Consider the following 248,680-nt stretch of genomic DNA (forward strand, 5'->3'; position numbering starts at 1 on the left):
GATGGTTGGAGATTTGAGTACGTTACGGAGTGGTAAGTGTTAGCGTTAGTGTTTCCAGCAGCTGGTGTATGCAAATGTTGGGGCTGGACTACCGTGTGTTACGTCACACACAGGGATTGTTGTAATTCACCCGTTTTACCGCTGTGATATGCATATTCATGATTTGCACGTGAAGGAGGAAACAATGGTGTTTGAGGTTCACTATATGTCAGTTCAATGTACCAAACTCTCCTTATTCACCTATGCCAAAGTGAATACAGTTTTCCATTCTATGGCACCTTTAAGCCTTCAATGATGCTGCGCGGTATGTTAGCTTGTGTAAGCTAGTGTAGGTAACTAGCTAGCTATAAATACATGTTTTTCATTACCTTAAAGTGATTTGAGTCTCTATGTGTAATAAATTATAGCTGTTTTTGGTCTGGAAAAAACAGAGCTAATTGTTATTGGACTTTCATTTGTCAGGTGGATACAAACACAACTGCATTTGGATGTTGCTTTGTGTCTGCTGGTCTTCAATAAATCACTCTCTGAATCATGTGAAAAAAATGCGATCAAAAGTATGTCTCTGATATCAGGTTTTTCCATGCTTGTTTGAGATGACTTATGACAAATTGAAATGACCAATATGTAATTTGTGCCACTATTGATTTTTTGATTGAAAAATGAAAAAAGACGGAGTTTGATCATGTTGGGAAAGAGTAGTTTGTTAGTTGAGTGAGCTTCTACTGGTTAAAATGTCTTGATTGTTGATTGTTCAGGAGTTTTTTGCCTGGAGACGAATGACTCTTACGCAGCTTGGCAGCAAACGTACGTTCCAGAGAGATTACACCTATAAATTTGTCCTAAACTCTCAGGTTGTTAATATGATGAGTTATGATCCAGATAATGAATAGGTTTTAACTGGAAGCAAAATTATCCAAAGAGGTGTGCTCCTATAAAAACATCCGATCCAAAACAAATTGACTAAATGTTGACTCAAACCAGTAAAAACATTGGACCAAAACCCTATCATGTCAGTGTCCCAACGTTGTTTGGCAAGTGTATGTATAGTGTTTCTTTGGAAACATCACATCCGGAGGTTCAGTGACATAAATCCTTCATTTGTTTAACAAACATAATTAAAAACAACCAAAAGAAATGTGGCTTATAACTAAATAAAAAGACAATCTATGACAACTTCTGGCAAAGAACCAAAACACTGAGGCATGTGCATGGGATACGTTACCATTATAGTTGACCAAAGGAAACAGACGCACCTTGTCTCAAATTTGTGTTGGAAAATTATTGGAAACACTTGGGATAATGTACACAAATCAACAAAATGTAACACATGTCTAGTCATTTTCATGTAGAAAATAAACACATTTCACCTTTTGACTCTGAATTGGACAACCCCTTAATGTCTCTGTCCATCATACACTTGCACAAAATCATAGTGTTAATCATCATATCCGTCTCAGTAGGGGGCCTAGCAGTCATGCAACAGCCTGTCACAGTTAATCACTATAAGTAGGGAGCTTATCCACCTACAGCCACTACAGCTACAAGAGCTTACGTGTGTGTGTGTGTGTGTGTGTGTGTGTGTGTGTGTGTGTGTGTGTGTGTGTGTGTGTGTGTGTGTGTGTGTGTGTGTGTGTGTGTGTGTGGCTGTGGTGACATAACGATTGATCCTGAGATTCTCTGACACACAGTGAAGAAGTAAATTTTATTGGCCCATTAACTTAAATAATCAATGTACGATCATACAGAAAAAAACAACCAGATATTTTAAATGCAATCCATAACCGTGCATGTTTTCTCATTCAATAGTCCAAGGATAAGTGAGATTTCAAGTGAAAGTTGCACTTTGTCTTTGTCACCCAATAGCAGTCCTGAATAAAATCTTATTCCACAGAAAAAAAGTGTTATGCTCATATTGACGCGACTGCATGAAAATTGGACTGAAAAGTGACCAAGCATCCCCCCAAAAAATCACATTAATCATCAAAACCAGTCACAGAGGAGTGGTGATAGTGGAAGGATTTCTCAATCCAAACGTGCCCAGACTGAATGTTGTCTGTCTGATTCATTCCAAACATGTTGAAATGTATCTAAGCTGTCTAAGTCACTGATGTGTGTGTGTGTGTGTGTGTGTGTGTGTGTGTGTGTGTGTGTGTGTGTGTGTGTGTGTGTGTGTGTGTGTGTGTGTGTGTGTGTCAGTGTCAGTGTAAACAAAGACAGAGTAGGTCTGTATCAGTTCCAGAACTCAGCAGCTCCATTTCAACTGCATTTGCACAAACACACGGTCTCCTAGATCAGTTTTGGCACACAGTGAGAGATTCCTTTATTAACACACACATGCACGCACACACGCACACCAGACACACACCATTCAATATAATAGAATCTACCACATGACATTGCCAATAAACCACCGGGAAGGACGTACTCAGAGTGAGTTTAAAGTGGCGTTTACAGAGGATTGCCACCATATTAATGTATGTGTTAATCAGTCTTTCCACCAATACATTCAACATTGCCTTTGTTTAGTTTAGGATTAATTCCAGGATTCAAGATCCAAAGATATCCCATCGTGACTCTCCCTGTATTTGCCGCAAAAGCGGACAGTCAGGACACCAAATATAATGAGTTACATAAATCTATGCAAAAGTAAATTTTGTGGATTTTTGTTTTCCGATTTTGTTTCTTAATGCTACGAAAGGAAAGATGTATTGAATATTTTACCAGATTGACACAACAGAGTTCAAAGTAAAATACAAGATGAGAGAACTAGAATGTTTTAAAAACAAAAGGTTTCAAATCTAAGGAATGTTAAACCCATCCAGTCTGGTCCCTCTCACATAAAACTCAGTCAACACAATTATAGAGGGTAAGATGGTGTTTAGCTGCCAGACGGTGGAAAAGGCAGAGTTTAATTGAGAAATACAGCACATGTTGACGTTCATGGGGAACATTTAGTTTTACTATTTGGATGTTCAGGATATCACTCACATTAGATGGAGAGCAGCAAAGGTGTAACACATAAATGTATTTTACATAGAGGCCTTTAAAAACAGTATCACCATATGCCATTACAGAGGCATCATTGCCATCAGTGTGCTATTATCTGTTAAGCTTAATTAAACCAAAAAGTATTTTGCGATATTTTTTACCAACAACCAAAATTGTCAATGACTTATATTATATCAAGCAATATTATATCAAGCAATAAAGCAAATTTGGCAGCAGCTTACTTTGGCTATGAATTTAAGTTGAATACCATTTTCATCAAATAAGTTGTTTGAAGATATCGTCATCAGACAATTTTTAGATTAGACTTGATTAGATAAATTACATGGGTTTCAGACCAGAACAACATGCATGCAAAAATGAACATTTTTGTCTATTATGATGCAATATTCATCGCACCAGACAACAATGCTTTTATTCTTATTAAGTTTCTTTACCTGGTGCTGAACACTATTTAAAAGCCACTTTAATATACTTATTGGCCTTCAGGGGGCAGTACAACAGGCTGTTAACGCAACAATTTTGATATCATTACCTCATAAATGTGTTATAGTTGACACGTAAGCAGTAAGTTACCCATTTGAAGTCAGGAACATAGCAAAAGTCCATTTGGAGTTCAAGCTAGGTTTTCTCTCCACACCACTAAGCAACGCTTTTCCTCTGTCAATTGGCAGGAAGTGTACAATGAGTTCATCCAAATTATTTATGAGCTCTCTGCTGTGATTAAAAAACGACACTGAAAAGAGTAGGGAGATTGAACCGAAATATAGCTGCTGGCAGTAAAAACCAAAACAATGCACTGAAAGATGCTAAAACGCTAAAAAAAATGGAGTACTGCAGTCGGGTAATAATTATCCATAGGTCTGTCATCACGAGCATCCCCTTTTAGATCACACATTGTCAAAATCTGAATTAGTGTAGCGATAATTATAGAACATGGATTTGCCTCTATCCAGGTATTGTCACAGAACACCAATTCCAGGATTGTTACATTTCTTTTAAGTTGGAAAATTAACTTGTCTCAAAGTCTTTTGCAAAGGAATCTAAATAAACCCCTGTGGAGGGACATTTATGACCTTTCAGTTTATGAAACACCTGGTTTCTCACTCCTTTTACCTCTCAAAAATCCACAAGAGGAGTTTTTTTTCCAAACACAGCTATCCAATGTCTCGTGTGTATGTGTGCTGTATGAGTTACCCAATGGCGACATGTCCCTAACGGATCCAAGAGCATGGCGAGATTCTTCATCTAATATTTAAATGTGCACTAGTGTGTGTGTGTGTGTGTGTGTGTGTGTGTGTGTGTGTGTGTGTGTGTGTGTGTGTGTGTGTGTGTGTGTGTGTGCATGTATCAATCATACAGCTTTCTGTTTATAGAGCCAAGAGGAATGTCGGTCAGTTTCCCCTTCAAGGAAAAAAAATGGTATTTCCTGAAACGGCCCTGAGTCTGGACCCACCGAGGGAGAGAGAAAGAGAAAGAGAGACCAACTGGAAGGCAAACTGGATGTCTGTCCTATCAATAGTAATAATATTTTCCATATCTGTGTAAAGTGGATCTATTAAGTCTGCCTAGATGTTATGTTTTTGGTTCTTGTATGTCTGTCAACATTACTGAAAAACTGCTGGCTGGATTTTGGGTGAAAGAACCCAGTTTGTTTTCCAAGGGAATATGAAACATGGTACAGATAAACACATTTTTTATACTTCATAAACATTGCCAGATAGGGCCTGGCTTCGGCTGTCTTGCCTTCATCAGTGGAGTGAAGGAAGTTTTCTCTGGTTACTTGATGTACGGTGTATTAATTAGTCATTAAAGACCGTAGGAAGGATGTAGGTAAAGTACAGGTATAAATAATAAAATGAACAATGGCTGAATTCCATTTAGCTGCTTCAGTTTCAGGTTCTTTCAGATATTTCTTGCTGGTGTTTAGGGGTAGGCCATTTTCACACGAACAAAAACTGACTTATATTATGCAACCCTTAAATGTTTCAGTGGCAGTAAGTTGTTTGAGTTTCAATTTATTGTCAAGCAAAAACAAATGTGTTTTTGGCGTTTTTGCCTCATGGTTTGAAGGAACTAAATTTTGCTACGCAAGTGTAGAATTTAGTGGTATACAGTGCTACTTAGGCATGGCTGTAGGCCTAATGTCGAGAAAAAAGAGAAGAATGAGTTGCGAAACAAAACCTCACAAGTTGAATTGGACATATTAACAAACTACAAGAGCAAAATAGAGATTCCTCAGGAGTTTGTTTCAATTGATCATGTTTTAATTGTTCTTTAATTTCTGCTAATATCGGACATGTTACAGACAAAGGCAAACTTGCGCGATGACGCTAACAGTGGAAACAACTGATTAGTAATATGAGTCAAATGTTCACTTCCATAATCAATCAAGCACAACAACCATTTTGTTCAATTAAGGGAAATTTATCAAATGTTGTTCCTATACAGCTTTTCTAATGTGAAACTTCAAAATATACATAAAGATGCGTCTATGGATAAACAACCCTGACACCAGCTAACAAGTATGGGGTCAGATCAGTCTAATAATAGACAAATGCACACAGAAGGATTCCCACTTGTATTTCAGGATCCATACAAATATTTTTCAATGCACAAACAAAAGTCATACATTTCATATACATGTAAATAAAATCCAAAAGCTGAAAAAAGTTTTACATATGTATTTTTGATCCACACATATAATTTTTCCGTGTCAAACCGCTGAACCTGCATGTATACAAACCGCTCTCTGCGCATGGATCGCTATGCATTCGTGTGTGGGGTTTTTAAGACTCCCCTGACGGTCACCCGATTCTTAACTGTAATGTTTTCCATCTATAGCCAATCAGAAGTCTCCACCGTTCTAAGCCAATCATATGAGCGCGCCCACACGAGGGTAAGATTTCTTGCGTTCATGACGCAGCGCTTCATAAACGCATTTCCGCTGACCGGACGTTAGTGATGTGTCACTGTTAGCATGGAAGTAACATGGGTGGCATGTAATGCTAGCATTTGCTGGCAAGTTAGCTATATAATGCTAATAGACTGCCTAGGATTATTATCTTAAATAGCTAACATTAGCCATAAATGTCTTTAACTTCTTTCATTCTCTTATTTTCTTTTTTAGGGACAGCTTAGAAAGAATGAATCCAAAGTTTCCTGCTCAAATTATTATTCAAAATATATTGCATTGTGTTTAATGATGGAGTGGAATTGAACATTTAGAGCTGAAGTTAAATATGATAAACCGGTTAACGTCCTAGGTAGTCTATTAGCATTATATAGCTAACTTGCCACCTATATTACTTATCAAATCATACCCTCGTGGGGGCGCGCTCATGTGATTAGCTTAGAATGGAGGAGACATCTGATTGGCTATAGATAGAAAACATTACAAGTACGAATCGGGTGACCATCAGGGGAACATGTTTGGATCAAAATTACATAGGTAAAACTTTTTTCTGTATTTGGATTTTATTTACATGTATATGAAAGGGAAGACTTTTGCGCGTGCATTGGAAAACATTTGTATGGATCCTGAAATACACGTGTGAATGCTTTTGCGGGTCATGAAATACAAGTATGAATCCTTCTGTCTGCATTTGTGTATTATGAGACTGATCTGACCCCATAAACAAGTTGCATCAAACAAAAAAAAGAAGAACATAACTTTAAAAAATGCGATTTGCCAACAACACTTAAAAGTGGAATCTTTATTGGACAGTAATGTAACCCATTGGAACCATACAGCAATGAGGACATCACCAGTTTTTAAATGTCATAAGAAACTATTGTATGCCACAGGAGCTCATTGAAATGAATGAGCTCCTGTGGCCTGTGTAGACGCATGGTCTACAAATTAAGTTCTGTATACATAGACACCAGAAAAAAGCTTAGAAAGGTTGGTATTTCTGCAAAGGGTTTAATTTTGGCCGTGTTTTTTGCTCACCGACACTCGAACAGCCTCGACTAACTGAACTTCCCTCAGTCAGATTTTTGGATTTCTTGTGGTTAACCAAAGAGGCCCTGCTTTTCTTCTCTCTCCTCATTCTTCTCCTTTATTCTTTCCATCCTCTTACACATCTCCATCACTTCTTCCCCTCTCTGCTGGCTCCAGTCCCCTCTCTCTCACCCCTGCCTCTCCCCTCGCCTCTTTTTTGTGGTTGCTCTCGCTCATATTTTTCTCCATAACAATGTGCACATGCTGATCCAGATCTCTCTCCATACAGAGGAGGAGGGGAGTCGCTATGTAGCTCTCTGAATTCCACCTCACATCTGGAAACCATCTTCTTTCTCTCTCCCTCTCTCTTTGCCAATCTATCCCCCTCTCTCTCGCTCTATGTTGTAATGTAAATAGCCCTGTAATCATACTCCTGCAACCCTGCCGCACTGGGTGGTGTGTGTGTGTGTGTGTGTGTGTGTGTGTGTGTGTGTGTGTGTGTGTGTGTGTGTGTGTGTGTGTGTGTGTGTGTGTGTGTGCATGTGTGTGTGTGTGTGTGTGTGTGTGTGTGTGTGTGTGTGTGTGTATGAGAGCTTATCAGAACACACTCCTCCAGATTTTGTCTTCTTATTCCTTCCAATCTCAGGTCCCAGCTGAGGTTTATGGGGTGATAAAAACAAAGCGGCTGTTTTTAACTTTACATGCTCACACACAACTATTCTACGTGTGTGTGTGTGTGTGTGTGTGTGTGTGTGTGTGTGTGTGTGTGTGTGTGTGTGTGTGTGTGTGTGTGTGTGTGTGTGTGTGTGTGTGTATGTGTGTGTGTGTGTGTGTGTGTGTGTGTGTGTGTGTGTGTGTGTGTGTGTGTGTGTGTGTGTGTGTGGAAGCAACAGGAGGCACACAAGCAGTTGACTCAAAGGGTTTAACTTAATGACAATGGCCTAATAACCTGAAACTGAAGACTTTATGGACTGTGGAGTGATGCACCTTATTGCTCCAGTGACGTCTCCGAACAGCAAAGGATACTTATTGCTGTGTCTTTACTTAAATGTGCAATGTTTGTGCGTCTTAATGCAGGGTGTGCCAAAACTAGTACCTGGAAGGAGCACTTGTAATGTTCAAAAATGTGTGTGTGAATGCGGGACACTTCTCACACTCAAGTATCGCCATCTTGGCTACACAACGGAAGCTACAGGAACTGCCGCAGTTGCTACAAATGAACACAGGAATATATATATATATTTTAAAAAATGTTATTTGTTTTTTTCCAGTATTTAATAAACCTACCACTATACTACTGTCGAAAAGAAGCCCTTGTCAATTTGCTTGGGTTAATTGAGCCGTCTGTAAGGTTTTGCTACCCCAGTGATAACGTTGCCAGCTGGCCAGCTAACAGCGCTAGCTAACATGGTTGTGAGGGCACAGCAACCATGCGGTTTGAGACAACACTAAACATTTTCAAAAAAATCACACAGGTGTGCATAGTCATACTGTATGTTTGATAAAAAATGCTGAAACAAATTAAGTTGTTTAACTGTTACTGACGGGACAGTTTTGAAAAAATATATATAATTGAGCAATAGGGCAGTGATATAAACTCCAAAAACACCAGACACACTACACAACCAACAAAACAAATGAATTCAACACTGCCTGCCTGGTACATAGACACGAAACATTATAAATCTTTCTGTCATGGGTTTACCAGTGCTAGTCCTGACAAGCACACATGGCCTTCGGCAGGTTTGACTGTTTGTTTGTCAGCAGGATGACGGGCTGACTGATCCCATTTCCTTAAACTTAACGGAAATGCAAAACGTGAGCCAAGAAAAGAAACCATTACATTTTGGAGAAAATCCAAATCACAAAAAAGGCATACAACTAAATGTTTAGCTTTTGTTTACATGGCAAGATCGGAAATGGTCTTGGTCAACGTTTACTCTTTTCAAGTGCCCTTTTAGTGAGTAGATTAAAATAAGTTTCCCATTAATAATGCAGGAAAGAATACACAAATCAAAATTCCCTCAGGCTGTACAGAATGCAAGAATTAAACACATTCAGCATTACGCTGATAAGGTCACAGCAACAGCAACATGTCTAATTGTCTAATTATGTATCAGTGTGAGTTATCATGAAAGGATTTCCTCTGTAAACAGGACATCCATGTAGAACCTCTGAGGGTTTGTTCAGTGACCCAGTGACAGATGACCTGATCAGCTCGCTAATCAGGGAGGCTTTGACATTGGACAGGACAGGACAGGACACACACACACACACACACACACACACACACACACACACACACACACACACACACACACACACACACACACACACACACACACACACACACACAGCAAGCATATTTATCAAGCTTCTCAGTCAGATTACCAGTGTTGATGCCCTTAAACCCATGTATTCACGCCAAGTGTGATAATGCTAACTCCATTTCGGGCTAATGAAATGTCTAATACCACCAATTGTCAGAGTTTATATGCTTTGTGTGTTTGCTTTATTGTCAGAAAGACACAATCAAACCTCTGCGTTGGGCTACAGTAAACCCTCCTGAGGATCAGATCAGCAGATCCCAGATCAATAGAGTCTTTTATCCTCTCACACTGAATGACACCATCTATTTCTGAATAAGGCACTGTCTATGTTCAGGATTACAGTGGTTTCATACAAAGTGAAAGATAACAGTTTAATCTGGACCGTCCTTGACCTGTAACTACCAAACACTGAGCGCAGAGTGTGAGTGTGTAATCTCACAGCAGTACAGTATGGTGAAGGATTGACCGTAATGAAAAACGCCAAAATATGAGATAAAATATATCAAATAAATAGTAAAAAAATTGCAATAAAGTTGGACCTTGCTCTTTATGTGAATGCAAACAGTTACTCTTAATGATAACCTTTCAAAACTGATGCAGATTATAACCAGGGTCCTATTGACAGACCAAAATCATACTTGTGGAAAAGATTTTAACCGTTAACTAATTTTAATGACACAAATTATCACGAGATAAATCCTATTAAGTTGTAGAGGAAATCATCTTGAGATTCAATGATATAAGGGAAGTAATGTTTGTCTGTAGGCTTCATTATTTTGCTGGCAACGTTTTATCTGATTGCCTGAAGCCAAATGTACTGTTTTGCCAACATTTTTGGGAAATTAAAGAAATAAAGTCTACAGCATAGAAAAATCAATTCTCAGTTAGGATATCCCAGAGTGATGTCCCACATAAAACTATTAAACAACTTACTATGGACTTCAAGAACTATAATTGCAGCCAGAAACCGCCCACCTACACCGCCCCAGTGTTGCCAGTAAACCATGGTCCATCCAGAAACACACTTTTCCTCTCTTAACAACTCAAACCGATGCACAAACAACGGCAAAGCTTTGTGGGACACTGTTATCGACCACTTGCATATCGATCATCAGTCAATCGTCATAATTCCCGCAGCACTATAACTCATCTCGGAGCACAACAAAGCTGAAGTTTCCGTGAGAACGTAAACACTTACCGTGTCTGCTTTATCTCAAACGGTCTCAGAGTGAATTCATCCCTCAGAGACTGAAGCCAAGACATGAACCCTGAGCTGTTAGTCGACTAATGATTGGATTATCTGTCTCCGTCCTGCCCTGCGTCCAATGCTCAGTGGAGCTGCATTCAAAGGTGGCTCGGAATTTCCCAAATCCTACTTGCAGAGGAAAATATTGAATCCATATCCTTTTTCCACTTGTTAAAATGTTTCACTATTCCCTTACTACTTTTCTGCAATACTGCAATGCTCTAATTGGGGCATGTTGTCCTTTTGTTTGTAAATGTTTTTGAGCTTTATTGTTTTTTCATATACTGTAATTTTGCTTTTGTTTCCTTTTTTCAGGACCAACTTGATAACTGGTACATCTGAAGAGCTTATTCCTAATAATTAATTTTATTTAAGATTAAGAAAGAAAGTTAAACCATGACCCAAAGATCATAGCAACAAACAATTAAAAAACATTATTAGTCACATTGTATGCTTGTGAATCACAATTTGGAAGAGCACTATCAGAAGAATTTACATTAAACGTCGTCCATAACTAAATTAAACATTGATACAATTAGCTCAAGTTAGACTTAACTTTTAGGGTATATTTTTGAATGAAGGGTTTGCAATTTAAGAGCCTATGTTTGTTTCATATTGTATGGCATCTGATATTATAAAAATGCATGGTTTAGCAGTGACACTGAAATAATGAATGGTAATTGGCAGATTTTGGTGTTCGTTTTGTTTCTGAAGCATTTAATATGTGGGAGATTTCACCCCATGCCAGGCTTACCTGAAAACCTCTTATTATTATTATTATTATTATTATTATTATTATTATTATTATTAATTTATTTATATATAGCCTATATATATAAATAAAATATTAGTGTTTTTTTTTAACCTTTATAGTTGAAGCTTCCTTGGGTTTGCCAAAACAGTATAGTTATCAATAAGGACTATTCTATTAATGTATTCCCTTAGCCAACACGTTTGGGTACTGTTAATTTCGCCTAGTTTACATTTTTACGAGGAACACCTAAATGCACCTGAACCACAAAGCCCGCATCGGCCAAATAACTTCTGATCAGATATGAAAATGATGTCTGCTGCATAAATGTCCCTTTAACAAACAATTTAATCATGTTATCAAATCCAAATAATATGTTGTCTCTACAGATAAATGTGCTTTGACTATTCATTATGGTGAAAGCAGCTGTGACTCTCATTATCTGTTTCTTACACTGTAATCTCTGTCAACTTTTTTCTGGAGGAGCATGTAGCAGTGAACCCCTGGCATTGTGGGTATCAATCCATCTAAACATGGTACTTATGCTCCGAAAGTATGTAAACTGTCTGAGGTTAAATATGGCTTAGTAGAAAGAAAAAATGATGCCCCATGTGTTTACATGACAAACAAAAATAACAGCATTTAAAATAATATTTGCTCTCTTTTAGTAAAGAAGATAGAGAGGTACAGAAACCTTTCTGTGTTACTAGCTATTAAAGTTATTTGCAGTTAAATGGTTTCACAGTGAACAGGTTGGACACCTTTTGTGATTAATGCTGCTATCCAGTGGTGTGATTGAGTTATTGCAACTCAAAATTATTTAGAAATGAATCTTGACATAAAACCTTGCACTTCGAATGGCCACTGTGTTCAAAACAGAGGTGGGAAGTAACTAAGTACATTTACTCAAGTACTGTACTAAAGTACAATTTTGGGATACTTTTACTTTAGTTGAGTATCTCCATTTTCTGCTAATTTGTACTTCTACTCCACTAGAATTCAGAGGCAAATGGTGTACTTCTACTCTGCTACATTTTTTAATACCTTTAATTACTTTGCAGAGTTTTATTAACAATGTGAAATCTAATAAACACTTAAATCAGACTTTAGTTCCACCTTGAGTAAATTCACAAGCTGCCCTGCAGTATACAGAGTCATTCAAACTAGCTGCAGCTTTGATAACACTTTAATGATCAATAATTTTAATCAAAATGTATCATATATATTATTCTGAAATGGTCCAATCTGCATAATGAATACTTTTGGTACTTTAACTTGAATGCAGGAATTTTACTTGTAACATTCTGGTACTTTTACTCAAGTACGAGATCTGAGTACTTCTCTCACCTCTGGTTTAAAAGGTGCTAACACAAAAATAAGCAATCTATAATTTAACTTCACACCTATGAGACATGATGTTATAAAGTGCTGACAAAATGTCTATTTTAGAAAACTAGTCATTTCCATTTTATTTCCCAAAATCCAAAGCAAAAACATTAACAAGGGAAGTAGAAAAAATGAATCTTTAATTCAGTTAACATTTAAAGAACATGAACGGAGCTTGGCAAAAACAAATGTATCTAATGGTTTGACAAATGTAGCCTCCACTTCTCTCTCTCAGAATGAAAGCAGGAATAAACTGGAAATTATTTAGAAAAACACCTTGCTGAAGATTTACTCAAACATGTACAAATTCTGTAACGCAATGTGTATACAAATATTATAAAATGTTGGCAACTATAAATCAGTGGAAAAACCTCAATTACCTTTAATATAATGTATTCTTGTTTAGTTCAGTCCTGTGTTGATTGACTTCAGTAAGTGTTTTTGATAATCACACGTCTATACTCTATATTAGGAGGAGGCGTTGGTATTGTTTTTTGTCTGGTTTTATTTGGTCTTCTGAAGAACCTTGTTTTACCTTTTGTGTTTAAAAAGTGCTGTATAAATAAAGTTTGATTCATTTATAGAAGCACAGGTGTTCATACCATTAAGAAACACAAAAAAGAGGATGTATAAAAACTCAGAAAGGATGGTCAGCTTTTAAGAGTCACAGCCTCCCTGCTTCCTTGTATTTGCTGAGCAGCCCGTCGTCCGCCCTCAGGGGGAAGTACAGGGTCCGGGTTTTGTAGTACTCGGGATGGGACTGCAGGTTTTGGATGACGTCTGCGAGGAGGTGGGCCCGCTCCACGCCGCAGCCCGGCGCCTCGTAGCCCAGCTTGGTGAAGTGGACGTGGAGGTGGTAGTAGGACGGCTGGTAGTGCAGGTACACTCGCAGCTTACTGGCTGGAAGCTTGTGGCGCTGCAGAATGGCCTCCTAAACACCACGGAGACATGTTTTGTAATTGTTTGGTTGACATTATAAAAGTATCCAAGAGTTTGTCTCCAAATACAAAGAGTATCCCCAACTAAGACTAAGAAGACTAAGAAAAATAAGATAAAATCACATAAACCTTTAACCCCGTAGAGAAAATGTAGGTGTCATAGCAGGAACAGTAATAATACAGGATAGGAGTAGGCTGCTGCACGAATAAGAGGTGAGGTTGTAAGCCCACCTTTCCCTTCTGGAAGATGTTCTGCAGCAGAGGGAGGTGCTCCGACGTCAGGTCTCTGAGACTCCTGATGCCTCTCTGATGTGTTATGGCAATAAGGTATAAATCATCAACCTGGAAGAAGAAGACAGATGTTGGGAAACGGCACAGGCCCTGATTCTTTTAAAGTATTGGTGTCATCAGATGAAATACTTTTAAACCAAAACTTTACTTTACTCTTAATGAGCTCAGGATTGGAGCTCATAGGATTTCATAAAGTGTATTTATATTTCATGTACAACCCTCACTTCCTGGCATCTATTGTGGTAAATATTCCTGATATCTCACCTGTTTCTGGTCCCATTTGAAATCTGGTAGGAGGACAAATCCAACTGTTGGGTCTGGATCTTCAAAAACTATCCTGTCAGCCTCGGCCTTCTTCTCCAAGATGTTGTGTACCCACTGGGGGATCACAGTGAAAGGAAATGTGTATTAATTAATAGATAAGTATGCAATATTACAACACTGTAAGCAGGTTATTAATGCACTACAGGGGGAGATCTCGGGACACCGACCTGCACACTGAAACTCTGCTTCTGAATGTAGGGCAACGTGATGGACTGATAGTCCACTCCCGTCTCCTCCACCAGGAAACTCTCCTGACGCTGGTATTTCTTTATATGCTTCTCTGTGGCTGGAAACACGACTGTAGTCTTAATCTCTGCAAAAACAAACCCACACAGGCTGTCAAAAATTGCTCTAGCTGCCAAAGTAGCTGCTGAATATACAATACCTTAAGTCTGTTTATTATACCATTGAGTTGAGGGGGAGCTTGTAACCGATAAGTACTGTAGATATCGTTCCTCATCTCCAGCTTCAACTTTGAACCGGTGAAGAGCTCAGCGAGGGTGTCTTCTCTGATGGGGGTCTTCTCCAAGATAACCACAGCATCCTGATCAGCAAGCTGGTGAGGACATGTTCAATTAGGGCTGGGCAAAACCGATAGCATATAATTGGGTAAAGGCAAGAAATAAAAAAAGGGTGTGAAATTAAGAAAATGCAGCCTTCAAAATTAGTAAAATACAACATGATTATCGCCATATCCAAAATCTAAAAAGATATATTGTCTCATATCATAAAAATAAAATATGGATATTTTGCACAGACTCTTATTTTGAAATATCTTAGCGGAAGTCAATGTCCCATACTTCCTGCTCAAACTCCTTAAACCACTTTGAATGAAAACAATAAACACATTTTCCTTTGACATTGCCGATTCTTCTTTAAACCGCATAAGCATAGCTACAGTTAGTTTAATTCCGTCTGACAGCTAACAACACACATGAAGTCACCTTTCCGTGGATGAAGATGTTTTTCTCCCGGGCTGAATCACTCAAGACTTTAGACGTTTTGAACTCGGACAGAATATTTTCACATTCAGGTTCCTCTCCAGCTTCTCCTCCGCCATTGTCATTGTCAGCTTTCGCCCTCTTCGCTTTCTGATATAATTCCTCAGTGTCGGGTTTAGCCGCGCTGTCTGCCATGTTTCTGTGTTGCTGCTTTGTGGCCAAAGATCTTCTAAGTGAGAAGACCACTCCCTCAACAACCGCCCAAAAACCATGGTGTGAGATCAATCTCAATAACAATAAATGTACTTTGAGTTTCAGATATAAATGAATATCTCGAAAATGTAAATAAGTTAAAAATATGTTTAAATAAATTCACAAATAACAAAATAAGGTTCAAAAACACTTTTATTAACGCAGAGATATCTATGTTAAATGTATGGAATACAAATCCCAAAATATATGTATCTTAAGTTTTTTGTAGTAATTATACTGTATTTCATATTTTTACATTTCATTGTATCTTCATTATATTTATTGATTTGAATTAAGATGGATAGATAGATAGATAGATAGATAGATAGATAGATAGATAGATAGATAGATAGATAGATAGATAGATAGATAGATAGATAGATAGATAGATAGATAGATAGATAGATGGGTAGTATTTGTGTTTGTATAGTATAGGTGTGTGTATGAATGCATAAGTATACAATTAACCACATTCATTCATTCATGGTTAGAATACGTTGTTGCCCGTTGTTAAATCATTTCTGGAAAATGCAGGTGTAAAGTTTGAACCATGTGTTCTTCATTATAGATACAAAGTTTATAAATTAACATATATAATTCAACTTTGATTCTGAGAGTTCGTTCATGTTTACTTTTTGTTTAGTTCTTATACGTATTGTTACATTGATTGACGTAAAAGTTATTTAATAAATTACTAAAGTAAAGGAAGACGGTTGATGTCTTCCTTTATAGAGTGCAGAGTGAGACCTCATGTCATCTTCCATCTTTAACCTACAGCAGTGTCAGGTTGGGGGGGGGGAAACACAACAGCGGTGTGGTATTAAAATGATTGACACATCCTTTAACTAATATGATTAGCGCATTGGGGCGGGGCGACTGCTGAGTGGACCAATTAAAACATTTAACGCGATAATAAGGAAGTTATCTAAAGTAAAGACGGACACGCTCATCTGTTTATACACCAGTGTGGTGGGAAGACGATCGAAACTGAGAAGTGATGCGAGATTAACTTCTGAAAAAACTATTTTTGACAGATATCGTGTCGTTAGTCCTCTACCCCAACCAAAATGTACAGATGTTTCCAAACATGGCTTCTTCTGCTGGGTTTTCACACACTGACAGTCGCTGTTTTGACAAGACGAGGTAACGTTTCAGTTTGTACTAAGAACATGTTGAATTCTAGCAAAATTATATTTTATATGATGGCTAAATTCGCTCAATAACGCATAGACAAATCATCACCATGTTCTATGCAGGCAGATTTGTTTAAATTGTGTGTGTTTTACTGTCAGTTTGTGTAATCTCAGTAAGTAGCTCACATTAGCGGTGACTGTGTGGTTAATAGGGTTGTTTATTGTGTGTAACTGGGCTAATCTTAATTAAAGTAATTTAGTTTAGTCGTGAAGTTTCCTTTGTTCATAAGTTTAGTTGAAGGGAAAGTCTCTGTTTAATTTATTTTTGTGCTAGGCTAAGTCACGTTTAGTATTTAGTATTAGTTCTTATATGATTTAATTCCTACCTGCCATTAAGTTCTTATTGGCAGTATACTTAAAAAATGCCTGAAATCCATATGTGTATTTTAAAGCTTTAAATAATGAAATACATGAATTAATTGTGGTGGTTTTTGGTTTTCAGGGAAGAGAAATGTCCTTTTCATTGTTGCAGATGATTTGCGGACATCATTAGGCTGCTATGGCGACTCTCTCGTAAAATCACCAAACATTGATCAGCTGGCATCCAAAAGCCAGGTTTTTCTCAATGCATATGCACAGGTCAGTTGGTGTTGTGTATGTTTAATGTCCAATATGTATAACCCCATGTACATCTTCTTTTAAAAGCTGTGTTTTCCTCTTTTAGCAATCTGTGTGCGCTCCCAGTCGTACTTCCATATTGACGAGTCGAAGACCGGACACCACCAGGCTCTATGACTTCAAGTCATACTGGAGAGTCCATTCTGGAAACTACACCACCATGCCACAGTACTTTAAATCTAAAGGCTACTTAACCATGTCTGTGGGCAAGGTATTTCATCCAGGTAAGATTATTCATTCATTTCACTTGGATAGAATTATAACAACTTTATAGGAATTGATTGATACAGAAATCTGCACTGACTCATGGTGACCACCAAAACTGGTGTAAAAAGAGCAGATGTATCTAAACATCTATCGTGATTTTTGGGGTTTTCCATTTCCTGTGGTGTGTTTTTATATAGTTTTTTTTCTGCATGTAAATGGTGTGTAAGGCTAAAATCCCAAAGTTTCCTCCAGAGAGTTCCTATTTTTTCAATATTGACCGCCTCGCTGCACATTATCCCTTGCATAAAAAATAGTCCCACTCTTCGTTAGAGCTGATTGTTTTCCATTTCATCTTGTGTTGTGCCACCTTTTGATTTTTTTTTGCGGCAATAATATTTCCCCGAAAAATAGTCTTTGCAATCTATTGATTTAATGTAATCTAATAGAACAACGTAAATTAAATGGGTCACCATTAATTAAGTTTTACAAAGCTTTTGTTGCACAATGAATTTTGGTTTGCTACCTGGACTTGATTATTTATTTTTTTAAACAGAAAATCTTCAAGTATTTACATTTTCTTTGTTTTCATTCTTTAGGTATTGCTTCTAACCACTCGGATGACTACCCCTACAGCTGGTCAATCCCTGCCTACCATCCAGCTTCATTTACATATGAGAAAAAAAAGGTTTGTGAAAAGAAAAACTGGTTAAAAAGTCAAATTGACACACATGCGATTAAGTCAGTTATGTGTCTGACTTGGTACTCATTAGAATGGTAATGGAACAAAACATTTCATCATATCAGTAATTTATGCACCATCTTTGGTTACCGTAAGGTTAATCTAAAGAGGTTGGGGTCAGATACTGAGAAACCCTTCATCACCCAACCTAGGCAATACTTTCTACTAACGGCTATATCATTTTTATCTTCATTTTATTTATCATTGTGGTAAAAACCGGAGTACCCGGAGTAAAAATCCAGATGTTGGCACAGGAGGAAGACAGGGTTTTCAATTGCAATCAAAATGATTCAACCCCCATTGCACATTAGGTTTATTGGCTAAATATACATCAGCTTTGAAATTGTATATTTTGCCAATAAACCTAATGTGCGATGGGGGTTGAATACATTTGATTACAACTATCTCCTTGGACGTCGGAAAAGGGAATCCACTTCATCTTTCCCTCGCTGGAGATTGTGGTCATGCTGCCTGCTTTTTGTTGCCGTCATCCAAATGACCCCTGGTCTTTCACAGATCTCAGGAGTCAAAAATCTTCGTCATTCTTCTTTTCATCGTTTGAGTCTTCCTGACTGGTGACGGTTTCTTGAGCCTTTATTGTTGGTGATGACGTTTCCTGAATTGTCATCGCTGGAATTTGCAGTGTGGTTTTCTCTCCTGAAGCCAGTTGGTGATGGTGGTCCGTCAGAATGGAAGGTAGTGGTTGGCGATTTCTGCTGTGGTTTAGGAACTACCCTCTGGGTCTCAAAATAATAAAAAGGCTCCTCATCACCCGCATTTGGGATGTGTGACTCATCATCAAAAGAGCCAGTATCTATTAGCTCATTCCAGGAAGTGCTGGATGGCTCTCTCAGCAGGCCAATCCAGCAAGGTGGAGGTGGTGGTGATCGTGGTAGAATGAACCTGGTTTCTGTGTTGTTAACAAGACCCTCATGGTCTAGATTGACAACACCAGCATTCCTGGATGGCTCTCTAAGAAAGCTAATCTTGCGAGGTGGTGGAAGACTGAATATAGTTCCTGAAGAGTTTCTGTCGGATCTAAAACACCCAACACATGAACCGAAATCACTGACAGTCTTAGGTGGTTCGGTCTGAAAGCTAGTCCCGCCAGGTGTCATTGGATGAACATGGCTTTGTTCTTTGGGCTGTGTGTCATCAGGGCTAATCTTGCGAGGTGGTGGTCGAGGTGGAAGAACAAATACTGGTGCTGTAGGTTGTCTTTCAGAAATGAAATCAACGGCCCTTAAAGCCCTGCTCGTCCTGCAAGCTTTATCTGGAGTTTCAGGGTCGCTGAGAGGATAATTAACTGTATCCGCTAGGGTGCAGACAGCCATCAACTCAAATGCATTCACTGCATAAGGGTTGAAAGCCTTATTCTCCTCAAGGTTTTCCATAGTGATGAAGGGGTGCCTAAGTGCTTTGTTGGGGGTGATTCTTGACCCAGCCTCTGGATTGAGCAGCCAACTTAAAAGGTCTGAAAATGACTTCCTGTCGTTATATGCAACAATGTCATCTCCGTATGAGAAAAGCATTACTGCATCCTTCAGATTTTCAAAGGAATCAAAATAATTGCCTTTTGTGTCGAGAAATTCACCTGTTGTGAAACTGTAATCTTCTGGCGACTTTAACTTCCATGTCGGACCATTTTGGCCGTATACCCGGTCAAAATACTTTCCGATGAACATGGCATTATTGAGAAGATGGTCTCTTGGCTGGCCAACTAGATGGCAATTACCTTTGATTGTGTTGTAAGTTGAGCGTCCAGGGAAAAGACACTTTTGAAAATACATTTCCCCCAGAATGCATCCCAGTCCCCACATGTCAATGGCTTCAGAAATGGGGAGGCCCAAGTTTACCTCTGGAGCTCTGTAAGGCACAGGCTGCATCAACATTCCTACTTTTGTTGCTGAGGCTGGGATGGCCAAACCAAAATCTATTAATTTAACCCTGAAGGGCTGATCCTGGTGATTGACAAGCATGACGTTATCAGCTTTCAGGTCTGTATGAATTACACCAAGTCCCTTCAGGGCCTCAAATGCTACAAGTAGTTGCTGGGCGATAGGGCGGATTTCATTGAGGTGAAATGGCTTTCCTTTTCTCTCATCCATAAGGTCCCAGATGCTCCTATCTAGCATTTCAAAGGCCAGGCAAGACATGTCTTCAAACATGAAATTTTCAATGAACCTTACTAGATTGTTCTTTTCTGGATCAAGTGCCTTGATTGTTTTAAGCATATCCACTTCTCTGATGAGGTCTTTGTTGTTTTTAAGGATTTTGATGGCCGTTGTCTCAGATGTGTTTAGGTCTACACAATGAGCCACTTTTCCAAAACAGCCTTCTCCAATATATTTCAACGGGATATAGCGTGTGGACTCGCTGGTGAGTATGTTGTAGTTTACTTCCTCAAATGTTACAGGCACCAGCAAGTCATCTGATGTTATGACAGGCTGTCTGGTGCAGACATCCATCAACTCAAATGCATTCACTGCATAAGGGTTGAAAGCCTTATTCTCCTCAAGGTTTTCCATAGTGATGAAGGGGTGCCTAAGTGCTTTGTTGGGGGTGATTCTTGACCCAGCCTCTGGATTGAGCAGCCAACTTAAAAGGTCTGAAAATGACATCCTGTCGTTATATGCAACAATGTCATCTCCGAATGAGAAAAGCATTACTGCATCCTTCAGATTTTCAAAGGAATCAAAATAATTGCCTTTTGTGTCGAGAAATTCACCGGTTGTGAAACTGTAATCTTCTGGCGACTTTAGCTTCCATGTCGGACCATTTTGGCCGTATACCCGGTCAAAATACTTTCCGATGAACATGGCATTATTGAGAAGATGGTCTCTTGGCTGGCCAACTAGATGGCAATTACCTTTGATTGTGTTGTAAGTTGAGCGTCCAGGGAAAAGACACTTTTGAAAATACATTTCCCCCAGAATGCATCCCAGTCCCCACATGTCAACGGCTTCAGAAATGGGGAGGCCCAAGTTTACCTCTGGAGCTCTGTAAGGCACAGGCTGCATCAACATTCCTACTTTTGTTGCTGAGGCTGGGATGGCCAAACCAAAATCTATTAATTTAACCCTGAAGGGCTGATCCTGGTGATTGACAAGCATGACGTTATCAGCTTTCAGGTCTGTATGAATTACACCAAGTCCCTTCAGGGCCTCAAATGCTACAAGTAGTTGCTGGGCGATAGGGCGGATTTCATTGAGGTGAAATGGCTTTCCTTTTCTCTCATCCATAAGGTCCCAGATGCTCCTATCTAGCATTTCAAAGGCCAGGCAAGACATGTCTTCAAACATGAAATTTTCAATGAACCTTACTAGATTGTTCTTTTCTGGATCAAGTGCCTTGATTGTTTTAAGCATATCCACTTCTCTGATGAGGTCTTTGTTGTTTTTAAGGATTTTGATGGCCGTTGTCTCAGATGTGTTTAGGTCTACACAATGAGCCACTTTTCCAAAACAGCCTTCTCCAATATATTTCAACGGGATATAGCGTGTGGACTCGCTGGTGAGTATGTTGTAGTTTACTTCCTCAAATGTTGCAGGCACCAGCACGTCATCTGATGTTATGACAGGCATTGTTACCGAGAAATGAAAAACAATTCAAATCCTAAAATGCTGTCTAAGCAGAGTCAAACTGAAGTCGATCTATCTCCTTCCAGACTGAAATTCGAAAGAAGTGAACCTTCAAACTCACTTACTCTTGAAAACTCTTGTGGGGCAGCTGATGACATCATAGAACCTCAAAGCCACTCATCTCGTTACTATGACGATGGAACTCAACCGTTGGAATACAATGTACATCAAAGCAACTTTATTGCAACTTTATTGCTTTGATGTACAAAACTGTTTTTTTCTGTTTTTTCTTTTTGTATTATTGTCTTATAAGTCCCTATATCTGGGCAAAAGACAAGGGAAGGCACACAAATACAAAACATTAATGTTTTATTAAGAAAAGTTTAATATTAGGAATTAACAATACTTTGCAAGAGGGTGACATTTGAAAATGATTGATTTAATGTCTCTTATCATGTCTTCCCAGTAAGAAGAGATTTTGTGGTACCCCAAAAAACAACAGAACATGTTCTCCAACATTTTAGAATTTAGAAATTATTTGCTGTGTATGATTCAATAATAATGATAAAAACTCACCTCTTCAGAACTGCATTTAATGTGTAATTGATATTGTGTGTTTGTATTCAGGGTTTTCTTCATGAATTTTAACCAGACAGCGTAAGCTGAATTTTGAAAATAACATTACCTCTTATCAGGAACTATTCATGAACAGCACTTACAATACAAATTTGTACATAAACCTTGTTTACAGATGTGTAAAGGAGAGGATGGGAAACTCCACGCCAACTTACTGTGTGCAGTTAACGTCACACAGCAGCCTGGGGAAACCCTACCCGACATGGAGAGCACAGACGAGGCCGTGCGGCTCCTGAAGAGTCGGGCCAACGATGATAATCCTTTCTTCTTGGCTGTGGGCTTTCACAAACCACACATCCCCTTTAGGATACCACAGGTACATGACTTCATATTGACTTCTGTAAGACCCTCTGTTCACTGATAGAGATATAACGTGAATAATGGCTTATGAGACCCGATTGTGTTTTCTCTTTCTTCTAGCGTGTTGTACTGTATATGTTTTTGTGCGTGTTAATGGAGAGTTTCTCTCAAATCACAAATGATGTGATTTGAATTGGCTGGTGAGTTTTCATTTTACATGGCTCATTGGAGTGTAAAAACAATGCATGGAGAATTATTCTCCTGTCAGCTGATCCCATGCTGTAGATGTGTAAACGGCTACAGCATGGGATCATTTCTTGCAATTACAGCCGATGATGGAACAGAGGCCTGTGCTTCCTTGTCAGTGGGTGTTTGGTTGGAAATAAAATAGTTCTTAAGTCTGGATTATTGTAGTTAATAGGAAAGAGACACTGCGGTTGACAATGGATTTTGATACAAAACGATTTTAATGAATTTATTGTTCTCGTAAGGAGACTTGTTTTGGACTCGGTCCAACAGTTCAACAACAGATACAAAATCCTACTTACTACACAATAAAAGAACATAACATGTTAACATATACAGTGGGGCAAAAAAGTATTTAGTCAGCCACCAATTGTGCAAGTTCTCCCATTTAAAAAGATGAGAGAGGCCTGTAATTTGCATCATAGGTATACTTCAACTATGAGAGACAGAATGAGAAAAAAAAATCCAGGAAATCACATTGTAGGATTTTTAATGGATTAATTGGTAAATTCCTCGGTAAAATAAGTATTTGGTCACCTACAAACAAGCAAGATTTCTGGCTCTCACAGACCTGTAAGAGGCTCCTCTGTCCTCCACTCGTTACCTGTATTAATGGCACCTTTTTGAACTCGTTATCAGTATAAAAGACACCTGTCCACAACCTCAAACAGTCATACTCCAAACTCCACTATGGCCAAGACCAAAGAGCTGTCAAAGGAGACCAGAGACAAAATTGTAGACCTGCACCAGGCTGGGAAAACTGAATCTGCAATAGGTAAGCAGCTTGGTGTGAAGAAATCAACTGTGGGGGCAATTATTAGAAAATGGAAGACATACAAGACCACTGCTAATCTCCCTCGATCTGGGGCTCCACGCAAGATCTCACCCCGTGGGGTCAAAATGATCACAAGAACGGTGAGCAAAAATCCCAGAACCACACGGGGGGACCTAGTGAATGACCTGCAGAGAGCTGGGACCAAAGTAACAGAGGCTACCATCAGTAACACACTACGCCGCCAGGGACTTAAATCCTGCAGTTCCAGACGTGTCCCCCTGCTTAAGCCAGTACATGTCCAGGCCCGTCTGAAGTTTGCTAGAGGGCATTTGGATGATCCAGAAGAGGATTGGGAGAATGTCATATGGTCAGATGAAACCAAAATAGAACTTTTTGGTAAAAACTCAACTGGTCGTGTTTGGAGGAGAAAGAATGCAGAGTTGCATCCAAAGAACACCATACCTACTGTGAAGCATGGGGTGGAAACATCATGCTTTGGGGCTGTTTTTCTGCAAAGGGACCAGGACGACTGATCCGTGTAAAGGAAAGAATGAATCGGGCCATGTATCGTGAGATTTTGAGTGAAAACCTCCTTCCATCAGCAAGGGCACTGAAGATGAAGCGTGGCTGGGTCTTTCAGCTTGACAATGATCCCAAACACACCGCCAGGGCAACGAAGGAGTGGCTTCGTAAGAAGCATTTCAAGGTCCTGGAGTGGCCTAGCAAGTCTCCAGATCTCAACCCCATAGAAAATTTTTGGAGGGAGTTGAAAGTCCGTGTTGCCCAGCGACAGCCCCAAAACATCACTGCTTTAGAGGAGATCTGCATGGAGGAATGGGCCAAAATACCAGCAACAGTGTGTGAAAACCTGGTGAAGACTGACAGAAAACGTTTGACCTCTGTCATTGCCAACAAAGGGTATATAACAAAGTATTGAGATGAACTTTTGTTATTGACCAAATACTTATTTTCCACAATCATTTGAAAATAAATTCATTAAAAATCCTACAATGTGATTTCCTGGATTTTTTTTCTCATTCTGTCTCTCATAGTTGAAGTGTACCTATGATAAAAATTACAGGCCTCTCTCATCTTTTTAAATGGGAGAACTTGCACAATTGGTGGCTGACTAAATACTTTTTTGCCCCACTGTACATAGTTTTAACATACTCAGACAAGATTCAACAATTTTTGTTGGCACTTTGAACAATACGAGAATAGCTCTGCATGCATCTATTCTTCTGGTGGAATCTCGGTAACCCTCTCATATGAATAGGGAGATTCACTCACTGGAATGAGCTATACAATTCCCTTACCACTAAGGCACTATAGGGACTTGTTGAGTGGAAAAGTGAGTGGTCATTATCCTGCTGCAAGACGCAGTTTGCTTCACCATAAGCTGGAGAACCATGACTCTCACAAGACCGATGTCTGAGCACATGATGGCAGAGACTGAATGACGGTGTTTACAGGGAGAAGAGAGCATGTGGAGAACAGTATGGATAAAGTGGGAAACAAGTTCCTTGTGGTACACTGGTAGCTTGTGTGGAAAAGGGAACACACGATAAAGAGGCCCTATTGTGCTTTTTGGGGTTTTCTTCTTCCTGTGGTGTGTTATTTTTTTGTGGCATGTTCTATAATGGCGCTTGAATTGGCTAGCGCTCCAACACATTGTACGTCATAGACTAAGGGGCGGGACATCTCTAAGCAGTTAACAAATCACAACAGAGCCGGCCAGCTAACCAATCAGAGCTGACTGGGCTCTGGTTTCAGACGCACGGTGAAAAGAGGTGCTGCAGCACAGGCAGTATGAGAAAAATAAAGAGCTTTTTGAACATTAAAGCATGGAGACATGTCCCTGGAGAGGAACAAAATACAGATATGAAAGTATATCCTCTTTCGGCAGCCTTAAGTTTGACGTGTTTGTAGTGGAGCTGTACTGTAGGTGTACAAAAACAGGGAAAAGAGTAAAAAGAAGGAACCTCTGAAAAATAACACGAGAGATACTCACTATGTGAAGTGAATTCAAAGAGGACTGATCTAGATGTATGGGAGATGCAATTCGGTTTGAAGGAAGAGCAGAGCATGATGAAGTGGATGTTGAATGAGGGCGGAGACAGACTGAACAGAGACGAATGTCAGCATGTCGAAGAGGTTTCTCATAAAGTGTAAGTTGAGAGATGAAAAGAGGAAAAGGTCAAGCCAGCTTTCCGTCAGCATGTGATCTATGTGCCATGTGAATCACCCAGTGTTGTCTGGAAACGCACAGCAATCTCAGTCAGATTGAAAATAACTTCTGCAAAAACTGCAGTTTCTACAAAGATGAAAGTCAGTGACGCTAAAAACATCTTGTAACATCCGTATTTTCACAAATATGGGATGCTGTTCATTTCTTTTGCATTGTCGTTGAGCTTGGGAAATTACATTGAAGCAAAAAACATGTGTATAAACAATTGCAAAAATGAGGCACAAACTAGAGACTGTGAAGCATAAAGTCCAATGTCCAGCCAATCATTTAGTTAAATAATGTACTTTGTTTTAGTTGTATCCCTTTTGAGGATCAAACATTACAAATAACAATGGCTTTACCTCCTCTCTTCACTGTTTTAAATAAATAAATGCCTGTCCAGTGCCTGAAAACTCTTCCACCTTTCTCCAATAAATATCAAATTACTCATTGCACAGAGACATAATCAACTATTCTACTGAACTAAAATGTCAATATCTCCATTTAATCTATACAAAGTGGCAATAAAATAAAGATTTAGCAATTTGAAAAATACAAAACAATGGATATCTATCATATTGTGAATCATGCTGTTATTTGAACGATGTAGTTTTTGTTCCTGGCTTTATTTACCTTTCTGTTATGTATTACAGGAGTACCTGAGTCTGTATCCCATAGAGAAAATGACTTTGGTCCCTGACCCCGATGTCCCTAAGCTCCTCCCACCTGTTGCCTACAACCCCTGGACAGATGTGAGGAGGAGGGACGATGTCCAGAAACTCAACATTAGCTTCCCCTATGGACCCATCCCTAAAGACTTTCAGGTTTGAACACTTTTAGAATTGTTTTAATTTAAATTCCCTATAGCAATGCATCATTTGTCCATATTATGTGGTCTCTTTTTATCCAAGTCACTAAAACAGACGATCTGCGTAAACACTTGTGTCTTTGTTCTCCAAATGTGGATGTTTATTAAAAAATCTTAATATTAAAATCCCCAAACACCTGTCTTCCAGCTGGGTATCCGGCAGCACTATTACGCCGCCGTGTCGTACATGGACGCTCAGGTTGGGCGGCTGCTCAGCGCTCTCGATGAGCTGCGTCTCTCCGACAGCACTCTGGTGGTGTTCACCTCGGATCACGGTGAGAACTTAGAGGTTCATTTTTTTATTATTCCTGGTCAAAACACTGACATGTTTCTTCGTTCTTTTTTGTAGCGTAAATAGTTCTTATGTGAGTCACCATTGCACATTATTTAGGATGTTTATTTTACAGCTAGCAGAGAACTAGCTCACCATAGTTTTGTTTGTTTCCCTATTAACCAGATTTCATCTGTTTTTTTCCCCCTTTTTTTAAATACAATTTCTACAAATGTGTTTAAACACAACCTCATTGTATTTAAAAAAAACTGCAACTTACATGTTTAATGTTTGTATATCATATCCAGGTTGTGTGTAAACAGTATCTCACAAAAGTGAGTACACCCCTCACATTTTTGTAAATATGTTATTATATCTTTCCATGGGACAACACTGAAGATATGAGACTTTGATACAATGTAAAGTAGTCAGAGTACAGCTTGTATAACAGTGTACATTTGCTCTGCCCTCAAAATAACTCAACACTGTGACGGAGCGGCTCTGTCACTGACCGGCTCTGTCACATGCTGACACATTCCCTGTTCCCTTCCGTTCTTGCATGTTGGTTGACAAACCTCACTATTATAACTGTTTTCTCCTCTGTGTTAGTAGCGCGACCATGGGTGCACACTTGGCCGTTCTCGTTGCATTTAATCATACATTTACACAAACCTGATTTTAGACGGACATTTCCTGAAGTGTGGGAGGCATATGCACCACCGTCTCCTCTTCCGGCAAGAGTGGCTGGCAAGACGGGGCGCACCATTTCTCCCGTTTAAGTAGTGAATTCTCGCGCGCTTGCGAGATGAATCTATTGGTGGTATGTGAAAGTTAAGCCCAGTGGGAGGGGCTATACAGTTAAAAGGGGCTGTTTTGGCCTGGGATGACGGGTTCAGTCTGGGGAAGCTACAGAGCAGGTAGCACCTGTAAGACCCAGTGAGAGTTGTTTTAAGAGTTATTGTATGTCAGAGTTATTGTATGTCAGAGTTATTGTATGTCAGAGTTATTGTATGTCAGAGTTATTGTATGTCAGAGTTATTGAGGAACTCCATTTGTTGTGAATATTTGTGTTACATGGTAAACTATTTATGTTTCCAGTCTTTTTCCACTATTTTCATTTTGTTGTAAATAGTTGTTTTTCACTTTGGGAGACCGGCAAAATAAAGTAACATCACTACTTCTCCGACTATGCCTGTGTTTGTGGAGGTATGAAATAGAACCCCGCTACAAACACACAGCCATTAATGTCTAAACCGCTGGCAGCAAAAGTGAGTACACCCCTAAGTGAAAATGGCCAAATTGTGCTCAATTAGCCATTTTCTCTCCCCGGTGTCATGTGACTCGTTAGTGTTACAAGGTCGCAGGTGTGAATGGGGAGCAGGTGTGTTAAATTTGGAGTTATCACTCACACTCTCTCATACTGGTCACTGGAAGTTCAACATGGCACCTCATGGCAAAGAACTCTCTGAGGATGTGAAAAAAAGAAGTGTTGCTCTACATAAAGATGGCCTAGGCTATAAGAAGATTGCCAACACCCTGAAACTGAGCTTCAGCACGGTGGCCAACACCATACAGCGGTTTAACAGGACAAGTTCCACTCAGAACAGGCCTCGCCATGATTGACCAAAGAGGTTGAGTGCACGTGCTCAGCGTCATATCCAGAGGTTGTCTCTTGAAAATAGACGTACGACTGCTGCCAGCATTGCTGCAGAGGTTAAAGGGGTTGGGGGTCAATCTGTCAGTGCTCAGACCGTACGCCGCAACCTGTATCAAATTGGTCTGCATGGCTTTCGTCCCAGAAAGAAGCCTCTTCTAAAGATGATGCACAAGAAAGCCCACAAACAGTTTGCTGAAGACAAGCAGACTAAGGACATGGATTACTGGAACCATGTCCTGTGGTCTGATTTGGTTCAGATGGTGTCAAGCGTGTGTGGCAGAGACCAGGTGAGGAGTACAAAGATAAGTGTGTCTTGCCTACAGTCAAGCATGGTGGTGGGAGTGTCATGGTTTGGGGCTGCATGAGTGCTGCCGGCTGTGGGGTGCTGCAGTTCACTGAGGGAACCATGAATGCCAACATGTACTGTAACAGACTGAAGCAGAGCTTGATCCCCTCCCTACAGAAACTGGGCCGCAGGGCAGTATTCCAACATGATAATGACCCCAAACACACCTCCAAGATAACCACTGCCTTGCTAAAGAAACTGAGGGTAAAGATGATGGACTGGCCAAGCATGTCTCCAGACCTAAACCCGATTGAGCATCTGTGGGGCATCCTCAAACGGAAGGTGGAGGAGCGCAAGGTCTCTAACATCCACCAGCCCCGTGATGTCATCATGGAGGAGTGGAAGAGGATTCCAGTGGCAACCTGTGAAGCTCTACTGAACTCTATGCTCAAGAGAGTTAAGGCAGTTCTGGAAAATAATGGTGGCCACACAAAATATTGAGACTTTGGGCACAATTTGCCATTTTCACTTAGGGGTGTACTCACTTTTGTTGCCAGCGGTTTAGACATTAATGGCTGTGTGTTGAGTTATATTGAGGGCACAGCAAATTTACACTGTTATACAAGCTGTACACTGACTACTTTACATTGTATCAAAGTCTCATATCTTCAGTGTTGTCCCATGAAAAGATATAATAACATATTTACAAAAATGTGAGGGGGGTACACACTTTTGTGAAATACTGTAAATATTGATATAGTAGGAAGTTAGTCCGTTACTGTGTATTGTTATTTTGAGTCGTTTATAGATATTTAAACTGATGATAGATACATATTAGCGACTATACTCCTGAAAATGAAAATCACTAAGAGGCTAAACTTGGCTCCTAGCTGTGATACCTTTCAAAATAAAAGTCTGTTTTCAGTTTAGACAAATAAAATACACAAACAATAACCGAGCCAGCTCACCCTCTGTCATACAAACCCTGACAAACAGGTGGACTAAATACCAATAAACCACACATGTGACTATTACCTGAAATAATAATTAAATACAAATGATGTACAAATAATGATAATAGTAGCAAAAATGAATTTAGGCTAAATAAGCATTTTGGCTCCTAAAATAAATATTGACCGTTTATGCTTGATTTGATTGTTTGTTTGTTTTTTCCTATTTTATTGTATTTTTAATTTATGTGCAATGCCTTGAAAACATGTAGGTGTGACCAAACATCTATCTAATTTGGGATGAATAAAGTAAATCTAATCTAAGTAAATATGGCAGATGTGTGCCGGTGTCTGTCTGGCCGCCAGATGGCAGTGTTGTGACGGCACATTGTGTTTCACCTCTTATCATTTCGCTGTACTCTTAAAAACCCAGCTCTTTATTGCCTTACCTCTTTCTCTTTTTTTAAAAAACTTTGTGACTTGGAAACCTAATTCCTTTTAATATCTCCTTCAGTGGAGGATGCTGGAGTGAATCCTTTTCATGACCGCTTGATTTATACGCTGTAAAACTCAATGAAATGCCATCATTTTCAAATATTAGATGGCTGGGAATCTAACAATGTGATTTTTATGCTGTAGATTAGCAGTCGTTTTAATACCAGTATAATCTGTCTTTTGTTGCAGGTTGGTCATTGGGAGAACACGGTGAATGGGCCAAATATTCAAACTTTGACGTGACGACACGCGTCCCCCTCATGTTCCATGTTCCTGGGGTCACCGCACGCCGTAACTGGCGTGGAGAGTCCACCTTTCCTTTTATTGACGCTTTCAACAAATCACAGCACAGCTTTAAGAGTAAGGCCCCTTCAGTTATAACTAATATTTTTGGTTCCTTTTAAAAACTTGTATTAATATGCCGACTTGACTTAAATGAAGTCTTTGATACACTTGGAGATCTCCCTAAAGTGTTTCGACAGGGATCCGCTTTGATATTTTCCCCTGGACAGTTTCTGCTTCAAGTGCAAATGCTGCAATGATGATGAAATGTAAGAGCAGGGCGTCTGGTGAATCTTTGACGATATCTTCATTTTAATTTGCCCTCAGTGTTTTTATTTTTAAGACGTTCACTAATTGGCTGACCTCTCTCTTCCAGATGACAAAGTGATTAAGAACGTGGTGGAGCTGGTGGATGTTTTTCCGACTATCTCCTACATGGCTGGCCTCAGAGCTCCTAAACCCTGCCCAGATGTTTCCTTTCAGGTATAAAGGGATGGAAATGAATGACTGTGTGTATTTGGTTTAGTAGTTTTTGCTTATTGCACTGAAAGCTATCATTATTCTTAAAATAAGATTTATGTTTCAGCCACAGTAGAACAGTTTGTTGTGCTGCCTTTTTTATTAGCAAAAGTGGCTCTATTTGAAGCAATGTCAGTCTATCGGTCTGTCCACCACTTTGTTCCAGACTAAAATATGTTACTCTAAATTACATACTCGGACGTACCAACATTTTTAGACAGTATTGCATAAAAATGTTGTCAATGTGGCTGAAAGGCCACCACTGCTGCAAGTTAAACTCAAATCTAAAATCAGTGGCCTTAGAGGCCCTATTCTGTTTTTTCTTGTAGTGTCAAACAGGTTTTTGTGCATGTAAATATTCTGCAAAGGCCAAAATCCATAAGTTCCTTCCAGAGGGAGTTTCTCTGCCAAACTCTCCCCCACCTGCCTTAAACTTCCATTACATAGTGACATCACTATGTAACACACGCACTTCTATAAGCTAGAGCTCCAACACATATTATGTGATAGGATAAGGGGCTTGACATCTCTAATGCCGCTTTTCCACCAACCCGGAGCTGGAGCCTATAAAGACCTGTTTTTTCGTGTTTCTACCGCAGCGGCGCCGGCTTTAAAGCGCAGAAAAACCGGATCATTCTGGCCCCACTCGGCTGTCCGGCAAGAACCAAATACGAACCAATACGTCACTCTTACTTCGGAGGGGGGAGATTAACCCGAGCAATAGCAGTTCATGGGTACAGCGAGTACAAGAAGTAACAAGCAGTATCGCTGAGCAAAGTGACTAGAACGCGACCACACACTTATAAAACACACACTTTATAAAGTCAGGCAGCACTAACCAGGCTCAGTGTGAGGCTGTTTGTTTTACCTTACTTTAATCACCATCCGTTCACTGTTATTGATCATTGTGAAGAGCAGGCAGACGTTCTCCTGTTGTTTTGTATTATTGCAGCTATCGGATGGAATCAATACATGGGCTACAAAGGTTGCCATCAGAAGTAAAATCATAAGGAAAACTACGCCAGTAAAATATGCCTGTAGAAAACGGCTTATGCCACAATAGGAGAGCAAAGTAGTCAAGATAGTTGGAGTAGCTTGCTATGCTAACATCACCTGTTTAATGCCAGTGACACTTTCATAACAGTGTTGTGTTGCCAAACAGCGTCAATTCAGACTGAAACACATTCACTTATGAGGAGGGGGGTATGCATCAGCTGCTTGTGTAACAGTCAGACAGTGAATATGAATCAGTCATAAGAGGGCACGTAAACGGTTACGTCATGACGCAAGCGATGACGCAATGACGCAGCTCCACTTGAGCTCCACTCGGCCTCTGAGCGGTGGAAACACAAGGGGTGCTACAGGCTAGAACCAGAGAAGCGCCAGAAAAGTAAAAGATCGGATCTTGAACGGGATCCGGTTTGGTGGAAAAGGGGCAAAAAACTGCTTAAGAGGTTAACTGGCACCTCTTCAGCACATCCTGGACCCTCCAGAGGTGTTCTTGAGCAAAGCACCAAACCCCCAACTTCTCCCTGGCGCTGGAACAGCGGCTGCCTGTTTGCTCTGACACCTCTCCACAACAATAGTGTATGTTTGTTTGTGTTTACATGTATTTAGACCTGTATACTAGGTGTATAGGTGCATTGTGAGTATTGTATGTTGTATAATAACAGAGAGAACAACTGAATTGAGCATATCTTGGAGGCCCCAATCCTAAACAAAGAATCCAACCTCTAGAAACAGAAAGTCCTTTCCCAGGCGTGCTTCAGTGCAAGGATTTGAATGGAAAGACTTTACTGTGAATGCATGTGTTTAGGAAGTAGTGAGCATACACCTGGATCAACGACACATGGAGGATTTGAAAAGTTGAATGAGAGTTTAAAAACATGTTTCCATAAGGTTTTGCTGCCACATGGCCAACTTTACTTCATCAAGACTTTAATCTTTAGATTCTTTGTTCACTTTTCGTTTCATTTATTCTTTGTAACCTTGGTTGAGGTTATCAACCTTTTTTTGGTGTATTTTAATCTGTCATTTCCTGCACACATTTTTTTCACAATATGCACCACAACAACAGACGGTTGAAATGGCCTTGTATGAACACTGCCAAACAGATTGAATGTAGAGAAGTAAACGGGCTCAAAGACGCCTGATGTGATCTAACGGCCTCTGACTGTTATTCCCTCTTCTCTTCGGTCTGTTTTCGTTGCGTTTAGGAAGAGTTGTGCACAGAAGGAGACAACCTGGCCTACACTTTCCGACACCCAGAGAGACGAGAGAATGAGGAGGCCGTGTCTTTCAGCCAGTACCCCCGACCTGCCGATACACCGCAGGTACCAGAAGGGAGCTTATAGAAAAAGCAAATGAAAAAGGAGCAAATTAAATAGCCGTTCACGAGCCGTTATAAAGGTTAAATCATTATTATTTTCCATCGTTCAGAAAGCAGGCGCATTCTGTAAATTAATGTCACACGGTTACTTTTAATGAAAGGATTTTGTAGATGCATTTAAAATTAGTGAAGGTCATGAGAGCTGTGTTGAACGAGCGTCGTTTCGCTCTCTGACCCCGCTGCATTGTGTGCTCGCTCTTACTGGAGCCGCCAGCACGGGATCTCTGAAAGAACAGATCCAGATGAGAGCGCTGCACCTGCTGCAGGTTAATCTCCGCACGGAGCCGCTTGGCAGCCTGACAGCAGCTCATCAACGGGCTCGCAGGATTTGCTGGCAGCAGCCATTAATGAGCACTGCAGAAAGTAGGGCCGGACCCCAAGTCTTATTTTATTTTGTATTGAGATGTTTTAATGATACTTCAAATGTCTTGTACCTGCATCTTTTTTTCAAATATCATCAAACTTAATTCTTCATTGGAATAAAGCGATAAATCACATTTTAAATGTAATTCAATTTGACTTTGTTTGGTAAATATAATGATATACTTATCAGTGAGGGGCTGAACATCAAACAATATGGAACGAACATGTTTTTAGAATTTCACTTTTTTTACATTTTGTAATATTATCCCCCCTTAGTTTTATGGATCTTTAATTTCAATTCACTAGTTTAATTACTTTCGGGTCCTTTTGAACATTGTTTTTATTCATTACATGTTTGTCTTAATTTAAGAAAACCTGCCATAAGATTTAAGGCATACAATAAGGTTTGGTTTTAATGACTTTTTATTGAATGTAAAAAATGTGTATTTGGAACCGAGCAAATGAATAAAAACTAAATCCTGCAGCCACCACAGGAATCTGATTCCACAAATGGTTTGTTGCTCATAATTATTATTGTTATTAGTGTGGCCTAATCTTCTGTAACTTTGCAGGAATACTGGGGGCATACAGGAAAAAAAGACATGCAAAAATGTGAAATAAGAATTTCAACGATATGAATGAAGTTCAAAAAAAGCCTGTGCAGTCCTCGCCAAATGTTCTGTTTTTTAATGCCTTCATATTTCCATGTTGTTCTTTCAGGAGAACTCTGACCTCCCTGACCTCAAAGACATAAAGATAATGGGCTACTCTCTGCGCACCTGGGACTACAGATACACTCTGTGGCTGGGATTCAACCCCAACACATTTCAGGTTGGTGTTCTATCTCTCTTACCAACGTTTTTCCCCTCCTCCGTGTAAACGTATCAGGTTCAGGCTAGGGAGTTGTGTATGTGTGACGGATCTGTCCATCTTGTCAGGCACAATAAACTGGAGACATGTTCCACATAGAGCCAGTGTGAATGAAAAGGCGAGTTTTCTGAGGACACCACCGTTCTTGTGCGTTTGGAGTTTAAAATGTTTTGGCTGTCAGACGGAAACTATCAAAACAAAGATTGAAAAGCCGATATGTTTGATCAGATTAGTCGTGCCGACACATAGTTGGTTTCGGTGAGTGTTATACTTTGATCTGCATACACGGATCGTTTTCCTCACTCTACAGCTGTGAGTGGTGATAGTCATTCATACATTGCGAAAGCTACCATCTTCTGGTTGCTTTTTATTGTGGAAAGACGCTGTCAAACAAAAGTATGATAGCACAGAACTAAAATACAATCCCAGAGGGCAATGCTAGTCTGTCATACAACAGCTGTGATGAGCTGCTAAAATATGATATATGCGCTTTTATGAAACCTCGGGATCCGGCTTTCCCCAGCGCTTTTCTGCCAGAAAAAGACGCTAAGTGGACACAGAGCCTAACCAATTATATTTGTCTTACATCCATCTGCGTCTCCCCCCAGGTGAATGTCACAGACGTCCATGCTGGAGAGTTGTACATATTAGCGAGCGACCCCGGTCAGGATGACAACGTCTACAGTGACTCTGACCACAGTGTGATGATGACAAAGATGGCCAGCCTGCCTCCTGTGAGTTCAATTCCTTTTTAAACTAAATGAAACTAATGTCCACGTATTTTGTTCAGTCATTTACTTCCTTGTGTTCTGACTTGTGTCTAGACCATGAGTCTGCAGATGAGGATGAAGCTGCAGCTCCTCTACCTCTCAGCAGGGAGGAAGAGGAAGGTGTGATGGCGAGAATACAAACAACAGATGGACGCACGGAGACGAGCACAAAGGGAACATGGATGGATGAAAAACATCTTGAAAGGGAGAATGAATTATATATTCATTTTTATTTAAGGCATTGATTTAGTGTTATCTGGTTCCAGGATTAATCTCTCAGGTTTAGTTCTTCAGGCTGAGGTTTCTTAGCTAAGAACTTGTTAGTCTGGAACATCCATATGTTCATGGACACGTCTTCTTCCTGCTGCTAAACACAACTTCCTGTGTCTTTATTCTTGGACTTCTTCACACCTGGCATTGAAGTCTGTATTTTCACAATGAGTCACTTGAGAAGGAAGTGTCATTCTGCTTTTGTATGACTCCACTTTCAGCAGCTCGTAGGCAGAGTTCTGATTATCTCTGCAATTAAAAAGTTTACATTTTTGGAAATAAGGAGCTCTGTCTGTATGCTAAATATAACGCTAGCTAGCAGGGATTAAGTTTAGCAGAAGGACTGGAATCGGGGAAACCGCTAGCCTGTTGAAGCGAATTTATTGACAAATGATATGTTTGTCCTTTTCATATGTGCACAAAGCAATAAAATGACGTGTTTTGGAAATGATGGCACTGAAAGCAACTATAGCAAGTCGTCTTTGTTAAGTAAAATTTAGCTTCCAGTTGTTATGCTGAGCTAAGTTAATTGGCATCTGTCGAATGTTTAGCGTACAGACATGAGAGTAATCTAGATTTTCTGATGTAAATCAAATATTATATTTCTCTAAAACTTTAACTACTCCTTTATTATACCTAAAGCTGACGTCCAACCAGGGAACTCTTTTTTTCCCTTAAGAGACACATCTGATTGGCTATGAGATAATTACATCAGATTTACAAGCTGTTTCTTGTCTTTTTTCTAAGGAAATATTGAGGAAACCTAAAGAATTATCCCCGTTTGATTAACAGCGACATCAGTTTCTCTTCTCTCTATTGATCTCCTCTGCCTCGGGTGTCATCTCCTCTCTTTGAAGTGCAACAGCTACAAGGGACTCGCTCGTTCTTGTACCGCGATGTTAAACTATATGACATTTCTATTTGCACTTGCAGCTATTTGCCTCCTTGTAAACAGTCAGTTCAGATCAATTTGTGGAGCCAAAATGAAGTGAGTAAAAGCCACCCATAATAATTCAATGCATATGAAACAGACTGGAGCTACGTTTTACTGCCGTTCCAACGCATGAGCAGTTTCGCACTGTGGCAATTCTAGCTGGAAGCAATTTCAGCTTGAATTTCAGGTCCAACAATGAATCGAGGGGATTCAATCTGTCAATTTTTATTGTAGGCTGCACCGGCTACGTGGTAATGGGATGCAGAGGAGTCATCAGTGTGGTTCTAACATGTGTTGACTTCATTGCAATTTTTACATACTGTACATAGTGTTTTTCTCAGTTGCTGCTTTCCTGTAACAATGGTGACAACAGTACTGAACTGTCCATACAGGTATACACTAACAATGGAGAAATGACCTTATCCTTGAGTTCAGTTGCATCAGAGCAGCTCCAGCTTTCTGAAGGGAAAATAAAAAATAAATGCTGCAGAAATAATTTAAATCTAAAGCTTGGCAAGGACACACTATTAATATATTTATGCTTGGTTTGATTAGTTTGTCAAATAAATAAGAAATATTTTCTACTGCAAAAGTTTTGACTTTTTTTTTGGTAACTTATGATCCTCCAGTGTGTTTGTGTTTGTATCCCTGTGTTTGTCCTGCAGATACTAAGCAGGCTGTACACACACACACACACACACACACACACACACACACACACACACACACACACACACACAATCACACAATCACACAATCACACACACTCCTGTTGTGTTGCATTTGTGCTCTCCCACAGCAGGCGTGTAAAGCTGCAGAGGGAGAGAGCTCCTCAGGGACCTCTCCAGTATATTCAGTGTTTTCTCTGCACCTCCCTCTGTCAATTCTCTCAGAGACGGAGCAGAGAGAATGCTTTGCTCTCTGGCGCTGGACGAATTTGGACCAAACTGATTTTTTTCCTAATTTGCGTTTGGTTTCCACAGTCAATCTGTCCGGGCTACACAAACGGTTAAATGCCTTGTAATTGCATTTTGAAATATAGTATAAATTCACTCTCATGCCTTTTGATTTTTTTACCATTTCAATTTCTGGGCAATCATGCGGAACGTGTGTGGGACTCGGCTAGAACCGAAGTCTGTACGCTGAAAATGAAAAGTCAAAAATATCGAGACCAGGGAAACGCTTCACATCTCTCCCCTGCCAATTTCTCCTCTCGTAATAATTTCTCCTCTTTCCTTCCATTTGGCTCTCCTGCTTCACACACATTTGTTTTTCCGCAAGGCAAGCATTTCTTTATGATATTGTTTTTGTCACTGTGGATTTGATCACTGTATTAGAATAACGAAGCTGTGCGAAAATTGCTAAAATTGAATCAACTGTTGCTTTTTTCTTTGGCCACTTGGGGGCAGCTGAAATGAGCTGTGACCATAACACAGACATATTACCTTTAAAAGTATCATAACACAAGTTCACCACTGTTCTAGGACAACGAGGAGATATTTTCATGAGTTATGCCACATTCTTACTACTTAGTTTCATGCTTTTCTTCCAGCCTTCATTTGGCGGAGGTGACCAAGCCAGGAGGAGCACTGGATTTCGAAGCAAATTTGACAGAGTAGCTCTGTCTGTCGCGTGATGGCTTAAACACTTTTTCCTATAAACATTGGGTACCTTTTAAGTTAAATAATAATGCTTTCAAACCATAAAACGGTCCTCAAATGGGTAAAAGTGCTCAAAGCCAAATTTAAGTGTAAGAATAAGTGTCGCTCCATTTATTTAAATAAGTCGAGGCGGAGCAGTTGGGAGTCATATTTTAAAAAACATATTTATCTTTGTGCACAACTGAACATCTTTCACAGGAATCAACAGGACAGGACCTGGCTCCGATGCACATGAAGGACCCCAACACTAATGCATAATCCAAATATTTTTAAGTCCTAAATCCACTCTCCTTTTAGCTCTCCAGCGACTCCTGAGGGAAATATCTGACTCTTCAGCTGTTAAATTCTCCAAAATGTTCTCTAGCTAGTTGCTAGTTTATATCCTTTTCAGCCAGAGTTGCAGATGCAGCTCTAAGTGCTTTTATCTACTCTGCCTGTATTCAGGTTGGCCCATCTTTCTGCCTCAGTGGTTTTATCAAATCAATATTTATTGTCACAAGCAGTGATCTCTGACCACGTTCAAATTGATCTAATGGCAATTACATTACTGTTTACCTGCTGGTTCCTCTCCCTCTGTTCCTCCACTGCTGCCCTCTCTTTTTCTCACTCTCATCGCCTATCAATATGTTTCATACACTAGTAATCGCATTACAGCTACAGGCTCATATTCTGGCAGGTCACGCTGCCTTTCTGTTAACGTTTCCGACATACACAATTACATTAGGGAGAGGGAGAGTGTGTAAAAAACGCTTAGCTCAGCTGCATCATGACTAGGTATGTCTCAAGGTTGTGTGTGCGCTTGAATCCAGGAATAGTAAACAAACTGTAGTATACTCTGCCTCCCAAGGACTTGAAGAAGGGGCTTCAGAGTATTTCTCGGAGGAGCGGGTATTCACCAGAGATTCTCTCCAAGGCTAAATTAATTTTTGGCTGTCTCCTTCCTTTGAGGCTTCTAAGCAGCTTACAGTATTTTATCTGGCCAGTTTTAAATCATAATAAAAGAGACATTGTAGGGAAAAAATAATATACTGCAGCTGGAAGTAAGTTCGATATAGCTGCTTATGCTCCACTATGTTCCTCAGCAGGTCATTAACTGTGTCTATGTGCTGTTGGTCGCTGAGCAGATAGAAATGGTATAATAGGTTTAGCAGATCTTTTACAATGAAAATGGCTGCATGCTGAGGTTCAAATTATCATTCTTATTTATGGTGTTTGGTACGCTATCATAATTCCCAGCATAGCATGGGTCTAATCAGACTAATAATTGTAAACCCTGAGTGTGTTTGTGCGCCATTGGGTGCATGAGAGAAGTTGACGTCAGTCATTGGTTTGTGGAAGAGAGTTTTGAAGCCTTGAGTTTGGATTTTCGGTTTTACCCGCTTTGTTTTATTGGTACCAGAGGTAACCGTATTTGGAAAGAGGAGCTGGAGAGGAGTGAGGCCTTGCCTTAATATACACAGTCAAAAGGCCTAGCGACGCCAGCTACCATTAGCATAGCAAACGCTTAATCGCTGTCTAACGCTAGCACTATCAAGCTTATGAAAGTGCATCAGTAATTCACATTAATTGGGCTAATACTTTTGACTAAGGATAAAAAGTCTTTAAAAAAGTATTTAATGCTAAAACATGTAGCTTGGAGTCTTTGACTACAGCTGATCACCGCGTTAGTAAAATCGCTTTAGCAACACCGATGTAGTGACTTGTCATAAACAGGGTAGCCAGGGACTTAAGCATAAGCTTGAACTTCACACTGTATTAAAGTAGACTTGACGCTAGCAACTAAGACCATGAAGTCTTTTGTAAAATATTTACTGTGGAAATAAATCAGGTGAGAGCTCGGATCATTTTCACATAGACTTCTATACAATTGGACTTCCTACAACCAGTGCAGTGGCAACCCTTTGGCCAGTAAAAATAATCCAGACACTTTAAACCAACTCACTGTATCTCAAGCTACACTTGTCTGACATGTTTTTGACTCCTCACAATAGAACCCCTGTTGGGAAAATCCAAGATGCATCACCTTTAATTGATTTTCTGTCATTTCGTCCTCTTCAGTAAGCCAATATGTCTAATCCCTGTAAACATGCCAGTGCTGCTCTGCTCCACGGTCCTTGCTGTCTCATAATGTAGACATCTGCAGAGTATCTCCAGAGCACTTGGAGCATCGATGAAGCAGCCAATTAGAAGTCAGACAAGATGTGATATGTTGGCTGCCAATGTGATACCAGTTTAATCAGGAGTTATTCAATTAGAGGTGACAAGCTTTTTCCTTGTTAGCGCTTCCGGAGCTGTGAACGGCAGAGCTGAAAAGGAAGCCCCCTGTTAAAATAAATCATTTCTGCTGTGGTACGCATGGTTGCTTCTTCTGGGTTTTAACCTGCGGGCCTAAGTTGCCTGTAAATGTGAACGGTTGTTTGTCTCTATCTGTCCCAATGACCGCTGGGATTGGCACTACCCTTCAAAGGATTATCTAACGGATGATGGACTTTTAAAGCGTGGCAAAGAATGAGCAGCACTCCATTAAAATTGCCACTCTGCACAGTGAGACCGAGGGAATTCATTTTCTGATTGGGTTACTTTTAATGAAACTCAATGGCTGTAATCAACTCCTTGGTGGTCACTGGTGAGAACAACCTGTGGAGGTAAACATGGTGTGAAATTACATTAAATGAATAAAACTAATTTACTATCAATTAAAGCAATAAGAGCCTACTGTAAGAGAAAGAGATCAACAAGGTCCTTCACAGAATTCAAAGTATGGTATGTCATGAATATGCTATGAGTTATGGTAATGTTTTTCTGTCATTTTTTTAAAGACAACGAATATTTTTTGTTGTTTTAATTCCTGGGAATGGCTGACGCGCTACACCGTGAGGATACATTAGTGTTGCTTCAATGAAGGATCGGTAGGCTCGTTATCAGGCGCAGCACAATACGATCCATTAACTGTCTATTGTTGTGCTGAATAACTATAGAGTCCATTTCCTTTCAGATCTCATTCATTGCCCGAACAAACATTATTGCTGTACTTACAAACTATGTTGGTCAACGACCATATGCTCTTCCGGGGTCATGTGACGAGACTCACCTTAAAAACCCTTGGCCCTTTAGGTAATAGGACAGCAGCACTCTATGGTGAGAGCTTTAACCCAAATATGGCCTTTATTAAAATGGATCTTACAATATAGTATGTCAAAAATCAGGAAGAAAAATAGTTTAGTTTGTCGAAATATCATAAAAAATATCATACTTTAGTTCTATGAATATAATAAAACTGAAAATATCAGAAAAACCAAGATAGTATTTCACAAACGAGTCACAGTATATGATGTCATAGACAATCATAGTCATAATATAGTAAAGTATAGATAATATCATGGGATAAATACAAATAATAATAAACCATGTGGTGGATGATCTCTTTCTATATTTACAACTCTGTCATCGTGCTGCTGCTCACACATCACAGCACCAGTCCTCATGGAGTCGATAACCGCAGTGAGGTGCTCATGCTACAGTCACCGTGTTCTACCCAGCTGTCCCGACACACTTTTAAAAAGGATAAATCCAGTGTGTTTCAGCTGAGCTGGTAAATGACTGTATGTTCCAGCAACTTTAATAGTGATGTTGAAGGAGCTTCATCTATAGTTTGTGTTCTACTGCAGGTCAGATTTCCCTTCAGGGTTAATGGGTACTTATTGCTGCAATATGTGTGTGTGCATTTATTTTGGTGTGTGTGTGTGTGTGTGTGTGTGTGTTTGTGTGTTTCTCCTTGGTGTAAAGCCAACACAGTGACAGCTTAGATTTATAGCTTTAATTGCTATAGGTAACCATGCAGTCAAATAAGCTCTCAGAGATATGGGTAGGCAACACACACACACACACACACACACACACACACACACACACACACACACACACACACACACACACACACACACACACACACACACACACACACACACACACACACACACACACACTCAGTGTCTCTCAGGGTGTGCAAATAGGCTTTCCACCTACTCACTCATTTAGGGAAATACTTCATTAGACGGGATTTATGTCACCCAGAAAATTCCCACTTTAATTTGGACTTTAACACGAGACCGCCCCCCCCCCCTTGTCTTTGTCTTTATTCCTCTCATTTCTCAGACACACTCTGAAGTCCATCCAGCCAACTAACCTCCCCCCCCTCTAGAGACGCACGGCCTTCTTCTCCTTCTTCCCTCTTGAATTCTAATGTGCGGCTATATTCAATGAATTAATCATGCATGGTGAAGTGGGCTAATAGTCGCTATGATGTAAAAATAAGAGTCCATTAGTGCTAATAAGAGGACTGGCCCGGCTCTTATAATGTAATACATCAAGGCCACTCAGAGGCTTGTTTATGAAAGAATCTTTTTGAGTGCGAAATCAAAAACATTTCATTCATTCAGAGAATTCCGTCTTAGTGCATGTTTGGGTATTAGTGTTAACTTATTCCTGCTTTCTCTTGTTCACAGATAAATCTAACAGCAATATTTTGTGTTGTGTTCTTGTGAATTTGAAGACATAAGTTGCTTAAAAAACCTCGCTATGAGTGTGAATATATATATATTTATATATATATATATATATAAAAGATACACATAATAATAAAGTAATGAATTTTACTGAGAAAACAACCGGACAACAGGGTAACATTTGTTGTTAAATTAACAAATGATTTCACAATGACATTTCCAGTTTATAACATACATTTAGAAATGGTTTTGCGTTACAAATTTTATTTTTATGTAAATAAGGCATTGCCATAATAAATATGTCCTAATTTTAGTACATTTCCAAAACAGAAAAGTAAGGTTAAAACTTCTTGTTTGATTTTGTTTACATTGGACACTAAATATGGCTTTGTATCACTCCATCATTTATTTATAATTTAAGAAAATACTGTCAAAAGCCATAAAAAAATGTGAATTAAATTTTATATAAATCAGGCTCGGGATTATAACAAATCCCTTTGCAGAAACCTTCAAAATATAGAGGGGAATGAAACTGTAATGGTTAGTGCTACAGTAGAGATTCCTGGCTCACAATATGAGAAAAAAACTAATTGAGAGAACATCCTTTAAAGATATGTATTTAATTCCATACATTTTACAGGTAACTACAGATAAAAAGGCCACTAGAAATTGGCATTTATGAGGCATTCAGTTGTGTGTGAGGACTAGTTGAGTCATTGCGTCTGTACTTTCATAAAGCGTAACATCCTTTGTTTTCTGAAATGTTGAAATATGCAAATAAGGCATTTCTACATCTCACTTTCTGGTGAATTTAGGGGATATACATTCTCAAACAGGAAACATTAGTAAAATAACCTGAATGTGCAGATATTTTTTATCAAATAGTCTGAAAGCTTAAAGAAAAACAGCCCAAACTCTGAAGCTTGACCTGAACTTAAAAACTGTTTTTGCCTGTACAGTCTGGTCTTCATGAAACAACAAATCAATAACACCACGAGAGCAGCAGGACCACTGGTTCAAACAGATTTTAATCCATATTTTAGAGACATTAAATATTTAAAAACAATGGAACTGCATCACAACTTCTGATCATCACATAGAACAACTTCATTATAAAAAGAACCATATAAAAGGCCAAAAGATAGCACTGATTAAACAAAAAGAAAACAGCTGAAGTTGTGCAAAACATTTCAAATACAATGCGACTCATGTTGGATGGATGTGTTCTCAGGTGCTGTTCTGTAGAAACGTGAACAATGTTGCACAGTTTGACTTTAAACACACACATTTAAAAATTGGGATGCCCAACACTTGCAATGTGGCATTTTAAAATAAAAAAATGCCACATGAATTTTGATTCTGTTGTATACTTTCAATAAGTAAAGTACATTAGTTAGGTTTAAATCAGAGGTTTATGATTAAGGCTTCCATTTGTTTGGAGAAATACATGCCCCAACCTCTGAGGGTGGGGAAGTGCTTGGTTTACAAACAGCTACATTTTGCACATCTGAAGATTAGTCTGAATAAAACTCCAAAGAGATGTTGAGTTCACTGACCTGGGCCTGGGCCGTTTTTATTGACTGTATAACACTGTTGTGTCCCAGGAGGGAAACAATAATAGCTTTCAAAGTAAATGCACATCAATAGCATCAAAACAATGTAAACGTGGCTGCAACTTAGATATTAGAATATTTTGAGAAGTTTGATACCACGGTCATGACTGTACGCTTACTATGCAGCTACGTGATCCGTTTGTAGTGCGTGGTAAAACATGTTGTGTAACTTAAGTTATGTAAATGAGCAGGCAGCAGCAATTTCTCACTAGGCCTACCACATTCTTTGATCCCCAGAACAGTTACGTTTAAGTATTTAATATTACGGTGAGATTAAAATGCTATGCAATATGACTTCTGTGAAGTTTTATTTATACGCCAATTGGTGATACCTAGCTGAGTTGTAGCTAGCAACTGGTTAGCTTTTCTTAGCTTAGCATAAAGAGTGGAAGCTGAGGACACAGCAAGCCTGTTCTGTCTTCCAGCCCCTCTAAAGCTCACTAGTTAATTTACTGAGTCTCTGACTTCTCAAAAGTGGTTTTTTAGTGAATGAATTAAACAAACTAGATATAAGGCATTGATTAATTAGCTTTAGAGATATTACACATATTTATTTAACTTTAGACATAGTGCTTTCCGTTTCCAGTCTTTATGCTAAGCTAATCGCTTCATGGTTTTTGGTCTGCACATAACACACAGACATGAGAGTGGTATCGATTTTCTTTCTCAACTATCGGAAATAAAGTAAAAATAAATAAAATAAAATATCTTAAATACTTGAGTGTTGCATGACTATGAAGTATCAAATGGAAAAATAGAATTAAAAAAAAGCAGCTCTCGGGTAGATTACAGGAGTTTGAGAAGTAAACAATCCTTATCCCTATAAATACTCAGTTACTATATGGAGCAGTTTTGGCAAGATCCTAAGCAATCAAAGTGTATCTGTGATTTTCTGAAATGCAAACACATATTAGAGACACTCATCACTACTGGAGGGATTATCAATGTTTTATCAGCTTGAACCCATCTGTTGTCAAAAAATAAATCATTCTGTTCAGCGCTCTATTGTAATCGCACCAACAGCGACGTTGATTCTGTCACTGCTGCTTCTGATAAACAACTTGACAACTGTGGTAATGTAACAGGAGCTAATGAGATATTAAATAAGATGTCAGCAGAATAAAAGGCCATGCTGAGTGTCTCAGATTATAGCGACATACTGACATTGCATAAAGTCCACAATTATCATTTGACATGTAGCATAGTGGGATGAAGCCCATGATGTCATCAATGCAATGTTTTTGACATTTTACAGCTTATTATTGTATAGGTATATTGTACCGCTGCGTTTTATTAAAATAAGGACCCTTGTGTGAAATGAACAAGAACCATATAGCAACATCACTGTTTCACCGTAAAACAAAACAACATCGAACATCATTGAATCGGACTGAGCAACACTGTGGATCAGCGACTGAGGTTAGGCTCTTTGTGGGGTTTTATTTGTTGGCTGTTGTAGAAGTTCATTGGCTTATTGGGACACTGCTAATTTGGCTTCATGACCTCACATCATTTTATAAAAGGCATTTAGTTAAAACAGGGAGTGGAGTTTCAGGCTTTCAGATGAAGAACCGTGAGTCCATTTTAAAGGAAAAGTTTCGCATTTGGGGAAATACGTTTTATCACATTTAGTGCTGAGAGTAACCACTCATGGCTGTTTGCTAAATATGAAGCTACATGTGGATCAGCAGCTAGTTAGCCTAGCTAAGCACAAAGTCGCCCAAATTTAAAAATCATTTTTAACTTTTGGGACAATTTATGTGTTCAGAAGGACCTTTTCTAAATGTAGACTTTAACAAATCGTACAAAAATAAATGTTCTAATTATTCCAAATCCGTATATCATCCAGTTCTAGAACGAACTAGATACAATGAGTTATAAGGGAGCTTTATATGTGCCGCCACTGTTAGTACATTTTGTTATCATTGGACAAAACCAAGCTAGCCATCTCCCCTTTGTTCCAGTGTTCATGCTAAGCTAAGACAGTTAGCTGCTAGCATAGGGTTTCACATCTAGCAAACAGACATGAGTGGAATCAATCTTTTCCCTACTTTTTCTACGTAGTTCCTGAAATGTCAAACTTTTCCTGTTTAGTGACTTGATGTCCTTGATTGTTATTCCCTCCAGCAGACCGTTAGCTTTAGCATTGTGCATTTTAGAGCGGCTCTGTATTTCCATGTGATCTAGAACATTCACATTGATGTGATTATGCGACAAGAAATACATTGACTGATTTCTTTTCCTTTTTCCAAATGGACACAAGCAGTTCTTGGTCTGAAGCTATCGTTTATTGCATGCAATGGTTTACATTTTTCAGGCATTTCAGACAAACCCATAGTTGCTCAAATCTTTGAGAAAAAAACCTCCAGCAACAAATGCGAATTTGACACGTTAAATCACACATTTTTCTTAAAGCCAAACCCTGGTGTCGTCATAAACGCCAGTAAAAAGCTTGTGGAAACATTTGATTTTACGAAAAACAATCTCATATTTATACCAATATGGTATGGAAAATCATTTAGATTAATTCTTTGTTCTTAAATAAATAGAGCAATTCCCACCAGGACACAAATAGAGGCACTTGAGTTTCTTTTTTTTTGTCAAAGTGAAAATTACTTTTCACATCCGCATTGTCTTCCATACACATTCAGCGATGGTCAAATGATCCAAAACTTAAAAACTCATGCTCCATGAGCTGCATTTACAGAAACCGTGACAATCCAGATTTGTACCTTCATAACACACAAAAAAAAAAAGGCTCTCTTTTAGTTTTTACGTGCCACAAAGGGTTTCAAATCTGATTATGTTGGGTGCTGTGTAAATTCAGCCATAGCTTGTGCATGGACACACACAGTCACACACACTCTCCCTCACACACAGATATATATAGATACTCTATTTGCTTGTTTCCCTTCTTCATTCATTCACATGTAATCATCCATAGGACACTAACAATAAAAAAAACACTGTTTTCAGGAGTCTGTACATTATGTTACACATACATCAGTACCAGTCGTAATAATGATTTAAATAGACAATCAGCTGTACACATATACACACGAACAACACAACACGACACAAGTTGGGAATGGACTGCGAGACCTCTGATCCCATTAGGAGCTGCACACATGTTTTGCCATCAGAGCAGAAAAGCCCATGTGACAGGTGGGCGGCGGCTTAGTTAGAACCAAATCTTGTAGTTCATTCCCCCCTTAAGTGTTTGACACCTTAGTGTGTGGGCGACTATGGGAAGTAGAACTGACTGGGATTTTTACACATTTCCATAACCAGTGAGAGAAGAACCAGACAGATGCTTTTATTTTGATTTATATTCGTAGGATGAGTAAATTCTATTCTGCCGAGCTGTTGAACAACCCTCAGTGTAGTTACATGTAGCTTCAAGTCAGGTATCGTGATTGTTTTGGGCATCTGAGAGCTTCTACTGAAACAAACCCCTGATGTCATGTGAGTCGCTTTATGGCAGCTGGACCGAGTGGTTCCTGTCGAAGAATTGTTTTTGTTTCAGAAGGTTCCTACCGGAGAGAAATGACCCAGAAGTATCTAATTGGCAGCCATGATAAGAGATGTTTGAAATCTGTACATGATAGGAAAGGAGCTTCCATGTTTCCCTAATAATGTCCTTTAGCTAAGGATACACTGGACCACCCTTTACAAAAGGAAATTCTACATTTTAGTTGGCGGCTGTTCACTGAAACAACCGATCATTTCAGTGACGGTGCTTATGTTTCCAACTTTCAACACAATGTTAAACCATACGAGGAATTAAGAACATTACTGTAATGATTGAACAAATCAACATTTTACAGTGTTTACTGAGTTAAGTGCCGTTTCTCAGGGGATATTATCAGAATCAGAATAAGAAAAGCAATCAGAGTGTTCTGTATTTAGCTCATCTATTACTGTCGCTAAATATCTGTAGCTATGAAAATATGCTTTCTCTTTAAAATGCCATTCAAAAGTGGCTCTTTTTTGGTCTTTCGCAAACTGTGTAAGCTTGTCTACACCATTGGAATTCACGCAGGAATAGAGCCCACCATTGAAAACGCAAGATAAACTACATTCATTGATTCCAGCCATACATACCACCTAAATTGTAGTTTGATGGGATGAAATTCTTAAGTATTACAACTTCAGAAGTGTAAAAATGTGACCAGATACTTCAGAATGTATCTGTGTGACCAGATACTGAGGGTTTCAGCAGAAGCTTCTAACCTCTAACGGAAGAGGAAGCAGAGGAATACTTCAGCCTCCATCAATTCCTCTCCAGTAGATTTAGCTGGGCCTCTTTCCCTTCACCAGCGCGGTCCTTATCTGATGGATTGGACCGGTACTCCACTTGGATCGATATCAGCCCGAGGCTTTTAATTCTAGTACTAACAACTGACGCGTCTCTGGGCAGCTGATGGAGCAGGTGAGCCTCTGCTGAGCTCCTTCCTCTCCTCCAGCCTCCAGAATCAGCCTCGCACACATCTTTTAGAAAATGATTCCGTCTTAAAAATACTTTTTTTTTAATACCTTGCCTCTCTGCTTTTTATTTCTAGTCAGGGACCTGTATTGTCCCTTTAGGAGTTGAAGCTTCCTGCACTGATACACGCTCTAAAAAGCAGAATCAGCCAAATGTTTAATGTGCTAATTTGTGTTCTGTGATTCACAGTCTAAATTCCCAAACTTAATTACTGTTCACTCTCTAATTGCAGGTGAATTTCAGCCCAATTAATCCACCCAGTGTATGCTGGTACATTACTGTGGGTGGTGCCGGGTCATTTGAGGGATCCCGGTGGGAACTGAAGCATCGTCATGACTCTGTTCTCACTTGTTATCCCAGTTCTAGCTCCGAGGCCCGCTGCGCTCTTTTTTTCTTTTTTACATGTTGGCTGGGGTCCAGTCCTTACAGCAGGTGAGCCTCTAAGCGGAGCCAGTGGAGCCCCTGCCTGATGTATCGGACCAGCTCCGTCATGCTGCTCTGCTGACTCAGTGGCTCCCTCGCCGAGTCCAGCTCCTGGAAGAACTCTACAGGAGAGAGAGACACAGTTACTGAGGGCTGCTGATGCTTGAGCTGAAATTAAATAAATGTGTCATGGTATTTCAGCTTAAAGTTAGGTCATTTATTCAAAGCTAATGCAGAGCGGCAACAAATGAGGACGAGTAAAAGTATTTTTATAATGCAAACCCTATATAAACCTAATTATGTCTATCTTAATGCGGTGGCTCAGGCAACATTAAACTCATTCATTGATAATACATTGCTATAATGCTTGTTATCTTAACACAGTGTCGTTGGGTTTACTTAATGGCTCAACAAGCTTGATGGTTAGCTTGATATGCTATTAGCGTGCTCTAGGTTAGCTTAAAGCGGTAGCTGGGATTTGTTGTTGCTTGGTGGCCCACTTACAGTGATAGCATATTGCTAGTTAGCGTGACATGTTATCATCTGGTGGTTGTTAGCTAAAATACAGGTAGCTGATGGATTTTTTGCCATTGTTCCGATGCGCTATCATCCTCAATAGGTTGGACTAACAGCCCACTGGTCCGACTAACAGCCCACTGGTCCGACTAACAGCCCACTGGTCCGACTAACAGCCCACTGGTCCGACTAACAGCCCACTGGTCCGACTAACAGCACACTGGTCCGACAGTACATGCAAAAAAAAAGATGGCTATCACTCTCAAAAAAAAACTTTACAGGTAACCAACAGGACAACTTGGCTAATTATAATGCCTTTCGGACAAACATGTTGAGCAATCACTGGACCAATCAGCAGCAGAATAATCTTCTTCCTCTACAACGTTATGCTAACTATCATGCTAACTATCGTGCTGCCCTAGCGACCACTAAAAACAAACAATGCATTAAACTTACAACTAGCACTCAAACACATGGCTATTCATTATTCATTTAAGTTTTCCTGAGGGACTAAATTAAGCTTTAGATTTAATCTGCTTGGGTTTTAGGATAATATCTATATTATATAATAATAACTATAAGCGGTCTGGTTCTATGACAAAGGAACAGTCTTCAGCCTTCTCTGTGTCGACAGCCCAGCTCAACCTAACAACCCCCCCGCTATTGAGAGCGTGCCCACCTGCTGACCCTGCAGTCTCTTACACACTTAATCTGGAAACAGTTTATTTTCTCTGGGTAAACAGGAAGGGAAATCATTCAGGATAAGTGTCTCACACCATCAAGGTCAAGTATCTTCTGAATGTGAAGCCAGGATTCAAGGATGCTTTAAAGGTGCATCAGGTCAGAGAATACTGTGGAAGATACAACTCATATTTGTAATGCCAGTAAGGCTACAAAAGCAAGAACTGCTACTTATAAACATGAGGAAATACACACAATTTTGAAGTGGTTTAAGCCAAATTTAATTTACTGTGATATGAATCACCTGGCAAATATCCAGTTTTAATGCCGGCTGTAGGGTGGGGTTTTACTGCTGCAGAAAAACAAACAGCAGTTCAGTACAGGTTAAGGTTTTTGTAGTCCTACCTTGACTGTCAGAGGCCAGCCGGTCCGCCGTCTCCCAGTGTTCGTAGCTCCGCAGGATGTTGTTGGTGATGTTAACGTGACTGGCAGCCATGTGGTGGATCCGTTGGGGAATAGCCACGCTTCCTGAGGAGCCCGGTGCCCCTCCAGATCCTCCTCCTGCTCCTCCACCTATGCTGCTGGCTGGGGAGGGGCTGAGAGAGAGGGGAGATGGAGTCCCATTCACCCTGGAACATACAGAGAGGCATTAATCCCAGTTACACCAGGAGAATTAAACAAGGAGCGCCTGTGTGTGCGCTGGCAGGCCTTTTGAGATACCTGATAACATGCACTCAGTTGTTACATATCAGACTTACTGGCGTCAGGGACGTGAATACGCTCTTTAGTCCTTTTCTATTTTTAAAGATACGTCTGCTTAAAAGGTGCTTGACTGCAGTCGAAGGCACAAAACAAGTCTTTTTTTAGAGTTGATAAGGGTAAGGAAGTAGAAAGTGATGGTAAACAAAACATAATCCTCCTCAGGGAAGAAAAATATGGAAAGTAAAAGATGCCAAAGGGATAAGAAGAACCATATTTATGGCAGGAAGTAACACTTTTAATAAGAATGTGGTGTTAAAGCTGCATTCATTGATTTCTGTGGGGGAGCAGTGGAAAGAGTGGTTCCCAGCACTGACACATTATCACCTAATAAACTCATTCGTAAACTTCGAGCAGACAGAGAGCAACGTTAGCCTTCTTTTGGACTCGTATTTGTAGCCAATGTTAGTTAAATATGAAGTCTCTTTTTTACTTTTCAGTGACTAAGTTCTTCCAGTGTTGCATGCTGGGCAAGCGTACAGTGGATTTTTAGAGCTGCTGCGACTTGAAACAACGTTGATGAGAGCGCTGAGACTGAACCCCTAAATCAATTTTCTTGGGTGCTTGCACTGAATCAGCCACATGCACATGAACCAGGAGCTGCCAAAGGTTTCTCTCCAACTATGGCAAGTAAATGAACAGGCATCTAGTCTGTTAATGTTTATTATAGAGCTGTCACTGTGAAAGATCTCCATTACTGTGAGTATTGTTGGCTAAAAAAAACTATAAGCAGTTTGGGTGCCTTTTTTGTTTTTGGAGCAGACTTCATTCATCTGGATTTAAGTAGAATATAAATTAGCTTTGTTGTCAGGATAGTGTAAGGAAGGTTTTTTTGTTGGGAACCTGGTGACAGGGCACGTGATGTTGCTTTTTGAGTCATTAATATCACACAGATTTATAACAAAAAACTACTTAAGGAATATCTCTGGAAGGAACAACGTCTGGTGGTCTTTGACCTGCTCCATCTCAGAATCAGAATCCCACAGAGCGCACCACAGAAAGTGACTTTTGACTTGACCTTTTAGGGAACTATATCAAATACAAGAATTTGGTAATCATTTAAAGTTATAAAAAGCATTGCTTGAGAGAGTGTGTGTGGCTTTTCTGATAACCTCCGTACAGGAACATCAGTCATGGCGGTGCAGATGCTCCCACAGCTGCCTGTGTGGCTCTGCCCCGATGTAGAGTGTGATGTGGCCTTGACCCTAACTGACCCAACGACTTGTGCACACACACACACACACACACACACACACACACACACACACACACACACACACACACACACACACACACACACACACACACACACACACACACTGAGCTGCAGTCCTGCTGTTGTGCAGCGTCAGAGCTGTCTAAACTCATTAGCTTCATATCCACTGCTCCTCCACCCCTCTCCTCCTCCTCCATCTATCATCACTCCTCCTCGCCCAGCACTCAGCGGCCCCTCCAGTCTCCTCTTCCTCACAACTCCAACAAATCAATCCCTCTGTTTGCTTCCTGAGGGGTTGGCTTGAGCGAGTGGCTGTCAGGTGGCGCCATGATATTTAGCAGCAGAGCTCTGGTGAATTATAAATTCTCAATTATCTGTGTGAATGAAGGAGGGGTACTGCGTGTGTCTGTGTTAGTGTGTGTGTGTTAGTGTGTGTGTGTGTGTATACTTACTTGCCATTAGTCCTCCAGGGAGAGGGTGCTTGGTGAGAACTCTTGGCTGAATTCTGGGTCACAGAAAGACACATTTTTTAAAACATGTTTTTATAGATCACAGTATCTGCCTGGGAATAAATGGAGAAGAAAGGCGAAGAAAAAGAAATGATGTGCAAACATGAAACTATAGCCTGAAGAGCTAAACAACTGGAAATGGTAAAACAACTAGACTGTCTTAAAGAAACAGAATCTGCCTACCAGCACCGGTAAAGTTCAATGATCTGCATGTCACCCCCCATGGTTTCAGTCCATTAAATAGCCCATAAAATAAGTTGTAATGACGTTTATAACTGCATCTACAAAACAGTAATAATCATATTAAAGTAAAAATGTATGACTTCAGTAAATAGTATTCACTTAGAAAAGGCTGTCAGACGACGGAACAAAAGCTCAACTGACTGAATTAACTCTAATTATTTAATATATTTGTTTAGGGCAAACAAGTGCTTTTATTTCAGAAACAGTGTTGAAAAGGAGTCACTAATTACTAGTGCTTGGCAAGTTAACGTGTTATTAATCGCATTATGGCACTAATGAATTAACGGCGACAATTTGTTTCTCGCGCATTATTATTATTATTTTTTTTTTTACATTATTGTTATTAATATTACTGCTTAGATGGGCGTCATGACACGTCTTGACCAATGACAGCATTTGGGCCTTAGACTACTGCAGGGACCACATGAACAGAAACAGAACATCTATGAGAAAGGTACCGAACTCTGACATGACCATGTCCTTCACAGACCGAGGAATTGATAAACCAGAGTTATTTGTTTCGTAGTATTTTCTTCACACTGCACTCTGTGTTACTCTGAGGGTCACTTGATTTTCTATACAAACTATAGATAAAACGTTAAAGGTTGGTTTTTGATTTGATTACATTAAATGATGTTGAAGCTGTTAAAAAGCACCTTTTTTGTTTAAAGTGTAATGTTATTGCACTCCTACAGCAGCAGTTTTAAAATAAAGAAAACGCAATAAGCTACTTTTGAATTCATTATTACATTTTGTGCATAACAATTTGTTTAATTGCGATAAAAAAATGTAATCGTTGCTCAGCAATAGTACTTACATTATGACATAACAATCTTTAAGTAGCATTTGTTTTACTATCATCAGTTGAACAATAGTATTTCATATCTATTGCCAGTCCTTACCATTAGTACACTTTAACACTGTATTCAATCATAACACAAACCACTGTAGACCAAAGCTCCAACTCAAAGTCTAAAATATTAACGTTAAAATAACACCAGCAAATCCCACTGAGGCACCCCCGTATTGTGTGTCATGTTGAACATTAAACGTGTAATTTTAATCAGAGACAAAACATTAAAATCCACACTGATCTGTCAAGTGCATTTTACAACTGATTTTGTGCCGTTTATCTTTTAAAACAAACCGCTCTGGCTGCTTCCACTTGTTTCTTTTTCTTTCTGTCAACACATACTGTACACATACACGTATACACCCCCCCCCATGCACGCACACACACGCACACACACACACACACACACACACACACACACACACACACACACACACACACACACACACACACACACACACACACACACACACACACACACACACACACACACACACACACACACACACACACACACACACACAGCACTAAACCCCCAGTCAGTGCCTTCCCAGGAATCCAATCCCATCAATGCAAATGCGGCGCTGCGATAATGACATCCTCAGTAATTAATTCCACTAAACATAATTAATCAAAACAAGCACATTAAACCCTAACAATCCACTGTGATGATTGATGGAGCTAATTAATACATTAATATCAAAGAGGAGAGCGGCTTCTAATAACGCAATGCAAAATTAATGCACAGGCACCATGAAAATGAATATGAAATGCATTTGAAGGATTGTAATTGGCTTTTTTTTATCCACACGGGGAAAATGAGAGAGGGAAGAAAATACGTCCCAGTGTGTGTGTGTGTGTGTGTGTTACCTTGAAGTACTCCATGAGCGACCGTGAGTACTTGACAGCGTGGTCTTTCTTCAGATGGAACATCCTCAGATACAGCAGAGACAGACAGCGGTTACTATGGAAACAAAACCATTAGAGAAGGCAGATGAAGCCGCTGTACAAACTCTCTTTAAAGCCCCCGCCTCCTTTGTTTTATTTTCATGTCGTCCGCACAAAACGCAGCCCGACTTCAAACGCGGCCTCGCAATTCTGCACGGATAACGAAGCACTTCAAGTAAAAAGATGTGGAGAATATCTAAGACTGATATTAAAAAAAATCCACATCTTTGTGAATTATTATACGATCCACAAGAGGAGCACAGAGGGATCAGTGCAAGACAAAGGTTTGAGCGAAAGACAAAGGGTTAAGAATATACAACTGCAACTATTCCTCACACTTGTATCATGAATATTATCCATTCTTATTTTATTTTAATAAGTAATATATATATATAACATGTATTCTAACTTATTCTGCCTATTCAATATACAGTGTGTCTTTCTACTATTGATAAGTATATATTTTATCATATCAGAATCAAAATCAAGTTTATTGCCAGGTACTTTTACACATACAAGGAATTTGATTTGATGTTTGGTGGTGCGAACATAAACAATCCAAGTAAATACGTTGCAAAAAGTGGGTCAAAAATATAAAGATAATAAAAATAAGTATTTTTAAGAAACTAGTTACAAGTATTTACATCACATTTAAATGTACATATACAAAAAACCTTTAAAGCTAAAAAAACCACTTAGGACAATGAAAATATTGCAATATTAATACGTATATAAATATGATCTGATGGCAATATTGAATTGTTTTTGATACGTTGTTAACATTGTCACTGATATAAATATTTATAAAACAATAGTAGTGTGACAAACAACTGGTCATGTTGAAGTCTGTATATTACTGCTTGGAGGCCTGAACCACTCTGAAGCACCATAAAGCTTTGTTTGTTTTTATATTTGTATATATATTGCCTACTACGATTTTTGATATAGCAGTACTCCATATTGGGATTTTAATAAAATTGCGAATTTTGTGCAGCTAATTCGTATCACAAATAATCGTAAGAGAAATGTAGGGAAATGATATGAAAATGCTCCTGCATGAGGTCTTAAACTTTTACATTTCACTACTTTTAGGCTAAAGGTTCCGACGCCACTTGAGAGGCAGCTTGTTACAGCGCTCACACTCCCCGCTGAGTATTTTCTACTTCCTGCCAAGACACTTTGCTGTGACAAATGTAAATGCCCCCCCGCTGTGGGACTAATAAAGGATTTCTGATAAGCTAAACAACAAAATTCTGTATTTTTCACAAGAATCTGAGTGCGGAAGCATTTAGACCATCATGAAACATTCTACATAGTGACCAATAACAGTAAAATTACCTGTCATTTTGTAATAAATTGTTTGACCGCTGAAACTGTATAAATATGTTTTCGTAAAGCCATAAGAGTTGCGCAATTTGTGTGCATGACATGAAAATAAAGAAATAAATCCACCATTATTATTTGAATCTTACCACAACACAGCCAGTTTTTTCTCGGCGACGGTGGCTGAATGACTGGCGAAGTTCTTCAGCCTCATGGCGTACCTGCAGAGAGATGCGCATTACTCCTCTGCTGACATTCCCTCTGATGCACAGACGTCAACTGTAGACAAACTTCACTCCTCTCAGCATGTGAATACATGCATACTCAAGGTTCATTTTAATTAGAAAAGCGAGGTTAAAATCATTCAGGGATCTTTATGAACATAAATAATAATAATAATAAATCACATTTATATAGCGCTTTTTACGGTACTCAAAGACGCTTTACATATTGCCCTATCAAAACTATGCAAACAGATCATTTATTAATTTATACTAGGGTTAAAAACAAAACGGAGGTTAAAACAAGAAGAAGGTAGAAGTTAGGTGGGGAAGGCTAGTGTAAAAAGGTGTGTTTTTAGTGCAGATTTGAAAGAGCAGAGGGTTGAGGAGACTTTGAGGTGGGAGGGAAGCAAATTCCATAGGGAGGGGGCAGCAACTGAGAAGGCCCGATCACCCCAGGTCCGGCGCTTTGTCCGGGGGACTTGCAGGAGGTTGGCAGAGACGGACCAGAGGGATCGGGAGGGGGCATGGTGATGGAGGAGGTCAGCAAGGTAGGGGGGGGCTAAGTTGTTGAGGGCCTTGTAGGTGGTGAGTAAGATTTTGAAGTTGATTCGGTGTTTTATTGGAAGCCAATGAAGTTCACGGAGGACAGGTGTGATGTGTTCTCTGGAGCGGGTAGCGGTGAGGAGGCGTGCAGCAGAGTTCTGGACATATTGGAGTTTATTGAGGACTTTGGTGGTGGTGCCGTAGAGAAGACTGTATAGTCGAGCCTGAATGTAATGAATGTATGGATGAGTGTCTCTGCAGCGGTAGTTGACAGGATGGGGCGGAGGTGGGCGATATTTCGGAGGTGGAAAAAGGCGGTTTTGGTAGTATGGTTGACATGGGGGAGGAAGGAGAGAGTGGGGTCCAGGATAACTCCAAGGTTACGGACTTTGGTGGAGGGGGTGATGGTGGAGCCGTCAATGTTAAGGGAGAAGTTCTGGGTGGAGTGGGTGAGGGAGTCAGGACCAATGATGAGGATTTTGGATTTATTGGAGTTGAGTTTGAGAAAGTTATTTTGCATCCAGGTCTTGATGTCAGTCAGACAGTTGGAGAGGGTTGAGAGGGTGGAGGCAGTGATGGTCTTGGAGGGGAGGTACAGCTGTGTGTCATCGGCATAGCAGTGGAACAGGAGACCATGGTGACGGAGGATCTGACCAAGTGGAAGCATGTACAGAATGAAGAGGAGTGGACGAAGCACAGAACCCTGGGGGACACCGTGGATGAGAGGAGCAGTGGCTGATTGACAGTTGTTGATGGCGATGAATTGATGTCTGTCGGAGAGATAAGATCTGAGCCAGGAGAGGGCAGTGCCAGTGATGCCGAGGGTGGATTTGAGACGGGAGATGAGAATGGAGTGGTTGATCGTGTCAAAGGCAGCACTGAGGTCGAGGAGGATGAGGATATTGAGGAAGCCAGTGTCAGAGGATAGCAGAAGGTCATTAGTCACTTTGAGGAGGGCAGTTTCTGTACTGTGTTTGGAGCGGAAACCGGATTGGAAAAGTTTGAACAGGTCGTTGGAGTCTAGGTAGGTGATGAGTTGTTTGGCAACAACACGTTCCAGGATTTTAGACAGAAAAGGTAGATTGGAGATGGGGCGGTAGTTGATAGGGGAGTCAGGATCCAGGCCGGGTTTCTTTAGTACGGGGGTAACTGAACACCATGAACACAATATTACAGCAAAAGAGAACCGCTCAAGCTGGTGTTAACTACAGACCTTTCAAGCACCTCACCAAAAAAGCTCTCAAAAAACATTGACTTTGAGGGAATCAGAGAAATTGCTAACTCATTTCTGGGTTTTAGGACTCATTCCTATGCCACTCTGTTTAAGCATTAAGTATACATCTTTAAATACAGCAACTTTCTCCCAGCACCAAATACTTTGATGTCCTTCCATTATGTACTCACTCAAGTACCAATTAGACATATAATTATTGCCAAAGGACACCACGCTTTAAATAATCTTCATAAGCAGTCATACTAATTATCACTTTCATTCTACAACATTTCCGGAAATGTTTTAATTTAGGTGTTTATTGTTTATTTGTTGTTTTCTATCCATCCATCCAATATTTAAGTTTGATCTGATCGTAAGTCGTCTTATTCAGTCACTTGTTAGAACTGCCTGAAATCTGGGGAAATTCACGAGTTGTATTGATGTATTTTATGTGTTAGAATAAAATGTGTTATTTTATTCAGCTTCTGTTATACAGACCATACTTCAAGCATCAAACCAAAAACTAATTGAATAATAAAAATGAAGTGCTTGAATGCTCATTCCTAGGTTTTAGGACTATGTCCTGCACCACTGTATTGAAAGCATAGTGTAGCTGACTAAGGACATCATTCACCACCGTCTGTGGTAAACACAAGCAATTCTCTTATGGCCTTTTTCTGTGATGTTTTACTTTCACACTCATTTAGCCACCTGTTAGCAACTTCCATTTTTAAGACAGATAGAAGCTTTGAACATTCACTAGTGCAGTATTTACTGACATATTTTGTATAGTAGAAAAAAAAACTGGTAAAAAAAAGGATCTGTTAACCACAGATCTATTAGAGCGTCTTAGAACACACAAAACTCTTCCGAGATGGTGATAGTGTGTAGGGTTGGAAAAAGTGCTGAGATAATTTAAGTCAAAGTCAAACCACAGTTTAAAAATACTCTATTGAAAGTAAAAGTTCTGGGTTCAATATGTAACTTAAGTAGAAGTACAGAAGTATTATCCGCAAAGTGTAAAGACAGACTGAAGTGCTAAAAGACTAACTCATTCCTTGGTTTTAGGACTAATTCCTTTACCAAAGTATTTAGGTCCCCTATTATGCAAAATGCACTTTTTGCTGTCTTTTATACATAAATATGTGTCCCCGGTGTGTAAGGAGACTCACAAAGTGTCAGGAAATAGAACCCTCTTTCTTTTCTTCCTTAACCACATGTCTAAAAATGGAGGTACAAACGAGCTGATCCAGATAATAAAGGTTCATTTCCATTCAAAGATCAGGGTTAAAGTAATCTAGAGGAGCTTTGTCAACATAAAGGATGTAAACAGTAAGATTAACTTCTTCAGCTCACTGACAGCCAGCATCCGCCCTGCTGATGTTCCCTTAGGCAACACGAGCTCCGGTCAGCTCTATCTGACTGAGGAGGGATAAAAGCTTCCTTTGTTACTGATTAGGTGTTTCAGGAAGTGCTGCTTAATCGGTCAGCATGAGATTCAGCAGTGACGGGTGAATCAAGACGGAGCAGCGACACCTTTATCCTCCATTGATCTGTGTAGGGAACATCTTGTCCTTTCTCCCCGGGGAGGTCAGAGGTCGCAGCCACAGATCAGCAGCTTGCTTGAGGACACTTCAGCAGGATGGATGAGAGTCCTTCACTTAAAACGCCACCCCCTTCCCGCTGTCAACTTTCAAAGGAGGAGCTCATTTGTTATTCTCAGTTTGCTCTCTTAAAGTCGCACTTAGTGACTTGGCAGCTCTGAAAGGCTGAAAAACATCCCATAATGCAGCACAAGTTAAACTCTGCTCATTAGCAGCCCCGCAGATGCTTTCAGACAACAAACATGAAATAACGGTGGAGAGTGAGGGAGAGTCTGAATAGAGAGCCGGCTTCACACTAATTAGAGTTTGGTTTTTATTTTCCTTTTGATTAGTTATTTCCTGAGAGCTGAACCGCGGAACATTATTTCTGCTAATAGGCTAAATCTACAGCGGGTCGGAAAGGTCACGCTGATAAGAGAGTCTAATTTTCTACATATGAATCCTGGAATAATATAATCTGGAAGTAATACAGAGAAATGTCCAGAGACACTCCGTACAGGAATTATCCACTCATTTACTTTAGCATTTTCTAAAAGAATTAGCAAATTAACCTTCCACACTCAAATGTGTTGGCAATCACAGCTGTGTTTTAAAACAATGGTTATGTTCATTTTATTCAATTCTAAGTTTATTACAGACACCAATCAGCCTAACATTATGACCACCTGCCTAATATTGTGTAGGGCCAAAACAGCCCTGCCCCGTCGAGGCATGGACTCCACTAGCACTCTGAAGGTGCGCTTGTACCTGGAACCAGGACGTTAGCAGCAAATCCTTTAAGACCTGTAAACGAAGAGGTGGGGCCTCCGTGGATTGGACTTGTTTGTTCAGCACATCCCACAGATGCTCGGTTCTCTGCAGTGTGGCAGGGCGCATTATCCATCTCCATGAAGGGGTTAGTATGAGCACCATGAGCGGTCTCCATACACAACAAACTGCGAAGCGCTGTGTGTTCTGACACCTTTCTAACAGAACCAGCATTAACTGTTTCAGCAGTTTGAGCTACAATAGTTCTTGGATCGGACCACAAGGGTCAGCCTTCAAATCAATGAGCCTTGGTCACGAATGGCCCTGTCCCAAGTTCACTGTTTTTCCTTCCTTGGACCACTTTTGGTAGGTACTGACCACTGCAGATCGGGAACCCCCCACATGAGCTGCAGTTTTGGGGATGCTCTGACCCAGTCATCTAGCTGTCACAGTTTGGCTCTTGTCAAAGTAGCTTTCGCTTTGATCCTTACGCTCGCCCATTTTTCCTGCTTCCATCAACTTTGAGGACCAAGTGTTCAATTGCTGCCTAATGTATCCCTCCCACTAACAGGTGCCGTTGGAAAAAGACAATCAAGGTACTTCACTTCACATGTCAATGGTCATAAGGTTATGGCTGATCGGTGTACATACTGTAAGTGTAATGAACTGAATTGGGGCCTGTGTCCACATAGCGACTTGGATCATTTTTTTTTCACTTCTCAATGAGGATTGAACAAATGACAATGAATGTGGCCGCTTGAAAAGGCGCTGCACCTTGAACTAAGTGCAAAATTAGTGGCAAATGACACCGTGCTTCAAAGAAACCTAGCTAGAATAAGTTTAAATTTAAAAAAACTTAAAGAAACTTAAAAAACTTGGTGACTTTTTTGTCCGTCTATCAGGTACCTGATTAGCTCCACGGTCTCAGAGTACATGGTGTACGGGGATTTGGCCTCGAGTGGGTCTCGCTCCATCGCGTTCCCACAATCGATGAAGGAGAGCGCGCCGTCTGCGTAGTTCACCGCTTTACCAAACTTGTCCATCTACAGAGAGAGAGAGAGAGAGAGAGAGAGAGAGAGAGAGAGAAGGAGCAAAGCAGAATTGTGACGCTGAAGAAAATGAAACAAAATGCAGGGAAGTAGGACAAGACATGGATTTAAGGCGGAGACGGAATAAGTCTTTGTGGCACTCTTTGAATAATCTCCCACTGAGATGCAAATCCCCGGATAAATGTGCGGAATCAAACACGAAGATAAATAACAAGTTAAATAAATCTCATTTCATTGTTCGGGAGGGACGGGATAATTTTTTTGATATTGTATAATCTTGCAGACATCATCAGTCCTCGAATGCGATGTTCCCTTGGAGACAAATGGTGCAATAAATAACACAAATTATACAGTACTGCACTCGATATGAAATAGATTTTTATTCTACGGAGGCTCGCTGTGCACACACACGCGTGAATGAGAACACACATAATTACAGTCTAGACCGCAGATGTTAACATTGTGCATTTGAAAATCATTTTTCTATTTGTCTTCTCTTTGTATCTTTTCGATCGTGGAGAGTGTGTCTTACCAGAGCATCAGCCTTGTGCTTCAGTCTCTTGGCCTCCTGCATGTAGTAGTCAGCACTGTGGACTCTGGGAACACAGGGACAGAGAACATAAACAGCTTGTTTGCACTGACACGTTGATTAACAAAAACTAATAAAAACCTTGCGGAGTGATTTACATAATCACTTGCGGAGAGTTATATACAGTAGCCTGCATACCTCAGGCTTAGTATAACCTTAGTCCAACAAGAAAACATGTTGTTTCATGCATAATGCAGTAGCCCTTTGAGACGAATAAGTAACAAGATGTATCATCTCAACAATGACTGGACGAGTGGTGAACAGCTTACAGATACTCCAGCACGGTGAGGGCTACACTCCCTCAGATCTTTCACTTGCTTCAAGGTAAGACAGGGTCTATTAAAGTTTTGCTGTATTCATCATTATGAAGTAAATGTTGAATTAACGTAATGTTCATAGAGTAATGAAGCCCTTAGTGTTGACAGTGCAGATCTATCTGAAACACATTATGATTCCTAGGGATGTAGTGTGTCCTATAAAGCGGTGCCAACCCTTTAACAAAAAGTAGCTAGCACTGGCTCCAAAAACTGCTAAAAGCTGCCGGATGACATTTTCAAAAGTTGACCCTTTAATTTTCAGGTTTAAAAAAGCTGCAGCACCTCTTTTCACCCTCCAGAGCCCAGTCTGCTGTGATTGGATAGCTGGCCAGCTCTGTTGTGATTGGTCAACCGCTTAGAGATGTTCTACCCCTTAGGCTATCATGAACAATGTGTTGGAGCCCTAGCCAAGAGAGCAAGAGTTCCATAGGGATATCATTATGTAACAGAAGTAAACAAAGCACACCAATGGAGGCATTTCAGGGGGTTTAGCCTCTGCAGACCATTTATATGCATTAAAACCTGTATTACTTACTACAGGAAAGGGAAAAACCCCAAAGCATAGTAGGGCCCCTTAAACACATAAAAATGATTATGCATTACTTCGCAAAACTGCACATTTCTCTTTTGATTTAGTTCAGATGTTTACAGTTATTATACTTTTGTTGAACACTATCTTCTCAGTCTTAATTAGAAAGGACGATCTCAACATAAATAAAACAAATATTCTGATGCAAAAAAAGTATTTTTGAGTGGAATAACCTAAACACACGACCATTGAAAAGAGGATACACCTGCTGAATACTAACACAGGAAATCCAGAGATAACTTTTACAAGCATCATACAGACTCAAATGGCTAACGAACAATGAGGAGTGGGAAAAAAACGTGTTCAATTAGTTAATATAAAAAAAATCAACAAAGCACATAGTGAAGCAGGAGTATCTCCACCTCCCTGATGTGTATGAGATGAATAAAGTGTTGGGTGTGTTTCTACGCACGTGTCGCTGAATGACAGTTTGGGTCTGCGAGGTTCCGACCACACCTCCGAGTCTGGCGGTCCGTTGGTATGGTAACCGTCTCCACTGGGCTTTTCATTGTGTGTATCAACTTCCTGCAGTAAAGAAAGGATGCAAAAACAGGGTTATTATGGTATTGGAGACACTTGAGCTCCTGATTCTCAGTGATGGATTCACTTAGTAATGAATTGTATTGCTGGACTTCTAATAAAGAGGGGCTGAAAGAAGGAAACTAAATATGCAGAGTGTAGAAAAAGGATTTGCAATTTATACAGTGGTATGCAAAAGTTTGGGCACCCCTCTGAGATTTCATGACAATTTGCTTTTCCTTTATAATAGAAGATCACAGCAACAACATTTGTTTTCCTACAAAGATGTAGACGTTTTAGTGTTTTCCAGACCAAAATTCTTAGGGTAGCATTACATAGTTTTATTATAATAAAATAAAATGCAAAAAATGGGATGTGCAAAAGTTTGGGCACCCTTATAAATAGCATTCATTTCAACACCTGTACGGATTTATAGCTGACAGGTTGCTGCACAAAATTGCTTTGATTAGCTCATTAGACCTTCAATTACAAAGACAGGTGGAACCAATCATGAAAAAGGCTATTTAACATAGGTAATAGCTGGCTGTGCCTGGCCTAGGTTCTTTCTTAGGGAGTGGCAAGATGGGGACCTCAAAACAACTCTCCACTGACCTGAAAGCTAAGATAATCCAACATTATAAATTAGGAGAAGGGTACAAAAAATTATCTGACAGGTTTAAACTGTCTGTCTCCACAGTCAGAAACGTAGATGGAAGGCCACAGGAACAGTCCGTGTGAAGGAAAGATGTGGTAGGCCGACAAAAATAGGGGAAAGGCACAGGCGAAGGATGGTGAAAATGGTCACAGAGAAGCCACAGACCACCTCCAGAGAACTACAACAACATCTGGCTGCTGATGGTGTAGTTGTTCACCGTTCCACAATCCAGCGTACTTTGCACCAGGAAGAGCTCATTGGAAGGGTGATGTGCAAAAAGCCTTTCCTGAGTGTTAATCACAAGAAGAGTCGCATGAGGTATGCAAAAGCACATCTGGACAAGCCAGAAGCATTTTGGAACAAAATACTGTGGTCAGATGAGACCAAGATTGAGTTATTTGGTCATAACATGAACAGGTATGCATGGCGAAAAAAACACACTGCATTCAATGAAAAGAACTTGTTGCCCACTGTAAAATTTGGTGGAGGATCTATCATGTTATGGGGCTGTGTGGCTAGCACAGGTACTGGAAAACTTGTTAAAGTTGAGGGCCACATGAATTCCTTACAGTACCAGGAGATTCTTGACAAGAATGTTCTAGAGTCAGTCACAAAGTTGAAGCTACGCCGGGGTTGGATTTTTCAGCAGGACAATGATCCTAAGCACCGATCAAAATCCACCAAGGAATTCATGCAGAAGCACAGGTACAATGTTCTGGAATGGCCATCCCAGTCCCCAGACCTTAACATCATTGAAAATGTATGGATTTATTTGAAGAAGGCTGTCCATGCACGGAGGCCAAGAAACCTGACTGAACTGGAGACGTTTTGTGTGGAAGCATGGGCCAAAATACCACCTGCCAGGCTTAAGGGACTTGTCTGTGGCTACAGGAGGCGTCTACAGGCCGTTATTGCAGCAAAAGGAGGCAATACTAAATATTAATGGAATTATTTCTTAGGGGTGCCCAAATTTATGCACATGCCTATTTTTGTTTGAATGCACATAAACATGTTTCTGTTTGACCAATAAAAGTTATTTCACTACTGAGATGTTTCTGTTACCATAAGGTATAACATATGTTAAAATGAAGTTGCTGCTTCAAAAGCTCAGCAAGTGACAAACTGATGCAGTGGTTTTCCTAAGGGGTGCCCAAACTTTTGCATACCACTGTATTTACGCTTGTGCCACACAAAGATTTTTAGTCTAGAAAACTTCAGAAACTTTTAATAAAAACCATGCACAATGTATTTAAAGATGTCAATGTAATTTCAAGAAATTCGTTTTAGGAAAACTATTCAAGTGGGTTACTTGGAAATCTAATTAGAGTTTTAAGCGTTATTTTTAGGGGGCATTTTAGTTCTTTTTTTTCTAGATACATTTTTGGATAGGTTTATTTATTTATTACTTTGAGGATTTAGATTTTTGATACAAAATTCAGTTCATTATAAAATGTCAAGGTCAACAAAACAATGCATTAACAGTTATGACCCAGAAGTATAATATATAAAGTGCTATTCTGCATGATATTTCGATACTGATACTTTTGTTATTTTTCTTACTTCTTCCTGGTAAAATGTGGAATGCTTTGACTGTTTTTTATACTATAGAAGTGTCAGTTTTACTCTTTTAATATGTATACAAAATTCTCCTTCCACCCCTGAACAAAATACTGATAATAGGACATATTTGAGTGACTTTGGCTATGAAACTCCGGAGGTGAGGACATATGAGTCACTTTAGTTGGGATGTGTGTCATGCAGTACATCCTGGCATGTCATTAACTCCACAGTTATTTTTGGAGCAGTGTCAGTGTCAGGTGAGAAACTCAATTTTGCACGGACATAATGACAGTAGACTACTGTTCTCCTAACGTGGTGATAGTGTGCAGGGGTGGAAAAAGTGCTGATATCATTTAATGAAGTCAAAGAAGTTATACCACAGTTTAAAAATACACCATTAAAAGTAAAAGTCCTGGGTTCAGTATGGAGCTTAAGTACAGAAGTATTATCCGCAAAGTGTACTTGAGCTTTCAGTAGTCCTCATCTTTGAAAAGTGTCTTATAATTATAGAACATTACATTATTTATCACTTACAAATACAACATATAAGAGCTTTTTAATGTTGTATTGTAGATAAGTAAAGCAAATTTAGATTCTTTGTGTACTACTAAGCAGATAAGAATAGTTGATACTATATTAATCAAATAGACACATCATGGCATTTATGTAAAATATAACTAATCAATTCAAAAATCAAATAAATATAGAGGGATAAAAAGCACAAAATGTTAGTGGAGTAAACGTATAAAGTGGCAGATAATAGGAATACTCAAGCACAAGTACCTCAAAATTAAACTGAAGTACTTGAGTAAATGTACTTAGATACATCCAGCCACTGATAGCATAACTTTGTGTATACAGCTCCAGAAAACTTAAGAGACCACTCCAAATGTTTCCGAAATCTTTACATGTATGGCAGCTATTCCAGTGTCTGTTAAATTCCAACACAGAGAGAAATTGTCAGTAGTTTATAGAACAAAATAAAAAATAATGTAACTCAAAGACAACCCTGTTAATAATAACACCAGAGAAACTGAAAGCTGAAGTGGTCTCTTCATTTTTTCCGCAGCTGTATATCTTGAAATCTATTACTTGAATAAGAACAAATACTAATATTAATTATGTATTTATTTACATATACTATAATATTGCGGGAGTACTTACGCTGCCGTTCCTGGCATTTGATGACGTCTTTCCTTCCCCTCTCCTGTGTCTGTGCGAGGAAGAGGAGGAGGAGGAAGAAGAGGTGGAGCAGGGCAGCATCGCAGCGGCGCCGCCCTCCTGGCTGAGAGAGGAGCTGCTGTCACACATCCGTTTGCGAGGGGGTCCGTCAGAAAGCGGGGACAGGAGGGGGGGGAGCAGCTTGTCATCGCGCCGCCGAGACTGCTTCCTGTTTAACGAGCTGCTGAACACACACACAGAGGAGGAACGAAAGGTGTGATCATTTATTATAATTATTTTTTAGGAAATGTGTTTTAATTAGTTGGCGTACTCGTGCCTATTGCTAACGTGTGATTCCTCAATTTTACACCTTACTGTAAAAGTAGCATGTGAGGATGAGGTGTGAGACGAAACTGCAAGTCCCATTGGCTGACAATAATGGTTGTATTTCAGGTCCTATGTATAATTTTAAAATCAAGATTATGTGTTATTTAAACTTCTATCCATAAATCAAAAACAAGTGATCACACATACCTTGTATTTAATTAGAAATAATCTTGAAAATAAACCGTACCTGACGAATAATTAATCATGACATCATAAAACATTGGCAGGCTTAAAACATTTCAAATAACCATAACCGTTTTCGGCAAAAATAACAAATACATATACTATATTTCTTTACAGTTTGGATAACCTTTGGATGAAAGAGAGGTTCTGGGACGAAGCTGATCACAAAGTATGATTTTAGTTGTTTGGTTTTTCGAGTTTTCCTGAAGCTGTATTTCTTGCCCCTTAGACCCAGACCCAGTGTCAGGGTCCTGAGGTCCTGCTGGCTTCGTTTGCTTTTTTGCGAAGGTGCTTGCCCTCCTCCATTTTTTCCAAACAGCTCCTTCGAGATGCTCTGTCTCCTGACCCTCCGACTGAACTCTGACTCCACCTAAACGCCCTTGAACTGCTGTTGACTTTCCACTGGATTTTTGGAAAGCTAATATTTCTTGATAGGAATGTTATATTGTTGACTACCTGGCATTCCTTTTCACAACAAAACACCTGAGGAGAGTTTGTCTTTCAATTTCCTCTCCCAATATTTCTTCCGCTCGAGCGTCACAGTATGTTGAACGTTTTGGGGCAACCTTTTTTCTGCCTTTTTAAGAGTTTGGATTGGGCAAACATAGCATAAGAGTTTAATGTCAGACTGATACATGGAACAGGATTTGGGGATATGCAGATGAAATCAGCTGGATTTGAAATACTGATCTTTGCAACGATGCTCATTTGCAGGGAAAGCTGTATATTTTCCTCCAAATGTTTATATTAACTTTTTATTAATAGGTGCAGATTCCATGGGAAACTTTAACACTGTGTATATCTTGCAGATGCTGAGTGATGTTTTATTTCTCAGATTGTTGTTCTCCTGCCTCCCCTGCTAGAGCATCGTCCATTAATTCCCTCCGCTGCCATATCGCTGCTCCTGTGACTCATAATGTTAGCAACACAACAGATAATATTTTTATGTTTTTCTTCTGCCTGGAAACTCTGGGGGTTTGATGCAGCGAGAAAAAAGTTGCTGAGCTTGCAGAACAGAGCCCCGGGCCCGGACATTAGTGATAATATACAAAACCGGGGAGACAAAGACTAATTAGCTGCTGCAGAGCCAACAGTGTGTGAATGTGTGAGTTATACGTGTGTGTGCGCACCCTTTGTGTCTGTGTGCAGTATAATTGATGTGCGCAAGCTGTTTGTGTGCATGACTATGCTAATTTGTGTGTGTGTGTGTCTATCCTTAAGTGGATGCCGGTATATGCGTCTCAGCAAAAAGGATAACAAGTTAAGAAAAAGGTACAGCCTCGTAGCACAAAATGATCACAGTATATCTGCTAAATATACCCCTGCGATATATTTGCAATGACTCAGCAGTTCATAATTAGTGTCCAACCTAAATCTTACTCTTGTTTTCTTGCTTGTTACAGCACACATCTGTGCTTCGTAAATCACGTGACGTCCAACTTTTTATGTATGAGCAGGGGTGGGAATGTGCTGTTCTTAAGTACAATGTTGAGATACTTGTACTTTACATGAGTATGTCGAGTTTATGCTACTTTTGAGCATTAAGAAAGAGCCCTATACAAATCTTATGTATTATTATTATTACTCTAATACAATTAATAAGCAAATTGTGTACTTTTACTCCCAAACATTTATTTAATAATACATTTTGTTACTTCACAGATTTGGATTAATAATCCTTAAATCAGACTTCAGTTCCACCTGGAGTAAATTTGCAATCTACATAGAAAAGCCATTAAAACTAGCTGCACCGTTACCAGCTTTGATAACACTTTAATAATCAATAATTATAATCAGAACACATAATGTATGTATTTCTACAATCTGCATAATGAGTATGTTTACTTTTGGTACTTTAAGTAGATTTTGATGCCAATACTTTTGTACTTTTCCTTGAATAACATTTTGAATGCAGGACTTTTACTGTACCAGAGTATTCCTACACTCTGGTACCTACACAACACTAAAGCTATATATTTTTGAACCTAAATTAGCTTTCTTTTCCTAGTCTCCATCTTATCTCACTAACAACAATGAACACGTCTTTTCCAGCTTGTTCAAGGTCTCCCTGTAGAAAAGCAAGGAACTTGTGTGAAGCTGTCTCGCGATAGCCACTGAGCGGAGAGTAATCTCTGTGTTGTCACTGACGTAGTGACGTTGTTGAAGTAGAAAACTGTCTGCAAAGGCTCACAGCACTTTAAATACCTTAGAATTGTACAGTACAAAACGTTGCAGTATGTATCTGTACAAACTACAGAGTGTGTATGGCTCGAAAAATCAAGTCGCTGCTTTGTTTATGTCCAAACATCTAGAGTTTGGACAGAGCAGCTATAAAGGTAGCGTAGCTCAATGTGTACGATCCGATCTTTACTCATAAAACTCACATTTTAAACCTTTATTTCCTGCTGTGGTGTCTTTCTCCTTTTAAATGTTACTTTCTGCATGTGTCCTATGTCTAAATGGAAATGAAATACCTATCTTTTTGTATCTTTTTATTTGGAAGTAGGAAGTAGAAGATTTTTAAGTTTAAAATCCTTAGTTTTTTCCTAACATCTTATTAAAGACTGGTGTTACTGTACGGTCCTAATTAAAATGTCACATGCTCGACACAAGATAAAAGCTCCTTCATTAGCGTATGTCTCCTGTAATGATCTGATGTCTGATTAAACAGAGTGATAATAACTGCCAGGAGTCAGATTAGGAGCTGCTGGATGTGTCTGAGCAGGATGATCACATCCTCCACTTTACAGCTTCCATAAAAAGCCTCTCAGACGTCTGCCGTACGATGTCATGGTTCAAGTCCAGGTCAGCCTCACCCCTCTTCTGTTTTCCTCTCACCTCTCCTTGCTCTTCACTCTGATAGCACGGAGATGCTATAAAAACATGTTCTCAGTGGATGTCACACTGATGTTTATTTATAGCCACAGCCAGCTTACGTCTGTTTTTAATAATTCACACGGAAAACTGAAATCCAGTTCCTGTGTCGCATCGGGGATTGAACGTCCTCCTACAGGGACTTCCATCACCACGTTATAAATGTTTACCCTTCCTAAAAACAAACAGTAAACTTGTCCTATTGCCTCTACTAGTCGCATAAGGATGTGCTCTTTAGGGGAAGAATGAGGACGTTTTTTTGTTTAAAGAAATTATTTGATCCCGTATATTTCACGTAATGCTGCCATTTTTATTTTAAGGTAGGTATATTTTGATTCACAGTGAGCATGCATACCTTTCCTCCCTGTGTGCTAATGGAACCTACACACTATAGGACCCTCAAAGCCATCAGATCACAGAACACTACCGTTTGTCTAATAATGGGGACTCAGTTGATGTTTTTTTTTGTGTCATAAGAATACATGTTACCAGTCAAGTCTTTTTCTCCAATCTACATCAAAAAGTACAAGCCCACACCTGAGATATTTTTCTCCAAAATTGATGTCGGAAAGCTAGAAATCTAACTTGTTTGTCCGCTGATTTGAAGCAAAAATCAAAGAAGAATAAAAAGGATTGAAGGGATGATTAGGCAGCCAGGATTTACTCTTCTGTAGACAGACTTTGTGTTCAGTTTTTGCTTCAAATAGCTGAAAATCTAGTGTGTTTGCAAATGTATCCTGACAGAAGCTGATGATCTGTGGCAGTTGTACTCCCCCTGATACCCTTCTTGCCCCACATTGTGCAGTTGTGTTGGCCTTTGGCCCTCTCTGCAGCCACTAGGCCATGTGGCAGGCAGGTAAGAGTGTGGCCGACCCCTCCCACCTGGACACTAATGGTTTGTCCTGCTCCCCTCTTGCAGCTGCGCTCCATCAGGACCAAAGCCTCTTGCCCCCTGAACAGTTTCCTCTGCACCGGCCTCATCAACAAGAGCTGGGACCCCTCCCCCTGCACTGACTTTTATCCGCCCCAGAAAAACTTTGTGTATACATTAATGCACATCATGTGAACTTGTTCTTTTAAAAAATTGTAAATCCTGCACACTAGCTAATTAAATCAGCACAGCTCTCCACTTCAAATACAGTATATAGTATTTGTCATGTGTAAATATTGTTAATTTGTTATAATAGTCTTAACATCTCTTTTTTAAATAACAGTCCTATTTGTATTTTATTTAATTTTGCTACGTTTTCTTCTTTTTGTGTCTTTGTAGGCACCACATATACCAAAGGAAATTCCTCGTATGTGTAAACCTACTTGGCAATAAAACCGACATACATAGTTTTGCTCACATACAGGTCCAGAAATATACAGTACCTGCCAGATACTGCTTTGATTAATTCTGAGATCCTGTCTTTGAAAGATTTGTCGTCTGCTATCTCCAAAACAGTTTCAGGGAAATCCTGGCAACAAATGTGTAGTGTAAACTCACTATAACATGAATAAGAAAACACACTAGTATGTAGTGAGGCAAGGTTTTTGAGTAAAACCCCGTTTGAGTAGTATCTCGGGCACCGGCATATAACTGTTCAGGTTAGGGTGAAGCAATATAGAGTCCTGCTGATGGTTTCACATCCTGTCGGAAAGTGCTGTACTCTGCAAACAAAGGTAGTGAAGTGCCAATAAAGGCAAGAAGGCACATACTGATAGGACCAAAATATTGATGTTTACAATGTAGGTTTCCAATTATTCCGAAAACAGAGCTCCCCGTACTTCAAAGTTTAGTCCTTCCTACAGTATCCCAAAGTTAAATGCAATCCACAGCTCAAGTTTTTCCCTTCTGTGGATTTTCATCTGTAATGACTAATAATGGAAAAAAGGCCCACATTACAAACATAAAAACAAACCCCCGCTTTCCAAATGTTTTATGTGTTGTGAATTGCATCAACAGATGTCAGTCCTCCAGGATACACTACGCACCCCCCCCCCCCACAACTAACGGGTGTTAACAGTACTCACTCTGTGGTTCTGTTCTTGTGGTTGTGTATCGGAGAGATGCAGGGTGGGAGGAGCAGACAGTCTTTGTCCAATCGCAGCTTCTTATTGCCGTTGACTGATGCCTCGCTGTGCTCTGTCTGATAGGGGAGAAAAATAACCATATTTACGTTCAGTAGGACGAAAAGTTAATGGAAGGACAGAAATATGAGAGAATGTGGAGGGATTGAAATGTGTAGCCCACCTTGTGTTTCCTCTTGCTCTTGCTGGTGTGTTTCTCTGCGGGGACCACCGTGTTTCCCGCTGCCGGCCTCCTGTGTTTGCCTCCGCTCTCTGCTCTCTCCGTCCTGACTGCCAGCCTGGGATTACTCTGTTCCTGCACAGGGGGGGTATCCAGGACCCCCAGACCTTGGCACACCTTCTCCTTGTCCCTCTTTTCCCTCTCCCCTCTCCCCTCTCGGTCCATCTGCCTCTCTCTGTCCTGCGCTAATCGTTCATTCTCCTCTTCCTGTTTCTCTGCTTTGAGTAGCTTCGGCCTCTCTCTCTGCCCTGGCCACTCTCTCTCAGCCTGCTTCTGTCTTTCCGTCCTCTCCCCCTGTCTCTCACTTCCGTCCCTTTCTATTTTGGCTCTGTCCCCCGGAACCTGGCCAGGCACCCTGGTGAGAAAGCTCAGGTCAATTTTCACCCATAAACTCTGGACTTCTTGGTATTCCCTAAGCGGAGACAGGGGCGCCTCATGTCCGATGTTGGACGGGGGAGACAAGGACTCTTTGCATGGGACCTCTGACCCTCCAGGATCAGGAACAGAGGGGCCAAATGAACTGCTTATGTTGCTAACGCTCACGGTGTTACCACAAGCACTGATGCTACCGTTAATGCTGCTGCTACCGTTAGCCGCCACGCTGCTACCTTCTTTAACCCGGAGCCCCTTCCCTCCCAATGTTCCCGTACTGCCGGCAGAGGCGAGGCACGGGAGGAGAGGGGTGTGTGTGTGCGCATTGGACAGAGTGTGTGTGTTGATGGCAGAGCGTGCAGTCTGAGGAGGCAGAGCCGGGACTTTGATCGCCTCCTCCGAATCTGAGTGGCATTCTGAGGACGAGGAATCTGTTTCGATGAACTCTCGGGACTTTGGCGTGATTTTGTTGCTCGGGCCTCTGTGTTTCTTCTTGTCCTGCTTTAGAGACGGAAAAAAACACAACCAAATGAAATGAGAGGGAGCTTTGAGAGGATTGAACAAAAATAGAAAATAAATAATAACTATTATTCTGTAACACCTTCTATGATGCAATGAATTGTGCACATGCTTACAATGCTTTATGATGTGCCTTAATAAATGCATAATAAAGTAATAAGTACTAATTCAAACAAGTATGCTTAAAGGGGCCCTATCATGCTCATTTTCAGGTTCACATTTATATATTGTGTCTCTACTGGGACATTTCTCCATGCTTTAATGTTCAAAAAGCTCTTTATTTTTCTCATACTGCCTGTGTGCAGCACCTCTTTTCACCCCCTGTCTGAAATCAGAGCCCAGTCTGCTCTGATTGGTTAGCTGGCCTGCTCTGTTGTGATTGGTCAACCGCTTAGAGATGTCCTGCCCCTTGGCCTATCAGGTACAATGAGTGGAGACACAGGGATTTTAGCCTTTACCGACCATTACCATGCACCAAAACGTATACAGCACAAATACAGAAACAGACAAAATAGTAAGAGAAATAAGTACAGGTAGTTGTGCAAGAGAATTAAGAGTATTTATTGGCCTACAGAACATGAATAACTCAAACAACATTTCAGTCACAGCGTGATATATTTTATTACTCTATAACTTCTTTCATGTGCAAAACAGCTGCATTTATGTCTAAATACCACACCATTGCCCCATCATCAATACATGTTCATTAAAACATATTTATTTTGGCTTAGAGAGGTCCTTTTATGCTTTTGGGAATTTCCCAAAAGTAGATTTTCTTGATAGTTCTGCAGAGTTACACCTGCGTCTTGTTTTATATCCAATCATAATTATCCCTCTGATGTGGAACGCTTGATTTGAGATGTGAAGTGATCCATGATTGCTGTTTGAGATTAAAAAAAGAAAGTCTACATCAACAGGAGAAAGCAGAACCAGAGGCAGATGCAGTGAAGAAAACAACGCTAATTCTTCCCATTCTCCAGCAGAACCCACTCTTGGCAGACTCCAGGCGACAGTTTTCTCAAACTTCTGGAATCTTTCCAATGCATGTTGCCATCTGCAAAATCAATTTTCATCAAAAACGCCATGTTGTGTTCTGTTGGAAAAGAAAAGAAGAACTGTCCCCCTGTATAATGTGTCTTTGGGCTGCTGGCAATAGACTCCCTTTCTTTAGCAGAACCCTTCAGCATGTTTTCTAGTAAGTTCTTTTCTTCACACCGCTGACACCAACATGAGCTTGGTGCAAACGGTGCAGATTGCAGATGATATTCTGATTCTAATATTTCACATGGTTTCAAGTTAAGACTTAAGTATGAAGAAAACAACACTATAGAAAGGATGGAAATTTACGGGGCTTATAACTAATTCCCTTTTAAAAAATGTTTTACAATGTACTTTTTCTGTCATACATAGGAAAACTATATGAAATGCCTTGAAGTTTATTATATGTGTTTTAATGTAGATTTATAATTGTATAAAAATAAATAAATGGAGCAATAAATCTATGAATTATAATATAGTATATAGATATATATATATACAAAACATACAGTATATATATTTATATATATATAAATATATATATTTTTGTGTATAAAGTAAGTCGATTACATTTTCATTTATTTCAGAGGAATCTTATTTAAATCTGTAAAGCAGCAATGCCCAAATCAGTGAAATAAATGCGGGATTATGAAATAAGTTTCCGAAAGAAAAATGAAAGAAAACCCTATTTACTTAAATATTTATCGACCTATACTGACTCGTTTATATATTTATTTTTAAATGTATTTACAGTTGTATATTTTAAGATTTATGTATTTATTTCTCATATATTTTACAGTTTGATTAATAGGTACAAGTATTAACTTAAATGGCATGTCATAGAGGCAAAGCTTATTGTGAGATTAGTGGAATTATTCTCAAGTCTTTGTTTCCCTTCACCAAAAACCGGTAGTTAAATCATAAAGAGTGTATAAGTAGGTAAACGTTAATGAGTTATGTGGCAGAGCTAGGAATCATCACTCCTGTCGGTCTCCTAAGCCTTTAAGATGAGCTGCTTTTGTTGTTGTTGATGTAAAAACGACTTTTCAAATTTTTAGTATAAATATTATAGATGGGTCTCTGTTCTCTGAGAGCATATTTCATTCAGAATGACTGTAAACAATACTGAAAGTGAATTTGTTTTTAGAAGCAAAGAGATATAATGATGATGATTCACCGGTATCAAAAAGCTCAACAAAGACCAACACATGACACCTCTTTTCCTATCTGACTTATTTTCTAACTGTATTTCAGCTGATTTTCTCTGACGATACATAAGGTCAACATTTTCAGGATTATTTATTTAAAGTATGAACTCATTTGAAAATGGCTCAAATCATTACAGTCCTTTATTATTATCTGTAATCTATCTTTAAGCCAGATTGCAAAAAGTGTCTTTACTTTTTCTACATTTTTCCCTTCTTTCTCCTCGGAATCATCCAATCTTAATAAACCCACAGTGCTCGGTCATTATGGGATGAGAAGACGGGCGATGTATCAGTCCTCTTCATCTCCACACTTCCATGAAACCAGCCAGTGTTGAGCCATAATAGTCATGTAATAATACAGTTTTTATCCAGCTGGATTTTTATGGCTTTGACCAGTCATCCAGAGACAATAAGGATGAAGGGATCATTACAGGATAGTCGGAGAGTGTTACATGTGTACAGCGAGGGTTTCTTCACTCAGATGTGGATAAGTGAAGGGTTCATTTCCCAAGGTGTCAACGTTTATACTTAGGATTAATCTGGGAACGTTTCGAGACGTTAAAATAAAGAAATTAATCACATCATGAAGTTTGACTTCAACTTTCTCCCTGAACACCCGAATGGATGTTTACCATGAACTTTACCATGAACTGCACGGCAGTGAAAGAAAGTGGAGAAATTGGTAAAAGATACATGTATTTACTGAGTGTAGACCACTGGACATCAGTAAGAACCAGACATGTGGACTCGAGTCACATGACTTGGACTCGAGTCAGACTCGAGTCATGATTTTAATGACTTCAGACTTGACTTGATCAAATTCGGCATGACTTACGACTCGACTTGGACTTGAATACTATTAACTCGAGACTTGACTCGGACTTTGCCTCTTTTACTTGTAATGACTTGACATGCCTCGAGTCAAAAGCTAAATTTCCTGATTATGGACATCCTTCCCTGCAATGCGAACCTGCGAAGCCCCAAAGACCGCAAAGTGAGAGAGCCGGCAGGCAAGTGCGAGCAATGCAATCATGTGGTGGATTTTGGCCTTTTTGGATTGGATCAGGGACCTAACCAGCGTGATTGGATAATCCCCGGGTTTCCCCTCATTAATATTCACGATTTCCCCGGATTTCATCTACGGAAAAGATGCAATTGTGCCACGGAAGGGAAGCCTAGTCGAGAGCTGTCCGTCTGGTCTGCGTCTCTCTCAGTTGCAATTGGCAGGTTTAAGATCCAGATTAGGTTCATGGTTGTGAATTATCTATGTAAATCGACTCTATAGATAACACGTTCATTCTACATGTTGAATGATGATAGCGTAATACAAATATAGGCTATACATACAATGACAAAACTGCCGTGGGCGATATGTTATCCGTATCCTTTGTTAAAATTAATGTTCAATAGCTCTATGCCAATGGGAACAACAGAACGTGCGCATTACATATGGACCAATGCGACACGTTCATTACGGCCGTGGACCGATAAACACTCAGTACCGTACGCACACCAACCGGCATTTGCGTGTTTAACACCGTGTTTAACACTGGCGTTACCGCCGCTTAACTTAAATAATGAAGAACTGCTTTTAATTACGACTTGGCCGAGATCTTAACTTGCTGTTCATGCGTTTCCCATGAATAGCCTACTACTATAACTCGGAGCGGAGCAGGATATAATGCGCATGTGCGACGTTGCTAGGCAACGTGTACAAAGGCTGGGGGGGTGGGGGGGGATGCCCCCAGACCCCCCAGACCCCCCTACAACGGTTTAGTTTGTCACCTTTTTCAGCCCTTCTGAGTTTGCAGGTATGTACACAAATAACTAAGATTAGGGAGGTGTACTCTGTCTCTCTCTCTGTCTGTCTGTCTCTCAAGCGCCTACCCCCAGCACCTTTCATTGTGTGTAGTCATGCTGCTTAATTGTTATGCAGATTAAACATTGTTTTATTGAAATATTAGGTTTCTTTGTGATTTAAGCAAAATGTTGACCTACTGTAACTGGCATCCACTGAAGCATCAATGCCAGTTACATGCATCCACACAGTCCATGCCTCACTAGTCAAGGCGCTTTACCAACTTTAGGATGACAGTGGTGCCTTCCGTGCTCATACATTTCTAACCCACCATTCACACACAATACTTTGAAGGTCTTTGGGCGCATGCGTATATACAGATATATAAAATATATGCATAGTTTAATCTGTATGTATAAAAAAATACTGAAGATTAGGTTGATATGTTGAAATTGTGTGATCGTTAGTCTGATAATGGCATTACTAAGTGAAGAGTACATGATGACTTGTTCAGGACTCGAAGAAGCTTGGGACTTGGACTTGGACTCGACTTGGCTTTGGTGTTACTTGGACTTGGACTCGACTTGCCCTTCTCTGTCTTTACTTGGGACTTGACTTGGACTTGACTGCTGAGACTTGGGACTTACTTGGGACTTGCCAAACAGTGACTTGGTCCCACCTCTGGTAAGAACCATCGCTACCTCTGTGTTTCGACACATCTAAATCATGACAAATGTTGTTGCACGTGTTTCTTTAGATGTGGTAAAAAAGAAAATTGCTGACTCTTGCGCTAACCAGAGTGGGAGATAGCCGACAAGACCTCCACTGTAAACTAAAAAATCCTCTTATTTATTTTACCAGTATGTCATACAATTCTTTAATACAACACCACACATGTATTTGTTTCATCACCCCCGAATTTTAAACTTGTGATTAATCATGATTTGTCACAGACTATAATTGTGATTAACACGGTTTAATTCTTTAATTGATTGGTAGATTAGCCTTCTAACAGTCACTGAAGGGGCCTTTTGTGCTGTTTTGGGGTTTCCCGTTCCTGTAGTGTGTTATATAGCTTTAAGTGCATGTAAATGGTCTGCAAAGGCTAAAATCCTAAAGTTCCCTCCAGAGAGTTTCTATTGCACACCCTGCCTGTAACACCTCCATTTGACTCCTTTAATGACTTCCCTAACATAGTGACATCACTATGTAGAACTTGCCTTTGTATCGGCAAGTGCTCCAACACATTGTACGTGCTAGGCTAAGGGGCGGAACATCTCTAAGCGGTTGCCCAATCGCAACAGAGCCGTCCAACTCACCAATCAGAGCAGACTGGGCTCTGGTTTCAGACAGAGGGTGAAAAGATGTGCTGCAGTACAGGCAGTATGAGAAAAATAAAGAGCTTTCTGAACATTAAAGATGGAGACACGTCACAGCAGAGGAACAAAATACAAATATGAACCTGAAGATGAGCATTATAGAACCCCTTTAGTAATAATAGATTGACTTTGAGAGATTAGTATTATCATAAGCATCCATTAGGCCTTCACTGAGAGGAAATATGGAGAAACATTTTATAACACACACGTGTGTATTCCACCTCGAGGAACTAACCTGGTTTACACTAACAGCAGGTATTGGCGCGGGGGTTTGCTGGAGTGTGGCTGGTGGAGTGGCTGTGTTGTTGTTTGTGTTTGTAGCACTGCGAGGTTCTTTCCTGGGGGCTGTTTTCCCACTGGGGGGTTTGCTGCGTGGCCTCAGGGGGTTTTGAAGCTCCAGGGAGGGAGGAGGCAACAGGTCCTTCTCCCTCGCTGCAGGGCTTCAGCGGAGAAAAAAAACACAATAAAAGGCAGCGTCATATTAAATTCACCCTTTAGCAAGGCACTGCTACAGAGATGTAGTATCTCACTGACAAACTGCAGCAGATAATGCTCGCCTTGGCCAGCTGCAGGGGGGGAATGTGTGTTAAAATGAAGAAAATGTATAAGACAGCGTGAAATAATTGAAAACAGCATGCAGTCAGGCAAACTTGTTCGAATGCGGAAAGCCTAAAAATGGAAAGGGGAAGGGAATGAGTGTCTGAAGGAGGAAGGGATAAAGAAACAGAGCTGTGTTTTTCTCACAATTAGCCTAACATCAAGCTGAGCCACCAGTTTGGCATCTACTCAATCTGAGCATTCCTCACAACAGATGTGGGAGTGACAGGTTGAGATGGAGAGCTGTCAAGAGGCTCAGTGATCCACTCTGTAAGCTCTCCATGCTGAGTGACAGTGTTGCCTTAACACCGCTTGTAGCTTTACCAACAACAAATGACTTGTTAGCTGTCATATACATTTATTAAATGTAAATATGTTTGCTACAATAGTTTTGTTATGCCTAAAATATCACACTTGAGAGTAATTAAGTTGCATCAGTTGGATAAGGCTGCTCACAACATGCTACTTCACTCAGATGCATAAATTAAGACCAAACTAAAACAAAACAGAGAGTTTTCTAAATATTTACAGCAGTAACAAAGCACTTGATATGTTAAGGTAAAGGTAAAAGAGTTATATCTACCTGAGCAGTGAATTAAGAGGCTTTTTTTGCAGGCTTGTTAGAGCATGTGTGTACCTGTTTGTGCACACAAGTGCTAATGCGGCAGTTAAGTAAGGGCTAATGTGCAACGAGGTGGTCATTATCGAAAAAGGAAAACCTGACAAGGGAGTGTTTGCGCCTTTGAGTAACTAATAGTTATTGGTCCCCATGCCAGGTCCCGGCAAAACCTGGACCTGGTACAGGGAACATATTCATTTCTTACAATACAAATAAAAATAACAGAAAAAGGTCTTATTGACTCCTTCGCTTAAATGGGATTCTGGCCTCTAAGCTTAATATTAGTATGTAAATTTTATTCTATAGCTTAAACCAAACAAAGTGATGTAAAAGAAAACGTTTTATTTGAAATGATCTATAAGTAAGTCTTTATTCTGGGATACTTCAACATAAACGCTTTCACTTTATCCAGGATGTTCAGGAGGGCTCTTGCTCTCTCATCCTCACCTTTGCTGGTTTGTTCTGCTCCATGTCTGGCTCGGATTATCCTCCACACTGTTTGACCTCTCTGTCCGTCTGGGCTGTTTCTTCCCTGTGGTGTTCCTTCTCGGGGTCGTGACCTCGGGCCCTGACAACAGGCCCGGTGACATCCTCATCTTTGTCCTCTGACCCTCCCCGGACGCCTTCTGGGTCAGCTTGGCCTTGGCTTTCTCTCTGCCCGGGCTGCTTGAAGCAAGAATTGTTTTTTTGACATTGTTGTCATCTGTTGCAGACAATTATTCTATCAGTGTGTAATGTACAGAAGTAATTTGAGAAGTTACATGGGCACATTTCCACTCAAATACACTTGTGTCCCCTACCATAAGGCTCCTCTGGGTTCCTTGTGTTCGAGCGTCGGTCCCGCAGGAACGGGGGTGATGGTGGATCCACAGGGCTTAGTCTTGGCAGCTGTACCCACTCCTGGTGCTTCACTCCCTGGAGAGAAAGTCCCCGCACGCTGGGGGATGGAGCCTGAGCAGAGGAGCATTTAACCAGAATTACTATCAATCCAAACGAGGTCTCTTCTGACTGCATTACGTAGCCGCTGATTGACACATCAGCTATAACTGTCTCCAACCTGTGGCATGTTCTTGCTGAAGGGGAAGCAGGGGTTTGGTTTGAGCTTGGACCTTATTCAACCAGCTGTCCAGCTGCCACTTGTTGGCGGAGGGCTCAGGCTACAAGGGAACAAACATTGCAGAGATGATTAAACTTCTCACTCAGTTCCTGCGTTGTATTAGGATGGTTTACAAAGTGTATGGAAGCCCTGAGAGGCAAAACATTATTCTGGTGATTCACGTCAGTCTGATCTGAATTATTATAAGAAAAAAGTATTGCCAGGATAATCTCAATCTAATTCACTTTTTTTTCATCAGTGATCAGTGAATAGGGGAGAAAAACGTTTAGGTAGGTGATCGGCATTCCTGTAATACTAATGTTGGCCACAAGAGGCTGAAGTGCACCTCACGGTCTAAATACGGCTAAAGCATTCATAGTTTCAACATAAACTTTAAATACAAGGAACATCTAATATGTTAAAATATATTAAGAAGACATGAAAGTTATGCTGCATTATTCGCTAAACATTATATATAGGCTTGTATCCTGGCAACAAAAGTGTTCTTAAGATATGAACGCAGAAGAAAATCATATACAGTAGGTCGGACTAAGTGGACAGTGGATCACAAATGACTGGTTTTGTTTTATTTGGTCATAAAATCTCAAGGGAAGTTACAGATGTGACTTATAAATGATTTCATTAAACTTTTTGCACTATTTATTCAGTTACTATGTTTTGAATTGTCCTAAACCACAGCTGCCTAACTTTTACAGCTAATACATGATTTTGTCTCTCTTTCTCACAGTGGATATGACTGTATATGCATGGGAAACCAGGCAGCGTTGAAACACTGAAATAATGATAAATAATATTATAACACAGTTCTCTGCAGTTAGACTTTTATGACTTCCAGAACACCACCCAGAGACTATCGGAGGAGATAATGTGATGTACATCAGTCAGACGAGGGAATAGAGATGAATCAGGGAGAATAAAAAATGTAAGTGTATGTCTCTTGATAAAATGTAAATACCTTTGGAAGGCTCAGCTGCAGACACACATGACAATGTTAAAATATTTGACTGCTAGTTCAATTATTGCTTGATATTGGGAGTAAAGCATTATGTTACAGAATACCCAAACATTAAGCAGTCGTTCAACAACTGCCTTTGTTTAATAAAAAAGGGGGCCCAGCAACCAGCTGGCATAAACACATCTAGACTCAAGTAATTATTGGGGCTATAAATATGCAGGTGGTTACTGAACTGCCTGTTTTGGAACAATGGAATAAACCCTTAGTAAGTTTGATTTATAACAGTTTTAATACCCGCGTAAATAAATGCCCTCTTGTTACCACTGTAAGAGGTTGAATGCACTTCATTTATGGACCACAGTGACCGCTTTATGGTTGTTATGTTATGTACCACTGAGACAGCTGCTTAAACATAATATATTATATACATTATAAAATAACTCCATCATACTCAGAGCTTATTTCTTATACGTGTTGTTTTGTATGATTTTGTTTAGTATTATATCGTTACATGGTGGTTTTCCCACATACATTTGTGTTTCTAAATCCCCCCAAAAAAGGTCAAAAACTCTGCGTATGTTTTCCACGTCAGATGTCTAATTTTATCCACATCGTTAGCACAGAGTTTACTTGTCATCATACCTCTGGAGTGTGTGTGCGCGAGGCCTGATTGTACTCGCTGTCACTGGAGCTGCTTTCTGATTCGTCTGTGTCCGACTCCGAGCTGCTCTCTGATTCGCTGCTGCTCCCTGATGCCGCACTACAGAAGAAAGAAACAATCAAAGTTTAGGCACATCATGTGCTTGGATTCTAAATAAGTCTAAAGTCTAAATAAATTTGTTTTTTAATCTCAAATTGTCAAAACCATCAGCAGACAGCAGTATATCCATAACAAAAGAGGATCAAAACAACAAGACAAAGACATGTCATGGCCGCTGTGAAACCAGACACATATAGAGTTCTCTCTTTTTCTATTTTAATTATCCACCTGAAAAAAAGGCACTAATCGTATTATGGTCTTGATTGTGAGATGTGGGGATGGGGTAATTATCTCCACTATTGCAAAAGCATAACATCAAGATAATTCATAATCTACTCCGACTGCCTCAGTTATCTGTCATATCTTTAAACTCTTGAGTAACACAGAGCTCTCACTGAGCTGTGTAAATGAATCTTTGTTTATCCCTTCTGATGTTATGCATCTTGCTTTACCAATTAAAACCAATAAAAGGATAAATATTGCGGAAGCAGTCACAGTGTCACTCATCTAAATAGAAATCACACAGAATTTAATAAATGGATCTAATAAGCGCATAAAATCAGCTTTCTGAACCCCTTCAATTGTCTTCTCCTCCGGTGCTTTGTTTGGCCTTGTGTTCATCCATCCCTCCACAGAGCTTTGAAATGTCCTCCTGGAAGCAACACACCCGCACGTCCCGAGTCAAGAATACACACCAACGCGCTCGCGCACACACACAGAAAATGGCAATTATGTGTAGTTCTCTCTTTGTGTACGTGTGTGAGTGTGCATGTAATTTCAGTTCAAGGCTGCCATCACAGCAGGCAGCAATCTGTGTGAGCAGTCAAGCAGCAAATCCATCAACTGTTCCTGAGGCAACACACACACACACACACACACACACACACACACACACACACACACACACACACATACACTGACAGATAGTGTATGAATGCCCTGCTCTTCTTCTTTTATCATTACTCATTGCCTTTCTTTGTCTATCCCTCCCTCTCTCTTTCAATTTCAATTAAATCTTCACCTCACTTTGCTCTAATAGCCTCACAGTTGAAACAATATTGGCAAAGCGTTGAGTTAATCTCCCAGTATACATGTTAGCATGCGTGTGTGTGTCTGGTGTGTGTGTGTGTGTGTGTGTGTGTGTGTGTGTGTGTGTGTGTGTGTGTGTTTGTGTGTTTATCTCTTTCCTTTGCAGGCGCACCTCTAACAAATCACTGGCAGTTGTGTGTTTGGAAAACATACAAAAGCCACTTTAAAATTTGGTTCTGAACTAAATTACAGAGAACAGCAAGACCTTAAATGTGTTGTTTTTTATTTTTCTTGCATCAACATTTTTTTTTGTAATAATCTTCAGTTTCCTCTTTAACCGGAGGAATTCAGGAGTGGTGCAACAATGAGTTTCTGGTCACCATATATATTTAAATTCAATGTTTCAATAATTTTAGCTCTTATTTAGCTCCTGAAACTATAATGTTCACCAAATATTCTGCCTGCCATTTTGTGCTAAGCTTATGGTCACAAGCAGGTGAGTCAGGTGACAATTCTCTGTTCCCTCCCTTTCACATAACTTTATCAATCATGATGTTGAGAAGGCACTTGGCTTGGGAACCTAAGAGTCGTAAATTCAAGTCCTAATCCGATAAAACAAATATGAGGTGTTGACTGGTAGCTGGAGTGGGGCCACTTCGCCTCCTGGGGGGATGTGGCTCTGTGTGTGAGTGCGCTGATCTTTGGAACAGGAGAGCACTGGTTCAAACCCCACCGCAGTCAGAAGGTCATTGTGTCCCCGGTCAAGGCACTTCACCCCAAATGGCTCCTGTCGGGGATGCCCACAGTAATTGCTTTGGGTAAAAGCATCTAACCTGTGACTAGTAATGTATTGAGCTCTGCTGAGCTGCCATTGAGCAAAGCACCGAGACCCCAACACTCCTGGAACACTGGCAGACACTTCACTCTGCCACCCTCCATTTGTGTATTCAATAGGCTCTGTTTTTGCATTTGTCTGTATTTCGCACCTATGTGTGTAATTGTAAAAAAACCATCTGAGTGAAAAAAACATCTGAATTTTCCCTCTGGGATTACTAAAGGTGATCTCAATCTTAATGTTGGATAACCTATAGCAGCATCATCGTCCAACTTTGCATCTATAAAATGATCCACTCTGCATTTTGGGATTGATACCAGGAAGTAGTTTAAATACCTACCAGCTAGTTTATATGTTCTGTTGTTAGGATTATGTAGGGCCCGTTATCATGCAAGTGCACACCACTGTTGTGATTTTGTTTTTAAGTCTGATTGCAATTATCCATGTTGCAAAGTATAAACATTGCCTTTGCGCCAAGAACACAGTCGGCACAGCAATGGCAAAGAAAAATCAATTGAAATGTGCAGACCACCAGCTGCACATCCTGACCAACTGGGTGCAAAGGCCTTCATCAGAACTGCAGGGGAGTGATTTTAGAAACAACCGCTCTTATTAAATCTGATCATGGCTCTTTCAGATTCATCCTAAATCCCCATCTGGCACAAAGGCTGTTTTAAAAATACTGTATCAATGTTCTCCCGGATTATAATGTATGCATGGTGTTCATTAGGTGCTGTCACTGCCTGGAACACAACCATCACATAACGGGACAAATGACATGTTAGAGTCACTGAGATGTGACGTTTCTTGGATCAGGTTTGTCAAACACTGTTTCAGTTTTTTTCCGAACAGCCTGTTCATACGTGGATTACTGAAAGACCCGGATAGAGAAGCCAGACAGATGGTGATAAAAAACATATCACTTAATGCCTTTAAAGATTTGTTTGATATGTAACCAACAGTCCTGTGAATCATCAGCAGCTCAGTGTGGTAGAAGAGACTCATTACTGTTCTCGACTCGAATCCAAAACATGACACTGACCAGACTGAGGCACAACTACAGTACGTACCATTTGTATTTACCTCTTAAACTGACCATTTTCTGAATAGACAAACTGTAGGAGCCAATATATGTTTGTTTTGTTAGTGTAGCAGCAGTAACTTTTTCATCATTTCCATCCACCTGACTTTTTACGCAAGATATAAAACAAAATGGAAAGACTTATAAATAACCCCACCTTGACATAAAGCATGTGACTTGGAAAAAAAGAAAGTAGAGACAGATGAAAACATTTCTCAACATATGAAACAAACAGGAATACAATATTGACATCACGTATTTGTCCATTTCCTCTCTTCAGCTGCAGTGGTTAAATGTCAACCAACTGGAGACTTAGCAACAAAAATGCTTATCTCTAAGTACCCCAGTAAATATATTCAAAAAACAACAGTGGATGGAAATGGTCTTTTGTTTTAAATACAAAATATTCTAAATACCATAGTTTGTAATGTAATGTTAATGTAACATAAAAGTTTAGGAGATAACAAACTTCAATAACACGACACACAGAGCGATGATGCAACCGTTGTGACTCTTTGGAGAGCGGTGCCACCCAACTAGGCGGAAGCGCAACCCTCTACGCTTGAATTTGAGACCAAAGCCGCGCTCAGAGTTAAAATTATTTCCACTTTGACCTTGATTACTGCTGACTTTTCGAAGCACAACCAATCCAATTACATCTGTATGTAGCGGCGCAAGCTAGCAGAGGAGATAACCACACACACAAATTAACTAGCTATTTTTACAGCAGAGCTCTGCACCAAGAGCAAATCGCATATTGTGTGAATGCAGCACAAGGTTCCTTTTTGTACCTCAGTGGCAGCCGAGACCTTATTACATACACTTTTATAGATAAGGGGGTACTTATTTTTCAGACAAATTAATAAAAGAATATAATATTTAAGTTTACTGGAGAAAAACACTAATCTGGAGGTTTCCACACTGCACTGCAGCAGGTCTAGACAGTGCATCAGAAATACGGCCCAAATAACTTTTTATTCATCCGAGCACCTTATTTTTTGATGAGTGCCAACATTTTAACTCTGGGAAACAAATCACTTCCCCTGGTGGGCTACCCCACATAGTGGATACGACATTTGGCGAGATATCAAGGAGAGAAGGAACATCAATCGGGCTTTGTAGAAGTGTACTGTTCTCCCTCGTCATTAGAGCTGGAAAGATACGGAGGAGGTAGGACTGCTGGGCACGTATGACAGTGCATATGAACATTTACATAAGTCTGGTGCATGTAAATCTTGTTGCCTTATATTTACAAATGAAATCTTTTAATTGACGAGATAAACTGAAATGGGTAGCTGTAAAAAAATCATTCGAGGCACAAAGATAAAACTGACCTGAAGCATGCGTCCGTATTTCCTACACTGACAAGTGTGTGTTTTTGTTTAAACAGTGGCGTGTGAAGTTAAAGGAAAGCGTGAGCCTCGTTTTCCTCTCAATGGGATTTCCACACGAGTACTCTCTAGCCTATTTTATTCTGGCAACACAAACAGTGTGTGCTGGAGGAACGAGATGAAAGGAGATGGGTATGTGTGTGAAAGCATTACATCTGGCTGCCGTTCCTTTTTTTTTTTGGAAGGAATCAGCCATCAGCCATCGAAAATAATTTCATACCGTAGTCGTTGCCAAATTAAAATGCAACGCCAGCTGGTGCAGACTGACAGACTGGGTTTTTATTTGACATTTCAGATACATTTCTGTAAAGTTTTGTTGCAGTTAAAACTTCATCCATGATTGATTTTGTTAAATATATTGTCCTATTGTCAGTCATGGTGAAATATATGTGAAATGCTGTTGTTTAGGCACATTTTTGGGAGTATTTGTGTATATTTTATTCAGTTAGACTTCTGTTTGATTTTATTTCCCTTCATATACCTTTGAGTATAATTTATTTTAATCATTATGTAACAATTCAGAGCATTAATAACTGAGAAGAGCAGTATACACACATTGTATTATAATTTCCTCTTCAATGTTTCTCACATATCTTTGTATCTTTTCTATATATCGTACATCCCCCCTATTTACAATGAAGAGCCTTCACTCTCTATTTTCTGTATGCATGCCTGTGTCAATGTTGCATAAGTAACACAGATAAGTGTTACAAAATAGCCTTTTTAAGATCTTCAGGCTCCAGCGGAGGCTTTGGTGTCTGTCTGTTTACTTGCCTGATAAAATCACTGCACAGCAGGGGAAATGAAAGCCAGCCTCGACAAAGTGATCGGTGGCTTTGATACGTCCAGTGGGCTTCAGGAGACCCACATGCTTACAGCCAAGCTAGAATCTGAACTGTGGTTTACAGTGACTTACAAAATGTGCTGGTGTTCATGGTTGGCGACATCGACAAGGTCAGGTGGAGAAGCGGAAATAAAAGTTGTTTAACGGCACACCAGAGAGTTACAGGTCAGCTCAGTATCGTTCTGGGCTAAGGGAACGGCCTGAAGGTAAGAGGACACTTTCTCACTTCTTAAATGCTGTGTTCAGATAGAAAAAAATGTGGGAAAAAAGTATTCCCTGGCAATGAGGAAAATGTGTTGATGTAGCAACGGTGTAATCCTTTGCCAATCATATATACTATGCATCCACAGCTTTGTTAACCCTGGGGTCAACACTTTAAGGGAAATGATTGTCTATGGGATAACGGTATCCTTCATGTTTTGAACTATAACGTTATGTTTCACTCAATTAAACATGGCCTTTTTTTCGTAGTATTAACTCGCACATACATTTTTTGATTGAACTGCTGTTTTTTTCATAAACACTTTCAAACAGAACATATCAATTATACGGCAAAAAGACAAACCAAAAAGAATCTGGAAAAAGGTTGATTTTTCTGACCAATTTTACCACAAATAAAGGCATCTACTAATCCCGTTACGTAGAACCTTGTAGAAGGCATGCCCGATCCCCCTTTTCCCTAAAGATGTACAGTACAATGATTAACCGTTCAAGGTACAGTAACACACATTTACTGGGAGCATTACGCTGAAAGTAAACCCAATAAAATATAGAACAATGTTGAATCCATAATTATTTTTCTGATATCCAGGCCCTAATCTATTCGATATTACTCAAGGTCTTTACATCATTGTTTTGATTCCTTAAGATACATTTGCACATCATTTTCGTAAGATAACCCTTTTTACTCGTCAGTTAGTTTAGTCATAAGTACTTTCAAAGTTATATACCAAAGAAAGCAGCATATGTTATGGAATTATGAGCTCTTGCACCATGTATTTAGTAATTATCCAATCAGGTACAGAGGTCAGTCCCAAACGCACACTATAGAAGCTATCACTGATATTTCGTTTAGAAGAGCACAGAGGCTTTGTAGCTGAACTAAGAAGTCACACTTTATTAGTACATTCATCCTTGACAGAGGCAGTGCATACCAGATGCAAAGTGAATAGCTTTGATGGGGAGTATTTGCAGGTGAGTATATTGCAGTTAGTGTGTGGAGGTTGGTGGTTTTGTAACTTTCCTCGTTTTGTTTATATTTGTCTATTTCATTTATTTTGCACATATATCGCAACTGCACTTTTAGAATGCGACCTTTAAGTTATTGTATTTTTCTTCCTCCTTCTTGTCAGGTCCCAACTGTTCTCTTCTTCATGATGTGTGTCCCGCACTACGTCTCTCAGGATGCGTTAGTAGCTGAGGTTTATCCTTCACTCCACTCTTCTCTCCAGACTCCAGCTGACTGTTGGGTCCCGTGAGACAGGATGTCAGGACCGTTTCCCCTTTTTTAGACTGACACTTTGCATGTGCCACCTTGACATGAGCAAATGTCTTGTTCACCACCTGCATCTATTGATTACTTCCTGAAGGCTCCCGCCTCCCTCATGAACTCCTCGACCTCCATCCCTGTTTTTCTCTTTGGAAAGTATCCTTGAAGTTTAAGACTGGTCTGATTTTATATTTCCTTCTGTGTTTTCAGAAAGACATTAACAGGATATTGAAAACACATTGTACACATGGCCCTGAGTTTTGTTTATATATTAAACCTACTTGACCCAAACAGCTCTGCAGGGATGATTGTACTTGGCTAACAGAACAGGAAACAATTCCTTTCTTCATTTGTTTCAGTTTTGAATATAGTGGCTTTAAAGAGGCCCTATAGCGTTCTTTGGGGTTTTCCCGTAGTGTTTTTGTGGGACAGGACATCTCTAAGCAGTGGACCAATCACAACAGAGCCGGTTAGCTTACCAATTAATGGCAGACTTTCCAGGGGTTAAATACTTAGAAATATTAAACCTTTTATTGAGCTTTAAAAGTAAATGATGCTAATTTTAAGAATAAATCATGGGCAACACGTTCAATTCAATTATTCAGCTATTTGATATGAGGAATCTGATTGGACTGCCATTCCCACACTGGCATTGTTGCATTGGCGAGAAAATGTTTCTATGAAACAAAGGTTCATTCCATTCTGGATCGATGGGGGTGCTGTTTTCTCATAGAATTTGTATGCAGAATTTTTACGACCTGTAAACCGTGCACTTGAAGATATTTCTTGATGCCGGTCATCAGGTGATTTTACCCTTCAGCTTTTTATCTATGTTTATGTGTAAGCATCTATGATATTTCTAAAGAGTGGAATAAGTACTTCATTTAAAAACACAGTCGATGACATCCAAGGCTTTCCTAATCTAATTCGATTATGGGGGAGACTTTATATATTAAAAATGTTCAGTTTCAAAAAAGTCAATATAAAATGAACTACATACCTGGCAGTGCAAGAAATCCTTTGAACTTACATTTACACCATAAGGCTGGGAGATGAAAAATAATTTAATGAATACATAAAATGGGAAATTTGTAAATATTCATGAAATCTTACAGGGGTTGCTTGAATGAATTAGGTGGGTGGGACTGTCCTCAGGGATTTCCTGACCTCAGTACTTCTTAAATCCTGGCTAAGGCCCTGCATATATAAATATCTGATGATGTTCTTCTGTCAAAAAAGGCTGTTATGAATGTTTGCAGATGTAGCGTAAACATTTATTGACTTAATTTAGTAGTGATATTGTCAAGATATTACCTGCCTGGATCTATTTATTCCTCAAACATGAGTTCAGGAAATGAGCAGATATCCTATAATCATTATGTTGTTCCTCCATTCTCTTTTAGCCCTCCAGGGTCCGCCGTGTTAAACTGTACCGATAAACGTGGACGTGTCAGCATTTATTACCCCGCAGGAATTGAACATAAGGAGGACAATCAACAAACAAAAGACAGTTACAGCTTTTATTTGTCCGCCCCATCTCCTCTGCTGAAAACTGAATTGATCTGCCTCTGAAAACAAAGGAGCGCGTGGCTCCGAGCCAAAAGGACCACATCTCAGATAAACTGCAGCCAGCAGAGACGAGATGTAACAGCGTGTGGGGCGCAAGGATCACGCTGAAGAGCAGGTAAATATAAGGTTCGTAAAGTGAGTAAAGGAGTGAGTGAGAATATGCAGAATGAGACGGGTATTACAGGATTGTGAAGTGAAGATGTGGAGGCCATCTGGGCTCAGTTCATCTGTCATCCTATCGTCTGCCTTCAGCTCGCTGACTCTGCCCTCCACTTGGCAGAGCTTCCCGCTGCACAGCTGGCTTTACAATCGCTCTCCATCCTTCTCTCAATCACTCACACTCTCCTGTGTGTGTGTGTGTGTGTGTGTGTGTGTGTGTGTGTGTGTGTGTGTGTGTGTGTGTGTGTGTGTGTGTGTGTGTGTTTGCAGGCATTCTTGCATGTCTGCCTGTTTATCCGACTTGGGGATGCGTGTAAAGCTATGATATAAGGAGTATTTTGATGGGAATTATGAAATGATTGCATTTATTCCAAGTTTACCGACATTTGTGGAGGAAGTATTCAGGAAAGTAATAATAACACACTTTAAAAATACTATTCTAGAAGCAAAAGTCCTCCTCAAGTAAAACTATGGTAGACGTACTGAAAGTATTATAAAGTTAAGGTACTCATGGAGAGAAATATGTACTAGTCAATATGTATATTAATCCCTGAATTCTTTTAAATTCTTGTAGTTAATTAATGTGGAGCTCTTTTTGAGCTCATTTATATCAGACAGCATATGTTTTCATAGAGTATTGATGTGAAGAATATTTTCAGCAATAATTATGAAATGGTTTGGTTTGCAAAACTGAACAATAGTGCCCAGAAACCTGACAAAGTGACACTTTGTCTTTTTCTTTTTAATGTGTGTTTTTCCAACCAACAGTATACACCTCACACTGTTTAAATAATAAAATATCTTAATATCTTCTCATTTGAGAAGTTGGGATTTTACATCTTTTTCTGAAACTACAAAATAAAGCTGTCAGATGTGTAAGTAATTAGAGAACAAATTGTCTGAAAAAAGTGAAGTAAGAGTACTTCAGTAAATGTACTTTGTTGCATTCCAACCTTTCAAGTTTCTTTACTTACTTCCAAAACACTGGTGAATTATTAAGTATAAGATGTGGATGAATATCATTTTTTTTACAGGGCATCATAAATCCATCAGAAAGACTTTGTTGATTTAACGAAATATTTGATTTTGAAAGGTTTAGTTAACACCCACAGTAGGAACCAGTTGTATTCCTGAAGAACAAACCTGGGTTTGAAATGTACTTTCTTTACATTATAAAAAAAAGGGAGCATTTTGCAAATTCTTGGGAAGGTTGGGAACGTTTTTCCAAATATAAATATATGGGAGCAAATGGGTTTCAATGTTCTATAAAAGGTATACTATCTACTGTAAACTGAAATGCAGTTTTAATTTACGACTCGTGTTGCATGTTTTCTAGCTCTACCTCCTCTTTTGATTAGAGAACTATTCCTGACAAAGTTTCCTTCCCTCCGTTTACCTAAGTGTTTTGGCTCTACGTGTGACCCTAGGTTACTTCAAACAACTTTCAAGTTGACATATTAAACATCTGTTTTATTCAATAAATCTGTGGTAATAAGATTTGGTAGGAAAGGTCAAGTGAACATAAGGTCGCGTGTCATAACAAATTCAGGTGTTGTTTTATTGTAGATGGTTTACTGTGTGTCATATATTTTTAATTTTAAGCCACAAAGAATTACTTTTATACTTCATATTGAAACTTGTGATATTAATGAATTTATTATTTTTTTTCCCAAAAAATACTGACAATACAGATGTGAATTCTAGCTTGACAGCAATGTACGCACGAACCATGTGAGTGTTTATGAATATATTGAAGTCATTTTCCCTAAGCTAAAATAATTAAAAAGCATGGCGTTCAATTATTTTATAGGATTCATTATGTGACACAAGCTATGAACTTCAAGCCTGAATAATTAAATATTTTTACCCCCTCAAACGCAATGTTGCTGTGTGAGCAAGAGCGTGTGTGAATGTGTGTGTTTGCCAGAGGCGGTACTGTGGGGAGGGCTATAATAGGTTTCCATTCCTACACATGTAATGCAGCGCTGGCTGGCAGCAGCAGAGTGACTTGGTTGGAAGAAGAGCTTCACATTTGAACTCATGTCACCCTGGATGACTGGCAGGGTGCATCCGTGCTGCTTAACCTCTCTGTGCTCTAACCTGAACACATGTTATGTTGTGTGCATGTTGCATTATGGGTCACGAGTGCAAGCGCATTTCTGGAGGAGCGATATGACTCCAGGAAGAGTCGTTGGAGAAAATTGATTCCTTGCATTCCTACAGCTAAGTCATTCTATATAAATACCTGATTAGCTATCCAACTTCTATTAAAGTCTGGTATGCATTTTAAGTGTGGCTCTCATAATACAGACTTTCACTTGCCCACGTTTTCCTGTTGAACCCCTGCTGTTTTACGGTAATCACCACCTCCCACTTCGAAAAAGTCAGACGGCCTTTTCTTTTATTTCTGTGGGATATCTGATTTCGAGAAGCATCAGTTTCACCAGACCAACACATGTTATTAAAGTGTAGTTGTTGGATGTTAAGTTATCTCCAACCTCTCTAAAGTGAACACATCATTTTTAAGATACGCCTTTACATGTATATCCAATCCCCATGGCACTTCTGTGTCACAATCCCCCCCCAAGTGCACCTCCTCCCTAAAGATTCAAAGAGCGCTAATGGCCTAGTGCCAGGCTGATGATGGCTACCAGCCAAGAAAAAGACAATGGAGGATATTAGCTCTCCTCTTGGGAATAATTCAACAGTGTGCAAATATTTTGACATTGGGATAGAAGATGGGTCAACAGACAAAACATATGCAAATAATGCTATTGTGAGGGATTCAGTAAACACAACCAACATGGCCGCGCACCAAGAAAAACAATCAATCGAACCTGAATTGAATCAAATGATATTGTAGCAACATTTTTGATATCTACAATTTTTGTTTTATTATCAAAACAATCAAATAATTGCGTAACTTGATGTAACTTTTGTTTATTTTGCACCCTTACTATTTTTTGGAGTGCCCAGGGTGTACTGTAGAGTGACCATGGGACCCATTTTGTGCGCGACTGCACCGCGTTTCTAAAATGTTGTCCTGCTTCGAAAAATGGAGACATGTGTTGCGTTTCATTGACACCCTTTTAAAACTTGGCTTTTATCCAATGGCTGTTCAGAAAGCAAAGGGCTATCACCATTAGTTGTGTCAGATGCTACTCAATCAACAGAGTATGGAAATGTACTTAAGGTTGTAGAGGTGTATCGGGGGGATTTTATGACATTTGTCAGATTATTTTTAATTTGCCTTAAGGTGAGAACCATTTGAAGTGGGAAAAGAAAGTTAATCGATACATTCCAAAACAAAAATACACTCAAACCATATATATTAAAGTCCTTTACTTGCATAGATTGTGCAAACAAATCAACCTGTAATAAAGCGTTGTTATTAATATTTATGAGCTGACAGTTTTATTACATTAGGTTTCGATTGCTATTATATCCAAATCCAAACTACTTACAGTAGCATCGCAGTAACATGTCCCATATACTCTGTTTGTTTCTTACAACTGAATTGTTATTGTTTTTAATGTTGATTGTAATGAACAACCAATGCCAGTGCAGATCTTTTAGTAGTGAGCAACAGCCATGTGAGGAAGCGTACCTATATCTCTCTTTTCCCCATTGTCTATGAATATATTTAAGTTATGAAACCTCAGAACCTTTTCACACAGACACGCGTTAATGCAATTACAACTAAAATAATTAGAATAAAAACACATATCTACTTAACTCCAGAAACTTTTCCTCTCCAGGGTATATATATGAGAAAAGATATAATGAAGAAAATTGGAATGGGGAAGCAGATAGCACAAAGATTTCAAAGATTACAGAACAGGAATAAAAATGATACGGTCGAATATACACTGCAGTAGGATGGATAGGGTGGGTGGTTTTGTGTGTGTGTTTGTGTGTGTGTGTGTGTGTGTGTGTGTGTGTGTGTGTGTGTGTGTGTGTGTGTGTGTGTGTGTGTGTGTGTGTGTGTGTGTGTGTGTGTTTGTGTGTATGTGTGTGTGTGTGTGGCAGCAGAATAACGATTGGTATGTGGGTGAGATTGTCAGAGAAAGGATTAAAAAAAGTGTGTGTCTGTATGGATGGTGTTAGCAGTGTGGGTGAGAATGAGCGTGTGTATGTGTGTGTGTGTTTCTCTCCATGGGGGATATAGCCAGTGGATCGCTTGCAGCATCTCTAGTCCCAGCGTCCCCCCGGATATGTGCGTGTGTGTGTGTGTGTGTGTGTATGTGTGTGTGGGTGTGGGGGTGTGTGTGTGTGTGTGTGTGTGGTGCTCAGTAGATTGGGCTGCAGAGTGAATGGGCTCATTAGCGGTAGCAGAGTAACACATGGCCTGGGGCACACACAGACACACAGCACACGCTCCCTCACACACACACAGTCACACTCCAGACTTGCATACTAATGCCTTCAGACTGCGAACACAACGAACCTCATTTATTAAAGATTTGGTATATTCTTATGCGCCAGTCTGTGCTTTACAACACATTCCGGGCAAAAAAGGAGAACTTATGAAAAATTGATCACGGTGCCAAAAATCAGATGTTTACATGGATTATATGCAATCTTCTGTGATGTTAACATCTTTGCTAATGATTAATTAGGCGACATGTTCCCCCAAGATGTTACAGGAAGACAATAATAAATCACAACAGGAAGCCCGCACAGAGTGGGACTGTGGGAACTGGAAAAAGATGTTTTATCTCCTCCAGAAAAGACGAGAGACACGTTATTATGCGCTGTTGTTCATCTACAATTGCCATGTTTTAAGCATGTCCTCACATCTCACTATTTGAATTCTGGGAAATGAAGTGAAGACATTGCACAACAGCAGTGCCCGACCCCTGCTAGGATCACTGACAAGGACAAGGAGTCTTCTGCCTCGCAGTACACTTTGAAGGGATACAAAGCAGGAGGAAGATGCTATTCTCTTTTATTCTCTGCCACTGATCAATAAATACAGGCAATTATTCTATTTTAGAATGTAGTTTATTTTGTAACGTTTAGATTTAAAATTCCAAAATAAAACAACTTCTCTAGATTTGTATCTTTTGAATTTTTAGTTTTGCCATTTGCTTTGAACCTGAATTTAGTTTTTCTTATTTTGTATATTAATATTGCAAGGTAACATGTCTGTATAGCTGTTAAATAATTCTGTTAGAATCACAAGTTACCCTTTTCCTTTATCTACAGGAGTAAAGGTTGAAAGTAACAAACAGTGTAAAGCACCTCAACATCTTTTGTGGGTTTTGAACACTTTATATGGAAGTCCATAGTTTTGTTTGTAGTAAACAGCAGGTTATATTGTAGATAAAAAATAAAATCTGATGCTGAGGAAAAAGTATGTCAGATTTACCATCAGATTTTATTATGGTCATAAAATGCCTGATACTAGTGTTAAAATAAAAGCTGGATTTTTGCCTTTTCATTCAAATTTGAACACAAATAGCACAACAATATGGAAAATTATAATGCTCTTGTTAAATCAAATGTTTTTGTCAACACAACAATATTATTTTAACAAAGTCCCCTATGAGCTTCCATACGCCTAAGAAGCTTGTTCAAAATCCAATATGACCGCCAGGACAGAACCTTTTATTTAACAACACACCCTTATATTTACACATATGTCCGCCATATGCTCTGTGTTTATGGACGAACGTCAAGTTTAATTTGTGTTAAGCCCTAATGAGACTACATTTATAGTTTGAACATTTCCTCGCTGACCTTCTATCATTATGAATCTATATTTGAAGCTCAGGTCTCGCCCGTAATCCCAGATGAGCCCGACTGGAGATATTTATGCACCAACCCACAAATATTGGGTATAGAGGACATCTGCTGCCTAATTTCACATGTAACACAGCTGTGTGTGTGTGTGTGTGTGTGTGTGTGTGTGTGTGTGTGTGTGTGTGTGTGTGTGTGTGTGTGTGTGTGTGTGTGTGTGATGGTGACTGGGGTTATCAAGTGGGCACCTGCCACCACAGATGCTTCAGTGAATAAGAGCCGCTACACCTCCAGAAAGCTTAATAGTGGCTGTATTTGCAATAACCTTCAGACATTACTAATCCAAGACAGCATCTAGGATCCACACTCAAAACAGCAGCCTTTATCTTCCAGATTTAACACGTGATATCCACAGCCACGGAGACGTCTTTGACCTTAGCGCATATCCGATACAAAAAATCACCCGACACTGACTCTGGCTGCCTCTATTGTGTGTTTCAGAGCATTTATTTATAGCGTGTTGTTCGCTTAGTATTGAAAGTCACACACTGACCTTATACACTCTGCCAAAGAAGCCACCAGACATATAAGCTAAATGTCCTCATGCAGAAACAGCCATGAACAAACATGAAAAAACACAACTTGTGTTGTGGCCAACACAAGTTTAAGATATTTACAAGTTTTGTTCTATAGGATAATCTCATATTAACACAACGTTTTGAAGCAAAAATACATGGGCAGAATAAAAAGCTAATGCTTTAAATGGACTACATCACAGTTGCATGGCTGCACATCACCAGCACCCGTCAGCGTGATGACATTTAGCATTTTCATTTAGTCACTTGCTAGCAACCCGCCGTTTCTATGACACATAGAAGCTTTAGACATTCACCAGTGAGGTAATTACTGGCATCATTTATGTCGAAGAACAGAACATGCAAATCTCTTCAGCGTGTGCTAACCACAGACCTTATTTCAGGCTTCAAACCACAAACACATTGACATTGTCTTTTCAAAGACTCATGAATGCACCACTCATAAATAAATCACAATGTTACAACACAGTGTGACTGGCTGGCTTACCTTTGGGCTGTGCCTCGGGCTTTGGGCTTGTCAGACACCTGTCAATACACAGAAATTGTAATTATTATTATGGCTTTGATTGAACATACAGTCATAACTTAAGGATGCAGAGCATGGTTGAATTTGCTCTTTTTTTCAGGATTTTCCCAACATGTCTTGTTAGGAATGAAACATGGAAATATGATGAATGTGACACAACAGCGTGAATGATCAACATGATGATGGATGTCGGTGTGAGTGTTGTCGGATCATGTTCACATACAGAGGACGTTTGATGAATCCATGACTGACAGTGAGGATGAGGAATGGAACAGTGATCTGCTTTCATATTGATTCTCTAGTGGTTTAATTTAATTTATTAGCTCTCTACAAACACAACAGGGGAAGTAGCAGGAAAATGTTTGTACTGCAGCACTTATTGTAAAAGACCATTTGTATGCAACATTTTCTTCAATGCCATCTTCTGGATATATAATTATATTGCTGGTGAGACAAAGATCAAAGCCTCTGCTATTATTACTACGAATGTACCGTTATCACTTCTGTTGAACGTGTACAAGAGTCTAGTGCAGATTTATATGGTTATTTGTTATTATTGCCAGGCTTAATTGAACACTCGACTCTGATTGGTCAATCTGAACAGCTGTGGACAACCAACATTGGTTTTCATTTATCAGAAAACACACTTTATTTGAATTATTTTTACATTTGTGGAGACTACAAAGCTTTGGATTCATGATCGCTAAACTTTCCTCAGTAAACCAAGAAAAAGAGAAAAAGAGAAGGAAAGAGGAGCGCAGGAACTCATAGCAATCAGGAGAAGAAGACAGACATGAAGTAGATAGACAGACCGACCGACCGACGGACAGATCCCAAATACAGATCGAAAAATTGGGAATTTCTTTAAATTGGGAATTATTATAGCAATAACGGGTATGGCAGTGTTTAAATACTGGTGAATGGAAAAGAAAATGTGGACAGACTTGGACAGTTACAAAAAACCTCTATCTTCTATGCTGGTCTCATTTGAATTCACGTTGCCGCTTCATTCGGCCGTAGGTACACAGTGGAACGGACTGTTGGTTAGGGGAAGCAATATTAGAATTTTTAAGTCAATGAAACCATTTAAAATCCATATTGGGAGTCAAGTCATTGGTTTATTTAGTATGTGGCCTTGTTAAAGTATACACAAGTATTTTGACTGTATATTTTGGGTTCTTCTAATTGGGTTGGCCATGAAACTATAAATACTATAACTGACAGAATTTCACAAAAACTCACGTAGAGAAATCCTTGATTTATACAGACTTTTCAACAGACCAAATAATATATGTATAGCAAAGTGTATATATACTGTATATATATACATATATATATATGAGGCACACAGGAATGAAGCTAGAGAATAAATCAGTGACTGACTGCACTTATCGATACAACTTAAAGACACCCTCTAGCGTTTCCCTGTCACCCACTTAAAGCTCCACTGACCTTCACTTTTCTTCGCTCAACCCTCTTTTCTCCCTCTTTCATTCACCTAAGAGGAGTACTTTTCCTGTCATTAAAATGAGAAAAAAAACCCTCCTTCTCTTTATATTCTCCTTCTCTTGTTTCCTCCTTGCCCTCCCTTCACCCTGGCCTCTGTTCCCCCTCCTTTATTTCTATTCATACTTCCCCTCCTTTCAGTGGAAGAATGGGGTGATTAAGTTTGTCAGTGAAGCTTTTCCTCCTCTCATCCTGTTTCCCTCCCTCCGTCAACTCAGAGTCAATTTTTGACTACATCTGTGACACTAACAAAAATTCAAATTCCTGCAAATACCAGTCATTAATTCATCTCGGAGCCCTGAAATCTGATGATTAAAAAGAATTAGTGAAACAAAAACAGGAGCTTTTTCTCCTGGCCTGTGCCCCCGTTGTTTCTCTCTGTGTCTCTCTGAGAATAAAGTGATTAACTGGACCAGTGAAGTTTCTGATCGATCCATGCGTAGCTGTGGGCTAAAACAACAAACCTCCTCAGATCTTCGGCTTTGGGAGACTTGCAAGGGCTCACGAAGAGGATCTCCGAGTGCATATATTTAGCTAGCTGGTGGCTTTCCTCGGATTTAAATAAAGAACAAGCCAACCGGTATTTACTCACCCAATCTCCTCGGTAACAACACGTCTGGGAGTATTGTTCGCTGACAAAAAGGGCAAGCTGCTATTTCTTTTTAACAGAAAGCAAGAAAATTCAAGCTTTAGAGCCGCTCTGATTTATATTTCATTTGTCAAATCTCCATATCCTGTTCTTCCTTCTTTTCTCATGTGGGTGCAATACGTCTCAGTGTTTCACATGGGGACAGTTTTAACACGGTTTTAAAACACCCCCGCACCGTCTTCAAGTGTAGCCGAACAATGGATTCTTCGCTCGTCTGTGCGGTGTCTCTTTACTTTGCGTGAGACACTTTATAAAGCATTTCTAACACCTGAACAACGGGTTCAAAATCCTGAATTTTCTGATGCAACCGTTGCACGGAGGTTGCACTGCTCGAAAAATATAGCAGCATCTGGATTTACACTAGTGCAAAAACAAAGACCCTCTATATTCTGAATTTTACCATCTCCCCATTGGCTGCCAGCTGGATTTAACACAGCCGGTCCAGCTAGCTGTGCACAGAAATGATATTACACTTGTGTGCATATCTTTTCATCTTTTTGAGCCAAACACTCATCCTGGTTAAGTTGCGAATTCCAACCCTGTGCAGACTAAAGAAATGTTCTCTTTCTTACATGAGATGATTTTTCTCTATTTACTCACCTGCCTTTAACCCCATGTCCATTTTACCCAGTGCCCTTTTGAACTGACTTATGATGCCTTCCTGTGCTTCACAAACGCTCTTGTTTGTTTGTGCTGACCATCTGCTACACGTTATCTCTGTTTCCAGGTCCATTCGGAGCCTCATGTCTTTTTTTCGGGATGCTTTTGGATCAAACTCTCAACTGTACTCTGTTTGACCTTACTGACTGGATATTTTACTCACCCATACCACTGGACACAACCTGAGGAAAGACCTGAGGCGCAGTTTCTACCTAACAACCACTACAATAATAACAGAGATGATACGTCACATTGACTGTATCACAGCATTTAGTTGGCAGAAGCAGGTGAGTATACAGACAATAAAGAAAACAATAATCGTTGGGGAAATATTTTCCTGGGCTGATCACTTTGACCAAGTTTATCTGTTTGTACGGCCCTCACTGAGCACAGGCCTGCAACCTTGGGCTGCTCTCAGTATTTGTCTTACTCCTCCCTGTTGGCGTCAGCTGATAGAAGCGTTATAGTGCTTTGACTGTTTCATCTTGGTATGCGGAATGTTGATTATTCTCTCAGAACCAGAAATCTTCAGAATTGGTCGGGCAACCGCTGTGTCAACTCGTGGCTGCAGCACATGTCTTGTCAATTCTCCAGCCGTAACTTCATAATAAACCTTCAGTGTTTACCATCAAGCTCCAAGCTCTCCCATATTCTCATTGTGATTCGACTCCATTGCTCCATAAGTTTCCATTACTATAATTATTCCAACCATTAAACTTAGTCTGTTTTAATCAACATTGTACTTAAAACTGTGTTTTGACCATTGTCTTGGTGTCGTTTGGTTCTCTACAACATCTGCAAATGCTTTTTTTAAAAATGTGCTACTGGGAATTTAGAGGAACTCTGACTTCCATTTAAGGCAGACGATAACTTTAAGTTTTAGATGCTTTGCAGAAAGTTGCCAGTAGGGTGGTGAAAAGTCATCTGCTGACGGAACATTTTAGTTACATATCCGTGAAGGTGGACTCAGGGGGTTGGGCCTGTGTTTTCAACATCTTAAAACACAGATCAATTGAATCAGATTTTTTACATATTATGGTTTTGTTTGCATAAGATAACTAAATGCGACCTAAACATTTAGCACAACTAGTGGTCAAATTATCCATAGCATACCGCTAACTGTACTCATCAATTTCCGACCTGGATACAGATTTGATGCGAGTGTTTCCAGCAATATAATGGTGCGTTCACACCGGACGCGATGCGATTACTTGTAAAGTCAATGTGAAGCGAATAATGCAAATGACGCGATTGAAGGGGGCCGCTCTGGGCCACGTCAGTCACGGGAGTTTGATTTTTTCAATTCGAGCCTCAAATTCACGTGGCGTGGTCTTGAGTGATAAGAGCAATGCGAATATTTGCACCATAAGTGTCTGCTGTAGGACAATAAAGACTGTAGACTTTAGTTCCAAGTTGGTAGTGACCAGATGGATTCATATCATCAAAGTCTGTGACAAAAGTGCAGCACAACCTTTGCTAACCAGTTTTCTATGAAAACTCAGTATGATATTATATAAAACATTTTTTGTAACTTTTTTGACATTTCTAAAAGCTGTATATTCTAAGCTTTTCTCCTGTGAATATTTTTAATATGGGATATCATGTGTGCCTACCAAACTACATATTGGGAAATACACCACCCCTATCAAAGTATTCATCAACAGAAATACGTTTGTAAAGGTTTGCTATATTTCTTTCCATCAAATCAGTGCAGAATCAGGCGCTAAAAAAGATTATTTCAGACAGAAGATGAATACAGGTATATTCAGCTGGACTTCATGAGAAAAATAAAGTGTTTTTGGAACATCAAAGCCTGCAAACATGTTTTGGATGAAACCAAAACCACAAATATGAACCTGAAAATGACCATCATATGGCCCCTTTAAGTTTGATGTATTATTTATTATGTACCTTCAAAACCACGACTTAATGTTCTTCTCTGCAGCTAGCCGACAGTGTGTAGTGATATGCCTTTATTCCCTTTTAAGCTGGGCATTTTTTCCCAGCTGCATCTGTATTTTTATATAAAGACAGAGCTTTTAAGCTTGACTTTGCTCTGACCAAGGTGATCTGTCATTGTGAGCTCGCGGAGAGAAAAAGGGGAGAAATGCAGGGAGATAGAGAGACAAAGGACAGTCCTGCAGCGGTAATTGGGTTTCTGTTTTTCCGTCAGTTTTCTAAAGTCATTAGGAACATCTCTCTTTCCTACTATCTCTCGTTTTCTGTCCTCTCTTCCATCTCTCCTTCCTTTGCTCTTTCTTTCAATTCCCTCCTCTCCTTCGTCTCTTTGCTCTGTGCCAAAAACATATTCATCATACTCCTCTGCTGCCCTCACAGCATTGAGCCACAGCATACTAATGACAGTGTGCATCTGTGTGTGTGTGTGTGTGTGTGTGTGTGTGTGTGTGTGTGTGTGTGTGTGTGTGTGTGTGTGTGTGTGTGTGAGGGAGGGAGACTGTCAGCATGTGTTTGTAGTTCTGTGTTTGCTGGTGTAAATGCTTGTGAGTTTAAGTCGGCATGTGTACACTGTATGTGCTTGTATTTGTGTATTTGATGAAGAATGGCTGTGTGCTGTGCTTTACTTCAGGCTAGAAAAGCTTGATAATGCACCATGCACTCATTTGCTATAAGCCTGTTAGCAGCATGCATGACAAAAAATGCCACTGGATTCATCTCTCCCCCCTCTCTCTCATTATATCTCTCTGGTTCTCACTTTTATTTCCATCTCTCTCTATCTATATCTTTGCTTCCTGTCTGCATTGTTTTCAGCCTGTCTATTCTTTCTTTCTTCCTCTTTGTCCCACAAACTTAAACCCTTTTTCTTACTTTTCCCCCCTTCATTTCCTTTCTGTTTATGCTGATCGCACCCCGTGTCTGTGACATCCAAAAAAAAGGGATTGCTGACGAGATGGAAGACACAGTGAAATACAACAAAAGAAATCATGTTATCCTGTGTCTGTGTGTTAGTTGTATCGTTATTTCCCAAAATTATTAAAATCTTGGATGACTCAATATCAATATGAACACGAGCGTGTTTACATATGTCCAATGTATGATTTACTGCATCTATTATCTTTATAAACAATATTCTTCATAACTATTTGACTGAATAGATCAATAGCTAATGACTACGAAATACACTTCAAAATTCTTCTCCTAACACACACAGCCCTCAACAACCAGGCCCCCCCCCACCTCATTGACCTGATCCACCACCACACCCCCTCCCACAGTTCTACAATACCTTTAACAAATATTGTACTTCCTACAATGTGGAAATGGTCCATAGTGCCATTTTGGATGCAATTTGAATTATTTGTGCAGCCTTAGTTACTTTATGTGGCAGCGGGGTGTGGTTAGGGCGCCGGCTGCTGGTGTGGTAGGAGTTGCTCAGCCGGTGGCCAGACAGCTGATCGGGATCAGGTAATCAGGCACTGATTAAAGTCATGGTCGTAACCTGGTTCTGGGTGGTTGCAGTAGACGGGGGCCTGAGTGAGGACTGTTTCCCCTCGCCCGCAGCCACTAACCCGCTGCCACTCTTAAGCACCAATTTAACTTATTTATGTTAGTTAGAATTACTCAGTGTGGATTTTTGCATTCACACGGGAATAGAGACTCCTGAGTTTAGGTCCTGTGTTGTGGCTTTGTGGACGTGTTGATTCAGAGCTCACAATGACCTCCACCTACTGTTCACCTCCCTCCCACATGTTGCAAGATCAGGAGGCAGAAGAGGATGAAGAAATGAATAAATTAGACCTAAATCCGAGCACACACCTCCCACTGCTCTGCTAGGGACTGAAACCCACTAGCTGACAGTCAGGTGGAGTTTTATAGGATGATACATATCACATTAGATAAGAAACAATAATGTAAACACCCCCAAGTTTGAGGTGAGTCATCAGAAATATTAGAATGTTTTTAAAGAAAGACAGAAGAGGATTACATTTAAGGAGGGATAAATGCATTGTGAAAAGTGAGAGAAATCCAGAATGTCAGAATAATAATCCACTAAATTCATATCATCGATTCATCCACATTTCAAAGACTCATCATATGCCTGGTGATTAAGGGGACCACTTGCTACAGTTCTGAATCCACTCTAACTATCTGTAATTAACAGATCTACTTTTTGCATAATTATAATAGCTAAAGTCTCTATAAATGACCTGCCATCATTTACAATTAGAACATCTACCACCATTGTAATTATACAATCAGAAGGGCAGTTAAAAGGAGATGAGGGGAATCAGTATCTTTTCATTAAGAGAAAATATCTGGCGGACTCTTTGATGAGTGCTGATATCAGCCCGCACAGTCAGAGGGAGGGGGGGCAGCGGCGCGACCCCCACTGACTGCTTTGAACCATCTCTGGCATCATTAGTGTATGATGATAGTGATTAGAGGAGGGAGGGCCACCGTGACAATTTCCATACAGACAAAATCAAGACAGGAAGAGCAGGATAACTGCGGAGCGACAAACATGAACTCTGTGACCGATGGACACTGAACGCAACGTGGGGAAACACCGCTGACGAATATCTGTGATCGACCAATGATGCAGTAGCTATAGACTCAAACTATAATTTTAATTCTGACCTTATATTATTCCATCAACGATTACTGATTTAGTGCTTTTAAGATTCTAACTACCTGGACTACCTGGAGGGATTAGATAATTACAGATGTAGGCATGTTGAGTTAGTCCACAAACTATTTGATCATAAAAAAAATCATAAGGAAACTCTTTTGAATCATTTCAAATGCTTTTATTTTATGGCATACTCCCATTAAACTTAAAAACAAACACTGTTTGGTCTAACATGACTCTGCCATCAGAATAAGGGGTGTTTTAATTGTTTAAAAATAGAGTTTTTAAGTTAGATTTTTGTTTATATTGATAGGGACACCAGTTCCAAAAGATATATTTCCAAAAGAAGCGCTTCTATAATTGTTCTATCAATTAAAAAGATGGTATGCACCTTTGCATGTAAATGACAGTTGGTTGTTGTTTATTCATGTTTTTTTGCCCTTCAAATGTGTATCTTTGATGAATGATTTGCTCTGGGCTCTTTATTCCTTACATATGTGTTAGAATAATAAGCTGTTATAAATATCCATCTCTTTCTAACAAGAGCAAAGCCATTATTTTTTATAAAATCACAGTTGGAGGTCCTGTTTGGTGACTAAGACTTGTGTAACAACGGTCAAAAACACTTCTATTCTAGCCTGTTAAAGTTGATGCAGTTTTCAAAGACCTTCCAAGTAGGCACACTGAACAGTCACTCTGTAAGAAAAGCTCTTTTATGGGATTTAATTTATTGCTACAAAGTTTGCACTTCGACTTGCTAGTGTAAACTCGAGAGGAGCTTTTTTCCCAGAGCAGTTATACAGTGTTTGCATACTGTCTTTATTTTTCTCATACTTCTGCTCTGATTGGTTAGCTGGCCGGCTCTGTTGTGATAGGTCAACAGATTACAGGAGCGCCAACCAATAGAAGGATGTTTCTTTGCGATGTCAATGTGTTACACAGGTAAACAATGTAGGCCAATGGAGGCAAACTTTGTGGTTTTCGCCTTTGCAGACCATTTATATGCACAAAAAACTATAAAAATCACTACTGGAAGGGGAGAACCCCAAAAAGCCAAATAGGGCCTCTTTAATTATTTACTGGTTATTGTTTATTTTGTAAACTCTTGGCATTCGAGGTGTTTTTATGCTGACCTGAGTAAAGCAGACTAAGAGTTCCCTAACTAAGCTGTGCTTTAGCTAACCCGATTGATATGAAACTCGGTGGAAGAGTGCATCTTGGGCCAAGGTAGAACCCATTGATGTTGTGTCTCGCTTGATTTCCCCTCCTTGGTGTCCCTCCCCTTGACCTGATTAACTGCCCCGCCCTTATTGTTTACACCTGTGTTCACAAAAAATAAAAACAATTTAATTAGCCTTGCTCTGAAACATTTGCAACACCTCCGCATTTTGAGCTAAGGAAGGGGAAACATGTTTTTGACGTGTGGAGGTGCTACCTAAATATAAGCCCATTGACGTTGGTTGGATATTTGGATCGACTGAAAAAGAATGGATGCTTTCAGAGACGGGCTGAACTGACTGCTGGACCAATGAATGAGTAAATGTCACAAACATAGCGCAGAACTTAAGGTCACAGATGTGGATGGAGGACAGAAGGAGCGATGGAGGATTTTTGCACGGGTAGACGAATGACCGGAGCTCACCTGCTGTTCGGCCTCTTCCTCGTCGCTGCTGATCTTCAGGTCATCCTCCAGCATTCTGCACGGGGACAAAGGGACACGTGTTAGAACTGCGGCCCAGACCCCCCCCCCCCCGCCCCCCTTCAGTCTGCTTGTATTAAGTCAGAAGTGCCAAGTCTCGATCTGCAATTCCCTTTGAAGAACCTTTTTGGCAAACCATTTAATTACACAGCAGAAGAAGTGCTGGTTCATGTTGGGGAATGGGAATTTAGTCGCAAGAAAAAAAACGACCAGATGTTCTCCCACAGCTCTGAGAAAAGCCAGATTATTTTTTCACCTGGAAACTTTCTGTCTGACAACCACTGACCTACCGCCAGGAATTCCTTGGACGCACTCGGGCTGAGATCAGTCTCTGTCAGGTTACGGATATTTCGTTGGGGGCTTCTAACAAAAAAAAAAAGACACCCACTTATTGCCCTGTTTTCTTTATGAGCCATGTTTGTTTTATTCTCCCCAAGTTAGAGATGAAATTCTAACAATATGCGGGTAGTGATAAAGATATACGAGACGCAGTCGATAACATGACCCCCCTCAGAGAATCACCTGCTCCTCACCGCACAAATTATTCAGTATTTATGTGCTGTGCATCGGCAAGCTCCTGTGTTTTATTGCTTTATATAAACCTTCCACACAAACTACTGTTATTTTTAAGCTGGCACTGCTATTGTTATGACAGGAGAATCCCCTAAAGGGATTTTTACTGCCTCGCGAACCACTCTTGTCAGTGCCTGAAAAAAAAAACCCACTCCCCAGTGTTGTGGTGTTTTCAGTTGGAGGCCGTACGAGTCGTGAATAACCGAAGCACAATGAGAAAAAAAAGCTTTGCAGATAAGGGGCACGGCGCAGCACGCGGCGATGATAGATATGTTTGAATGAATGAATAATGGATTCATGTTTTATTTCATAAGAAGGGACAGATGGAGAGGGGGAGATAGGGAGTGAGATGCAGATGATGACGGGGAGGAAGAAGAGGAGCATGGAGGGGATAGGAATAAAATACAGGAGGACAGTTGGATATAAATGAGTTATGGACTAAAGCATCGTGACATGCAGAGTTCAGAAAGCACATTTCTATACAGCTCTTAATTACCGTCGTAAAACAGAGTCTTTATTCCCTGAAGTTTAGTGAAAGCTTCTGTAAGATTGTCTGAGAAGATTTTAATATTTGCGAAAGCTAAATTAAAGTTGTGCTAATCACTGATTGCTCAAGAGAATTTCCTGTGTTTAAAATAAGTAGTGTTTACAGAGCTTACATAACCAAGCAAGTTTCTACAAATTCTTGTCCATAACAACGGTTGTTGAGATGCTCACAGTCCTATTCTATTCACTGGGACACAGAGGTCAAGTTGTACAATACTTTGATTCAAAGTCATCATTGTTGCGCTGACTTCGGCAAAGATGTTAATAATGACTTTCTGCACATGAAACTTGTCAAAGTGTCTCAAAATGTTTTAACAACTTGGTGCGTGGCAAAAGGTTTTTTTATGCAACAAAATGTAACTTTGTCAGACTTTCTTCTGCATTTTTCATTGTTTTCACTGGATATTTTTATCTATTTGGTATAACAAATAAAACGGGTGAAAACCGTCATCGTACTCTTTGATTATCTGAATGTTTAAATTCCTTTGATGGAGGTGTTTTTTGAGCTTGCCGTAGAATAAATATTATAATTTTTTTAATTGTAAATTATATTAAAGGAAAAACCTGTATTCCCATGTGTCCAAAGACCAATGTTATAAGAACTTATAACAAGTTTAATTTGAAGTTCAATATCAAAGATATGCATATGACAACAAAACATACGGACACATTGTAAGCACATCTTTTTCTGAACTTGACTATTAATAAAGGTTTGATTGTTCATGTGTCCAAAAAACATAAAAATCCTACTTTTAAGTATTAGCAGGAAAGTATGTCCATTCCAGGTTTTAAGACTTGCAATCAGAACACAAGGTGTTCCTTCTCATGCTGAATATAACAAGCCGAAAGGCACAAACACACATGCAACAACGTGTATGTATTGTAAAGTATATACTGTATATATACATAAGATGAATTGCTTCATGTGTTTCCAGGACCATGTCCTTGGTTGGCTGATTACTCAGAAATGGAATCTGATACACAATATATTTGTTCTTATGTTGCCAAACACACAACACACACAGCAGGATTTGTGTGTGTGATGCTGTGTTAGGATATGTTTTTTTCTCTCAGTGCGAGCATCTTGCTGAGGCTGTGTTGGCTATCCTCACTCATGCTGCGTCGTAGTATTAAATAAAAATGTATGTTTTTGTGTGGTATGAAGTTATATCCCTGTTTGCAGTAAGATGCATGTGCAAATGAGCATGCATGTGGCACACTTCTCTTATGTTTTGGGGTATTTTGTTGTGACATTTTATTTCACTATTTATTACATGATTTGATGTCAACTTTTGTGTTTGTCTTTAATGGAACTTCCTATCATCAATACAATCCATTGCTCTTGTATAACCGGTGTGACAATAAACTGCTGCATCTCGGATACTTATTAGTGTTGCACTCACTTGGTGGCTGCTTTTTTCCCTGAAAAAGTTAATATGAAGTGCATTCACTCTCTGATTTCACCATTACAATAAGAGTGGCTGCTTCCTGTCCTCCTCCTGTCCCCTGTTACGTGGTTGGTGACAAGGGACCAACCAGTCAGTGCTCTTTACGCACTGAGCACACACACAAGTGAATCCTAACCCGACCCCTGTCAGTGCCTTGCTCTATCTGAGGCGGTTGCGCTGTGCAGGGCCCTGAGTGTGTTTATGCTGATGAAGTGCTCAGCGATTGCAAAGACGAGAAGTGGGTTTTCTGCTGCTGCCGGCAGGTGAGACATCACACTGGAGGCTGAGCAAACACAAAAGCTGGCTGAGCTATACAGTACAAGAGTCTGCTCCATTTCTTCTGCTCCGTTACAAGCAGAGGTTGAATTGGGCCAGGGCTCATATGCCTTAATCTTATGTTATCAGCCTCAAACGCCTATATATGTTCAGATGAAATGTGTTTAAAGTGCTTGCCCTGCATATCAAATCAAGTGCTTCTCAGTGCCGGGGGTCTGTGACATAGTTGGAAAACCACCCGGCCTAGAATCTTGAAACACAAAGTCCGTCTCGTTAAACAGAATTAAATTATTAAGATGATATTGTTTGCAGGGTGGTAGCTGAAGAGGTGCCAGTTTGACTCCTGGGCACTGCTGAGGTGTCCCTGAGCAAGACATCAAACCCCCAACTGCTCCATGACACCTCTCCACTAATGCTCCTGCATGTGTGTATCTCAGCCAAGGTGTGAAATGTAAAAAAACTGAGTTTTCTCTCTGGGATTAATCATGTATCGCTTAATCAAAAAAACCTGTATTTTATTTACCTAGCCTCTTACATTCTAATTACAAAAGTGCAAGATTTGTTTTGAATGCCACCTTTATTTTTTACATTAACCGGAATTTTGCTCAACATGGAAGTAATGATAAATAATCATGATTTGAACATTGTCCCAAAGCACATATGATTATCACTTTGCTGTAATCATGCGTATTCAGGGAGTACACATGTGGTGTATTTCACTTCTCTTTTAGCTTAAGATTGCAAGGATATGGTTACAAAAAATTGCACTTTGAAAAATTGTGAAAAGGCCTCGATATTTAAAAAAAGTGTTTGTATATTAAAGTAAGTTATAATGTGATATTATAATTTAGCTATCTATTCAGATAGTAAAGAAACAGGATTGGGGGCTTTAGGCCTGCGCTTGTCCAAACATCATGTGATCAGTGTAGTGGAACTCTTGCAGTGGGAAGCACTTCCTGCTCGAGTAACAAAAACTTGCTCTTGTTTCTAATATGGCATTAAAGTATGGAGCCTGTTGTTTCAAATCACAGCTAGATGAGTTTTCTGTACAGTCGGTTATAGTAAACATTCAGTAAAGAATACAGCAATCAGCCTCAACAGCATGATTACTCCTAAAGAAGACGAGTGAGGCCTATTCATTATAACCAACATTTCACGCTGTTGAGCATCACAGTGCAGTAAACTAGGCATTGTTTTGAACAAATAACAATTATTTCACTCTAATAAACAAGGCAGCCGTTTTGCTTTAATATAAGATGGGGGAAATTACACTTTAGGGCAAACAATAGCAATCAAAAGGAATAGGCTTATCGGCTTTGGAAGTAAAACAGCATACTAAGACATTAGAAGCACTGCAGCTCCAGCAGACATCATCCTAATGGAGATATAATTAAGTGTGTAAGTACATACTCAAAGAGGGGGAAATGAGAGTTTACATGCTGACCTCCTGCTGAATTACCGCGATTAGACTGCATTGACTTTCTCTTAACTTGCATGATCTTTGCATCATCTTCTGGCCATCAAGTCCGCTTCACTTTACAGAAGCTCTTCTTTCTGACACGGTGCCTGCCACATTTTCGCTGCTTTTCTAATTAGCTTTAATCAAATGTATAAATAATGCATTGCGCTAAGATCTTTAAAACTCTCATTAAATATGTGGGTAGAGTGGGTAAAGCAAAAATCATCTTCCCTAGATGAAAAATAAATGTAACAATTGGAGAGGAAAAGCTAATCGTTTTTTGGTTCTAATTCACATGTTTCTTTTCCTTTATATAAATGTTGGGTAGCTTGTGAATTTCAAAAAGTGATGAATTAAGTTGTATCTAAACCTATTATCAGGTATTATTTGTTGGTCATATTTTGTTCTTTTAATATCAATCTTCAAAGAAATTAATGTAGGTAAGTAAGAGTTAGAAACAAAATATCATACAAAAAGACAAATGTTTCTCCAATTCTGTTCCATTTAACTTCAGATGTATTTTGCAGTTGTTGTTGTTGTTGTTGTTGACGACTAGCTATCCAATTTTGCTAGCTGGAATGACAACTGTCACTAGCAGATAATAAAAGCTATACTAGTCAGCCTATTTATGTCATGTTAGCAGCCATTGTTTTGTTAAAAAAATTGATTGACATGTTTTTTTTCCCCAGCTGACTTGAGTCTGTAAACTTAGTCATAATTAATTATATTTGAGAGCTAGATATGTGTTGTGCTAAAAGACAGAGGCTAAAGCTAGGCATGACTTTCTTTCTATACTGGCAGTACTGGCTAACTAATTGAGCTTACTATATCAGCTTGATGTTTTGAATGAATATGGGTTCTGGCTGCAGTCTGTACTAATTTGCTGCAGCGAACGATAACGTTGCTAGCTAGCTTAAATATTCACAGCGCCGGAAATGGCAGTGCTACTAATGGTAGTATCTTAACTGAGATTGAGTAGCAATGTGTGTTACTCCTCTGAGAAGCATGCTAGTTAGCTGGATATGTTAACCTTTGCATCAAAAAAAACCTGCTGTTTAATCAATTACTCACACTTTTCCATTTGTGTGCCTTATTTTGAAAAGGCTAAAGGCATACCTAGTCACAGTTACTAAAAGATGATTCACTAATCACTATGCAAGGGTAAGGGATTTAGCCAACTGTCATTTTGTGAAACAAAATGATTTCTTCCGTGGTCAAACCCAGGTTAAATCAGGGTCGAGAGGAGGATTTACAAGCCGAGATTTCTTCCTTTTCCAATCTCACTCTGCAATGAATCGTGCTGTACAGCCATGTGAGTGAAGTGGAAAGGGACCAGAGATGTTGCAATATGCTCCTGGCTCACGTTAAATTAATGTAGCTGCACTTTCCTCGCTCTGATCCACACACAATCTTTTTTTTTCCCTTCTACCAGCAGTGAATTTCATCCAAGAGTCAAGCTTAATTTTACCTTGAGGCAAACGCAGCAGCAGGTCAGAAACTCTCTGTTTATGTGTGTGTGTGTGTGTGTGTGTGTGTGTGTGTGTGTGTGTGTGTGTGTGTGTGTGTGTGTGTGTGTGTGTGTGTGTGTGTGTCTGTCAGGGAGGGAGATACTCACGACTTCTGTGGTGCAGTTGGTGTTTTCGCAGCAGGCTTGTTAGCTGATACAGTACATCGCTCTGCAACACATCAGAGGACATTCCAGCATCAGTGTTTTGCATGTGTTCTTGTTTGTTTGTTGATTGCTTTTTGACAAGAATCCAGACTCAAACAACTGTAGATGTGCAATGCTGTTGTGACGCTGGAAAACATGTCACTCTGCTACAGTTTTATTTAATTAGAGAGTGTATTTTTGACTTGCTTTGGTAACAGGAGTTTGGGCAAAAACAAAACTGAAATGCACTGCCTATAAAAATTGAGCCTGTTTCTAAATGGATACAAAGGTTTAAGAGCAGAACCTTTTCACTGTGTTTTATATTCTGGTCATGTTATGTTTCTTCTGTTCATATCAGAGAGAAAAACCCGCCAGTGGGGAGAATATATCAGCTTTATATACATCACAAACATTTGAAAACACTACAAGGTGAGGGTTAAAAGCAGAGCAGCAGTTCAGACGAGCTCTTGATGATCTGATGCCCTGGAGTCACTGCTTAATAAATACAGTGAGACAAAAGAGATTCTATCAAGTGCTTGGATTCTTCTATACATCGCTTTATGAAACATAGCCATCCCTTCAATATCTCTTATTGTAAATGAAACAATGGTTGTGTCCAGTGCACTGCGAGGATTATACAATTATAAATCTGTGTTGAAATATCCTAATTGATCAAGTAATCTAACCAAGCCTGTGAGAACTTTTGTGTTTTTATGCACAATATACGTCTTTAAAATCAGAATAATTTACTTAACCGGGGGGGATTTCCTTTATTTGGTCAGTTGCTCCATTTGGAACGTTACTTGCTTTAATGTACATAAATACATTAGAGTGACAAAGAGGGAACTTTGGGATTTTAGCCTTTGCAGACCATTTACATGCACAAAAACCTATAGAAACGAAAGCCTCTTTGATCTGTATTCTTTCTATAGTGTCAATATTATACAATATATGCTACCTCTATAGTGTATTCAACATGTATACTACTGTTTTACATAGTGTTTATACCTATTGGTACTGTTCATACTGTATACAGCTTCATGGTATGTTATATTATGTCAATTTTTTCGTTTCTGCTGAACTTTACCGCTTCTCTTGTACTTGGTTGAATGGTAGCTGCATTTCAAGTCAAGTGAACCCCCCAAAAATGTGCTTCCAAATCAGTTTTTTTGCCTTGAAACAAAAATGATATGTTATATAATGATAAATGGATACTGCAGTGTGAAATCAAACATAGTGTGAGGGAACATTTGCCTCTTCTGAGTGAACGCCATCAGTAACAGCAGCACTCTACAAGCAGCCTGTGCTCCACTCACCACTCAAGTGTGAGCTTGGGACGAATGATCCAAAATGTGTAATTGCCCATGAATAACGGCAAATCACCCTCTGCTGTATTTCACTACGCAACATTTAAATGCTGACTAAAAAAATCTCCGCCTTTTTTATGTGTGAGCATCAAGCTGCTTTTAAAGAGGCCCTTTTGTGCTTTTGGGTTTTTCTTTCGTTCCTGTAGTGTGTTATATAGGTTTTAGTGCATGTAAATGGTCTACAAAGGCTAAAATCCCTGTGTTCCCTCCTGAGGGGAGTTTCTCTCCCACACACTCCATCCCTGCCTGAAATGCCTTGATTGTAGTCCTTTGTTTACCTTCTTGACATAATGACATCACTATGTAACACTCCCGCTTCTATTGGCTAGCACTCCAACACATATTACGTGAGAGGCTTAAGGGTGGGATATCTCTAAGTGGTTGACCAATCACAACAGGCCAGCTAACCAATCAGAGCAGCTTTTTGTACATTAAAGCATGGAGACATGTCAAAGTAGAGGCACAAAATACAAATATGATCCTGAAAATGAGCAGAATAGGACCCCTTTAAAGAAAATAAACAACCTCAATCCATTGAACAAATGTATCCGTGTGTGTAAAACCATGTTTGTCTACTTGTTCACTGAGATAAAAGCAAAGGTTTTGTGCTCCCGTGGCTACAAATTCATTCGAAAGCTGCTTCTTTTCTGGGTGGTATCGCCTTTATGGCCTCCCCAGTGTTAATTACCATAGAGACAGTGTGTGAGAGTGGATGCTGGGAAACTTACTCTGGGTGTTGTAGCCCGAGGTCACATGCGGCTCCTAGAGAGGGAGAGAGAAAGAGCCAGAGGGCGATGAGTTGAATGAATAAACCAACAGATGTTGTTATTGATTTCACAGCAGCGCAACGATGCCATTACGCAGAATTCAGATCCTCTCATCTCCAGCGCGCCAATGCTTTTCACCTCATTCTTAAAACTTGCCGGCAGGATTAGCGCACCGCCGGGGGGTAAAAGCACCACAACACTGTCTCCTAATTCATTAAGTACCGGGTCAGATTGACTGCTGCTGTGTTTACAATCACTACTTCCTTTAAAATCACCACTAATATGATGTTGCGCATATCAAAATATGATTCATAAAAGCATTAAGGAACACCTGCTGTTTCAGAGATAGATGTTGATGGTTTTACTGTGACAAACACTCTGAATATCTATGGAAGCGCTTTAGTGGAAACTTTTCTATCACCTGTCTCCACAAGAGGAAACTCTTAAGTTGTTGTTGTGTATTGTAAGTCAGTGTTTGGTGATTACTGTTGTTATGTTTCGGCACTACACTTCTCAAACATCACCTGTTGAAAAGGAAAACAGCGTGGGTGGTTGCTACAACAATGCTATTCCCTTGAAGTTTCTGTGGGGGAGGTTTGGTTTTGGGTAAATGTGGTGCACAAAATATGTAGATTGCCCATATTTTTATAAATTGTTAAAGGTAATGTGATGTTTTTTTTGGGGCAGCACCTGATGAACTGAATATATACATAAATAGTCCTGTGAGAGAGAAAAACAATACAAAAGAAAAAAAATGTAAGCTGGAAACCCAAATTGTGTTTCTTATTAATGGCTTACTGACTATATAGGATCAGATCAGGGGTGCCCAAACTACGGCCGGGGGGCCAAATGCGGCCCATTGTCCATTTTGAATTGGCCCTCAGCATATTAAAAAATATAATGGAGTATGGCCGAGACATGAAACTTGTGCTTTTCTTAAATTGTACTTCTTAAATATATAAGTAAACACATATTACACAGTAGCATTCATGTGTTAATAAGCCCACGTTGCAAATAAATTCAGTCAATTGAAGTTGAGAACATTTTGTAACAAATCTTAGTTGAGAAAAACATTTTTATACTATTTGTTTAACAAGCTTGAAATATACCCTTCATATTTCCCATTATAAGTAATCTGAGGATTCTGTTTGAAGGAATGAGCTGCCAACCAAATATATAAAAGCCTATGAAGAACTGTGATATAGGCTGTTGGTTTTCTGAAAGTATATTCAAGTATCAAGTTTCATTTAGGTACATTTGATTGATTTTACCAACTTATAACTGAACTTATGAGGCAATATACCTCACCTCTAGTGAGGGGCCCAGCCCTTGTTTTTATCTACGTGGCCCTCAGTGAAAAAAGTTGGGACATCCCTAGATTTATTAAAGATCACTAATGCCATTTATTACAAATTGAGAAGACCGTCATAAAGAAAGCCAGTCTTGTTTGAAAGTGGGTACGGTACAGATCCTGTCATCAGGAATATATCCACTTCCTCTCAGCTCCGGACACACGCATTAGGGAGGGGAATTAAACACGCAGTACTTCATTAACATTGTAATTTGATTGGCTGTCACTTGCGCCACCTCGCAGGGTGAGGCAGCAGTAATCTGATTCCATCACAGCAATCAGTGCCACGAGGAATTTATGGATCAGACCTAATTAGCAGAGCGAATATTCTCAGAGACAGAGAGCAGTTAGCGTCATGATGAGCCTCCAATAAGTGTGGGAGTTCATTTTTTCCACTCTCTGACTCATGCAATAATAAGGGGAAGGATGTAATCAAAGCACTTTACAACATTTAAGGTTAGTTCTACCATATGTGCCATAGTTTTAATTATAAGTGTTGACGTATTTATTATCTGTCACACTGCAAATACCCCATAGAGGGAGTATTAAAGGACTATCATGGACAAAAGCATCAGCTAAATAACATTAACTATTTAATAAAACAACTATTTGCTACCTAGAGATATAGCAGATATTGAAGTTGCTCTCCCTCTCAAAGAGTATGCCACACTTATAATACTAGTACTATACTACTAGTATAGCCACCATGTTGTTTGTTTTTGCTGTTTTAAATTGTGATGTGTGCCTTGTCAAATAACTGTTCAAAACAAGGGAACCAAAAGTGCTCGAAGGCTAACTCATTCCCTGGTTCGAGGACTCATTCTTGCACCACTCTATAAAGCCCTAATGTTAGACGGCAGCTTTTACTTTGGTGTTTGCAGTGGGACAAAGACAGAGGACTTGTACTGACCTTGTTTGGGATGGGGAACTTGGTCTGCTCAGCCTTCCCGGGGGTGTGTATGGCAGTGAGGGGAGGAGGCCAGGAGTGTGTCATCTCCTAAACACACCAATATTTGTTATACATACACATCAATTACGTTTGTAGCACAAACTAAGTAAAGCAAAGGAATCACGGTTGATGTAAGTTCTTCCTCGTGTGGAAAGCACCTGGTGAATAACGATGACTACTACTGACCAAAGGGACTGCTTACGCAACAGCGCTGATGCAGAGGAGCTGAGTCAGCGTTTAATCAGGCGGCTGAAGCGTCCCCATCAGAGTGGACTTTAATATAACTTATAGGACACACTGAGAGGAGCACGGGGGGATGCTAGCCCACCAGGGATCAGTGTACTCACAGTGAACTAAGTGCAGAGTTGTGGAATTACCAAAGTAAAGCTGACTTCAGTTGGTTGCATTCCAGCTAACAGCAGCAGCAGCATCCCATTTCAATTATTCTAATCACAGTCTCCTCTGTTCAAGACTATTTTCAATGTGCACAAGCTTTAATTAGTCAACAAGATAAGCGAATGTGTATGTGTGTGTATGTGTGTGTCCCGCAGCTATATTATCTGTAAGATATTGGTTGTTCCTCTTTCTCACACTCAGCGGAAAGATGATACTGCATATACAGTATACAGTTTTTACGTAAGCACTCTTGGTTTTAAATTGCACTCGTTTTAAATGAATACTATACCATATACTACATACACAGGGTTGGGAGGGTTACATTCAATGGATTCTGTTACAATTACTAATCCTGGACAAAAATACATTCTGTAACCAATGGTATTCACAAAAAAATAGTAATGGAATCTGATTACTTTCCGTTACGTTTGAATAACGGAAGATTTTCCTCTGCACACAGAGGCCCTATTATGCTTTTTTGGGTTTCACTTTCCTGTAGTGTGTTATATAGGTTAGTGCATGTAAATGGTCTGCAAAGGCTAACATCCCTGTATTCCAGAGGGAGTTTTCTCTCCCACACTCCCCCCCACCTTTTATTACGGTAACTGTAGGGGAATTCAATCACTGTTCTTTTTTTATCCTGATTAGATATTCCAGTTGCATGTATTTCATTACTTCCAAAACCTGCACACACACTCAAACACACACACACATACACATATTCACACTCACACGACTGCCATACAGCAGGTCACCGGGTCAGGGGCTTTAAAAGTTCACCGACATCACAATATCCCAACATGCCTCTCTTCGTCCCCTCAGGAGTAGATGACTCATATCCTGGCATGATTCATGTTTCATGTGTTTGCGTTTGTGTGTGTGTAGGAGCAAGATGTTCTTGAAGATTCAGGAGTCTGAGCCCAGTCTACATGTGCGTGTGTTTTCCTCTCTGACATCGTAATGCACTCGTCCTGACAACAAACTGTGCGTTGCTAGGAAACTCTTCTCTGACCTCATCCCTACTAGCAGAGTTCCTGTGTTTTGACAGACGGCCCTCCTGATGGTGTGTGTGTATCTACAATTGTAATTAAATGTGTCTCGGTGTGTCTGTGTTTGGTGTGTGTGTGTGTGTGTGTGTGTGTGTGTGTGTGTGTGTGTGTGTCTATAAATGTGTTATTACTGTTGTTATATTTCTGTTGCCCTCACAAACACACAGATATTAACACAGACTCACCCTCACTGTTGCTTTCCAATTGTTATAAATGTGTCATAACATCCCCCATCTACCACCTATCTTTAACTCATATGCATCATTTCCTACATTTTCTTAATGAGGTGGCACAGGTTGAACAAAAACGAGTCAACGGTTTTATTTATTTATTATTATAAGACGTATCTGATACTGTGTTAACTGTTAACTTGAAAAGAGATCTGCAGCACTTAGGGAAACAATAAATAACCTTGACGAAATTAAATAATCAAACGCTGCAAATACAAAAAATGCTGCAAGAAACACAACGGAAACGGGACACTAAAAAGTCATACACACAGCTGGGACTTTTATCATAATAAAAATTGGCCAAATATCATTATTGTTGGAAATTTAAGTCAAATGTTATCTTTATTTAGTTGTTTTAAAAACGCGGTCCCAGGATTCATGTCGACATTTAGGTTAGCTTTCCCTAAATGTCAACAAGTGCACTGATCCCAGCTGCGTGCATCACTTTTTAGTGTCCCCGTTTCCCTTGTGTTTTGAGCGTCTTGCAGCATTTTTTATTTGAACTGTTTTGTTTTTGCAATTCATGCAGAACTTTTAGAAAACGCTGTGCATGTTTCATCAACTTAGCAAAGATGCTTCTTCATTCACATGTGATTTAGCTAATTTGTGTTCTTATGTTTGAATCATTTCTGAAGCCGCAGCACATTCTTCCTAATGGAAATGTTTTGGGCCGTTGTAGCACGTTTTCCCCTGTGGGCCACCGTACTTATGCACTTAAAACAGCAGATGTTAGGACAGAAGTAAGCAAATTGAGACGGAGAGAGATGAAGGATTTCTTCCATTTCATCACAAAGCGGTATAAATGGTCCAAAAACTGCAAAAGTCAATAGCCCTTTGAAGGCTGAAAGTGAGTGCGAGCGGCTTTACTTCTCCACACAATATCTCTGATACACTCTGTTACCTTGGATAGTAAAAACATCCAAAACAACAATGTGTCTGTGACAACCAACTTGTATCCGTGCCGTCACAGAAAGGGAAAAATTGAACCTTGTGCCTGCGCTCCGATTCACCTCGCCTCACATTTTCAACTTCCCTGATCTTTCCACTTGACACGGCTAAAAAAGCAAACACTGAATTCAATGGCGCACCAATATTATTGACAAAGGCTTTTCATGCAGCGCGCAGCACACACTATCTGTCACACAGCCTGTTGGCCGGCATATTGATTGGTGAGAGGAAAAGAAAGAAAGAGGTGAGTGAGCAGAGGAAGAGAGACAGAGAGACAGAGAGGGAAGAAAGAGATAAGTTGACATGGTTGGAGAAAGTCCTCACTTTTAGAAGAAGATCTGTGGGGAATTCTACATTTTTAAATCACCCTAAAAGGTTCACTGACAAAACAAAGAGAGGGCAAACACATGTTGCGTGTTGTAATGTTGATGCAACGCAGAAAGGTAAAGAGAAGGAAAAAGAGACACACAATATTTATACATGATTCATCCGACAAACTAAAAAACTTGTATAATCATCAACCTGAGCACAGATCTCCTTCTTCTCCCCACTCTCTGCTTCTCTTTTTCTCCCCCCCCCCGCCCCCCCCGCCCTTTCTTCAAAACATCGAACTCACGAAGGTCTTTGTGAGCAAACAGAAAACAGCTGATAATCAGTGCAATTACTCTATGTGTGTGTGTGTGTGTGTGTGTGTGTGTGTGTGTGTGTGTGTGTGTGTGTGTGTGTGTGTGTGTGTACATACCCGCAAAATCTCTTCAACACAGCTGGAGTCATTTGGTAGGCTGACCTGGAGAAAACAAAGCAGAGGGAGAGAGACTTCATCACTATTTATAGCACTGTTACATTTCAAGGGAAAAAGCACCAACAGAGAATTAGAAGCGATGACAGAATAGAGCAGATTCCTCGTCGCCACGGTCATAATCCACCGTGTTCTACGCCAAACTGCCCTTCACTCAAGCTTTGGTTTGGCACATATGCAGTTTTTTAAAATACTTGTGGCACACTAATTGTCAACATTCGGTCTTGCAACGTAACCTGCATTCTTTTATTCTAATTATCCTTCATTTTGCACTATTTTTATTTTGTCTTATGCCCTATATATAATATGTTGCACTGTTGGAGGAGTTCAGGACCTAAGATCTTGCCATAACTACACTGTAACTACTGATTACATGACATTAAAACCCTTAAATCTTGAAAAATGATTTCATACAGAATCTTTCAAGAGTTATTACGTAAGCTCTTAATGGCTACTTTACATTCATATTATCAGGCTTAAAGGCTGGGACCAAAAAACTACCTGTCCCAGCAAGACATGTTAGGCTAAATACAAAATAAAGAAATGTGTTGTGAAGTCCAGAGATGGAAATGTTGCCAATATAATCAGTTTGATAATAGAGTTCTCCAGGAAATGAGTTAGCATTTTACAACTTCCAGGTACCCCCATCTTGAAGTCAATGTTTTTTTTAATGTGTTTACAGTAGTTAGAGACCTGAAATACACTCTGGGGTGAACACAGGTTGAAGACATGTTCATGTTTTGTTTCTACGACATCAAATATGTCTATAAACATCCCAAGTTGTGAATGTCTGAAGCTTTTACATTTCTCAAAAGCGATGCTAACAAGAGCCAAATGAGACATCATCAAGCTAATCCCATTGCTCTCTGAGGGAGCCCTTGAGTTGCTAACTTCCAGGATGGCCGACATAAATATTTAATCAATGCACAGCTCTATGATGTGCTCCTTGGCCTTGCTAGTAACTAAAAGCGTTATTTTTTAAGTAAACTCATAAAGGTATTGAAGGAGTCAGCTATAACGTCTATAAATAATCCTGAATATTAAACTGGTAGTCAGGCATGCTAAGGATTACGAGTTTAACCCTTTTGCAAATGTTATGACTTTGATAAAGATATATTTGTTTCTAAATAGACAACACACGCCAAACTCCTTGTATATCGAGAATTGTTTTTAGTACTTTTCTATTAACAATTTTAAAGTAATAAGTTGCATTGTGGTTGTCTATGACGATTCAATATAGTGGAACTATATTTGTCCTCCTCACTCTATCTTTGTCTGAGTTTTAAATACTGTTTTGTGCATGTGGGCAGAGAAAAGTCATGGAGCAACATCTACATGGCTGGGATATTTCTGGTTTTATATTCTAAAAAAGGTCATGTGGTTTGGTCTGTGTCGTGTTAACTATTGGGTCATTTCAGCTCCACAATTCCTGAGAACGACTGGAGTTTTATTTAAGGAGAAAGGCAGAGGCTGCTTAGAGCTTAATATGCAACTGCTCTGATTGGATTTACCAGCTGAGTGGCTGCACACTGCTAATCTATGTTAACATGTGCCCTTGTCAATAAAGTCTTTCCTGTTGAACAGGAGGGATCCGGACTGCAGACTCAAGTGACACCAGATGCCTGGCGGTCCATTTAGACAGCTTAACAACACACTTTAAAACGCTCATGAGGGATGTTACAGAAATAAAACAGCAATGACAAACAAAACTCAACCGCTAAATAACCAGTGGTGGAAAAAGTACTCTGATTCTTTACTTAGAGAGGACATATTCTGCTCATGTTCAGGTTACATAGTTGTATTTTATACCTGTAACTTGACATGTCTCCATGCTTTAATGTTCAGAAAGGTCTTTATTTTCCTCATACTGCCTGTACTGCATCACCTCTTTTCACCCTCTGTCTGAAACCAGAGCCCAGTCTCCGGAGTTTGAGAGAAGCTCCCTCCAGAGGGAACACAGGGATTTTTATAACACAAACTACAATAAGCATAATCAGACCTAAAAAAGTCCTGAGCTCAAAATGTTACTTAGTATGGTAAGTATTTTCCGAAAGACGTTCTTAAAGTATTGAAAGTGAAGTTTATTTGTTAATAAGTTATAGTCAAAACGTCTCTTTCACCATCAAATACATATAAAAGTCATTTAATGCTATCTATGAAGCACATTGTTGCTACTTTGTGTACTGTCAGGTAGATGAGTAGTAATATTATATAAACACAGGAAAACGCCTGCTTACTTCTGAACTTATCTGCACCTTGCACTATTCTCTTGCATTACTTTATTTCATTTTATAAATAAAACCTTTAAATTATTGATGTTTATTATGTCAAAAGTATCACAGAATGTAGTGGAGTAGAAGTTGCAGAAAAAGGAAAAGTCTGATGTAAAATGTGAGCACCTCAAAATAAAATGAACAACATGACTTAACTCAATGGACTTAGTTACATTCCGCCATTGCAAGTAACACACTTAAAGAAAGTAATAAAAATGTTTCTGTAGCTGCCTCAGGTCAGCCAAAGTGCCCGTTTTACTGCAAATACAAACAGTGCTTTTCTTCGATGTATTCCAAACAAACCATAATGACTGCTGCTTGGAACACATGGCTTTGTAAGCAGAAACTTACAAGACTAATGAATAAATGTCCTGAGCCAAATTATCGCTTCCAAAAGGTTATTGAAAGCAAAATAAAGCCAGATCTGGGTTTGGATCCAACAAACGGGCTCATTAAAGAAGAAGAAACAGAGTGAGCTGGAACAGCTGGAGGACGGCAGAAACACGGAGAGTGTGCTCACGGCTAACATACTACAGCACCATAACCTCTGTCACACTCCATTACTAATAGCACCAACATGGACAGAGGAACAACTTAGTAACCACAATGAGCAGGATGACCTCATCTTCAGCTTTAAATCATCCACCGGTAACATAACAAAGCAATAAAACAGGATTCTGGCTGGAGAGAGAGAGAGTGTGTGTGTGTGTGTGTGTGTGTGTGTGTGTGTGTGTGTGTGTGTGTGAGTGTGTGTGTGTGTGTGTGTGTGTGTGTGTGTGTGTGGCAGACAGCAGAGTCTAAATTGCTTGACAACAAAACATCCATCTGTTTTCTAGACATGAGCTGTGGTCATTACTCTCCACATCAACACTATATTAATAAGACAGCAAGTCAAAAAGGGAACCATCGCGGGAGGACAGAGACATGTCCTTTCTGAAGAAATAATTCAGGCTACTTTCAAACTAAAACTTCAAAATCTTACCGTATGACAAAATATAAACATGCATGTTTTAGTTATGTAAAAAATAAGCAAAGTAATCTGTAATTAAAAAAGGAACATCTCTTTAATTACAGGCTCAATTTTGCTCTGTTTTGTTCTCCACCAACGCCTCTTCAGCTGCTGACTGCACAACAATGTTCACTGTAGTTATTAACTTTGTCTGTAGCTGTTTGAGTTTGTTTTGTACCTTTTGTGGCAGAAAACAACATAACACAACAGTTAAGTTGTGGACCGTTAAAGAAGAACACTCTCGGTAGAGTCCAATGAGTAGGCTGATAACTCCTGTAAATAACTATAAGCGACAAACACCATGTCACACACTTCATCTCCCCTTGTTTTTTTACAAATGTTTTTTAATCGTAGCTATAACACTTCTTTTTACAATGAGCACTTCCACAGAAAAGCTAGAAATGAACACCTCGGTCGAGTTGCAGTTTACATTCATGCCCATCTAACATTCTAACACTTTATAATTATCATAGACATTTGTGTTAAACGAGTGTATGAATTCTTGTCCAACATGTTTTGAGGAATCTTCCAGTGGAAAAAAACTAAACCTCAAAATAGTAAAGTAGAAGAATAACAAATCTGAAATGAATTTTCTCTTCAGAAAACCAAGTTTTCATCACCAATGTCATAGGACTCGAGTTTAATTTGTTTTTAGGAAGATGGTGACGGTATAAAATGTGAAGGCAGACATTCTAAGCTTCTTTGGACCAATACAAGAGGCTTCATAAATTAAGGAGAAGAACCATCTGGTAGAGCTCTAAAACATTGCTTACCATTTGCCTGAATTGTTATACATTATCATCTTTCAAATCAAATGAATCATTGTTACTTAGGTTATTAGATAATGTGTGGATTTCAGTTTTATGATATACTCCAGAGTTTTGTCTAAACCGGGTAACAAGGGTGCTGCACCCTCTTAATTTCGGCGTGCGCCCTCAAACCAAAATGCAGAATTTCCCCAGTAAAATGTTAAAGCGACGCCAGAAAATAATATTTCTGTTCTTCAAAACCGGTATAATTACTTAAGAAATCGGGTCAAATATTCCGTCGGACAGCAGAGACAGCTTTGTTTTTAAGGAGCTCCGAGGTCGTGTTGTTGTTTATGTCTGCGGCGACATCTTGTACACAGTCGTAATGTTCTCGCTATAATTTATATAACTTGACCGAGCGTTCTCCGTCGCTGCCCCCTCCCTCTGGAACTCACTCCCCAAACACATCCGTGACTCCGGCTACTCTGCCATTCAAATCACAAATCAAAACTGCTTTTAATCTGTAAATTAACTTGTTTTACATATTTTGAGTGTGTTGTTTTGATAAATTCTACCTCTGTAAAGTGTCTTTGTGTTTTTAGAAAGCGCTCCATAAATAAAATGGATTATTATAATGAACTTATAAACAGGACCACCACCACCGCCCTCATACTTTATTTTTCTAGAAACCCCCTGTACTTCATACAGTAGTGATGCAAGCACAGCAGACGCAAAATGTGCGTGGCAGAATTATGTGTATGGCATGAGCTTCTATTTTGAGTGTAGACGGCGCAGCTACAATGCTACCTTAGCCTGGCATGATTGATCCAATTCCCAGTCAGAAAATAGGCATTAAAACATGTTTTCCTGCCTTCTTGCGCACACACTTGCCAGAGCATTAATTCATGTAGCTATTTTGGCATCATTTCAATGCGAGTATTACAGTTGAATCACTGGAAGTGTGCTAATTGTGTCGTTGTTGTTGTTGTTGTTGTTGTTGTTGTTGGTATCTACATGGAGATAAGCCGTGCCACCTTGCCAGCGTGTGTAGTTTGAGTTACATAAGTAAGCACTAATGACGGTGGGGTAAATAAGAATTGTTGCTTCACTTCCGGTGTGAACACAGCATAAGACACCTACAGATAGATGCAAAGTAAGCCCTTTGTTGTTTTAAGACCCCTCCTGAGTTATTTTCCCAACAGTTGTACACGATGAGACACCAATATTGGACGTGTGCAAACAACAATATTTAAATGTGGTTCCTAACTTGGTTTAAACACAGCTGACAGACAGAAATGGAAACACTCATATGATTTCAGGCTCGCTGAGTCCCTCTATTTCTGTCTCTCTCCATCCATCTATACATCTGTCTCCCCCCTGCCTCCCCTCACCCTCCCTGTCCATCACGGCTGTGTGTAGTTCAGTGGAGCGCGGCGCTGACACTGCCACGCTCTGCTGTTTTGATTCCTGTTTGCAGTATGGACCTCTAAACCAGATGGCACTCTGTACGTATTATAATAAACATCGCAGCACTTAGTCCCTTCAAAGATGGAAGTCTATTCCGAGCCCAGTGAGTAGAAACTGTCTTTAATGGCGTTAAATAGACGTGTGACATTTGCATGCAGTGTGTGTGTGAGAGAGTGTGTGTCTCCCAAATTGATCTCACTGCAGGATCACGGTTAATGTCAAGGACTAAGAGATGGAGGGAATATAAAGGAGGAATGGAAGATGAGTGAGAGCCGGAGAGGAAGTCTGCAGAAGGAAAGAGGACAGGATTCAGAGAGAAAATAGATACTAAAGAAAAATGAGAAAGAGAGGGAAAATATAGCCGAGGCAATTACTGAGGCAGAAACCCTTTCTCTCTGAAATAGCTGCTCAGATAGATAGACGTCTTCACACATGAGCACACACACTTTCTCATACACACACACCAACCTAAAGTCTGATACACTCAGCCACAGATGTGGATTTTGAGGAACACACAGAATCCTATATTCACACACACACACACACACACACACACACACACACACACACACACACACACACACACACACACACACACACACACACACACACACACACACACACACACACACACACACACACACACACGATGCAAACTATGGCTGTCAGTCAGTTACATTCCATTGTAGTCACTCTGTTAACAAAACAAAGAAACATAAATCCAATAAGCAGATCTCTGATAAAGGATTGAAAAAAAAGCATAACAAAGGCAGCGTTCGGTGACTACATCTGCTTGGCCCCCTGATTCCAGCTACATTTTTAATAAATTCAAAAAGTATGACTGACACATACGTTGAAAATATTTGCGCGTCACTTTTATTACCCAATTTTGCCAGCCCTTACGTTAGACTGTTATCCTTTCCCAGTAGTGTGTTATATAGTATATATATACATACACACAGCCCCGGAAATAGTTAAGAGACCACTGCAGCATTATCATTTTGTCCTGTTTTATTATTTATAGGTATGTCTTTTAGTTAAATGATTTTTATTTTTATCATTGTATTATAAACTACTGACAACATTTCTCTGTGTTGGAATTCAACAGACATTGGAATGGCTGCCATACATGTAGAGATACATTAAATATATATATATATATGGGAGCAAAACTTGCTCTGGAGGGAACACAGGGATTTCTTTGCAGAACATTGACATGCACAAATACCGATAACAAACTACAGGAAATGAAAAAAAAAAAAAAGCATGAATGAAGAGCAGACAGCAACCTGATAAATGATCGTTGGCTTTTAAATCATTTTATTAAATGATTCTATGTATATCTGTATATCTGTGTGGGTTTAATAGTTATTATTCTCTCTGAAAAGCAACACGTCCCACCTATAGGCACTGATAACGGCCCAGAGCTGATTGGCTGAGTGGGTGCTTATTATATTTATTTGTCACATTAGCTGGTTTACACTCCATAAGCAGCCACCGTAAACATTGCATTACAAACGCATTTTAATGGGATCCCACTCGGATGATTTTCCTTTTATTTAACTGTGTCTTTTCATGTTTCAAATCCACCAGTGTGTTGTTTCTTTTGTACTGGAATTAAAAATCATTAGGAGGTAATTATAGTAATGTGTTTGAAAATCCTCCGTGTGTGTGTGTGTGTGTGTGTGTGTGTGTGTGTGTGTGTGTGTGTGTGTGTGTGTGTGTGTGTGTGTGTGTGTGAGACAGATGAATGACTCAGTGAAAGCATGTGGGATGACAAAACATAAATTAATAAAAACAGCCCATAAGACACGGTGTTTTCATATCTGCAGCAACGTAGAGATAGCAGATTCGACTTGGAGATTGGCACGCGGAAAAGATGAAAGACAGAAAAGAGGAGATACAAAGAGAGAGGATAATGAGGAGAGAAATGGAAAGACAGTCAAAGACAAAATCAAACAGAATCAGATTTAGAGCGGGGTGAATGTAAACACTTTCTCCAGCACCGTCCTCCGAGAGCTGTTAAATCACCCTCCCTGATTTCCCTTTCATGTTACCACCGTTTTTTCACGAAGGCGAAGAAATTGTTTACTTTGTTAGATAAATTACACAAAAATAAGAGAACTTTATCTCTTGAATCGGCCCTCCTCGACACTGGGGAGCCCGAAATGTGCCAAACTGTTGCTTTGCCGTCATGAAAAATGTCAAAGTCAAATAAAAGCTGTCAATCATTCCGCTCGCGTGTTTGAAGTTCGGAGTCGTGTACGGCTCAGACCGGGGTCCAACAGGGTTTGGAAAATCTTCAAGGAGTTTTTGTCCACAGGCTTCTCGTTTATTCAGTTTCATGTGCTCTCTTTATCATCCATATTTCAGCTGTTTACAGAACTGGAGTGACCGCCATCGCTGGGATTACCAGCATGCTAGATAGATCATAAGCACTGCCCTCAGAGGAGAGTGTGTGAGTGTGAGTGTATTGGTTCAACAGCTGCTGTGTGGGATTCATGTGCATGTTTGTGTGAGAATCAGCCTGCTTAATAATCTAAATATTGTTGAGAACATATAAAATTAGGTCCCTCCCCTCATGTGCCCTCTTCTCACACTTTTATTACTTCAACGCTCACATAAAAACTCAGCGGGTTTCCTTGCTTGTATTGGAAGTGTGTGTGCTTTTCTAGCCAGGAGGGCGACTTAATCTCTCAAACAAAATGGGAAGCACATTTTTTTCACAAGTATTTCGCAAATCAAGAGTATTTGTGTTTAACAGCGAATGGGAAACCTCCATCGTGAAAGGAACAAAGGCTTTTGTTCATACCACTCAAACCCATTTTTCAGTAATTACCATATGCTCGTTTTTTCCAGGTTATGTGATCCCTCAAAGCACTTTTAAAGATAGAAGTCAGCGTTCACAGACACTCATACGGATGCAGCGGCAGCCTTTCGGAGCAATTTGGATTGAGGGATCTTGCCCATGACCGTTCGACATGTAGGGGATTGTGAGGCTATCGATTCAAAGTGTTCCGAGAGCTCAAAGTTTGCAAAAAAAACCATTATCATCATTTCTGATTCTCTGTAACCTAGGGGGAAACTCGTCGCTAACAGCCGGGGTGTGACATTTTAGCAACTATTTGTGTGGCTTCTCCATCTATTCAAATCTTCGCTTTGACTTTTGTGCTATAGTTTTGTTTTAAAGATGAAAAAAAGTGGTGTGTGCCAAGAATGTAGGTGTTACAGAGGCACAAAGATATAGAATTTTGTACAGATACATTTTCAAAGAGAAACTAAACACTATTTTAAAATATGCAGACATACAATAGTCTAACTGAACTGATAAACTTGAGAAGGGTCAGCACAAGTGAGACTTTGAACCTCAGAGCAGTGAGACCGTTCCTCAGCCAGCACATGTTGGTGTGAAGCCAAAGTATATTTAGGAAATCTGATAATAAAAAGGCTTTAAACAGAATATATCAACTTCCTGTTTTCAGATCTGAAACATGAAGCAGGACTTTAAAGTGATGGTTATTATGAACGGTGCTTTAGTAATGATAAATATCAACTGATCGACAGGGTATCGTGAGTAACAACTTCCTGATTTGCTGTGACAATCAAACAGTATTGTTCAGAAACTGTGCCTTCAACAGGCTGTATGGATGTGTTTACATGTGTGATGTCACAGCTACAGTTTATGATATCTGAATCAGAAACAGGTTTATGCCAAGTAGGTTAACACATAAGAGGAATTTGTGTTGGTGTTCTGGTGCATACATATACAAATAAAACAAAAACTGGAGCCGTGATAAAAAACTATTCTAAGAGACTATAATAACATTAAAAATATAGCAATATTTACATCTAATATGGTTGAAATATAGGAATACCCATAGAAATGAAATGAAAAGTGCCATGACAGTGAAATTTCAGTTCCCTATCTCAAAGGATTTAGAGTTTGATTTCTGATTCATGCCTGAAACACATAAAACAAGCTCAGAGATTTTCATGTGACTGTCCAAAGGTTCTGTGTCCTAAAAACACTGGTTGCTAACAAATGACTAAATGCCATTATGCTGAACATGAAACCATGTCACCGCGATGCAGTTCGTTTATAGCCCAATGTGTCACGTTTGAGGGAAAAGGACAGAACCAATAGAGGAGGCAGGGGTACAGACGTATAACAAAGGGCGAGCTTTTATTCATGCTGATAACAAAATGCTGAAAAAAGTACAACAAAGGAAAAGTATCAAAATGAAAACGCAGACAAACCGGTGGAAAAGGGAGGGCTGACAAGGGAGATCCAAATCATTACAGGGAACAGGCAAACGAGGACGACGCGTCAAAGAACACAAAGGAAAGACCAGACTAAATACAGAGGAGGGTAATCACAAGACAAGACACAGCTGGGAAGGGGGAGGTGGAACACAGGGGCAACAGGTGAGCATGATCAGACAATCAGACAGGAGGGAAACTAGGCAAGACAGGAAGTGGCAAAACAAGATACATTTCAAAATAAAACCGTAAACTATAAATACAGAAACTAAGATCCTAATACAATGTTAGTTTTTCGACTGCTGCCAATGGCATTTACGCTTTAACATTGCATCATCTGGTGATCAAAAATTCTAAGTATCATAAACATGTTAGCCACATATCTTATTGTTCTGCCAAATTCTAAAATCCAATGGAAATACCGTGGCTTTTTTGCGATGCTAACTTCCAGGATCGGCCTACAAAAATATGTCATCACTAGAATCCCCTGAAACACTGACTAATCAGAACAGTCTGAGTTTTAGGTAGGGACGCTTAAAGAGGAATACCAAACACTTTGCGTTTCAGACAGACGGAGAATCCAGGTTCACAAAGACACTTTGAGAGAAAGAATGTGATTTATGAACATTAAAACATACAGCAACTATAACACCTCAAATGTGCTACTAGCAAAGGGGATGTTATGTTATACTAGTCGTCACATACATAAACATGTTCCAGTTCTCCCTTTCTTCCTCTCTTTGCTAGCTTACCGCCATCCCCCTCCCCTTCCTCTCATTGCCCTTCTCCTCGGCTGCCTCCCTCTCTTTTTCCTCTCCCTCTTTCTCCATCTCACTCTCCTCACACCAAGCTGTGGAGAGGCAGATAAGGAGTTGATTTACCATCCAATTAAATGTCGTCATTGAAACACTGCTTCAAAAAAGCCTGTCGTTTTCCCCCTGCGCTAATTGCTCTTCCACTTGCATGTGCATGTGTTGAGGTGCGTGCTTCTGCGGGTTTGTCTTTCAGTGTGTATCTAACGCTTCACTCAGGACCGGCACATTTAGATTGCTGTTGTTCCCCACTTCAAAAGAGGGTCACTTCAAGTTCAAACTAAGTGGTTTCGGTGGATGAATTGTGTCTTCTTTTATAATATACTGCTTTTTCTTTTCCTTTCTTACTATTGAACAGTGGCGCTGAGACAAGCCATACATGTTGATTTGAAGTCTTAAAGCTCCAGTCATTTATATATGTTTTAAGTTACTATGGAATCACTACATGTTAAATGGGTCACCCACCCACAAGAGTTTTCACCATGCGCTGTGAACACTAAGTTGTAGGCTCATTGTAAGTAATTCTTGCATTTTACCAGCATTTTAATAGTATTCCCTTTCATATAAACTATGTTTTAAGCAGCAGCGTGCAGCTGTTTATAAGCCAAAAAGCTGCAATAAACCCGCTTTATTTGACCTGCTCAGCATTGAGACAATTAGCAGCTAGCTTGTTAAGAGTTAGACAACTAGCAAACGGCTAAACAGACAAATATTTGTTTATGTAGTTAGTGACAGAAACAAAGCTAAAGGGGGTTTTAATATTGAGCATACAATGGTCACATGGCAGGCATAGTATATTAAACATCAAAATAATTTCAGTGGTGTAAGAAAATTGCTGGAAAAGAGGTTTGCTATGTTAGCAATGACATGGTGGCTGCATGTCTGAAAAACAGCTAAGCTAACCACACACACACACACACACACACACACACACACACACACACACACACACACACACACACACACACACACACACACACACACACACACACACACACACACACACACACACACACACACACACACACACACACACTATAAAACCCTTCTCCATCATTTTCTTAGTCCAGCTGAAAGGGGGGGTTTTATAGAATTTTAATAAATCCATGGGGAAGCGGTCTCAAAACTCATTTATCAGACATTTAACACTGACTTAGCCATTAAAGGGGGCGAGAGAGGGATAGAGGAGAATAGATTGAAGAAGAGGAGCTATGATCAATGCCAGTGGACCATATAATTGCACCAGGAGTGGTTTAGCTGAAAACATTAGCCTTGTTTTCTGATGGATCACATCCTGGAGTCGGCTAGCCAAGCTAAACGCTTCAATCTGTATTAGTACGGCCCAGAGTCATCCGTCTCCTGGAGCTGCGCCGAGAAAATTACCAAATGTTTTCCACACAATTGATAAGCTGATAGCTAGAATGCTATGCTTCCATTTGATAGAAGAATATTTGCTTTCTCAAAGTACTTCAAAACTTTCTTCATTCTCTGTTTCATAAGCAGAGGTTTTAAAAAGTACCTTCAAAGAGAAATTCCCAATCAGTTCTAACCATTTTATCTTGTTCTGCTCTTGGCCTCCACACTTCGATCTCACAGGGAGAATAAAGGAACATGTGGTCACGTATCTCTTCAGCAACAACACTGACATTGACCTTCCATTGAATCTTTTTGTTCACCTAGCGCACCATCAGGCGTGCCAAGACGAGAGCTTCCAGCCTACCCTCACCCTATCACAGAATTTGCAGTGCATGTTGAAATTGTGACCAGGCTGCTGATCTGAGTGTAGTTTGTCTTGGAAAAAAATATTTCTATAATTTGTTTTAGTTTTTCAGAAGTTGGGAAAAGCACTGCTGAAAGTTATGTTGGTATTAAGATTTTCAAAAAGAATAGTGTGTTAATTGATCCTGCACGAGCTAAGGTGTAACAAAAAATGGTGACTGATGGAAAATCCAACTGTTGGAATTCAGACCTTGTCATTTCAATCTTGACCTCAAGCTTTGTTTTGTGTTTTTTAAGAATTGATTTATTAATCCCAAAGATATTTAATATATTTTTTTGTTGTCTTTGCATTTATTATAGAGAGAGACAAATAACAAAGTGGGTTATTTGTGGACCCCGATACACTACTGATTCCCTCTGTATCTGGGAATTATTTAGGTAGCCAGCTTCTATAGTCTGGATTTGGAAATTCAACTACAACAAAAAATAAAGACCATTAACTTATATTTGTAGGCCTTTGAAATAAGCAAATAGTAACACCTAAGGTTTTAAAACGTTCACTCCTTAGGTAAATAGGACGAATCATAAGTACGTCCAGCTGATATTTAGAGTCAGCTCAGAGAACCATTCTACTTAGCTAAATCTATGCTAGCATACGTTTAATGAACAGTGGAAGGTATCTGACTGAATGTACGACAACAAGACAGGTTATCTATCCATCCATGTCAATTACTTTCAGCCATCCTTTAATGCTTGTCCGATATATCTACGAAGAAACATTTCCTTGTTTTTGCTAATGAGGTTGGGAGCTGATGTCCTTTTGTATTTCACAATTATTTAGCCACTGTTACTGGCTTCTGTGAATTTTTTATCTCTCACTGAGCTATTCTTTTATTACCAAAAGCACGTAGTATATTCATTGCTAACTTCCACAACAATACTTTTTGTAGCAAAGCGAATACTTTAATATTTCTTTGTACTTGACATAAATGAATACCCTTTAACGGTATTTTATAATGTTGTTTTCCAGCTAAGTAATTTTGTTTATATAAAATAACATTTACCATTTCTTACACTCCTGTTGCATCTCAACATGCAGCATCTAGAAAAAGGTGAATCAACCTTGGACTTTTTTAACTTAACATCGCTATGTTGACATTTAAAGTGATCCAATCAGCATACTCTCTGATGCTCAAAGCCTGGACTCTAAGTAATTAGATTTATTACAAATGTCAAAGTGATTTTGAACGAGCTTATCCTACTCCTGAAACACAACATAGAAATTCAGGAAACACCTCCTGTTTACAAAAAAAACTTAAAGCGGCAGTCAGTTCCCTGTGTGTGTGTGTGTGTGTGTGTGTGTGTGTGTGTGTGTGTGTGTGTGTGTGTGTGTGTGTGTTTGTGTGTGTGTGTGTGTGTGTGTGTGTGTTGTTTGGCCACCTCCAGCAGGTGTGTTATTATTAGGCTGTAAAACTGTCAACGCAACCTACGGGTATAAGTATAGTTCGCTATAATAAGAAATCGGAAAACTTAATTAAATGCAATTAAAATAAACAATGCTGCTTGAACCACTTGTGCAGTACTGTGGATGACATCTGTATTAGAAGACAAAGGGGGGGATTCACTTCGGTGATTAATTCCTACAGAACACCTCCACGCCAACACACCCTTTAGCTTTCTTATTCTCTGTTTCATACACACACACATTCAACTGCAAAGAATACCCCTTTAATTATAATACACAACACACAGAACATTAATAAAGAGAAAAAAGGATTCACACACACACACACCTGTTTTAATTAGGGTATAAAATGAGAATGAGTGACAGGTGTGTGTGTGTGTGTGTGTGTGTGTGCGTGCGTGCGTGTATGTGATTCACGCTAAGTATATTTGATTTGTTCTGAAGGCAGTGTGTGTTTTTGCGCGCTGTGTGTGTGGTCTGTCTGTGTGTGGCTCTCAGCATGACGCCTGTGTACAAACTAAATAAGTGCCTCTTGAGAGGGAGGGGATGGGGGGTGGAAGGTGGAGGGGTCCTCGGCGGTACAATAGGGCATCAAATGTGTGTGTCTGTGTGTGTGTTCCTCTATACATCTGCATGTTTATCCATGCAAACACATACATGATTCCCAGCGGACTGAACACATCCCTTTTGTCCGGAAAATCAATGGCATTATGTCAGCCTAACTTCTGCTTCTCACACTGATGAGACACTCAGTGGAGAGGAGAAAAAACAAATACTTTGAAACAGTTTGGGGCTTGTGATTTCACAGAGTGGTAGCTTTGGGTTTCATATCTCTGAAAGGTCTCAATTTAATTTGATTTCCATTCAATTTTGATTCATTTAGGGAAATATCCGTTACAATAGCAATTTTGTGTGAATATGAAAGAGTTTCCCAGAGAACTGTGCTGGAAATTGTACAAACCTTTGGAACCAGGTGCATAATTACATGACATAAGTGTTTACTTTATGTGTAAATGATTGAAGATTGTATTTATTTAATTAATGATTATATTTCCATATTTTTTTACCCTAATTTTGCACATCTTACATAATGGCTATGCTTTGGTCCAGTTCATTTGAAATCCGAAATGCAACCAGACATCTGCCTTCAGGCTCTGCCTTCAGTGAAGACGCTCTTGGAATGTTTAGTCTCAAGTGAGCTTCGCTAGTCTCTCATGTGGCCAGATATCGTTGCATGAAAAACTGGCCATGTGAGACAAACTAGGTTAAAGCTTCACATATCCACGAGGAACGTTTCATATTAAAAAGATTGATCTCAGAAAATCACTTTTTTTTTCAACCCAACTTTTTTAAACGGCCAAAAATAACCGTGCTTCAGCTGGGTACCAACAGCTTCTTTCTAACAGGTGGAATGTCAGGGTTAGGGTTACGTGAGGAAAAACTAGGTTAAAGCTTTAAATATCCACAAGAAACGTTTCATATTAAAAAGTTTGATCTCAGAAAAATAATTGTCTTTGCTGATGCTAATCGTGCTTCAGTTGGGTAAGTTAGCTTTTTGCTAGGTGGAATGTTACCAAGTATCGCTTGAAGTACTTTCTCATGCTACAAAGCGTAGTCAGCTTGTTTTGTCTAATCTTCAACAGACAAAGGAAAGCAGCTTGTTTTACCCAGGAAAGTTTGAAGTGTAGCAGATATCTTCTTTCTAAAGATAAGCTCCTCGTTAGCAAGTGGCTAACGCACATCAACTTCACACCTGGCTCGTTAGTCTTTGCCAAGTAAATAGACCGGTAAGTAAGCAAGCTACATGCTAACTTTCTGAAGTAAACTCATTTAAATAAACAAACTAATAGTCTGTGGTGCAAGTTTATATGCTGCCTTTGTTTATTGATGTATTGAGGGGTTAAGGAATGAGTCCTAACCCCGGACATAAGAAGGCATTTTATCATTTTTTTCTCAAAGTCAATGCTGAAATAAGATCTGTGGTTAATAGAAGATTTTGAGATTTCCATAAGTTGTTATACTAAATAAAATACTTCAATAAAATAAGTACAAGATGTTTAAGTGTCTTAAAAGCAAACAAGAGCATAAGTAACAAAAGCATCTCACAAAATATTTGAACATTTAAAGATTCATTAAACGGGATGATGCTTTCAAAATGTCATTCTCTGTGAAGTCCATCACATTTACAGTGGGGCAAAAAAGTATTTAGTCAGCCACCAATTGTGCAAGTTCTCCCATTTAAAAAGATGAGAAAGGCCTGTAATTTTTATCATAGGTACACCTCAACTATGAGAGACAGAATGAGAAAAAAAATCCAGAAAATCACATTGTAGGATTTTTAAAGAATTTATTTTCAAATGATTGTGGAAAATAAGTATTTGGTCAATAACAAAAGTTCATCTCAATACTTTGTTATATACCCTTTGTTGGCAATGACAGAGGTCAAACGTTTTCTGTAAGTCTTCACAAGGTTTTCACACACTGTTGCTGGTATTTTGGCCCATTCCTCCATGCAGATCTCCTCTAAAGCAGTGATGTTTTGGGGCTGTCGCTGGGCAACACGGACTTTCAACTCCCTCCAAAGATTTTCTATGGGGTTGAGATCTGGAGACTGGCTAGGCCACTCCAGGACCTTGAAATGCTTCTTACGAAGCAACTCCTTCGTTGCCCTGGCGGTGTGTTTGGGATCATTGTCATGCTGAAAGACCCAGCCACGCTTCATCTTCAGTGCCCTTGCTGATGGAAGGAGGTTTTCACTCAAAATCTCACGATACATGGCCCCATTCATTCTTTCCTTTACACGGATCAGTCGTCCTGGTCCCTTTGCAGAAAAACAGCCCCAAAGCATGATGTTTCCACCCCCATGCTTCACAGTAGGTATGGTGTTCTTTGGATGCAACTCTGCATTCTTTCTCCTCCAAACACGACGAGTTGAGTTTTTACCAAAAAGTTATATTTTGGTTTCATCTGACCATATGACATTCTCCCAATCCTCTTCTGGATCATCCAAATGCCCTCTAGCAAACTTCAGACGGGCCTGGACATGTACTGGCTTAAGCAGGGGGACACGTCTTGAACTGCAGGATTTAAGTCCCTGGCGGCGTAGTGTGTTACTGATGGTAGCCTCTGTTACTTTGGTCCCAGCTCTCTGCAGGTCATTCACTAGGTCCCCCCGTGTGGTTCTGGGATTTTTGCTCACCGTTCTTGTGATCATTTTGACCCCACGGGGTGAGATCTTGTGTGGAGCCCCAGATCGAGGGAGATTAGCAGTGGTCTTGTATGTCTTCCATTTTCTAATAATTGCTCCCACAGTTGATTTCTTCACACCAAGCTGCTTACCTATTGCAGATTCAGTTTTCCCAGCCTGGTGCAGGTCTACAATTTAGTCTCTAGTCACCTTTGACAGCTCTTTGGTCTTGGCTATAGTGGAGTTTGAAGTATGACTGTTTGAGGTTGTGGACAGGTGTCTTTTATACTGATAACGAGTTCAAAAAGGTGCCATTAATACAGGTAACGAGTGGAGGACAGAGGAGCCTCTTAAAGAAGAAGTTACAGGTCTGTGAGAGCCAGAAATCTTGCTTGTTTGTAGGTGACCAAATACTTATTTTACCGAGGAATTTACCAATAAATTCTTTAAAAATCCTACAATGTGATTTCCTGGATTTTTTTTTCTCATTCTGTCTCTCATAGTTGAAGTGTACCTATGATGAAAAATTACAGGCCTCTCTCATCTTTTTAAATGGGAGAACTTCCACAATTGGTGGCTGACTAAATACTTTTTTGCCCCACTGTATATGTAAGTACTGGAGGCAGTATTTATCTGAGGGTTTTAGGTGGCGGCTCGCCCTGGGATCTGCTCTAATGAACTGTAGTTTCACATTTGAAAGAGATATGATACACAGAGGTAGCTTTAGTGAGCGACATTCATAAACAAAAATGATAGATGGTAGCTCTTTTCCTTTTGCTAGTGAGCATTGCCTTCTTTTTCATATAGTACACAGTGATGAGAAGTATATTTGTTTCCTGTGATGTCACATTAGATTTCCTTCCCTTTCCCATGGCTCTCTTGAATCAGTCGCTTAAAAGACATTATTATAAGTTGACAACAGCAAGAGAAATGTAACCACCAGCAGAAATCAACCAACAGTTCTTCTGTTGAGGAACTTCCTGTTTACTCTAAAATGCTTTTCAAGAAAGTAGCTTCTGCTGCAATAAAGTCAGAACTCTTTAACTAACTACATTGTGTGTTTTAAGGTGTGTTTTATTGCTTACAAGCAATTCTGTACTAAGTACATTTACTCCACTACATTTGTCTGAGCTTGAGTTACTTTCAGGTTACAGGTTTGAACCCTTTCCTTAAGTGAAAACCATCTCTACATGTGTTGATTTTCAAGGTTTCTGATAAACAGAAGGATGAAGCAATGCTTAATGTTTATAGACATTTCTCTTTTCCCTTAAGCTAAATATTCAAGTTAGGAACCTGTTTGAATCAGCTTTGACATGAAGCGTAACAAAGCTTAAAAAGGGCTTCTGAGAAACTCTCACAGGATAGCAACACAAATCTCAACATATTATGATTGAACAAATATAACACATTGCTATAGATTAAATTATCCAACAGTAAAACAGGGAATATTTGACTCGCTATTTAAGACTTAAAGAGGACTATTATGCTAATTTCCAGGTCCATTTGTATAAAGTGCCTATACTTTGACTGTGTTGTACTACCTCTTTCCACCCTCTGTCTGAAACCAGAGCCCAGTCTGCTCGGATTGGTTAGCTGACCCGCTCTGTTGTGATTTGTCAACCACTTAGAGATGTCCCGCTCCTTAGCCTATCACATACAATGTGTTGGAGCGCTAGCAAATGGAAGTGCGAGTGTAACATAGTGATGTCATTATGTTAGGGAGGTAAACAAAGGAGACAATGGAGGCGTTTTTAGGCAGGGGGGGAGAGTGTGTGAGAGAAAGTCCCTCTGGAGGGAACACAGGGATGTTAGCCTTTGCAGACCTTTTACCTGCACAAACACACTGCAGGAAAGGGAAACCCCCGAAAATCATAATAGGGCCTCTTTAAGCAAGTTCAGGAATGCGGGACTTTGTATTTTTTAGTTATTTTTCTGAATAATTCTCCTGAATAAAATGAATGCTGAGTAATACCTTGTGGAAACTTTTGGGAAGTGAAAAGATGATGACTGAAACATACAGCTCACGGCCTACAATACCTCTACTGAGTGTCTGCCAAAGTGTTGACTCGGAGCACTAAAGCAGCGGAACACATGGAGGTTTTTGGACTGTCTGCCAGAAATACAATAAAGCATATTGTAAAGAACATGCTGCATTTGCAACGGAGACCCCTCAGCACGTCACAGGGGCCAGTGTTGGCCCTCCGCCCGGACCCTGGGAACAACAGAGCTATAAAAGTGAGGTGAGACCTACAGTGTGTGACTTTACAGGTGAGCTGTTCACACTGAAGCCAACGTGGCATTATTTTTCACCATGGTGATATCCACACACACAGCGTCTTGTGAAAGATTATAACACACACTCGAGGGCTTAATTGATCAGCATTTTATTGTAAAATATCTTGTAAAATAACCCTGTGCAACGTTTATGATTTGCTACTGTGATCTGGCTGCTGCGAGATTACTTTCTATATGTTCCATTTAATTGTTTATAATTCTTATCTTTTTGTGTATTACACGTGTGTTTGCCTCTATTTAATACTGTTCTATTTCTGTCCTTATCTTCACCTTTGCTGTAACGATGTAAATGTCCCCTCTGTGGGACTAATAAAGGATTTTTGATTCTGATATAGATTCAAATATATATTTACCAGTTTTACTGTACAGAGAGCCATCATCATTTTAATAATTTCAAAATGATGCAAAAATTATACTTCCATCCAATATCGTGCATCATCCACAGTTGCAGTATACAGCCGCGGAAAAAATTAAGAGACCACTTCATCATCATTTTCTCTGGTTTTATAATTTATAGACATGTCTTTGAGTTAAATGATTTTTTTTAATGTTTTTATTTTATTCTTTAAACTACTGACATTTCTTTCTCTTTGTTGAAATTCAACAGACACTGGAATGGCTGTGGCATTTCATTTTTAAAAATTCCGGAGCTGTAAGTCTAAACAATCACACAAATATATTTTTTTCAAAACCATTCAGCCCTGATAAACACACTTTTCACAGATTATACATAATAGGCTAAGGGGCGGGACTTCTCTAAGCAGTTGTCCAATCACAACAGAGCTGGCCAACTAACCAACCAGAGCACTGGGCTCTGGTTTCAGACAGAGGGTGAAAAGAGGTGCTGCAGCACAGGCAGTATGAGAAAAATAAAGAGCTTTCTGAACATTAAAGCATGGAGACATGTCCCAGTAGAGACACAAAATACAAATATGAACCTGAAAATTAGCAGAATATGGCGCCTTTAGTCTAGTGAGCTTTTATTTTTGCTTCTACTGTTTATTCCAATCAAAACATCCTGCATGCTCAAAAACTGCGATCACTACAACAATATAAACTGTATATCCACAACTTTCCCTCTTATGCTTCCTCCTCCACCCTCCCTTCTTCCTCTCCTCCCTCTCTATGCAGTTTAAGTCTAAATCGGAGGATTTCGGGGGGTCTTAAGAGCTGAGGTGTAAAACACCGGCTGGTTCTCTGTAAGCTCCTAAGAGGAGAAAATAATCCAACACACAGTCTTTTTCTCAACAGCAGCTCTTCTCCCCCTTAATCACCTTATTAGCTTCCGTTGCTAAATCCAATAGTAGACTTTCTTTAAGCTCTAATAATTGATCACATACACTGAATCACACTGTCTGGTTAGTCACCAGTCATGTTTGTCAGTGTCTGCTTATTCCCATATTAATGTAAAGTCATCAGCGCGGTAGACAATGACGCAGCATTTGTCCTGATTGCAGGATTGTTCAATCAACCAATCGCGCTTCATGTTTATTGATACTGAGCATTTCCATAAATCTCAGGGTGCGTGCCCAGGTGTGCTGCCAGACTCCTGCAGCATCAAGGAACAATACACAAAACAAAAAAACTTTAGTAAAGAAGAAAGAAAAATTGGCAGAGAAAGACTGAGGGAGCCATTTAATCGTCTATCTTCCATGTAATCTCCGCGATGTGTTCAGGCTCACCGAGAACTAAATCATAAACAGAGAGAAGATGTTGTTTCCTCCCCGGTCACATCTCTGCTCCCTCTCTACTGTCTATGCAACACTCTCTCGCCCATCTCTCTCATCTTCCTGCTCTCGCTTCCATCCATCCTCCTCTCTCTCGCTTTTTTATATTCATAGGATTTTAAAATGTCTGTAATGGCCCTGGTAGATCAAAACACTCTTTCTCGCATTGCGGGTGTACTAGCTTGTGTGTGTGCTTCTGCCCTGTGTGTGTGTGTGTGTGTGTGTGTGTGTGTTAACATCCCTGTGTGTGTGATTTGCATATCGTGGCTATGCTCTGATTGGCAAACTGGCAACGCAGAACCCAGCGGGGCATTTTTTATTAAAAGGCCCAACCACACACACACACACACACACACACACACACACACACACACACACACACACACACACACACACACACACACACACACACACACACACACACACACACACACACACACACACACACACACACACACACACACACACACACAAAGTTAGGAGCAGCCACTGGCCTGTATCAGAACCTAATGAATAATACTAAAGAGCTAGCAGTAGGTGTTCTCTGCGTATTGTTTTGTAACGCCAAGAGTAATAAAGATTTTTATTACCATATTTTTACTGCCACCAGACATAAGCTGTTATGGAATAGTCCCATTTCTTATTAGTTTCTTTTTTTAATTGTCTGAGATGAAGTTGCCTTGTTATTCATTATATTTTACTGGTCGAGATGAATAAGTATTAACCGTATTTTAGCACTATTACATCCGGGGAATTAATATCATTGCAATAAAACAATGCAGCATGTCAATGTCAATCAAGCGACGTGTTCAGGACCACATGCAACACATTTCAATTTGAAAAAGGTTTGAGGAATGATCCTTGAAAATAAGGTCTCTCTTTTATGATCAAGTATTTCAGGGGTTCTTTAATACATTATGGGCAGTAGCTAATAAGAGCTTGACACATAGACATATTTTATTCTATCATATTATTCTTTATTTTTGATGAATAGCTAATAAAAACAAAAAATCCTGCATAACACGCACTTTCACAAATACATTTAGCTGCAAAAATCAAAGCTCCAAAATCAATTAGTAAACAGACAGAACCATGTTCAACAACTTATTTCATTCATTGTATTATATTTATTGCAAAATGCCCAAAGTTGCTATTTAAAGCCTTTCAAATAAATAGTTCACGCTTGTCCCTCTATTTTATTATATTAAACTGAATATATTTGGGTTTTTGACAAAACAAAGCCTTCAAGAACATCACCTCGGACTTTGCCTTCTACCACTTGCTCATAATTCTTTCAGAAAGTGGAAAAGAAGACACGGCTTTAAACTCTGAATCAAATTCTTGCCTGTGTGAACCCGTGACCGCGGATACATACTGCTGCTGGCGCCCTAAGCCCTCAGATCACTCCCGCAGATGATGTAGGAAGCTGCAGTAAAAGTGCAGGGATAGACTGAAGCGAACCCTGGTCAACGATCAGTGTGGGGGTGGGGGGCTGCCCCGGCTTGAAATGCAGACCTCAGATTCACAGGGCTGGAAATATTTTTAAAAGCAGCATCTGACCGTGTGATTGCGGAGGTGTGAAGGGGGGGGATTTACTAAAGGAGTGATGACGGCACTCTGAGGGCCGATTACACACACCAGCAGCCTCTCATAGTGATGGCGGAGATCAATGCCGATCATTGCGGCTAATCCAGTCAACAGAGCTATGATGCTAATCCTCAGGGTAAACAATTAATCTGCAATCATATCCTGTCCGAATGAAACACCAGCGCTAAATAACTAACTGCTCTGTGGCAGCCGCAATCATTAAACCACCTAGTGCGGGAGTGTGTGTGAGTGTGTGTGAGTGTGTGTGAGTGTGTGTGAGTGTGTGTGAGTGTGCGGTGGGGAAAAGCAATCTCAGAAATGTAAAGACAAACTAAGCAATGTGCTTTTGACTTTGTCAGCGATGTTTTAGCTGCTGGGGACAGGCTATTTGCTTTCTTGCTGCTTGTATATTTTCACTTTACATGACATAACATCAACAGTTTGTTTTGCAACCAGGCCTGCGTTACACTTTGTAGTTCAGGGTCGTAAAATTCCTGTCATAATCTATTATTACCTGTCATATTTCTTTGTGTTTATTCATAAAATGAGGGACTCAGTAGCTTTTCCCCTTAATAGTTTTGACTATGGGCTTAAACAAACTGGTGTTCATACTCAGCCCTAGCTTTTAATAATGGGTAAGGGCCGTAACAGGTATATATATATTTTTAATTCAAAGTTTTTGAATGTTCTAATCTGTGTATATATTCCTACCGGTGCCTGCAACCAACAGCTGCAGAAATGCAAACAATTGTTTTGACCCCAAAAGAAAATGTTATTTTTAAAGGACTAAAAAAATATCTTTTTTATCGGGGTAAAAATATGTTTTCCTATGTTGTCATGTTATTTGTGCATCTTTCTTTTTCAGTAGGTGTACGTTTTACTCATGTTGGTTATAAATACTTTGTTAATATGTTTGATATTATTTGATGAAATGATGATAAAAAGTTGTGGGAAAAAATAATATTTTTGCCAATAAAAGTTTTTATTTTAGACACAAGAAACAAGACAGTGGCGACTCTACTGTTTTTTCAAAAATAATTAGCATATAGAACAATCAGATTATGCATCTATAACGGCAGGGAGAGAGATCACCGACCATGTGATACATTTTCCTGGCCAAAGCCAAGTCCGCCCTTAACGTTCTGGTCTGTCAGAATGACGGACAGCCTTCAGATTTTTCCATCATTGCTAAAAAGACTCAGTCAATGCCAGAAAATATTCTGTTGCAGCGCCCTCTGAACCCCACAGCGGGGACATGAGGTCATTATCAGAACTCATCCTTCCCCAGAGGATCTCCCTGAGCTGTTAAACAGTGAACTTGAAACCCTGAAGATCCAGCCCGGGCCGCTGCGCTCTCTACTCTGCGATATCTCTTATCACGGAGCAGCTATTGCTGTGATGACACCCCTGCAGCACCTTGCTGATGGGAGACCTCCCCTCTGCTATTTGGCTAAAGTACATCCCTCCCCGAGCACCCTCTTCTCTCTGACTGCAGCCACTCCACAGCAGTGAGATTCATTGCACTGCATTCTTTGTTTCTAGAAGACGATTTTATGATCGTTTTATTATCCGAGTAAAAGCTAAATCATTTCATCTCCTTCTCTCTACAGAGGCAATTAGTCGGCTCTATGAAAATCAAATAAATTAAAGCATTAAAAAGCTTTCATTGAGTCACGGCGGAGCTTTGAATAAAGTTGATACAGTGTCACCCCTCAAAGTTTCCACAGGATACTCCCCGCCTGTGTGAATGCAGGGGCAGTGATATAGAGATGGCGTCGTGTGTGTGTACTCGTGTACGTCTCGGTCGTGAGTTGTCAGGCAGCCTGAGGAAAAGAGAGGCCTGATGGGTATTATGCAAATGAGGCCAGCTGTTTGCTGCATTGGCAGACTCCTCATAACTCTCTTCACTTCTGCTGGAAGTGAGAAAAATATCTGTTCCTCGTTTTCCCTCGCCGCCGCGTTCTCTAGCCTCCTCTTCATTTCCTCAGAGAAGGTATTTCTATACAGCCTAATTTTATACACACCCTTCCCTCCGCATTTTACCGCTATCCCCCCGCGCCTGGCTGACTATCCATCTGCACTGTTACAGTAATGAATGTGCAAACAGGGAAAGCTTCCTTAAGCATTTGTTGACTCCTACAGTAGAAAGTAAATTATTCCGAGGCTCTGAATCCACAGCTCAGTGAAAAACAAACAAACAGTTTTCCATGAATAGGTCTCATGTTAATTCAGATATTTTACCACTGAAACACTTAATTTCAGTGGGTAGAGACCTCTCTCCCACCTGCTGATGCTCTCTCATCTCACTGAACTGCACACAGGTTCAGCTGCTGTGGGCACACAGTAGCCATGTTCATCGTTGATGTGTTTCCTTATATTTGTTTGACTGAATAAACTTACAATAACCTATAAAACTGTGCAAAGTAGGCATTAATGCTGTAGTTATACGTAATAACAGTAATATTCTTAAATAATCTGTAAAAACAAATCTATTTTCAGCTATTTTTACATTATTTTAGATATTGTAATTTATGTGTTCAAATGTATTGATACTTGTTGTTATATATTGTAGTAAAATGCCAACATTTGTCCATATAATTTCCAAAGGTTCATATGTATTGTTTTCTAAAAAGAAGCAACAGAGGCCAATGAACTATTTTGTACTTGATACTTTCAGCAACAGCTTACTCTTGATGTTTTCTCCAAAGATGCCTATACTCGTTTTTTGGGGGGGGGTTTATTTTTATTTTTTTACATTGTGTCTATATTAATTTTATCATGTGCTATTAAATGTTTGTCAATATTTAAAAAGTAATCTTAAAAGCCATGTGTTTGTAGTGCTGTATGCTATGGTGTATTTGTTGCTATGGCTAACATGTTATCCAGGAGCTACCGATCTAGAGCTGCTGATCTAGAGCTGCCGATCTAGAGCTGCTGATCTAGAGCTGCCGATCTAGGAAATGGAGAGCAACATTAGCCTTTGTTTGGATGTGTTTGGAGTTTTTTGTCCACATGATTACTTAAGTCCAGTATTCATTTGCCTTTTAGCGCCGTCTTGAAGTTCTAATTTCTCCAAATAGTTCCTTTGTCAGTCTGCTGTTTGTTGCTTTGAACAGGGTTGATGAAAGGAAACCAAGTTGCGACTGTAAAACCAAAACAATAAGCTGAAAGACGCTAAAAGGCTCTGATATGGATAACTGAAAAAGCATTTTTATTTAGTATATAACTCTCTGTTGGTTCATTACTACAACTCTTTAACATTACACACAGTCATTTGGGGAAATATTGACGACACCTACTCTAAGAAGCTGGCTGTTTGGATGAGTGAGAAGGCTATAAACGTCTACACCTGCAGGCTCACCAGCCTAGCAAGACGTCTCTATGACTAACTATGACAGTGCATTAACTCCACATGCATTTGTCAATAAATCAGTACAGCTGATGTCGATTTGCACTGGCTTATCCGACTCAAAGATGCTCGATGTAGCAAATTAATATGCAAATTAGCATATGACATCATCTGGCACCTTCGAGCTACACTTATCGCAGCCATCCCTCCAGTGGCAGCGGCACAGATGCTGACATTACGTGTTTAACCTACCAGAACTAAGGTTAGCGACTAAAGTATTCCAAGCAACTTCAGGTGCCATTTGCACTCTGCTCAGCGCATCAGAAATGAAGAAAGACATGGACCAGTTCATTCATTTAAATGGAGGCACAAGTGTCATTTGAAGTAAAAGCACATCAGGAACATTTCTGTATAGTAAAAAAACATAAAATATTACAATTAAAAGATTTAATGATCGTTTTTCATCCCAGCCAGTTCTAAGGTTTCAGATCTTGAATGCTGCATCATCTTTTCAGTCCCTACATAACCTGTTCAGCATATCTATTGCTGCTGAGTACTTTCTGCTGCTTAAGCACATATGGCAGTTTCTGCTGAAACATAAAGAACTTTGACAGACCTCCCGTTAGAGGGCAAGCCGCTGGATGTAGGAAGACCTTTAAATTCAGTTTAACCAGCTTCCTAAGCCGACATCCGCTTTTATAAATGTAAATGCCAACGTTCACATTTACCAAGCCGGTGCGTAACATAAAGGCAGGATCTTTTCATGCGAAAATGCATAAATGAATGCTTTCTCTGGGAGCAGAATTGATTTGGTTGGTGTCGGCATCGTGGTGATTACTGACTGGAGGTCTTAGTCTAGCCTGCTTCTTATTTACCGCTACATTAGTGGTGAGGCGCCTTGTGCCCCCCCCACACGCGCCTGACAGAAACACCGCAGCAGGCCTTCAAATCGGTGTGAAATTACATCAGCTCTGTGCTTTGAACTACATGTAAATTAAACTTGTCACAGTGCCGTTGGAAATGTCACCTGTCACCTCCATGTTTACCTTCTTGCAGCCTCGCTCGCAGGGCCTCACAAATACTTTTGTACATCCACTTGACTTTGAGTGTTGTTTACCTGAGTGAGAATGTGACGGAGACAATTGAATGTCACTAAAAGTGCTCCGACAGTTTGACTTCATGTGAAGCACGAAGGATTTCTGAAAAGCAAAAATATTTCTCAAGCATTCCACTTCTGCTCTGATTTTACATCCTTTGAAGACAGATCTAAGACTTTTTCCCTCCTATATTACATTATCATTAAAAGACAAAAAGAAATAGTTTTTTAGCTGATTGTTTTGTTCAAAAGACGTCCCTTGGTAACTTGCAAAAAAGTTGTGGAACAGATTAATATGATCGAATGGACGGGCAGTAGCTGAAGTCCTAAGCTGGTATGAATACTTTCATACAGAATGCACATAGCAAAAAAACAACATCCATTCCTTTACGGTCAAATTGTCAAACCTCAAATAAATCACATTACGTAATAGGTTGACTTTCACACCATGAATGTCTCATTGGAATGTTGAATAGTAGTGGGGGCTTTTCAAATTCAGCCTATTAATGAGGTTTAAAAAACAACAACAATAGGGTTTGTACTCGTAACCATCGACCAACGTTATATCAGGCATACCAGATTCACTCCTTCCTGTTTTTACTTTCCCTCATTATGCTAAAAGGAAACTGTTTAAAGGTGCCATAGAAAGCATCTATCTGGTATTTTAAATTGTTCTCTGACGTCTACAAAGAAGGTATATAACTTTGGTTGATCCAAAAAATCTCCAGATGAGGTTTTACAGACCCATTTTAAACCCTATGATTTGGTCCTAGAATGAAACAAGCTGAATTGCCTTATTTGGGGCTCATTTAAATAATTATGACGAGCTCTGCTCCGATTGGCTGGTTTACAAGGAGCAATCCATGGCTGCCTCAGAGCCCACAGAAGTAAGTGAAGTTCGCTAAACTGTGAGAGATGAACCATGGAGATTATTGGCATCCAACCTTCCATGTTTGAGCCTTTATCGGAGGAGGAAACCGATGAATTTGAAGAACAGCCAGTTGGTCGGAGATTGGAGAGCAACGTTACAGAGTGGTAAGTGTTAGCGTTAGTGTTTGCAGCAGCTGGCTCCAATTTGCCCGTTTTACCGCTGTGATATGCATATTCATGATTTGCACGTGAAGGAGGAATCAATGGTATTTGAGGTTCATGGTATATCAGTTCAATGTACCAAACTCTCCTTATGCAACTATGCCAAGGTGAATACAGTTTTCCATTCTATGGCACCATTAACACAGAGAACAATTTTGAATCATTTGAATTATTTGTTTTCAGAAGAATGAGCTGGCATAAGTCTATTCTAATCTTTTATTGAAGAACTGTGCAACCATTACAAATTTGCATCACAACCATATGAGCATTTTCTGTGCAAGGAGAGGAGGAGATTTAAGCCTCTTGTTACTGTGAGGGAGGAAGTTCCAGAGTGATAACACTATTGATCCTTTCCTGTGTCTCTCAGACACACACGCACTCCCAACACTTGGGAATAACGGCTCTAATCAATAATTCTATAGTGCTAACAGAAAGCTTCCACAGCAGTTTAAAGGGTTTTTGCGCACACACACACACACACACACACACACACACACACACACACACACACACACACACACACACACACACACACACACACACACACACACACACACACACACACACACACACACACACACACACACACACACACACACACACAAAGTCACTGAACACTCAACAACAGAACTGTGAGCCAAATATTGAGTCATTCAAACACATTCATGGCACCTGCGCTAATAAGAAAACTGTTAAATGGTAAATCAATGGTGCTGATTCACTCCACAGGAACCTTTTTTTATTGCTTTTGCATTCATGTGACGAATTAAGACGACCACTGTTACTCCGGTTACTGTGCTGCACAACGAGCTACGGATTGCTAATCAAAGGGTAAAATGTGGACGTTTTAATGGCGAGAAATGAGCAGCAGGATTCACGAAATCCTTTCATTTGGAGTCTCGTTCAATCTGCCGCTATTTGCTGTTTAAGCTGCAGAACACATCCAATAACTCATCTGAGCAGAACAAATACAGCGATGATAAGGTGCTGTAATCAGTCACTCATTGTCTTCCTCTATCCCTCGTTACTCTCTAGGCCTCCCTCTATTTCTTATCATCAGTCTCCCCCTTTTTCTCCCCCTCAGTCCTGTATCAAGTTTACATTTTTTCCCTTCCAATGAATTCTCCCCGGTATAAATATGAGAGGAGTGAAGAACTCGACGGCGAGCGGGCGATAACGGAGCATCCGTGGATGTGTGGGTGAAACAAAGTGAAAGAAAAGCACTCACGGCCATGAATGTACTTACTCTCCTCCTCGCCATCCGTGAGGAAGCGTTGAAAGTAAAGTATATTTTAATTCCCTCCCTGTCCCCTTGCTTGCTCCTTTTCTCGGTGCCATATGCTCAAAGCTCCATCTCGGGCTCATTTGGAGTGCTTCACACACACAAACACACGCATACGCGCACACACAGCAGCTCTATCAAAGCACAGGAACAGCTGGCTTGCTCGATATGGATGACTACCCGCCTGTCAACCACACACACACACACACACACACACACACACACACACACACACACACACACACACACACACACACACACACACACACACACACACACACACACACACACACACACACACACACACACACCATCAAGCCTGGTGTTTCTTGCTGTTTTTGGAAAAGGAGAGTGAGTGAGAGATAGATAGAGGCAGAGGGAGGGGGGGAGCAGGTCAGAGAGTTAAGTGAGTGAGTCACAGAGTTAAAGACCTGTGGAGGAGTTTGGTATTGTCAGATTCATTTGACATTTCAATTAGCAGAACGTGTGAACATTCCCAGCGATAACATTCATCACGTTCAGGAAAGAGAGAGTTGCTTTAAATATCAAAACATGCAAACGTGTTAACCCGCGAGGAGACACCGTGTTTTCACTCCCATCGAGTCACACTTGGACAGATGTTACAACACTGATTTGGCTGTGGACAAGCGTACAACACACTGAAAAGATGGAGACTAACTTGTCAAGTTTAGACATAATTAAAAAGCTGAGAGCATTTTAATCAACAATAAAATGAATGAAATGCATTGAAGCTTTAAAATGTGTATTGGCCCAAGGTAAATTCTAAAGTTAATGATGTCCTCAATGGTAATCTTGTGAAATGTAGTTTTGGGCAATAAACTTGTTCAAGGTAACCGTTGTTTAAAAGAAAAGATTTTATAGAGAAGCGAGAGAGAATTAACTCTTCCCATGAAAAACAAACAGATCAAGAAAAGGAGTTTGTCAAATTACATGAGATCATTGTTTTGGTTTAGTTTTTTACTCTGGAATTGAAGTGGCATTGACACAGGGAGAATTTCCCTGATATTGGAATCAACTAATGGGGCAAAGCCTGCGACCAATGATATATTGGCACATAACGCCCCTCGCCACTCTTACAACCAACCAAACACCTTCTCCTAAACCTGCCGCTCTATTTAAGCTGCCAGATCTGCCGGACTCTGCCTTGCTAACGCTGCTGCTGCTGCGTTCACCTCACTCCTGATGCGTTCATGTTGCCGATGCTCGCCTGCCCCACCACCACCCTAGTTACCACCTGTAGGCTCGGGGGGGATAGTTATCTAATCATCACTCAATGTTCTATGTAAATCTGTGTAGTGACGAGGCCGAGCCTAGACGCCAAACTCAAACTGTATACTGCTTCTACTAAACATATTAATGAAATATGTGAGTTGTCTGACTGAAATACATTACCTTTTAAATGTTACGTGTTGTCCCTGCTCAGGGTTTCCCGCAGAAAATTTGTTAGTTAAGGTGGATGGCTGGGGGGGGGGGGCGCGCAGGGTGAGGTTGGCCCTGCTTCGTCACATGAAGAAGCCCGAAATTTTTGGTTTTTCCAATTCATGAAACGTTTCTAATGTTTAACTTGTGAACCTGTGCCCTATACAAAAATAATTAGCTTAATGTTAAATGTTATTAATACTTAAAACATTTAACCTTATTTGTGACCCAATTGTAGATGATGTGATAAGTAACTGTTGGGATAAGAGAACAACATACTGAACCATGTTTAATGGATGGGATAGTATATGACAGTGTTTTTCTCTTACCTCCCCTGTGTGGCTGAGACTCAGCTTCGGCAGTTTATTTTTGGCGTTCCCAGAGTTTCCTCCATAAGTCTGACTGTTGTTGAATCCCTCCGTGGCCACTAGAGGGGGTTTGAGCTGGGGGGAGTCACTGGGCGCCTGGTCCTGGCCATCCATTGGTCGAACATATGCTGTGGGCTTCTGTTGGATTGCGATGGGCTTCCCTGATAGGCTGCCAGGTGGAAAGGTGGGGGTGGTCAGTCCGGATGTGGGCGTGGTTAGACCGGGAGTGGGCGTGGTCAGAACTGATGTGGAAGCCAGCGGCGAGGAGTACGTAGACAGGTGAGAACCCGTCTCATTTTCAAACGGGGAGGGTTTTAAATGTCCACCATTTTCCGTGTTAGTGGAAGACTTTAAATGGCCACCGTCCACGGTGGAGGACCGAAAATTGCCCCCATCTGTAAAAGAGAAGGGAAACCAAGAGGAACATTGAGGAAATAACCATAGCAACACCTGTTATTGTAGAATGTTGCTCCGCTCTTTCAGAATCTGATGACAGTTGAGTGCCAACAGAATCCCATCTCCCAGATGGATGGAGCCAGTCACAATCAAAGCAAATTATGGGTTGCTGAAAGATGTGGTTACCATCAGATGCAGATGTTAATTTTGAGAAACACCCCCCAACAAAAGGTGATAGAGTTTGTTTTGCACCAAAATAATTTGCTGAAATTATTCATCGGCACTAATGGCAACAAATACACTGATTGTTCATTCAAATCAAAATATAAGATGTCCTCTTTTTGTTGTGCGAATGGTATCATCTATATCCTGAAATATTCCCAATACTACCACTATGTGGAATAAATACACATATTGGAATATTCAGTTATTCTCAGTGAGTGATGAAATACATGTTTCTCTACAGCAAATGTCAAGCTATAGGTATTTTATTAGCCTATGCCGTGTCATGTCCTGTCCTGATTGTAATTATCAAAATGTTGATGACAGCGAACTTCAGAGATAGAGACTTTGGAAAAAGAGTTAGCAAAATGGCTACAAACCCACAATCTTTTTAAGAGAGCATTACAACCACTTTATCTGAGATTTTCAAATGTTTCCTTCCCATTCCTTCCATTCTGCCAACATTGAATGATTGCAGCGTTAGCTTAGCATAAAAGATGGAAAGCAGAGGCAAACACCCAGCCTGGCTCCATCCAAAAAATCCATGGGCACTAATTTGAGATAGAAAGTGTTTAGGACTTTCTTATTTTTTAGAGATGCTTGTAGGCTGTTTGTTTTTTTAAACAATTGTCAGAAACAAGCTTTCTGTTCAATCCTGCTTTCCAATGTTATGCTAAGCTAACCGGCTACTGGCTCTAGCTTCTCATTAACAAGGTGCGTTTCCTTAAATGTCCTCAAACCTATTTCTCTGTAGGACTTACCTGGGAGAGGAAGGGTTTTGGAGGGGTGTGAAGAGTGTCTTCTCCTAGAAGAGGAGGAAGAGGAGGACGAGGAGGAAGAAGAAGGGCTTGAGTCCTCTTTTAGACCGAGTTCATCTTTTAGTGAGCTGAACAGCTCTTCATGTCTCTGCAGTTGCTGTTCCTCTAATAAAGACATTTTCCCTCTTCCACTGGTTGATGTGGTGACCTGCCCCAAAACAAGACCTGCTCCCTGGGTGCTCTGTCCATGTCCTGTCCTCGACCAGTCCATGGAGTTCGGGACTTTTTGGAACTCTGATGTGGGACTGTTGTGGAGCTTATTGACGACGTGGTCGAAGCAGGGGGTTGCATGGACGTTGACGAAGAGGTGGAAGCATTTCCCATCCTCTTGTCCCCACCTCCATCTCCCCCTCCGGCTGTTCCTCCTCTCAGGGCTTCGTTGAAGAGCTGGGGCTCCGTGGTGGGCCTCTCCGTCGTTGAAGTGGTCGGGGTCTGTGGGTTGTTGCTGCCTTTGGGGATTCCCACCAAGTGGCTCTGGTTGGAATGGCTAGTTAAAAGGTCTTTCATTTCTTCGTAGGAGCCCAGCGTGTTCTGGACGCGATTGGCCAGCGCATCACCTTTATTGGTCTGAATGCAGAAAAGAAAAAGACAAGAGGGAGGAGAGGAGAAGAAGCGTATTAATTAAGTCTTCCATTTTGTTCAGCTTGATGAAAAGCCCTCTTTATTCATCCGGAGAGGAGTGGCGAGAGACGGATAGGGTGACCACTGACCAGACTTCAGGACGAGATGATTAATTAAACACATGTAACCCTTAAGAAGGTCCCGTCTAGGCTGCAGCAGTAAAATTAATGGGGCATGAATCATTATTAGCCTGACCCCACATTCTCCAGCAATCAAGGCTTGGAGGACAGCGGAGGCCTTACTGATATATGACGGTGTAGCACCTTCAGCTGCTATGTGCTAAAGTAGAGATGTTCCTCAGAATAGCTCGAGGGAACCTTTTGTGTCAGAAATGACGGCTTCTTTAATTATGAAAAACTTGGCTTTTTGAAAAAAGGACAACGGCAATCAGCGGGGGTTTCAGTCGATCTATATTTGGAACCAGATTCACGGAAGAGGAGGAAAAAGTCTAGATTCGAATCAAGCACGCTGACATTACTTTTCTACCTGAGTGACAAATGGTGAAGCAAATATTAATCATCGAGCCAAGTCTGAATAATGCAGGATCTACAGCCTGTAATTTAATTTTGACATTTCATCATGAATAAGATGAATGATGAACACCGGAATCGTGAATGAGATCAACGTGAGAAGTGGCATTGTACTTTAGTTGAACATTATACTTTTTGAGGTTTGATCAATAGATCGGGCAATAATAGCAGAGTATTTGACAACCGGTGCTCTGCTAATAACCCCTGCAGTAACATGACTGACAGATAAAGCTACGATAGGTTTGAAGGTAGAGACGACAACAAGTGAAAAAGACTCTTTATCTACTTCTCAAGACAGGGGGAAATTGCCTGTATTTGGAGAAGTTAAATTCATGAATAAGAATGTATGTTCTTTAGAACTGCTTAATAGTTTTCAGATAATTTTCCTGAAAAGAGCATCAAGTTACATTTAAAAGAATTAATATTGCCCACACTGATTGTAACCAAAATCTGGTGTAGGCTGTTGTGGTTGATTTAGCACCTACATCTATTTCAGAAAGGGGAGAGATATAAATAAAAAATAAATAATTCTACTGACCCATTTTCAAAGTAGTACATATTCTAGCTAAGCGTGTTTCATTTGTAAAAAACAGGAAAAAGAAGTTCTGGAAGTGTACAAATAATGTCATTTATTGAGTACTAGAGAAGAAACCTACCTGGATATAGTTATAACTGCTTTTAGTCTTATATAAGATATGGGGTACTTTTCCAGAAAAAAACTACATCAAAATGATCCGGAACTCTTTTCTGAACTGTGTCAAAGATTCACTTAGAAAGAACATCCTGGCACCTGTTCTAAAAGGCATAAACACAGGAGAGAAATCCTTTAAAATCAGATTTAGGAAAGGGTTCAGCAAAATGATTTATTTCCGGACATAATTTCCACTGTAGCCAGAAAAAAATGTAATTGTACTTGAACACTGGTAGGTTAAAAGAAATAATAATTAGATAAAAAAACATGATCAATAATGTTATTTTTGGATTAATCTAAGAAAGCATTTATCTGGGTAATGTTTCTTTGTGTGGGTGTTCTTTTCTTATGCAACAGCCAATGGCAATGATCCATGGAAAGCTCTTATTGCTGAGGAGGGAATCCTGTGTGTGTTTTACTTCACAGCATTAAGGACACAAATAACACCACCCTGCACTTTGTTCTAATAGAGATTAATGTAAGCACTCTGATGATAATTGCTATTTTGGGATGCTCTTTTTACACTTTCAAATTGCTATGATAGTAAATTATGAACCAGGCTGGGGGAGAATGGATGGTTAGGTTCCTGGTACAAGTTACACGACCATCAGGAACCTCGAACATATTATTTGAGTTACTGAGTCCGCTAAAAAGTAATACGTTTTTTAGACTACAGCTAGTCAGGGGATCACCATGGACATTGCCATTGAATCGATCCACAGTATGACTAAACATTTCAGAAAATTGTAATGAATGATCAACTAGATGTCAGTCAGTATTCTGTCTAATGTCAAAGGAGGCACCATTGCATTTAGTTTATGTTTAGTTTGTTTAAATGTTTTTGTATATTTCCTAAAAGGTAAGTGCAATATCTTACCTTCTTTCTTTTAACTGTGTCATCAGAAGAGCTGCAAATTTACAAATCTGCCAAATAAATTAACTGAAAAATTATTCAACATAAGTGTGTGAATGTTAGTGGACTAAGTCAAAGACAGCACTAGTCTCTGGTGTTCCCCTGTACAGTCTGGGGGTCTTTGTAGTGTTTTATGCAGCAGTGTGTGGCACTATTACCAAAGCAAATGTCCCGTTGGGGATAATAAAGAACATCTTATCTTATCTTATCTTATCCATCAACTAAGTGATTAATTGACTAATAATTTCAGTTCAGTTCGATGGAATTCCTTGGGAATCTAACCCTCTATATAAATGTTACATTCACTGCGTTTGTGGAACATAATGGTGGGTTGCGTCCTTCTTAAATTCACGCACACACTCCTAAGGATTATCTAGTGGCTGGGAAATCATTTGTACCACTCAAGGGCTGCTTTTAACAACCAGCAAAATCAATAGCCAGATGAGTCTCCTAAATTTGGACTCAAAACACTCTCTATAATACGTTCCTCTGCACAATGTCTCAGCTAAGTTCCTCAAAAGGAAGAAAAGCCAATTATAGATGGCATCAATGTCATTAGGTGACCTTTTTGTTCAACGAAATATGGTACATAATCTTGGGTACACAACTCTAAGTACATTTGAGCGGCATTCCTCTCTGGTTGTATGTCTATGTCTTCTTTTTTACACTCTAGAAATGCAGGAAAAACCCCCCAAAAACGAAACAGGGCAAAAACATCAAGTCTTATTGTCAAAAGAATCATACAAGAAAGGAGAGAATTGCTTTCAAATAATCTTAACAGATGTCTGTTCTGTGTGTGCGCACACGCACGCGCACGCGCACGCACACACACACACACACACACACACACACACACACACACACACACACACACACAGTGAGCCAAAGTTAGCTGTGAATAAATTAGCTCATCTCTTCTCCATCTCGGGCTCATGAATAAAAGATCTGGTGGCTGAAGAGGAACAGAAAACACATTTACAGAGGCAAAATGGAAAACAGAGGAGAGGATGAATACCTATGTGTGTGCGTGTATGTGTGTGAGTGTGTATGAATGGATCATCCCAAATAGCTGCTAACAGCATAACGCTCTTTAACAGGATTAGAAGAGGGATTAGCTAATAGCTGACAGAGAGAATGAATGCTGGAGAGGGAGAGAAAGACAGTACACAGTCAGAGTGATGGACACATGATAGATAAACAGGTACAATCAGACATGCTTTTAATAAAAAAGGCAAAGCGAATGATAACAGTCTCTGTGATAATGAGGAAAGGCTGATAAAGATCTTTTCAAGGAGCAGTTCAGTACATTTAGTCCACACAGATATAGTAGAGTGAGGTTCTTAAGGTCTTTGTAAATCCAAGGAAGTAAAACAACAATCTTAGAAAAACAAATAATGCGTTTGTGTTGCAAATAAATCAGCAGAGGACAGTATCAATGTGGGCCAATGCTGTTGTTAGTGTTTAGCAGCACTGAGAGATCAACTGGGTTTGTGTGTGGAGCAAAAACAATAGTTACAAAGAGGATTAAATATGTTGTCATCTACAAATAAAGTGCTCGCCCATTTGGGTCACTTAAAAGAAGCTTCAAGGTTTATTTGTATTATTTTACATTCAATTGTGTTTCCCCTTTTTTTAAAGTGAAGGTATGTGAAAGGATTACAAGTGGATCTGCACCATATTTAAAAAACCTAGATTGTTAACTTTGGAGCCTATCAAACTTTCATAGCAAAAAGTGAGATTGAAGATTAAGGGATTGAACCAACGGTCATTTGAATTATCAATTAATGTGCATCATTTCTATATGAATCGATTAAAAAGTCTCTCCAGGTTTCTTAAGGCCAAAGTGATTTCTTGTAAAGTCTTGTTGTCACGTTTTGATTAAAAAGAGCACAAAGCAGGAGAAGTTACTTTAACAATTCTATAATTATTCAAATGGTTGATTTCTTCCCAGTCACTTTTCCATGGACTCATCATTGAAGCTTTATTTGCATCTGTGCTAAAACTTTAACAGCAACGGTTACTGTAAATGTTATCCAGCCCTAGAGAGTTTTCAACATGATCCTATAAATAATATTCTCTACTTTACCACCGGAACCTCTTCTAATGGATGTGCGAGCGGGATTCAACACACCTGGTGTTTGCGCTTGCATAAGATGAATAAATGTAAAAATAAATAGGGAAAAAAAGAACATAACATTACTTTCTTTGCTAAAGAAATCCCTTTAGGACCCTCAAAACAGAAGCCAAAATGCATCATCCCCTCGAGAGTTATCTAAATAGCAGCAGGAGTGTGAAACATCCTCATCCTCAATCTCTCCTCACCCAAACACACACACACATCCTGACCCGACCTCGGCACCATTAATTAGCTGCAAACAATTAGTTGGAGTGTGGATGCACCTCTGAATAGATTCATTATGAGAACAACCTCTCATGTGCTTCCCAACTTCGAGCAGAACCCCCCCCCCCCCCCCCACCCCACCCCTGCCGCCCACACCAACCCCACCCCAGCAATGTCCTCTGCATTCAAACAGTTAAACACATTCTGTCAACATTCAAAGCCCGCCCATCCCAAGGTTGACACACTCGACGGCATAACCGAGTGCTGAAGTGCCTGGGCTAGCAAATGTGAGTTAACAAACCTAAATCAATTTTAAACAGCGGGGGCAGGAGAGTGGCCCTGGACTTTATGCATGGCTGGTTCACGTTCGGATAAAGAAGAAACAAAATAATGGCGTCTCGAGTACCTCAGAGACAGAACAGACCACAACCTCATGCTGGAGGTTATTACAGTATCGGCCTCAGGGGGAGGATGAGGCAACAATAGCCTGGGATGATCCAGAGGCCATCATCAGCTCATCATCCGCAGCATTAAAGGGCATTAGGGTACAAATAAAATGTTCGGATAATTGTTTGTTAGTAATAACCTTTCAATTGATTGCTTGCGGAAGGCGAAATTGTTTGATACGAGCCTAAATCACAAAGCTGGTGAGAGGAGAACGGCACATCCTCGCTGATTAAGAAGTCGTAAATTTAATCCATTTCCCCAAATGAAATTCTGGTGTCAGGTGTGTCCATTCTCCTCCCGCGGAGATCAATCACAACTTAACAGCGAAGTATAAAACTGTCTCCTAAACAGCGACAGGAGAGCACTCTGCGCGGGGGAAGCAGCACTCCGTGTGGAGATGACATTAGCTTACAGGATCGCTCTGTGCTAAGTCCTTACATTTAAACTCTTTGACAGTTACTGTTTGCTTGGCATTTGTCAAAGTGGTTGTTTCAGATTCAAATGAACGAGTGACACTACCATATCCTTGAAAGTCTTTGGTGTTATTGAGTTTGTACAATGCTGATTCGGGCCGATTTCGAACATAGGCAGGTATTTTTGAAAACAGGGTTCACCTCCCTTGTTCCAAAAGAAAATCCCGCCCCCAAGCGTTGTTTAAAACCCAGAAACATAAATGAAGCACCATCAAGGCCAGTCTTCAGGTGGGCCACCAACACACACACATGCGCACACACACGAACAAATGCACAAACAAACACATGTAGCTACCTTTACGAGGGCAATGGTGTCATGCTTTTTAAGTAGTGATATAAAATAAAGCTAAGAAACTCAATAACATTTGCTTTTTCTGTCATTTACATTTCTTTAAAGGATTTTGTTTTTATTTTGTTTTTTAAAACTTTTTTCACTGCTGATTTTGGTTCTGGTTAGTGTCTAACCAATATCCCTGATTTACATTACAAGATGATGAGAGAGTTCCCTGCTCCTTTCCACCATGTGCACATGCTTTGTTTTGTAAAGTATACATGTTTTGTTTTAAAATAACTGCCCATGTGTGGAATAAACAAATAAATTATGACCGGGTTGGTAAAGGTTAAACATTACCTACATATTGTACGTGAAAAGGTTCAAATGAGATCACCTCCCAAAGAGCAATACATCCAGTTTGAATGGGGCTTGGGAATGAGCGCAGGTGAAAACAAGCTAATGTTCACGTGGGTCACTCCACAGTTAAAAAAAATGACAACCAAAACCAATAATGATGAAAAATTGAACATGCTCTACCTCAGAAAAAAACCCAGGTTTATATCAGGTTAAAATTCCAGCAATGAGATTGGTATTAATCATCTAACGCTCAGAATGCAAGCATATAAATAGGCATATTTCCCCAAATGTTATCACTATATAATCAAGGAATTATCTACTTATTAAGAATCCAGGAATAAAATGTTCTTACTTTATAAGGTTCTCCGAACAGGTTGAATCCGGTGGAGAACAGGTCTTCATCCTGTTGGACCTCCTGGTTCCTCCTCTCCCACTCCCTCCTCTTCAGGGCGCTGCGGTCTGACTCCAGATGACTGCAAGGACACAAAGAGGAAATCTTGTTAGCGACCCCCGCTGAGGCCCACACATTGCCTGCCACCAATCAGACCCACTGGTTTTTAATGAGGACTGCTAACAAGTCATTTTTGGATGTACAAAGAGCATTGGCTGAAAGTCTTCGCCTGCTGTGTGATTAGCAGCGCTGTGTTGCTGCTAAAGGGAAATAACAGGGTAAATCATGTTGGTCTGAAACAACGCATCAAATTACATATACAAGAGAGAGAACAATGAGAGAAAAACAGAACGCTTGTTGCAGTGTCTGAAAATGTATTTTTCTGTAAAACAAGAATCCAACAGAGGATAAGTAACGCAGATAGAAATATCCAAAAATGTGATTTATTAAACTAATATCCTGATAATCCCTTCCCTATTAAACTCATCAACGCGGTGACCTAAGTGTGTGTACTGAAAGTTTCAGAGAATATATGCGATGTGTTCTGTCTCTTCGAATCAGCTCCGCACCGACTCGAGGCTGTTATTTTTACGCTGGACTTTTGAAGGAACTCCAGCAGTGTAAAATTTGATTTGTAAAGGCTGCTTGAGCTTCAAACTCCCATAAAGTGCTTATCCCGTGCCACTACAGACCCTCATGTCATCCGGAACTTTCTAAAAGCCTTTGCCATTAGCTTTTGCCTTGTATCTGCAGGAGACAGTTTGAGTCCAAAATAAATGATTTGTTTTGTCAAAACAAGATCAAACAAAGGTTAATATACTTCAAAGTTCACAAATAACTTTATAAAGGTTGTTTTTGTTTGAAGTTGGTCTTTCTATTTGCTGAAAAATATCTAATCTGTGGGGAAAAAACAACTGTACCTATACCAGACAAATACCACAGTCAAGTCTTTGGGTTTGGCCTGGAGCTGGGGCAAGGCGCCAATTAGCTTAATTTAGTTTAGCTTAGCATAAAGACCAGAATGGAAAACAGCTAATGGCTTTCTCCTAGGTTCAAAGTATGCCAAAATCAAATGATATCAGTGTTTGGCAGCTTTCAGACTTCGTGCTAAGCTAAACTAATCCTACACTGCTTCCTGTTTAGCACAAAACTTTTAATCTAACTCTCTAAAAGACACCAAATAAGTGTGTTTCTGATCATATTCATGTTCCTTTAATCAGCCTGTGTAATATTAATGAAAGGCAATACGAATGAAAAACGCTTAACAGGTCCACTGCTAAATAATGGAATTAAATGACTCTTTATTTACACTCTGAGGGGGAACAGACACACCGTGCTTGTGCTCTTTAACAAAGCAATACATTGTCTGTTCCTACAACATTAGCCAGAGTTCACAAAGGCAACCCTTTTTACAGTTTTTCCTATTTGTAATAAGGTCAACATGATGTAACATATGCCATTAGCTCGGAACTTTCATTCATGAGTGCATTCATTTTTAACGTAGGTGGGCCGGTGGGAATTGCAGTCCTAATCCAGGCAGCGTTTATGACGTGCATTACCCACTGAACCACGGCGCACGGCAAAGGACGGACGCATTTATGTCCTGTCACAGCGTCATTGGATGGATCCCAATAAAATGTGCTTTTAATCTTTCACCATCGCTACAATACCGCTATGAATTACAGCTGTGTCTTGAAAGCCAGAATGATTGCTTTTGTGGGTATGATTCCAGATTGTGGCATTTAAAATATGACACAGTAAACAACGACAAAATTGATTGGAAAGTGGTCTTTGTGGTGAGCCGCAGGTTTTTGGAACATTTTCCTGTTACGTAAACGTGTATTTTTAGCGCGAAAAAAAAACCTGGTTCACCGTTTCACCCTGGCCTCCTAAACTCTCTCAGCCTCCACTGAGAAATCTAAGAGCTGGCAGCACAACTCGCATCCCAGAAGTACAAAGCGTAGTGTGAGCATGTGTGTGAGTGTGTGTGAGTGCAAGTTATGCATGAGGCTGTGGCCTGCCGACCCCGAAAAAGGGCATCCTGTTTTACCGCATCCACTGCCGAGAGAGGAGACAGGCCGGCTAATTAGTGATCAAACACAATTAAAAGAGACTTTCTCTTTTTGCCTACCAGACCTCGCCTTCAACATTTAATCTGTCAGCAAGATGCGTGTGGGAGGGAGAGGAAAGAGAGAGGAAAAAATAAAATCACGTAGACCCATGGGAGACTGAAAAAAAGACCCAGTTTCAGGGCAACAGAGTTTCTTTTTAAGGAAAGAAAAATAACAGAATTATGAAAGAGAGAGTGGAAGGATGCGGAGAGGAAGGTAGAATAGGAGGAACGGAAATTGAAAGGAAGACAGAGCAGAGGGATTAATGATTGACAGGTAAGCATTTGTGTGTGTGTGTGTGTGTGTGTGTGTGTGTGTGTGTGTGTGTGTGTGTGTGTGTGTGTGTGTGTGTGTGTGTGTGTGTGTGTGTGTGTGTGTGTGGGTGCGCTACAGCAATATACATAGATGTGAAAATGGCGTGTGCTGGGACTGCTGGTTGACATGTGCATTGTCTGTCAGTGCAGAAAGATAACTGACAGCGATGTAACTACCACATACACACACACACACACACACACACACACACACACACACACACACACACACACACACACACACACACACAGTGCATCAGTCCCAGGTCACAGATCCCTGTCTCTGTCTGTCACTAGACGTTCACACGGAGGGAATCAGGTCAGACGAGGTAATTAACACATCCAGGATGTATTTCACAGCGTGCGGCAGGAACAGAGTATGACACTAGCTGGCTGTCGCACACGTTAAACCCTGCGCTGTGTTTTTACACATCAATGAATTGACTTTTTTTTCTTTACAGGTTTATGAACCATAGCGCTGTGGTCAGGCAGGGCAGTAGGAATGCTACGGGGACTTTGTCTAAAGGTTTTTGAAAGGTACGAAAATGAATTTGGATTTTTTGGAGTGGGGTGGTATGAGGTTCTTATCCACTGAACTCCTGCTGTTATCTTTGTTCTCTTTCAAGCCACCAGACTCCTTTGACAAAAAAGGTAATTTACCTTGTGCAGTACAGCAGGTGCTAGTCTACTGCTCCCTAGATCAGTTAGTGGGTTTTTTATTGAGTGACTTTGGAGAACTCAACCCAAATCACACAATAACACACACTTAACACCGGATAGAGGCGGTAAACTCTTTAATTCTAATTTCGATAACAGCTTAAATTCCCTGTGTGTAAGGGCTGTTTTGGGGGGAAATTGTAGTTAATTCTAAATTGTGTAAGATAAAATGTTTCCTTTAACCTGACAATGCATATATTTTAACAACCATAGAAAAATATTTGAATCCAGAGGTGGGAAAAGTACTCGGATCTTGTACTTAAGTAAAACTACCACGGAATATTTATTTATTTGTACTTATATTATTAATCCAAATACAAACAGTAAGTAAAGCTATTAAATAAATGTAGTGGTTTAAAAGTACACTATTAACCTCTGAATTTTTGTAAGGTAGAAGTAAAAATTAGTAAAAAATTGAAATACTCAAGTAAAGTATACATTTCTCAAAACTTTTGGGAAAAGTACTTGAGTAAATGTACTTAGTTACTTTACACCACTGCATGAATTACATCACGAGCCGAAATATTAAGTGTAAAAATTACAGTAATTATACAGTCAGCATTTAACACGTTTATCACTGAAATTAAAAAAACACAGCTTTCCTAAATGTTAGTCTAGCACTACTACTGCCAGCTAGCTAGTTGCTCGCATGTCACTGTTTCGTTAGCCTTCAGTTAGCATTGCCAGCTATTAGCCAGGTTCATGTTAATTTATGTTTAATGTGACAGACTCACCATTGTGCAGGTGCCACTCTTTCAGTCGACAGGCTGCAGTTACCTCGGCCTATCCAGCACACATGTGTGGGTTTATAACATAGACTGTGCTGTTACAAGTCATGTTTGACGATGTTGTATTGTTACTGTTTTATCAAAGTTGAGCTCAAGCTTCACTCCACAGAGTCACCTCGCGATGAAGCGCTGTCTCGCCTTCCTACGATGCTACCTGAGCGGGGCCAGCGCTCTGGTTGGCTTGGGCATTTCCTTATTATTAACCCTTAGTTGCAAGGGTTTAGTTTATACGTCACTGGTGTTAAGTGGTGCCAATTTAGCTATTGTGTTGCTGTATTCAGGCATTTTTTCGAATACCGAAGCAAACGTTTTGTCAAAAACCACCAGCCACACATTTAGCTGCTTTCCAAAAATAATTTGGAAACTTTATAAGACTTTCTCAAAATCTAAAAACACATGCTGTAGGTTTTAATTTGACTATACAACTATGAATGAACAAACCTTTTGATGCAGTGTGTCTTCAATTGTACAAATAAACATAAGTAACTGGCAGGCTGATGATTTGTTGACAGTGTCTATTTGCATTTTTATTTTTTTCTTCATTTCTTTAATTTGTTGAGCTCTCAGTGTCGAGTTGTATCCACTTCGGAAAAATGAAAACATGTGGTTGATAAATGCAGTATCATCTTATCTTGTATTTCCTTTAAAAATATGAGGAGAATTCAAATTCTTCTTGAACTTCGTTTTTATATCTATTTCTACATGTATATATTCAGCTTTAGTTACGTTTTTGCCAGATCTGTGAGTTTGTCTGCAGTGCGGATAGATAATTATACAATATCCACATTTGAACGAAAGAAAGGAAGATAGAGGGAGAGATGATGGACAGACGGAGGGACAGATGGATGGTTTGGTGAGGATTATTAGCAGTGGTGATATCAGCAGTGGGCATACTGTCGATGTTGATATTTTCTCTGAATGAAAATGTAGCGATGGCAGCTTTCTTTTCTACCACTCTGCTTTCCTTCTGTATGTGTTAATGTGTGTGTGTGTGTGTGTGTGTGTGTGTGTGTGTGTGTGTGTGTGTGTGTGTGTGTGTGTGTGTGTGTGTGTGTGTGTGTGTGTGTGTGTGTGTGTGTGTGTCCTGAAGTAATGCTGATAGCCAGAGTAAGCTCTGCGAATTTAATCTCAGCAGAGCTATGCTGTGCTCCCCTGATAACTAAACACACACACAAGCGCACACACCAGTTTCTGAAACACAGCATCATCACCCTCTCATTCAATTTCACTGCACAGAACTTCAGTGACACACTCTCCCCTTCTCAGCAACTGCTACTCAGGAGCCAATGAGCAAGGCAAAGCACGAAATTCAGCAGGCAACAACCCAATAGAAAAACAGATGTAATTCATTTAACAGTGAAGGTTAATTGCAGGCATTATTGTTGGGAATTTGGAACTAAAATACATTACATAGCATGTCATTTAGCTGACTTACGTACACTTATATAAGGTAGACTTGACTATGGGAGTAATTTGGGGAAAGAACAGAAAAGGAGAACAAGAGAAGAAAAGTGGTTGAAAGACACTGGACGGCAGAAGAAAACATACAGGAAGTTAACACTGACAGGAACACGGTTTGGGCTCTGGCGTTGTTTAAAGACTGGTTAATGGAAGATAAGTTGTGAACAGACTTGGACAGTAAAAGAAAACTTTGATCAGTGCTGCTGTCATCTTAATTTATTTGTATTTACGTTGCTTTCGCTGCAGTTCTAGCGGTTGATACGCAGTGGAAGGGACAATTTTAATTGGATTTTTAGCAGAAGCAATACAATCATTTTTAAATCAACATTATGAATCTAGGTATTGGCTAATTTAATGATGTAAGATCCTGATCACAATATTATCGCTGAACATGATCCCTTACTTAACTTTTGTTACAGCACACAGAACCCCTGCATTCAATGCCAGTAAAAGCTGTTTCCATCACACAGAGCAGCATCCAGATGTTGAAGCTGGTCAGGGATTGAGTTGAACATGTTGAAGTTTCTGTGTTCTGTCGTCAGCAGGAAGAAAGGCTCTGGTCTGCGTATGTCATCATGAGAGTTTCTGTAGCTGCTTCATTGAAAATCAACTGGAGCCTGACTTTGTGGACTCACGCTGCATTTGTGTCTACTGGGAATAACTGTCAGAACAGTTCAAGGCTGCCGCTTGGAAATATATTTTAAATCATTTGAAGCCATGAAGACATTTTGTCAGCTAACCAAGACCAGAAACAAAAAAACCAAAGCAGCCAAATGGAATTCAGCCGTCATGTGTTGTTGAGAGTTACGGCTCTGACACCTTTTTCTTTTTTTAAACTTGAAACCCAATGAGTAGAGTAAAGTAATTAAATCATTCTTAGTCTGTTGCCTAGTTCACATCAGAGATATCATTTCAGATGAGGGTTCAGACTAATGTATATATTGCAGTAGTATATATGAATAACACAAAATGTTTACGTAACTCAATGAAGAACATGTTACAAAACAAACAGAGTACGATCATACCCAGCAGTCATATAAGCCATCCAAACTAACAAACTGAAAAAAAAATCCCACAAAACAGTAATAGTCATCCATACGTCTAATTTTTAGGGCCCATTTAAATAGCTAGTTGTTATTTTAGTTAGTAATATAGCTAGTAGTTATGTAGTATAAATTGTGTCTTTCCAATCTGCTTCGACCTACAAAAATAATGTTTATCAATGACCACAGTGTTAGCAATAATTTCATGAATGAGCTGATTGTGACTCTAGCAAAATTTAAGTAGAATAATAGCTTAGTCTCCTTTTGACTTGAAACAACTTCTAAAACCCTTTATTTCCGGAATCTGTCTTCAAGCTCCTGGAAGCATCGTAGACTGTCTGCTCATCACAAACTTTGCTAATGCATCGTTTTTCCCTATTGGAATTGATGTATTGTTTCGAATAGCAGAATATTCTCTTTTTTTCATATCGAGAGAAATCTAACATCTTGTGAGCTTTTATCCATGCGTCTAAGGAGGGCTCCGACATGACATTGGTATTCATGACTAGTAAATGACTAAAGGGGGCAGCAAGCTAATTTCCTATCCGTTTCCATGAAAGCAATTATTTCCATGTATAGCCAAGTTTTCATTTGAAATATTCTATACAATTCTCAGTTGGTTAAACCAATCCTCGTTGCGTATTCCCTTCCCACAGAAAGTCCCTGATTAAACATTGAACTGTATAAATATCCCTGGAGGAACTTTTTCTCCCTGAGATATAACATTCCATTATCCATCCATCTTTATTGCAGTGAACTAATTACCACCTGATGACATGTTTCTGGCATTACCTCAGACTACACCTGTTAATTTTTCCACATTTGATTTTATGACGAAAGGTACTTTAGTCATTACCACCAGCTGACACCACCTGCACTTTTAAAAGATGAACAGGCAACGGTCTTATTCTGCCTACAAATAAAGAAATAAAAACATGATGTGGCATAGCATGAGTTCAGGCAGAGGAATTAAGTCCTAGCATGACTTCATTGTAGCCTATTAGCTGATGGGCTTCAGATGCGTCACTACGCTTCACAAGCAAAGACTCATTTCCGTCCCAGTATCTAAAAATAACTCAATGATCAGCTATGTTTTAAGGTTAAACTCTTGATTTGGAAATATGTTGCGAATCATCATCCGTATTATTCCATGTGGGGGCACTAGCTCAGTTTGTCCTGAATTGGCATGAGAACCGCACCATCAAATCCCAATAACCACCCTTTCCGTCAGGTGCTTTATGTAGCTGCCCAACACTCCTTATAAAAGAATGGGTTAAATAACCAATCAAACTGGTCTAGTTTTGAATCATCCTGGTTTTACATGTCGTACCCTTTCCTTTATATATGTGTACCATCTAATTAAGGTATTAGTATAAATGAATATTTGCGACTGTAATGTTTGAGAAAATACGTTTTCCCTGAGAATGCAGTTTTCTTCTATGGGAACATTACTTTTAAGGGGATAGGGAAGGCTACCGGCTGTACTGGTGGCTTCATCACCCCAACCTTGTCCTTTTGTGCTGTTTTTAGTGATGTAAATATTAGATGTCACTGTTTCTTAAAGGGGAATTGTTCTGCCTCTGCTGCCTGAGTTGTTGGTGAGCTTCTTTCCAACAAATCTAAATCCCAAAAGCCATTCCCAAAAAATTGTCAATTCCTACTGAAATTATCTCAAAGTTTGTACATACTTGCTTCTTCACCTGGCCATGATTGTGTAAGCCCAACACTTGTGAAAAAAAGTTTCCTTTAAGGGCAGGAGTTTTTGTTCCAGAAACTGTTAAATCCCCCTTTCAGAGAACACAATGGAGCTTTGCTCATGATCACATAAAGTCTAGTTTGATTCCAAACTGATGAAATATGGGGAAAGATGTGTTTATTATACAGCAAGGTTTAACCTGCACCTTTATTAGTGATACCTCTGCCAGTAATGGATCATTAGGACAATTTGCAAAAATGAATCATTGAAATAATGTTTTTTACATAAAACAACACTGATTATAACACGTTTGCTCAAGTGGTGTTATAGAAAAGCACTTCACGTCTTTGTATCTTTGTATTTTTTTATTTAACCTGCATTTAACCAAGCAGCTTAATTAGGAATAAACCCTTCAATGTATTTGTCTGAGGCGTGCGTGGGAGAAAGCGATGGGATGAGGGGTAGAACGAGTGTTTTGGAATGACAGGGAGAAGTGAGGGGGATAATGAGGGGAGGAGGAGGAAGAGGAGGAGAGGGGGAAGGAGAGAGGAATAGCTGTCAGGCAGCAGACAAAAGCTTTGTTTGAAGTGTCAGTTCAAGACGCATTTTGCACGTGTTTGTGTGTGTTTTCTGGTTGGTGTGCTTATTCAGGCGGCATTAGACATCAGAGAAATATCAGCAGGCATTCCTGGATATACTGAGGAGAAGAAGAAGATCCAGAACGCCATCAATATGAGAATATACAGCCTTTAGGTTTCTTTATGTGAAGGAAGGAGGATATTGGAAATCACTGCTTTGTGTCTTTGTGTGTGTTTGACACGAAAGCAGGTATTTTATGACAGCCTTCAAACACACTGTTACCTTGCAGCTTTGTTTTAATGCACATCACACAGAGTGTGTGTTTGACACTGATGGATAGATAAATAGACCGGGAGCGAGGACGGAGCAGGGATATGAGAGGACTCTGCAGCTTCTTTTTTTTTGTGAGTGTCACATCATGCTGTAGGAGAGACAACAATGACATGCAAACATAAAGAAATCACACAGAATCTTCTCTTATTTACGTATGTACATATTTTCCTAGGGGTTATTTGTTGGCTTTTGTTTGTTCCAAGAAAACTCACATTTACATTCAATATAAAAAATATATTTTATTCTCGATACTCATGGTATAACTTTAATGAAACCTCTGTATCGCTCCCCTATTCGAAATCTCATTCACACTAACCTTATTTGGTCCGGACTTTCCAAAATTACAGGCATATAAAAAAACTGCTGAAACCTTGGATTAAAAATAGTTGGTGTTGTTCCAGACCAAAATAGAAAAATGGTTTGTTTTTCTAGTGTGAAATATTTTTCTCTAAGGGTTTAGATTTTTGTTCCAGTTACAGGAAGTTATGGAAGGCTGTCATCAGAACCAGGAAAATAAGAAAAAAATGAACAGGTTGATTGACATTTAGTCTGCTTACGTCATTAAGAGTATGTTTTAAACAAAAGAAAAGTGGGAAACAAATCTTGACAGATTTCAATTATTTTCCAAGCGAAAGGGAGGATACAGGAGGATGGGAGGGAATATCTACAAACTACTAAATGTCAAGTATTGGGATATAACGCTCACGTAAGTATGTCATGATCATTCTTTAGTGTGCCTGCTTCATTGTGATTTGAAACAAAAACTCATCAGTATAAATCTATAAAACATTACAAAAACATAAAAATATGTTCAGACTGTAGGAAAATATTATCTGTATCAAATAAAGATTAAAAAGTTCCTGTACAGAGGACCCGGGTTCGAATCTGGCCTACGACCATTTGCTGCATGTCCCCCCCTCTGTCTCCCTCTTTCAACTCAAAATGGATGAAAAAATGTTGTAACCCAAAGAAATGTAGTTTGGTAGGTTGAACACTGCCCCGATAAACTTCCAGCAATGACGTAGGGCAGACAGTTTCGCAATAGGAAAGACAGAGAAAACAATTCAATACTGCTCAATAAATAGGTGCATGCTTTTAAGCTAACGGTAATAACTGAAGCCAGCTTAGGTGAGTGTATCAACTCATTTGTTACACCTCAGGTTGAACTGTACAGGTTGCCTTTTAGTATGGTTCCTTGAATACTTATTAGGACTTTTGAATAAGGGAGAGTGTTTCAATTTTAATTATCATTCCATTAACTAAAAGACCTTGTGATTTTATAGGGGTTTATTAAAATCAGTGTGTCGGAGGTATCATTAACGGTCATTTACCGGTTATTCAGCGCCTTGGCAACATGGGAAAACAAGAACACCAATACCTTAACACATTGGTGAAAAGTGTGTATGCAGAAGTGTCAGTGTGAATGTATTCAATCATGTGCCTATTTTGTTTTAGGTACTCTAACATAATGGCTTTTGGAGCCCAGAGAAACAAAGGATTGGAAGAGAGGGAGAGAAAAAGCAATGATGAGAGAGATGTTAAAGTGTGTGTCTGAATCAATGAAAACCGGCCACTCAGGCACATTTCTGAGTGCCAACACTTCTGAGTAGAATCATTGCCAAGCAAACACGGATTCTAGTGACTCTAGAGGCCATTCTCACGCCATCCCATCTCATTACGTCCGTCACGTTGCCGGATTCATTGTAAATGTCTGAAATGGCTCCTAACTGCTCTTTGCACAAGGAGAACATTAAAGGAAGGATATGTTAACAATTGGCTTTAATGTATCCTACTTGTGTACATTGAATATTTTAAAAACATTTTTCCAGTGGTGAAGGCAGAAGTTATCATTACTTTAAAACTTTGACTCTTTCTTCAGTCCAATTGCACACCGGTGAGGATGACCTATTCTTCTTTCAGAATACAAGAAGAGCATTATCAGATGTGTGATAATTCACAGCTAAGGTGTGAAGATTCATACTGTTTTCATTAATAATGGAACATCTATTTCCTTTTATTAATTAGGTGCTGCTGACAAATGTCCAGATGAAATGTAGGAAAGAATTTTCGCAAGTTTTGTTTAAAAAAAAAAAAATCTGTAATATGGTGTCGAGAGAGGTGTCTTTCAATGTGGTTCAATAACCTTTGGATGACTGTGGTACTGAAAAACAACAGGCTGAATGTGTCATCATTTTTATTGATTACTTTGAGGGTGATTGCTGATATTATAATGAGCTAAGTTTTAGATTAAAGCATAATTTCAAATATTACTCTCTCTGAAGTCCATGCTTTTGCAGCTAGACATATTGCCGGCATCTATAATGCACCTTTAAGTTAATTTACTGAAATTGAAAGTTCAACATCTCTATACAAACTATAAACTCTTTGTGTCTGTGTCCACAACATGTCCTTTGTTATAACACCAAAGAAAATCTTGAGAGAATCTAGCAACGTAAGAAAGTACAATTAGATAGCATAGCAAGTACAGGAAATCTTTATAATGCAATAGGGGACTCTATGAAAATGTTTTGGGTGTGAGAATATCACACCGATCAGATTATTCCTTTAATCAACAACACTTATGTTGACATTCATTTATCTTTCCTGCAAGGCAATTTAAAATCCCATTTTATTTTTAAGCATACATTGTTATCAAAGACACCAGTCGATATTCTGAATATTGTTAAACCAGAAAAATGACATTAAATATAATAAAATACAACTTAAATATAAAACTACCCTGTTTTAAAAGAATATCATCATGACTTCCCACTTTTCTGCTCTTTCTTACCACACACATCATTTTCATACAGTCTCTAAGTATTTGCTGTTTCCACTTTATGGATGGATCTGATGCCAATATTGTATTTTATTTTATTGTTATATATTTAAATGATATGGGTTTTGGACTGTTCCTGTGATTAAATAATGATATAAAACAGACTGTATCTGTGAGTTGCAGCTCTTAAAGAGACAAATGGAATTGCAAATATGGTTCTAAATTAGCATCATGATTACATGATCAGTGTGCAGAAAACCTGTATTTTATATTTCAAAAACATAACATTTCACAGTATCCTGTGTGTTCACCCTGATTTTCTCATGGGCTCTCAATAAACTTTGATTACACCCAGCAGTGGTGACGTTTTGGCGCTACAGAGGGCTGCTTCCCATCCTCAGATTTCAAGATTTCTTTCCGCTCTGCCTTTGATGTCTAACTCCGAGTCTGCCTGAAGGTTGTTGACATGTGGCAGCAGGCCCAATGACTTCCAAACTACACTGACAAAAAAAAGGCATGACGTGAATCACTGGGGAGAATGAGTGTGCAACGGCAACAACCACACAGTATTACACAGGAATAAAGCTCAAAGTGGGCAGGTTGCCTCTCCAGCTGCCAACACAATTCAAAACGATTGTGTGAAATCTGATTGCTAACTGTTGCCTTTAGAAATAGGAACTGATTATTCCCTGATTAGCCAGATCAGTGATAAGGGCTTTCTTTATCCTGTGACTTTCACCTGATAATGAGGGGTTAATAATTTAACACACACTCAAAAAGCAACCCCCTCCCCTCTACACACACACACGTCCATACCTAATCTGGAGACTATTAGCTGATGAGAAAGAATTAGTGCCTGCTAAATTAGTTAATTAGATAATGAATGAACACACTTAACTACATCCTGTATTCTGCGGAATCAGAGCGGGAGACAGAGACATGGAAAATGTTCAGATAACAGCTTAGAGAGAGAAAGACGCAGGTATCTAGTGACGTTATTGTTTGCGTCCGGATGCTTTGAGAGCTGAGCCCTGGAGACACACACACACACACACACACACACAGACACACACACACACACACACACACACACACACACTTACGCAGTAACCCTCACCGTCCTTCTCAAAGACACCCATTAGGAGGTGTCCATGCACTCGAGCACACTTGGCAAACAGTGGCACAACCCATACACACCTGTGCTACAAGCCTGAATGCATACACACACAGACCCACTTACACACAGACATACTCACACACAGACACACTCACACACAGAGACACACACACAGTGCGATAAGAAAACAATGTTAGACAGGCAGTTTATCATAAGGGCAGGATGAGACAGAGAAAGATTACAGACCATCCCCGTATTCACAGAAACATAAACACTGTGTGTGTGTGTGTGTGTGTGTGTGTGTGTGTGTGTGTGTGTGTGTGTGTGTGTGTGTGTGTGTGTGTGTGTGTGTGTGTGTGTGTGTGTGTGTGTGTGTGTGTGTGTGTGTGTGTGTGTGTGTGTGTGTGTGTGTGTGTGTGTTTGTCTGTAATTTCCAGCACATGACTCAACGGGAAAAACTGGTAATTTTGTGGGAATACAATTTAGATCAGGTTTTGGTCTCCTTGAACTTTGGGTCTCCTTGGGTGTTTATGTATGTGTAAAAGTACATTACACACCAAAGGTGGCACTTCAACTGTGGTTTTGCAATTTATAAGACTTGCACTAAAGACCTAGCCTGGCTCCGCCCTCCAACGTACTTCTGCTCAATTTTCATTTCCCTTCAATACTGTCTGGGTTTTCGGTATATTTGCAGGTTTTCTCCGGCCAATCTTTACCTGTCCAATCAGCGAACAAAGGGAGTGGCTGAGGACGATGACGGTGAAGTCTTTCGGAGTTTGAGTTGTAGTTCAGCAATGGCGGCGGTGAAAGATGCGAGCGAAGTCATTCGGTCCGTTGTGGCCACGCTGCCGCGCATGACATACGTCACGACCTAACGTTAGCGATTGCTTATGGCAGATCCAGAGTGGCACCGGGCAGATCCAATAGTTTTAAACTTCAACAGAGTACCCGCCTTCAAGTACAAAACACTTGTCAATGGGGAGTGGCAGGACTCTCTGTACAAATGAAATGTAGTTACGAGAGTCTGGTAGGACCAGGCTACTCAGGACCCAGGCCAAGACTAAAAGGTTCCGAGTCAGGTCAAAAGTCAAGACTGACAAGTCCTGAGTCAAATACCAAGCCAAGACTGACAGGTTCCGAGTCAGCTACCAAGTGATGTCCAGAGTCAAATCTCTTGTCAAGTCTCAAGTCATGTCCCATATAAAGACATGCAAGTCCCAAGTCACGTCCCAAATCAAGTTATTATTCACCTTCCATGACTGACAAGTTCTGAATCAAGTGTCAAATCTTAGTCAAGACTGGCAGGTCCTGAGCCGAATCCCAAGTAAGCTCCAAAGTCAAAACTGTCAAGTCCCGAATCAAAACAGACGAGTGTGAGAATAATCAATATATCAAATGTTACTGTGTGTGCTGTAATTATGGTATTTGCCTAACTAAAGAAGTGTTGTATTATGAAGGATGTTATTTAGTTACACCTCTTTCTATGAGGGCGACTGAAGATCTGATTGGAGCAGCAATGCATTAAGAGGCGTGGACATACCTATACGCCGACAAGGGGCCAATGGCGGCGCTGGGGGGGGGCAAGCAGGGTATTAAGACCCTCCAGTCAAAGGCTTTGCCCCCCCATTTGCCCCCCCTGCCCTCGAAACATATAAGCATTACAAACTATAATCCGAATAAAGAAAAAATGAAGACACCAACGAGACATAACAATCATAGGTAATCGTCCGACAACAATTGTTTATAACGTTGCTGTAGTGGTCCGTATTACAGAAGCGTCTGTATCTTTTTAGTATCTATGGTAACAAGGGTTAGGATGTGTAGTGCGATTTGATTGGCAGTTTGCACGCAGACTGCACGCAGACGTGCGTTTGACGTTCATGTTGGCGGCGGTTGATGCATAGCGGCTAGTTAACGACAGAGCAGATTAGCGAGTGACAGAGCAAAATGGACCGTTTTGTAACGTTAATTTCCAGAAAGCGGATGAGAGTGGATGATGGTGGTGGCGGCGGTGATTTGCGGATGCACAGTACGATGGAGGAGGACGGACGCCGATAACATCCCCGAAAATGTCAGGCAAGATTCTGGAAGTGAAGGGAGAGCTTCACCGACAGCCATAGCTCCGATCTTGGGTGGCGGGAAACCTGGCCCTGTTGATTTTAGCCAAGACCCAGCAGAGGTACCGAGGCAGCCTCAGCTGAAGTCCTACCCGCATCGGGCATTTTGCTCCCAGCTAACTTTAAGAAGTTTTTGCCAGTCGTGGTTTAAACAATACGCGTGGCTGGAATACTCGGTGTCAGTTGATGCTGCTTTCTGTTTTGCCTGTCGGCATTTTCCCCACCATGCTCGGACATCTGGTCACTCAGAAAAGAGCTTCACCCACGCTGGCTTCAGAAACTGGAGGAAAGGAGGTGAGAAACTAACACAACACCATGCAAGTGTTTCTCATAAACTAGCAATGGAAGGCTGGTGTGAGTTTAAGGCAAGGATGAAAAATGGTTCAAGGATTATGACTAAGCTTGATGCTGGACATGAGAAAACAGTACAAGAAAACAGGCAGTACATGAGAGCAGTCATAGAATCACTGTGGTTTACTGCTTGTCAAACAATTGCACAGAGAGGGCACAGGGAAGATCAGCAGTCCACAAACAGAGGTTATTTTATTGAACTGTTAAATTTGCTGGGAAAGTTTGACACCATTGTCTCAAAGAAATTGTCCAGTGGACCTGGGAATGCCAAATATGTGCGTCATGATATCCAGGATGAGCTGATTGATGTTATGGCCAGCATGGTGAGGGAACAAGTGAGCAACGAGGTTAAGCTGGGAGAGCATTTTGCTTTAATGGTGGATGAAACAAAGGATGTGAGCAAAAAAGAGCAGATATCTGTTGCTCTGCGATATCTAAACAATGATATGATTCATGAAGAGTTTCCGGACTTTATTTCTGCAGAGGGCCTGGATGCAGAGTCTTTACACAAATCAGTTAAACAAACACTGGCTAAGTGTAGCATAGACAAACATGCATGCATTGCACAGTGCTATGATGGGGCCTCTGTCATGTCCGGGTGCAACAATGGTGTCCAGGAAAAGTTTCGCCAAGAAGTGCCACATGCGCTTTACATCCATTGCTATGCACACAGATTAAACTTGGTTTTAGTTGACTGTGTACATAATGTGAAACCAGTTGCAGAATGCTTTGCAACGGTCAAGATGTTGTACAACTTCTTTTCTGGGACAGTGACTCACAAGGTGTTCATGGAGAAGCAACAAGAACTTGAGCCCACCAAACGCACAGTGGAATTGAAAAGACTATCAGATACCAGGTGGGCCTGCCAATATTCTACACTGTGGGCAATAAAAAGAACTCTCCCTGCTCTCTTAGCAACTCTTGTGGATGTGAGCAACCAGACGAATGCTCATAGAGCTACTGAAGCAAGATCACTGATTGGACTGATTGATGCACAATTTGTTGTGCACATCTGTATGCTGGAGAGCATATTCAAGCTCACAAAGAACTTATCTGATCATCTACAGGCCACAGATTTGGAGCTGGCATCTGCCATTGATCTGGTCTTTGCAGTTATTGATACCCTCAATGACAAACGCATTGCTGAAACATGGACTGAAATCTGGGAGTGTGCCAGTGATATGTGTGAGACAGTTGGCATTGACATGCAGCGCCCACAGGTAAGGAGAAAAAACAGCCCCACCACCTGCAGGACTTTGTGGTGAACAGCCAAACAGGATCAAAAGAGCCGCTGGAAACCTCAGAAGACTATCAGAACCACTGCTATTTCCCTGTAATCAATCGATTAATCAGTGAATTGGACAGGCGGTTTTCCTCTGACAGCTGTCACGTTCTAAAAGGAGCAGCAGCTCTTAACCCAAAACACGAGACATTCTTGGACAAAGATACTCTTTTGCCCATGGCTGAACATCATGGCGTATTGATTGAAAACCTCTCAGCAGAACTTCACCAGTTAAAAAGACTGATTGAGAGGAAAAACCAAAGGGGGGACGTTGTCAGCACCACCCATGATGTGCTGGTGCTTTTGAAGCCATATAAGGATGCATTCGTTGACCTGTTCAAGCTTGTCTGTATCTCTATGACACTGCCTGTCACATCGGCTTCATGTGAGAGGAGCTTCTCCTGCTTAAGGAGTTTGGAAACCTACCTGAGGAACAAAAGCGGAGATGCTCGTACCAGCAATCTGGGTGTCCTGGCAATTAGTTCAAGCAGGGCAAAAGCACTTGATGTCGAGGCAGTGATTAACCGCTTTGCAGCCAATCACAACAACAGGCGGATCGTTCTGTTGTGAGTGACCAGTGAGTACACAATTCTTTTTTGACAGATTTTAATTATGGTACCGGTACTTATTGTTTGCCTCATATTATGTCAACTGTAAGTGTAGTATTTAGCCTGTGTGTCTGTCTGTGTGGTTGTTTCAGCAGTTTCAGTGGAGTCCAGAGGAGGAGGAGAGAGGAGTTGAGAGCAGAAGAGAGGAAGACAGCAGTGGAGAGTGAAGGAGAGGAGAACAGAGGAGGAGGAGAGAAGAAGAGAGGAAGACAGCAGTGGAGAGTGAAGGAGAGGAGAACAGAGGAGTTGAGAGAAGAAGAGAGGAAGACAGCAGTGGAAAGTGAAGGAGAGGAGAACAGAGGAGGAGAGATAGTGAAGATGAGAGGAAGACAGAAGTGGAGAGTGAAGGAGAGGAGAACAGAGGAGTTGAGAGAAGAAGAGAAGAAGACAGAAGTGGAGAGTGAAGGAGAGGAGAACAGAGGAGGAGGAGAGAGGAGTTGAGAGAAGAAGAGAGGAAGACAGCAGTGGAGAGTGAAGGAGAGGAGAACAGAGGAGGAGGAGAGAAGAAGAGAGGAAGACAGCAGTGGAGAGTGAAGGAGAGGAGAACAGAGGAGGAGAGAAGAGGGGAAGACAGCAGTGGAGAGTGAAGGAGAGGAGAACAGAGGAGGAGAGATAGTGAAGATGAGAGGAAGACAGAAATGGAGAGTGAAGGAGAGGAGAAAGAGGAGGAGGAGAGAAGAAGAGAGGAAGACAGAAGTGGAGAGTGAAGGAGAGGAGAACAGAGGAGTTGAGAGAAGAAGAGAGGAAGACAGAAGTGGAGAGTGAAGGAGAGGAGAACAGAGGAGGAGGAGAGAAGAAGAGAGGAAGACAGCAGTGGAGAGTGGAGGAGAACAGAACAGAGGAGGAGAGATAGTGAAGATGAGTTTAGAGAGGAAAAGAGGAAGACATGAGTGAAGAGATAGTAAAGAGGAGATCAGAGGTGAGACCAAAGATTCAGTGAGTTAAGAGACAGTGGTAAGAGTATACTGTGTTGCACTACACACTGCTACAATTCTGTTACACTAGTAAATCCACAGATGTTCTCTGTGGTGGCTATGATTTGAATTGTATTCTTGTGCTTGCTTGTTTGTTGATTCATTAAATACAAGTAATTAAATATGCTTGTGTTTGTTGTATATAAACATTTAGTAACGTGCATTTCAATGTAGTGTATTAGCCCGGGAACAGTGGTGTTTGGTGTTCGTTATGTCAGAATTCACTAGCACCTCCTATAAAAAATCAGACCCCCCCATTGCCCCCCCAACAATAATTTTCTGGAGCCGCCCCTGCAAGGGGCCGATACCCCCTGCCAACCAATGGTAAAAGACTACACCCCCAAACGGGAGGGTAGAAAAGATATTGTAAACAAGAGGACGGGCTCTTTCCTGGGAATCTGTGAGACAGAGGAACTACTTAAATTTGGTCTGTGGAACAGTGAAATAGGAATGGTTCCTTTGTAGACTTATCATTTCATTGTATAAATTAACACTGTTAACTTGACGAGAAGTTTCCTGGATTATTTTTGGCTACTCCTTCCTCAGCACGCAACAGGAGTCTCACCAAAATCTTATATTAGATTATAAATCATGCTATTCTCCACTCCTATGATTTAGCTGTTAACCACTTTATAGATTGTTGTATCTGAACCAAAACATTTTTGGAATCCTTTTTTTTCTAATGGCACTCAGTAACACAGTGTGCATTCTTCAGGATTCCTTCCTGCATATTGATTGGATCCTTTCTGATTGGTTCAAACCCAGTGGATACTGGGAATAAGGTTCTTGGGAATTGTTATCCTTAGTTTATTCAGGAAATGAAGGAAGGTTAATTGATATGTGGCACACTTTTAAAATAATATACTTAATAATCTTTAGGCCTTGGGAAAGGCATTAATTATTTTCAAGTCAAAATGCTCAAGTCCAAGTGTAGTCACGAGTCATTAGTGTTAAAGTAGAGTTCGCAAGTCTTTTTTTCTAAAGTCATCAAATGTGTCAGATTCAACACTTCTGGTACACACTTTGTGCATGTGTATATGTGTGTATAAATAATAAGTACACACTGTGTCTGTCTCTTCCCATAGCTAATGACGTTAGGTTTTTTAATATCTGTATCACATAATCCTTGTGCTTTAATCTCCTACATTTATATCCCTTCATATATACATTTTTTTCCGGTGTGTGTGTGTGTGTGTGTGTGTGTGTGTGTGTGTGTGTGTGTGTGTGTGTGTGTGGGCCTGCTAATTTCCACGGTGACTGCAGTGTTTAAGGCTGTTTATATGTTAATGAGATCTGTCATCTAGAACATAATAGCTTTACTAATGTAATCACGGCCATTATCACGCTTATGATCTCTGTCTCAGACATTATCGCTGATGTCACATGCTTGTCAATGCTGCTGGGATCCTCTGACAGTGTCCCCACGTCTCTTCTGTAATGCACGCTGCTGACATTTTATCATGCTTCCTATGCCATTCACAGTCAACAAATTGTGTGATTTCTGAAAATGTAATTGAAAAGACAGGCGTGTAATCCTCACTTTTTAATCCTGGACATTTACATGTGTGTACATAGCTACATACGTGTGTGTGTGTGTGTGTGTGTGTGTGTGTGTGTGTGTGTGTGTGTGTGTGTGTGTGTGTGTGTGTGTGTGTGCCTGGGATGTGATGTTGCCTGTAGCTACGAAAGTAAAAATGTACAAAATACTGAAAAAGTTTGAAGGGGTGTCAGCGTATTGTTTGATGTTGGCATGAATATACTTTATTAGCTGATATTACTTTCGTCATTCTGGTCTGGTAAGACTCAGTAAGTCTTTGCTTCAGACAAAGATGGCTGAAATACACCAAAAAACAGAAGTTATTGAATTAAGGTACATTCTTTGGACTTTATTACACATCTTAATTTAAGTAAAAAAGATGGCTGTAATCGAAGAGAGTTCAAGTTATTTCATAAATATCAAATCCCATCCAGTGTTTATAAACATGTGGAAAAAAGCTTTAACTTGAGATCTAACTTCAGAAAGAATAAATAACAATGCTCCAAAAAAAAATGAACAACTGTAGAGTTCATTTGCAACAACATTCATTTGTGTTATTGCTAAATCTGAGTCAAACCTTTAAAAATGTACACAATAAAGTGTTAAAAACATTCCAAATTATATTGCTACCCCTGCCCACGCCAGGACATTGCTTAGCTTCTGTTGTTGTACTGTTGTCTGTTTTGCTTGAATATCTAATTGATTTTGCAATACCTAAACTTCTCCCCCGTAGTCAACCAACAAATATAATTTGTCAATAAATTGAATCTTAGTGGATGTTGAAAGGACTCAGACATCTTTGAGAGGCTGATATGTCCAACCTGAACAGGATCAAGGTCTCTTACGTTGCATTAAAGTGGTCACATTTTGGGCAACTGTATAGCTCAGTTGGTAGAGCCCATATACTGTGGCTACATGCAGAGGACCCGGGTCCCAATCTGGCCTGGCCATTTGCCACGCGTCATCCCCTATGTTGTTAGGCTTTATTGTCATATGCACAGTAGCTACCGTGTAACACTGTCACGTCTATAAAGGCACTGGTGGCCCAGAAATAAATAAATTAAGTGGACACATTTTAAGATGCTGAACACTGGCAAACATATATCAGCTACTGGCAGCTATAGTGCAAATACTGGCATTGAAATACTACTATAAGATCAATTCTGCACAAACCACAAACCCACATACAATTAAAGGACAACAAATCCTCAGAGTAAAGCCACAGTGTTTTTTTGTGTTTTATATTACTCTCTGCTGAATTGTCATAAGCCAGCTAACCAAGGTTTCAGAAACCTTGGTTAGCTAAAAAATACCTGTTGTACAAAAGGTTGACAAGTACACAAAGATAAAAAATAATAATAATAATAATAAATGAGTAAAAGTCAATTATCCACCTTCAGTGTTATAAACAAACTATCTGGCTGTTCTTACATGACCTCGTCTACTCTGCTGCAACATTCCGCCTGTCCTCCTTTCCATTCAACCAATCCCTGTCGCTTTTTGGGAGCCTGTGTGTGTGTGTGTGTGTGTGTGTGTGTGTGTGTGTGTGTGTGTGTGTGTGTGTGTGTGTGTGTGTGTGTGTGTGTGTGTGTATGCTTTTGCCTGCCAGCATTTCTGGACACACACAGACACGCAGATAAACACACACATACACACACACCCTCACTGCTGCCTGCCAGTTTGTATATATGCAAGACAGACGAAGGAGCAGCATGTCTGTGTGTGTTAATGTGTGTGCATTTGTGTGTGTGTGTGTCTGAAAAAGATAATACAATTTTTGGGACTCCGGCAGCAGTACCTCTTCTTCTATGTTGCTATGGTAACAAGCTCTGGACCAGAGAGTGAGAGCAGGAAAGATGGATAGAGAGACCCCTAAGGACAACACACACACACACACACACACACACACACTGCAAACATGCCTCCACACCACCTTCTTCTCCTCTTTCTGTCTCTCTCTCTCTCTCTCTCTCTCTCTCTCTCTCTCTCTCTCTCTCTCTCTCTCTCTCTCTCTCTCTCTCTCTCTCTCTCTCTCTCTCGCTGTCTCAGACAAAGGCTTTTCCAGCCAATTATCCGGCACCGGCACATGAAGGGTTAACAGCTGCTCGGTGTCTGTACCACGGAGATTTTACCTCGAGCCATTTGGTCTTGGCTGTAATCGCTGCACACTATTCTGCAGCGTTACATACATGCCAACTATGTTAAATAGCATTGTGGGAAATTGCATTAACAGCAGCGTCCCGCCACACACAAATTACATGCCAACAGTGCGTATCAGCGTGAATGTCATTTGACTTACTTAATTAGTATATCTATGGTGAGCTACAATTTGTTTATGACTTGGAATTATATGTCAGCAGATCTAAATACATATATTTATTCTGATAAAAAGGCCAATTATGATTTGTTTGAACAATAAATCAATGTTTATATGCATTAATGTCATCAGAAATCAATAAACCTGTGTTTTATTACTGTAGCTCATTTAGCATCATCACAGTTCATATGTTTCATCATATTGCAGCTTAAGCATTTTTTTTTCTCCATAATTACATATTCAGCATACATGGAGCACCATCAGCATTTGTATTGTGTTTCTGGCCAAATGTAATTTTAATAGCCTACTTTTAGCTCCGTTTTGGTCTCCACCACCTCCCGAGGGAAATATATCTGGCTCTTTAGCTGTTTAATATTCACCACCTAGCAGCTACTTTAGTCTGCTGTATGGGGCTATGACGGTAGTAAACAGTCAGATTATCAAGTGTTTCTCTCCTGCAGTAAGAAACAAGTTACTAGGTTGTGTCTTAAAGAACTCTTGAAGACTAGAGGAAATTAAGGGTTCAGAGTCCTTATTTTAGTAAATTATCTTAGGTACAAGGGGTTTATCTCATATGTTGAACAAGAAGTACAATTATAGAATATGAAATTAAGTTAATTTAGCAACTGAGATAAATGTAAATCCAGACTTGGAGTACTTCAGTCCTAGACTCGGACTTGAGTCGGACTCCAGTGCCAATTTTTGGGACTTGTAACTCGACTCGGACTCTTCTTTGGTGACTCAGACTTGTACTCGCACTCGAGCACAGGTAATGATGGCTCAGACTCGGACATGACTCAGACTCTTCCTAGGTGACTCAGAATTGGACATGAAGAGCGGGTATTAGAGAGAGACTCAGACTGTTAAGATCAATAGGTGGTGAATAATTCAGTATTATAAATGTGTTATTTAACATTTTGTATGTACCCACTCCAGTTTTTCTATTTTTTTAAATAAGTAGTAACAGTAATAGTATATCTTTTTTTAATTCCTATAATTTGTTTACAGTATTCTAACATTCATGCAATATGAATATATTTAATGTATTTATGTTTAATCATTTTAACATGGTTTGTTATTTATATATATCTTATGTTTAATGAAAATACGTGTCATTCATAATGTTTATTTTTTCATTGAAAATGTAAAAAAAGTTGTGGTCCATGAAACCAAAACTAAGAGCTGATGAGAGCCTGGTATAGACAGCTGTCAGGGATCTCTTGTGAGCACTTTAATCGCTCACTTACTGTGTTTGGAAAGCCTCAGTCATTTATCTTTTGTCAGGGAAGAGCAATACATGAGGCTAAAAAACGAAACCCATGGCCCCAAGGAGCCACTTCAAAGTTCTTACAGGTAAGATGGTGGGTGATACAAATATCCCCCTGTTTATTCACACAAATAAAAGTCAGGTCAGGGTGGTGTTGTTGACTTCTCAAGTGCTTTAGAAGCGCATTGCAAGTCCATCTTGTGGGCAACGAGCTGATAAGTCTGCTCAGCTGATCCTGTGAAGTCTTTTCTAATAGCGGGTCAGGTTCAATGGACACTCTACTAACACTGTATCACTATCAGATCTATCGCTACAGAAAAGCCCTGAGGGCTCTGTATCATCAGCCGCGCAGTTTACTTTGCATTCAGATAGATCACTGCAGGAGTAAAGAGCCTGTTATGTTCCCCTCTGATAACACCGTAATCCAGGGCACGTTTAGGAGACTCCTGAGGGCCACCGGTGCTTTCGCTTCCTGGAGGAAAACCAATGTTAGAGCATCCAAAACAACAGGAATGGTTATAAACTGCCTGTGTAACACAACACCCCCATCAAATCTGACAGCGGATAGCCAGGCCATTGAGCAGGTAGATGAGTGTCAGCACTTGAGCAGCATAACTGGCCACGGGCTTCACTTTTAAGAGCAATGGTGAACAGATGCTCTCAGGATGCCATAATAGGCTATTTTTGAAAAAAAACAGCTGTCTACATTTTTGCAAGAGTGTTTGCCACAGGCCTTCTACATTTATTTTCTGAATTAGTGTTGAGCTTGACATCATCGCATGGTTTAAAGCTCTGTCTGAGCCCCAAACAAGACTTTTAGTGGAAAATTCACCAGCCAAGATCTGTCCAACCTCACAGCAATTTACAAACAAAGGTTCTTCAGAAAGACTGAACAATACCTGTAGACTCAAACCACACTTCGCACTGAGTATAAACTGCTGCCAATGGGGCATTGATTCAGCTCGGTGGACTTTACAACTCATGTCAGGAACAGAGTTTTCTATATGTGTATACAGTATGGTCACTTCCTTGGATCAGACAATGATATAGTAATAATTCCTCATGTGATTTTGCCAAGAGCAGAGCGTCCTCAGTGAACAATAAATGTAAAGGTTGTCGGCCCATATTTACATTTATTGTAAGGTGGCGACCTTCTGTCCGAAGTAATTACGATTGGATCGAAGAACGATGTCTGGTATTATATTATAAAGAGCAGCAAACAAATACAGCATTATGTGTAATATATGAAAAGTCAACACGTTGAGTTATTATGATAATAGGATATTATTATAATCATTTTCACCTAAACCACCATCTTTCCCTGGACCTCATCAAGTCTTTTGCTGCCGAAACCTAACCAAGTCAATCAGTTTCACATCGTGTTTAAAACTACAACCACAAAGTCAAGTTAAAAATGCAGATGATCACGTGTTTTAAGAGTCATTTACAAACACCCTTTAGTATGATGTTGGGGACATAAGGGCACTTTCGTTGATTATATTTCCACCTTGTCCCTGCATCTATTGGACAGAACACTGTTCATCTGCAAAGAATTTTACAGCACCCTCCAAGAGCTCAGACATGCAAAACACATTGCATACAGATGAGCTGTAAAGTTTATAGAGTTCTGTTAGAGAGATCTAGTGTAATGACAGAGCTATACTACAATGTCTTTAGTTATTTAACAGTACAACTACAAAAAAGGCAGAGCAAATACAGAAGCAAGTCACTGTTTGCAGCAAATTCATTAAATATATATTGAATATCTATTGTAAAATTAGATCTTTGTGGGTTTGTGCCTCAGTAAGCTCAGTAGAAGGTAAAAAAATAAATAAAGAAACATTACCAAAAATATTCAGCTTTGAAAATGTAAACTGTGGATATGGGTTGAGGTGAAAGCATGTGCATCAGATATGCACTTTATCTCATCAAACCATTTAAATGACGAATCTCAGAGCAGAAATCATCTTGTCTTCCTTTGTCTGTCTGTCTCACGGAGCTGTTCCTGGGGGCTTGAGGAAAAGGGCCTGACAGGACAGCTGTTGTTTTCTAGGTCAGTTCTTCCTGCATGGCAGAGCATCAAGGCCACCCACGTACCTGGTCGCTACACCGGGGACGTGATGTTTTGAGAAGCCTCGTTCTTTAGCAGATTCAGACAGACAAGGACTTTGTGTTCTGTCAGTGTGAAAACGTCAGACGGGACCTGGAATCTGTTTTCAGTTGTTATCCCTTCGCAGGCACAGGCTGGCTCATGCTGAAGTGGCATTACACACTGACACAGGCAGCTCCAGAAGAGAGAATACACCCACTAGTGTGGAGTCTTACTGGAAGATTGGATTGTCGAAAAAAAACACTGGTCAGAAAGTGTCCTGCTATCACAACTTGGATATTGTCAAGTCAATCAAATATGAAGTTAGTTGAGTTGATCCATACTATAAAGAGATGATCCTAATCTTGAATGAATCGCTCAACAAAGGAAAAACATACAATGACTTTCTTGCTGAAAGTTAGGTTCTTTACATTGCGTGACAAATAAACAGCATGAAAATGCAGGATTTTTGACTGGAATTTCCCATGAAACTATTCATAACAGCAGCAATACAAATTGGTAACAGCTGTACAACCTCATTAATACAATGCTCAAATAATTGTAAAAGTTCATTCTTAAGAAAAATATAATAGACAAAACATCTCTCCGTATTATATCATCTTATTTCAAGAAAGCTACAGCTCAAAAAGTTACTTTGCATTTCTTCTGTACAATATGCATGTTAAAAGTATTACAATATAAATATTGTCATGTAAATTAATTGCATGAAAGACAGCCCCTGGCATTGGAAGGCCTTTGAATCAGAAGATTGATACCCCCTCATACTTTAATTAAATATGAAGCTTGAACGTGAAAACAGTTAACTTAACATAGAGACTGCTAACATGGCTCTGTCTAAAGATTAATATAAGTCACTTTTACAACTCAGTTATTGTACAAATGAAAAATAAAACTTGTAAACTGGGACTTAAGGAGTGCTGGTAGGTAGCTGTGTTATTTTGAACAGAGCCCAGCCAGCTGCTTCAACTTTATTTGTATGTAAAGTTAAGCTAACGCTATCCTGGCTCTAGGCTAATCATTAGCATAGTGATTCCAGTCTTCTCATACAACTCTCAGACAGAAGGTAAAAACCTCCAACTATGTCATTTACTGATTGTAATTCTATGATTTTTAATACACTATGTATTAAAAACATAACAATTGTATTTCTATGATTGTAGATTTAAGTAGAACCATTTACTAGGTCTAAATGCAGCTCAAGAAGCGAAGAATCACATGGCATACATATGCTTCCAAGGAATTTTAAATACTGAAAAACACCCTTCGTTTCAGAAAAAAAACTCCTACGATAGAAACTACCAAAAAAAGCTCATGTCAGATATAGTTTCATCGCAAGATGGAAGTAAAAAGCGTATAAAGATTGCTACTAACTATTTCTATTTCTTATCTTTCACTTCACAGCAGAGATTATCAGTATAAATATCAATCAGACTAGTACTTGACAACCCAGGCAACAAGTGAGCAGGCAGAATGCAAGTGTCCCACACATCTCAAAGGTTATTGAAAGGCTACAAAGCAACCGTGAATCAGGCAGCTGCTGAATAACAGCCTTGGCCTTTTCAGGGAACCAGCCACGGGTCGCGGTTTCTTTCAGTGATGGAGTCTAAGTGGAACTAGAGTAGAGGTAAGACTGATGGCAATTGTGTTGCAATTGCAATTCACAATCAGATTGTATTTCAGCTTTAAATAGGAGGGAACATTGAAACGGTTATAATGATTTAAGAGTAAGACTCCGCACATCTTCAATAGAGACACAAAATGTACATAAAACCACACTATCTAAAAACACATTGTCTGACTTTTAAGGGTTCGCTTACAATTTTTGATAAAGAGAAATATCTACAGAAAGTAATTACGGCAGGGTTATCGACATTATAGAGATCTCTTTTTGGGCTCCAGAAATAGGACTTAAATAACTAAAGTGTGATATTTTAAAATAAATGAAGAAAATATGACAAATCCCCATGAAGACTTGAGTCTGAAGGATTTACTCTGATAACACGGTGATTATACCGAGAACAAGAGGAATGGAATAAGAAAGCCTGAGAGAAAAAAGAGAAGGACATAGGAATAAAAGAATAAGGGAGACAAAGAGTGGAGGACTGCATAAGGAGCGCATAGAGAGGGTATTATATATGTTTACGTGAGAACCGGTGGGAGGTGGTGTGAATGTTAGGCTTTGTGTTTATGTGTTGTTATTTACAGTAGCATTAACAATTTGACCTGGTTTCTGCTTTCTTTCTTTTGAGGTTTGAGTCCCGCAGGCTCTGAAACTCGATTGTTTTTTGCTCGGGTTTCTTATCCTTATTATTCTCCTCCTGCTGTTTCCCAATGTCCCCCTGGGAGCCTGAAGACTTGTGTATAGCTACATATCTAATGATGTGCAAATGCGGCAAAACAAATGTTGCACTTATTTGCCTAATGGTGGCGCTGGAAATATTGTTCACAGCCCAAATATCCACCGATGGAAGCAATAATAATACAAAAGTACCATTTCAGTGTTATAATACCATCTGAAATATTTGTCTCAAAATGACAGGGTAATGATGATTGATTATCCAAATAATACATAAAAACTGTAAAGGGACTGTACGAAACTGATGATAGATGGAGGCAAAGTATCATATTTCTTATCTCAGATTTAATATTGTGAAGGTAATGTAATTAATATTCCACTTTTAGGAACATCATTTTAAATTCTTAATGCACTTTTTGGGGATACAGTTTGTATTAATTCTGTCAAGTCACATTTCTTTGAGAAATTGTATGGAATTATACTATGCCAATGGATTGTTCATTTTATGGATTTTAAAAGGCTTGGAGAATGAAAAAGCATCCGGAAACAAACAAAAAACAGAGAGAAGATTTTGAGAATCTTTGTGTTATGTGGGTTTGGTCCAAGCCTGTGCAGTCAACATGGCGTTGTATCCTTGGGCAAGATCCTTACTGTAATCCTGAGCTGTTCCGAGGGCATGGCCAACAGTGTGGGAATTTGTGTAAATGTTAGCTTCCCTAGAGCAAGTGGTAATGCTTTGTAGGAATGAGGTGTGATTGGGTGGGCGATTCGTAGTAGCCTATGTACAGCGCGATAAAGTGCTATATAAGTACAGTCTAGGGCTGCCCCCGATTAGTCGACTAATCGTTATTCGGCAAAAAAAAAAAGGTCCATCTGCGCGCTGCATGTGCTATGACCCGTCAGCCGGAAACCTCCTCAGACTTCATTCAGCGCCGTGCATGGTCCTTAAGTTATTTTGTCGGGCAGGATATACAAAGTGTGCGATTCTTCTGAGCATGTAAGGGACGAACCCCAAAAGGTGACATGCAAACTCGTATCCACGCCATCATAACAAAACACGGAGCTTTATTATCCCCGACAACACGTGTTCCTTCATCAGACTCGCAGGAAAACCGCAGCAGTGAGTCAGGCAGTAGCCTAGCTTTGTATCAACATATATGAACCTATAATATGTAATCATTCTGAGCTCAGAAAACGATCAATTCAAGCTTTCATTTCAGGATCAGGGCGTAATGTGCGGAGGGGTTTTTGCCGACGAGCATATTTATCGCTGTATCCATGTCCTGTGTAGTATTTCTTGGGTTGTTATATTCAGATATTAATTATAGTAACTATAACTAAATGCTCAGTGTGTGTGCTCCTTACCGGAGCTTCTGCTGTTTGTTTGTGACTCATGCGCTTTCTACATCTACAATTTAATTTATATTTCAACGGTTAATTATTACAGTTGTATTCTATATTTCATGTGAAGCACAACGTACCATCCTGTTATAATACGTTTCTTTATTAGCCTTTGAAACTGAAACCATTTTGAGAGGAGAAAAAAAAATGTATTATGATTTTTTTGTTTTTCATAAATCATAATATATCAGATACGTGAGACGATTAGACAACTAATCGCCTGAATTGACGACTACTAGTCGACTAGAAAAAATCTTTAGTCGAGGGCAGCCCTAGTACAGTCCATTTACCATTTATCCTTTCAGCCCTCATATGTATCTTGCTTTGGTCTTATGCTATGCATATGTGAGAATAGATCAATATATTAAAACGGAACATTAAATTATATAATTCACTGTTTCCCTATAGACCAGATTTTGAACTTCCGGATGTTGTTGTTTTTAGCCTCAGGTAGCGTGTAGCTTATATTGTATCGTATATATGAGTAAAAGGGAGAATGGCGCGTGGAGTTGCATACTAAACACACCGCCTCTACCTCTCACTCATTGATGCTGCAATAATACTATTACGTGTTTGATAACCAATAAACCTCAGGTGAATTGTATAATAAGGTATCATAAATAGAGACTTCATGAGAAGGCTAAGCGGAACGTGCCATGGACCCGCCTCCGAAGACCTCAGCCAATAGAAGAAAACAGAAGATGATGACGAAGTCAGATGTGCCGAAGACCCGCCCCCGTTGCTTCTAACCAAGACGACCAAGACGAGACCGGAAGGACTTTAGAGTAGAAAACGACTTGAAAAGTTTGAGGTCAGTCCTTCCTCCTACGACGCTGTAGATAGCTAACCACTGGAAAGTGTACTGTGGACCAGTTAAATAGGAGAAGACCTCGCCGAGCGTCCATTGTAAACTTATCATATCACCATATTAACAAATCCTGTTAAATTTAGAAGAGAAGTCTCTTTGATTCTTTTAGCCTATTGTTACTATAGAATTACTAGAACCCTACACATAACAATTATACTTCAATGATAATTCAAACGTGTTATTTTATATCTATATATTTTAGCTATGATTTAAGGTATCTGTTAACAACACAGTATACTGCTCTAAACTGTTCAAAAAGGTATTTAGTCAAGATCAAACTCATCTCAGGAGACTGAGTAAGACAAATGCTTTATAATTATTTCAAGATGAGGAGGAAGGAAACCTGCAAAAGCATACAAAAAATGTTTCATCTCTTCTTCAGTCAACTATGGAATAGAACAGTAGACCCTTCATGAGTGGTGAATAATGATCAGAACATCAAAGGAAAAACTACGAAACCACCAGTGAAGAGATGTGGGATTTTGGGAAATAATAAACATAAACAGGAGCGCACAAATATGTGTGTGTGTTTTGAGTTAGTGAGTGTTGCTTGAGGATAATGCAATCAGATGTATGTAGGAGTATTCACAAGGTACGTGTCTCCTCTTGTGCTAGTGTTTGTGAATACTTGGAGCTGAAAGACTCAAACTGGAAATAAGAACTTGAGCACACACTACCCAAAATGCATCAATGTCCTGAGACTACTTTTAAAAAATCGTGCTGATGAATCATGCTTCAGTGGACTTCATCTATCATCATTTGTGCTGGCGAGACAAAACTTAATGACACAAAAACACAGCCGAGCATCAGAAACACAAAACAACACCTCAGGATCAATACACATTTAGACAGCCTGTGCGTGGTTACAGATGCGCAGACACACAAAATGCAAATGCACACACGCACAGGGTTGAATATGAGCCAGATCCACACACACACTTAGCGTATTGATTGAGCTCCCCGTTAGCCGTTTACTCCGTTAGCTGTATGGGCAGAGTGAAGGCTTACAGCTTGCAGCCTGGCCTCTCTAAACCACGGGCATCTATCTACAGGTTAATGAGGCTCAACTTAAGGATTTTTTTTTGTGTGTGCTTAGCAGTAGTGTATTCAGGCTACACACAGATAAGAACACATCCCTTCTCTAGGATGGGGAAATAACATTGACTTTATTTAAAAATGCTGAGGCCTCAATGTAAAACAATGACTGTAGGAAAGAAAGTACAGTCAACCCCCTTTTTTACTAAAAGTGATAATACACTATTTAAATCTAAGTTATGAATAATTAACTACATTGTGTAAATAATATATAATTTTGGAACAATGGTGCAAGGAGGAAGACAAAATCTAATATGATTGCATCTGCAGATTATTCACTGCATATAAATACACTTTGATATACAATTATTCCTAAGTCCCTAATAGAAATTCCACAAACACGTTTACATAAGTTGTATAGAAAGATACTGGTACATTTTGTCATTGTTTATTCACAATTCTTGCCAAAAACTGAATTTTACAGGATTACATTTGAACACATCATGACAATATAATAATTTATCTTTGCCCTTGCTTATTTTTAGTAAAGACAGTTCAAAAGCATTTATCAGCAATGCATCAGTTGACATTAGTTGTTGCTCTGTGATTCACAAAGCAAGATTGTACCGTCGACCAGCATCAGACACTAAACATCTAAAAAATGTTTTATACTATGAAAAATAATTATATAAAAGCGTACTGTAGCCATAAAATCCCAGGGAGGTTCAACTGTTTTGCACTACATTACATATTTCACTTTTACTTGTTGACTGTGGACATGGACTGTGCCACCACACTTTTGCCAGTACAAACGAGTTACACAGTAGTGGTGGCTTTGGTGCAAAGTCCACCGTATTATTGGCAATGGAATACATGTTTTGCTGTGAGCTATTTCCTAATGTCAAATGTACAAAACAAATGAGATTTTCTTTTGTTTTTCAAGAGGAGATGCACAACCTTAAGAGCATTTCCTCGGAGAAAGGAGATGTTATAGAGCAACATGTAAAGTGAATGCTAATGGCTATCGCAAAGACGCCCCATGAACCCAGCATGGGAGCTTGCCAAGGACTCTTTAAGACTGTAAGCTTGGGAACCACTAGGTTGGTACATACACAAACACACAAAACATAAAGAGACACATTGCTAAAGCAAGAGACGCTACGAGAGATGGATACATTCAAGCTCACACACTCACACAGAAAATACATTTCCATGTCCTGCTAGCATTCAAACAAACAAATTGTCTGTAGATAATATAGACTCAGAAGTGAGGATGAGGAGCCATTCTGAAATTCATCTATTAAAAATAAAAGAAAGAAGATGCAGAAGTCAGAATGAAAAGGGGAGAGAGAAGAAGACATCTCGACAGCGTAATAGAGATAGGAGAGCCTCCGACAGAGAGGGGCATGTTAATTAGGGGGTAGGTTGATAACAAATGTATTAGCAGGCCTCTGAAGGAAGGCAGGGTGGAAGAAGAGGAGTGAGAGCAAGGCAAGGCAAGTTTATTTATATAGCACCTTTCAACACAAGGCAATTCAAAGTGCTTTAAAAACATGAATAGTGCAGCATATACACATTATAAACGGCATTTAAAAACAGTCATTTAAGAGCAAAGATAATAAAATAAACACAACAGGTATACAATACAGGAATAAAAGTTACAGTGCAGAGTAAAAGTTACAGTGCAATGTTAGATAAGAACAGTTAAATTAAGAGTTGCAGCGGCCCTGCAGGGTTCTGGGAGTTTGTTCCAGATATTTGGAGCATAATAACTGAACGTTGCTTCTCCTTGTTTAGCTCTAAGTCTGGGGACAGAAAGCTGACCCGTCCCAGAAGACTCGAGAGTTCTGGATGGTTCATAATGTAGCAGGAGATCAGAAATGTATTTTGGGCCTAAACCATTCAATGCTTTATAAACCAGCAGCAGAACTTTGAAATCAGTTCTTTGAGACATCAGACAGGAAGCCAGTGTAAAGACTTCAGAACTGGACTGATGTGATCCACTCTCTTAGCGTTAGTGAGGACTCGAGCAGCAGCGTTCTGAATCAGCTGCAGCTTTCTAATAGATTTCTTAGTGAGACCTGTAAAGACACCATTACAGTAGTCCAGTCTACTGAAGATGAAAGCAATGGACAAGTTTTTCTAGATCCTGCTGTGACATTAGTCCTTTAATCCTAGATATGTTCTTCAGGTGATAGTAGGCGGACTTAATGATTGTTTTAATGTGACTGTTGAAGTTCAGGTCAGAGTCCATGACTACACCTAGGTTTCTGGTGTTACCTGTTGTTTTGAACTTTTTGTTGTTCCTCCTTCGCTCCAAAAACAATTACCTCAGTTTTGTCTTTGTTTAATAGGAGAAAGTTCTGACTCATCCAGTCATTGATTTGTTCAATGCACTTACTCAGTGTTTGAATTGGAGCATAGTCTCCTGGTGAAATGGTAATATACATTTGTGTATCATCTGCATAGCTATGGTAACTTGTTTTGTTGCTTTTCATTATCTGAGCCAGTGGTAACATGTAGATGTTAAAGAGAACAGGCCCAAGATGGAGCCTTGAGGAACCCCACATGTCATATTTGTCAGCTCTGATGTGTAGCTGCCTATAGAAACAAAGTGTTCCTGTCCTTTAAGTAAGATCCAAACCAATTTAGAACTGTTGTCGAAAGTCCCAACCAGTTTTCTAGTCGGTCTAGCAGTATGTTGTGGTCAACAGTGTCAAATGCAGCGCTGAGATCTAATAATACTAACACTGAGATTCTGCCACTGTCTGTGTTTAAGTGGATGTCATTGACGACCTTAACAAGAGCAGTCTCAGTGCTGTGGTGCGGTCGAAAGCCTGACTGGAACACATCAAAACTGTTATTTGCATCCAAGAAATTACTCAGCTGTTTAAAAACTACTTGTTCAATGATTTTACCTAGAAATGGGAGTTTGATATGGGTCTGTAATTATTCATTGCTGAAGCATCTAGATTGTTCTTTTTTAAGAGTGGTTTAATTACTGCAGTTTTCAGGGCCGGTGTAAATACACCTGAGTGAAGAGACCTGTTTACTATATGAAGTAGCTCTGAGGACATGCTATGAAAAACTGTTTTGAAAAAGCTTGTAGGTATAATATCAAGTCAGCAGGAGGAGGACTTCAGGTGTTGAATAATGTCCTCTATGTCTTTATCATTAATCTGATGGAATTGTGTCATGGTGTTTGAATTGATTTTAAGTGGACATAAGGCCAACACATTTCCTGTTCCTGATACAGAAACACCGACTGCCTGTGTGATTTTCTGAATTTTGTCAGTGAAGAAGGAAGCAAATTCATTGCAGGCCCTGGTGGATTGAAATTCTGATGCTACTGACACTGGAGGGTTTGTTAGTCTCTCAACGGTAGCAAACAAGGCACGTGAGTGGTTTGTGTTTTTGGCAATGATGTCAGAGAAGACAGACTGTCGTGTATTTTTTAATTCCAAATTATAAAAGCCAAGTCTTCCTTTATAGATTTCAAAGTGAACCTGGAGATTTGTTTTTCTCTACCTGCGTTCAGCTTTTCTAGACTCTCTTTTTTCTGTTCTTACGCTCATGGCCTTTCTCCATGGAGATATTTTCTTGCCACATACCTCCTTTACCTTAGTGGGAGCAATGGCATCTATGACATTTTACATTTTTGAATTAAAATGATCGACAAGCTCATTTACTGGATGTTAGCAAGGGCTAGTGTGGGAGAAAACTTCTGAACAAACATTTCCCTTGTGTTTTCAGAGAAGTGCCTTTTTGTGGTCATTTCTCTTTGAACATCTTTGTGAACAGAAATAGAGCTCTCAAAGAAAACACAGGAATGATCAGAGAGTGCAACTCCAGTCACCACAACCTCAGAGCTGTTCAGACCCTTTGAGATGATTAAGTCTAGAGTGTGCCCCTTGTTGTGTGTCGGAACCATTACATGCTGAGTCAGTCCGTAGTTATCAAGAACACAGAACAGTTCTCTAGCCCTTCTGTCCTCGGGCTTGTCAACATGGATGTTAAAATCGCCAACAATGAATAGACGGTCAAAGTCAATACACATTATAGACAGCAGTTCAGCAAAGTCATCAAAAAAGCTTGCACAGTATTTGGGGGGTCTATAGATGTTTAGGAACATAGCTCGAGAGGAGCATTTCAGCTGAAGGGCCACATATTCAAAAGATGGGAAGGTTCCATAAGAGGTCTGCTTGCATTGAAGGGAATCATTAAACAAAATAGCAACTCCACCCCCTTTCTTATGCATTCTAGCCTGACTCATAAAACTAAAGTTGGGAGGGGTGGATTCGATAAGAACAGCTGTGCTGTTATTTTGGTCTTTCCAAGTTTCAGTTAAAAACATAAAATCCGATAGGGAAAGGTTAACAATAAGAGGGAAGAGAGGGGAGACACTGAAATGAATATTGCTCCCTAAGAGCGATAGGGAAAGGTTAACAATAACAGGAAAGAGAGGGGAGACACTGAACTGAATAAAAAGACACTGGATAATTATGAAGTAGTTGATAAAGAGGCAATTCATGTCCTGAAGGAAAGTGACAGGAGTAGTGGAGGAGAAAATGAGGACTGGTATCCTTTTGATAATAAACTTTGAGAGTATAAAATACGTTTTTACCACTCATATTTATTAACTTGAGAACACAACATTCAAGCAGTGATGTTATAAGAGACCATAATAAAATTGAAACCACTTTTGAAATGGTAAGTTCACTTTCTTTTGCTAATGCTGAAGCTTCTTAGTGCTACGTGAACATGGCTACACAGCTTATATATACTACATATTATATACATACAGTGGACTGGTTCTTTGTTCTCACTGTTTTTCAATGAGCTAGAATGTGTTACATGTTGCCGCTGTGTTAACCAGTTAAAAACTGCACAACTTTTTTAACCATGGCTTTCCATGAGGATTGATATAAAGATATATATTTACTGTCTTTTTTACTTGCTTTAAAAAATCCCATGATATTTCAAACTCAAAGTATTGAATGGGCCATTATTTAGTCACTAATTTCTTTTTTGGGATATTATTTACCACTCTAAATGCTACATAAGTACCCCTTTATGGAAACATCCACAAAATAGACCAGCATTATTGTGATTTGAGAATCAAAAATACCAAACAATTAAAAGTCCCAGCATCAGGAAACAAAGATCAGATCCACATTCTTATGTAAAGTACATTTTTGAATGCTAACTTTGGGACGTTAATCAAATATTATGCTTTATTCATTTAAGACATTTCCTTTAGGAAGTTAAATCTAAATATTAATATTTCTATTCATTCCCGAAGTCCCAAACCATTTAACTACTAATCCCTTTGGCTCTTCCCTCCTAGCCCAAGGGACACACAGACAAACGCACACACTAAGCTGGTCTTTGGGGAGCTGGGTCCTCTCCTTCAGGGAAAACAAGAAACAGTGAAATGTCTTCATTCCACAGTTTAGCAGTCTTACTTTGTTGAACGCAGCAAAAACAAATAATCTAAAGGAATAATAGTTATTTAGTGCAAGAAAAAACACTATTTTATAATCTTGGATTGCATCATGATGCCATGTAATGTACTGTAGGTGTTACAGCATCTTGAAAACGTGAGTGTCATGTTTGGGTTTTTTTCTCCATTTTGGCAGTTCTCATGGATCACCAGTCAATCAAACAGCCTCTGCACTGCATTTTCCAGAGATCACCTGCCAATCAAAAATGGTATGTGCGTTGGTGGGGTTTGCATTTCAGAAAATGACGCTCTTTTCTTTTCTGTCCAATAATCTTTCAACCATTTGTGTGTGTTATAATTTGTAAAATAAAAATGATTAACCAGTTTTAAAAACCCTGCCTTTAGTGGGGAAATCAATACAGTAAACAAGTTGATTTTTATACAAAAATTACTCATAAGTATGTATTTCCTTTTAGCCATTTAATGCCCCCACCACAGCAGCTGTTGAAGCTGTGTTGCAGTGTACAGTGCTATCTCTGCTTAAAAATTAAAACATCAAAATGTTGCTGTAAAACTATCTCTTTATGGTGAGAAGGACACAACGGCCTCATGTCAAAATTGCAGGTGTTGTGCTTGGATAAGAGCATCATTAGGCAGTGTGTTAGCAAATGTCTTCAGGGTTCTTGTGTTAACACTGTAGACCAATTACAGTCAAACACACACTCTCTCCCTCCTTCTCTCTTCTTTTACTCTCTGCGCTTCTCCGGGTCTCGTTGCCTCTTTCTGCCCGGTGTAAATAATGTAATTTGTCACAGACAGGCCTCTGTGTAGGAGATGACCTTTCAAAACCTCACAGTAAATTGGCCGCGGCTAGAAAAGGTACGTCATTAGCCCTCTCCATCTCTGTCTCGCTCACACTTCTTCAATGTCTCCATGCTTACAAATTCAGCTTTATTATTTGTGCTTTATCTTAAATTCAGTGTTTAATCTACTGTCCTGTGAGGCCAACTACCTCTAGCTTGCTGTCCCTTTGTTCCTCCCAAATCATATTGTAAGGCCTGTTCTTTGTTTGTACGGGCATATCATTGGAATCATGTGAAGTGAAAATGTGAAGTCACTGTTAAGTCTCGTTTTACATGATTATTTGTGTATCACATTTGTATGTCATATTGTTGACTGTGAATCTACATGCATATGAAATCTGACAGGAAGAGATAAACTGGGATAATGTGGGATGAAATGCTTTAGATTAGTAATTGGTTAAAAATATACATGACAACATGTGAAACAACATTTGCACTTGCAACAACTGCATTGATTTAGGCTTAACAGCTAGATGGGATTTTTATTAGCCGTTTCTCTTGCATAGGAGCAGCTAACATTAGCTTCATGTGGGTAGCATTCGCTTTAGCTTTTTACCCTCAGTCTCTTACTGCTTCAACCTATGAAATGGATATTTCATAAATACTCTTTGTGAATCAAATGTCTTATCAAACAGTTGATTCATCGTTTTACAATTCACCCATGGATAAAATACTAAGGAGATGAAAAGGAGCTCTGTTCGAAATTAACATGGAAAAAAAAGCCACAAAACGAAACAACAAAGAGATGATTTTTTTTTTATAACAGCATCATTTTGAACAGGAGGTGTAGTTAAATTCATGTGAAGTACATTTACTTGTGTTATTTCGCATGGAATTTTTGCGTTTATTTTGATAGTGGATAATAACCCAAGATGTAGGACTAAATTAAGTTTGAGATATTTTGAGCTTAACAAATATCCGCCAATTATTTCAACACCATTTTTTTTGAGTTTTTGTAAACTCTGCTCGCAGGTTGCCTAAACTTCCCAGAAATAAACATGGAGGACATGACTTCAGTGCCCTCAGTGGTAGCTTCGCCTGCGGTGCCAACCATGTGCACGCTGTGTGTAAATCACGCGTGACTTCTCTTAGGCCTGAGTGGGGCTCTGCCAACAGGCTGGTGTAAGGAAAAATTGAGTATGCTTTCCCTTTTCAATATGCATTTTACTAAAGACAGAGGTTTTAACTTCACAGCATCTTGTCATTTTCACCATAATGATGTTGGAAGCAATGCACCTGCTAAAACATTCAGGTTCAGGAGGATAAAATTCCTCTCTAGCCGACAGCTAGAAAGATTTTTTAATTTGTCTGTAAAGCATGGCCTCCTGCCACCTTAAAATACGCAAACACAACAACAGATATACTTTCAAAAAGGAAGTCTCAACAATATCAAATGCCAATAACGATAGAGAGGAGCAACTACTAGAGCCCTGGGCTCAAGGGGATGTGTGTGTGTGTGTGTGTGTGTGTGTGTGTGTGTGTGTGTGTGTGTGTGTGTGTGTGTTTATCATTCCTCAGCACCATGCTCCTCTTGGCAGATGGCTCTGCCAACCCTCGGGGCCTGGGATGTGAGTGTGTGTGTGTGTACTGTCTTGGTATCTTGGGTCACGAGGGCAGAAGCTACCTGGTGTTGACTGCCAAGGATCTCGCTCTCTCTTTCTCTAAACACCTAACACACACTCATAGACGCACACACACCAACACAAACGCACTACTGCTGATAATCTTTGTTCAGTCACGACGTTCAAGCTATTGAATTTGGTTCTTTTTAAGAAGGTGCAGCAGTTAATTGTTTTTGGAAGTATGCACTGTAGTAAAGATAAAGTATATATGATATTATTTGGATAACTGGAAGCTTTTTTATTCTACCGAGCTTTTAGAGCAGCAGGAGTAGGTAAGTGCCCCAGGTCAGTAACTAGCTTGGTTTCTTAGAAATTACATTTTTTCCCATATTATGTTTGGTTTTTGTGTTTGACACATTTTTTAATTCAAACTCTGCGTAGTTGTGAGTAAGAACTTGGGGACGATGGAAGGGTGAAAAATCACGAGGCATTCCCGTACAAAACCTCACCAAGTAGTTTTTCTTTAATTCACAAAGTTAACCACATATTTAAAAGTACGACCGTTATACAGGAGAAAATATGTAATTGTAACGTAATTGAGAATGAGTTTCGTGGTATGCTAACGTTATTTTTTAGAAGACAGGGACAGTCCCTCAGTGTGACAGTATCATAGTCACATCATAACATCACCATGCAATAATTCTGCTATCTGAATGAGTGTAACAGAGCAACACTGTACTTCATTAGCTGATTAACCTAATTAGCAATTAAAATTCTACAACAAATTACGAGAAACTAATTCAAGCAAACACTTGATTTACTAATTCAACTAATTCTTCATTAGTCTTAACAACAAATTAGGGAATGTTATTTCAAGCCGGCTCTTCATTAACTAATTCAACCCATTCCTAATTTAATTCACACAGCAACTGAATGAATATTATCTGAGGCAAACAGTTTATGAATTCCTTTCTGAATAAACAAAAACAATCATTTTAAATGACCATGATTTTCATATTTTTAGCTAATGTATGCTGAGGCCATTCACATTAGTTTTATCCTTTGTGGGTTTAAAAGCGGTTTCAACAACTCCATCCATCCATCCATCCATCCATCCATCCATCCCTCTTCTCCCACTTATCCGTCAGGGTCGCGGAGGTAACAGCTCCAGCAGAGAGCCCCAAACTTCTCTTTCCCTGCCCACATCAGCCAGCTCTGACTGGGGGATTCCAAGGCGCTCCCAGGCCAGCGAAGAGATATAATCCCTCCACCTGGTCCTAGGTCTACCCCTCGGCCTATTCCCAGCGGGACGTGCCTGTTTGGGCACAACTTTGGTGCCGACCGAAAGTCCTCCTCCATGGCTTTTCCGAACTTCTCCCACACCCGCTGCTTTGCCTTGTTCACGGCTAAAGCTGCTGCCCTGCAACTCTGGAGAACAATAGAGTCCAACCTCTATCCAGAAGTAAGGTTCCAGAGCCGACGCTGTGCGTAGAGGTGAGCCCCACCAGATCCAACTGGTAACGCTCCACCTCCCGCACAAGCTCTGGCTCCTTCCCCCCCAGAGAGGTGACATTCCACGTCCCCAAAGCCAGCTTCTGCCGCCCGGTTCTGGTCCGTCGAGACCCTCTGCTTTCACTGCCACCCTTCTGGCAGCGCACCCGACCCCATCGCTGTTTCCTGTAGGTGGTGGGCCCGCGGGACGGGGAAGCGGATGTGTTGCCCTTGTTGCTTATTCGGGCTGTGCCCGGCCAGGCTCCGTGGCAAGCCCGGCCACCAGACGCTCGCCAACGAGTCCTCCTTCTGGGCCTGGCTCCAGAAGGGGACCCCGGGCTTCCTCCGGGCCGGGTATCCTCGCTTTCAAGTGTGTTTTTCATGAGGTCTTTTGAACCAATCTTAGTCTGGCCCCTTACCTGAGACCAATTTGCCATGGGAGACTCACCAGGAACACAAGGTTCCAGACAACACAGCCCCCAGGTTCATAGGGCACACAAACCTCTCCACCACAATATATACTTTGAAAAAGAGAATAAATACTTCCAACTATTTAAAACACAGGGAAATTAAAGAGGAGCTACTTCTGTTTTTCTGGTTTCAACAACTCTACACGAGCTAACCCTCCCCTTATCGCTCCACTGTTTATTCTCTGTTAAAGAAAACAACCCTGAAAGTAATATTTACAAAAAAGACATCACCCTCAAGAAATCACTCTTGAGCAATAAGTACACAGATAAATAGGAGATATTAAAAGGTGGGAAACTATGCCAATATTAGAACAGCAGCTACAACAGTGCTCTGATCCCAGGGGGGAGATCTGCTACTGTTGTGTTCGCTATTCCACTTTATAGTCTAATTAGTAGTTGCAAAGGCTTTGAGTCACATCTATTGACAAGCAGACTTCCATTACCTGAATATAATCTCTATTAACTCAGTGCAACAATCTCCATTTCTGCTTATTTGGTCAACTGTAAATGATTCAATTAAGTGTTTTTTTCACAAAGACATTGCAGCTCAGAGAGACGTACAGTACCTCAGCATGAGTACTTCTGCTGCGCTCATGAGTTTTATTGCACCTTATTGAGCCACTGAGCGCCTGTTGGGTCTTATCATCGGATGTTTGTCATGCTGATTCCTGTTTATGAATGCTTTTTCAATGAAAGTTTCATTATGTGTTTAAATTGGACTTTAATGGATTCATTTTCAAAGAAATCTTTGAACATAAAATCAACTATTTTCATTGATGATAAAAGATGAAGAAGGTGTGATGGGGTAGCTTGACATTTGATGATTTTATCCCACAATTACCTGGTCAGCTAAAGATCGTTTGTAAAATAAAGTAAAAGTAAGACTTTGGGGGAAAATGTGCTAATGGATATATTAGTTCTGGGTGATCTGTAGTATATCAAATATCACAATTATTTTTACTACATACTTCAATATTGAAATGGCGACAACATTGTAGGGTTGACTTTTGGTGCTTTCATAAAGGTTTTTGATAAATATTTATCAGTAATGTAGATATAATGACTAAGTGAGTGAAGAGAAATCATTTAAATATTTACAGACATCACATCTTTCAATGATGTCACCTTATCAACCGGGAAAAAGCACACTAATGCCATATTACGATATCCATAATCTAAGATGATATCTACACTTATATAACGATTTTGTTAGTTCTTTTTTTATTTAGGAAAAGCATGGCTTTATCCTCAACCAATTTTATCAAGTGCTTTCTTCTTTGATTTTTTAATGTAAATGTAGTGCTTCTGAGTCCTTTTATTAAACATGCAGTGTCGAAAGGGCGAGACAAACGGGAGGACATTGCCTTATAGTAGTCGAACCCGCGTACTGGGCAACTGGGAGAGGAAAATACTTTGAAAGAATCCTAATCCGGTCACAAAATTAAATGTTATGGGGATCACAGGGGGTGTGGTCCAATCTATATTCTTCGGGCTTGGGTACCAGAGCTCTTCCACCTGCAGACTCATTTAGTTTTCATTAAGCTGGAGCAGGACAATCATTCCTGTACACTTGGCCATCCATTATTAGATTTCACATGGTGACATTGGTGCTCTGGGAAGGTGGCATGCAACAGAACATATGTGTTAGTGTTTCCTGCTGAGGTGCAAATTATGGCTGACAAAACCACCCTGGAGAGTTTGCAGAATTCTAATATACGCTTGGCTGGACATATGGTAGAAAGTTTGTGTCAGGACATTTCCGCATCAACTTGCGATACATTTTTTAAACAATTTATTTCCCAATATACTGTATGTGTTGGATGAATCCTAGGATGATGTAAAATATTGTAATAGCTGATGTTCCTAATGTATGCAATGTAGTTTTTGCAGCCAAGAGCTAGAATTGTTTAATGGTATCAAAAATAACTGTCTATGCTGTTTAATATCATTATACAAGGGTAGTTTCACATCTGCTAAAGAAAACCTGTCCACTTCAATATAGTGTTCAACCTGGGAATTATCTGACAAAACCTTTAAGTGTTTAGTATGTTGAATTAGTTCAGGAACTTGATAAAGATGTACTGTTATTTTTTGGTCCTATTTCTAATCATGTATTTCCCTCTGTAACAGAAGAATAGTGTTTGAGTTAAGAGTCCATCTTTGTTGGATCGGAGCTTCTAAGGAACATAAGTCTATTTTAAAGCGTATTGAAATTCTGCATATAATCACTTTTTTATCCTCATCTTTAAGGGATGCCAATACTTGCCCTTTTCCAGCAAAAAAGATAAGTGATTTTGCAGGAAAACTGAAAAAAAACGGGATCCAGGAGGAGAGCTGAGGCACTGTTCTTACATCCCGCTTTGGCAGAATTTCTCTTATAAATATAAATGTTGTGCTGAGGATTTTTTATCCCATCCAGATGGTTGATTTATTTTTTCTTATTAGACACATGAGAAACTGAACAGATGGCTTAGCTCTTTATGAGGAGCCAGAGCAAACCTTAAAAGGTCTACTCTCAGCCACAGATAAGGGTCTAGACTCTCAATAATGAAGTTGACATTTGTCTAATACCAGTCCACAACAACCAATGTCAAAAAGGACTTAAGAGCATAGAGGGTAAAGGTTTTTGTGAGACAGGATAATAAGTGGGTTTTTTTTCTGCTGCTCAAAGACTCCCTCTCCTTCACAATGACTTCTTAAGATTCTTGAAATCGAGGCATTTTATTATCTCCTCCAGTTAGTGACTGGCAGTATGCGTTCAGTTATTATACTTCTAGTGTTTCTATAGATATCTCTGGCTTAAAGCAAAAGAGACGTGGAAAAAGCAACTGTCAGAAGTCAAATGCAAAAGATATGTGTGTGAATTATGTTTGCATTTGTTCTTAAGCAATACAGTTCACCTGAGAACACAAGTACCCTGAATATAGTTCTGCTCCAAAATGGTGATGATGAGGAGCAAGAATGATGTTTTCTGAATACTACAGGGCTTGTTTTGAAACTTCATCTTCATCTGTTAGTGTTGTCCCTTTGCCTCTGTTAAAAGACAGATTATTGTTTTATACCGGTAAACCTAAAAGCCCTCTGTGATTATTTATTCCTGTTTTAAATTGTACTCAAGTTGCCCATCTCTGTGCTAGAATGCAATGCTCAAAATGTACAAATTAAAAGTACAAAAATGATTATTTTGCAAATTGATATCTTTTTTTGAATGAATCATTTAATATATATATATATATATATATATATATATATATATATATATATTTACGGCCTTACAGTGGCCACCATTAGTCAGTTAATCGATAGGTCAATCACCAAACATTAATTGGTAACTATATTTATAGCTCATTAATTATTTTAAACCATAAATTCAAAACATTGCCGATGCCAACCTCTTAAATTTGAAGACAAACCTTTTTCTGTATATTCTGGAATTTTCTAGATCTTTATCAATCAATTACATTTGAAGCTGACAAGACTCCAGGAGATATTTCTTTACTGGATTTTTTTTTTTTTTAAGTAAAAAGTCTAGACTAGAAAGGTTACATCACATATTTTCAAGGTTCAGGGTGTAAAGGAGAACTTCTGATTCATCTATAATCAAACAAAGCATTTCATATTACACATGACTGTAGTGCATCTTAAAGTGTTCAACAAAACCAACCAACAAACATTAAACCATTTAGATTTTTAAGGATGTGGCTCTGTACTTGCTCCAGCTGCGACCTCGTGGAGCTCTCCTCTCCTGCTCCTTCCCCTGCAGGGTGGCGGAGGCGCTCAGTTTTCAGCAGATCTTTTTTAGGGCAGCTGCAATTTTCACTAGTATCAAATGTATGAGCTTGATTGAAAGCCTGGGATCTTTCCCAAGCCTCCTCCTCCTGTTTTTGGAGAGATGCCTCGTTTTGGTCAATTCTTCCTGTAGCGTGTGAGTTCGAGCCCTCTCAATGTCAAGAAAAGTCTCTAACTCTAACTCAACGATGGGTTTAGCTACAGAGAGCAACTGCTTTTGAGCCAAAGCTCTTTTTGAAGGGCCACCTTTTTCTTCCTTCATCTGCCCCAGTTTAACTTGCAGGGGTGCTTGATGTTGAGGATCTGGTGCTTGAGATTTGTATGTGCACTCTGCAGCAGCATGCAGAGCTTTCCCACCTGGGATTTCAGCAAGTCTGTATTCGAGACATGTTTAGCTTGAGCCTCGATGGGTTGGGCTTTCAAGACACATATCTCCCTTTGCATGAGAACTTTCTCACAGCTCCACAAAGTCCTCTTACTTTTTTGTAAGCTGATCGAGGAAGTCGGACAGCTTGTCCTATTGGATGTCAAGGAGGACTCTCCCCTCAGATCTACCTTGGGTGAGCCTCTCCTCACTGTTCTTCAGTTCACACCAGATGTGTTCTTCCAGGGAACTGAGGTAGAGATGTACTGGTGGTTCAACCTCGTTGGAATTGAATCCATGTCTTCCAGCAGTGCTTTTTGCTCCTCTGTCCATGTTTGCGATGGTCACAGCACCACCCTCCAGTGACAATGTGAAATTTGTGTTTCTGGTATTTATACTTTATCTCCCAACATTTTTTTATTCTTTCAGTTTTTAAATACTAATATTTGACATTAATGTGGTACTTTGCACACATTGTTTACAGCCTTATGTTACATTTCAGTGGTACTGGAACTGAAAAAAACATTTGATTTCACAAGAATATAATAATTCCTTGTTAAAGTCTCATTGGTATCACATGCATATGCAAATCCATATGAAAATGCCTGGCGACAGATCTGTATAGCTCAGTTGGTAGAGCTGGTTACCACGGGATTGGTCCCCATGCGGAGGACCCGGATTCTTATCCGACACCATTTACTGCAAGTCATACCCTACGTTTCCCCATTTTAAATTTCTCTTAAAGGTTCTGGTTGCCTTAAAAAAAAAGAAAATACCTAGCGACCATAAAACAATCTGGAAACACTTTCTCAAAGCCACTCTGATCAATATGTTTTATATTAAGAATGGAGTAAATGGTTGTGTGTAAAGTGAACAAGAAAGAACAAGAAAATGTAGAGTGCAGATCTCCTCGAAAACAAAGAAAAGTTAAATATCACTCCTAATCTCACTCTTGCTTTACTTTAGATAGAAATACAGAGATGTATTTACAGTCATGTATACAGAGATGTATTTCTCTTCTTTATTGCCCCCTTTCGTCATTATCAACAGGAACATTTTTTCTAGTGGATATCATCCTTTGAAATACAATGAAGGCCAATATGTGGCCAGCAGCACATGATCATTATCTGGTTCCTACAGGTTGGTTTAGAGGTGCGAGGAGTCAGCTGTCTGTGACGGCATATAATGATCAATATAGTTGGATATATAGTTGTTGTTTTTTTATTATTATTGTGAGTCGCCACCATAATGACAGGTCTTTTAGCCTCCAGTCATAGATAAGCAAAGAAAATATCAGGCTGATGGGTCCGATTGTATGCGGGATTAGCTGAGGACAGACAGATTCTGGCATGCAAAAACAACCGAAAGCATGATCTCACCACGACTCTATGTCAGCAAAGATGATTGTCACGGAACCCTGCGGTTTCTGTGAGCTCCACCCAGCGTCTTCAGCTCCTTGTTTTGGTTTTACTGCTTTTTTTTTAATCAAAAAAGGTCTAAAAGTCTACTGTTCACTACCCATGCAACACCCCACATACAGGCAACGTTAGTGACAAGCTGTTTTTTACTAGAGTGGGAGGAGACCAAAACAGAACTAAAAGAAGAGTCCATGTTTGATAAGATTTCATTGGGTGGACAGAGACATTATTCAAAGCAATTGAAGGCAATCATAATTGATCTATTTCTAAGAAATGTCAATAAATGGCTAGATGCAACTTCTTAGTAAATATGAGGAATTGGCTGAATCCAGAAAGATTCTTTGAACCTGCTTTGTTGGACAAACATGCAATCTGAACATGTCAAATCATGAGAGTCAATGAAATCTTCAGCAAATATGTATTGTTTGATAAAAAAACAATTGGTCGATTAACCAATAATGAAGAGAACTCTTTCTTTTACCTTTACAAAATAAAATGTTGACAGGACTGTGCGTTCCACTTTAAACTTGTTTTGCTTCTTTTTCCGTAACCTTTTTCATCAGCTGGCAAGGTTTTGCTGTTTGCATTTATTCATAGAGATTTGGAAAGTGTTTTGTCCTTGTGTTTTGTTTATATGGAGTTACAACTTTCCAAATAAGCACAACCATTAAGCAGTAGAACTGAAATGCAGGTTTTTCCTTGGAAAGGCTTCAGAACCACACACAGCGTCCAGTATGGACTCCAGCTGATCCCACTAGCTTCTTCCCACTGCTTCACACCTGCTGACTGAGCCCCCCGTTTTACAGCCCTGAGGGACAATTGTCCCACCAGCACGGGATGAAAAGGATTCCTCTCAGATAGAAAGCGTTCCTTTCGGTGTTATCTCGCTGTTAGTTTTTGAGGGTTTGTTTGTGAGTTCTTGGCAGTTTGGGATGAGACGCAGCTTCTTTTCACAGCCTCCGAGCTGCTGATGATGCCAGTGTGAAGTATCATCAAGTGGAGCTGCTTTGGCAAACCGAGGCCTGTGACACAGTGAGGATGGAAAATTCAGTGTGATGAATGAATTTGTGCGTATCGAGCTCAAACGTGTGACCGAGCTGATTGAGTGTTTAGGAATGACGGGCAGATTGAATATCGGACTGTGAGACTGAACATTGAATGCATTGACTGTAAATTGACTCTGTCACCAGATTTCATCTCCTTCCATCTCCAGCTTATCCCAATAAAAGGGCTGTGCAATATATTGATATTCTATTGACATCGTGACACGTATGTCGTTTTAGTATTTTTTTTGTTTTAAAGACTGCATTACAGTAAACATTGTGCTTTTTTTCATCATGTGTCTTTACCTGTTAAGTCTTTTTATCCATATTTGTCATGAATATTTATCAAGAAATCTCATTATGTAAATACTTCATCAAAGAACTAAGAGTCAACCTTACAATATCAAAGCCATATCCATATCGAGGTATCTGGTAAAAATAATACTGTTTTATTTGATATTCCACATATCACCCAGAAGTCAAATTTCTTTATTTACAGACTTGGATAAGGATTTTTTGGCATGGATAATGATTAAGGATTAAATGTAAGTGCTGTCTTTCTCTGCTTTAAATGATTTGACTTTAAACATTAAGTTGCTATATCCACAGTTCTGGTCTGCACAAGGTAGAAATATTCAAACTATTTAAGACTCAAAGAGATCCAGTCATAATAATTCTAATAATAGTCAAAGTGTATTCCCACAGATGTGAACTTTTAGGCTCCTAAACACGCAGCTGGAATCTTATAATTCTACGCCGACGATATGTGTAATCAATTCTCTAATTAACTACTTAAATGGTTCAACCAATCACCATCAGTGTCAATTAACAGTCAAAGCGATCTCCCCCAGATTCCACTGCCATGATTAGCCGGCTACATGATGGGCAATTACAGCGAGGAGTACGCAGCATTCAATGCAAGCCTTATTACAATTATACAAAGCCTTCAGATCTCCGGGCGAGAGAAAGAAACAAGGAGTGAGATGGGAGGAGGAGGAGGGAGAAAGAGCAACAAAGAAGAGAAGAGATGAAAGGGGTATTTCTCCAGGAGGAGGAGGAGACCTACAGTGTTGGATTCGTTCAAATTTAACAAAGGCGTGGGGTAGCTTCAAGATTGTTTTCTCTCATTTTTTCTCCCTTAAAGGGAAAATCCACTGTCAAACAGGAGCAACACATCAATGGCGAATGACAGACTTTTAACTCAAATCTGACTGATTTTCATGGCTTCCATTGAAGGTGTGTGTCAGCTCTTATGCCTGTGAAATCCATTGTGAGATTTAAGAAAAAGTAGGTCCATTTGAAAATATCTCCACTCTGGTTTTCTTTTCCTCAGTGGAGGTGTTCTACTCCTTATGATCTTGGACAGTTGAGTCCATTGAGACAATTATTATCACCAAGACATCAAAGAAGCTTTCCAGGGCTGCTGGTAAAAAACACTGGTGAAGAGCAGAAACATGATGTGCAGCGCTGGCACCATTCCCCAACCAAATTCAATTGATTTTTCTTTGGTCAAGACCATGAAGGAAAAGTTGAATGTATCGTATCAGTTGTATTTGGCTAATTAAAAAGGCCCACTATGTTTAATATTGGCCATGTTTTAAGACGGAGGTGTTTACATCACCTTACTAGAAAAAAAATTGGTTATTCTGAGCGTGGATTGATACATTTCTGATGAAAAACACACCATTTTATGAGACAGAAATGGTGTGCTAGAATGGAAGTTGGCTGCATAAGGTGAAGTTAGTGAAAGGAATTAAGTTAGTAGGTCAAAAATATTTTTTCGTAATAGGTAATGCCATTTTTTTTTCTTGTGAATGTAATCTCAGAGTTTCCCGATTTTATTTTAGGAAAAGCATGAAATTAATCTTGAAATAACAGAGGGAGGAAGGAAATGTTGGCCTGATGAGTGATTTTGTGTGTATTGAACCCACACATGTGATTGAGCTGATTTAATATTGGACTGTGAAATTCTTACCTATGCCCTTAGTACACCATTGTATAATTCTCTGTAGCAGAACAAATATTTTCTCTCCTTTCCTACCAGAAATGGGACTTGGGACTGATGGTTCCTGACTATCTGGTTGGAAACTACTGATCTAATACACCAAGAGATAGCTACCATGGCACAAACAGTATTGCAAGATCTCAGAAAATGTTATGTGAAGCATAAACATTGTCATACCTTCTAATCCTACAAACATGGGTTGCTTTAGGATTTCGAGAAAATTACCAATATCAGGTGGTGCAGCCCAGTTTACACCAGCTGAGGACATCTATTGTTTTTATATTGAGTCCAGACCTCCCTCCTTTATCCCGCACCATGAACATGCAATCAGATGTCAAGGATCTGGTTTTGATTCACTCCTACATCTAAAAAGGTGAAGGTCTAATCCGGTTTCACCTTTCAGCTGATCCACCCATCAGCAGCTCAGCGTATTGTTTTTTTTCTTCCAATCAGCTGTTTCTGGCACGTTTCTGTGTTTCCTTGTAATGAAGCTGGGTTTTTTCGTGCAAGCCTAATTTCCCATCAGGACCAACTGACGGCAGCAGCGTGATGGAGTGGTGGTGAGGGTGGTGGTGGGGGTTACATGTGTAGACACCCTGAGCTTGCTGTTGAGCCCTGAGCAGCTCCACTCCAGCAGCAGGGGGTTAAGTACCCTGCTCCGGGGCCCTTCCACGGTGGCTGCTGAGGGACAGCAGTGTGTGTCACTTTCCTCGCTCCCACTCTCCCCTGCTGGAATACGGACTCAAAACAGCAACACAGTTGCCAAGTTATTGTGCTTCCACTACAATACTTGGTTGAAGTGGCGAGGCTGACCGTTGTACAGTATATAATGTACCTCTTACAATAGTCCTTTTCCACTTTAGCACTGTGTGAAACAGCCCGATAAATACATTCAATACAGATATTATCCAGCTAGAAAACCCCTGTAGAGAAACATCTCTGAGAACATTATCACATTATGGCACATGGATTTTTTCTATTCCAAGAGGGTTTCCTCTAGGGCTGTAACTAATGATCCTTTTAATTTGGATAAATCTGAGATTATTTTAAGACTTCTTAAAATGTCTTGTTTTGTCAATGCAAAACACAAAAATATTCATTTTAATATGACATAAAACTGAGAATAGAAGGAAACTTTGCTTGAGAGGATGAATACACATTTTTTACATTAAAAATAACTCTTATAACTTCTAATAACTTTTATTTTTCTATCTTTGAATAATCGATAATTTGACTACTTGTTGCAGCTCTATTTTCCTGAGGATTCCATTGCTTCACATCATGATATATGCCCAAATATTAATCCAGAATTTTAAAAAATGCTAATAAACATGCTCCATCTTTATACTGTTTTTATCAGGCAAAATTGCGAAGGATTTTCCTGATTGTATTCACCCAGAATGTAATTGAAATTTGAAATACATTCCCCATCTCTTTCTATTCCACTTACAGTGAGGTGGGTGCATCTCAGCAGGTAGAATGGATTATCTACTTATTTCCGGTTTGGCTGTAACTGGGTGAAATTGTAAAGGGGGAAACACTCTATATAAATGCAGTCCACACTGTGGCCTAAACTGGGAGCTGGCCAGTATACGAGAAGCTATTCTGAATTTCCAATAGTCCTTATTACTTCTCATTCTTTTGACTTCTACTACAATTCAATGTTGTAATACATTCTAAATCATGCAGAGAAATATAATTATAATTCTCTTCTGCCTGCTTCTCAGTCTTCTTTTAAGCCTCCAACAGCATTGGGTCTCTCCAGTGTTAAAAGCCTTCAACAGCACTTCTCCCCATGTGAGTCTTTGTTCTAATGTCCTCTGCTGCATGTGCAATTACTTCATTGAGGGTTGTAATGTAAGACAATTCTATAGTGCACGGCATGGATCAGGGCTGCGATTAACAATTAGTTTCATTACAGATTACTGAATGACCTCTTAATGATTTTGGTTATTTGTTTTATGGTGACAAAGATATGTACTTAGCAGAACAATTTAAGAATGTAAACATAAACCAGTCAGTGCTCTCTGGTGGACAAACTATGTAAAGATAATACTTATTTTATAGATAGATAGATAGATAGATAGATAGATAGATAGATAGATAGATAGATAGATAGATAGATAGATAGATAGATAGATAGATAGATAGATAGATAGACAGATAGATAGATAGATAGATAGATAGATAGATAGATAGATAGATAGATAGATTTGAAATTCCAAACATATCCAGAGAATTATTGATACATCTTTCGATAATTGTCTTTATGTCTTGTTTTGACCCTGAAGTATTCAGATTACTTCTAAACTGGATTAAAGAAACCAGACAATACATGTACACCTAAGAACTAGAATAAGGGATTTTTTTCTTTTTTCTTTTGACCAATTATCAATATAAAAATTCATGTAATGGTCACTAGTTAATCTTTGCAGCTCTGGTCTGAAATTAAACAATATACAAAAGATGACAATTAAGGGATTATCAGAATTGTTGCTGATTCATTTTGGCATTCAACCAGACAAAAATCTCTTCAGCTCTGCGTACTTACAAAGAGGTCACCCTACTGACTATATCAGCCTAGAACAGACTACTATAGCACAATGCTTCATACACCTATTGCAATAATTCAACACTATGTTAAAGAAAGAGCAAAAGTTGTATCATTTATCAACTTAACAGATAAATTGTTTGGCAACTAACTCACATTATGTTGCACTGACATCCCAAAAGCATCGCACCCCAACTTCACTCCTTCCTACTGTGCCCATGTCTCTCTGTAAATCTCCCAAAACACACAAAGCACCAACATGTGTGATGCACCTGAACTCAACACGTTTTCTACCACTTGTAATGTTCAGGACTATATAAAAACTCTGTAGTAAACTGTCAAACTTGTGTATTAGCTAACATTCATTCATTTCGCCTGCTGTCCCCTTACATCCCTGCTGCTCACCGCTGTCACACAGCCCCGGTGCAGGCTCATACACAAATCAAACATTCCTCCAATATCACAGCAAGACATTAAAAGCCGTGTTAGTACGTTTGTTTGTGTGAGCGCGAGCGTGTTAGTGCGTGCACCCCGGTTCGTGTCGAGCAACAACGGCAGGTTTACGGTGACAAAGAAAGACGGTTTGCACGCATTCTCCGCGACTCACTTTAGCTCCCAGAGAAAACGCATTTTACTCATTTTTTACCCTCATAAGCAGGGATGCCATGTCCGTTCATCCCTCTTTTAAACCCTCCCACATAAACACAGAATATATTAAAGCAGTGTGCGCAGGACTTACCATGGTTGTTCAAGCTCCCAGTCTCTGAAAAAGTCGAATTCAAAGAGGTCCATTGCCGGTTCGGCTGGTGGTGGTGGTGGTGGTGGTTAAAATCCAAAGCTGGTGCTACGTGGTTCTACATAGGCTACTGATACTGACTGACTGACTGACTGACTGACTGTGTGAGAGTGTGTGAGTGTGTGTCAGAGAGGAGCAGACACAGGAAGCTGCCAGGAAGCTGCTACGTGGTCGAGGCAAGCTGACAGGCAGGCAGGCAGGCAGGCAGAGGTGGAGGGAGGGAGGGAGGGAGAGAGAGCTTGCACACACACACACACACACACACACACACACACACACACACACACACACACACACACACACACACACACACACACACACACACACACACACACACACACAGGAGAAGGCTGAGGAAGACAAGTCACACTGAGATATTCACTGCAAACATTTTCCTTCATAACAAGTAGAGCTATTTATACTGCAGGATCTTACAAAACATGAACCCCTACCGTATGTGACACTTATTGTGAAAAAGTGACACAAGAAAAATCCTTTAGATTTTAATTACAGGTTTTTAAAGGCTTCTATTTGAGCATAGTGTTAGGGATAACCAGGTGTAACAGGGTCAATTATAGCAGTAATATGTCATGTAATATTTAGTAATATTTAGTGTTATAATTACCCAAAATCTGTGTTTTAACCTGACATGACGAACTAGTCAGACTCAACTTATGTACCCCTACGTCCACTTTTGGGGGTTACCCTCCTATAAAGGGGTGTTTCCCACGCTGTCTCTGCCCTTTTGCTGTTGTACTACATGGGAGAGGTAAGCGATTTTGTGGTTGTAGTAACTTCCCCTGTTAAGCTAGGTTTATGGAATTTGTTTTACAGCTTTGACTCGCTGTGCAATATTCTAACATTTTCCTGTGTTGTTTGATTTGCGTAGAGGCTTGAAGTACAGAAGTGTGATTGACGAAAGGATTTTGTTGTTCCCCTTTTCGCCGTCAGGTATGTTTTCCATGTTTTAATGTACCATGCCCTTTTGCTGTTATACTACATGGGAGAGAGGCTTGAAGTACACAAGTGTGATTGACGAAAGGATTTTGTTGTTCCCCTTTTCGCCGTCAGAAATAAACGGAGATCGCCTCCAAAGACATTAATGGCCTGCAGCGTATTAATCAACACACAACGCAGAGAATACGAAAGTCCACCGGTTACACTTGGTGCCGTTCGACCCGTCGCATCTCCGATCAGCGCCCGTCTGGTCACCCGGGATTCAGCTGCTGACACTCGGCTCCTCTCCTCCTTCTCCCCGCTTTGTGGCCGCTGGGAACTGCGCTCACCCCAGGTGCGCGCGAGGTGTGTCAATCAAGGGGTTAAAGAGACACTCGTGCACTGCTTTGGGGAGTGTGTATTTCTGTTTGGGTTTTTTTTTCTTTTTTTTTTTCTCTCTATTTCGTTTCACGAACGAAATAATTTTTTAATAATTTTATTCTATGGTCTATGGCCACTTAAAGGGGACATCTTGGTGAAAGAAATACAAAGTGACTGTATTTGTATAAGGGGTGATAGTAACCCCAGTGAACATATGTTGATGGTCTTTTAACCTTTATTGGTTAAGTATTTCTGTTTTGCACCAGTATTGCAATACATTTTTTTTTTCTTTAATTTTTGTGGCGCATTTGATTTTGGTTGCCACTTTGGGTTTTTATGTGCTTTGTGAATACTATGCTGTGCTAGGCTCATATTGGGAAATCTGTATCTTATGTCAGACGGAGATACTTTTGAGGTTCATACTATGGCTGGTCGTGGACATGATGTTACCTTTGGGGTGGGGAGGGCCCAGCAGATCGCTTCGCTGTGTTATGGTAGGGGTAGGTCTATGTCCCCCTGTGTTCTCAACTACACAGTTGATCAGTCAGCTGTTGACCCATCATTAGCCCCCACTGCTAGCTCCACGCCACTTACCTGGTCAGCCCCTAAGCCTACACAAGTCATCTCTGTTGAGGCTCTTGGAGACATGATGGCTGATTTGGCTAAACAAATTGGAAATAGCATCTCGGCCAACCTCAGCGCTATTCACCAGTCCAGTACGGTCCAGCCTCAGTCTCCTGCAGGTCAGTCGTCCAGTGATGCAGGTTTGTCACAGCTTAAGGTCGTTGTGCAGTCTGACGCCAAAGCTCCACCTTATTTCAGGGGTGATCATACTGATGTGTTCTCTGTTCATGAATGGGAGGACATGATGAAAGGTTACCTAAATAGGGTTAAATGTGACACTGACATGCTGAAATGTATGCCCTGATAATGTCAAGACTAACGGGCAGAGCTAGGGATGTGGTGAAGGTGTCTCTCCGCAGCCGCCCTGAACCGAGTGCAGCTGACCTGCCCACGGCTGTGTTTGACATATTGAAAGGTAACTTTAGTGAGCTGTCATACTCCAATTTGCCTATGAAAGATTTCTACAGCACCATTCCCCATGCTAATGAGGGTGCTATGGATTACTGGATTCGCCTTAACAAATCCATTGACGCTGCTGATGAGTGCCTCCGGAGGAGAGGTAGGTCCGTTGAGGACCCCAGTGCTGAAGTGGTCATGATGTTCATTAATCACTGCCCCGACCCCAGTCTCGCCATGTCATTCCAGCTGAAGGCGCCTGAGCAATGGACTGCAGCTGAGGTTCAGGAGCGTCTGGATAGTCACATGAGGAATGTGAGGAAGACGGCAGCTCAGTCCCATCACGCGGTGGGTTTGTCAGTTTACAGTCAGAGCCCTGTGACTGGTTCCTTTCACCCTTTCAGTTCTGGGGTGTCTCAGGCTGCATCAGCGGCATGTCAGCCAAAGCCCCCACCTGCCTCTCTGCCTCCTTTCGCCTTGGCCTGCAGTCAGCCTAGCTTGGATGGGATGATGGTGAGTCCCCACAAGCCTGCTTCCTTGACTCCGCCTCCTGTTGCTGTTCCTGATCCAGCTCCTGCTGCCGTTGTCCAACCAGCCGCCGAGCCTGGTGTTCAACAGGTCGTGGCTATGTTTGACAAAGTTTTGTCCTTGTGCAACGCCTCCCTTGCTACCAACCAAAGGGCAGGCAACTATCAGCCAGTCAACCGTCAGTCAGCCCATCGTCAGCCTGGGCGTCCCCGTAACCAGCAGCACTCTGAGCCCTTCACATGCAGAGTTTGTGGTTCCACAGACCACTCAACACACGCACACTGCAGACTGTACAGACTGTGCCTCAACTGCTTCAGCCCCGGCCATATTAGACAAGGTTGCCCACAGCCCTCCTTCTCCTCAGCCGCACCACCCCCTTCTCCCTCCAATACTGATTTAAACTAGCCCGCCCATGTGATGAGAGGGGTAACATGGGCAGTGCTGGTGACGCCCTCACTGAAGAACAGGATTTGCAGTCGACCTATATGAACTGCTGTAGTAGTCTTCCCAATAACAATACGGTGATTGTTGTAGGCTCACAAAGAGTGGGAGGAGCTAGTGACTTGTTTTATGCTCCGGTTTCCATCGGGGGTCAATTTACTTTGAGAGGGATGCTTGATTCAGGGAGCATGTCATGCACGCTCAGTGTGGAGGCGGAGTCCAAACTCAGAGCCGCTGGTGTTCTCCTGAGTCCTCAGCCTGTGCCCGAGAGGGTGGTCCTTGTTGGCTGTGGTGGCCTTACGACGCAACCCAGATGTATCTATGACCTGAACATTGAGATTTATGGATCCAAATTTGTTGTGCCGACTATCCTTGTTCCGGGGCAGAGGGACAAACTTATCATCGGGAGCAATGTCATCAGACCCATGATACAGGGGATGAAATCCAACGAGAAGTACTGGGAGCTCATTCGCTCCAATACCTCTGACCCTGAGTGTGAGCAGTTCCTTCAGTTGCTCAGCTGCATAACCCGTTGGTCTGGTCCTGAACTGCCTGACAAGGTTGGCACCGTTAGGCTACGGCAGGCTGTCACCCTTGCTCCACAGCAGGAGTATTTGGTGTGGGGGAAGTTGCCCAGTAGTGCCCCTGTTTCACCTGGGAGCACTATCATTGTGGAGCCCACCTCCTCCCGCTCAGCCCCTAAGGACATTATTGTCGGGCGGGTTGTTGCACCCATGTGGGGTGATCGCTGGGTCCCGTTGAAAATCCTAAACGCAACAAAGAGTCCTGTAACACTGCGCCGCAATGCAAAAGTGGCAGATGTGTTTCCATGTGTTGCAGTAGAGGATCTTCCCATCTCCCAGGGTGTGAGTAGGCCACAGGCTGACCAGGCTCCTGACCCTGCCTCAAACTCAGATGCCACTTCTGCCCCCTTTCAGCGACTGAAAGACTGTGGATTGACAGATATCGACCTTGAAGGCTGTGATGTCTCAGATGAGTGGAAACAGCGGCTGGCTGACCTAGTGCTCACTTACCAGGATGTCTTCTCGAAGGACAAGCTGGACTGTGGGGGAAGTTCGTTCACCGAATTCACCTTACTGATGATCACCCCTTCCGGCTGCCCTATCGCCGTGTCCTTCCAGCACATTATCATAAATTGAGAGAGGTGCTGTCTGAGATGGAATTGAAAGGCATCATCAGTAAGTCAGTCAGTGAATATGCCTCGCCGCTGGTCCTGGTCTGGAAGAAGTCTGGAGACTTGAGGATCTGCACTGACTTCCGTTGGCTTAACGCCAAGGCCGTCAAGGATGCCCACCCGCTGCCCCACCAGGCTGATTGTCTCGCTGCCCTTGGTGGAAAAGCCTTTTTCAGTACCATGGATCTCACATCGGGGTTCTACAACATCCCCCTCCATGAGTCTGACAGGCGGTACACGGCCTTCACAACACCCTTAGGCCTGTATGAATATAACAGACTTCCCCAGGGCCTGTGCAACAGCCCCGCATCCTTTATGCGGATGATGATCAGTGTCTTTGGTGACCTGAACTTCTCCAGTCTCCTCTGTTATCTGGATGACCTACTCGTCTTTGCACCTTCTGAAGAGGAAGCCCTGAAGCGACTGGACATGGTCTTCTCACGTCTCAGGGCCAACAACCTAAAGCTGGCACAGAAGAAATGCCACTTTCTTCGAAAGTCTGTGGGGTTTCTTGGCCATGTGGTGGACTGCAGTGGTGTCTCAGTTGACCAGGAGAAAGTGAAGGTCATCTCAGCTTTCAGGAAGGAGGACCTAATGAACAATGACAGCTGCACTCCATCTCAGCGGAAAGTTAAATCTTTCCTTGGGATGGTGCTATTACCAGCACTTCATTCCTGGCTGCTCTTCCATCGCGAAGCCGCTCTACACTTTGACTGCAGGGCAGAAGCGGAGAGTTAAAGGCTCCTTTGGTCGACGGAGAGCTGGTACCTTCCGAGAACTGACTCCCCAGGATTGGACTCCTGCCTGCGAGAATGCGTTTGAAGATCTGAAAAGTGCTCTCCTCGACAGTGTGGTGCTGGCACACCCAGACTTTGATAGACCTTTCATCCTCTCCACCGATGCGTCCCTTGATGGTCTGGGTGCTGTCCTTTCACAGAAATAAATGGAGATCGCCTCCAAAGACATTAATGGCCTGCAGCGTATTAATCAACACACAACGCAGAGAATACGAAAGTCCACCGGTTACACAGGGTTAAGATAATGCTACTTCGATATGTACTTGTTAGTGGTAAAGGAATAATTCAGATCCTTTACTTAGAGTATGTACTTACTGCAATAGAAATTACACTTAAGTAAAGTAATTAAGTATTATGGGCAAACTGTACTTCAAGTATAAAATGTGTAAGTATCGAATGCAGAAACATTTAAAATTCATTAAAAAAAACATCCCCAAAAATAAAAATGATTTAGAACAATAAATTACTTAAATGCTGTATGATGGAAATTCCTTTTTGAGCAAAGTTCACATAAAACTTTTGGACAGTTACATTTATAACAAACCATCTATTTTATATGTTTTTGTTTCTCTTGTACCTTTCCTAAGTTCTAAAGTTACTAGTTACTAAAATTGTAAGTCAATAGCACAATCTTACCTTTTGACTTGTACTTAAGTATAGTAAGTTTATGGTGGAATAGTTAAATAATACTCAAGTACAATATTTGAGTACATTTGCTTAGTTACATTACACCACTGTCAGTTACCAAATACAATTGACATGGATATCTTTGGAATATTTATTTTCAATGCAAATGAAATGCATTGTGCATACTGAGCATATACGGTTGGGCAAATCCAATTACCCTCACAAAAACCTCTCAAACTGGCACAAACTCCAGGTGCACTTTGTTTATGTTACAACATGTAGGAGGTGCAGCTTTCCTTTGTTGTTGTTGCTACTGTTTGTTTTATTAAATCAAAGCCCACAAGCAAGACTTTTCTCTGGTAATGCAAGAGGAGTATTGACTCAAAATGTTCACATTTCATCTTAATAGATCATCATTTAATAATCAACACAAATATTAGTCAAGTCACTAAAACACTAAAACATTTTGCTGTATTTTAAATAAATGTATTCGAAATAGACCATAATCAGCCTTCAGAATTCACCATGTATAAAATGTGGGTAAATCTACAACAGACAAGACACAAGAAACATTTATGATAGCTATGGCACCGGTACGGATTAGTATAATTTTGGTTGTTTGTTTGGGGCAAATCTGAGTGCAGTGTAGACTGTTGGAAGAATGCATTGGAAAACACAAATTGGCAAAAATATGTTTTCAAAAAGTCTTCAGTACTGAAAAACAACCCATCCTTAGGCACTAAGGTCCTGAAAAATACGAGAAATTTTCCACACAAAGAAGTGACTCATTGAAAGTGAAGTAAGAGGCAGAGAGTAAACACACTGGATTACAGCTTCCCAACTTTACTGGACTGAACCAGTTTTGTTTGGCCTCTCTATTAGACAATTGGAAAACATTATAGTCCTTTTTTATAGGATTATCAATGTATTTTAGATTTTGAATGCTGTTCAGTTTTGTGACTGTATTGTATTTTCAGAGTTTTTTGTGCCTTTTCGTCCTTATCTGTTTTTTTCTGTAGGTTTAACAGTAGGTCCACTGAATCTTTTGCAATGCTGTCACAACAAAGCTGTAGGCATACCTATATTTTCTAAAGGGAACATTTGTCACCTTTCACATGACTGTTCAATTAGTAGGTGATGGTTAATGTTTGTAGGATATTGACCTAGAAAGCTAAATACTCATGCTTGCAGCACTGTGCACTATATTTTAGTATGTTATTTTCATAGTTAGATATGTACCTAGTTTGCCATACGATAAAAGAGACCAAGTAAGTTCTGTTTTTTTTTGGGCGGCATCTACAACATGGCCACTGGCGACCCAGAGGCGGCAATAACAAAAAAATAAACTATAATAGTTCTTCATTAACTCGCTGTCAAGTCAAATTATGGTGCTAAATACAGTAACACAATTTGCAGCTATGAACTTAACTTTCTCTTTCAATTTAGCAAGCATTTTGGAATGTATTGCTTCAAATGCCTATATTTACCATTAGGGGAGAGTGGGGTAAGATGAGCTACTTTTTACCTATGTCGTCCTGTAGGCTAGCAGAAATGAGATAGATGTGAAATGACAACAACCTTTTTATCAGGACGTCTTCTGTCATAAAAATGAAAATAATGCATCTATAGCAAAGGGCCATGAAAATATGACTTCTCAAAAAATATGTGTCTTGTGGCTTAACTTGCTCCATCCAAGTGGTTAGTCGATCCACATCAAGGGGTGATTTTAGCCCTCTTGACGAAGACCAATTTACTTTTTAAACTTTAAACCCGAGCATGAGTAAAAACATATATCATCCTTTCTTTGCCACTACCTGCTTAGGTGTCTGCGCTGTTGTGACACCTCGTCAACATTATAAATCATGTTTGGAGGGAATTTATGCTTGTAAAACAAACGTGAAAGAGCCAGATCTGAATCAGAATTAACTTAACAGCCCTTAATAGATATCCTTGTAAATGTAGTAGGTAAACACTACAGGCTAGCTAACGTATAGGCTAGTCATTTATAGTTAGTCTCTCATCGGTCATTCACTTAAACCACATTGTCATCTCCAGGTATACGGTAGCAACGATGGTGATTTAAAATGAATGAACCATTATACAACTAAAAGAATAGCATTCATTCTACGAAGACACTTTTTTAGCCAGACGACACAAGTTACCCTTAGCTGATCTATTGAATCATGTGATCTCTTGCACACCCTACCTGTCTGAACTGTCCTCTTTACAGTTGTTTGGTAAAGGAATGTTGATGTTTCTACAATGTTTAAAACATCAACAATAATGTGTACGAACCTACTTCAAATACAAAAAAACGTTTAAAAACCCTGTTAGAACATGTTTTTGTAAGCACCTTAAATGTTTCTTTTTGGAAATAGTTTTATAAATACTTCTGCTAAGGTTATGTTTTGTGTTTGGTTTGTTGGTTTGTGTGTCTGCTTGTCATTTCGGCAAAAATATATTGCCCAAATTTTCATAAAACTTGGTGGAAGTGTGCAGCATTGGCCAAAAAAGAACCCATTAAATGTTGGAGTGCATCCAAGTCTGGGGGACACGTGCACTATATTTCTCCAAATGGAAACGGCCTTGGCGAAAGTCTGTTCTCTTCCAGTGCGTTTCTTTTTAAATTGGTTGAGCATGACATCAGCATGATGCAGTAAATGTTTTTGACCTACAGTATACCACACCTTGCCCTTCACCATGTTTTGCTGTTTCAGTGAAGGTTCATCATCCTCCCTTTTGTTTATCTGGTGCATTTGACCAGTCAAATCCATTTGTAAACTGGTTTGCACTGAATTTGATCCGCGTTCCATTTCCATGATTACGTTCACCTGTCACTATGTATACCATGCAGTAGGTAGAGCTGTGAGAATCACTGAGCCTGTATTTGTGCTTGATACGTTTAATGATTGTAAAAGAATGATACTGCAAAAACGTCAACAGACAACTTTTCACCGTGAGTGATAGCTCCAGTCCCTTAACCCTGCCTTTTCAGTGCAGTTGAGTTCAGGAGCTATAATCCACTGTGTGGTCACTCTTTTACCGTCACTGACTGCTATGCTGCACCTGGCCTAAATATAGGATTGGACATCCAAACAGCTACTGCACTGTATCTTCCAAATTTGGCTTCTTCTGTCCTTATGATATAAAGCAATGACTGGGCATGCTCGTGAAAGCAATGCAGTGACGGTTACATTAAAGGACTCGGATCTGCTAACAGTTGCCCCTGTAATTTGTTGCCTCTGGTGCAGTTTCTTTGAAATACGCCTATGCAGAGAGGCAGGACATGAGTACTGAGACATGTTCCGTAAAACATTTTGTACTGTGCAGTTTTTAGACTAGGTGGTGCTTGAACCCGTCACAAACTGTACTTGTCCCCGGCTTTTGTGTCTTAATCCGACCACTTCACCTTTGTCCGAGATCCGCCGAGGAAGCAGCAGCAGCGTGTAAATAACAGTTTTCAGCCCTCCGTCCTCATTTTCTATCATACACTTGCTGCAACACATGCCCAGCGGCACGTTTTACTGTTTACGCCTGCTATGAATAATGATTGACCAGATGGTAGAAAGTTCTCGCTCAGCATGTGATGTAGCGCTAGCTGTAACTGTGCGCCTGTGTGACATCACTGTCCTCTCCCTGAAAAAAATCCTCCTACGCAGCGTGTTTTTACCCATGATGAGAGGATACGAGGAGTCCAAATGTATCGGAAGTAATATTTTGAAGAAACACTGCAGGCTGTGTGTGTGTATTTAGGTCTGGTCTGGGGCAGCATGCCAGCACTACTCTGCATCACACTCTGCAAGTACAAACAGCAGCCTCAGATGAAGAGAGGAGAGGGGAGTTAACCATAGAGCATGATGGGAAGAAAAAAACTGCCCGCCATGAGCAATATTGTCTGAAAGTGCTGTTTCATGACCTTGATCAATTTCAGCCATTTCAACTTCACAAATCAATATTCCAGTCATCTGCAGACCTTAAAAGCACCACATCTAAATTCAACCAATTTTCAAGGTTTTTAAGCACCTGCGGGAACACTGGTTGTGTGTGTGTGTGTGTGTGTGTGTGTGTGTGTGTGTGTGTGTGTGTGTGTGTGTGTGTGTGTGTGTGTGTGTGTGTGTGTGTGTGTGTGTGTGTGTGTGTGTGTGTGTGTGTGTGTGAGAAGAAAAGGCTGTCCAAACTAGGTCAGATACTAAGAGACAGAGAAAAATAGGAGAGCAAAAACGAAAGGATTTTTAAAAGCAATTGTTGGATGAGCTCAAACTAAATTACACGACTAAAAAAGGACAGAGATATTAAGATAAAAAATAAATCAAGGGCAAATATATATAGAGCTACACACGTAAATTCAATTCCAACTCATTACTCAGTTTTTTATTACGACCAGAGTAACTGTTTGTTTAGAGATTTTCCTCTTTTTTTCTTTTCCATTGGAGCCTTTCGCAGTGCTTTTGTTAAAGCCAGAGATGTGCCGGTAATTTAAATTTAAATGATGACAGAGAGTTAGACTCACACACAGACACAGAGCCCAGAAGAAATACAAACTGAGAGTCAGGAAGGACCAAGTTCTCAGCTTTTAGCTCATTATACTCGCTGTGTATCTTGCCGAAGTTGAGAAGTGCATGTCATGAATTTTCAATATGTTCCCAGGCTTCTCTCATGCTTCTTTCTCTCTGTCTAGTAATTGAAGAGGCAGTGCATCAACACGGTACCACAGCTCCTCCATGTTGACAGAAATAGAATTGCACTATGGAAATAAATAGTTCTTTTTTTCCACACATTTTTAAAATGAACTCATTTAACCTCTACAGAAAACCCAATGTGACTCTGCAAATAATTCCAAGGCACAACAGTTCTTTGCAGAATTTCTTGCATCTGTTTTGACACACATTTAAACTGAAATTAAGGCTGAATAGTTTGTCACCTAATCCACCTCCTTTTGCATCAAATCTGTCTTTTGTCAATTATTTTTTGAGAGAATTTAAAACAAGTCAAATATGGTTTATTACAAAAAACTCAGAACTTTTCAGTCTCTAAAAAATGTTTCATATTAGGGTACAGGCCTAGTAGCACAACGTGTCAGTGGGTTGTTTGACCTTCACTTACGATATGTCACTCAAAGAGATGCATATCAACCATAGATATCAACCAATAAAACACTTGGAATGACCATAGAGATAAAAAGACACTTAAAAAAAACACAAAACAACTATAAAAGACACAAAATATCTAAAACAGACCCAAAGTAACAACTAAGAAGAATGAAAAAACTTCAGACACGCAAAACCTCAACCTTGCCAGAGCTAATTTAAAGAAATAACAATATAAGTCTATAGCTAGCCAACAAGACTTCATCAGGAGAGACTTCCTTTTTCAGCTTAAAGAACATTTATTGGCACATGCGCCATATGATTGAAATGCTAATAGTCTTTGGCGATTAGACCCAGATCCTGATATCATTCTTTATATTTTAAGGGGGAAATGCAGCAGTGAGTTTAACAGGAAAACCCCAGGGTCTAGACACTGGTGGTGAAGTTGAAGATCTGGATTTGATGAGAAGAAGGCATGAAGAGGATGCTGAAGATCTGGATTTGATGAGAAGGCATGAAGAGGATGCTGAAGATCTGGATTTGATGAGGAGAAAGCATGAAGAGGATGCTGAAGATCTGGATTTGAAGAGGAGAAAAGATGATGAAGTGGGGTCTATAAGGTCTCTTGGGCGCTGGATATGATGACAGGAGGTAGCCTAGATGGGGTGGAGGCGGGCCGCAGCATAAACACCTGAAATAGCAGCTGACTGCAGGAGAGAGTAGACCAATATTAAAGTGTATTCTACTTCGCTTAAGAATGCTTGATTCTGATTGGCTGGGAGGAGGGCATTAACCCGGCAGGCATGCCCGCTGACTTGTCGGCTGTACTTGCTGCTGACTGAGCACAGCGTCATCAAATAGTAGATTAATACATTTTTTAAATTTTATCACAGACATTTCAAACATGAGGTCCATTGTTAAAATAAACCTTGTTTAAAAAAGTTTCTAAAATGTGTCGGAAATCTATCGGAGGGTTAGTCGATACATAGCTTCGCAAGCGAGACACAATGCAGCAACTACGGTATTAAACTAGTGATCAGATGCAGCCTAGTGTGGTTGCTATAGAAACTAATTAGCTACAGCTGAGCTAACGGTATTCACCGTAGCTCTAAACATTCCAGCGTTTTTAAAATGGACGAATTCATTGTCAATTTTAATGTATTTGGAGTAGGGAATACATTTGAGGACTGGTTAAAGAGCGACAAAGACGACGGAATGACAAAAGCAAAAGACAACGCCCAGGGTACCCGTTTCCGAGATCTGACAGATGAGGAGCTGCGTACAATTGAAGACGGGGCCCTTGAATCAAACACGAAAAAGGCAACTGCCTTTGCTATCAAGGTTTTCACCGAGTGGAAGAGCCACCAGAAGGATAGACTGACAGTGACAACTGACCCAGACACCTGCAGCGCCGAAGAACTAAACGAATTGTTAAGACTTTTTTATTCTACAGTTCAAAGCGCAGTAGGCAAGCCATACAGTGTGGCAACGATGACCGGCATCAGAGCCTCACTTCATTGCTCAAGGTTACATTTATATGCGGACAGTGAGTTTACCACCAGCAATTCGCCTTATTCACCTCGAACGTTCCACCGAGCCTGAGGGGTACACTTACCACTTCCGGGAGTTCTCACAACGCGATTTCAATGGCGCCTCACTGCTGTGTTCCCCAATGCACATCATCAAAAAGGAAAAAATCTAACCGAGGACAAACTTTTCACCGTTTCCCCATCGATCATGGACTACGTCGGCAATGGATAGTAAAAATCAGAAGGGATCCTGGTCGTAATTTTAAGGTAAGTTTTATTGAGTTTTAAGCAACATCAAGCAATAGCAACATGCACCTAGCGCTGTCTGGCTTTGCTAATTTGAAACAAGATAATACTGTATTTGAGTAGATGTCAATGAGGCTTATGTGATATTACATCAACTAGAGATAACATGTTAATGAGATAAAATCAACATGTTATTTTCAGTCAGACAGGGAAAGGTACATCGTTGATAAAACTCATAATGAACATTTAGCAAGCTGGTTTAAACTGTGGCACTGCTCTGCGAACTGAGCAGTTTGCCCACTTAGCACTATGATACCTGTATGTTGTACGGTGACTCATTTTTCCGCACCGAGGGAAAAGACCTAGCCCTCACAAATATGTGTGTTGGGCTCCTATTAACTGTCGATTAAATACATGTTAAGTTTTAAATAAAATCAAACATAGTACAGTCAACAACTCCATATCACAGCTAAGCTTACTACCCCTAGTGAGGTAAATTAGCGTCCATTCTTACCTTCAATGTCGTGGATAAAACCTTCGATCCAGTTACTGTATCCTTTAATTAACACCGCCCGGGGGATGTTGCAGTCGGTACTGGCCCACTGCTCCACATTTTGAATTGTTAATTCTGGCAAACAAGAAAGGTTGGTGGTCCACACTGGACAGTGGCGGGCCGTGCATTTCACACCTAGGCCTTCAGTGATATCCTACACAGTCCTACCTGAATTATTCCACCTCTTAATACCATCATTATGACGCCATGGCTCTACAAACTATACATTTAGACAGAAACGCAGTATAACCGGGCGTTGCATCACCTTAACATAGTCAAGTACAACAGAGTTATATTAATATTTCTGAAGCATTTATAATCAATACATCAGCATTTACAGTTAACTTAATTAATCAGATTATCTGACAAACCGCTCCTTGACACCTGTGTCTGTCACATAACGCAGAACAAGTGCCAGCTGTGCTACATTACCCACATCTGACGTCTCGTCCACCATAACAGCGACAAAGGGTGCTTTTTTAATCTTCATTTTGATCTCTTCTCCCATCACTTCAGCAATAGCATAAATCAGGTCGTTTTGTATTTTGCCTGACGTCCCAGTAAACGTGTTGTTTGTGTACAGGTGGTAATGCAAATCTGTGTTGTTCTCAGCAAGAAAAGAAAGAAGCTCCACGTAGTTTCCTCTGTTTCTGGACTCGGCGCTTTCATCGTGTCCCATAAATGAAAGTTCCTGTTTACCCAAAAACAGGACACAATCAATCAGTCTTTCAATATTTCCCTATTTTTGTTCACCCTTTCGTTGTGGAGCTCCGTTTCCCTGCGCACTTGTTCGTTGAGCTGTAGATCCACTCGGGTGTCCCCAAAGGTTTTCAAAAGCACCAGTGCTTCCAAGTGCCCAGCTGTGCTTTGGTGTCTCGTTGCTGCCTTGGTTAGACAACTCAAGTTTGCAAATTTAGTGTGGCTCCAAACACCAAATCGATCAGTTGCAAATACCAGGCATTCCCGGCAGTACAATTTGCAGTGCCTCTCGGAGGCTGTGAGCCAGGGGTACCGCTCGTAGTTTCCCTGCTGTGCTAGGCTCGCTAGCGTTGGAGTTGGTCGTTCCCTTCTCAAGATGTGTAGCTTTACTAGAAAAGTTCGTTTTGAAAATGGCGTTGTAATTATATCTTCGACCAAATTGATCTCTTCTCCTCCTTCAGCCATTGTGGGTTGAAAAAAATAGCTTGTAGAAATCTACACAAATTAGCTCGCTCAAGTTCTAGTTCTGTTTGCTAGCTTTGCCCATAGACTGTATGGCTCTGCCTACTGCCTAGCTCTGCCTCTCAATAGTGCGCATCCAATCAGAAGATGTGCACGTGCTAACGTTAGCGTACGCCTGCTAGCTGGCCCGTTGTCGCCACCTCGAAATCTGATTGGTTAACGCCACAGTTTTGTTTGCGTTCACTTTAAGCTACAGCCGCCCGCACTGTTGATTCTGAAGGCCTAAGGGCAGATTTCTTTGACCCTAGCAACACATTATGGCTGAAATATGATTGGATAAAAGCTCTAACATAAAGGCCAGCCCTCCAAATCTCGTTCTGAGGCTGGAAGCAGCGCAGCCAAGACGAACGCTATAAAATGAAGAGAATAGACTATGGGGAATAATTTAATACGTATTTGTGGAAAAAATATATCAAAATTTAATTTATATTCTGATGATGTTTAGGCCAGCAGAGAAGGCCTTGCTGGCCCTGACGGCCCACCACTGACACTGGAGTTTCCATTGCTGGTGCTGCTGAATCTTCCATAGATCGTATGCGTCGGAGTCAAACTTCCGGGTTTGTGTACCCCTCAGCCTCGTTCGAGTTTCAAAATGGCCGCCAGGTGAATAAGGCGAATAGGGTGTTCAAATCCATCATGAAACCCCATCGAAAGAATGGCCAAGACAAGGCGAAACACCATCCCCACGTCACTGAGTCTGACCTGAAATTGCTGCGTGAATCCACAGCTCTCTCCCCGGACACCCCGTTAGGTCTCGTCTCCAAAGTTTGGTTTGACCTCCAGAGTAAGGAATGCATGTTTGATCGATCGTAATTAAAGGGGACTACTTTTTGAGGGAGATTAACTCAAACAGAGTATACATTTAATAAGCATGCAATAAGAAAAAGCATATTTATTAAAGTATTTGAATTGTTTTATTATGTTGGCAAGCAAGAAGTAGAATACACAGGATTTTCACCTCAAGGCAGGGCAATAAACAGTTTGATATGCCCGGCTCGTGGAAGGTTACCGGTAAACCGTCCACGAGCCGGGCATATCAAACTGTTTATTGCCCTGCCTTGAGGTGATTCTCCCTTACTTGACTAATGCAGCTGTGGAGTGAATGAACATATAGCAAGTCTTCCTGATTGAACTTGCGCTCAAATTATCATTTGAACTATATCCAATTCTGATATGTATATAACTTGGTTCAGCAGTTAATTATCACGATGTCTCAATTCCAAAACTTCGCCATGCTAATGATCTATTAGCGGCTGTCTAAAGAAGTGGATCAACTGCATACAAGGCAGCATGGCTAAAGTGATCATTTGGCTTTTACTCAAAGCTTCATTTGTTCAAGGCAAATACTGCTCTGTTAAAAAAAAAAAAAAAAAGTCGTAAAGCTTTTAGATTGATTAAATTTGCATTTTGAACACCTATTATGCTCTCCACTCATATAATCTTTAAATTAATTTGAGAGTTTTCCTTCCGTAAGCTTTGCTGGAGCGGAAGAGTCTGGCCTTGGCTTTAGATTGTCACTGTGCTCAAGAGCCCCACAAGGGAGCCTTGCATTGTGATGTTCTTTTATTCTGAGCATTTCACTAATGGACCAAACATGCTGATCCTATTCAAGGCCACAGTGCTTTTCCGTACAAGGTTGTAATGGATGGTACAGAGGTGTGTCCTTGACTAACCATTGAAGCTTATGACACCACAGGTCCCACTGACTGCCACAAGAAAATCGGAGGTTACAGTTTATCTAGCTGAAATGGCCGTGTTTGGAGCAGGAAAGTCATGTTTTCAAAACCACCACTGAATGGAAGATTTAGATTAAAAAACATTAGCGCTGTACGAATCAGGATGTCATAGTAACAATGGTTCAATTTACTGTCTACTGTTAATATAGTGCAAGATATAACATTGTGAAAAATCTACCTGACAAATATTAGCATCTTCAGTGCATAGCATTTAGCTCAAAACACTGCTCTTCCCAATATCATGGCTGTAGGTCGAGTCAGAGAGTATATTATGCCTATGGTCATACTGTGGTCACATGATAAAACTGTAACTGATGTCTATGTATATATTATAGCAGTTGGCTTTTTAAATGTAACTTTGTTTTGGCAGCATCTTTTTACACTTTGCGATGAATGTTCCTTCACTGCTCAAACATGAAGGAAAGGGACCTAACCAGCAATATGACTTTAATTCATTTATTTCATTAGACTATATAACTGTGATTTGATTTAATATTGTCATTTGCATTCAGTACCCGGCATGACTTGACTAGCTAGACAACAATTTAGAAGGCAGATACATTAAAATGAGATTATCATTTTGACATTTTAACCAACGACTCAAAACCTTGAGCACTGGGCCTCCAAAGAAGTGCTCACCCACATTTTGGCACATTTTACAACTAAAATCATGGAAGTCATATAATGCAGAGATCAGCCAGAGCTTACGGAGGAAGATCCACCTTTTATTTATTGAAACTGCTTGCATACAAAATATATGGCACTACAACCATACTCAAACATTTTAAACACTATACAAACAAAGGGAAACAAAACCAGCTGAAGAGTGCACACAATGTTTACAGCTTTTTTGACTTACCCTGGTTTATGTATCTACAGATTCATCATGTGTCTGCACTTTCTGGCACTATACTGTTGAAAAGCCCACAATGTGTATAGTTTACATTTGCCGATATTATTTACATTCTGCAAGTACTTACATGACATAAAATCTGCTGTTGACTGGCAAGTAGCGACAAGGACAATTATTTTCTTATGCGTTTACACATAAACCATGTTGCAACCCAAACTGGACTAAAGGCTTAGTAAAGGAGGGATGCAAAATGGTCCTTAGGATTGAAAATATCCAAGCTGAATTATATATTTTCTCCAAACAATTTTAACAAATCTAGCATGAAAAGTTCAAATGGAATCAAGTGATTTGCTATTTTCAACAAGCTTTTATCTGTTTTAAATCCATCTTTAAGAATAAAACAGTTTTGGGAGTTTCATTTTACTTAATGGGGAACCAATTTACACAGGTTGTGTACTATTTTTATGTACAGGAGACAAAGTGTTGCATTTAGGAGTGTCATGCCAAAACAACAAACAGCATCTAGATAACAGCTCAAAATGTCCTCAGCAGATGAGTTCATAGATATCCCAAACTGATGCCCAGCCGTATCACGGGAATTAAATTCATGCATGCTATTCCTTGTCTTAAACGTTGGTTTAGGGTCCAACATTTTTTAAGTTCCCCGACATCTTTTCATATGAGCACATTTGCTTCAGACCAAGACGCACAATTCAATATCTCAACTGTTCTCTAAAGTTCCATGGCAAGTCACTGTAAAACATCAGAATTCAAATGGATACTTACTGTAAATAAAATGCCTAATGTATAAAACCGTTAACTAGCAACCATACCAACAGAGTGGAAAACTGAATTTCCCCTTTGGGGATTAATAAGGGTCCATCTTCTTCTTATACCTTCAATGACCGTTATGGGGCATCACCCAGACCTGCCTTATTACATGTACATTGTCCACAACAAGCGTCATTACACCTTGTTAGTAATCCACCTAAAATCAGTAAAAAGCACTGAAGAAAAGCCATTAAACTGCTTTTGTTAGTTTAATTACCATAAACGTTAAAAAGTGTAATTGTAAACCTAGTGTATTGAGGCACAATAAAATACACCAACGAGCAGCTAGTAGCTTAGCAACACAAGCAACGAAATGAATTAAAAGTAAAAATAAGCTGGGTCTTTTTACATCAGAGATGACAAGTGCAGGGAATGACTAATATACAACAATCTTCAATCCGATAAACAATAAATCCAACAGTATTAAGGTTACTGTAGAAGGCAACTTTTTCGCGGACCTGTAGTGTGAAACATGCTATTAGGTAGATAAGATGTGATGTCTTTACAAAAAATAGTGACATTTGGTAAAATACAAAGTAAGATGACAAAATGTACACAACCCTATTATTTGCTAAATCTGTACGCTATCAACAAATTGCGTATTTTTTTCGTGGTGAAACTACCGCAAAGTTTACATTTCTGTTTGTGTTTGAAATAAACAAATGATACATGACATGTTGTTCAGTAATGGTAGGAGTATTTCAGAAATGTGGATACCCAGGCTAGCTATCCCTGTAAACTATAACAAACATTATTGGACTCGTCACATATAGATGGTAACGCTTGATTTGCTAATTATTTTCATAAACTCTCGCAAATGATTAAGATTAGGCATTGAGTGGTACATTTTAGGACTGGTCGCCGCACAGCAGGCTTTGCAAGAGTTTTAAAGTCCCCAAATCAAGGATTACCATCTTGACACAACCTACTGTGGGTTCAGTGTTTTGGGGGTCTACAGTCAAAGTCACTAAGTTGGTCCAAAAAGGATTCTGCTTTCAGTTAGTTAAATCAATCGGTAGGGAAAAGAAGTATCTAAATGTCGATGGAAATGTCTGCTGTGTGTTAAAAATGACGTTTTTAGGGTAGAACTTTCCTGTAAAAAATAAATACAATTGTTTTGTAACACTAGATTTCAACGATCAACATTATAGAGAGCTTTGTGTGACTCAACCCTGCTATTTTTTCACACATCATTATGTTTATTATCAAGAGCTCTGGCATTTGACTGATATTAAACAGAAAGAAAAAAAATATCAGGATTAGTGCACATTTGAAACAATATTACAAATGTTTTCCCAGACAAATAATGACATCATTATATACAGTATGTCACCTTTTTTTTTTTTACAATAAAAAGCAACTCCTTACAGTTGATGCTCTATTGACATTACAGAGATTAATTTCACTTGAGCCATCTGTCGACGCACTCCAGAGAACGCTTACTGGATAAAAATGCAGTGAAAGCAAAGGTCCACAAACAGATTACTGAGAGAGAGATTGACACCAATAATACTTTTAAAGAAAGATGAAGTTCTATAAAAAAAAAAGCCAGTCTGATTTTTTTCATTACTCATGTTTCATTACCCTTTCCTTTGATATTATCCAAAAGGTAACATTTCCTCTTCTGTGGTTAACTTGGGGATGGTTGTAAGAACTCATCCCCAGCTACTTCAGTTGAACTCAGGTAAAGGAGAACTGAGACGCTAAGAAAAACTCTTCTTTCTTTTTACACGTCCCAACCAAATGAAAGTCTACAAAACAATTGAGTTGTACATGCATTGCAAGACTAGAAAGGTACACTGATCTCTGGTAAAGAGAGATGAGACCAGATTCAAACTCTGAAATCTTCTTAGTTACTTTCAATTCTTCAGTTACTTTGCGGGAAAGAAAAAGAGATGGGGAATAAAGTTACAACAGGGTTACACCATTTTGAATCCAAGAAATAGCCGTGTTGGACTTTGGAACAGAACCAAAGAAGGCAAAGTAGCAACTCAAGGTCATGACTCCACTGGTCTACAAAAGTAACTGCATCAATTTCACTGATCAGTTGAACCAGGTCATAAGCTACGGGCTCATGTATGTTGTCTGTACAAAGATACAACACCTTCAGTGTTTAAAAAGGATTGGATGGTAAAAGTAAGCGGTTTCCTGGACCCACACTTTAAAGGAAGCTCAGAAATACTCAGCGACGACCCAGGGGTGAAGTAATGTCATGGCAGGAAGTAGCCATCTTTGCATCTGGTTATCAGCGTCCCATCATCCCTGATTTACATGTCTAGGTTGTTATACTATCCACAGTTAAAGGCACATGTCACACTAAATATGGTGAGGTTTCTCTGAGCAATTGCAGTTTTCTAGCTAGGAGAGTCAACCGTTTCCCAAAATGATAATTCAATAAATCTGTTGAAGATGGGGCACGATGGCTATTTTATGTTTGCCTTGTTGGAATTTGATCCAAGCTATTGTGAATAAATGTTTTGCTATGCACACTGAAGGCCATCCTTATCACTATTTTTGAAAGGAATAGTTTGCCATTTTGGGAATTACGTTTAATTAATGTTTTGCCAAAAATTGGATGAAAAAGATTTATACCACTCTCTTTTCCATCTAAATAATTATGCTGGAAATATTAGCCAATTAGCTGGCGTTTTAGCTTAGCATATACTCTGCAATGATGGGAAAACAGCTAGCCAAAGAGTCACTGTGCCTGGATGCTATAAAAACACAAACCCTTGATTTTACAGGTTAAGTATGTCATGGTATTTAGTGAGATCTGCAAGTGGTAGCTGTATTTTGGACAATCAGGTTAGCCATTTCCCTGTTTCCAGTCTTTAGCTGAGCTAAGCTAAATGCTTTCTGACTTCGTATGATGCAAGAGGGGTATTCACATCTTAATATCAGCAAAAAAGGAAATAAGCTCATTTTCAAAATGCAAAACTAAATATGTAAGAGCACCAAAAAAGGAAAGCTAAGTTCAAACATCCTCAACATTCGCAACACCAAAGCTAAAGATCACAGCTGATGTGCTTGTAATATAGTGCTGGCTATAAGGTATAGTGAGGCGATGCATTACAGCATGTTTCATGAAATAATGATAGGCCTACAAATGCTCAAGAAATTTAGAGGATTTTTTTTTGCAAGTGACTTTTCACATTTCAAGTTTGATTTGGAAATTCAAGCTAATGCTACTATCAATTTATCATCATAAATCCATAAATACTTACACACGCCAATCTAAGTTACTGCAGTCAGTCTAAATGTAGGATACAGTTTGGGACAACTGATGACATTGATCTTTAAAGGCGTTCATGCCACCTACATTGTTTTCTATTTATTTTGATGATGAGATGATGCTTCTACCGTGCAGAAGACTTCTGAAGTCAGTAACTCTGAGGTGTAAACTGAACAGCAGGCAGGTGGGGACACTTCAACACAAGTCAATACATTGTTTTGTGTTACGTTTCTTTGATGCCTGAACACCTGCACCATTAAAAAAAATCACTTTCAACTATTGTTTGTCCTAAAAACGAAGGCGTGTAACACTGGGTTAAAACATACAGTATGAGATCTTTGTTCAGAAAAGTCAGGTGATATTCACATAAGAGTCAAATGTACATAAATAGAGGAGTATAAATCCAAGGCACTATGATTAAGAAGAAAATTAGAGGAGAGGCAGATAAGTGACGGCAGCTTGTGGTGAAAACTTGCTCTATACCTTGTTTTTGTGGATGAAAAATCTCGCTTCACTATACTTTGCTTCATTAAACTTTACTTTCCTTTAACCCGAGTCAGGTTGCATGCACGGTCCGGCATTTAAAAGCATACCCTAATTAATAATCCACCCTAATTCAAAATGTTCTCTATGTTGTTTTAAGGATTGAATTAAGACTCTTTTCGCCTCCTCTCCCTTATATTTACATAAAGGTGCCAAGAAAAACATAACAATATTAAAAAGGACTCATACAAAAAGGTTTAACTAAGGGGAGGGCCAGAAAGAATAAAACTTACACCAAATTTTTATTTTGTCAAGGAATAACTCAATGAACCGTTGATTCTTCTACAGTAATACTTCAAACAGGTTTTCTAACTGTAAAACAAGAAGGTTAAATACAAAGGTTTCATAAATTAAAGAAAAGTTTGAGTGATCAGGTGACAGGAGTTCTACATTCACAATGTTGCCGCCTTGCAACCTGATCAGGTTTGTCTGAAAGCAAGAGTTAAATGTAAGTTTGTGGAACGACATCAAGCTTAGCATTAGCCCTCCCTGTGAAGTATCTCACTCATCAGTCTTGTATGAGATTATGAGTATTTAACCAATATTGAAGGAGTCTTTATCAGTCCTTCAATTTTCTCCAAAACCGTTTATCTGATTGGACTTCCACTTGGCGGGTGTATTGCTGACGAGCCAAGGACATGCCATATGTGGTGTGGGCTTATTTTATTGCTGACGCTACAAAGTTAGCATCTCAGTTTATCAGCAGGATTAAAAAACAACTACAGGCCAAATTTAAATGACATTCAAGGTTTGTAAAAGATGTAAAAGGTGTAGCATGAGTCAAGAAGGTACCCATGAGATTTTGGAATGGATCCAAACCAAGGAAGCAGATATTAACATAAGGATGTTATTTTTGTAAACATGGCGAGAAGAGTGTATTTTTTCGCCTTTTTATGTGGGGTCAGAATAATCAAAAGCTAAGGGTTGAGAAGTTTTTTGGAATAACTGTTCTTGAGAAAGATGCAATATGTGAGGCTAAGCAACGCTTCCAAAGGGATTTAGAGAATCATTCGAAAAGAAGGAATCAAGGGCTTCTGGGAATAACTAGGACAATTGGTGCCATGAATGTTTCAGGACTGTTGGATTCTTTCTACCACACAGCTTTTATTCATGACCATTGTTAAGGCATTAGTCATGAGTCACTGTTTCTTTGCGATTGTGAATGTAGGGGTTTTACCGGTTTCAGAAAAAGGTAGGCTGAATTTAGAATCCTTTTATCATAGTTGAGATCTGCAGAAACTACTCTATCGAGCTGTTTGTTAGGCCAATCACATAGAGAATCAGACAGTCCGGGACTCCGTGGTATATTTTAGTTTTTCTCTGGCACCTTAGAGGAGCATCATCTCAACAGTGCTCCTTGAATCTCACAAATAATGGGCTGTTTACATTTGACAAGGTTTTTAATATTACAGATTTGGATGATTTATCAAAGCTCCCAGTTTCACTGTGAGCTTTCCTTTGTCACTTACAGAGCTTGTACGGGGAAATAAACAATTGTGTCGGTCTTGGCAGACTACTTAAAAAATGTTATTTGGTTCGATACATTTCTGACCATTGCTTATGCCTTGCGTGGATTCCCAGTCAGTTTGCCTTGTCACATTTCCTTTTCTCATATTATTTTGAAATATAACAGCAGTGCATGACCTTTTGTACCCTGTTTGCTTAGGAGTTAGTTTCCTCACTTCCGTAAAAGCTTTTTTACAGTGAAGTTGCATCAAAGTGCCTCAGATTTATGTTTCCCCATTGGTACACCTACTACATTGTTGAATTCATGCTTGGTCCAAGAAACTTAAGGAATTTTACATCATCTTGGAAACGAGACAAAACATAGATGACCTTAAATATGGACTCAGAACTCCTTTCTACTGCTGATCCCAAAGACAGGTTTAACCTGCTCAAGTGCTGATCAGGGTTCAAATGACTATCCCAAAAAATGTTAAAAGTGCCCTCTACAAACATCTCCCAGCCTAAAAGCCCTGTTTCCCAAATATAGAAGTGAAAAATATTTTGTATTTTGACATGTATCTGTTGAATTCAAAGTATTCGTTTTGCAATTTAGAGCCACCAAAAATAAATTCTCAACCTGTGGGAAACAGGTCAAGCCAACCCCTAAAACTGTGCTGCCAGATCACCCCGAGAATAAACAGTGCACAGTAAAAACACGTTCTCAAATTGTCCGGTAGACGGGTAGGAACCGGTGTTGCAGTCTAATTCTGTTTCTTTTTGCACCAATTATCTCCTTCATTTTTTTCAGGTGGGAGAAAGTCCAAACAGGGCAGTGACAAAAAAACGAAATCATCCATCACCAAATCAATTCAGTTGATTAAAAAAACAAAAACCGAAGGGAGCATGTTGGGGCTTACTGCCTCCGTGAGATATGAGCTTCTCTTCTTTTCCTTTTGTCCAAAAAGTACTGTTTCTTTTACTTGTCAGTCCAGAGAAGATCAGTCAGGAACAAACCGGAGCAGAACATTTAAAGACCTCAACAGAGCGGACCAGCAGATACTCTGCACTACGGTAAACTCTTACTCCATGCTGATGAAATATGTGTATTCATGACAAAGACAGAGAAAGAAAAAGCGAGAGAGAGACTCTACAATGGTTTATGATGAGTTGCCTGTGTGTGTGTGTGTGTGTGTGTGTGTGTGTGTGTGTGTGTGTATGTGCGTGTGTGTGTGTGTGTGTGTGTGTGAAGGTCCTCCAGTGGTGCATCTACGACACTCCATTCACCAGCGGAGGAGCGTCCTGTTTGTCCTTCTTCAGCCCTCGGTCTCTGATGGGTCTCGGATGGTGGTGTCGGGACGGGCCCTCGCCCCCGGCCATGTTGCCACCCTGGGAGGAGGAAGGCCCTCCTCCTCGTCCCCCTGAGGAGTGCTGCACGCTGCGCTCGTTGTTACCATCCACGCGGATCTGTGGGAGAAAGTACGTACAGTCTTATTCCACATTTCACAGAACTAATGAACTGGGACATGGGAACTGGGCCTGTTCTTATGAAGTGTAGATCAGAGTTTCACATTTTTTTCAAGGACTATACAGGAATATAAACGTCACATAAAGATGATTGAGGCCAGACTTTACTATTAGCTTATTCTCTGCAGTCTTTGCTATTAAGCCTTCTAATCTGTTTTATTAGCAAGGAGACAATTGGAGAGTGTGTGCCAGCCCTGTTTTATAACATTTTATATTCTGGATTAAGCAAAAAAGCATTATCACTTACTTAAAATGCTGCTGACTAGTAACACATACCAGCAGGCTAAACCACACCCCCCCTGTTTTCATCTCTCTTCACTGGCTACCTGTCTGTTTTAGAATTGATTTTAAGATTTTACTGATTGTTTTTCTGAGCCTGTGGGCAGCCTCAGATCCTCAGGTAGGGCTCTGCTGGCTGTTCCCAAAACCAGGCTCAAAAATAGGGATGATGGCTCCTTCTCCATCAGAGCTCTGCAGCTCTGGATCTCCCTGTCCGAGAATCTGAAGTCGGCAGAATCTGTGACATCTTTTAAATCACTTCCTAAAACTCGTCTATAATGCCACTACTCCATTTTAATCTCTGTTTTCTATTTAGATTTTTGTTGCTGATGTATGGATTGTTGACTTCATGGTCCGTTGCCGCCTGAACGGTTTGTTTTTATTCCATGTAAAGCACTTCGTATCTTTGTTTTGGAAAGTGCTGTATAAATAAAGTTATATTGTTAAGAGACCTTAAGTACAAATTATGATGGATTTGAGCTTTTTTGACAGATGCTTTTATTGAATGCTGCAGGGATGATATTTTCGTAAATCAATCCCCATAGTTAGAATTGCCTAGATCCTTCAACAAATGCCAACAGCAATTTTTATGTGATTTGAAAATATGGCCAACGGCAAACCAATATTTATGATACATACACTTTTTGAATCCTAAGTGCAATTGCTAGAACTAAGTTGTTTTCCTGTGTGCTAATGGTAACTAGATCTCGTCCTGCTAATTTCAAAATGGATTTTTCTCACAATGTAGCAGCATCGGGGATCGGTGACTATCGTTCACACCTGCAATCGCATCATATTATCGAATATCCACTTGCCGATTGGCGAATGTATGTTACCTGTAGAGTCTCTTCCTGCGCTCTCGTTTTGGGGTCTCTGATGTGACGGGGCCTTGGCTCGCTCCACTGCATGTCGTCACCTAAACCAGAACAAACAACCTGAGTCTCATCTTATAGCTGATAGTAAACAGGTCACTGGCAGGTAGCTTGTTGAATTCGGGTTGGATCCATTTGTGTTATAATGATTTGTGTCAGGGGAAATTTTTACTTATTGTGGAAAAGCAAACACTCCAAATGAGAAATCACTGGCAAAGGGAGTCCTCAGGGTTCTCATTATTTAACTAACTTTCATTATTCAGGCTGTAATTTAATGAAAAGCATCCAAGCTGTTATTTATTTTAATTTATTACTCCTACTTAAATTACGATGATCTTAATTCAATATTTTCCAAATGGTCTTAAAATACAACATTTATAAAACTTTTACATTTTTAAGACTCCCCTTGTGCAGAAACATCAATGACAGCCAATCAGGATGACTGCATACCTTTATACCCGGCTCTTCCTCTCCCCCCTCGTCCCCGCAGCCCTCCTCCGCCTGCTCTCTTTCTCCCATCTGACCGTCTGGGCAGGGTTCCGCCTCCGGTCATCAACTCCTCGGTGGGGGCCAGCGACCAATCGCTGAGCTCGTCTTTGTGGTCTGACTCCGTCTCGGAAGCGTTGGATGCCTCCGAGTTGGTGCCTGGGGGGGACGGAGTACATCACTCAAACCTAATTTAATCTACCGCGGAAAATCACCGCCCCAATAATTGTTTGTTTTAAAATAAAGTCACGGGCCGCCGGCCTCCTGGGGATTTTACATTTACTACCTATAGCATTAGCTGGATGATCTGATGCACATTCAAAAGAAGACAAATATAATTTAATTCATTATGTAGTACCTGAGGCAAAGGCCGCACCTCCTCCTCTCCGCCCTCTTCCACCTCTTCCTCCCCCTCCTCCGTAGGGCTTTCCTCCTCCCCCGCTTCCTCCTGCTCCTCTCCCCATCCCCATCCCCATGCCCATGCCGTTATCGAACACGTAGGTTTTGTCTTTGAGGTTTCGGGGCCCCGTCCCTCCTCCGCCACCTCCGCCTCCTATCTGTCTCAGCTGCTCATCGATCTGAAGACGCTCCAGACGAAGCTGATCCACTTCCTGTGGACAATAGTTTAAAATAATTGGAATTTAGTATGTTTACACACACATTAGAAGCCTGCAGTCGAGTCAGGGGAACTAATTTACTCTGTTAGAACATTGGTGTAGTTCATGGTCACACACTTTCATATTGTTTCAAATGATATATTAATTAGCAGATAAGATCTGATTCAGGGCCTTTATTATTTGAAGTAGCTTTTGGGAAAGAAATTGTTCCGAAGTCAGAACGCTTTTGTTATTACAGTGTGAAAACATATATAATCATCATTCCATATCTATTGCTACAGTGCCTATATTTAATTTCACTATGTATACTGAACATCTAATAACAGTTAACATCAATGGCTTACAGAGCGAGTAAGATTCTATTTCATTTATAGCTGTAGCTACAGGTTGTGAACCGGCTTTATAAAACATAAAAATCATTAAGTCTGGTAATATTTCATGTTAAAGCTCAAACAGGTCACAGTCAAAGGGATTGGTCTTAAATGACAACTGTTGTTATTTTGATTGGTTGATTTCACACACCTTAAGGTAGTTGAGGTGATAGTCCAGCAGTACTGTAGCGTTGGAGATGCTCTCCTTGGTCCCCACGAACACAAATGGCACCATTCCCTAAAACAGACAGGTTCAGGGAGAAACAGTTTATTTTGATGCACACTATCAGCAGAACAGATTAATGAATCGTCACAATCACAGTAGGTAGAATTGACTTCAGTGTACAGCAATACAAAATATCCTTTAGCTGTTTGTTGCGTGTTAAAATTGTGAGGTTGGTCTCTTCTCTCTCACTGACCTCGTCTATTGCTGCGGCTGCTGCTGCTGCGGCTGCGGCTGCTAAGGGCTTCTTGTCGTTATCTGGCTCAATACGAACTCGAACCACCCCAGACTTATCGACCACCTCCTGGATTAGCTTGCCGTTTTTGCCAATCACCTTCCCTGTTAGGGCAAAACACATCATCATCAGGGACAGTAGTAGGACTGTTCAAAAGTCTGGCATCTTCTTACATTAAATCCAGTTACCGCATTACTGATATCACTGTCTCAGTTCAGGGATTTTTCTCACCTACTAAGTTCCGGGGAACTTTGATGACATCTTCAGAGAACTCCAGGAAACTCCTCGCCATACGGACAGCCTCCTGGTCCTTAAATAAACAACAACAAGCATAAAATCAACACGCTGGAACACCTGGCACCACCTCACATCAATAAATGTTTCCATTATGTGCTGGTGGCCATTTGAGGGGCTTTTAAAAAAAAAAAAAAGCCCTATTAAATTCATTAATGTGAGTCAACACAAAAAACGTGAAAAAGCTTTAATATAAATATCATTTCAAAAAGTTCAACATTTGGAGAAACAGATTTTTTTATTTTTACAGTTTCCTGTCACTCATTGAGATGATTAATTAATTGAATAATTTAAGTCATGTTTTGAGTGGGCTAGATGCTCAAAAGGTTAAATAATTTGGGACATTTATGTGGATTTTTGGGTTATGGTGTTTTGAGAGATGAATTTCTTTTTAAACTGATTTACAATTTAGCATTAACTGAAAAAAAAGAGGACGCATCACAAAGATATATGGAAGGTCTCTACACTCTTTACTAAGAAGGTGCTTTCCAACAGTTTTTCAGTTCATTTATGTATCATAGAGGCACCCTACCTCTCCGTATATGTGGAAGGTGCATGTCTCCTCGTCCAGATCTATGTTAGTGACACCGGGGACTTTACGCGCCTGCTGAATGTTGGCCCCGTGAGTCCCGATGGCAAGACCCATGAGATCATCGCGAACCACAAACTGTTCGTGGAACCGTGACGCCAGCTGTCGGGAACTCTGAAGGGAACATAACCGGAGGGTCAGACAAAAACAGGAGCAAAAACACAATAACTGAGTAAGGTTGTAAGGGTACGATGAAATATTCAAAGCAAAGTAAAATAATTGTCTCAGAAAATGTTAAAAGGAGTGAAAACAGAATTAGAAACCTGAAAAACAATGTTTAAAAAGGAATTACATTATGTTATAAAACATGTTAAGTTAATATGCATCACTTAGCTCTGTGCGCAACAGTGGAGCCAGACTCCTCCTCTTTCGTATGTGTGTGTGTGTGTGTGTGTGTGTGTGTGTGTGTGTGTGTGTGTGTGTGTGTGTGTGTGTGTGTGTGTGTGTGTGTGTGTGTGTGTGTGTGTGTGTGTGTGTGTGTGTGAGAGAGATGTACCTCCAGTTGTCGGTTGGCCTCTTCGTTCCTCAGCATGAGTGACAGTTTGGTGCGGAGGCTCCTGAAGTGCATGTCACTCATCATGTTGGCCCGCTTTGTTGTGACCTCATTCACGGACTGCAAGAACAACCAGAGCTTTATTCACACAAAGGATCTGATTTCATGTCATCTTCAAAATCACACCGAGGACTTTGTATCAATGTTGTGTTTTTCAATTAATCGAAAGATTGACGAACCAAAATGATCAGCTGCTTTTTCTCCGAGTCGTAGGTGACATTGAACGCTCCGACCGCCTTAATAAAGTCTTTGTGTGCTGACTCCTTGGAGCACCTGTCAACACAGAGTGGAACTAATTATTCATATCAAATCAAAAAACACAAATGTTTGACACTTATATGTACATGTTTTACACAAGAAAACCTACGGTAATGTTAGGCCACAACACAATAATGTCATATTAAACTTACATCTGCCGTAGATCCTCAGGTACATCTAGTCTGATCTTGATGAAGGTGGATTTGGTGGCTGGTTTATTCGGGTTGACCGGCCGTAGCCGCTCCAGCGTCACTATCTCATTTAGTGTCGCGTCACATGCAGCGTACTCTATTACGTAAAACTAGAGATATATTGAGACAAGGATAATGTCAGATCCAGTTTTGGGCAGAATGGAAAAAATATATACTTACAAAGACTCAGCCTTACCTCTCCTTTGACCATGCGAACCTTGGCCAGCCACCATCCACATGGCTCCTTGTCATTTGCCCTGGAATACACCTGGAAACACACATAGTCAATTTTACAAACTTTTCCACTTATTTGCCAACCAAAAGATTATCAAAATTAAAAAGGCATCTGGAAAATGATATAAAATACACAAATGTAATGAAAATATAAACTGAAGATGGCTAATTTCTTATTTGTCATTTCAAAAATGCCGTATAAACATCTTACATGAATGATTTACTTGCACGAGCATTTTTAAGTGAACAAATGAGGATTTTTGAGAGAGCAACATTCAACTATCATCACACTATTGTTCAGATTTCAGGTGAATACTCAAGTGTGCCTTGAGATCATAGTTATTTTTTATTATTAATGAAACAAATACAGCAATTCTTTGGCATTTGTTATCAATGTTTAGAAAAACATACTAAATATTAAAATTCCAATGAATAAATAATGCATTTTACTTGGCTTGTTCTTCTTTTATGTACTATTAGAGGATGTTTAGCTCTCCTCCTGATGACAGGTTTGCTTTATGCTTGGGCGAACAATATAAACTGCAGAGATAACTACTTTTTGTGAACCATAGGATCGATTCAAAGAACATAGTTTATCGATTCATTTCCAACTACAGGTATTTTTCCATGAGCCTTATCAATCTGTTTGGCCGACGCAGCAACATATTATTCCAATCCAACTATGCTTTCCTAATAAAACACATCATTTTGTCATATTAATTTCTGAAACAGTCGAGTATTAAATCAGTCCCACCTCGACCTCATCGCTCTCATTGATATCCTTGCAGAGCCCAGTTGGAGGAGGAAAACGAACATCCTGGAACGGGATCTGGCGCTCTGGTTGCCAACTGAGACAGAGATGTACATAAAATAAGCTTTCATTGGCAAAAATGCCCTTTGTTTACAGTATAATATTTGATGTTTTGTAAGCACATTACTCACTTGTTTTCAAATGCCACCGTGACCGCTCCTTCATGAACATCCTTCACAAAGGCCTGTAAGAATCACAGAGGGGAAATTAGAATAAAATGGGTTTGATTTACTTAAATAAATAGACAACACAGCTTTATCTTGGCATCAAGCATGTAAATATGTTACACTTCTGCCCCCCCATGTCTGACACAAAACCAAAGCTTTTAGCCGAGAAACAGCCCAAATTCTTGTCTTTCGGCTTGTCTCAAGTTTGGCTCTGTCACTCTGGTTGTACACTCATTCTGTGATGTGTGTCAAGTGCTACAAGTAGGACATGCAATGCCTAGAAGGAAAAGAGAGAAATGGAGAGCCTTGTCTGTGGGTTGCTTTGCTTAGCCTGGCAGGCTACCAGTCAGCGATGGATGAAATGAAGCTTACAATTACAAAAAGACAGCTTCACAAAATCATAAATGGTTGAGAGGAAGTGTTTCTATTGCAGTTAAATTAAATTACTTCCTGTACTTGTGGCCAGGCCTGTATAAAACATCTACACGATTATGGACTACTTGAATCGTCTTGTTGATAAAAAAAGTTATACGTTATGTCACAGAAGCGTTTTTAATAGCGTTTCAGAAATTAGCGTGCTAACGGACTAGCCCCGGTAGATGGTTTAGTATGACATGTGATAGTAGTGTGCTTTGCTTACACCAACTAACACAATCACTTAGTAAAAAGTGTTTAAATTGTCTTCTTACGGAGAATTCCATTAACAGTCGCGTTTTACTGTCTGTCCTTTATTATATATTTTAACCTTTTATGCTCTTAACATTTTTCTTTATCTTTTTAAAACACAGCTGCCTACTTTGTTTTGTTTTTAAATGTGTTTTATTCGTCTCATTTCTCTATTTCTTTTTTCTCCCTCATAGCATTGTAAAGCATCTTGAGATGATGTTGTTTTTAAAGTGTGCTATAGAAATAATATGTATTATTATTATAATACTTAAATAATAATAACATCCTGTCCAAAGTGACCTACAATCAAGTGAAATCAACATTGTGGGTACAACCCAAAAATTGTAAAAATCATGCATGTAAATAAACTTTATCAAAATATGCTGATCTACCTCAAGTGCCGGATTTACAGATGTTAAGAGAAAGAGAAGCGTTTCCATTTTATTACTCTTCTTGATGGGCCAAGGTGATTCATTTTAAGTCTGCTAATTATAATGTGTAGTTTTTCCTAACATGATGAGGACAGCAAACAGGTGTCCAAGATAGTGATATAACAATAATATTCTGTATTACACGTATTAATCATTTAAAGAGAGCCATTGGCATTTCAATGAAAAGACTCAGAGACTGGTTTTGAATGCACCTCTGCATCAAAGCCCACATCAGCAATATTTTTCTTCAGGAATTCAAACAAAATAGCATTTCAGACTAATTATCTGGCTAGCTCTGCAGCCTCAAAAGGTTGAGCATTTGGCAAAGTGCCATTCATATGAAGTGATGATTGAAGTGCATTTTGTGGATGCTGTTAAACTAATAATTAGCATGTTGGCTAATTGCCTTTTAGAGCTGTAATTTCAGCCTGCCAAATAATAAAAACAATATTCAAACTCATGCCACACATTTGAGAATGCATCTATAAAGGTGTTCTATAAAGCAAGTGGGATCACAAAGAATAGATATCTTTCTGAGAAAGGACTTATTTATTTGTAATAATAATAATACATTTGTTTTAAGGTGCAGATTTTCTTTTACATGTTAAACTATTCAGCTGACATTGAATGTAGCATGAGGATCCACAATGAACATTGCTACAGTGCAGTGTTTGCAGGCTGACCCAACACTGAGTCATTAGACTCTAAAAAATGATTTTGGAGTGTTGGACTGTACGTGCATTCTAGTCATATTCATTACATAAGTTTGGCAGCAACAAAACATCTACAGTGACAGCACATGAAATCAATCACAATGCTCTGCAACCAAACTGTTAGAGCAACATGTTGTCTTTAATATTCATATGTTGGACTGCTGTCAACTTTAGAACTTGTCGTATACGGATAAGAGGTGCCATTTTATTTTGACTAACTATTGTCTTTTACCAATGCCATTTTGTTTTCAAATGGCTATGGTTATTGGTTTTCTGAATCATTTACAGGTTTTCCAATCATTTTTTACCCTCCATCCTTATATCTTCTTGCTGTCCCCATTTCGCTTCCATCTCCAACCAACCATCGATCATAAAGCAGGCAATCCCTCCCATAAAATACAAGATCTCATAGAAAATCTGACTTGACTTTTATCCGATTCAGTTCATGATACCATCCCCTGTAAATCTGCTCAGGCATGAGTATAACTCTCAGCCCCAGCCTTGCAAAAGACCAGCTCTTAACAGATTCTTATTCAATTACCAACTTCACCAAACGTTACTTGTTGACTCTTTCCTTCAGAATAACCACATAACTCTTACCAGCGTTCATTAAACAGTAAAATACCTTCCCATAAAGGGAGCATAGGGGGGAAGCAAAACAACCCCCACGTTAGCTGTTACCCTGAGTTAATTGAGCTACCTGTTTGTATGAAAAACACAAATCAAGACCGAATGTTGGCACTTGTGCCTCTGCAACCAAGAAAATACCCATCACTTGACATATAACTCAACATTTACGTCAATTACGTCAATGATAATAATACTGTACCAAATACACTGGTTTAGCAAAATTACCATCAACAGAAATAATACACATATTCAACTAGCAGCATTAGTGTTCTGGCAGCATCTTCGCGTTAGCTTTGTTTACAGGTTTCCAGCCTCCGTCGGACAGAAGCACTGAGGCCCGGGGATACAAGCAGGTACCTCTCTGCTAACGTTATCCGGCAACACTTGTGCATGTTAGCGAGCGTCACGTTTATGCATGGTGTGTTAATGACATACTAAGGCAAAAACTCACAAACTTACCTTATAAAAGGCCCCACTTGTTCCCCTCACTTCCACGACTAGTTCATCCATGACGCAAGTTACTACAGCTCGCTAGCTAGCTAACTACCGTTAGCGATGTAAGTAGCTAGCTAGCTAGCTGGCTAGCCTGACGCTAGCCAAGGCAGAGTTTGCTATCGGTTGCTTCGCTAGCTAAACAAATAGCCTGCAAAGATGCAAACAAGAGGCCACGATAACTGTATGTGACCGTAGTGGTGTTTCTCGTTTACACTGTCTACGAATCGTCCGTTTGTTTCGTGCTGATTTGCAATTCCGGATGTGTGGTAAATCAAAGGCGAGTTTGTAGCAGGCTGTGTTAGCTTGCACTAGCTAGTTATGTTAATGTTATGTGATTAGTAGTGAAGCAGCTACTGCCTCTCTCCATGTGACGTCTCCGCTTCTTCCTCTACGGATATCTGAGACTGGCTACACTCTTCTTAGCCTATGCTGCTCTCCACAGGCACCATTAATAATACACTATATATAAAGAGTTTTCAGGGCACTCAAATACTCTTTGCATAAGTTAGAGTTATTTTGTGTCAGCTATATAAATTTCTATTTTATATAAGTGGACAATACATCTTAATTGTCTCTACAATTACACCTCATTCCAGTTCACAACTCAACTCAAATCAAGTTAAAAATGAAAGCTATATCATTGATTCTGAGGAAACAT

At 39.9% G+C, this 248,680-nt stretch overlaps 4 protein-coding genes across 6 annotated transcripts; 1 reads left to right on the forward strand and 3 right to left on the reverse strand.

Moving 5' to 3' along the window:
• Positions 1-12,788: 12,788 nt before the first annotated feature.
• On the reverse strand, positions 12,789-15,413 carry dcps (decapping enzyme, scavenger). Its single transcript, XM_063875954.1, has 6 exons — positions 15,163-15,413; positions 14,624-14,774; positions 14,386-14,531; positions 14,159-14,272; positions 13,835-13,945; positions 12,789-13,596 (listed from the first exon to the last, which is right to left on the reverse strand). Exons 1-6 carry the CDS (start codon positions 15,352-15,354, stop codon positions 13,330-13,332), a joined length of 981 nt encoding a protein of 326 aa, XP_063732024.1. The 5' UTR covers positions 15,355-15,413; the 3' UTR covers positions 12,789-13,329.
• Positions 15,414-16,339: 926 nt separating this feature from the next.
• Positions 16,340-36,389, forward strand: ids (iduronate 2-sulfatase). Of its 3 annotated transcripts, none has more exons than XM_063876816.1 (13): positions 16,340-16,554; positions 17,047-17,183; positions 17,269-17,446; positions 18,026-18,114; positions 22,501-22,701; positions 26,587-26,757; positions 26,950-27,076; positions 30,650-30,820; positions 31,119-31,225; positions 33,478-33,594; positions 34,734-34,844; positions 35,492-35,617; positions 35,708-36,389. In XM_063876816.1, exons 1-13 carry the CDS (start codon positions 16,479-16,481, stop codon positions 35,777-35,779), a joined length of 1,683 nt encoding a protein of 560 aa, XP_063732886.1. In that variant the 5' UTR covers positions 16,340-16,478; the 3' UTR covers positions 35,780-36,389. The 3 variants fall into 3 exon arrangements, with proteins under 3 accessions (XP_063732886.1, XP_063732887.1, XP_063732888.1); XM_063876817.1 differs by having other exon boundaries at positions 17,077-17,183; XM_063876818.1 differs by lacking the exons at positions 16,340-16,554; positions 17,047-17,183; positions 17,269-17,446; positions 18,026-18,114 and adding an exon at positions 21,716-21,971.
• Positions 36,390-44,032: 7,643 nt separating this feature from the next.
• On the reverse strand, positions 44,033-214,286 carry aff2 (AF4/FMR2 family, member 2). The gene is given in 27 exon segments (XM_063876724.1): positions 44,033-49,667; positions 51,148-51,371; positions 53,170-53,222; positions 55,193-55,286; positions 56,743-56,814; positions 61,831-61,967; positions 62,506-62,569; positions 63,881-63,993; positions 67,367-67,607; positions 72,824-72,939; positions 73,044-73,973; positions 79,650-79,854; positions 81,078-81,293; positions 81,431-81,581; positions 81,688-81,787; positions 83,345-83,462; positions 98,685-98,722; positions 107,769-107,823; positions 113,743-113,803; positions 115,874-115,907; positions 118,174-118,260; positions 121,578-121,622; positions 152,773-153,206; positions 154,191-154,463; positions 154,466-154,814; positions 161,247-161,367; positions 214,125-214,286. Coding segments are annotated over 27 exon segments (4,506 nt in total). The 5' UTR covers positions 214,178-214,286; the 3' UTR covers positions 44,033-49,545.
• A 21,874-nt stretch (positions 214,287-236,160) lies between these two features.
• Positions 236,161-248,399, reverse strand: fmr1 (fragile X messenger ribonucleoprotein 1). The gene is made up of 15 exons (XM_063876011.1): positions 247,987-248,399; positions 245,052-245,104; positions 244,864-244,957; positions 244,072-244,143; positions 243,837-243,985; positions 243,606-243,699; positions 243,370-243,486; positions 242,817-242,987; positions 242,222-242,300; positions 241,952-242,094; positions 241,684-241,770; positions 240,903-241,155; positions 240,509-240,703; positions 240,023-240,102; positions 236,161-238,847 (listed from the first exon to the last, which is right to left on the reverse strand). Exons 1-15 carry the CDS (start codon positions 248,035-248,037, stop codon positions 238,650-238,652), a joined length of 1,836 nt encoding a protein of 611 aa, XP_063732081.1. The 5' UTR covers positions 248,038-248,399; the 3' UTR covers positions 236,161-238,649.
• Positions 248,400-248,680: the final 281 nt, after the last annotated feature.

Source organism: Eleginops maclovinus, chromosome 23, assembly GCF_036324505.1.
Source record: "Eleginops maclovinus isolate JMC-PN-2008 ecotype Puerto Natales chromosome 23, JC_Emac_rtc_rv5, whole genome shotgun sequence".
NCBI classification, from domain to species: domain Eukaryota; kingdom Metazoa; phylum Chordata; class Actinopteri; order Perciformes; family Eleginopidae; genus Eleginops; species Eleginops maclovinus.

What these genes read in the sequence shown, in the direction of transcription:
- dcps (XM_063875954.1), bottom strand. Translation starts at nt 15,354, where the DNA reads ATGGCAGACAGCGCGGCTAAACCCGACACTGAGGAATTATATCAGAAA. An exon ending in TCAAATGGGACCAGAAACAG is followed by an intron (nt 13,946 to 14,158) that starts GTGAGATATCAG and finishes TTCTTCTTCCAG; the next exon opens with GTTGATGATTTATACCTTAT. An exon ending in ACATCTTCCAGAAGGGAAAG is followed by an intron (nt 13,597 to 13,834) that starts GTGGGCTTACAA and finishes CGTGGTGTTTAG; the next exon opens with GAGGCCATTCTGCAGCGCCA.
- ids (XM_063876816.1), top strand. Translation starts at nt 16,479, where the DNA reads ATGTACAGATGTTTCCAAACATGGCTTCTTCTGCTGGGTTTTCACACA. An exon ending in CCATCCCTAAAGACTTTCAG is followed by an intron (nt 26,758 to 26,949) that starts GTTTGAACACTT and finishes CCTGTCTTCCAG; the next exon opens with CTGGGTATCCGGCAGCACTA. An exon ending in AGATGGCCAGCCTGCCTCCT is followed by an intron (nt 35,618 to 35,707) that starts GTGAGTTCAATT and finishes ACTTGTGTCTAG; the next exon opens with ACCATGAGTCTGCAGATGAG.
- fmr1 (XM_063876011.1), bottom strand. Translation starts at nt 248,037, where the DNA reads ATGGATGAACTAGTCGTGGAAGTGAGGGGAACAAGTGGGGCCTTTTAT. An exon ending in AGTTCCCCGGAACTTAGTAG is followed by an intron (nt 242,095 to 242,221) that starts GTGAGAAAAATC and finishes TTGCCCTAACAG; the next exon opens with GGAAGGTGATTGGCAAAAAC. An exon ending in CAGCCGCAGCAATAGACGAG is followed by an intron (nt 241,771 to 241,951) that starts GTCAGTGAGAGA and finishes TGTCTGTTTTAG; the next exon opens with GGAATGGTGCCATTTGTGTT.